This window comes from Marmota monax, unplaced genomic scaffold (genome assembly GCF_021218885.2).
Source record: "Marmota monax isolate L192 unplaced genomic scaffold, Marmota_monax_Labrador192_F-V1.1 WCK01_AAM20220418_F8-fsc00005, whole genome shotgun sequence".
Lineage (NCBI taxonomy): Eukaryota > Metazoa > Chordata > Mammalia > Rodentia > Sciuridae > Marmota > Marmota monax.
This window is the reverse complement of record NW_026692254.1, coordinates 4,042,089-4,297,600: the sequence shown is the minus strand read 5'-3', so window position 1 is coordinate 4,297,600 and position 255,512 is coordinate 4,042,089. Positions and strand designations below refer to the sequence as shown.

Here is a 255,512-nt window from a genome sequence, read left to right as displayed (position 1 = left end):
ATAGAGTTAGCTAGAATTTTTCAGTAATCAGATAAGGAAAAAAAAAAACTCTCAAAAAGCAATCCAAAATGAGAAATTCCAAGGGAAACAAGTCTAGGAAATCATAAACCAAAAGAAAATCAAGCCAGCATGTGGCATGATGAACACACAAGTGCCTATGATTTTATCATTTGGAATGTTTCTTTTAGTGGCATGGGGACTGACTGGGACAACAACCCTCTGGAGAAAAAAATGTATTACCACCCCCTCAATTGGACATGAACAATATTTACATCATCACACTGTGTAAATGTTCTTTATTAGCTTTCACAATCAACTTAGAGACAAAACCAAAATTATGGTTATAGGCCAAAATACAGATTTTATCAATCTTGATAATATAAAAATAAAGGTATAGCTAACCAAAACTGGAGGGTAGAGACAAAGGTCTTAATACTCTCATTCTATGAAAATAGGAAAGATAACCTGCTAAACATAAATATACCAACAAAAAAAATATAAGCAAAGAGAAGGTCTGAAATTGTCAGAAGAGTAGGTTTAGGTTTAGGGAGTGAAGGAAATTGTTACTTGTTATAAGTTCTTTAGGATAAAGTGTTTTGACCATACATATGTATTACTTTGATTAAAAAAACAGTACCTGTTCAAGTTATTTTACTTGATACCTAAGATTGTGTATTCACTGTTATAGCCACTTATGCTTTCTTTTTTCCCCCCTCATTACTGGGAACTAAACCCAGGACCTTGTGCATGCTTGGCAAGCACTCTGCCACTGAGCTACATTTAAAAAAAAAATTTATTTTGATATGGGGTCACCTAAATTATCCAGGCTGGCCTGGAACTTGTGATTTTCCTGTCTTAGTCTCCTACATCACTGAGCTTATAGATGTTCACCATCATACTCTGCTTCCCATTAGTCATTCCTGATGTCTACCTGGGCTGGACTCCTGACATGGAAGTTACTTGTGAATCAGGGTAGCACCCCTCCACACTGCCTCAACAGAATTCACACATTTCATACTTTCCATAGATCTCAACATCTGGGCAGTAAGTAAGAATTAAGTTCAGAAAACACGTCTTAAGGGAGTTAACACACACACACACACACACACACACAGAGACCTCAGGAAATCAAATTTGTTAAAATTAGCATTATTTTAGCTAATGGCTCCAGATTTATTTCTTCTATGATCATTTAAGATTTCATTTGAACAAGCTGCCAAAATACATCACCTCTGATTTTATACAGACCCCCCAAAATTTAGGATACAAAAAGCACAGAAACATCTTCAAGTACCAAAACATTTATGACTTCACAATTTCATGGTACAGGAAGAGGGACACAAATAAAGAATACAAATAAATTATTATCTGAAGACTTACATACAAAACTTCCTTTGATTATTTGTTAAAATCTGCTAGAAAAGTGAAAGGAATGTTATTAAGCATTTATAAACAATTGTGACCATGATTTGACAGTGTTTTCTTCAATTTTCTGGTCACATCTTTAGCTTAACAGGCACTGGAGACAGCCAATTTCTTCAAATGATCCATGAACACCTGCAGGCTGACATCATCAGTGAGGATGGGTGCTCCAGTCTCCTGAAATTTAATGATAAAGGCTTACTGACAGATACCTGAAAAGCCGGTGAGAATTCACAAGTTTTAAAATACCTTTTCACAGGTCTTCCCTTTGTTCTACATCACTCCTATTCTCTGCCTTGCTAACTACTTTCAACTGAAGCATAATTTCATCACAAAAGCCTTCCCTGGTTCACTGAGACTAGGCCACAACCTCTGCGCATTGAAGACACAGTTTTGAGCATAAGCCTTTCTATTTTACCCTCTCTCACCATTCTGAGAGCTCGAGTTCCCACCAGATATGAGCTCCCTGAGGCCCACATACTCTTCTCCTTTGTGCCCCACTACTCTGCCAGCATAGCTAGAGCCCTGCTCTTAAGTGCTCTGCTTACAACAGGAGCTTGAGAATGGTGTGCTCATCACAGATGAGTAAGTCAGCATCTCCACTGACAGATAGATATTTGTAATATCGGAAAAAACTTATGATTTAATTAACACTGTGAAAAGAACTGGATAGAAAACTTGATTTGTAAAGACAGATAATATACATATATTTTATATATAAGTATAATTGTATTAATCAAATACAAATACAATATATAATATACATAGTAGATACAATATATAATTATAAATTATATTTATATATATGAATATATATACACAAACAAAATTATATTACCTAGAAAGAAGCTAGAAATACTAACTATAGGTAATTTTATTTTACTTGTTTTTTCTAAATATTCAAATTTTCTAAAATGAAACTGTACTATTACAATTAGAAAAATGTAAACATGATCAAAATGTTATAAGAGAACTTCCAGTTCTGGGAAATAGGAGTTGATAATGTAATTTTTTTCTATTCCTCCCACTAAATACAACTTAAAACCTTGGACATTTTCTTTCTTTTTTTTTTTTTTTAAAGAGAGAGAGAGATATGTTTATTTATTTATTTATTTTTTAGTTCTCGGCGGACACAACATCTTTGTATGTGGTGCTGAGGATCGAACCCGGGCCGCATGCATGCCAGGAGAGTGCGCTACCGCTTGAGCCACATCCCCAGCTGCAAACCTTGGACATTTTCTATAGAAAACATCAGAAGATTTGGATGTAGCTCTGTTGTAGAGCACTTGCCCAGCATATACAGGGTCCTGGGTTCAATTCCCAATACTGGGGGAATTGTGGAGGAGGGGAGAAAAAAAGCAAATAGTCCAACGTGGCTATGGGAAAAAAATACAAGAGATTTCTTTGAAGAAGATACATAGATAGTAAAGAACCTACCTTTGTTGAATGAACATGAAAAGATGTTCAATATCATTAGTCATTAGGAAAATGTAAATTAAAATCACAATAATATGTCATTGGACACCCATGAGAATAGCCAAAATAAAAATAATGATAACACTAAATACTGGCAAGAATGCAGAGAGACTGGATCACTAATATATTGCTAGTAGGGATATAAAATAATATAGGTACTCTGGAAAAAATTGGCAGTTTCTTTAAAAACTAAATCTGTAACCACCATATGACCTAATATATGTACTCCTGAGCATTACTCTCAAATAAATAAAGATTTATGTTAAAAAAAAAAAAATCTGGGCCAGGCATGGTGGCACACACTTGTAACTGCAGCTCAGGAGGTTGAGGCAGAAGGATCATAATTTCAAGGCCAGCCTGGGCTACTTTACTTAGCAAGACCCTCAAAATAAAAAAGGACTGGGGATGCAGCTTCATGGTAGAGTTTATTAGGCCTTAGGTTCAACCCCCAGCACTACAAAAAACAAAACAAAACAAAACAAAAAAAACCTGTGTTAGCAGCTGCCCTTCATGAATGAAGACTAAATAAACTGGGACACATTCATACTTACTGTGAATTAAAATTTGGCAGGTAAAAAGGAACAAACTGTTACATGTAACAACTTGGATGAACCTCTAGATAATTATGCTAGGGAAAAAAGCCAATTCAAAAGGTTACATGCTGCGTGACTTCATATTTTTAACATTGTTGGTGACAAAATTATAGAAATGGTGAACAGGTTAGCAGTTGCCAGGTGTTAAAGAAGAGACGGAAGCAGGAGGGAAATGAGTGTGACTATAAAAAGGCAGTTATGACAGATCCTGTGGTGATGGAAATTTACATCTTGACTGTATTGATATCCTACTCTGACACTGAATTACTGGTTTGCAGGATTTTACCATCAGAGAAAAAATGAGTAAAGGTATATGGAAGCTCTCTGTATTTTTTTTTTACAACTGCATATAAATTTACAGTTATATCAAAAATAAGTTTTAAAAAGGTTATAAGAAAATAGAATTTTAGAAGTCATATGTGAGAGACAAATGCTGGGAAAACTAGACAAAGGAGGAAGAGGGATGAAAAGTGAAGAGAAGGCAGAACCAACCAATGGTGAGCAGGAGTTGCCCTGTGGTTTTGGGAGAGGACTGCCATGTGTATGGGGAAAGCCAGCTGGAGCCACAGTGCTGTGTTCTGGCCCTGGATGACCCTGACACATGGACACTGTGGACTATGGAAGGAGACCCACATAGGCAGCTCCCCACTCCCATCACAACTATATCAATTGAGGGTTTCTTTGTTTTTTCCCTTAGCAAAATACCCAAGTTATTCTGTCTCTGAAATAAAAGGATGCGAATTTTTCTGACTTTAAAACATGGTTTTTAAGAAGGAGCATGGTCTATTCCACAAACACCTGACAATTTCTTACCTGTCCCCAAGCATATAGGTTATTGTGTGTCTGAGAAGGGTTCACTTTGGACAGAAGAAATCGAGCCTATGAAAACAAACAAAAAATACCATTTAAAGATTTTTTTAAAAGTAACATTAATATTAGTGTAATAGAAAAAAGTAAGATAAATTTTTTTCAATATTTTTTTGGTTAAATTAGACATTTTTTATTGTATGAGAACCTATTTGTTTAGCTTAAGCCCAATGGTTCCCCACTCATGAAGGATCCTAAAAACACTGGTAATCCTATGCTTTTGATATCAGCACATACCTTTAAAAAGTAGTCATAGTTGGAAGATTACCTGTATGTCAATTTATGTCACCACATAAAATAGTATTACTATTTTGTTGTTGTTATTGTTTTTGTTTTTGAGGAAAAAGAAAGTTTTATTGCTTTTCTAGCAAAGAGAAACACTGGGGACTGCTGCCCAAAGGCTGTGATTCTGCCCACCAGCAGGAACAGGGGGCTTTTAAAGAGGTGATTCAAAGGCTACATCCCACATGTTCTCTGTTGGAGTTGTAACTCACTTGTTAATTTGGGAGATAGTCATTTCTGAGATCTTCTGGTACTAGCCCCAAAGTCTGGATTACTTAATTCCTATGGCAGGTGTGTACTCAAGGACAGCTAAATCTGCCTAAAATGGGGAAGAATTGTAATCCTATTTCCCCTGAGACTAGGGAAAGGGAGAGCCGTGTCTGGTTTTATAGCCATAAAAACAGATCATAAAACTGACAGATCGTTAGAGCTAAAACTCGGTTCACTCACTTGACTACCACCATGCTCCGTGTTGATGTAACGTGGCATTGGGAAGCGGGCTTGCAGAATTTCTTGAGCATCATCCAATGGTGCCTGCAAAAGGTGCTTGAAATTTTCGTACTCAGGCATGTCTTGGTAGCCAGCTTTCTGCCACTGGGCTATGGTCTATGTTAAAAAACAAAAAAGCAAACAAACAACAAAAACTGTATGAAAACATTATAATGTCAGCCCTGATCAATGTTCAGACATGCTACCACTCCCACCATCCAGAACATGTTCCCAGTGAAGTCTTGAGTTAAAAATGAGAAGTTTCTGAGGGAAGTAAAGCAGAGCTGGCTAGGAGGAGGAGAAATAGGAGCTGGTAAACAGGGTGCATACAAGGCACCACCTATGTAGTTCTCCCAGTCACCAGTTACACCTCGTCTTTCCTTTCTAACTAACTAGTTAACAAAGCCCAGTCTAAACAGTAATTTCTTCATTCTTCATAGGCTGGCTGCCTACAAAGAATCTGTGTCCCCATCTCTTTTCCTAACAGCATACACACATTATACCCTTCCTCTGTCATATAGATTGGGTGGGTCTCACCCATCCCCATCCCTTGCTCCTCCTGGGCCCTGAGTTGGGAGACTCTTGGCAGGGGGATAAAAGCTGTAAGAAAGTATCAGTGTTAATTAGGCAATGAAGAGAAGGCAATATAATAAACTATGGAAAATATAGGTTATTTGTCTCCCTATGGAGCTAAATACTTTGTACTTTATTCCCTTTTCTGTAGTCCTCAGAAATATCTTATATATACAGGAAATCAAGAAATACTTATTATTATTTTTATTTAAACTTTTTTGTAGTTACACATGTACCGCATGCCTTTATTTCATTTTATTTTTAAGTGATGCCAAGAATCAAACCCAGTGCTTTACACATGCTAGGTAAGCGCTCTGCCACTGAGCTACAGCCAACCCAAGAAATACTTAACTAATCTGTGTATCTTATAGGTAAATTGGAGTTCTTTCTCCTGTTATTTTAGGGATACAAAGAAAGAAAAAAATGGAGAGGAAAAGAGAAAAGATATAGCAAGTGTTCAATGAGTTTTAGCAACAGAACTATAAATATGACACCAGAGGACCCTCTTTAGATGGCTCCTTTCACAGCCTGCTCTCCTGGTCTTCTCAAAATTGTCAATTACCATTCCCCAAGTCTTAATTTTTTTTACTGACTGGTGACCTGGAAGAAATGCCTACAAGCTCACTTGGGTCCAAGAGTTCATAAGAACCCCCAAAACCAGTAGACTTAGGGATTTGGGAGAACAAAAACAATATTATTGATTTTGTCTTTAGAAGCCCTAACTTGAACACAGAAGGTGCTTAACAAATATATGAATAAATAAGACTGGGGACTGCATTAAATATCTATAAGGGGTGAGCTGAAGCCAAATGAGGTTATACTGTTAGTAACAGCAGTTAGCTGATCAAGTGGCAGGCAGAGTGGGTGTTAACATGCTGAAAAAAATTTCAAGATAAAAAATATTGACTAGTATTAGAAAACTAATATTTCCTAGGTTAATTCTAAAACATTATCTTCTCAAGACATTCAAAATCACTTCTAATATTGAGACTCTAGGAAGTCAAATCAAGTGCCTAAGCAATTTACTGAATGTAAATAATGAACAAGAGAAAATTCATCATTACTGAATATGATACTCAATAAAAGGATTTTTCTCCCATAAAGATATAAATAATTCAGAAGAACCATTCCCCTTGGGAATCCACTTCTTTCTCTTGAAGCTTTAAGAAATGGATACTGCCCTGGAAGCCATACACAGCCAATTAAAGGATCCATAGATCCAGAGTAATGTTTTTTTATGTTATTTCATCCAAGAAAAAGTATAGCCCCAAACATAACTCTAATATAACACTGAAAGGACAGTAGTTTGCATAAAAAGTTTACTAAAGAATAAACTGGTCTTGCCTAAAATTTACTTCACAAAGTAATCAATTACAGTGATTTAAAAGATACCTGAGATTTACTAACAAATATATTAAACACACAAAATGTACAAGTATCCCACATACCTGAAAAAAGATTTTGTCTCATTTAGAATAAAGTCATGATATTCATTATATTAAATTGTGTGTTTTCTAAGACCAATTTTGTGTGGTGAGGGGAGGTGGCAGTGGAAGGGGTGCCACTTTCTAGAGATTAAACACAAGAGTGCTTTACCAATGAGCTACATCCCCAAACCTTTTTATTTTGAGACAGGTCCTCCCCAAGTTGCTGAAGCTGACCTCAAACTTGCAATCCTCCTGCTTTAGCTTCCCAAGTCACTGATATTACAGGCATGTGCCACTACACTAGGCTCTAAGCTCAAATTCTTGTTTCAAATGCCATTAAAAAAAAAAAAAAAACCCCAAATAAATAGCAAGAAAACGAAAATAAGTCAGGAAAGAAACTAATAATACCATCTTACCTCACCAAGATAAATGACAATTTGGAAGAAAGTATCCATCAGCAAAATTCTGTCCGCCAGAATGCTGCTGCTATCCAAGAGAACTGGCTAAGGAAAAAAGGAGATATGTTATTGGTCTTCCTTCTTCCCTACATGGCAACCACTCTAATCCCACACCCAGAGCTTTGCTGAACAGTGAAGAAAGCTGTTTACAAATGTTTTCCACCACTTTCTGGTTTCTAACTCGGTGGTTGTAAGTCTCAACTTCACAGAGAGAGAGGATCCAAACAATCCTTTATCAATTGGGAAGAGAATTTAGTGATATCTTGAGATCTAGAAACCAGAAATCATTTTAAACTTTCTCAGTTTTGTGCTAGAAATCTATTTAATGAATCCAATGTTTCTCTCAAATCTATTTGAGCTGTAGTTGAGATGGAAATGGAGTTGCCTACATGAAAAACAGCATTTTATACAGTCTTACAAAGTTTACTACAAAATATTTTTATTATGATTTTTATTTTAATTTAAAAATACTTTCGTTACACTAAAAATAAAGAAGAGCTTGCACATCCAGCCTTACCTCTGGTGGCCCGTGGAATGAGTAGGAGTAGAGAATGGGCTGGATCATGATGAGGGACTGGGTCAGATCCTGCCTGGCAAAGTGGTGTCTATAGTAGGATGACTCATCAGGACTGTTGTTAAACACTTGAAGAAATGGAGATCTTCTAAGATGGAACATGAACTGCATTTACCAAGGAAAAAAAAAGTCGAATGTACATAGTTATAACCTTGGATACACAAAGTGGATCCACCTAAGGTTTGTGAAACAGGAGAACCCAGATTCAAATAGAAGGCCTCTGGGTTCACAAAGAAAGAAGCAGGTGACACCAGGGGATAAGGGAAAGGGAAAGGAGGAGTTGTTTAACAGGTGTAGAGTTTTAGTTTTTCAAGATGAGAAATTCTAGAGATCTGCTGCACAACAATGTTAAGGTACTTAATATTACACATTGTACTCTTAAAACATAAGAGGGTACATTCTGTTATGTGTTTTTTACCATGATTAAAAATTTTTAAGAAAGGTTTTTTGTTGTTGTTGTTTGTTTTGTTTTGGTACTAGGTATTAAACCCTTTGGGCACTTAATCATAGAGCCATATCCCCAGCCCTTTTTATTTTTTATCTCCAGATGATCTCACTAAGTTGCTGAGGCTGGCTTTGAACGTGTGATCCTCCTGCCTCAGCCTCCTGAGCCACTTGGGATTATAGGTGTGCACCACTGCCCCCAGTTAGAAAATTTCATTTATTTGTTTATTTATGTTTGGTACCAGAGATTAAACTCAGGGCCTTTTAACCACTGAGCCATATTTCCAGCCCTTTTTATTTTGAGACAGGGTCTCACTAAATTGCTGAGGGCCTTGATAAATTGCTGAGGCTGGCTTCAAATTTGTGATCCTCCTGCCTCAACCTCCCACACCACTGGGACTACGGATGTGTACCATCAGGCCCGGCAAGGAAGTTTATTGTCTTGTTCTTCCCCACCCCTTTTTTTTAAGCATTTCTGGATATTTCAAAGCTTCCATATAAAATGGGAGAGCAAAGCATCGTTTTTTTCCCAGAGTTCCTGGGTTGTGATGTAATTTTCTCTCAAAGAAATTAAATCCAGTGAGGAAGACACAAATGGAGCTTTTGAATTATGAGCCAGGGTACAAGAAAATGGGCTTGGGGAAGGGAGTCCAGCAAGAGACTTCCCAAAGCTATAAGGCCTGAGGATATACCTTGCAAGACACGCATGAGGAGACCAGAGTCGGGTATGAGGAGGGATGGAGAAGGGGAGTCCATGTACAGGAATGGTAGATGAGAGCTCAGGATAGACTGGTTAGTTGGAGTGAGGTTAAGTACAGGGGAGAAGGGCACAAGAGATGACATTGGAAATGTATGTTCTTTATCCTAAGAATTAGAGAGAGCACAGCAGATGGTTAGCTCACTCTGAAGAGTTGCTAGAACATGAAAAGGAGCTGCCTTTAGAAGTATTAAGTTTCTAACTCACCATATGCTAAGCCATAGGTTCCTAAATAATGTTGGCTGACATTTAAGGCATCTTATGTACCAGGCACAAAGGACTTGAAAAGAATTATTTTTTTTTAAAGAAATGGTTTAAAAAAAAAATTTTTTTTTAGTTGTTGATGGACCTTTATTTTATTTGCTTACTTATATGTGGTGTTGGGAATTAAACCTGGTACCTCACACATACGAGGCAAGCACTCTACTGTTGAGCTACAACTCCAGCCCCAAGAATGACTTAGTCCTTCCAATAAGCCCATGTGGGTTCTCTTGCCATCCTTAGTTTATAGGTAAGGAAACTGAGGTACAGAGGGGTAAGCAAGTTGCCCAATGTCACCTCACATCTGAGTGGCAGAGCTGGACTATAACCCAGGTCACTTGGCTCCAGAGACTAGACTCTCAACCAACCCCTATCCTAGAATGCCTTGACATAAGGAATCTTAGAAACCATCTGAACTGCTGGTTTCTAAACTGTGCTCTTCAGATTTTTAGTGAATCTTTGGGGCTTTGGGGTCAGAGGCTCTGATGTGACTCAGCCGGTGGGTGGTACATGAGGACAGAGCAGCACCAGTCTGTCTGCTTTACACACTGGCCTTTGAGGGAAAGTCCTCGGGCTTTAAAGAGATTGCAAACCAGTTCTCCAGATTACCTCCTCCCTTCTAAAGATGAGGAAACAAAAACCCACAGTGGTTTCTGATTTCAACGAAGATCAGCAGCAGCAGGGCCAGTGTTAGAGTTCCACCCTGACTGGCCTGTCCAGGACTCTTCCCACAATACCTCAAGGCCTCAGCCATTCCAGACATAGGCTCCTGAAAGTCCCAAGCTCCCCACTGCCAGCAGGCTCACATTTATAAAGTGCTGTAGGTGCCTGACACCATGCTAGATATTTAATACCTGACTGGCCTCAGTTCATGTCACCCCTACCCCATAGTCACCCACTGCACAAGTTCTATTTCCTCATTTATAGATAGGAAAAGGGTTCATAAAAGTAGAATAACCTTTATTACTACAGTTGAGTCTCAAAACATAAAAAGTCTTCACTTTACCCCAATGACAGATTTATTTCAATCATAACTTTTTGTTCTAGAATTATTTTTTATTTATTTTTTCTTTTTCTTTTGCAATGCTGGGGATGGAATCTAGGGCCCTGTGCATGCCAGAAAAGTGCTCTATCGTTGTGCTCCATCCCCATCCCCTAAAAATATATATTTCTTACCTGAGGATATAGAGAAAAGGAATCTGATAACCTAAAAGAAGTGGGGTCTTCTTTGTTATACTGTCCAAACTTCTGACACTAGAGAAAGAAAATTTAAAAAGAAAAAAAGAAAAGAGAAAAATCTTAGTGTCACCTGAAAAAAAATTTCAATACTATAAGCTATGTTACAACCTTACGTCTGCCATTTTCTTGTGTTCTAGACCAGCACTTCTCAGAGTAAGAGCAGAGAAATCACCAGAGCTCTTGTTAAAATGCTCTTTTCAGGAGGAGCTAGAGATTCTGTAATGCCTAGCCAGCTCTCAAGTAATGCTGGCCCAAGGTGCATCTGACCACCAAGGGGCTAGAAGAGCTCTCTCAGGTGCCTGTTCCATGTGAAAACCCTGAAGACTATAAACCAGCAATTACAGACACACCCTGGCATTCTCTCATACTACAATTCAGTTTTCCCTTCTTTCAATGACAGGTTTCAAAACCACATTGTTTACTCTTCCTGGCTTAATTTCTGATCACATACTTCCTCAGCCACTAGAGAACTAGGCTGTCCACCAGCCTAGGAGAACTAGGTGGAACTCAGCCACTAGAGAACTAGGCTGTCCCCTTCTCTAACAATTACCTTCTTTCTAATAAGTTTCATGTCTTCTCATAATTCTGATCTTCTTGAGCTGATATAAGTCAGTTTCCCAAACTTCTTGAAATATTCTTTCAGTTGCTAAAATACCACTTTCCTATGTTTCTCCAACAAGTCTTCCCTGTCTTCTTTATAGGCTCCTTGTTTCTTTCTCCTCCTAACAATGGACTGCTCAGAGGTTAGTTCTTGGTTTTCTGCAGTCACGGTGTACCTTCACCCTCCTTTGACGGTGGTTTCTCCAATGTCTCCAGCATAAGCTGAAAGGTACAGCTACCTCCCACAGACTGGATCCACCTGCCATGTCTTGCCTTCTCTCCTATTATCCTACTCTTTATAAAAAGATTTGATTCAAGGCTCAATTCCCACATGTAGCCTTTGCCAACCCCTTGGGCTGTCTGATCATCTATCCTCCCTTTGAAATCTAGAGGAACAATTTTCAAGTTTTGTTTGAAGTATTAATACTCCCTGATAAATGATTCCATGAGATGGCAAGGGCGAATAGAGGACTAAACAAAATTAAATAGGTTTCTTCCCTAAGCTTTAAATCACAAATATATGCTGTGAATCTCTGAGAAAGTAAGAATATGTAGTAGGCCAATTATCAATTAACTGCCTTGTGGCTCCAAATTTACTCCTTCTGCCTGCTGTGAAATGAATATGGGCCCTTTAACTACTTTGCCAGTTGGCATGATGTTCATCAGCTTTGCCAGAAGAGGATGAGGAGTCAAAGTGTTACTTGCTGAGTACCAGTGTGGTCATGTGGCAGCTGCCTTAGCACCAGATCCCTATATCTCTGTGGCCTTTCCAGTGCTGAGATCCTAGAGTACACATAGCCAGTAGATACTCCAGCATCCCATGTACCTCTGCTGAGATACTTCTCTGTGAATAGCCTTCTCTAGTACCCGGATGATAAATTTTGTCAAATTCTAGACTGTTTCTAGCAAGTCCCTCTGACACAGCACCATGGCAAGTTCTCTGCTATAAAAGAGTCATTGAACCACAGCCACAATCTGGACCAGCCTTGGCGGGGGAGAGGGTGCTCTACCTCAGCACTAGAAGTCATGTCTGTGCCTTATATTTGCCAGTTCTCTTTGCTTCTTAGTAGCTAACCTCTCCTTAACATACTCCCCTGTTTTAATAATTCTTCATATAAAACCTTCCCTTTATTATTGTGTGATCTCCCTCCTCTTAGACCCAGACTAACAACATGAGGCATTTCCCTAAACCCAGTGTGCTTAGGTCCCTGTTTCCAAAAACCGCCTTCCAGATCTGGAAAATACAGGACCATAACATTCACAAAATGACTTATCTAATTCAACTCTTAACATGCACAGATTTGCATCACTCTCCAAATGTTCTGTGCATGTTGTTTCGTCCCACTACAGTGTCAGTCTTGAGGGAGAAATGTGCAGTGAATACTTCTTTCATATCAATCTCAAAATAATCAAGTGTTTGGCATAAAGTAAGTAACTGATAAATTCTTGCTGATTAATTATATAAAATAATAGGGTTAAAAGACAATTTTCTCAAAAGTGGAGCAGAGAAAAAGACTGAATCTAATGCCATTATTCCCACTTTACCAGTCGGATGAGTTGTCGGTCCAACCATCGGAGCACATCGGGCCCCTCCTCTGATTCTGCCCGGAACACTCCAAGCCGTGCCATCAAAACTGCTGCAGCCTCCTGGTCAAATGCAGCTTCTATGTGCCTGAGCTGACTCTGTGCATCTGCCCAACTGACAATTTCAGAGTTAGTGCCACACATACATTCAGGAATGATCAGAAGGTCAGATCTCCATTTGGATAAACACGATCCTGTATCTTCATCTAAGACAACAGAGATTTGAACTGCACTTTCACTAAGATATCACTGGAGTTTAACATATTCTCAATAACCTTCATGTGACCTCTGAAGGCTATAAATCAAAAGAAAAATTATAGAAAAAAGAAGCATTTAACTCATTGATAATGGGGTGGGGGAAGAAAGTAGGTTATTGCTTTATATTTGCATGTTAAAAATTGGTAATATCAGGCTGGGGTTGTAGCTCAGTGGTAGAGTGCTTGTCTTTCATGCATGAGACCCTGGATTCAATCCTTAGCACTACATTAGATAAATAAATAAATAAAAATAAAGATATTGTGTCCAACAACTGAAAAATATTTTTAAAAATAGTAATATCGGGGCTGGGGTTGTGGCTCAGTGGTAGAGCACCTGCCTAGTACACATGAGGCACTGGGTTCGATCCGCAGCACCACATAAAAAAATAAAAAAATAAAATAAACTGTTTCTATCTACAACTAAAATTACATATTTTTTAAAATTGATAATATCCATTATAAATGAGGCAACAGGGCATTCTTCTTAGACTACTGGGGAGAACACAAATTGGCCACTTAAGAGAATAGTTCTGAAATATCCAAAATTTTATTGTCTGAAGGGCTGGAAAGAAATACCTGTGTGTGCAAAGACCTAAAAATATAAATGCATCACTGTGAGAAGGCAGGACTTGAAATGTCTTTTTAATAGAGGAATGATGAGCACCCAACTCATGGTGGCGTACACTAATAATCCCAGCAGCTCAGGGTGCTAAGGCAGAAGGATCACGAGTTCAAAGCCAGCCTCAGCAAAAGTAAGGCGCTAAAGCAACTCAGTGAGACCCTATCTCTAAATAAAATATAACATAGGATTGGGGATGTGGCTCAGTGGTCGAGTGCCCCTGAGTTCAATCCCTGGTACCCACTCCTGAAAAAAAAAATTGAGGAGTGATGTATCCTATCCAAACCATGTAACCATTAAAATAAGTCAGAGATAGGCCTGCAAATACATACAAACATATATGATATATAATTTCACAGAAATGGGATTGTGAAGTTAAACCAGTAACAGCACCTCTGGGGAAAATAAGTGGAAAGACCCACAAACATATAGTCATCTCTTGGATCCATTGGAGAATGGTACTAAGCTCCCCCTCATTTATCAAAATTCATGGATGCTCAAGTTTCTTATATAAAATTGCAATAATTTATGTACATTCTTCCATTTATTATTAGTATTATTACTACTACTATTATTACTACTACTATTACTACCAGGGATTGAACCCAGAGGTGCTTAACCACTGAGCCACATCTCCAGCCCTTTTATTTTTTATTTTGAGATAGGTTTGCAACTTGCTTAGGGTCTTGCTAAGTTGCTGAGGCTGGCCTTTGAACTTGTGGTCCTCCTGCCTCAGCCTCTCAAGACACTGGGATTATAAGCATGTGCCACCGTGCCTGGCATACTTTAAATCATTTTTAGATTACTTATAATATGTAACACAATAAAAATGGTATGTAAATAGTTGTTGATACTGCATTGTTTAGGGAATGATAAGAAAAAAGTCTGTACATGTTCAGTACAGATTTTTTAAAAATATTTCCCATTGAGGTTGGCTGAATCTATGGATATGGAACCACATAAATACACTTATATTCTGCTTAAATCTTTAATAAGAAGTATGTATTTATGACTTAGCTAATAAACAAAATCATATTAGATAATTTCCAATGAACTACATTCTTACTGAAAACTGATTACCCTAGGCAAGTGCTCAAAGACCCAAAAGGGCTAGCCAAGAATGAATCCTCTTCTTCTGAACCATTCAATGGAATCAGAAAGAAAAACTCATAAATGCTAAACTATCTATTCACAGAAAAACCATTAACCAGTGATTCAACAGAAAAAAAACAGGGTGGCTCACTTTCGGGCAATGGTGGTCACACGGATGCGCTTCTGGGTACTGGAGTGCTGATACTGCGTGACAAACTGGATGGCACCTCTGCCTCCTTGGGGGATCGGGGCATTGTGCTGCAAGTTGAGAGGCCACACACTTGGTTACTGTCATAGGCATGACTCAGTCAGGGTCCACTGTGCTCCTCTACAATTGACAGCTAACATGGTGAGGATCTTGATGCATTCTAAATAGTACATTTTGGACCTGCACATTCATTTCACTGTACATAACTTTTACCTCAAAAAAAAAAAGAAGAAGAACCACATTCATTACTCCTTGGTCTGGGGCTATAGCTTAGGGGTAGAGCACATGTTTAGCATGCATGCAAGGCCTTGGGTTCAATTCCCAGCACTGGGGGAAAAAACAAAACAAAATTGAATCCCAGTTATCAATATATATGCTGAAATGTTTAGGAAGAGATACAACTATGATTGTAAGTTGCTCTGAAATGCATAAAAAATAAGATAGATATACATACAACAAAGCAACTATAGTAAAATCTTAATTACAGATCTACCTGGTAGATATGTGGGTATTCACTATAAATTTTTTTTCAATTTCTCCATGTTTGCAATTTTTCTTAATAAAATATTGGAGAAATTCTCTAACATTACAATGAAGAGTAATGGCTGGTAAAATGACCTATCAGTTCAACAATAGAGTGATAAAATTAACTTGCTGTCTGAATCTGACTAAGCCCTGGATAGAAAATTAAAAGATTATACCATACTAGCATCAGGCCTAAAACAATATAAAGGCAGTACTTGTTTATGGAGAAAGTAATCAAGGAATAGTGGCTTGTATCCAACCCACCTGATTGACAACTTCAAAGTAGATGCCAAGCGTAGATGTAGGATCCAGACCACAGATTTTCCACTGACTCGTGCCACCAACACCAAGCTCCTACAGATGAGAAGAATTTAAAACACAAAAACCCAACTCTATGGTTAACTGTTAAAGAAAAATGCTGATGAACAGATCAGGACACTTAGAACATGAACTCTGAGGTAAAAATTTATATTATAGACCAGAAAAATCCTTAACATTTATTTTCAAAGCACTTTAAAATTTTTAAAGCTTTTAAGATTTTTAGATTGGCACTCTAAACAATTTCATTACATCACATATATTAGAATTATCTACTTATTTTTGAAAAAAAAAAACAATTTTTTTTTTTTTTTTTTTTTTTTGGTACCAGGGATTGAACTCAGGGGCACTTGACCACTCTACCACATCCCCAGCCTTATTTTGCATTTTTTTAGAGACAGGGTCTCACTGAGTTGCTTAGCACCTCACTTTAGTAAACTCATGATCCTTCCACCTTAGTCTTCCAAGCAGCTGAAATTACAGGATTGCACCACTGCACCTGGCTTTTTTTGACAGTTCTATATACTTCTGACAACCATCAATATTAGTGGCAGAACTTTAGCTGTAAAATACTTTTTTTTTTTTTGGCAAAAGCTATATATAAATTGTCAGTGAGGAAACAAAGGAAATCATAATGGTGTGAAGGCTGCTTTTTACTGATTCGTTGAATGGCTGCCGGTGATAAATATGAGGTTCACTTAAACATGAATTTGACATTGTTTTAATAAAAATATCTACAAGAAAACAACACAAATATAAAAAAACACCTAGAAACATCAAATGAAATTACCAGACCCTGAAATATACATTCTATCATCATAGAGGAGCTGGCACCACACCTTATCTGGATGCAGAATGCTGTGCTTAGAAAGTACCATGCTTAGACATTAATAGAGTCATCTATGTTACTCGACTCCACCCACACTGCACACTGTCAGCTGAGTGTACAACTGACATCTGTCTGGTGTGGAGCCATGCCAGGGCCCTCCATACCTGGCCACAGAACCAGCGATTTCAGGGAGGTGACAGTTTGAGTGGAGAGGAAAGATTCTTAAGTGAAATTGCACAGCAGTTCTAAGATAGAGAGCAGGGAGGGCACTCTGTTTTGTCAGCACCTCTTATGCAAGACTGTGAGATGGACAGATTTTGGGTGTTCAGCTTCCACTTTAAAGGTATTCTCTAAAAGAAGCAGGGATTTCACATCCACTGGAAGGTGAAGGGCAAAACCCAGCAAAAATGGCCAAGAAGGAGCTTATGGGTCTTCCCTTCTTTCTTCACTAGCTCCTTCTCTAGGCACAGGACTCAGCAATGGTACAACTCTCCAGTGCCCCAGAATAACAATTTCTCTCTAAAATACAAATGCCTTACTTAAGCATTTAAATGACTTTATTGGAAAAAGTACAAAAATAGAATTAGAAAACCATCATTTTATAATTTCTAGTGAAATAATTTGATTCAAGTGAAGATAATCAACAGCTAAAACCATTAAGCTGTTTGCAAACTGAATTTAATCACACCTTTAAAAACTTTTGCTTCTCAAGAAATACAGAGAAAAGAAACAACACAGATACTTACTCCTTCAAGGAAACCATCAGACATATCAAGAATGTGAGACATCCTATTAGAGAAGACCCCGGCACTATCACTTCAATAAATCAATCTCATGTTTTAAAAAAAAAAAAAAGGCAAAGAATATACACAAATGAACAAAAAGATGAAGACTATTCTAGATTTTTTTAAACACTAAGTATAGCTGGGCACAGTGGTGCATGCCTGTAATCCCACAATTGAGGAGGCTCAGAAAAAAACAATCCCAAATTTGAGGCCAGCCTCAGAAACTTAGCAAAACTCTGCCTCAAAATAAAAACTTTTTAAAAGGGGTAGATGTGTAGCACAAGGATAGAGTGTCCCTAGGTTTAATCCCCAATGTTATTTAAAAAAAAAAAAAAAAAAAAAAAAGGTTGGTGAAGCTACTATGTCAAGGAAACGCTAATCAAAAAGATAAGGCAAATGTGGCAAGAAAAGAGGACACAGCAAAATTATGGCAAACTGTTAACAACTGACAATGCTGAACAGAAATTCTTCCTTAAAACTTCTCTGTATGCTTGAAAATTAGATCTTTTTCTTTGTATCTGCACCGCCAATCAAAACTTTCAGGGCTGAACTCTATTGGAACAGCTAATTGTACTACTTCATAAAAATGTCTTCTTAACCTACTTCTCAAAGACTTCGCCAGTCATATTTTAAGTCTATGGAAAATACTCTGGTATAGGCAGCCTTTCCAAAGCCCTGCCAGAAAATAGGAATACAAGTCCTTTGGCACTCGGGGTTAATGAGTAACTCTTCAGATGGGCTTTTGGGCAGCAATCTGCCCCACCCAGGGAACTACAGGAATGTTCACTCAAACTGTCTTTCCTCTGCCAAGCTTGACAAAAGTTTAATCTGTGTAGTAACTTGTGAATGTTTGTTCTGATGAAGACAAAGATGATACTGTGAAACAGAACATCTCAAGTAGGCCTCCAGTATGTCAGGCTCTGTCCCAACTGCTTTACCTGATCTACCTTATTTATTCCTCCTAACAAGGCTGTGAGGTAGGCATTGTTATTGTCCCATTTGCCAGATAAAGATATTGAATTACAGAGCAACTGAGTATTTTGCCAGGGCTACACAATTACTGAGAGGTAGTGATGCCCTGAACTCAACTGGCTCTACAGTCCACCCTCCCATTAAAGATGACCATGAGGGAAGGACATGACTATGTCATCCTCACCTGGGACCATGCTGCATCAGACCAAAAGCTTTGCTTTTTGGTAGCTGAAGTATATATAATAAGAGGATGTGGGTCATCAGCAAAGCCACTCTCTCAAGTGATGACTGAATTGGTTTACATACACTCACAAATTATTACTAGACAAAATAATGTCTGTATATGTAACAGTATCATCTGCTGCCTAACCAATTCATGGCAGTCTCTGTTGTAGGAAGGCCCATTATTAGCTGAGAGTGAAGCAAAGATATCAACTCTAAGGACAGCAAGCATATAGAATCCCTGAAGGATTCTGCTGAATGGTTGCCTTGTACTGTAGGGGAAGCCTGTGGCTCCTCAACAGTCACTCATGCATGGGTTATGGAGTCAGGGGGACCTGGGATCTAGCTTCTACATGTCAGCTCTAATTCTGAGCAAGACTCTAACCTCTGTGACCTGTCAGTTTCTTTCTCTCTAACACCATCTCTCAGAGTTGCCATCAATGAGGGTTAGCCCTTTTCCCCCCACCATAGGTGACAATACAAGACCATTGTGCTCAGACTCATCTAATGAGTTATCTCCAGGGCAGATGAGGGTGATGGAGGAGTTTCCTTACATTTTCTGACACACACGGTCCTTTCACATTCAGAGATACACATGGACCAATGGCACCAGCAATCTTCAGTTCCCGAGATGTCTAAAATAAATTCACAACAGAATAAATGTTAAAATCACTAAGATCCATCCTGCTCTCACAACAGGCAAATATAGCAATGTCATTCCACCAAAAGAAAATCCCACATGGATTAAAGTATCCAACTGCTCCCCTACTAACTTTTCCAGGGCCACTTGAATTAATTAAAATTAAAAAAAAATCTGCCTGTAGGTGCTGCATGAAGATGATACAGCATTTTCAACTCTCTCAGTTCACTTTTCAAACTTTAAAATTATATACCTAGAAGATAACAATTCTACCAACAAACTACATTCTTTTCCAATCCCATATATGGTCACAATTATTTACATATTTTTTGGTGTGTGCATGTTTTATTTTTATTTTCTAACTTTTAAAATTTGTTCTTTTTAGATATATATGACAGTAGAGTATATTTTGACATATATATACATGGAGTATAACATTCTAATTAGGATACCATTCTTGTGGTTTTATATGATATGATATGAGTGGTTTTATAAGAGTTTCACTGGTCATGTATTCATATATGAACATAGGAAAGCTATGTCTGATATTTATGTATTTCTAACCAGTGAACATACTGTTTTGTGTTGCTTTAAAAATACTTAATTCATGAAGCCCACACAAGGCCAACTTGCTTAGATTTTTTTAGCTGAACTCATTTCAAAAACATCCATTTCTGCTGGGTGTGGTGGCTCATATCAGTAATCCTAGCAACTCAGGAGGCTGGTATAGGAGGATCACAAATTCCAGGCCAGCCTCCACAACTTAGTAAAATTTGTCTCAAAATAAAATATAAAAAGGGCTGGGATATGGCTCAATGGTAAAGTGCCTTTGGGTTCAATCCCTGATACCAAAAAAACAAACAAAACAAAAAAATCACCCATTTCTCTTTAACAACAAAAAATCTCAAACACATGAGAATGTTGTTTAAAGGCTAACCTAGATGATTTAATGATCACCTCCAACTCTCCATAGTTTCTAATGGACCTTTTTATTGTTTCCTCAATGACTCAGAGTCAACTGTCTCTGGCGATGAGTCCCTATGTGGGAAAACAAACCAAAACTCACAGTGCTGGCTGTTTCAGAGCACTCTGATAATTCTTCAGGCAAGTACTAATATAAACTGCTTATGGAATGCAGTAACCCATACTGATGGATGGGTGGACAGTGACTACTGTGTGGCTGCTATGCTGAGGTCACAATGCTGCTTAAAACACTCACCCCATTATCCACCTCCCAATTTCAACTGTCCTAAAGCAAGGTGAAGGAGGGCCTACAGAGGAACCAAAAACTCATTGTTTAGAATGCTAACCAATACATAGGTCCTCCTCCAGGAGAAAAGAGATAGGTGAATGATATATGTTATGATAGCAAATTTTTTTTAATATTTATTCTTTAGTTGTAGTTGACAAATACCTTTATTTTATTTATTTATTTTTATGTGGTGCTGAGCATGGAACCCAGGGCCTCGCTTGCACTAGGCAAACGCTCTATCGCTGAGCCACAACCCCAGCCTGATGACAGCAAATTTTGTAGAGATTATTTTAATTGGCCTGTATATGCCTGTGTCCAGTTGAAATTGCCAGAAGTCTGACTACTAAACAAGTAGCAACATTCTAGCTGGGTGCAGTGACATGTGCCTATATTCCCAACTACTTGGGAAGTTGAGGCAGTAGGATTGCAAGTTCAAGGCCAGTCTGGACAACTTAGTGAGATCCTATCTCAAAATAAAAAATAAGAAGGGCTAGGAGGCTGGGGTTGTGGTTCAGTATAGAGTGTTTGTCAAGCATGTGTGAGGCACTGGGTTTAATCCTCAGAATCGCATAAAAATAAATAAATAAATAAATAAATAAAATCTATTTTTTTTAATTCTTAAAAAATAAATAAATAGGGGCTGGGGTTGTGGCTCAACAGTAGAGCACTCGCCTAGCATGTGTGAGGCCCTGGGTTCGATCCTTAGCACCACAGAAAAAAAATTAAAAAAAATAAAGGTATTGGGGCTGGGGTTGTGGCTCAGCGGTAGAGCACTCATCTTGCATGCACGAGACCCTGGGTTCAATCGTCAGCACCACATAAAAAAATAAATAAATGAGTGAAATAAAGATATTGTGTCTAACTACAACTAAAAAATAAATATTAAAAAATAATAATAAAAAATAAAGGTATTGTGTTCAACAACAACTAAAAAATAAATATTTTAAAAACAAATAAAATAGGGCTAGGGATGTAGCTCAGGGGTAGAGCACACCTGAGTTCAATCCCTAGTACCAAAAAAAAAAAAAAAGTAACACTCTAATTCCATTAACATTTTAAAAGGCTATCATACATACCTTTACTTCTAAACTAGCACCAAATGCCATTCTGAAATCTCCATTAAAATCTTTACTAAAGATTCTTTGGAATGTCTGCTTGAAGAGAGAAGTGTTGAAAGAATCTCCCATCACCATGTGGCCTCTAGGAAAAAAGAAAAAAGTGAACATTAGTAAGACTGAAAGCCATCCAGATGCTCCCTGGATGTTTACAAAGGAGAAAAAAATACCCACGTCTGTAAAGGTACTAACTCACTTAAATAAAGAACAGCAAGTTTAATTTGTATTTAGGGGGGAAAAAAGTTTCTAAAATATTAAACTAAGAATCCTTAAGAATACTAATATATCTTGATTACTATAGCAATTACACAAACCTATAGAGATGAAAAATCTCTTAGAATTATACCTATTCACATACAAAAGAAAAAAAAAAGTACAGGTAAATAAGGTCTACACTACAGTTAACTGTACTGTGCCAAAGTCCATTTCCTGGTACTGACATTGTACTATGTTTATGTAAGATGCTGCCCCGGGGAAGAGCTAGATGAAGAGTATGGAGAGACCTCTCTGTACTCCCAGCACATTTATAATTTCTGTAAATCCATAATTATTTCAAACAAAAAGTTTTTTTTTAAAGAGAGTATCCTTTATTCAACAATCCTAGCAGTTTAAACAGATTATTATGATATTATGATAAATATATACATAAGTATATTTATCTACTACAGACATATAGAGATATCTATGTATATATACCGACATAGATACCTTGGGTTTTTGTCCATGATTCCCAGCCTAACTTCCTCCTCAATGCAAGTTATATAAATAGAATTTCTCTTCCCCAAGGCAAATCCCAGAAACTCTAACCACCAACTTTTCTGTCTTAGAACTGGCCATAAACAAATTCTATGACCTATCTTGTCTGATAAATCAAAAGGCCTACCTCTTACCCAGGAGAATGGAATGTGCACAGAAAGGCCAAGAAAAATACGAACAAGCTATCCTAGGTTTCCCCAGACAACTAGTATTAAATTATATTCTTTTTGCCCAATTACATTTCTACATGGTTAGCCATACTTCAATCATACTTATGTAACAGTTGTCATAACCACCTAAAAGGACAGGGTTCAGATAGTTTCCAGATAGCCAAACACATGCAGGTTCCTAGAAAGTGTGTACCAGAGAGGATGGAAGCTTCATGTCCCTTCCCTCACACCTCTCCTTATGCACCCCTTCACCTGTATCCTTTATAATACCCTTCACAAGAAACTGGTAAATGTGTTTCCTTGAGTTCTATGTGAGCTGATTGAACAAATTAATAGAACCCAAGGAGGAGTTTGTGGGAAGCCAAATTTACAGCCAGTCACTCATGTGCCTGGATAAAACAACTTGGGGCTTGTGTCTTCTAAAGTGGGTAGGGGCCAGTCTTGTGTGATATGACATTGTGTCCAAATAGGAAGAGTCAGGACTGAATTGAACTAGAGATCCCCAGCTGGTGTCCACTGCAGAACTCATTGCTTGCTTGTTGACGGGGACAAACCCACACACACTGTAGGTTCATTGCAATGCTCCGTGTTATGTGCATATAGTAGGTGAGACTTGAGTTTGACTTGGGTTTTCTCTATAACAAGAAAACATGTCCAACTTTTCTCATACTTTTTCAGTATAGGAGAATAACCAGGCCTGGGGAAAAACCTTTTCAGATTAACTCTGCTGCAACACACTGAATCCTTGACTTCACAGGAACATTTTTTTCTAATTGATGAATACTGATTTTTATCCCTTACTGAAGTTAGAGAAAATATTGTTCAAATTTTCAGCAAGAAGCACAGCCTGTGGTACAGAATAGAGGACACAGAAACCAATCCACAAAACTACAACTTTCTTATATTTGATAAAGGGGCTAAAAACATGCAATGGAGGAAGGATAGCATCTTCAACAAATGGTGCTGGGAAAACTGGAAATCCATATGCAACAAAATGAAACTGAATCCCTTTCTCTCGCCATGCACAAAAGTGAATTCAAAATGGATCAAGGAGCTTGATATCAAATCAGAGACGCGCCGTCTGATAGAAAAAAAAGTTGGCTACGATCTACAGTCGGTGGGGTCGGGCTCCAAATTCCTCAATAGGACACCCATAGCACAAAAGTTAATAACTAGAATCAACAAATGGGACTTACTCAAACTAAAAAGTTTTTTCTCAGCAAAAGAAACAATAAGAGAGGTAAACAGGGAGCCTACACCCTGGGAACAAATCTTTACTCCTCACACTTCAGATAGAGCCCTAATATCCAGAGTATACAAAGAACTCAAAAAATTAGACAATAAGAGAACAAACAACCCAATCAACAAATGGGCCAAGGACCTGAACAGACACTTCTCAGAGGAGGACATACAGTCAATCAACAAGTACATGAAAAAATGCTCAACATCTCTAGCTGTCAGAGAAATGCAAATCAAAACCACCCTAAGATACCATCTCACTCCAGTAAGATTGGCAGCCATTAAGAAGTCAAACAACAACAAGTGCTGGCGAGGATGTGGGGAAAAGGGTACACTTGTACATTGCTGGTGGGACTGCAGATTGGTGCAGCCAATTTGGAAAGCAGTATGGAGATTTCTTGGAAAGCTGGGAATGGAGCCACCATTTGACCCAGCTATTCCCCTTCTTGGTCTATTCCCTAAAGACCTAAAAAGAGCATGCTACAGGGACACTGCTACATCGATGTTCATAGCAGCACAATTCACAATAGCAAGACTGTGGAACCAACCTAGATGCCCTTCAATAGACAACTGGATAAAAAAAATGTGGCATCTATACACAATGGAGTATTACTCTGCATTAAAAAATGACAAAATCATAGAATTTACAGGGAAATGGATGGCATTAGAGCAGATTATGCTAAGTGAAGCTAGCCAATCCCTAAAAAATAAATGCCAAATGTCTTCTTTGATATAAGGAGAGTAACTAAGAACAGAGTAGGGATGAAGAGCAGGAGAAGAAGATTAACATTTAACAGGGATGAGAGGTGGGAGGGAAAGGGAGAGTGAAGGGAAATTGCATGGTAATGGAAGGAGACCCTCAGGGTTATACAGTGGAGGAGGTAGAGAGAGAGGAGGGGAGGGGAGGGGAGAGATGGGGAGGGGGGAGAGTGGAGGATGGGAAAGGCAGCGGAGCACAACAGACACTAGTATGGCAATTTGTAAATCAATGGATGTGTAACCGATGTGATTCTGCAAGCTGTGTATGGGGTGAAGGTGGGAGTTCATAACCCACTTGAATCAAAGTGTGGAATATGATATGTCAAGAAATTTGTAATGTTTTGAACAACCCACAATAAAAAATTAAAAATTAAAAAAAAAAAAAAAAAAAAGAAGCACAGCCTGCTTCAGCTACACAACAAGTTGTCATTTATAAAACAGGATCCCAGAATTGGAAAGAAAACAAGAAAGGTTACCTGGTCCAGCTCTCTCAATGTCTGAGCTCTTTAGTGAGGGATCAACAATTTGGCCCCAAATATCCACCCTCCCTTCTTCCTTAATCATGTATTCCACAGTTGCTTGGAATAAAGATGACATTCCCAGGGCTGGGGTTGTGGCTCAGCGGTAGATGCTTGCCTCGCATGTGTGAGGCTCTGGGTTCGATTCTCAGCACCACATAAAAATAAATAAATAAAATAAAGGTATTGTGTCCAACTACAACTAAAAAATAAACATTAAAAAAAAATAAATAAAGATGACATTCCCTAGTGTACCTTGCATGTAGTCACATGACTCACTTTAACTTGATGGAGAATCCTTTAGTTCGAGTGGGGCATGTTCTTGCCAGAAGGGCATATCCTTCTTTGGCCTTTCCACCCTGCTATTGTAATGTAGTAGAACTCCAGCAAATACCCCAAGCCACGCACTGCACACTGAGGCAGATAGCTTGATGGGAGCCTCAGCCTTGATGATGATGAAACCAGTATACCAGACAGAAATGAACTTTTTTTGGGGTCTTCTGTCATAATCACACAATCTAATCTAACTCACACCCACTTGCCCCTTGACAACATCCCTGCCAAGTTACGACTGAACATCTCTTACTCCCTCCAGAAGCTGTCCACTCCATGTCTGGACAGTTCTCACTCTTTTTACTTTTTATTTTGAGATTGGGTCTTGCTAACTTGCCCAGGTTGACCTCAAACTTGCGATCTTCCTGCCGCAGCCTCCCAAGTAGCTAGGATTACACAGCAGGAACCACCATACCTAGGAAGACCTTTTTTTAAAAAAATATTTATTTTTTAGTTGTAGTTGGACAGAATACATTTATTTTTTTTTTTTTTTTTTTTATGTGGTGCTGAGGATCAAACCCAGGGTCTCACATGTGCTAGGCAAGCACTCTACCACTGAGCCACAACCCCAGCCCCAAGACCTTTCTTTATACTGGGTGAAATTCTATATCCCGGCAGCTTCACCCATTGTTCCTAATTCTTCTGATCTCTTCTCCACAGAACAACTCTTCAACACTGAATACAGTTCTCATACCCATCTCTTCTTTTTTTTTTTTTCTTTAGGTACTGGGGATTGAACTCAGGGGCACTTGACCACTGAGCCACATCCTCAGCCCTAGTTTGTATTTTATTTAGAGACAGGGTCTTACTGAGTTGCTTAGCACCTCACTTTTGCTGAGGTTGGCTTTCAACTCGCAATCCTCCTTCCTCAGCCTCCCAAGCCACTGCAGTGACATATGCCTCTGCACGCAACTAGATCCCATCTGTCTTCAGCTTAGTCTTTTCTAGTTCCTTCAACCATTCTCCACATGGGAATGGGAGTGTAGCTCAATTTCAAGCATTCTCCAGCACTATATAAGCTTGTTTAAAAGGAAAAGCTCACAAAAGTTAAAGCTTGCAACTTAGCAAGCTCCTAAGCAAGACCATGTCTCAAAATAAATAAATAGATAGATAGATAGATAGATAGGGCTGGGGACATGGCTCAGTGGTTATGCACCCTGGGCTCAATCCCCAGTATAAATAAATAAATAAATGCTCAGAATGAAAAATGACATAATCTGTATAAGGTGTCACCATCACCAAAGAAACCAAGATTTTGATTTTCTTCAAAGATAATCTACTCCTATAACCTAGCCTATGATAACCCATCTTTGCAGGAAGTCATCCCAAGCTGTTGGCTCACCTTGAGCACTCAACAAAAACCCTACATCTTTTTATGTCACCATTAAAACATTTATCCAACATGGAATTTGACCTAAATGTTGAATCTTGTGGGAATCAAATACCTCAATGAGACACTGATGGAAATAATGATACCTCTCCACAAAAACTATACACACACACCCTAGCATACAAACCACAGGATGTTCACAAATACATTACAGCATCTCTGAGTGCTCCAAGTCAAGGACTCCTGAAGGGCACCATTCTATCATAAAATGGGAGTGTAGCTCAGTGGTAGAGTACTTCCCTAGATATGCAAGGCCCAGGGTCCAATCCCCAGCACTGAAGGGAAAAAAAAAAGACATTCTCTTTTTTCCAGGTGTTCACTATGAACATACCCAGTAAGATTTGTACAACACTTCATCTCCAATAGTCCAGTTTGGTCAAGGGCACAAGCATAAATATCAATGCAGTGACCATTTGCAGCGGTTCGATTAGCAAGCATCTCATAGTGCTGTAAAGAGAGGAGAAAACTGTCTTTAGGAAACATTAACATTAATCCCAAGGTATGCCTTAACATACCAAATGATGTAATCAAATATAGGACTATGAAGATCATTATCTTCAAAACACAAAATAAAAAATAGTTTCCAATCTCAACAACCTTCACAAACTTACAGCTATCCACTTGAAGCTCAGAGGCTGGGGACAATAATTTAACAGCAGCCAAGATCTGGAAGATCATCTCAGCAAATAAATCTTTTTGACTGTGACAAGAAGGCCTCAATAAAGCAGCTGTCACTCTAGAGCAGTCTAAACCTGACACCAGGTTAACACAATTAACCCATACCCAAGAGAACCTACCTTGGTTGCCTTTTTCATGAACCGTGCATTATCCTTCTCAATATCATGCCAGGAACGAATAGGAATCTTTAATTCATCTCCAACCACCATGCCAGGCCCTTGTGTGGGGGGACCTCCAGTAAATAGCATGATACGGGCTCCTGTGTTTGGGAAAGTACCCTGAAACAGTAAATAACAGCATATTAGAAGGATGTAGCCCATCTCCAAGTGTGTTTTCAATTTCCCTATAGAAATATTCCAAAAGATTCTCCTGAGCTTTTTTTTTTTTTTTTTTTTGCATTGGGGATTGAACTTAGGGTCTCATGCATGCTAAGCAGTTCTCAGCTCCTCATCAGCTGTTAATACTGATGATACAGCAGAATGATATAAATGACAATGCAGAAAAACAGCACTTACTTTCTCTCACCCTAATGGCTTTATATACTTTTACTACTTTATTCTGAGCAGTTCCTATTGCTCTAATTCCCTTATTTTTTCTTGAAAACCTTTAGGAGCTCCTTCAATGTAGATAATAACAATGACTTTAGGTCACAGTGAATTTTCAAAAAAAGCCAACAAATATGATTTTTTAAAAATACTTATTTTATAGTTGGACACAACACCTTTATTTCACTTAATTATTTTTTACGTGGTGCTGAGGATTGAACCCAGGGTCCTGCACGTGCAAGACGAGTACTCTACTGCTGAGCCACAACCCCAGCCCCAAATATGATTTTTAAGAGCAAGTTTGTATGATGTGAGAGAGCCCCATAAATTCTCAATTACCTCCAATAAACCAACAGCAATGGACAAAGCAACACCAGTGGATCTCAAAGGTCTCTTCCCCTGAGTTACTGGCCATGGGTCTCTCTGCAGCTCCCCAAGAAGATCAGTGAGGTTCATATCAATCTTTTGAATGGGCTGCAGAAATCTGTAAGATTTTGAATGGACATATCAATTATAGTTTAATAAGGTAGCCTGGTCTTCCAACCTTGGTGACATGTAATTATTTAAAATAATTATTCAGAGTAGGAAAAATTTGCCATTTTTTTCTTTAAAATTGTCTCTACAAACACAAAACAATTCAAGGCAATTTTACTAAGGAATATAATTTAAAACCTAACATTCAGTGATATATATATTATATATATTACATATATACATATATATACATATACATACATATACATATAGAGAGAGCATGCGCTAGCGAGAGCATGCGCTAGCGAGACCATGTGCTAGCACGGGGGAATAAAATCAACTTAAAAGGGAACAAATCAGTTTAATTAAATTTTAAGCAGCAAAGAAATCCTAAGGGGTCTGGGGTTGTGGCTCAATGGTAGAGCGCTTGCCTAGCACATGAGAGGCCCTGAATTGGATCTTGAGCACCACATAAAAATAAATAAATAAAATAAAGATATTGTGTCCAAATACAACTAAAAAAAATAAATATTTTTTTAAATATTTATTTTTTGGTTAGACACAATACCTTTATTTTTGTTTATTTAGTTTTATGTGGTGTTGAGGATCGAACCCAGGGCCTCGCGCATGCTAGGCGAGCACTCTACCACTGAGCCACAACCCCAGCCCTAAAAAATTAATATTAAAAAAAAAAAAGAAATTCTAAGGACATGTCTAATGGAAATTTTATCTGTATGTGGTCCACTTATGTGGACAATGTGCACAATTCTAAAGGTTCAGTTTGTGTGTCCCTTGAGCTTTAGAGTAACACAAAGAACAATCTTGTTTCTTAAGAGAAGGAAGCTGTCCCCAGCCTGGAAGACAATGCATTTTATCAAGTTTACTAGCAGTTAACACAACCTGGGTCAGCACTGGACACTCAATTTAACTGAATAAAGTATCTGTTCATAAGCTTTTTTGAGAGCACTCAAAAGAGGTCTTTTCCATTTTTCCAGTTTTATTTAAGAATCAAAAAGAATAATAGCCATATGTCCAAAAAAGAGGGGAATGAATGAATACAGTGGTCTCAAAACCTTTTTGATAAAACATTAAATATGGATTAAGCTTATTCATTGACTTTTTTATCTAATCATAAGAAAACCGACATACTTGCATTGCTTTTCTTTTATTTTCACGTCAACGTGCATGCTCACTACAGCACATAATACTGAATGTCAGCATCTCACCTGCTTGAAACAAAAGGGTGCTCCTGAGGTTGAGCAGGTCTTGCTTGCTGCATGGGCATGGCTGGCTTAGACAAACCCAGCATATCCTAAAAAAAACAAAAGACTCATTTCCCATCACATTATGAGTAAATAACTGATTAATTTTTTAAAAATGTCCTTGCTACCATTTCTATACAAACCCAGCACAGACCTGTATTTGCTTTGCAGTTAAATCCTTGGTCCCTCGGAAGACATAACTTTTGGAGATTCCTTCACAGCTCAGTTCATGAACCTGCACCATCCTTCCGAAAGTGATCAGACCCACCAGAGCATCTGGAGGAAGGAGACTCAGGGACATCTGCAGGGATTCTTTGAGAGCTTGAAGGTCATCTTCCTCCAGGCATGTGTCAACCACATAGAGAAAGATCAGAGGAGACTGTGCGCCTCGCTTTAGGGAAAGGAAAAAGCATGATGATCAGTATACAAATACAAACAAATCAGGCATGTAAATGTCAAGTCTTCAACTACATTTATTCTCAGGAGGACACCTACACAAACCTCTACTTACCCTGATGCAGATTCTATTAAAACAAACTAAATATAAAAAATATTTGTGGCTAGGCATAGTGGCACATTCTATAGTCCCAGCAACTCAGGAGGCTAAGGCAGGAGTATCTCAAGTTTGAGGCTAGTCTCAGCAATTTAATGAAGACCTAAGTAATTTAACAAGATCCTGTCTCAAAAAAAGTAATAATAAAAAGGACTAGATGTGTAGCTCAGTGGTAAAACACCTCTGAGTTCAATTCCCAGTACCAAACAAACAAACAAACAAAAAAACCGTGTTTGTATCTAACAAAATTATTCTACATTTCTGAATACCTACTATGTGTCAGACATTGGTCTAGGTCCTGGGATATATCAGTACATACATAGAAAAAACAAAGATCCTTGCCTATCTCAAGGAGCAAACTTTCTGGCAAGGGGATTAGGGGAACAGCAAACGCCAGGAGTAGAAACAGAGGTCAAGTTCAAGGTCAGAGCAGCCTCAGTAAGAAAGTAACATTTGAGCAAAAGCCTGAAGAAGGGAGCAAGACAGTCACATATATACTGTCTTTCTCTTTTCTCTATCTGTATCTGTATGGCACAGCAGCCATACAGATACAGATAGAGAAAAGAGCCAGAGCAGTGGAAAAAGCCAGAGCAAAGGCCCATGGGCAGGCATGTTCCTGCATGCTTCAGGAGTCTAGAAGGCCCACGGAGCTAAACAATGACACTAGCAGAAATTAAGCTCAGAGTGGTATATCTCAGGGCTTTGAAACTATCTTTTACTCTGGGTAAAAAGGGGAGCCATTTTTACCACTGGAGGTTTCTGAACAGAGAAGTAATGTGAAACGTATTTTTAAAGTTACTCTGAGGGCTGGGGTTGTGGCTCAGCAGTAGAGCGCTTGTCTAGCTCACGTGAGGTGCTGGGTTCAATCCTCACCACCATGTAAAAAATAAAAAATAAAATGAAGGTTTTGTGTCCAACTACAACTAAAATATATATATTTTTTAAAAATTTAAAAAAATAAAGTTACTCTGACTTCTGGGTTTAGAATACAACACAACACTAGAGAAGAATAGTGTTACCTCAGATTAGGTAGAGGGAAGTGAAGGGAGGGGAAGGGAGGGGATGTGGTGATAAGAAAGATAGTACAATGAAACACACATTATTATTGTATGTATATATGTGACTGCATGACCAATATGATTCTACAACATGTATACACAGAAAAATGAGAAATTATATCCCATCTATGTATGATATATCAAAGTGCATAAATACATTCTACTGTCATGTATAACTAATTAAAACAAATTTAAAAAGAATACAGTACAAATAGGCAATAATAAAATCAAGGAGAATAGTTAGGAGACTGATCTAACAATTTGAATGGGGTGGGGGCTGTGGCTCAGTGTTAAGAGTGTTTATCTAGCATGTGTAAGGCTCTGGGTTCAATCCTCAGCATCACATAAAAATAAATAAATTAAATAAAGGCATTGTGTCCATCCACAACTAAAAAAAAATTTAAAAAATAATTCAAATGAGAAATTGTGGCTAGATTAGGATAATTAGGAGTAAGAGAGAAAAATGGGTAAATTCTAGATAAATTTTGAATATTGAGCCAATAACATGTTATAACAGATTAGATGTGGGATGTGAAAAAGAGAGGTCAAGGACAAGTCTAAGACTTTTAAACTGAACAACTACATGATGGAGCACCCTCAACAAAGACTGAGAAGGTTTTGAAGGTCGGCTTTCTAATTCAATCAGTTCCACCGTTTTTGCAGCCTTCTACCAAGACCTGAAAACAACACCAGTGTAAGTGCTTACACACTGTAACCTCATGTTTAGGATCCTTCTGCCCCAACAATTTCAGGTCCTCTGGACTGGCAAGAGACACAGAAAACAAAGGATTTCAAGAGATACTCAGTGTTCATCACATTTCATTAAATACACAACAAGGAATTTACCTGTATCACGTACTCAATTGTAGAAAACTGGGGCATCAATTCAGCAGGTTGATTCACCTCAGATATGCCTGCATAAGCTGGAGGAAACTGAAAAGAAAGCAAAGCACTGTTTTGTGAGGGCTGAAAGATATTTATGTTACACCTTTTATTTTCCATTTATAAAGATGATTAATGATTATATGTTAATTCTGAGAGCACAAAATGTAAAACATTATTAAAACACAAAAAAATCAGTAATTAAATTCTGCTTTACATTCATATCATTTCATAAGTTTAAAAAAAACTATTTTATTCTTTAGAGTAGGTTTAAGTTATTTTAAAACATTTAATGGTTTAAAGTCACTCTATTAGAAGAAGCTAAAAGCCCTAGTGCCATGCCAGTAATCCTATCTACTTAGGAGGCTAAGGCAAAAGGATCAAAGTTCAAGGTCAGCTGGCACAATTTAGACTCAGTCTCAAACTAAAAAAGATTTTTTTAAAGGGTTAAGGATGTAGCTCAGTAGCAGAGCACCAATGGTTTAATCTAAAAACAAACAAACAAAACCACATGCTATCACAACCGTTTCTTAAGCTTTGCCTTGCAAACTAAAGGCAAAACATTTACCTGTTTCATCTATAAAGAAGACTAACACCTTTGTTTATCATTTTGACTATTATCTCTGGAGTAGCTGTGATTTTAGGCATGTACCACTGTGCCTGTCCCCTCTAGACCTTTCCACTTGAGCACACCATATATAACAATCACTTCATATAAACAATTTTGGGACCTGCTTTTGCATATAAAATAATAACACAGGCATTTCCTTTTGTTTTTAAAACTCTCTGCAAACATTTTAAATTCATAATTTGGGCACTGATTTTTCAGTCTTCAGCTTAATATTTAAAAGTTTAGGTATATCTCCCCAAATTTAGCAGGTGGATCTCTCCAGGCCAGTGACTTTAGAGTGACCAAATGCAAATCCTGCTGAGGAGATGACAGCAGCCTTAAAGAGTCACTGGCCAGGAGGGAAGGAATATTGGGCACCAGAACTCCAGCAGAAATCTCAGTATATGCCATCAAAAGATCTCCTGTCCCCTTTCTGGCCATGACTACCCAATGGCTGCAGCTTGCAGAAAAGGGTAGAGCTTTATCTATGTCTGCAAAATTCGGGGAGTAAACCCAGACATACTGGCTACCTTCTAGCAATCTGGAGATGTCCTATTTACCTAACAGGCAGTCAACTGCACAGAAAAAGAGGACAAGATAACCCAGTTCCTCCAGGGGGCCATCTCTATCTACTACCCCAGACTCATTGAGGGGTTCATTTCCTCATGGTTGAGCTGGGAGAATAACAAAAGATTATTTAAGCGTATGACAGTCTTCCACATCACACTTCCACACCAAACTGGCAGGTGGAGATCTCAGATAAATATACTAATACCAAATACTTATATGGCACTTAGTGTGTCAAGCACTATTTAAAGTCATTTACATTCATTAATTCTGTTTAATTCTCACAAGAATTTCATAAAGTACCATAGTATTATTATGTTAATTTTATTTTATTTATTTTTTCCTTTATTTTGTTTATTTATTTTTGTGTGGTGCTGAGGATCGAATCCAGGGCCTTGCACGTGCTAGACGAGCACTCTACCGCTGAGCCACAACCCCAACCCCTATGTTAATTTTAAAGACAAGAAAATTGAGGCATAAAAGGTCAAATGTGACCCTGCCTTAGATTTTTTATGATAAATTAAACATGCATTAATTCTGAATGTTAAGATTTGTATAAACTTCTGAATTTCTCATGGAGATTTTTTTTTTAATTGCTAAGAATCAAATTCTACCATTGAGCTACATCCCCAGCCTTTCATGGAAATAAATCTCAAATATAATCAGCTTATAATTTCTGAATCTACTGTCAGTCGTCAACTGTACTTGTTTTTCCATCACTGGATTTACTATGCACTGTATCTAGGATTAATCATAATAAATTCATGTTATTACCAGCTTAAGAGCTATGAGCACAATGTATGCTCAATTGTGTACAATTAATTTTCCTCAACACTTTATTTAAATATAGTTTCCATGCCATAAAATTCACCAATTTTATGTGTAAAATTCAATGATTTTTAGCAAATGTATTGAATAATAATCAGCACAGCCCAGGTTTAGAACATTTTTATCATAGACAATTATTATTATTATTTTATTTTTTTTAATTTTCTTAGTACAGGTATTGAATCCAGAGGCACTTAACCACTGAGCCATGTCCCCCTCTTATTTTTTATTTTCAGACCATCTTGCTAAGTTTCTTAGGGACCCACTAAGTTGCTGAGGCTGGCTTTGAACTTGCAATCTCGTGCCTCTGCCTCCCAATCTCCGGGATTACAGGCATGAGCCACTAAGGCCAGCAGACACAGTTGATTTTAAAGAGAAGTCTTGACTGGGGGTATCACTCAGTGATAAAGCATGTGCTTATTATGAACAAGGCCCTAGGTTTGATCCCTATCACCTACACCCCATAAAAGGTCTCTCTTCTCATTTATGAGCTTCTTTTAGTTTGCTAGTTTTAAATTTTTTAAATCAAAACTTCAATACTCATACTTGAATTCCAAGGTTAATAAAGATCAGAAAACAAAAATTCAGTAATATTCACTACCCAATTAGAATATACTGAAGTCAAGTGAAATATGAACAGCTGGGCATAGTGGTGCATGCCTGTAATTCCAGCTACTCAGAAAAAGGCCGAGCAGGAGGATCAGAAGTGTGATGTTAGCATGGGCAACTTTGTGAAACTATGCCTCAAAATAAAAAAAGGGTTGGGGGTGTAGCTCAGTGGTAGAGTACTTTGCCAGCCAGCAAGAGGCCCTGAGTTCAATCCTCAGTACCACACACACATACAAAAAGAACAACAGATCTATGTTCTTAGGGTAACAGATTCATGTCCTACAGAAAACCTACAAGGAAAGAGAATGTTATGTACTCTCCACAGCAAATGACAAGAATCCAAATGTGGAAAAATTATAAATGTTCAACATTCAATATTGTGCTTAACAAAAGCTATCACCTTCAGTTCAGCAGAAACTGCTGACTGCTAGCATAGATATTCAATTTCACATAACTTTTTCAGAGTAACATACAAGAAATGAAACTTATAAAATATTTTTTAAAATAATTCATACCTGATTTCTCTGGAAACAGAAATTACAAGCCCAAAGTTTTGCTCGATAATCAACCTGACTGTGAGAAAGATAAATATCACAACCAGGTACCATTTTTATTTTTAAGGTAAAAAATATTCAAATGTAAACTTCAAATTCAATAAATCACAGACTGGTATTTCTATGTTTGTGTATAATAAATGACATTTTACAAAATTTCAATGCAGTTAGATTTCTGGCTATTAAGTACATAAAAAGTTTCCCTCAAACAACTTCAATGAAGAATTAGCAAATCCCTTTTTCTCTTTTCCAATATCCTAGATAAATTTTTAAAATTTCTTGACTTGTATAAATTATGAGTTAATTCCTTTTGCCTATTACCTTAACCCAATCTTCAGGATTTTTTCTAATATCTTTATTGTTCAGCCAAGTGAAACTACCAAATTTTGATAATAAAGGCACATTTCACACACAGGAAAAATTTCTTAGACTTTAACCTCACTTGAGTTAATATACTTCCTATCCCCTTTTATAGGTTTAAAAAATTAATAAACAGTGGCTATAATTTTGAAAGCAGAGCAGCAGCATTCTTAATATGCACATTCTAAATAAAAGCAAGGAAAATAAAGTAAAAAATGCTCCCTCATATAAAAAATTTTATGACCACTTGCCACGTATTTCAAAATTCCAATCTTGCAGTCCCATCTACTTGGAAGACAGGAGGATCCCTTGGGTTCAAGATCAGGCTGAGCAACACTATAAGACTCCACTTTCAAAAAATAATAAATAAATACAATAAGAATTCTTTCAAATTGTATCCACATGTGTTAAAAATAATATAGGTCAAGATATTATAGGTCATTATCTTAGAACAAAAAAAATTACACTTAACAATAAAATCATTAAGAGTTCAAATTTCTTCTGATTATTACTTCTTCTAGTCCTACAACATCAACACACTAGGCAAGTATAAAAAAAAAATAACCTGAAGCTTTTAGATTTTATTTTTGTGAAAAATACTTTAAAAGGTATCTCATAAAGTATACAGATAAGCCAAAAGCAAACTGATAAAAAGCAAAAAATTAAAAAAAAGTTAATTAGTGAATTCCAGATCCTCCCCTTTCATCCCCCTCCTCTTCCTATAAGATTCTAATTTTATCTGGAGATTAGGCCAAGGAGATTTCTATGCACACTCATCACTAAGAATCTCATCATCTACTACTCATCTCAAATTTGACAACTTGCCCAAATCAAATTTATTGTATTCACCATTTTTAGCAGTTTTTAAAGAAATTCATACCAAAGTGGATTGAGAACAGCTTTGCAAGTTGGCCTGCTGCAAAGCACAGGTTCATACTGTACAGGAGGCAGGTCTGGTCGTTCTTTCAAAGGAGTAAGGAGACAAGCCAGTGGAACAACCATTCTCGTGGCCTCAAGACGGCTGGAAGGCCACACATTCCAACTGAAACGTACACCATCTCGTTCTTCATTTTGCTGAATGAACTCCAGATATGTTGCCATAGTCTAAAAGGGAACTAAAGATAAAGCTTTAGCTATATATTTGAGATTCTCAGCTAAACCTCAAAAAAGAAGACAGTCATCTAACATAGCATTTCTTAAATACTTAGCTGGATACTCCTGGATAAAGATATCTATCTTCCCAAAGTTGATTAATTCAGTTATCTTTAACTATTGCTCTTTTCTTAATCCTCCTCTCTAGCACTTAAAACAAAACAAAGTAGTGGGGAGTTTTAATCATCATCTCTAAATTAAGTGTAGCTGAATATTCCACTTTTACATTTATTTATTCATTTTTGAGGTGCTGGGGATTGAACCCAGGGCTTCACACATAATATGCAAGTACTCTTCTACTAAGCCACACCCTCCCACCCTTGCCAGCAATATTACTTTAAACTTCCTTACAGATCACACATCATCTCAGACAAGCCAATTCTGCACTTGACCAAGGGTAAGCCTTGAATCCTGTTTCAGCATCAATACTGTATTAAATTTTACATTCCTAGTAATCTTGGTTGTGTGTCTTTTCCCATCCATCTTTTGTTAACTGTACAGTAAAGAAACATATACTGATCTGGAGTTGAGCTTATAAGGGGGACAAGTTCTGAGATAAAATATTTCTATTTGGTATTATCTAATTGCAAAGGAAAGCTTACTATTATGCTGGCTCTCATCAGGACCTTCTCCCTTACCAAGGTTGCTTTTACTCATGCCTTTTCTTTTTTTTAATGTTTTTTTTTTGGGGGGGGGGGTATGCTCATGTCTAAAGACTGGTCAATAAAATAGTACTTCAGACTAATCTTTTAAACCCAGACAATCCCAATTTCACTGAACTGAGTGTTTTATACATCCTGTTCATGTCCTGGAATCTAGGGTGACACACACCTAAGTTATTGTGGTTCAAGGAAACTAGCCCCTCAAGAAAAAACAAAACAAAAGAAAAAGAGATCAAAGAATCTGTGATATTAAAGTGATCACTAAGGAGGACCTCATCTAGTGCTGGATAACAACCAACCCCATACTATTTTGAGAAGTGCCATACTACAAATAATTTGGATTAAGGCTCTTATATTACATGGCCAGAAAAGCAAATGAAATATTACACAGACAACCAAAATTCAAAATGTGAATTTCACTGAAACATTAAGCCAGCTACTTGTTATTTGAGCAAAAGGGAGAAACTGAAGCATTGTTTACACAGAAGGCACTTCTGCAGCTTCCTGAAGGGGAGGGAGCAGGAAGAGCTAAATCAGGTAGTCGGGGGAGCCAGTTCTAATATCATAATTCTCACAAGTACCTCAGCAAGATTCATTAAATGACCATTCTCCTCTCAAAATTGTTATTAAAAGGTATTAATCCCCAAGTATGCACATAATAAAACTTTCTCCATCTGTTTATCACTGCCCCTCCCCCTCACTCTTCTAGATCACTGATTCTTAACCTCGGGCAAATAGTTCACAGAGGATTTTAGAGAATCCACAGACTTTCTTAAGTCATATGCAAGACTGTGTGAACGAGAGAATGCATCCTTCCAAGGAAATTAGATTCACGTTCTATACCAAATTCTCAAAGAATAAGGGTATGAAGAGGTCAAATAGCTGAATGAATGAATGAATGAATACTGAACGAACGGATGAAAAGCCTAGGAAGATACTCTAGAAGCATCCACCCCCAAATCTGAACGACCCTCATCTCGCCCAGGCGTAACTTTTCAGGGCATTGTGGCCATCTGCAGACAAGATAAAGTTTAAGTCTTGACAGGTGTCTGAAGACCTAAGTTCCAGTTTTACCTCTCTCACAAACCAAAACGTTCGAATTGCTAAGTTATAAAATGGGAGCAGGATCCTTCCGGCTGTGCGCAGCCAGCAATTCTAAAGACTTAAGAATCAGAAGCCGGTGATCTGCCAGCCCGGCATGGCGGGGGACCCGTCACTTTCAGTAGACTCTTGGGTCATCCATTCGCTCCGTTTCCCCTGCCTACCAGAAAAGGCTTCATCCCAGAAACAGCCCACCTCGCCCTGGCATGTGTGCCTCTGTCCGCGGCTCTCTACCACTTCTGCATCCCACTCACCTGGCCGGAGCCGAACGCTTGGCGAGTGCTGTCGGCGCCCACAGCTGGAAAAGCTAGGCTCCGGCTCTCACCGCCAAGTCCAGCTCAGCTCTCAACCGATTGGTCAACACTCTGACACGTCATACCACAGCGACGTGCGATAGCCAATCGCAGAGCGCTTATCCAGCCGACTAGAGGAAGCGATGTTGTCAGAAAAATTTCTCCGCCATCCAGCGATATGGCAAAACAGCGCTGACTCGCACTTCAAACCATAGATGCCACTTCCCTAAGATTGCCACTAAAGGTTTCTGCTTCAGAAACCCCAGGCATTGCCGGAACATTCCCTAGACACAGCCAGCCTTCCCAGGGGGGCCGCCCTGACGCAATATGACGTTTGCTTGCCTCACTGGAAAATCCGCCTCATTGCCTTAGTTACCGGAATGCGAAAACCGTGACGTGGGGCTCCGGAAGTAGGAGACCGGCAACTGGAGGAACCTGGAACTGTCGGGAAGAAGGCGTCAACATACGGGAGAGACGGGGCTGGAGAGAACTTGGAGCGGCCAGCTGGAGGACGCTTGCGTACCTGTTTGTCCAGGGAGCTAGTCTTTAGTTAAGATTCATTTTAAATACAACAGGTGTAGTAGTGCTTTTTCATCTTTCACGATTTCCTCTTTTCCCTTGGAATGGCTTCACTCTCTTAGTGGAGACCAGCTCTAGCGCACAGTCCCTCTTTGCACCTCCATTCCTATGCCGAATTGAGAACTGTCATATTCAAGTACTTTAGGAGACTGACAAAGTTCATGTTTACATGGGACACAGCTTTCTTTTTTTAATTTATTTATTTATTAGTTGTAGTTAGACACAATATCTCTATTTTATTTATTTATTTATATGTGGTGCTGAGGATTGAACACAGGGCCTCACACGTGCTAGGCGAGCGCTCTACCACTGAGCCACAACCCCAGCCCTGGACACAGCTTTCTATAGCCACAACCATTTTTTCACTTTCTTACAAGGTGGCTCGTTGATTAACTTACTAAGACAAAATCTTCCTGTAGCATATTTTAAAACCCTAAAAAATAAAAGTATATATCTAGGCATTCAAGAAGTATGCATTAATTAGCTCAATATTAGAGCAATATTTTAAATTACCTACAGATCAGAAAAATTAGTTTAAGTCAATGTACTATGAAATATAATGTCCATAATATAAACCGTTTGTCAGAATAATAATTCATTTTGTTGACCAAACTTTCATTTATCATGATCTTAAACATTATGCAATGTTAATGTTAGCTTATCTGATTAGTAAACTTATATCCGTTTAGGAAATTGAAAATAGTTATTCTCTTTGTAAGGAAACAAGCCCAAGTAAGAACATGTGCACATGTATTATACTTAACACTTAGAAAGAATATAACTGGTTTGGTTTGGTTTTGAGGTCCTGAAGATTGAACCCAGGGCTTCACACATGCTAGACAGCCAATGTACTACATCCCCAGGCCTTTTTGAATTTTTCTTTCTTTTTTTTTTTTTTGGTGCTGGGAATTGAACCCAGAGGTACTCAACCATTGAGCCACATCCCCAGCCCTTATTTGTATTTTATTTAGGGACAGGGTCTCACTGAGTTGCTTAGGGCCTGCTAACTGCAGAGGCTGGATTTGAACTCACCATCCTCCTGCCTCAGGCTTCCCGGAAGCTGGGATTACAGACCTGTGCTGCCACACTGTTCTTATAGCTTATTTTTAAAAAACCAAAAATTAAAATACTATTATTTGTCAAAGATTTCCCTTAATTATTTGAACCTGGATTCTTTCTGTACTAGCAATTTCTTTTCTTTGTTTTCTTTTTTTGTACAGGAGATTGATTGAATCCAGGGATGTTTTATCACTTAGCTACATCCCCAGCCCTAAATTGCTGAGGCTGGCAATCCTCGTGCCTCAGCCTCCAAAATCACTAGGATTACATGTGTACACTACCACATCAGGCTTGTACTAGCAATTTCACAAGAAGGGGTTTTTGTTTTTTGGTTTTTTTGTTTTTGTTTTTGTTTTTTTTTTTTTTGTAATAGACATACAAAGCATTAGAAGTTTTATTTCTTTGCTGGAAGTGTTAGGAATATTTGATTTATATATATATGTATTTATTTCCATAAACTAATCCTAACAGAGGTCCCTTAATTGGAGAGATCTAACAGTCTAACTTATTAAGACTCTACAACACAAAATTTGAACTCTCTAACAAAAGGTGAAGGCTTTTATTGATCATAGCCATGAAAACACATAAACATAGAGAACATAAAACTTTGGTTCTACAACTTTGGCCACAAGTGAAAAATATACAGAAACATAAAAATTTAGTGGACCAGATAACGAAGAGCTGTTCTTCCCACTTGGCAAGGAAATCTCACAAACTGATAAAAAGACAAAAAAAAAAAAAAAAGCCACTAACAATCCAATTCTCTGTCATCTCTTATCCAAGAGAGAGATGATCAATATAAACTGTCAATTCACTTAAAGAGATTAGCAACTGGACAGAATATAAAAACCAAATTCCTAATCATTATTGCTAACAACAGGGGAAAACTTACCATTCATGCATGAATCAAAAAGAAAAACAGAAAACCAGTAGAGAGGAGACAAGAAAGCTATAGAAACAGATCAGCAACATAGTGTTGTACTATTGTAGTATTATTGCCACTGGGTATTCACTCTAGGAGGCAAGAAAAATGCCTGCCTGGGCCTAAGCATCCTAGGAGGTGTTTTCAGTAATATAATTGCCTGGTTCAGACTGGTGAATCATATTGGTGAAACTTCCAAATTGTTAAAGAAACTGTTTCAAGCCAAGTGAGGTGGTGCACACGTGTAATCCTATTGGCCCTGGAGACTGAGGCAGAAGAATTACAAGTTCAAGTCCTGCATCCAAAACTTAGATCCTGTCTCAAAGTTTAAATAAATAAAAAGAACTGGGGATATATCTCAGTGGGAAAATATCCTGGGTTCAATTCCCAAGACTGCCAAAAAAAATCATAAAAATGTTGACTTTTAGTTTTAAAACCAAAGTTATTTCTCCTGCATTAATAAGAAACTCAAGAAAACACTTGTACAAGAGATAAAAGTAGAAAAGAAAACAAAGTGAATTATATGTAATTACATAATCCCTTCAATCATTATTGGCATAAACAATCTGAGAAAGGTGAGAGTTAATACCATTGCTTTTTTTCTCTCCTAAAAGGAAAAGCTAACTGAATCTTAAGGAAGACCTTTTTACAGCCTATAGTTCCTGTGCCATTGTTTACTGAACAACAACAACAACAACAAAAAAAAAAACACTAAGCAAACACTTGGGCATAGGAATGCCACTGCTTATTTTGTTTTTTAAAACTTTAAACACCTATATTGACGCATAATTGATATACAATAAGCTACTGTGGGGAGGGGTGTGGGGGGAGTACTGATATTGAACCCAAGGACACTTATCACTGAACTACATCCCCAGCCCTTCCTATTTTCTGTTTTGAGACAGTGACTATGTTGCTGGCCTTGCACATGAAATCCTCTTGCCCTAGCCTCCCAAGTCACTGAGATTACTGGTGTTCGCCACCCTGCCCAGCCTGGGACGTTACATATTTAAAATGTGTAGTTTGGGGGCTGGGGCTGTGGCTCAGCGGTAATGCATTTGCCGGGCATGTGTGAGGCACTAGGTTTGATTCTTAGCACCGCATATAAATAAATAAAAATAAAGATCTATCAACAACTAAAAAAATATTTTTAAAAATGTGCAGTTGGGTAAGTTTGACACCTATCTACACAATTGAGATAATGAATATAGATATCATCCCCCAAAGTTCACTCATGTCAATTATTTTCACAATTTTAATTAAAGGACTTAAATGATACGTGCTTTTTTTTGGGGGGGGGCGGGTCTGGCATTTCACTCAGCGTGATTATTTTGAGATTCATCTGTGGTATTGTGTGTAGCAGTATAAGTTTACAGTTAGTTCAATAACATTGATCTGTGATGTTATGATATGTATTTTTATCCATTTTTCCTGGATAAGTTTCACAGCCCTTGTTATTTCTTAAATGACTAGAACAATAAGATTAAAGTGTTTGGCCATTTGTTATTGGTTCACGCACCTGCTTCAGAACAAGCTTTAGAGCCAATAAAGTGAAAGATAATCTTTTATTATCATATTGGGGAAATTTAGGCCTCAGAAATCCCCACACATTTTGGTATCACAGAAATGATCTGTGCTGTTGAGTGTGAAGGAGAAACTGGGTTTGCTTTTACTCTATTCTCTTCTGAGACTTTTAGAAGAAAAATTCAGTGTTGAAGTTCAAGAGGAAAGGATATGTTTTGCTCTTACTGAAGAACTTGGTGGTAAAGCAGTGTTACCATTTGTCTTCCACTGTACCTATTCAAAATACATGAACAGAGTTTTTCTTAACAATAGGTGCAAAAACATGCCTGACATTCACATTGAGTAAGTCCATAAAGGGACAAAGAAAAAGAGTCAATTTCCTATTCATTCTCATTAATAATAGCACAGGCAAACTTCTGTTGACCTCTATGCAATAAGGTTTGGATATGCCTATAAGTTACAACCACTTCCTAAGATTTCAGGATTCTATTATAACAGGCAGGATGTTTCATTAGTACCTGTTTCTCCAAAATCACAATTGGTTTACATATATTATCCATATACCCTATGAAAATAATAACTTTTTTCTTTTTTGGAACTAGGAATTGAGCCCAGGGGTTTTATATCATTGAGCTACATCCCCAACCCTTTTTATTTTATTTTGAGACAAGGTCTCACTAAATTTTCCATATTGGCCATGAACTTAACGATCCTTCTTCCTCAGCCTTCCCAGTAACTGAGATTACAGGTGAGTCCTACCATGCCCAATTGATGACACCTTTTAAAAGGCCAGCGTTTACAACAATGAAAATCACAAATAGGGCTAATATTGACATTCTACTAAGTACTTATTTGAAACCGAAAGAAAATATAATGTAGATTTCAGGAGTTCCCAAGTTATAGATAGTTTGCATTCTCCATGTTTGAAACTAAAAACACCCTTTCTTATAGATATATCTATCATAAGTCTAATAGCAAAGTAACAAATTCTAGGCATGTCACAGCCTGTTCTAAATAAGGGAGGGGTGGACAAGAGCACTAGTAAAAGGCAAGTAGAAAATTATTTGCATTTGATGGAAACTGGCAAGGTTTTGCAAATAAAAGAAAATTTGATGGGAATTGGCACAGGCTGCCAGCCAGGAAAGCCAGAGTTAAAGAGTTGCCCCATTGGCTCTTGGGAACTACAATTCCCAGAATGCCTTAGTGCAGGGTCCTGGCCGGATGCAGTCTTGGCTCTGAGGACAGCACAACCAGCTTGCTACTGGTAGTCTCTGGCCTCTCTGCACTCATGGCTTCTCCTAACAAGGCAGTGATTGTTCCTGGGAATGGAGATGGGGATGTGGCCACCCACGGCTGGTATGGCTGGGTGAAAAGGGGGCTGGAGCAGGTAAGATACATATATATGCCTCTCTGCTCTGGAAAGTCAGCCTGGAGCAGAGAGGAGGGAGTGAGGAGACACAGGACTGAAGTTTAAATATATATCCACCCCACCTCCAGGAAAGCCCTGAGTGTTTTATTCCTCCCCTTTGCTGCCCTCTGTCAAACTCTAGAACTAGTGGTCAAGATTTTGGTTGGCAAAGACTTCTTAGAGCTCAGTTTTTAGAGTAAAAGGAAGCATTTAAAATTAAAGAAACCAAACCCCCATCCCTCCCCATCTGTTGATAGTTCAAATTTGAGACTTCCCAAGTAATTTTACATCTCTTTATTGCGTCCTGCTTCCAGTTAAAAAAAATCAATATATAATAAGGACATATGTGTGTAAATTATGAAGCTTAATATAATGTATCACCAAACTATCTTCTAAATGATTTATATGCCTGTCGTTCCATCCCTCTGCCATCCTGAAATTCATTTTTCTTAAAAAAATATTTTATTTAATATTTTAATATTTATTTAATATTTAATATTCATTTTATATTTTAATATTTATTTTTTAGTTGGACGGAGTATCTTTATTTATCCATTTTTATGTGGTGCTGAGGATCGAACCTGGGGCCCCGCACGTGCTAGGCGAGCGCTCGACCACTGAGCCACAACCCCAGCCCTCATTTGCTTTTCTTTTTGAAAATTATTATTATTTTTTTTAAATAGACTTTTCAATTTTTTTTAAGAGAGAGTGAGAGAGAGAACTTTTTAGTATTTATTTTTTAGGTTTCAGCGGACACAGCATCTTAGTTTGTATGTGGTGTGAGCGCGCTACCGCTTGAGCCACATCCCCAACCCTTGAAAATTATTTTTAAAACTCATGTATTCTTTAAAAACCATATTGTTTGGCTTCTTTGTGAAAACGGTATTCTACTGTGCAAAATGTCTTGCACATTTTGACTGTTTTTAAATCCTCTTCCATAATCCAGCAGTAAGATTGTTTCCTGAGTTGACCTCTAGAATAGAATTTCAGAGAAATTCAATAGAGTAAATAAATTCAGAAGAATAGAAGGTCTCTGGAATAGAATTTCTGGGTTGTGGCAGAAAGCCACAGGCAGAGCTACAAACCAGGGCTGGAGGGTCAGGGCTGGAGCTGTTCAAGAGGATGTGATATCCAACTTTCTGTATCATATTTCCGTACCATGTTTTACCTTCAACCTGGGGCACAATTTGTTTGGCTCCAGCTCAATCTGTGTAGAACACATTCATTTAAGCCTTCTCTATAGATATAGACCTTAGAGATAAATACAGATGTGCAAATGCAGATATAGGTCTATTTCTGTAGAGATCTACAGAGCTGGTTAGATGGAGTTTATGAAGAAGGATGTGTATTCATATGTAATTCTGTAGCATTATTTAACCACTTTATTCCATAATATAAGCAAACACTTATTGAATTGATGAAGATCATATCACGTGTCTTTTTTTTGTTATTTGAAAATATTAGTTGCAATTAAGATTTTAATTATAGCTTTTTTTTTTACCCCCCTCATATCATAGATACCTGGTTTCCAGTGTCTGGCTAAAAACATGCCTGACCCAAGTAAGTTTTAAACTTCTTTTTAAATAGCATTATCTTGTTGGTTTTAGATCTTACCATTTTGTGGGGAAGAGAACAGGTATATCATAGTAGAGAAACCAAAGGGGTGTGTTTGTGTGTGTGTGTGTGTGTGTGTTTTGAATAAAGCAAGTAGCTTGGGGAGAAGGGTGTAAACCAAAAACCATGGAAATTTCTAGTAAGGATCTAGAAAATAACCTGGGCATGGTAAAATTTTAATTTTGAATTTTGTAACTTAATTTTCTCTTCTATAAGTCTACATTCAGGCAAAATTTGTGGGTATTCCATATGAGACAGAAACATGATAAAATTTTACAGCCTCTATTTGAGACCCTAATATTAAAAAATAAGTAATATTGTCCCTTTTGTTCTGAGTATATCTATGACTTGTTTCAGGAAAAAAAGAATATGTATGTATGTGAATCTTTAAGAATATTTTTATTAAGCTTGAAAGTTTAAAGTTTCAGTTATATTTTATTATTTCTTCAGTGTTCTTTAAACATAACATGGTAAAAACAAAAGCAAAACTATTTAACAAAACAATGGATTTGAGCATTTTAGTTCACATCACACACATCATGGGCTCAGTTAAAATAGCCCATTTTCTATTGAGATCATGTAGTTTAAAAGCTGTGAACTGCTAAATGGTTGTATGTTAGAAAGATGGGGTGACATTAGATTGAGACTGTCCCTATCCAATCACAGACTCTTTCTTTACCTTGAATCTTAGTTACAGCTCGAGAGAGTATCTGGCTGCCTTTCATGGAGACAGAGCTACACTGTGATGAGAGGACCATCATCATAGGCCACAGTTCTGGGGCCATTGCAGCCATGAGGTGAGATCTTTGTTGAACTGCCAGCCCCGTCATGAGTTCCAGCCATACTTCCTTGGGAAATACCTGTATATACCTTAGGTTTCCATTACAGAGGAAATAGTGCTGACCTCAAAAGTAGTAACATAACCTATCTTTATTCCTTCTTAGTTTTGTTAATGGCTTGAAAAAAAATACTTATGGGGATGCAGTGAGACTTAAAATCTGAGTGGCTCCAAACCCCAGCAGCTTCCTGTCACTTACCTCTGATGTCTTTGCCACCCTTTCTCCTCTCAACCAGGTATACTGACCTCATTGCAGCTCCTGGAACATGCCAAGTACATACCTTCTTTATCTTGCTCTTGGTTTTCTTTTGCTTTTTTTTTTCAATTAGAGATTTATGGTTATACATAAGCAGTTGGTTTCATCCAAATTCATACATGCACAGAAATTTATTAGTTCATGATCTCCCCTTTTCCCTCCTGCCCTTCCCCTCCCCTTCTTCTTCCTCTACTAGACTTCCTTTTCCTCCTCTATTATTTTGTATTGGATTGGTTCTTTATATAAATCTTATCCTTCCCTCCCCTTTCCTTTATTTTACTCTAGCTTCTGAATATAAGAGAAAACATTCAACCATTGAGTTTCTGAATATGACTAATTTCACTTTGCATGATATTCTCTATTTCTATCCATTTACTGGCAAATGCCATAATTTCATTCTTTTTATGGCTAAGTAGAACTCCATTGTGTAGAAATACCACAATTTCTTGATCCATTCATCTATTGATGGGCATCTGGGTTGCTTCCATAATTTAGCTATTGTAAATTCTGCTGCTATAAACACTGATGTGGCTATGTTTCTGAAGTATGCTGATTTTACATCTGGAAAATACCCAGGAGTCAGATAGTGAGGTCATATGGTGATTCCATCCCTAGTTTTTTGATGAATCTCCAAACTGCTTTCCAGAGTGGTTGTACTAGTCTGCAGTCCCACCCATGATGTATAAGTATCCTTTCTCCCCACAATTACACCAGCATTTATTGTTCTTTGTTTTTTTTTTTGTTGTTGTTTGTTTTTTGCTTTTTGTTTTTGGTACCAGGGTTTAACTCAGGGGCACTTGACCACTGAGCCACATCCCCAGCCCTATTTTGTATTTTTATTTTGAGACATGGTCTCACTGAGTTGCTTAGGGCCTTGCTAAGTTGAGGCTGGCTATGAATATGAGATCCTCCTGTCTCAGCCTCCTGAGCTGCTGTGATTATAGGTGTGTGCCATTGTGCCGGGCTTGTTGTTCGTATTCTTTATCATTGCTATTCTGACTGGAGTAAGATGAAATCTTAGCGTAGTTTTGATTGGCATTTCCCTGATTGCTAGAGATGTTGAACAGTTTTTCATGTATTTATTGGCCTATTGTGTTTCTTCTATTGAGAAGTTCCTGTTTAATTCTTTTGCCCATTTATTGATTGGGTATATATGTATGTATGTATGTATGTATGTATTTTGGGTATTAAGTTTTTTGAATTCTTTGTATATTCTGGATATTAATCCCCTATTGGAGGAGTCGCTGGCCAAGATTTTCTCCCATTCTGTTGGCTCTCTCTTCGAGCTCTTGTTTCCTTAGCTGTGTAGAAGCTTTTTAGTTTGATGGCATCTCACTTACTGATTGTCAGTTTTCTTTCTTATGCTTTGGGGGTCTTGTTAAGGAAGTCTGTGCCAGCACCTATATAATGGAGTGCTGACCCTATGTTTTCTTCTAGAAGTTATAAGGTTTCTGGTCTAATTCTTAAGTCTTTGATCCATTTTGATTAGAGTTTTGTGCAGGGTAAAAGATAGGGATCTAATTTCATTTTTCTACATACACCTATCCAGTTTTTGCAGCACCATTTGTTAAAAAGGCTGTCTTTTCTCCAAGATATATTTTTGGCATCCTTGTCAAATATCAGACAACTATAGGTTTATGGGCTTTTCTCTATGTCTTCTATTCTATTCCATTGGTCTTTATGTCTATTTTGGTGCTAATACCTCACTGTTTTTGTTACTACAGCTCTGTCGTATAATTTCAGATCCGGTATTGAGGTGCCTGCCTCTTGCTTCACTTTTCTTGCTTAGTATTGCTTTGGATATTTTGGCTCTCTTATTCTTCCAAATGAATTTTAGAATTGTTTTTTCTAATTCTGTGAAGAATATTATTGGTATTTTGATTGGGATTGCTTTGAATCTATATTTTGCTTTTGGTGGTATGGCCATTTTGACAATATTAATTCTGCCTATCCAAGAACATGGGTTGTCTTTTCATCTTCTAAGGTTTTCTACAGTTCCTTTCTTCAGTGTTCTATAATTTTCATTGTAGAGCTTTTTTACCTCCTTCATAATATTAATGCCAAGGTTTTTTTTGTTTGTTTGTTTTTTAGATTATGGTTTTCCTGATTGATTTCTTCCTCAATCAAATCACTTTTGGAGTATAGGAAAGCTATTGATTTATGGGTGTTGATCTTGTGTCCTGCTACTTTGCTAAATTCATTTATAAGCTCTAGAAGTCTTCTGGTGGAGTTTTGTTGTTGTTTTTCTATTTTTTAATCTTTTATGTCATCAGCAAACACTTGCTCTTGTTTTTCTTCTTGGGACACTGCTCCTAGTTATCTGTATGGCTTTCTCTTCCTCTTTCAGTCTGCTTGAACGTCTGCTTATGGTAATGTCTTTTCAATCACTGTGTATGAAACAGCATCCTCACCTTCTGGCTCCTGTCCTCCTATAGCCTATTATCTGTAGCCTTTTCATCATCTGACATCTGTTTATTTCTTGCCAACAGAATGTAAGCCCTTGTAACTCTGACATTGATACCTCACTGCTTAGAGGAGAACCTTGTATATGGTAGATGCTTAATAAGTATTTCTTAGAGGGTTGGGGCTGTTACCCCCTACCTACCTGCAACCTCCCAGTCCTTAGAATTTGTGGGTATATCCCTGGTGCTGTCCACTAGGACATCACATTTCTCCCTTCACCTTAGGGGCAGAGACTTAGCTGACTGAGTAGCCTATCAGGCAGTTTCTTAAACTGGATGACAGAGGACAATAGTTTTTATTTGTACAGCCACTTGCCCCAAGCAATCACTCAGGATATCACATGAACCACATTAGGAAATCTTGCCAAATTTCATAACCGATTAGCCATAATGATCAAAACTGCAGGAATAATAATGCTTTTTAGTGAAATGAAATAGTGGTACAAATATAGTATAAGATGTTAACAAGCTGCCAGGGGTGCCTAGAAAGTGAAGAGATTCCTTTGTTGCTGAAATCTGTCCAAATTCAAGGTCAACTGAATTTTTCTTAAGCCACAGGCTATAAAGATGTGCCTTCTTCTAATGACCTCTGAATTTATTGCAGGATTGTCAACAACCTCATAAGAATTATATTCTGAAATTAAGGGAGGCAAGGGGAAAAATGGATGCCCAAACTGTCAGCATAAGGTTATAGGAGAAAGGAAACTGACACAATTTATAGAGAACCACCCTATATTACTTATTCATCACAAAGGGGAAATTGTGCTTTTATAATAATGGAGACGGCTGGTGGATGTCACCTTAAACAAGTGATTAGACTTAACCTCACCAATAATGAGACAGACTGACATCATGTGTCCCTGGAAGGATGAAGTTGGAAGGACACATGACCAAGAATATTGAATCTCAGTCTAGTTATGGGAAAACAAAATCAGATTAGGGAATAGTGTACAGCTGGTCTAAAATCTTACTGAACAATGTCATTTAAAACGAAAGATTTAAAAGTGACTTAGGAGTCATGAAAATAAAATGCAATGCAAGATCCTTGATTATCTAGGAATGTAAAATAGTTTTAAAGGATATTTTTGGTACAGTTAGGAGAAAATGAATATAGATAATTACTTTATCAATGTTAATTGGGTATAATAGTGGTACTGCAGCTATATAAGATCTTGTTCTTGAGAAATACATTGTAAAGTAAGGGTGAAATGTAAAAAATGCAATGAATTTAGCTTTTTCTTGTTCTTTCAGCTTTTCTATGGGTTTTATATTTTTAAAAATAAACAGTTGGGAGGAAAAGTTTATACCAAGGAACAAAATACCAACCTTAAAAGTTTTGTGCCACAGAAACATCTTCAAACAATTCCTATTCCACCTCTTTCCTTAGCCAAGTCTTTGCTGAGTAATGGTACTATCTAAAGATAGTTAACTGGGTATCTACTTGCTGGGCACTATACTAGGTACCAGAGACAGATCAACAATGTTCAAGCTTCCTTTTAAGGAGCTGGCAGTTTAATGGGGAACAAAGATGTAATACATAACAAATGAATAATATAATGCAATGTGGAAAGTGTGATAATAGAGGTACATTTCTCATATAGGCTGTGTTTCTTAAGATATGGTTCATATATCACTTGCATTAGAGTCATCTGGGTTGGGGGAGATATCATCCCTTAAAGTACAGATTCCTGGGCATTTATCCCCAACTCCCTGAATCAGATCCTCTGGGGATTAGCGGGGAATATGCAGATCTGGGGAAAAAAAACAATACCAATGCATATTAAAGGTGAATGAACGCACACATCAGAGCTTTGAATTTTCTTGAGAAATGAGGAGGAGTTCATCAAGCAGCCAGGGTTGGGCTTGTCCTACAATTTCCTTGCTATTTTTCAAACAACTGCAATAGCATGCTTCCTGTAATCAAATGAGTTAGGTGGCTTGTTGACTTTGGTTGTTGTTGTTGTTCTAAAATTAATTAATTGTGCATGATAGCAGAATGCATTTCAATTCATAATACACAAATGGAGTGCAACATTTCAATTCTCTGGTTGTACATGGTGTAGAGACATACTATTTGTGCAATCATACATGTATGGCTTATTGATTTTTTGTTAATCAGATTTTATATATTAGCTGACATAATTTTTCTCTTTCCAGATATGCAGAAACACATCGAGTATATGCTATTATATTAGTGTCAGCATACACATCAGATTTGGGGGATGAAAATGAGCGTGCAAGTGGTAAGTCTGAAGGCAGAAATCCCAAAAGTCCTTCTAGACAGGGTTACTTGTTCAGACTATAAAATAGTACTCTTTCAGATAGGCTAAATTGAAAAAACATTTAAATTGAGTAAATGAAACAGAGGGATGGAGGAAGGAAATCTAATAGCATATGAGAAAGATTTATCACCTATCTTTTGATGTAAGGCAGTTTGAAAGGTAATAGACCTCTTTACAACCAAAACTCTGAGAGGGCTGGTTTTATTTGAGTCATTTACTCCCTCTATGATCTGAAAGCCTTGCAGGTCTAGGAAAAAAAAGAAAAAGTGCTTCTCATTCATCCATGGTTCCTGATCCTTTGTGTCTCTGTAAGGGTCTCCACTGGATATTCCAGAATGTCTGAAATGGAGATTATTCATGGGCATTGACAGGTTATTTTTCCCCCCATAGGATACTTCAACCGTCCCTGGCAGTGGGAGAAGATCAAGGCCAACTGCCCTCACATTGTGCAGTTTGGCTCCACTGATGATCCTTTCCTTCCCTGGAAGGAACAACAAGAAGTGGCAGATAAGTTGGAAGCCAAATTGTACAAATTCACTGATCGCGGCCACTTTCAGAACACAGAGTTTCATGAACTGATCAATGTGGTAAAGTCTGTGCTGAAAGTACCAGCATAATCTGGTGCTTGCTGTTTTGTATTCCCATATAGGAGCAGAGTAATAACTTCCATTATCAGACAATAACTAGATATAAAACATCCAGTTTAGTTCCAAAAGTGCCTGAAAAACAAATACAAGTTTCAACATCACACTGAGTTACAGACAACATTTCCATTTTCTGTAGTATCTAAATCTTCCCAAATTGCTATGAACTGCAGGGTTTTTTTTTTTCTTTTTCCCCCCTATTTGGTTGGGGACCTACAGGTAGTTCCATCCTTATTGATCCAAAGACCCAAAGTCAGAAATGGAAACCAGGTGTCCTGATTCTCAGTCCAGATTAAAACTAAATAGATTTTCGTATATGTTATAAAATAGTATTCTTTTCCTCTTTGAAAATAAAACTTTTCTGTTTTATTGGAGAGAGAAAATATGACTAAAGGTCCAGAGTGTTGGCTTAGAGCTCAACACACTAACTTGTATTTCAGTCAGCTCTGAATATTGTAAAGAGGGAGTAAATGACTCAAATAAAACTTGGGCCTTTACCACTGCCATTACCCACTGCCCCTTGGTCCTTCAGACAGGTTGAGAGACCAACACATAAGGATGCCGGGTCAAAGATCTCCCTGAGTCTTGCTGGGAGCAGGAGCACAGGCTATCTGTATATCAGCAAAGGTGACGAATTTTTGTAAGACAAGACTGGTAAGATCAGGGTCATGTGGAGAGCTCATGTCCTTTCTGAATTGTTGCCTTGAGGAAATTGACAAGGTGTTGCCAATTTTAATTTTTTGTTGTTGTTGTTGTTACTGGGAATTGAACCCAGGGGTGCTTTGCCACTGAGCAACACCCTTCCTTTTTTATTTTTTGAGATAGGGTTTGCCAAGTTGCCCAGGCTAGCCTCAAACTTGTGATCCTCCTGCCTCAGCTCCTGAATTGCTGGGATTACTGGCATGTACCACTGTGCTCAGCCGACTGACATTTTGAGGAAAAAAAATCTTAGTTTTTTAAAATTTAGGGAATGTAATATATATGTAATATATATGCATCATTTTCCATATGGATTATGTTAGTTGGCAACAACACTGTAAACCAAAAAATTTTAAAATATTACAAGATAGAATCCAAGTCATCCATTAGCCAAGTGACACAGATGATTCTCTACAAAGCACAAGAAAAACATAAGTAAAAAACACAACAACAAACATAATCTTAAAGGATGAAGAACATGGGAACAATATGGATTTTGTTACAAAGTCTTATTCCAAGTATGGTTATGTAGAGTTCAACCTTTTGACTTCCTAAAGATCTCTTTCAAGCATCATTCCAAGATTTTTCTTCTGATCCTACTCCCTCAGAACAAACGGGCTGGATTGTAGCTTAGTGGTAGAGTGCTTGCCTAGCTCGTGGAAGGCACTGGGTTCTATCCTCAGCATCACATAAAAATAAATGAAACAAAGGTATTGTGTACATCTTCAACTTAAAAAAAAATAAAAAATGAAAAACAAACAACAAAAACCCACAACCACAAAGAAACCCTTTTTTCATTTCTCAACATTTTCTGGCTATTATAATGCCTAAGTATTGCCTAACACAATTTCTGTGAATTTACACTCTATGTTAGAGAGCTTGAATTTGATGCAGAAATATGATTTCCCACATTGTTTATTCCTGAAGGGATTCAAGAACCATTATTTTAACCTGAAAAGGTTTTAGTTTCTACATGTACTTAGACATAGAAAAAAGTCAGAGAAGACATTCTAAACTTTTGACAACAATTATCTTTGGGAGAAGGGAATTTGGTAGGTAGTGTAGTAGATGTCCTCATTTTCCTTTATTCACCAGGTGGCTATTTGAATTTGTAACACTTTATATGTATTACTTTAATCATTAAAATAAATAAGATTTAAAATAACTTATTTGTCAAGCTAGTAAAAAGATGATTAGATTCAGCAGTTGAATAGATCAAACCTATAATCAAAGATTGATTCTATTTGAATTATTTGGAAATAGTATTTTATTACTGTCTTGTTTTCTAAAGTCCTTTCTTTCTTTAAACACTTATTTTTATAACATCAGTTTACAATGTTTTCCTCTTCCTCCATGGGGGAAAACCCCCAAATGTATACAGTTGGGGAATATTCTTTATTCCTATAAGAGCAATTAAGTTAGACATATGACTATTGAGCTCTGCTGCCCAGTATGAGCAGTAACAACAGTAGTTGAAATATGAAAAATTCAGTTCTTCAGTCACACAAGCCAAATTTCAAGTGTTCACCAGCCATAAGTGGCTAGTGATTGTTATGGGATAGCAACTATAGAATATTTCCATCATAGAAAACTAATGGTCAGCACTAGTCTAGGGCTTTCTTCACCCACCTCTAATAGTTCAAAGTAAAAGTGACTTCATTGAAATTATTTTTGTGTGATGTGGTGCTAGGAATCAAACTTGGGGCCTCAAACATGCTAGGGAAGTGCTTTCCCACTGAGCTACATTCTAAGTCCCAAAATTACTTGTTTTGATTACTTTCCTTAGTTGATTACCATCAAGTAGTAACTTTAAATTTTGTTCATTGCCAAACTGAATCCAAGTTTCATATGAGAATCTATATTTAATTCATTAAAAACCATAAAATCATGGAATCTCAGAATCTGATAATCCATAAATCATTATTAAACAGAGACTTCCTTGGAAGTCTGAGGAGTCATCTATCCCCAGGTGAGCAAATATCTAAAACCTAGTAGTAAGGAACTTAATTGTTCTTACAGGAAATCAACTAAGTATTAGAGGACTTTATTTACAAATTTAATTTTTTGATATTGTCATGAGTTTATCATGTTTTGGTCCCAGGTTATCTCTGTAGAATAATTAATCCATTGAATATATATCTGAGGTGCTGTATTTTAAAATTATTGTCTGTTTTTCCTTCAGTTAATATTCAGAATAAAATACAAACTATAGCAAAATAAGTTTAAAGGGTCTCTTTATTTTGACAAGGCAGGAAATACTTTTTTAGACACTAGTTGTAAATTTTAAAAATCAATCACTGGCTATTAAGACACATTGTGAAATCTACATTTAAAACACAAATTGGTTCCATCTCCCCATTTTTACTCTCATCCAAATTCAGTTTTCTTATTAAATAAGACTAGTGTCTCTTTGATAGGTAAGTTCCAAGGAGGACAGACATTATTCTTACCATTCCAACTCTCACTAGAAGAAAAATCCTCTGTAGTTTCAGGCTTCCAGATCTTTTTATAGCTTATATTCATCCAATACATGAATGGTTTTTATTATAAGGAATTCCTGTCATTAAATGTGAATTTTATGGAGCTGGCCACAGAATTTATATGATAAAAACTGAATACTGAAATGAATTTTACTATTTATTTTAAAATAACTAGTCTAATCTTGTCCCCTTAGAACATCTCCAAACTTGTGTTAGAATTAGGCCTGCAAGAGGAGCTGTGTGTGAATTCCCTTAGGTTGTTGGTTCTGTGGGTCTGGCCTGTGTTTCACAAAGTGAAACACAACCGCTGAGATCCTAAAAAGCTGTATATCTACCTTCCTTGCAACAACACATCAAATAACCTAGAGTTTTCTACATTGGACGACTATACTTTTCTATACTGATGAATAGAACCAGGAGTGCTAATAGATCTCAAGACAGTTACACAGTAGTGGCTTTTTGATTATGTGACACTATGAGTTTTAGAACAGTAAGGAAAAGAAACAAATCTAAAACAGGGTAAGAACTGTCCCCATCACCCTCAAAATAAAGTATGAATGGAAGGCAATGGTTTTTTTTGTTTGTTTGTTTCAGTTCTAGTTAAATGGATACACACTGTCTTAATCCCTTCTGTGTGCTATATAGAATACTACAGACTTTTGTTTTATCAACAACAAATTTATTTCTCACAATTCTGTAGCCCGAGATGTCCAAGATCAAGGCACTGGCAAATTTGGTGTCTGGTGAGGACCACTTCCTGGTTCACCAATGATTGTCTTCTCCCTGTGTACTCACAGGGCAGAAGGTACAATAAGAGCTCTCTAGGTTCTTTTAAAAGGGCACACATTCCCTTCTTGAGTACTCCATCCTCAAACTATTATTTTCCAAAGGCCTCAAATACCATCACATTGTGCATTAGATTTTAACATCTGAATCTGCAGGGATGGGAGAGTTCAGGCACATAAACACTGTAGACATCATATAAGAATCCAGGGAAATTCTGGTGAAGAATACACTTGAGCCACATAATGAAGCCTGTAAGACAAAGGAAAAGTGAAAATATTCCCTTTATGATGAAAATGATAATATTTACACACTGAAACATCCTTGACAATATTCATCCTTTGGGTTTGAGGTATGGTAGCATAATCCTTCAAAAGAATATTACTGATATAGGAAGGAATCAATAGTGTGTAGAAAAGGAATGTCCTACTCTCCCTCACTTAATGCTTCTTCAAGATTTCATATACTCTTGTGCTGTTCCTGTCTTCACCATTTTTAATTTCTTCTCAATGAAACTACTGAGAAAACAGGAAACAAAAATGGTGGTAATGAGCCAGACATAAAAAATTTTTAACGAAGACCTTAATAAACAACTTTAAAATGAATATATTTGTGCTCTAGCTATTTCCATAGTACTTGGCAAATAAGGGTTTGTTGTTTCTTTTTCCTTGATCCATCAAAAGTCTTGAAAACTTCAAAAGATGTTGTTCTCCAGGGCTTCAATTTTTTAATTTACAGAAGAACAGATTTCACTACTAACCTCATCTGTTTCATATTCTAATGGCCTTTCTACCAATATAAATTTAGTCTTTATAAATAAAAAAACAGGTTTTCATAGCAGCAAGTCTGTATCCATTTACTGTGAATCTGCTTTCAAGGAAATTTGATGTTCCATCATGAATTAAATTATTTGGTCTCCAAGCAACTTCATTTGTATAATGTCAGTAGAGTTTATCATTCTCCATCAAAATTCGAGCCATTCTGTCATGTAAATACAGTTAGATGGTGAAATCTCACCACCTTCATGGCAGTCATCAAAAACCTTAAAAAAAAAAGAAAAAGTTTATATTCAAACTGAATTTTTAAAAATATCTATGACCCAACCACTATTTAAAACAATATTTTTCTCAACTTTTAAAATTGAACAGGATTAGGGGTATATTTAACACCGTATTATAATAGAACTGCTTTCTGAACATAGTTTAAAGGGAGGCCTTTTACTGATGCATTAAAATGATTATGTTTACCTGCCCACTGAGTAAAAGGCTACCAGGAGGAAACAGAAATGCAAGAAGAGAGTCCTATACTATGAATGACTTAGTTTAGTCTAACTGAATGCTTCATGTTTAGCTATCTTCCTTCTTGTGAAGGGTGCTAAACAGAATTCCCAATGTTAGTCTTTTATCTATGAGTTAAAATCAGGACAGAGTAAGCTTGGGCATATAGACAAGGGCCAGTAAAATGAAATATAGCACAGACTAGCAATCTGAGAATATAAATCTATGAGGACTTGGGAGTGTCTCTTGCTCTGTTGTAGCCTCAGTACCTGTAGCATACAGTTAGTGCTCAAAACCCACCTGGGAATGAATAAACCAAAGTGCTAGGACATATGGGGAAAAATACATCATTTTGGGGTTTGAATTCTGACAGTTGCTTCTAAATTGTTGCTTTTAGGTCTTCTGAAGCCTAAATTCCCTTGCTCTTAAGGGGGAAATAACACTATTTGCTCTCAGGACATAAGGAGGATTAAATGAGACCACAAAATGAAAATCATTAAGAACATGCTGGGCCAGTGGTAGATTCTCAACAAATTTCATTTCCCTCCCTAGATGAAATGATTAGCCCTCATCAAAAAAAAAAAAAAAAAGTGTCTATTTCAGGGCCAAGAGAAGAAATGCAAATGTCCTTAACCTGGTTATTCCAAGAAAGAATGTAAGGCAAAGTTTGTTCATTAAAGGTCTGTTCATCAAGGTTGCATGAAGGTTTGAACAGCTCTTGGTCAACTCTAAATAGTATGGGAAAACTGGAGTGCTTGCTCTGTGACATTTACACCCGGCAGTAAAGTGAAGTCACTTTAACTTACTGGGCAGAGCCCGCAGGGTGCTCGGACTAAACCTGTGGGTGGGATGATTGGATTGACTGCCCTGTACAGTTTCATATGTCCGTCTACACTGCCAACTGTGCCTTCTTTTGCAGCAATGATAGTCATCTCCACTTTCCCATCATAAATAAGAGTATTCAAGATGGTTTCAATGTCCTCCATGGACAACTCTACCTGGAAAAAAAAAAGAGATAAATTAGAAGGGATGCATAAAGGATAAGAAGACATCTTTTTGGAGGGGTTATAAACAGTAAAGAGTCACAATTCCTTGGTGAAATGGCGAAGCACTGTGCTGGAGGGGAGTAATGGAAAGCACAAGGAGGGTGAACGATGCTCCAAGTTAGCACAAACCCCTGAAATGCTAGGGACAAAAGTCTAACCTCAGACTGAGTCTGACACTTCTGAAGTCTTCACCACCCTAAAGAAACATTTCTTTGGCAAGAATTTTATGAAGATTCTTAATATGCTTGCAAAGTTTCTAGTTCTTTATAAATTAGAAATCTGTTGTCCAGAAAATGAAAATGACTTGTCCAAGTGCTACTTCAGGGGCTGGGCTGTAGCTCAGTGGTAGGGTGCTTGCCTAGCACGCACAAGGCCCTGGGTTTAATTCCCAGTACCCTCCCAACCCAACCCCCCCAAAAAAACAAGTGCCACGTAAGCAGCAAAGAATACCAATAAATGATAACTGATGTCATGATTGAGGTTTTGCACATATGCTAAACTGTTTCTGCAAAGGTGAAGAACTTGTTAGAATAAATTTATGACTCTGGATGGTGAAATGCACCACTAGACCTGTACTTGGATACTCTATGTCCCAAACTCAAGAATGGTTTAAGCAATGTCCAATGGGAATGACTGCCTTTACCTAAAGCTTAGGACAATGTTTTCTCAATGTAGATTCAGCAGAATGTTCACAGCTATTACCTGAAAAAGGGACCTGGTCAAATAATGCTTGGTATACACTGTACATTATATCTTTGTGATGAAGAATAAATTTTATATAAAAAGATAAGAAAGTTCTGACCTTGCTTATTCCCAGTTCACAGATATATTTCCATACTTCATGTGAAGAAGCAAATGAACTATTTCTTTGTATCATTGGATTCTGTTTGCTTTCTCGTGCTGTTTCTGCCTATAGGGATTGGAATATAAGAGATCTAAGCAAGAATGTAGTAAGCACTTTCTGAATGCAATTTATACTGAGTCAAACCAACAGTAGAACACATTTGTTTACTAAAAATAACCAACTTCAGTTCTTTTCAATCTTATAAAATGTAGTATATAAGATTAAACATCCTTTATGAAGAAACTTTTTTAAAACATAACTTGTGGTGATGTTTCCTCAATTATGCCTCACCTTGGTTTGTAGGAATTTAAAACACTGTTGGTTAAGTACTTCTACAAATTCAGATTCAAAATCCTGGTCACTGTACCAGGCTCCACCAGTCACAGACCGGTCCGGCTGCAGGTTATAGAGCATATATACTTTCTTTTTGGAGGCCTAGGAAAGAATATGCACAGTTCATGTATGATAACAGTTTCTAAAAATTAAATTTTAAAAAAGTAAACTTTATATTTTAGCAAACTTTTAGATATGCAGAATTATTACAAAGATAGTAGAGTTGCTGTATAATTCATACTATTTTCCCTATTATTAACATCCCTATTATTAACATGTATTAGTATGATGCACTTTTCACAATTAATGAACCAATATTGATATAAATTTTTTTTTGAAGACAGGGTCCCACTTTGTTGCCCATGATGGTCTATTACTCTTGGGCTCAAGAGATCTTCCCACTTCAGCTTCCCAGGTAGCTGGGAAGTGCAAGGAACACTCGCACTTGTAGCTGAGGTTATAGGAACATGCCACCATACCCAGGTTGATATATCATTAACTAAAGTCCATTTTTTATTCATATTTCATTGGTTTTTCCCTAATGTCCATTTTCTGCTCCCAATTCAGGACACCATATCACAAGCAGTTGCCATCTCTCCTTAGGCTTCTTTTGATTGTGACAATTTCTTTCTTTCTTTTTTTTTGGGGGGGGGGGTGGTAAAGGGGATTGAACTCAGAGGCACTCAACCACTGAGCCCCATCACTAGCCTTATTTTGTAATTTATTTAGAGACAGAGTCTCACTGAGTTGCTTAGCACCTTGCCATTGCTGAAGCTGGCTTTGAACTCAAACTCTTGCCTCAGCCTCCTGAGCCACTGGGATTACAAGTATGTGCCACCATGCCCGGCAATTGTGACAATTTCTTAAACACTTACATTAGTTTGGACTCATGAATATTTATTTTGTAATTTGAATTACAATCCAATACTACTGTTATTCCAATTTTTCTAGCTTTGAGCATTGGAAACTTTTCAGTTGGTTTCTGAATCCCTTTGACATACCCCAATCATTGTATAAGTGTTTTACACTTCTTACTTTCTGGTGCTATAAGATGTCAGGATCATCTTGTATATTTCCTGTCTTCATCCTAGAATCAACCACTACTCCAGGAAGTCTTGGGTCACTTTATTGGAAAATGCTATCAGAAACCATTAATTTGCTACTGAGGTGCCATTACTTCCAAACCCTCTTAGCTGACAGAGCAAGATTTGTAACCCCTGTATGTATACATACCTATAATGAGTATTTCTGTATGTAACCATTTACATTAAACATGAGTTCATAATGATGTCTCCAACACTAAACCACTACCACATGGACTGCCTTGCACTTAGCTCTAACTTTCCAACTTTCCATTTCCACTCCAACACTAAGAAATCTGAATCTCACTGTTATTTAATAAAGAATTTGGTTAGCCTTTGTCTCTCACTTTTTTTTTTTTTTTTTGGTTCTTTTTAGTTATACCTGGCAGTAGAATATTTTTGTCTCTTGATTCCTGGGAAGTAACCACTACATTTTTAAATTTCCCAATAAGATATTTCCTTGTTATTTACTGGTCCCTTGGACCATACCTGGTTTTATGCTAACAAGGTGACTTTTGATGAACCCCTGAATGGGAGCTTTCCACGCTGGAAAGCCCAACTACATGATTTAGAAGGTTGGAACTTTGAGCCATGTGACATCAATCTAATCTTTTAGAAGGGGAGCAGGGCTAAAGCTTGAATTCAGTCACATCAAGCATTCAATTCATCAGACCAATATAACAAAACTCCAGTGAAAATTCTGAATATCAATGCTTGGATGAATTTCCTTGGTAACCATACATCAATGTGCTTGGAGGGTGATATTCCCGGAAAATATGGAAATTTTTTCATTTTGGAATCCTCCCAGTCCTTGCCCTATGTTTATCTTCAATTGGCTGGTTCTTTGTAGCCTACATAACTGTAATGGTAAGTACAGCACTTTCTTGAATTCCATGAGTATTCTAGCAAATTACTGAATCTGAGGGAGTCTTTGGAGCCCCTAAATTTGTAGCCAGTCGGTCAGAGTGTGGGTGGCCTGCGGAGACCTGAACTTACAACTGGTGTCTCAAATGAAGATACTCTTGGAGGGCTGACGGGGACTGTGTCTTTAACCTGTGTCAGAATTGCATCGCAGCCAACACCCCCCATCATTTATATACATATTCAATTCTAATACACTATGTATGGTAGTATCAGAATGATTAGCCAGAATCCTCATGGGAAAAAATTGCATCAACTCAAGTACAGTTCTCATGTACACTTTCTTCGCTTTTAGTTTTACAGATATCCCTGTCCTCCCTCCTCCCCCTTCCTTTTTTTTTTTTTTTTTTGTTCTTTTGGTACTGGGGATTGAACTCAGGGGTACTCAACCACTGAGCCACATCCCCATCCCCAGCTCCAGTTTGTATTTTTATTAAGACAGGAGGGTCTCACTGAGTTACTTAGTGCCTCGCCGTTGCTAAAGCTGGCTTTCAACTCACAATCCTCCTGCCTCAGTCTCCTGAGTTGTTTTAAATCACAATATAGCTTAAAGAATAAAAACTTGAAACATACTTGGAACAACATATTTAAATGAATATTTAGGGAAAGAAAAAACTACTTACTGCTACAGACTTAACAGCTTTGATAAGCTTTTTACTTTCCAAATTCTTTAGAATTTTGTTGATTTCTGTTAATGGTAAGTTACTTTTATATCGAATATCTCTGCTCCATATTCCTATAAGAAAGTAAAATAAAATAAGTTGCACTATGGTGTTTATGGCTTTTTGTTTCTACTCCTATCATATATATCTCATTCCAAAACTACCAAAATAAAGTTATAGTACATCCTTTAACAAAATGTTTTACGTAACTGTTTTAAGATAAAAATGAACAAAAACACAACCCTGGATTTAAAAAAAAATACAAAATTATGCAAAACAATAAATAAGTAATATTCTTTTCTTTTTTCTTTCTTTTGATACTAGGGATATTGAACCCAGAGGTGCTTAACCACTGAGTCACATACCCAGCCCTTTTTATCTTTTTATTTTTTGAGAAAAGGTATGCTAAATTGCTTAGGGTTTTGCCAATTGCTGAGGCTGGCTTTGAACTTGGGATCCTCCTGCCTCAGCCTCCCAAATTGCTGGGATTACAGGCATGCTCCACTATGCCCAGCAATAAGTCCTATTCTTTATAGTATAACTGGAAACTTCTTAGACTCCCATGCAGGTACCTTCTTAAAGGCATATGAAAAGGACATTTTTGTAATGAAAGACCAAAAACATAAATGTTATTAAATTAACTTATGTCATCTCTTTCATCCCTTCCTGCACCCCAATCTCTGTCTCCTGATATTTTCATTCTAGACTATAAATGTGAATAACAAACTTATACTTGGGTCAGAGGGTCAACTGCCATCCTCAATTGGGAGGAAAAAAAAAAAAAAACTTTTAGCTGAGCACCTCCATGCATATACATCCATTATTTATGCAATACTGTATTTATAAAGTAGAAACATAAAGTCTATGGTTCTCAAAAACACTAAAAGCCTATTGTGTAAAGTCATAATTAAAAGAAGGAAATAAATATTATATGTGGAAAGGAAATCTGCAAGCTACTATCAAAGACTCAATGGGACTGGGGATGTGGCTCAAGTGGTAATGCGCCCGCTTGACATGTGCATGGCACTGGGTTCGATCCTCAGCACCACATAAAATAAAATAAAGATGTTGTGTCCACCGAAAACTGAAAAATAAATATTAAAAAATTCTCTCTCTCTCAATTTACAGATAAGATGAAGAAACTCAGGCTCACATGTGTCCTGCCCCAAATTTCATGGGTTGGAAATTTAATCCCCCAAGTCATGCGTTAATAATATTTGAGAGGTGGGACCTCTGGGAGGTAATTGGGTCATTTTTCATGGATCAATGGGCTACTGAGTGAGGGACTATTATAAATGTAGCTCTCTCTGGGTAACTTCCTGTCCAATCATGTGATCCCCTGTGTTACCTTGGGATTCTATGAAGAATTTCCATCAGCAAAAAGGCTCTAACTAAATGTAGCCCTTGGACTTGGAACTTCTCAGCCTCCTGAATTATAAGAAATAAATTTCTTTAAAAAATTTCCCAGTCTGTAACAACATAAAACAGATTAAGAACCATCATATAGCTAAAAATGTAAAAGACAAGTTTTGCATAGATAATTCATTCATGTGGCTCAGAATTCAGAGGGTGTCCTTCAAGCATATATGTGTCATAAGTGCATATTCTATTCATTTCCTCTACTTTTTACACACATGGCATTATACTCTATAGACTAAGCTCTACCCAGAAGCCAGAATCTCAATCCTACATGTAACCCAAAAGACAAATGTTTTTTCTGTTTCATCCTTCACATGCTTACCTTTATTTCCTGCATCCTCTATAATTTGATATACTAGTTTTTCTTGGTTGTCTGATCCCTTCATTTTACTGTAGGGGAATAAAGCAGAATTTAAAAAGCAAAGGGGTATAAGACATCTAATAATCTATATGACTACTTAAATGAATTAGCAGACAAAGTCATCACATTGACTTATTTACCAAAAAGAAGGGCTTACCTTAAAAAGAATGAGACAGAGCTGTATGTATCAACATGAAAAGATGTCCAAGATATGGTAAGTGAAAAAAACAAGTTACAAAACAGTATGGATAGTGAGATCCCAATTTTATTAAAAAAAAAAAAAAGGAAAAAAGAAAAAGAAAAAGATTATATATAAATATATAATCACTATGAGTACTTATATACAGTTAGAAGGAAAGATATATACCAAGTTATTAGGAGTGGTTATTCTGGGAAATGGAAAATATGATAGGAAATAGGGATGATATGCAGGACAGGATTACATTATACAATTTTGTATTAGCTTTTTTTTTTTTTCTGACACACACAGTATTTTTGCAATATTTACTTTCTTAAAATTAAAAAAAAAAAAAAGTTGCTTACCCAGCATTCTGAGAGTCCTTTATTCTGTATAAAAGGCCTGTATTGCTCCTTAAGAGATCCAACTGACCCTAATGATAGTTTTTTAATAGAAAGTAGGAGTCAATTATTTTACAGACATACACATATATTTATACATAAAATACAGTGACAGATGTTAATGCAGTCTTTTTTTAATGAATTCCAAATTTTATTTATTTTTTATTTTATTGGTTCTTTTTAGATATATATAACAGTAGAGTGTTTGTATTTTGACATATTATACATACATGGAGTATAACTTAGTAGGATCCCATTCGTATTTTAATGCATTCTTTAATGTTTTTGTTTATTATAGAGTAAAATACTCTATCTTCCCCATTTAATTTTTAGTTTCTCATTTGAGACTTAAGGTTTGTTTGTTTGTTTTTGGTACTGGGGATTGAACCCAGGGTGCTTTACCACTGGGCAACACTCCCAGCCCTTTTTATTGTTTGGGACAGGGTTTTGCTAGGTTGCTGAGGCTGGCCTCAAACCTGCAATCCTTCTGCCTTATCCTCTCCAGTTGCTATGATTAAAGGTGTGTACCACCACACCAAGTGAGACTTAGGTTTTGACAAAAGGCCACGTATAAGTATGCTAGGCAATCTCTCTACCACTAAGCTACATTGCTAACCCCAATGTATTTTTCAAATAGATTCATCTCAAAATATTTCAAAATATCAACACTATTTTCTGTGTGAAGAATATTTTAAAAACAGCTTTAGAACAATAAATTAAATTCCATATTCAAATCCAAATAAATCCAAATTATAGCATACATAAAAATGAAATATAATTTGTATAAAAAGTTCTGATAAGGTTAAACATGCATCAATAGCCTACAGTACAATGACAAAATAAATTATAAAGTTAACAGTGACATTTACTGCTATGCATGATTTTTATTGTGTTATATGAAAGCTGGGTAGGAAGGTCAACCAATGAATGAAAGATCCGTAGTTGTATTATTTCTATATAATGAAGCAAAAATAAAGCATGCTGTCATTCTTCTGAATTTCCATGGGTTTAACTTTAGGAGAACCCAGATGATTACACTATTGAGTTTCTGGCAGTTCTGGGAAACCATGGCTGTGGGGGTCCCATTTCTGAGTTGTTAAGACTGGAAAGATTAACTTGAACTTGAAAACTGACTTACATACTGGATGAACTTCACACACCTTCCCTCCCTCCCCCAATCCCAATAAGTGGCAAAGCAGGACCACAAAGTTATTTGGAGGCTCCATTCAGTTGTCTACTCAACCTATAAACATTTACTGAACATCCATACTGTGCTAGATGTTATGATAACTATTTGGGGGGATAAATTCTTTGTGTGTGAGTATGTTTTTCTGGGGACTAAACCTAGGGCCCTTAGGCATACTAGACAAGGCCTCTACCATTGAGACACACACCCTATGCAACAAACAGAAATTCAAAAAGGGAAACACAACTAACATCAAAACTATCTAGCTGGCATGAAGAAAGAAGTAAGAAGTCTCAGGAGGCTGAGGCAGAAGGTTTACAAGTTCAAGGCCAGTATAGGTACTTGATGAGACCCTGTCTCAAAATAAAAAATAAAAAGGGCTGAGGATATATAGCTCAGTGGTAAAATGTTTGCCTAGCATGTATAAGAAAGTGCTTCCCAGCACTGCAAAAGAAAGACAGTGAAGGGAAAGGAGGAAGAAAAGAAGGAAGAGTTAAAAGTGGACAGTCTCTCAGAGAAAAGGCTATGGCCTAATGTAGAGATGTGGGTGACTTCCTAGACAATGGCAGATCTCAGTCCTAAAGGGTAACAGAAGATAGTGTGTGAAGAAAGCAAGGAGGACAGCATGAGTCAAGGTTGTGAGGCATGAAACAGCTTGATGTGGCAGCAAATCAAAAACAATCTGTTTCCTCTGACAACTAACTTTGAGGCAATGTGGTAGAGGAGATAAGCCTGATGAAGAAGACAGGAGTTCAGTGTTGTCAAGCTCAGGAATTTGGACTTGAATCTCTAGTGTTGACAGATTTGAGGCAGGAGAGTAAATGGGTCAGACTTACATTTAAGGCAGATCAGACTGGCTGCTCTCAGGCAGGTGAAGTCAGAGAAGCCAGTTAAGATGCTACTGCAAAAGCCCAGGTAAAATCCAAGAGCCTGAACACAGGTAGGAGTAATAGGAATGAAGATGGGGTTCAAGTTTGAGCACTGATTAAGAGCTAAGATCAACAGTGATTATTAATAATCATGTGTTTGCTCAAAATACTTCAATAGCTCTACCACTGCCTACAGCCTATAACCAACAGGACTGGCAGTAGGCAGCAGATGCAGAGGTGGTAAGAGAGGGAGGTACTTCGAAAGATCTTCAGAAAGAAAGAATGCAGAGGGAGGTCAGATGATAAAAAGGAATATAATCTACTGCCATAAATTACCAGAATCCCTTTCACAATTCTCCCTGGAACTGTAAATTTTTACTATAGTAAAATGATGAGAGATTACAATACCCCTTTTATCTTTGGGCTAAAACAGATCAGCAATCTGGTCCATTGCTTGTTTGTTTGTTTGTTTGTTTTTTTAATAAATAAATTTTTATTGCAACATGGTCACAGTTGTTTATGTTATTGTCCATCGGCTGCTTCTTGTTAAAATGACAGAGATGAGTAATTGTAACAAAAACCATTTGGTTTACAAATCCTTAAAGATACACTATTTAGCACTTTTTAGAAAAAGCTTGCCAATCTCTGAGCTGGAAGGCTGAATGAAATGGTTTAACAAAACCTGATCTCAAATCTCCATATCCAGAGCCCTTACAAATCTCACAAAGCTGGAAGATTTAAAAAAGCATATCAATCATGAGGCCTAGTGCAGAACTTTTAATTAGCTGCTAGTAAAATCAAACTGAAACTCTTCTTAGGAAATGGGAGTTTTGATGACAGAAATTTGGACCATGCAGTACCACAAACTGGGTATTTTTGTAAAGTTGGAGAAGAATGGTATCACTGCCTTCCATTCTTAAGGAGAACAATAGGTAAGAGCAGGCCTAACGGGTTCATGGAAAAATCCCACTGCAATGACTCTGGGGGCAGAGGATGCCCTTAATTGGACTGCTGGCACTTAGCTGGTCTTACTTCTGCCTCCTGAAAACTTCAGAGTGATACTGTGGAGAGTGAAACTCTAAATGAATAGACTCTGGGATGATTCACAGGAAAATCAAAGGGGAGATATTTCATAGGAAATGGTCCAAAACTGGCAGCAGGAAGTAAACAGGCATTGAGAACAGACTATGCCTATGTGCCCTTAACATACCAACTAAGTTAATAAACACAACAGTTTGAAAAAATACATGTAGGGGCTGGGGTCATGGCTCAGAGGTAGAGTGCTTGCCTAGCATGTGTGAGGCACTAGGTTAGAATCTCAGCACTACATATAAATAAATGAATAAAATAAAGATCCATCAACATCTAAACAAATATTTTAAAGAATACATTTATTTTGTTCATCTTGTAAAATGGTACGTAATTATTTCTTCTCTCAATTCAGCCAGCCTGAGCTGTTTCCTGGCTTGGAGTCTTATTAGTTATAAATCCTAGCACACTTTCTGTTTTTTTTTTTTTTTGAGAGAGAGAGAGAGAATTTTTTTAACTTTTTTTTTTTTTTTTTTTTTTTTTTTTTTTTAGTTTTTGGTGGACACAACATCTTTATTTTATTTTTATCTGGTGCTAAGGATCGAACCCAGCGCCCCACGCATGCCAGGCAAGCGCGCTACCACTTGAGCCACATCCCCAGCCCCACACTAGAAAGAAATTTATTATAAGGTATCCGTTTGTGTGATTATAGAGACTGAGAAGTCCTATGCTCTGCCTTCTGTAAGCTGAACACCCAACAAAGTCAGTGGTATAGATCAATGTCTAAGAACCAGAGAGACAATGGTATAGATCCCCATCCAAATCTGAAGGCCTAAGTACCAAAAGTGCTGAGGGAAGGAGAAAACTGATGTCCCAGTTCAAATAGTCAGGCAAGTAAATTCAACCTTCTTCTACTTTTTTTCTTCTATTCAGGCCCTCAAAGACTGGATGCTGCCCATCCACATTGGGGAGGACCATGTGCTTTCCTCAGTTAACCAATTCAAATGCTAATCTCTTCTAGAACACCCCCAGAAATAATGTATAGCTAAGATAGCCAGGAATTCCATCTCCCAGTCAAGTGTAAACATAAAATTAACCATCAAGACTAATAGAAGGTAATAACAATCATAATATATAAATAATTATGTTAGCTAGTTGGATTCTCCTTACCATGGACAACAGTCTATTGATGGCCACTGCCCGTTGTTGGGCTTCTATATGAGGCATTTCATTCTGAATTACTTGGTCTGTGATTCCATGAGGAAATTGATGGCACAGTTCTATAATCCTAGAAACAAAGGTATTAATGATATCATTTATATTTACCTGCTTCAAGAGGCAGTGGTAGAGAAGTACAAGCACAATAGTTTGAAATTGTGCCTTTTCTTTATTCACATTTGGCTGATACTCTGAGTTTGTATGACGATTTTGAACCAAAGCATATTAAAAATTGAGGAAGTTGGGCTGGGCCTGGGGCTGGGGCTCAGCAGTAGCACATTTGCCTGGCATGTGTGAGGCACTAGGTTTGATTTTCAGTATCATGAAGAATCAAATTTAGTTGTCAATAGACCTTTATTGACAACTAAAAATATATTTTAAAAATGATGAGGTTGCTTTTTAAATACACATTTACATTATTAGTGTTATTTAAGGGGAACACTTCTTTTCATCAGATATAAATTTTAAATTAGCACAAAAGTCTAACAAAAACAGAAACAATATTAAAGCTGAGATTTCAATGTTCTCAGCTGAAATAAGTATAACAAAATTAAGTAGTAAATCTGAAAGCAAGAAACAAATGCAGACTTTTTGCAACTTCAGGAAAAGTTCCTGCTATATTATTCCAAATAATTTTTCCCATGTAAAATAAATGTCCAATAGTTTCTGGCATGTGGGAAGATAATGTTTGTTAAAGTCACAATGAAGCCTCATGGAGAGAAGCTTGGCTATATAAATAGCACAAGTTGAGAAAAGGTTTACTCTCCAAACCTATTAAACTGGATGAAACAAGATCAGTAACAGCCATCTAGTGACATTACAGGAGGTCTCATTCCCACTGGAGGTCGAGGAGGCCCACCTTGGTAAGAGGATACCACTGGCAGGCAGTTCCTGCCCATACAGAAGCTTAGCACCAGGAAAGTAAATTGGCATGGCTTGATTCTGACCACCATACTGACCATGAAGTGGCATTGGGTGTGGGGGTCTCATTCCTTGCTGCTGTGGGATGCCTGGCTGTGGTGGCATCATACTTTCAATTGGTCCAACTGGTGGATTACCAATAAATGTGGGCACTTCTTTTGGGAAGTGATAAGGAAGTGTTAAGATAATTCATCATAACCGGTGCCTGTTTTTATAATTAGCCCTTACAAATAAGTTCAGATCTTGTTTTTGGATTAATAAATGCGTTGTTTATAACAATTTAAAAAAGTCAGGGTCTCTTAAAACTATGCGATAATGTAGAATTCACTGTTATCGAGTATATAACATTGGAAAAAGCTTTAGATGCCCTAAAATCCTGAGTTCAATACTTCTTCTAAACCTTTCGGGTTAATGTTGCTTTGTAATCGCAAACTGAACCCTAACTTGGCCCAAACGTTCTATTGTAGAAGTTCCCTTAAGTGATGGAGCAATTCTGAATTAGAATATGTATCCACAAGTACTGCGGGGGGGGGGGGGGGAAAGGCAGGTCTATTTTCAGAGCACTGATTTCCTTAACATAGGTAGTGCACCAAACAGCATCCGGGCAAAGTCAGTTATACCCATCATTGCAAGCTGTCAATCCCGTCTGGAACTTCTGAAGTCCTGTTCTCCTGGGGAAGGGTATTCAGAATCCAGCACTTTACTTCCCCGCGTGCTCACTCAACCTGCTCCGTCCACTCCCAAGGAGTCCTGGAGAATGGATCCGGTTGCCTAAATGACCGCCCCTCTGCGGGAGGAAAGGGGGGTCTGGAACCGGGAACCAAGCCTCTCTGGCTTACCTGTTTTCTATTTCGACCGGATCCGCGTCGGGCGGCTGCACCTTCACCTTCACCTCCGCCATTAGGGCTCAGTTCCTGAACCCTGGAGAAAGAGACACACGGAGTCACTGGATTACTAACCACAGAACACCGGTAACCGCGGAAGACAGCATAGGCCCGGGCGCGAGGGGCCTTCTTCCTCGTGTCGCAGCCGGTCCTTGCTAGTCTGTCGGCTTGAGGCGGCCAAGCCGCGCCTGCTCCGCACCACTCGCCGGCGCCTACATAGCGTCTTAGTCTTGTGCACAATTTCAATACCTGTCGAACAAAAGAACCTGGTTCTCTTATTCCGAGTAGCAACGTCACCTCTTAGCACTTTTCAATTTCTCGGAAGGCATATTCTTGGATATCTACGGTAAAGCCTTCGGACTAGAGATCCAGGCTCCTACCAGTCTCTCCGCCCAGTGACAGGGGCGGGGCTGGTTGCTAGGAGGCCGATTTTTCCGCCAATCATTTGCCCAGTTCCCAGTGGGCGGAGCGCGCTCACCGCGTCTGTGGTAACCCGGGCTGCGGCAAAGGAGCCTGCAAGAGGCGGTGAGAGACAGGCAACCGGGTTGGGGGAGGCTGAAGTGCCTTGGGGGTCCTGATCTCTGTCCTCGTGACTGCTGGAGGAGGAGGAGGAGGGCCTCCTTTACTCCAACTAAAGGACGCAGGCGTTCCTGACTGCCCCTGATGGACCAGGGCGAGGACCCTATAGGGTCCTATAAGCAAGAAGATGGTGCAGGTGGAGGTAGTTGGGAGGTGGTGGTGGGGTGCTGTTGACCGCCCTCTGCGGTTTGAATCTAGTGATCAGACATTTTTCTCGGTCTCCTTCGCTTGAGGCCCACTGGCCTCCCAAGGGCAGCTACTAGTTCCATGCGCGAATTATTCTATCCATCAACTATTTATTTATGTCTTTTCAAGTATTTTTATTTTAAATGCTTCTCACTTGAATGGAAATGTGCGTAAGGGCACGTTCTCCCGCACTCCCGTGTTCCCGTGTTCAGTCACACTTTTGTCAGGCCCAGTGCTGCGCTAGTATCCGCAGTTTAGATTTTTTTTTTTTTTTTTTTTTTTTTTGGTACTGGGGATTGAACTCAAGGGCATATAACCACTGAGACACATCCCCAGCCCTTTTTTGTATTTTATTTAGAGACAGGGTCTCACTAAGATGCCTAATGCCTCCGTAGGTTGCTGAGGCTGGCTTTGAACTTGTGGTCCTCCTGCTCCCACAGTTTATATTCTTGGCTCTCAATCTGGAACTATCCAACAAGGGAGGTTTTAAGTTCACTCCTTAAGTTTAGTTATCCCACTAATACAATCTGACGAGACTGAAAATGCAAAGATGTTCAGAGCAACTGTGTGTAAGAGTTGCCACAACCAAAACTAAAGACACTAGATATAGTCTAATGCCCAAACACAAATTGATGCATAAGTGTACATAAGTGTATGGAAAATTGTAAATTTAAAAATGAGGATGCAAAAATTAGACTTTAAAAGTTGAGTGAATATGGAAGTTATAATTAGCACTTTCCAACTTCTTGGAAGGCATATTCTTGGAAGGCCTCTGTACTGGTAATTAATAATTTATAAGTACAACAGATTAAAGTGGGAGACTTGTGTTTGTTGATCACTGTTTATATCTGTACTAACTTCCTTTCTCTTCAGAAGTGATGCTTTGCAGTCCTTCTAAAGTGTCTATGTAGCTATCAAATTTAAGAACCACTGTGGTGGTTCCTGGACCATGGACCTGAAGCTTTCCCAGAAGAGTTGGCTCTAAATGAACACTTTGTGCTGCCTACACAGTTCCTTCTGGTCACCCTCTGTGATGACTTGCTTGAGGTCAAGGGTGATGGCCCAATAATTGAAGGAAAGAAAGGGTTATAATAATCCAGACGGAATTGAGTTCAGAGCATTAGTGATGGTCTCTGTTCTGTTTTAGCCATTTAATTTGTCCATTTAAAATGACTCCATTATCCCATCTCATTCATTCATGCTCTTTCTCAACAGCAAAAATAAAGCTGAAATGTAAATTATTTCAATTAAAATGGGATGATATTTGTAAGTGGCATACTCATAATATTCTTTTTAGGTTACACTAATTTTGCCATATTTAAGTAAGTTGCTGCTCTTCGGTTCTTGTATTCAGATATAGGTGCTTAATAGAATTTATTTTTATCCTTTTTTTTTTTTTATAAGGAGAGAATATGACTGCTGGTTCGGTGTGTGTCCCTCAGATCATACCACTTCGGGTGCCTCAACCTGGAAAAGCAAATCATGAAATTGATAACAATACTTTTTTGGAAATGAAATCAGGTAGGAATCATATGTGTTGGAAATTGTTTAAAATAACATTGTCATACTCTTTGTGTTCATGTGGTTGCTGATTCATCTCTTTATATGCTTTCTATACTCAGGATGTTGGGAAGTTTGTAAAACTTCCACAATTCCAAACAATGTTGTACTTTGGTTGTTTAAAACATGGTATATATTTAGATTAAATGGTTAGCTTTGACTAAGCTCTCATTTATATAGGTACACAGTTCCAATTGATTCACCTTAGTTGAATTTAATTTTAATTAAATTTAAAAATTAAAAAAAATTAAAATTTAATTTTAATTTTCCCAGGAAGCTTGTTATTTTGCTTGGATAATAAATTTAACTTACTATGGGCTGGGGTTGTGGCTCAATGGTAGAGTGCTCGCCTAGCAAGCATGAGTTCGAACCTCAGCACCACATAAAAACAAAATAATGTGTCCACCCACCTATAACTAAAGATACATAAATAAATGAATATTAAATAAATAAATAAATAAATTTAACTTACTAATACAGACTTTCAAATGTCTCAGTTTAGAAATGGAATCCTATCTTTGACAACATCTGATGACGTACGGCACTTTACATAGCCTTTCTGAGTCTCAATTTCCTTATAGTAAGATAAAGTTAGTCATATCTGCCACTTGGAGCCATTGTAAGGACTGAGTGACTTGGTATATATGTGAGGTGGACAGGATCCAGCATGTAATAAAATATATTTTAACTATTATAAAAATAAAAGAGAGACTATATCTCCTGGTAATATTTATTCTTCAAACTCTTAAATGTATCTATATACATACACACACATGTACATTTAATGAACATGAGAAATGAAAGCTTTATAGATCCAAAATTTGAAGAAATATTTGTCTAAAAAAGATTTTGAAACTCCAATTATATATTTTAATAAATGTATACAAACTATCTACATTTCTAGTATGTCTCCTATGCTTCCTAGACTAAGAATTCCAACTAAGAATATGGTTACATTATACTATGTCCTCCTTTATCTTAAAAGCTAATTTGATTTTTAAAAATAAGGAACCAAAATTAAAATGTAAATATGTGTGCTCATAGTTCTTATTTTGATACAAGTTTTTGTTTTGATACAAGGTCTCACAAAGTTGCTGAGCTGTCCTCAAACTTGTGATCCTATTGCTTCAGCCTCCCAAATACCTGGGATTACAGGTATATGGCACTATGCCTGGAAAGATACTATTTTTTCAATCTCAGAAATTAGCAAAATTAAAAGAAAAATAGGTAACATACTTTATTGGGGAGATTGTGGTTAAATAGGCATTTTCATGCATGGCGGGTGGCAGTGTACGTTGCTTAATCACCCAGGGAATGCAGTTTGAATATATTAATCAAAAGTACAAATGCAAAGTCAGGCTCAGAGGTATGTCCTAGAGTCCCAGCTACTCAGGGAACTGTAGCATGAGACTTTCGAGTTCAAGGACAGCCTGGGCAACATAGCTAGACACTATCCTAAAAATGTTTACAAATGTACATACCTTTTGATCTGTTAGTACTATTTCTACATATTTGTTTTATAGATGTACTTACAAAAAGAATTCTTTATAGGATTGTTCATTACAGTGCTTATGTTTGCAAAAGAAAAAAGAAAAAAAAAAGCAAACAACCTAAGTGTCCCTCTTTAGAGAATTAAATTGTTGTTCACCTGAATGAGGAGATTGAATGCAGTCATAACAAAAAAAAAGAGAATGTTCTTTATGTGCCAAAATAGAACAATTTCCAAGACATGTTAATAATTGAAAAAAGAAAAGAAATGTATGGAACAGGATATAGTATGCCACCATGAGTGTTAAAAGGGAGGGGAAAATAAGACTATATACCTACATGTACCAATAAAGTTTTTTGGGGGGGGTACGAGGGATTGAACTCAAAGGCGCTCAAACCCTAAGCAACATCCCCAGGACTATTTTATATTTTATTTAGAGACAGGGTCTCACTGAGTTGTTTAGCACCTTGCTGTTGCTGAGGCTGGCTTTGAACTGATGATCCTCCTGTCTCAGCCTCCTGAGATGTTGGGATTACAGGTGTGTATCACCACACCCAGCCCAATAAAATGTTTTTTGAAGGACACTCAGTATACCATTGGTTGTCTTTGGACAGCCAATGTGAGCTCTAATGGGGAGAATTTTCATTGTATAGCATTTTTAAACTTTTGAATTTTTAATCGTGAATTTATTGCATTTATTTTTTTAAATATTTATTTTTTAGTTTTTTAGGTGGACACAATATCTTTATTTTATTTTTATGTGGTGTTGAGGATCAAACCCAGTGTGCTGCACATGCCAGGCGAGCGCGCTACTGCTTGAGCCATATCCCCAGCCTGCATTTAATTTTTTTCAGGAATTACAAGAATCATTTACCAAGTCCAAAAAATATATAATAAGTCATTTCTTAAGAAATGCTAAAGGCTCTGCCAGGCCAGGTGGCAGACACTTGTAATCCCAGCAGCTTGGGAGGCTGACAGAGGAGGATCACAAGTTCAAAGCCAGCCTCAGCAGTGGCAAGGCACTAAGCAACTCAGTAAGACCCTGTCTCTAAATAAAATACAAAATAGTGCTGGGGATGTGACTCAGTGGTCAAGTGCCCCTGAGTTCAATCCCAGGTATTGTACCCACCACCACCAAAAAAAAAAAAAGAAAAGAAAGAAAGAAAAGAAATGCTCAAGGCTGGGGGTATACGTTAGTAGTAGTACACTTACCTAGCATGTGCAAGGCCCTGGGTTGAATCCCCAACACCACAAAACAAAATGAATGAAGAAATGCTCAAAAAAATTAAAAATTAATTTCTGTTTTCTATGTGGATGGTGTTGTCTTAAAAACTGACCTCTATTCTATTTGTATCAATGCCCTGTTAGAGACACAAAAGAGCATAATGGTTCGGGGCTGGGGTTGTGGTTCAGTGGTAAAGCACTTGCCTAGCACAAGTGAGGCCCTGGGTTTGATTCTCAGCACCACATATAAATAAATAAAAAATAAAGGTACTGTGTCCAAGAGCATAATGGTTCAAGAACATAAGCTATGGTTTCAACTGACCAGAAGTCATACCATAATGCATCTATTATTTAGGAAGTTTGTTAATCTCTTAGCGACTCAGTTATCTTATCTAGAAAATGGGCATAAAATAGGGACTCAGATTTATACAGATGAAGTCAGAAGTGAGCTCATTTGGGCTGGGATTGTGGCTCAGCAAGAGCCCTCGCCTAGCACATGCAAGGCCCTGGGTTCCATCCTCAGCACCACATAAAAATAAATAAATAAAATAAAGATATTGTGTCTAACTACAACTAAAAAATAAATATTTTTTTAAAAAGAAGTGAGCTCATTCATGTAAAGCACTGTGCTAACACAGAGAAAGAATTATTGTTAGTTATTTTTAGTTATTTTCATATATATTCAAATTCATATGTGTGAATTTGTATGTGTAGAAACTCCTCAAATAACTGACCTTTAGGCATTATTCAGGGGCTAGCCTCTTTAGTGTTAATTTATAGTTATCCTGTTTTGAATTTTTCAGATACCCCAGATGTCAACATATATTATACCCTGGATGGTAGCAAACCTGAATTTCTGAAGAGAATTGGTTATGGAGAAAATAATACGTTTAAGTATACAAAACCTATTACTCTGCCTGATGGAAAAATACAAGTTAAAGCTATTGCAGTCTCTAAGTAAGTTAAGAAAGTGGTGATCAGACTGATTTATAATATAATGACATTATGTTCTGATTTTACTTATTTATTCCTTTGAGAATTAGTGTTGCATTAGAAAGACACAAAAAACTTAATTGTAGCATATGCAAGTAACTCATTGTTTTATTTGCATTTTACTGAGGTATGCTGTAAAGTGCACAAATCATAAGTGCATTCAATGAAGTGAAATCAATAAGCTCAATGAGTATCAATGTGTATTAACATTGCTTTTATTTCAAATTCCACTTTGGGTCTTCAGGAAGAAAGAGCCTGCCTAGGGCTGGGAACCTCCTCTAAAGAGCTTCTCCTGGCTCTGAGGAAAGCATTGCATTTACTGGATGGTTCTTATTCCTCAGGATGCAGCCTACAACAGCACCATGATTCACTCTTTCGTTTTGTATTAATTTAATTGATCTTTGAAGCTGTTGTCTTTTCACAAAAGTGGAGGGCATTAGACACTTTATTCTTCCTTTCCCACTTGGTGCTTTTTAACCATTTTGAAACCTTTTTGAAAACACTATTAATTTGGAAACCTTCACCATATGTTGTAGGGGAAAAGCCTCAATTGCTTAGCAAGTCTGTGTGATTGTGATGGAAGAATCATTTTGTTCAGCAAGACCGGTTTGGCCACATTTCAGGAATCTATTTAAGCGCCAAATCAAATACCTGTTGGCCCCAGAGTCCCCCTGCTGGCTGAACTACTGCATGATCCTTTTTTTAAAAAAAATATTTTTAGCTGTAGATGGAATATCTTTTTTTTTTTTTAATGTGGTGCTGAGAATTGAACCTAATGCCTCACACATGCTAGGCAAGCGCTATACCACTGAGCCACAACCCCAGCCCACTGCATGACTTTTTGAAAAGAGGGGCAACTTTACCAAAGATGACTGTTTTGGCATCTGAAAATTTAAAACAATTAAAGATAAAATGTATCTGGGCGCAGTGGTGTATGCCTGTTAGTCCCAGCGGCTCAGGAGGCTGAGGCCTGAAGAATGTGAGTTCAAAGCTAGCCTCAGCAAAAGCGAGGTACTAAGCAACTCAGTGAAATCTGTCTCTAAATAAAATACAAAATAGGGCTGGGGATGTGGCTCAGTGGTTGAGTGCCCCTGAGTTCAATCCCCAGTACCCCCTCAAAAAAAAAAAAAAAAAAAGAGTGAGACAAAATAACCCCTTAAATGCATCATGGTTATTTACTAAATACTGGAATCTTGTTTTTTTCCACTTACCAAGGCACTTCTTTTTAAAACATTTTTTAAAATTTGTTTTAATTGGTTATTTATGGCAGTAGATGCATTTATGCACTTTGATATATCATACATAAATGGGATATAATTTCTCATTTTTCTGAGTGTACATGTTGCAGAATCATATTGGTCATATAGTTACATATATACATACAGTAATAATGTATGTTTCATTCTACTATCTTTCCTATCCTGCATCCCCTCCGCTGTCCTCTAAGCCACTTCTATCAAAACAAATCATCTCAATTATCATTAAAAATTAGAAACCTAAGTACTGATTTACAATATAATGACATTATGTTCTGATTTTACTTATTTATTTCTTTGAGAATTAGTGTTGCCTAATATTGGAAGGCAGGGCCCCTTTAGGAGCTGCAAGTAGAATTCAGATAAAGAAGTAGTTTGAAGGAGGTAGTAAAGCTTTCACAAGAGTTTAAAAATAAGATCTTTATGCCTCTCACCAACTTTTTAAAAGTTTTTATTTTTTGTTTCTTTTAGTTATACATGAGAGTAGAAAGTATTTTGACATTCTCATCCAACTTTCTCTGTGCCCACTGAGTGCTTTAGTAACACTGAAGTATTTCAGATGTGCTCAGTTTCCAGGCTGGCCTCATGCTTGTGGTCCTCCTGTCTTAGCCTCCCAAGTCTCTGGGATTACAGGTGTGCAACATTGTTCCTAGATAAAATAGTTTTTTATGGAAATTATGCTGCTTTATTTAAGTCAGTTTCTAGGTACTTAAGGTAATTTCTTAGTAAGGAGTCAAAGGACTTTAAATGAGAGTGCTAACACTTGAAGGTCATTAACATATTAAGAGGAAAAATTGTCATGAAATTTCAAATGACAGAGGAAAATGTTTATTATATAAAGAGTGAAAAAAAATAAGGCACAAGTTTACACTTATGACTTTAACTGCACTTTAAAATGCATAGAGAAAAGACTGGAACAGTCACTGCCTTTGATGACAAAATTATGTATGTTTGCTTTTTATTCTTGATAACTTTAACAGCTTCCAAAACTTAACTTTTGTGATAATAAATAAAGGGATAAATAATAAATAAAGGATATCGGAAATTACATAACTAGTTCTCAACTTTGTCTGCTGAATCAGCTAGTCATTATTGCATAACAAACCATTCTAAAATTTAGTGTCTCAAAAAAACAATTGCATTTGTTAATTATTCTGTGGGTCAGTATTTTGGATTTTTTTCAGTTTGTTTGTTTTGTTTTGCTACTGGCAATTTAACCCAGGGGCACCTTACCACTGAGCCCCATCCCCAACCCTTTTGCTTTTTATTTTGAGACAGTCTCACTAAGTTGCTCAGGGTCTCGCTAAATTGCTGAAGCTAGCCTTGAACTTGTGATCCCCCTGTCTTAGCCTCTCAAGCTGCCAGGATTATAAGCATGTGCCACTGCACAGTATTTTGATGTGTATTCAGGAGGTGGTTCTTCTAATTATCTTGCCTGAGATCAGTTACATAGCTGTCTTTTTTTTTTTTTTTGCTCATCTTGAATTGGATGGTCTCATGACTTACATGTCATGTTTGGTGCTGGCTATAGGCTGGAGCCATGTCTCCTGCAGGGTATCTTTATGTTTTCACAAGGTTCCCCAGTTCTAAAATGCAGTAAGAGAAAGGACAAGTCCTGCAGATGTTTTTCTAGATTCTGCTTGTGTCATATTTACTTGGCCAAAGTAAATCACATGGCCACACCCAAAGTCAATGTGGTAGGAGATTTTACAAGGGTACGGATGCAGAGAGGTATGGTGGTGCCTCAGAACGCATTATTTTTTTCCACTTTTTTTATTGGTGCATGATAGTTGTACATAATGATGGGATTTGTTGATACATATTCATACATACATATATATAACAATATAATTTGACCAGTATCATGCCCCAGCACTTCCCTCTTCCTTCCCACCTCCCATCTTCTGATCCCTTTCCTCTACTAATGTCCCTTTGATTTTCATGAGTCCTCCACACTTTTTTTTTCCCTTTTCCCTCTCTAGCTTCCACATAGGAAAGAAAACATGTGACCCTTGATCTTCTGAGTTTGATTTATTTTGCTTAAAATAATGATCTCTATTTCCATCCATTTCCTGCAAATAACATAATTTTGTTTTCCTTTATGTGAATAAAACTCCATTGTGTGTATATACCTCATTTTCTTTATTCATTCATCTGTTGATGGACGGACACCTAGGCTGGTTCCATAGTTTGGCTATTGTGAATTGTGCTGCTGTAAACATGAGCATGTAGTTTGATGACTTTAATTTTTTAGGGTAAATACCAAGGAGAGGTATGGCTGGGTCATATGATGGTTTCATGCCTAATCTTTTGAGGAATATCCACACTGATTTCCATAGTGGTTGTACTAATTTACAGTCTTACCAACAATGTAAAAGTGTTCTTTTTCCTCTACATCCTCTCCAGCATTTATTATTATTTGTATTCTGATGACTGCCATTCTGACTTGTGTGAGATGAAATGTCAGTGTTATTTTGATTTGCGTTTTCCTAATTGCTAATGATGTTGAACATTTTAAATATATTTTTGCCATTTGTATTTCTTGTTTTGAGATGTGTCTGTTTAATTCATTTGCCCATTTATTAACTGGGTTACTTGATGTTTGGATGTAAAGTTTTTTGAGTTATTTATGTATTCTAGATATTAATCTTCTGTCAGAAAAGTAGCTAGCAAAGATTTTCTTCCATTCTGTAGTTTCTCTCTTCCATTCTGTTTTATAATTATATAATTGTTTGCTGTGCAGAAAGCTTTTTAATTTGGTGCCATTCTATTTGTTAACTCTTGGCATAATTTCCTAAGCTTTAGGAGGACCCATTATTTTACCAGTCTACCACAGGTGCAAATTAGAATTACCCAAGGAGCTTTGCAGAATCCTGATGCCCAGGTCACACCCAGACCAGTTAAATAACAGTCTCTTGGGGGTAGGACCCAGGCATCAATATTTTAAAATACTGATTATTCAAATATACAGGTGATTCCAATATGCAGCCAATATTGACCACAATGGACATAAATCAATGGAAAATATGTTTTTGTTTATAGATATTTGATCAACACAATGTTTTGTAAATATATTTTTATTGAAGTATGAAATTCTAGGATGAAAAGAAAGGAATAGGGCATCATTGCAGGTGGATATGTGTGTGTGTGTGTGTGAATTTTGCATCCAAGAATGGTTAGAGAAAAGAACATTTGGACAGGAGGGACCCGGAACTTGGGAACATCTCAGGAAGGGGAAGTGTGTTGCCAGATGTTGATGACCTATATTGATGATCCAGTCCAGAGTCTGTATACTCTCTGACATTTGTCTTGCTTCTTTAAAAGTCTCCTTTGTGGTTAGCAATGTCCCATCTTGGTATGATATCATTTAGTAGTGTGTTGGCAATGAACTTGCAGGGTTCTGCCTTCTCCCTCACTGACCTCATATAGGGGTCACAATCGATTAAGCCCAGTAGAGATTAAAAACTACCTTGAACTGAAGATACGGAATTGGACTCAGGTCCTCTGAGGATAATTGTTTTCTTCAGTAGAACTATGAGGGACTCCCCAGTTTTGCAACAATGGTTGAGAAAATAGATTTTCAGTGTATTGCAGCTCATCTCGTAGACCCCCATTTGTAGCCCCTTGGCACACATAATATGCCCTAAAATGTTACTTCTCTACCTGGAGGTCATAATTCAAGCTCATTGTGTAGAGGCACATTCCAAGAGATAATACAGTGTGTTCTGCTTATGTGAAGGAGTAGATCCAGATGTTATCTACATAGGCAGCCACAAAGGCAAGAAGAAAACTACTTTGAGAGATGTTGTTTAACGATGTGTAAAGAGGACAAAGCTTAGAGACCCTCAGATTTGGATTTTAATCCTAGTTCTATCACTTACTCTGTGTGCCCTTGATTAAATTATGTGGACTTCTGACTCATTTTTCTCATTTGTTAAATGAAGTTGTGAGGATTAGAATTAACACATTTAATACAACACTTGGGTTCACACTTGCAGTAGCAGTTGCTGTTGTTTGTTACTTTGATTCTTAGCAAAGAGCTAAAAGATTGCTATTTGCTATTGTGTGAACCAACTCAAAAGACATACCTCGTATTTGAAATGTTTATGCCTGGGTAAACAAATGGTTTTTACTCAACCCTTTTAAGTTCCTACATGAGAGGTTTTCAATTGGGCATAATTTTCCCCCCACAGGACATTTGATAATGTCTGGAAACATTTTGGTTATCATATATAGGGTGATAATGTGTTTATAGTGGCAGAGGCCAGGGATGCTGCTAATCATTGTACAAGGCACAGGACAAAACCCTTGAAGAAGAATTATCTAACCCCAAATTTCAGTAGTTTTCAGTGGGTTGAGAAAATATGACCTAGATCAAGTTGTGGAATATCCATAGATGCAGCTTCATAACTCCCTTGCAGCCATTCAAGTAACTTGGTATTTTATTGTGAGACTAGAGCTACACAAAAATAATTTTCTGTTTGGATGTACTTCATGTTAATACTTCCAAAGATACATAGTTAAGGTCTCCAGAATCTAGCCCTTAACAAAACTTTATATATTTTTCAAATGGGATTTGGGCTCTGAGTAGGATTTACAATTCCAACCCCAGACCTAGGCCTTTTTCAGGATCATAATCAGGATGAAGTCCTTCTACTTAGCAGGCAAGTTAAGCTGGACTTTGGACCGTTTTTAGCTGGGATAGAGTCCATGGGTGAATGCATTATCTGGGTCCCCAAGGAAAGGGCCAGCTGTGGTAGGGGAGACAACCTGGGCCTTACACCAGTAGAATAAGTGCAAGATATCAGGCTTCCACTCTACGGGGTTGGAAGTGCCCATTAAGGGAGCTCTGTGATTGTTCAGAATCTGAATGATCCCTGATTGAAGATGTTTGTGATATCAGGGAAGTGTGCTAATAAGGAGGACAATTAGATTTTAAATGCCATACCTAGAGCCATGCATATGACTTGGATCCTGAGGTGAATGAGTTAAGCATGTAGTTAATATAAATGATCATTTATATGTGCATTCACACATTTATGCATCTATAAATTTGGTTTTGATATTTTTAAGTGCTTTCCCAGTGTTTAGCTACCTGTGATTCACTCTAGCCAGTGAACTTGCAAGTATCCTTTGATTATAGAAAGCCAGGCATATTATTTCTTTACTATAGCCTCTCAGGTAGATAGTGGTTGTTTAGATGAATTATATATATATTTTAAAAATATTTATTCTTTAGCTGCAGTTGGACACAATACCTTTATATTTTATGTGGTGCTGAGGATCAAACCCAGGGCCCCATATGTGCTAGGCAAACGTTCCACTGCTGAGCCACAACCCCAGCCCTGAATTGTATATTTTTGAGAATTTTTTCTCCATCTTCCAAAATGTAGCTTATAACTTCTGTATTATTTAATGTTAAGCACTTCTCAATATCAAGCCTTTGGGGATGCTTATTTACTTAAAGGTTAAATTTTTTTACGAAATAGAAAAAATGTATGTGTAAGGAGTCTGAGAAATTGTAGAAGAAATGCTAGTGAAACTGACATAAAATATGTCACAGACCAATATGAAAATCAACAGAAGTGAAGCAGACAAAGGACAGACACTGAAGGAAGAAGATAGTTGAAATGTGAAAGTATTAAATGTCTGGGCAGATCAAACAAAATGACAGGCTGTGAGTCACCAGGGAGACATAGTTATATAGAGAGAGTAACATAGGAAACTGCTCCTGTTATAAGTTTTCAGTACACATCACATAAATACACCAAGAACTGGTTTCTGGAAATATAAACAAGAAGGGAAGCCAGGCACAATGAAGGCAGTCTGACCAACTGAGACTCCCATACTGTGAGGAAGTTCAAGCTATCCATATGGAGGAAGAACAGGGATAGAAGAGAGAGGGAGAGGGAGAAGGGGAAAAGAGAAAGAAGTTATTTGAGGGAAGAACACATTTTGGAAATGCAGCCCAAATGAGCCTTCAGTTGACTCTACTTCTCCTGACACCTGATGTCAATCACATGAAAGAGAGCAAATGAGATCTGCCCAGCAGAGACCAGTTAATCCACAGATTTGTGTTTTAAGGCACTACATTTGTGGGGTACTGTGTTAGCTTTCCATCATTATGACAAAAATTTGAGAAAAATCAGCTTAAAGAAAGATTTATTTTGACTTATAGTTTTAAGGTTTCAGGCCATGGTCACTTGGCCCCACTGCTTTGGGCCTGTGGGAGGCAGAACATCCCAGCAGGAAGTGAGAGATGAAACAAAACCTCTTACCTCCCTGTGGCCAGGAAACAGAGAGGAGGGGCCAGGGTCCCATATCACCTTCAAGAGCATGCCTCAAATGACCTAATTTCCTTCCAGTAGTCCCCAACACCTGAAGGTACTACTGTCCTCCACAAGTACCATCAACTGGGACCAAGCCTTCAACATGTGAGCTTTTTGGGGATATTGAAGATTCTGACCACAGCAGGTGATTTGTTACACAGTTAAAGACTCCCAAACAGAATGAGATAAGGAAAGACTTGAAAATTAAGTTTTGATTTCTTCAATTTAAAATGAAATACATTTCATACAGAGACTAAGGAACTTTAAATGGAGTCATTTTAATTGCTAGCTACCTTTTCTTTGAATCTTTGCATAACACACTCTTTTTTTATTTTCAGAGACTGCAGACAGAGTGGAATTGTAACTAAGGTATTTCAGGTAGATTATGAACCACCAAATACAGTTTCTTCTGAAGACAATGTTGAAAATATTCTCAAAGTTTCTTCAAAGGCAAGTAATGATATTATACATTCAGATTATTACTATATTCTTCGTCTGTCCTTCTCGGTGGGCACACCTTCCCTTTCATTATATCACCTCTGCTTATAGTCAGGTCCTAATTTAAGTAAAGTCAGTATCAGCCATTGCGAAGTGTCTTCACTGATTCCTCAATCTTTGGTCAATTTCTCCTCCACTTTAGAGATTAGAATTCCTACCCAGCAACACTGCCCATGCTCCACTGTCTTCAGTGGCTCTTCCTTACCTACTGAAGAAAGCAGAAAATTTTAGCCTGCCATGCAAGTAATCAGTGTTCATTCTTGGCCTGGCTTTCTTGCCTTGACTGTAATTTTCCCCCTGTGTAAACTCCAGTTAAATTAAACTTATACATGGTGTTTTATCACTGCACCAAGTTTTCTCCTTTTAAAAACATTTTGATCATGTGATTATTTGGTTCTTTGTCAGTCTTTGCCATGTGCTGTAAGCTCCAAGGTGGCATAGAGTGTGGCTGCCATACTCAAAGCCTTGCTCAACAGAAGGCAGGAGAGGGTGATGAGTATATATGTGGTAAATAGGTTCATCAGGCCAGGAGAAGCTCCCAGTGGGCATAGACTTCTGTTCTGTTGAAATTTTCATTCCCAAAGACTCATCTCTTTGGAGAAAATTCAAGCTATGTGAAGACATTTGAAATTTCAGTCCCTGCATTGTTGGCATAGATAATAATAGATCCAAGTAACAGGGCCAGAGGACAGACTAGTTCATGGTAAGGCAACTAATCAAGAAGTCTCAGTCGGAGTTAACACAGAAAGTTTTTGGTGGTATCCCTTAAGTGAACCTGAAGCCAACGAAGAGGCTGTAGCACCAAAGGGTGGGTGCAGGCATGGGGTGGGGCTCTTAGTGTGCTCAGGGCAAAGGCAGCCACAGCAGAGACTAAGCTCACATGTATCAGCAGCTGCTCAGTTTGTATCGGGTATAAAGAAAAAAAAAATCTATGGAGAGAAAGTCAGAAATAAGTATTTAAGGCCCTGTGGACAGGCTGTGCACATAAGTCCTATCTTGGTCTGATCCCACCCTAGCTCTGCCCCGCGGATCTGCTGGTCCTCTTGTTATTACTCTCCCATGAATGTAACATCCTATCTTGATGTGCTGCTCCCTGCTTCCTGGTTTGGCCACTTGACTTGAGACCTAGACATGCTACTAGCCAAAAGCCTAGATTCAAAGCTCTGTGTTTCCCCACAGTAAAGTGAAACAGAGATCACTTTGTAAAAACTACTGTAAACCATTTCAAGGAAGAAATGTATGCCATGACACTGTCTCTATCATGTAGCTTTTAATTTTCACATTCTCAATGGGTATCAAGTGATATGTAATCTCTTCATTCCTAGGAATTAAAAAATGGATTTGTTGGACCAAAATTAAAGAAGAAATATAAGAACACTGAAAATAAACCTAGTTGGAATGTTAACCTTAGAAAGTTTCCAGGTATGATGTGATAGCATGAAGATAAGGTTCACTATTTATTCTAAACCCACCAAACTGGTTCACTGCATGTTCACTGCATATTCTCTTGCAGAAGTGTTGGAATAAGAAACACTAGAATAGGAAAGTAGGCTGTAATTTGAATTCTAGTGCTGTCCTAGCTAACTAGCCTAAAGCCATGAAGGATAACCAAGCAGTCCAACAGTGTTATATTTATTGATTCATTGCATTGAGGGGACCACACACCATGGAATCATGGTGTGTCTCATCAAGCAAGGGAAAAGATAAAAGTTGAAGGGTTTGGGGAAAGAGAGAAGTTTGGTTGAAATTGAAATGAAAGAAGAGGTCTGGGGATATGGCTCAGAGGTAGAGCACTTGCCTAGCATATTCAAGGCCCTAGATTGTATTGCCAGTGCCTCAAAAATTAATATATAAATAGTTTTACAAAATAATTGAAAGCAGAGTTTTAATAGGCTCAAAGCAGAGCTAACTATGTGGGAACTGAAGCATCACGTGTGCACTGAAGTTCTGTCACTTTGTAAACTATAGATACACATGGAACATTATGTTCAGAGACCCTACTATGCAGCTCAGCACAAGGATTAGAAACTGAGACTTCTTCTCTCAGTGACTTAAATTCTCCTGGCAAGAGTCGATATTTTGATATTTGTTCTTACTGATACAATTTGAAAAAGAAGAATTTCTGATAATCTATGATTTTTGAGGAAAATTTTTCCTCAACAAGTGAGCAGTAGATTACTTCAAGAGGAAGCTGTTATGACATTTCTCAGCTGCAATATATGTCCTTGGGAGAACTAATGTAACCACCTAGCCTTGCAATTGGATTGATCTGTCTGTTTTCCTAAGATGATGTGGGATGTTATAGAATATAACAAGGAAGATAATTTTCTCAGTCTGGGCTTATTTTTCCTTTCTCAGTTCTTATTTACTGAGTTGGGGAGGGTGTCTCTTTATATTATTGTTACTTCTAGGGAGAGAATGTGATGACAGTGGTCCCTTATTTAAAAGCTTTCTAACTACACAGACATTTGCATGATTTAACAAAATTACAGATGCTCACGGAACAATGTTTTTAATATAATTGCAGACCTTGAGTTAGATGAAAGAACTGACCCTAAAACTCTGAAAGATCTTCGCTTCTCAGAAAGCCCATTAGAAATCCCAGCTTACCATGAAGGATCAAGTTCTAGACCACCCACTCAACAGTCCCAGGTAACTTTTAAGGAAAATCCATAGGGTGTGAAGATACTTCCCATATTTTTAATGCTTCCCATGAACTATTTTAAGGCAGTGTTGGCATACTGTGTTGCACAAGAAAAGTCTCTATATATTCATTCATAGGGCTGTCATTGTATTGGGGTTGTGAGCAAACAGATAATAATCAAGTAATTAATCACACAAAAAAAATGTTAAACATTTTTTAATAATGTAAGAGTAAGAGTCACAAACAAGACAAGCAGGATAATGAGGTAAATCAATGGTTCTCAACTTAAGTGTGGTCACCAGACCAGCAGCATCAATATCACATGAGAGCTTATTTGAAATGCTTATTCTCAGGCCCTGCTGAATCAGAGACTCTGGGTCTGACCACAGTGATCTGCATTTTATTTAACCCTCAAGTTAGAGAGGCCTTGAGATTGAGAATGTCTGTGAAGGAAGAACAAGTGTTGTTTAAGTTGGGAGAGGGGCTTCCTTGAAGAGGTGACATTTGAATTGGACTTTGGAGATGAACTTTCAGAAGCCGGCAACGTAAAGATCTTGGGGGAAAGCATTCAACAACAGTCAAAATGGGGACAGCAAAGTGAGGGATCTCAAGGAAGCTGGTGTGGATGAAGCTTGATGAGCAAGGTAGGAGATGACAGGGGAGGTGAGCTGGGAACAGAGTGCCTAGACCTGTGTTTCTCAGATATGGCTGCACATCAGATTCACTTAAGGTGTTTCAGACCAATCCTGGGACCTAATCTTGAAAATTTGGGTTGGTTTGTTGTTTGGCATGGTTTGTTTTTAAAAATGCATTGTCAAGTGATTCTATGTGCAAACATGGTTGAAAATCACAAATGCTAGTCCCATTGTGAAGAATTGGGATTTTATTCTAATTGTAAGGGGAATATATATGGAGCATAAGACATAATTCCATTTATATTTTAAAGTTCCTCTTGTGCCAGAGATTAGACTATAGAAGACAATGAGGGGAACATCATTTCCAAGGTGTTTGCTCCAGGCAAGAGATGATGGTATCTTGGACAAAGGTTGTAGACATAATGAGGACAGGAGTTCATAGGCATCTAAACAGGTTTGACTGAGGGATTAGATAAATGGGATGAGAGAAAGGGAGGAACCAAGAATGACTTACAAGATTTTGGCCTGAGCATCTAGAGATGATGGTAGCATTAACTGAGATGGGCAAGATGAAAGAAGAGCAAGTGTTCAAGGGCTCATTGGATATTCAAGTGAGAGTGTTGAACAGATTATTGTATATGTAAGTTCAACCTCAGCCAAGAGGTCAGGAATGAAGATATACATTTGGAAATTTCATATATAGATGGTATTTAGAGCTAAATCTGAATGAGATCTCTTGCTAAGGGTGTATAGAAGATGAAGAGAAGGTAGCACAAGACAAAATCCTCAACTTAGATGCTATGCAGGGAAGGAGGAGTTTGAGAAGTTGAAAGAAAGCCAGAAGAATGTGGTGCCATGGAAGCCAAGTGAAGGAAGAGTTTCAAGGAGAAAGCAGGGGTCATCTATGTCATACGTTGCTGAGACTTCAGCCTACCCAAGCACAGAGAATTGCTCATTGAACTTGGCAAGATGGAAGTAGTTTAAGATCCTAATAAAAGCCATATTAATACATTGTCACTACTATAACACAAGAAAGAATCACGTATACTAATTGCCTACTATTATTATAGTGCTTTGATTTTTCAGTGTTTATAAAATCTATTTTAGACTTTTTTGGCATCTAAGGTCAAGCCAGAAACTCTTATTGTCTTTCTCCTATTTGAGCCCCAAGTAGAATATACCAGGAGTTACATTTCTATCTAAACACAACTGTTTCTGGTATACCTATGATTCCAATGCTGCTCATATTTACCATTAAATACAAAAGAGGCAAAAAAAAAAACTAGTTCCCAAATCTGATTGCACATCAGATTTACCTGGAGGAAATGTAACTATATGTGTAAATTCCCCCCTACACTTCCTGAAAACCTCCTGAAGAGTTTTAGTCCATAAACCTGGGATGAAGACCACGTTTGACTTTGATGATTAGTCCAGTCAGAATCCCTAGCCAAGAAAGCCAATTATCTTAGTCCTGAGGTCAAGTAGTTACCTTCATTTCCAGTCTCCAATGCTGAGGTGTAACACCACCTGATCTCCTGGGTTCTTCCAGATGCCCAATCACCGTATTTTTTTGGTGAACCCTAAAGTCCAGGTTAGGGACCACAGATCTGGTAGTCTGCTTGCAATCTCCACTAAATAAAAAGGCAACCACCTCTACAATGGAAAATTGCCCTTTTCAATCTTCTGGAAAGAATGATTACCTGGACCCGTGAGCATACTCAACTCCACTGCACAGCAGTGTGGCACAAATAATAATGCTTTTGAGATTAAAAAGTATCATTTTGAAGAATGAATGGTATAAGTCAAGCACAATAACTATTTTTAACAAAACAGTCTCACATGGGCCATAATTATTTGAATGTGTCTGGAAATAGTTATTTTCTCTGTGCATGAATAATTGGATTACCTTGCCCACTTAGTTGTTTTAAGAGTTGTTTTCAAGGGAAAGATAGAGTGAGATGATACATAAAGATTCCAAGATCCAGAATCTTTTTTTAAATATTTATTTTTTAGTTATAGGTGGACACAATATTTTTATTTTATTTTTTATATGGTGCTGAGGATTGAACCCAGTGCCTCACGCATGCAAGGCAAGCGCTTTTCCTCTGAGCCACAATCCTAGCCCTAAGATCCAGAATCTTAAAGAACTAGGAATATAGAGACAAAGTTTGGGGAATTTGACTAACATTCAGAAAGCCAGGGAGGCCCGAAAAGAACCACGACAAATTTTTCTTCTACTATTGTTCTTCATATTGTTAAGAGAGACTTCTCATTTGGTTCAGTGGCACATGTCTATAATCCCAGTAGCTAGGGAGGCCGAGGCAGGAGGATTGCAAGTTCAAAGTCAGCCTCAGCAACTAAGTGAGGCCCTAAACAACTTAATGAGACTCTGTCTTTAAATAAAATACAAAATTGGGCTGGGCATGTGAATCAGTGGTTAAGCACCCCTGGGTTTAATCCCCAGTACCAAATATATATGGAGAGAGAGAAAGATATTCTTCTAAACATTTCAGCTGAATCCCATTTGCAGCTGCTTCATCAAATATTGGAATTAATGATACTGTTGAGTGTTAAAATGTGTCAGCAACCTTTAAGGAGGCAATGCTTGACCTCTGAGTTTAGTATCTTGCCTAGGGGTGCTTTCAGAGTCAGGCAGCAGGGTAGAAGGTAAATGGCAGCTGATACTGGCTTTAATGTGAAGGCACAAGGGATGTGAGTTCTGTGATGATGTGTAATGCCCCAGTGAGCTAAAGGGGTCACTCTACTCAATGCCATACAACTACTGACAAGAGAGACTATAGATTTAGTGTTGCCATGTCTAATGTATTTGCACAAGAAGCCAGAAACTTACATCATTATGTTTAATAACCTTATTTAGAATTTTGACAATTATTAAATTTTGAAACACTATGGGAGCCAATATAAATGGTCCACGGGCCAAAGGAAACTCAGTAGCACACCATATTTGGCCAATTGAATCACCACTTTGTGGCTTCTGGTATAGGCCTGTTAGATGTAACTTGAAAGCAATAAAAAGAAAAAAAAAATCCTGTGGCTGTCATCTCTCCCCACTATCCCTGTGGCCAGCAGAATGAAATCTGAAATCCTAAGCCTGGCATTGTGGTGGACCAAAAATTTACAGGGGACAGGTAGGCCTAGAGTTCACTACATATATTGTCAACATGAACTCAAGCAAGTGACCCAATCTTTCTTGCCTCATCCTCATCTCATAAATGGAAATTATATATTTCTCTTGGTATGATATACTCAGATGCGCACAGTATCCTTTCTCTGAAACTCGTGTCAAAATGCATGACTGAATCCAATCATAAAGAAACATGATAAAACCAATTCAAAGGATATCCTTTGAATTAACTGGTCTGTTACTCTTTTAAAATGTCAAGATCATGAAAAATAAAGAGAGAACTACTCTAGGTCAGAGGAGACAATAGGGACATGATGCCCAAATGTGGTACTAGGAAAAAATAAAAAACTGTAAAAGACATCATCGGCACGACCGATGAAGTCTAAATCAAGATCTGTGGATAAGATAGTAGTAGTGTACCATCTAATGATAACTTTCTGACTTCGATACCCTGTTGTGTAAGAGGACAGCCTTGTACTTAAAGAACTAGGAATATAGAGACAAAGTGCTCACTCAGTTATTTATGGGCAAAGGAACATCACAACTGCAGCTTATTCTCACATAATTCAGAGGTAGAGAAAGAAGGAAAATGGAGAAAAATACTAATGTAAACAATTGGTCAGGCTGGCTGGACTGGAGTACTATCCATGTGACTTTTTTGTAAGTTTGAAATGATCCCAAAATAAGATGTTAAAATAAAATGGGGGTAATGTAACCTCCCTCAGAGGGTATTGTGAATGTCAAGGAGATAAGGGCTGTAACATGGTAGCCACATTTTACTATTGTCAAACCCTCACTGTGGGTTAGCTTTTTCCTTTTGTGTGCCTTCTCCAGCCACAGATAAGGGCATGCCCTGCCCTGCCATGGTGCCTTTGCCAGTGTGTTTCCTCTCCTGGGAATTCCCTTTGTCTTTGTGTTCACTTGACAAACTTTTCTTTACTCTCTCAGGCCCATTTGGTTGTTACCATCTCTGAGAAGCCCTTCCGGCCTGGAGCAAGTGAATGTGATTATTCCCTCATCTAAGTTCCTGGGGTTCAACCCAAATGTTTCTGTGGTGACCCTATTTTGTATATGTACACATTTGGCTCCTTGAGGGCAGGGACCATGTATCTGTGTTAGATACTGGAGTGCCTGGCACAAAGTGGATGCTCAAAATAAAAACTTAATCAAATGAGTTAAATATTTCTGGATATTGCTGCACCTATTCTATATAGATGAGTCCTTCTGAGTTTCCTAGAAATACAATCCTTGAGAAAAATGAATACAAGACCCAGCTATACCACACCTTGGTATTTGTCCTAAAGGATTAAGGTCATCATACTACAGCAATATATGCAGCATATCCATGTTTATAGCAGCACAAGCCACAGTAGCTAAACTATGGGACCAGGTAGGTATCCATCAACGAAAGAATGGATAAAGAAAATGTGGTATATATACACAATGGAGTTTTATTCAGCCATAAAGAAAAATGAAATTATGTCATTTGCAGGAAAATGGATGGAAATAAAGACCATATGTTCAACAAAATAAGTCAAACTCAGAAGGTCAAGGGACATATGTTTTCTTTCATATGCAGAAGTTAGGAAAAATGAAAAGAAAGGGGAGGCAGATTTAATGAAAACCAAAGGGAGATCAGTAGAGGACAGGGACCAGGAGGTGGAAGGTGAGAAGGGAGGGGGGGAGTGCTGGGGAGTGATATTGGCCTAATTATATTGTTATATCCTGTGCATGTACTAATAAATAATAACAAATCCCATCATTATATACAACTATTATGCACCAATAAAAAATGCAGGAAAAAATGAATACAGTTTTTCAGTTCTAAAATCAGGTCTGTTTATAGTAAGTTCAGGTATCTTTTATTGTAAACTTTCATTTTTAATGAAATATATATCTAATTATGAATAGCATTTTGAATAATTTTTAAATGTTAGATACTGGAATGATAATTACTTAGGACCTTTCACATCATGGTTTAAAAAGATGAAAGCTTCAGCATTCATTATGCAACAAATGTTAAAATAAAATTTTCCATTAATTTTTCTATTCCATAGCCTTTACCAGGTTATATTGACTATATACCTCTATGTATCTATATTCTTAATTTTAGTCTCCTGGTTTTGCACACATAACTGGCCAGAAAAGTTTGACAAGAACAGAGATCATGAGGATTCAAAGAGAGACAGACTTCCTCAAGTATGTATCGCATTCTCTACTGTCTTTAAGCCCACCATAATACATTGTGTCAATGTGTTTTCCTACCCATCTCTTTCTTCTTTCCTTCCTTCCTTCCTTTCTTTCTTATAGTACTGGGGGATTGAACCCAGGGGCGCTTTCCCCTAAGCTACATCTATACCTAGCCCTTTTTAAAATTTTTAAATTTTGATAAAGAGTTTCACTAAGCTGCAGAGGCTGGCCTTGAACTTTTAATACTCCTGCCTTAGCCTCCCAAGTCATTGGAATTACAGGTGTATGCCTCCACACCTGGCTTGGCCATAGCTTTTTAAATGAATTTGAATAGCTTTTAAAAGGTTTGATTGGCATAAGACAAACTGCATATATTTAAAGAGTTCAATTGATATGTATATGCATATATATATGCATATATATATGTATATGTAAATGTATCCTGTATATATACAATATATATCTTCCTATATACAGGATATATGAACATTTTATATAGGATATATGAAATCATATGTGTGTGTGTATATGTGTGTGTGTATGTGTATATATATATATATATATATATATATATATATATATATTCTGTATATATGAAACTATCACAGTAATCAAGAAAATGAGCAAATTCATCACCTCCAAAAGTTTCTGACATTGTACCTTTTCATCCTTCCTCATTCCCAGGTAAGTATTGATCTGCTTCTTGTCACCATATCTTAGTTTGCATTTGATTCCATATACATGTGGAGTAATTTAGTATGTACTCTTTTTTTCTTTTTCTTTTTTTTTTGGGTGGGGGGCGGTGTTCAGGCTTCTTTGACCAGCATAACTATTTTGAGATTCATTTATGTTTTTTCTTGTGTCAAACATCTGTGCTTTTCATTGCTGAGTTGTTATGTTTATCATTGAGTTTCCATGCTATGAATAAGCCAGTTTGTTTATCCATTTACTTATTGAGAGTATGTGTATAATTTCTAGATTGATATGAACATTTTACACATAAAGTTGATATGAACATTTTATACAAATCATTGCATACATATATATTTTCATTTCCCTTCAGGTAAATATCTTGAAGGGGAATGACTGGGTTACATGATAGGTATATATTTTACTTTTTAAGAAACTATTCAATTGTTCTGTGAACTAGTTGTATATTTTTATATTCTCACCAGCAGTGTTTGAGAATTCCAATTTCACCACATTCTTCCCCCACCCCGCTTTTGGTACTGGGGATTGAACCCAGGTGCGCTTAACCACTGAGCCACATCTCTAGCCCTTTTTATTTTTTATTTTGAGACAGGGCTTCACTAAATTGCTCAAGACCTCACTAAGCTGCTAAGGCTGACTTTACATTTATGTTCCTCCTGCCTCAGCCTCCTAAATTGCTGGGATTACAGGCATGTGCCACCGCAACCAGCCAGTTTCACCACATTCTTTCCAACACTTTTATTTCTATTTTGATCATTCTATTGAGATTGTAATAGTATCTCATTGTGATTTTAATTTTTATTTTGCTGGTTACTATTGGTATTGTGTTTATTTGCCATCCATAAATCTTCTTTGGTAAATTGTCTGATCCAACTTTTGTAAAAAAAATGGGTTATATATCTTTTTATTGTAGAATTGTACATGTTTCCCTTTTTCAGATATATAGTTTGCAAATATTTTCTCCCAGTCTTTGGCTTTTCATTTCAATGAAGTTCACATTATCTGTTTTTGTTTTATACTTCATTCTTAGTTTATTATATTTAAGAGATCTTTTCTAAACCACGCACTAAGATTTTCTCCTAATTCTTTTCTAGAAGTTTATAGTGTTAGATCTTATACTTAGTACTTTAATGTATTTTAATTAATTTGCGTATGATTGAGGTTCATAGTTTTGTATATGGATATTTAATTATTGCAGCTTATTTTCTTGAAAAAAATTATCTTTCTTCAGTGATTAGTTTTGGAATATTTGAAAATCAATTTTTGATAATTGTGTGAATCCAGTTTTGAACTCTGTTCTGTTCCATTGATGTTTCTCTCTTTATATTTTGGTCTGAGGATTGAACCCAGGGTCGCTCTACCGCTGGACTACATCCCCCACTCTTTTTAAGTTTTGTTAAGACAGCGTCTTGCTAAGTTGCCCAGGCTGGCCTTAAACTACAGGTTTCCACTCTGTGGCCACTTTTTTTAATAAAATGACCTGGAGGAGAATTTTCTTCCTAGGACTTGTCCCATAGTTGCTAAGAGTGGTCTGCTTGTGTTTTGTTTAATTTTTAAAACTGTTTGAATACATTTAGATTTTCACCAATCTTCCTAAAGTGGACCAATCTTCACATGGCCAGTCAGGAACCTGTTTTGTTACAGGTGTGCCCACTGTCTGGCTCCCCGCCCATCTGATCCCTTTGCTCGCTTCTGTCAAGAGTGTGGTGCTCCTGTCCCTCCCATATTTGGCTATCGTCTTCCACCCCCAGAAGGAGCGCAGGTGAGCAGCAAAATTCTTAAAAACATCTTTTATTGGTTTATGTGATCTTTATTTGCAGCAGTAAGACCATGCCTGTATACATGAATCACAAATATTAAAACTTTTTGAAAGAATGTCTGGCAGATTAATCTATCTAGATTCCAACTTAAGAATGGAAAAACTATTCATTTGCAGTGATATTTCTTTTCAATGCCTTGCAAAAGTACAGGCACAGAGGAGATTGAAATCTTATTGTTTTAATGAGGCATACATGGATAAATAAATGTTTCCTATCTATTTGCTATTTCTGCTTATAACCTGGGTACAACAAGGGAATATATTCTTTAAACAAATGGAAAAAAAGTACTAATTACTTTATAGCTCTCTATCTATAGATCCATAAGATGCATTGTTCTGTCCAAAGATTGACTTAGATTGATCAGTATATTTGAATTTTAAGACTTTGGCTGATTAAGTGTAGGTAATAATTACTATTATCCTACGACTAGTTTTGTAGTTAGAAGAGATGCTTCACCTGCTAACAATCAAAACCTTCACCTCTTAATATTGTTTTCTTTAAACTGGGGCTTAGAAAATGATTAGAAAGATTTGTGATGTTGAGTGAGAAATGACTATGTTTAGAAAATATATAAAATGACTTTAAAGATAGTCATTTAAAAGGTACTGATTTCAATGAACTCAGAATCCAGAGTTTTATAATTGAGTTATGACCTCAAGTAAGGAGTCAGGTACTAAATGGATATCATTTTGGGGGGAGGTGGGGGTACAAGGGATTGAACTCAGGGGCACTTGACCAGCCCTGTTTTGTATTTTATTTAGAATGAGAGTCTCACTGAGTTGTTTAGTCCCTCACTTTTGCTGAGGCTGGCTTTGAACTTGTGATCCTCCTGCCTCAGCCTCCCAAGTGGCTGGGATTACAGGTGTGCACCACCATGCCCAGCTACTAAATGGGTATCTTTTTAAAACCTTCCTCCAATTTATTGTTCAAGATTGTTGTAAAAGTTAATTTAATATATTTTGAACTCCTTGAGAATTCCTTGAATAAGATAATACAGAAAATAAAACATGAACAGATCCCATTAGTTTGAATTATCTGTTTTTATCAGTTAGTACAATGTCAAGGTTATTTCCTTTTGCCAAGAGAAAGATTTTCAGAACGTTCTTTGTCTTTGCAGGGAGAAAATGTTATTAGATGTTAAAAATATTTTTAATGAATCATAAAACATCCATGTTGCTCCCCAAATTATATTTATATTGGAGCAATAACAGTCTATCTTATATAAATAGCTTTGTAATTTAAACTAACAATAATTTATTGAGTACTTACTGTGTCCTGCTCTCCACTGGTCTTCTTGGACTCAAAGGTGTAGGCCTGTACAGCCCTCTGTTAGGCATTTCTCCTTTGCCAGCTGGCTGGATGTTAGTTTTTGTCAAAAAAGGAATTCTGCAAGAGAATGGGCTTCTCTTCCTGCTTCTGGTATGCTTTCCTTTCTCTTTGCTTCTGTGGTGCTCAACTAAGTGGCAGGACACCCAGCTGTGCTGAATTCTATGAATTTTTTTTTTTTTAATTTTTAGTTGTAGTTGGATACAATACCTTTATTTTATTTGTTTATTTTTATATGGTGCTGAGAATCAAACCCAGCACCTTGCACATGCTAGGTGAGCGCTCTACTGCTGAGCCACAACCTAGTCCCAAATTCTGTGAATTTTGATGGTATCACATGGATAACTTCTCAGTGAGTTCCACCAGTACCCCAACCAGCTTCCCAAATAGTCTCTCAGGCACCCCAGTGGACAGCTCCCCAGTAAGTTTGAGCAGCATCCCAGTATGTTTTCTTTCATTAGAAAGAACCCAGTGGGTAGCTTTTTCTTGCCCACCCTGATTAGTATCACTTCAGCAAACTGATCAGACATCTGCTGGAACAGACATACCCCATTCAGTGAAATCCAATTTCACCCTTAAAGGTGGGGTGAAGTGAGTGCCTCTTCTTTGTTTGATCCTCCTCAGATTCTCTGCCTTAGCCATACAGGTAGTGGCTCCTCCCTATGTTTGGTATTCCTATATCACATGGAGTCTGCTCTGCCCATTAATAGTTAATCCCCTGTTGCTGGTTAATAAATTATTTATATTAATTTTCCCCTGTACAAATAACTGGGTAGATTCTGTCTTCTGACTGTATTATGATTGTTACAGAATTGGTGATGGGTCCCAGGAAATAAACCTGTGAAGAAGGAATATTGAAAATGGTTTGTTCTTGTCCTTTGCTTGAGAGCAGGGCTGAGCTCTTTGTCAATGAAAAATAGGATTCTGGTAATCTCTTGCATGAATTGGCATCAAAGTTAATCAGGCTATCACCAGTGGCTGATTATAATGAAGTTCCAATTGAAGCAAGTATTCTGAGTGGCCAAGTAGCTGCAGTACTTTGTTTTGGAGGGGGAGGTTACTGGGGATTGAACCCAGAGGCTCTTTACCACTGAGCTACATCCCCAGTCCATTTATATTTTATTTGAGACAGGATCTCACTAAGTTGCTTAGGGACACACCAAGTTGCTGAAGCTGGCCTCAAACTTGAAATCCTCTTGCATTAGCCTCCTAAGTAGCTGAGATTACAGGCATACACCATTGTGCCTGCCAGTAGCTATTGTACTTGACTGCCTTGGCAGTAACAATGGCTACAAGGATTGTGGCACAGGATGTGTTCTCCTGAGTCCAGGAACATTCACAGAAAGAAAATGACAAACTCAGGACCTTTAATTCAGAGTCTGAGAAATAGAGAGCTCCCATAACACCCTATTCTTTTCTCCATGAAAAAAAAATCTATTTCTTGTAGCCCAAAGCTTATATTTAAACAATCAAACATTTAACTGTGTATTTTGGCTTCACCTTATCACTAATTTCCTGTGTGAAAGTTAGGGCATTAATTAGAAAAAAATGGAATCCTGAAATGTGGCTATTAGGTTAGACCCAGAAGAAACTGCCAAACTTAAACTCTTGTAACATTGGATCTGCTTGTCTGTAGCTGGAACCTGCCCACTGGTCTGAGGGTACTAGCCTTCCTTTTCATGAAATTTTTGTGACAACCATACTTGGGGTAGATGCTTTGATGGGGGATGTCCATTCTCTCTAAGACTCACTACAACGACCTGCAGCATTACTAAGGTCCTACTCCAGCAGTATGATCCAGGAGAAAATAGCTTACACACAAAAAGAGAAGTAAGATTTTGCTAATATATATTTGCAGAATCTTATAGAACAGGTGGGAGTAGATTTTAAGTGAAGATAGAATATAATACTAAAATGGGCCGAATTCTTTGATATCTGCACACCTTCAGTTTAAATGGGCTAGCTAACACAGCTGGAGTGACTAACAGGCTGCTCGGTTGACTAAAACCTAGACTTAATAATAACCTATGTTTAACAGCATAGAGGTACCAGAAGTTAATTTTCTCATACCAGAGTTAATTTCTCTATAGGCTGGAAATCCAAGATCAAGATTTCAGCATGGTTAGTTTCTCTTGAGGCCTCTCTCCTTGACTTGCACATGGGCACTTTGCCACTATGTCCTCACATGGCCTTTCCTTTGTGCACACATCCCTGTTGTCTCTTCTTTAATTATGAATTTTAGAGGAGCACAGTTCAGTCTATGATACCCAACAACATGTGCAGGAGGGTATCCAAAGACTTAGGAAAATAAAATAAAATTTTATTATGTGGGCCTGTACCCCACAACTCTTAATTGTATTTTAAAAGGAGGTACAGTAGATACTTCTATCAGTATGATCTTGAGAGGTACATTAGTGAGAGGAGCACCTGTATTTCTTTTTTTTTCCCTATGTTTTTTATTATGCATTATAGTTGTGTATAATGATGGGATTTGTTGTGACGTATTTGTACATGCACACAATATAACAATATAATTTTGTCCCATATCACTCCCCAGCACTTTTCCCTTCCTCAGCCCCTGCTTTTTTTTTTTTTGTACCAGTGATTGAACCCAAGGGTGCTTAACACTGAGCCATATCCCCAGCCCTTTTTATTTTTCATTTTGAGACAGGGTCTCACTAAGTTCCAAAGTCCTCACTAAGTTGCTGAGGCTGGCTTTGAACTCTTGATCTTCCTGCCTCAGCCTCTGGAGTTGCTGGGATTATAGGCATGTGCCAATATACCCAGGAGCACCTGCATTCTTTTTTTTTTTTTTTTTTTTTTGTGTGTGTGTGTGTGTGTGGTGCTGGGGATTGAACCAAAGCATGCTAGGCAAACACTCTACCAACTGAGCTATACCCCCAGCCCCAGCACCTACATTCCTAAAAAGTTCTGTGGCTTCTTTCTTTTGTATGCTAGATATGATCATGGAGGATACTGCCATTTTGATGGGCTCCCTGATCATAGTGGGGCTACTTGGATTCCAGAGCAGCATGAGGTCAAATGCCAGCAGCTAATTGCCAAATACAAGGACAGTAGTGCTGCTTCAGTAATCAGAATCTCACTGATCCTGGTCTTCCTAGGAATGAAATAGCTGAGTAGCCTACTGATGTATTCCTTGGCCCATATAATTGAACAACCAGCAGATCTTGTAACCCCAAATTAACATGAGTCACTACATTGGACCACCCAAGTTTCTCACCTAGTTTACAAACATAAGTCAGGTTTACCAATCCAGAGTCTGTTGACTGAAGAGGAGACCAGCTCTCCTTAGAAAAAGACTGCAGCTTGGCATGTACATATTATAAATCTTCCTTGAAGTCTTTCCCAAAAGGACTGGTGGCTTTCAATAGAGTCACTATACTTTGGGGGAAAAGTAATGCCAAAACCACTGAGGGATTGCTAGCTACTGACTATGATTTCAAGCTGATTCTTGGAGATCTAAAGCATCGCTAAGATCTGCCAGTAAAAGTTGAGATGTCAGGTGCTTAAGTGATTGATGGAGCTTTACCTTGAGTCTGACTCATAGTTTTTGCTTCATGTATTTGGGGGGCTTGTTATGTTTGTGCTATAATCTGAAAGTTTGTGTTCCTCCAAATTCATATGTTGAAATCCTTAACCCCCTAGGTAATAGTGTTATGAGGTAGGGCATTTTGGAGTTAAGTTAGATCATGATGGTGGACTCCTTATGAATGGTATTAGTGCCCTTTAAAAGAGACCCCAGGAAGACTGTTTGCCCTTCCATCATGTGAGGATATAGCTAGAAAGTACCTCTAAGGCAGAGAGTAGCACCTAGATCTTGGATTTCTCAGTCTCTAAACCTGTGAGAAATTTCTGTTGTTTTTAAGTCACTTAATTTATTATTATAGCAACTTGAATGAACTAAAACAGTTCATAAACACTTTAAAGAGTTATATATTCCTGATTTGTTGACCTTTTCATTCGCAAAATATTTCTCCTTGACTTTAGAAGTATTCCTTGTCTTAAGTCCTTTATTCTCTGATACTTATGCAACCCCTCCAGCTTTCTTATGCTTACTGTTGGTATTGAATATCTATCTATATACATACATATGTGTGTAATTATATATATATACATATATAATGATAAGATGTCTATGTCACCTGTACATATTGAATGTATACAATTGTGGTTAAGCCACGTCCTCAGCCCTTTTTTATATTTCATTTAGAGAAAGGGTTTCACTGAGTTGCTAAGTGCCTCGCTAATCTGCTGAGGCTGGTTTGAATCTCATGATCCTCCTGCCTCAGCCTCTCAAGTTGCTAGAATTACAGGCATGCGCTATCGTGCCTGGCCCCAGTACTTTTTGTTTTTTTGTTTTGAGACAGGGTCTTGCTAAGTTGCTTAGGGACTCACTATGTTGCTGAGGCTGGCTTTGAACTTGTGATCCTCCTGCTTTAGTCTCTGGAGCCGCTGGGATTACAGGCGTGTGCCTCCATGCCCAGTCAGATCTTACTTTTTTATCCATTCTGATAACCTTTGCCATTTGGATGTGGTTTAGTCTGGTCCCATTTAAGTACACTTTGATGTGGCAGAATTTACATATGTTGTTTGTTTTCTTTTTTAAATGTCAGTGGACCTTTCTTTTATTCATTTATTTATTTGCAGCATGACAACATGCTAGGCAAGTGCTCTTTTGATTTAATTATTTTTTTTAATTTATATCTATTGAGATTCAATATTCATCAGATCTTATTATCACCCTTTCTTTAATTTTATAAACATGATTTCCTTTAGTTCTTTGAACAATTTTTTAATAAAAACTACTTTGAAATTTTTGTCTGTGGGGGCTGGGGATGTGGCTCAAGTGGTAGCGCGCTCGCCTGGCATGCGTGCGGCCCGGGTTGGATCCTCAGCACCACATACATACAAACCACAAAAAGTGCTCTACCACTGAGCCATGACTCCAGCCCATGTTGTTTATTTTCTGTTTATATTTTTCATTCCTTTGCTCTCCCTTTATTGCTTTATTTTGTGGTAAATGTTTTTAATGTGCCACTTTAATTCCTCTGTTTATTTTTTAAAACTATTTTTAAAGTTATCTGGTGCTTTAGGGATTATAATATTGACCTTAATTTATCACAGTCTATTTTAGAATATCTTAATTTCAATAAAATATAGAAATTTCCTTTCAATATATCTACTCTTCTTCTCCCTCTCTTTATCTCTTTTTACATGTTTTAACTTAAAAATACAGTATTATAGAATCTTATATCATTTAAAGGAGATAAGAAAAATTATCTTTGGAGTTATTGGTATTTACCCCTATGTTTATTATATCTTGTTCTTTCATTTCTTTCTGTGAACTCAGGCTATCATTTATTTCTTCATCTCTTATTTCTCATAAGATATTTCTGCTAGCAATTTCTCTCTGTTTTTTGTCTGAGAAACCTTATTTTTCCTTAATTTTTGAAGGATAGTTTTTCTGGGTATGGAATTCTTATTTGGCAGTCATTTTACCTTCTAGCTCTTCGAGTATGTCATTATACTACTTTCTGGCCTCTACTGTTTTTGATTTACATGATAGTCTTTCTCTTGTTGCTTTCAAATTTTTATCTTTGTCTTTAATACTCAACAATTTGATTATAATTATATCTAAGTGTGGATCTTTTGTGTTTATCTTTCTTGAGTTTATTTGATCTGTAGATTACTGTTTTTCTTCCAGTGTGGAAACTTTTAGCCATTAGTTTTTCAAATTCTCCTTCTGTGTGTTTCTTTCCTTTCCATTACATGCATGTTGTTATACTTGATGTTGTTTCATGGATTTTTTGTGATCTACTGATTTTTTTCATTGTTTTTTCTCCTTGATTGAATAATTGAACTATATGCAAAATTACTGGTTGTTTCCTCTGTTATCTCTGGTCTTCTAAATCCCTCTAGAGATGTTTTTATTCTAGACATTTTACTTTTCAACTTAAGGTTTTGATTTAATTATTTTTTTTTAATTTATATCTATTGAGATTCAATATTCATCAGATCTTATTATCACCCTTTCTTTAATTTTATAAACATGATTTCCTTTAGTTCTTTGAACAATTTTTTAATAAAAACTGCTTTGAAATTTTTGTCTGTGGGGGCTGGGGATGTGGCTCAAGTGGTAGCGCGCTCGCCTGGCATGCGTGCGGTCCGGGTTCGATCCTCAGCACCACATACAAACAAAGATGTTCTGTCTGCCGAAAACTAAAAAATAAAAATATTTAAAAAAAAACAGCAGAACACTCTGAGGAAGGCAGAAGCCTGTCTGCTTTTCCCACCTCAGAGATTCCAAAATGCTGTATAATTCCAGGATGCTGTATGATCAGGGGAGGCTGGGGCAGATGCAGACAGGCTCTGCAGGCCACACAGAGAACACACCCAGATTTGAGCTTGGAAACAGGAGGGACCTGAAAATTTTTATAAATGGAGCCTCAGCCTGTTCAAAGGGTATGACCTAAGGAGAGCATTACCTATACAGTTATTTATATAATACTAATTCTCATTGGTACTATATCAAGGAAGATACTCAGGCCACTTCATTCAATATGTAAAGGTGACATAGGCATTCTTGTCATTAACTTTACTGAGAGGTGAGATGATCATAATTGAAAATAAAAAGGCAAACCAGGCTTGATGACACACACCTATGTGCCAGGAGGCTGAGGCAGGAAGACTGCAAGTTCAAGGTCAACCTCAGTGGGGACCTAAGCAACTAGTGAGACCCTATCTCAAAATTAAAAAAAAATAAAAAAAGAGCTAGAGGTGTGGCTCAGTGGTAGAGGGCCTCTGGATTCAAACCCCAGTACCACAGGGCAGGGAGGGGGTGGTTTAAGGAGGTCGTTCACTGGTAGAGCACTAGAGCACTTGCCTTGAGTGAACAAGTCCCTGGGTTCAGTCCCCAGAACACCCCCCACACACACACACAAAGCAGGGAAAAAACTGACAATTATTAAGCCTAAAATTCTGCTTTTTAGACTAGTATTTGGGAAAAAAAATCTTTGTCTGATAAATCTAGCATCTGAGGACCCACAGATATAATTTCTCTTAACTCTTTTTACCCTTAGTATGGGGCACACATTCTTGTTTTTTCTTGAGTAGTGAACATTTTAGATAATATACTATAACAATTCTGAATTCTTACTTTTTTCCCTGCAGGGAGTTGTTTTTTGTTTATTTCTATTAAATCTTTAATGTCTCTCTTTTTTTTTTTTTTTTAAATATTTATTTCTTTTAGTTATTGGCGGACACAACATCTTTGTTTGTATGTGGTGCTGAGGATCGAACCCGGGCCGCACGCATGCCAGGCGAGCGCGCTACCACTTGAGCAACATCCCCAGCCCCTTTAATGTCTCTCTTCTTCAAAGTTTAGTCACTGATATCAGGATTTCTTTTCTTTCTTTTTTTTTTTCTCTTTTGTTTAGATATTTAAACCTGGAGTTATCTTGGGTATCTTAATGTTCAGCTGAAGATTGACCAGAAATTTTGCTCAAGCACTTCAAGGCAATAAGGCTTCCACTCTAAGCTGATAGATCTGTGTGGGGGCTGGGTAGACTGTTAAACATCAGACTGTTTTCAAGTTTGCCTAAGCTTTGACTTTATACTGAGCTCTCTTGCCTCTCCATATGCAGTTTCCATTGGCTAGGGATACGTGGGTGGCTAGGGCCCACTTTGGCTTATGCAGAACAAGTGCATAGGCATGAGTCATGGAAAGATACATGGAGAATTTATCATGAATGACATCCTGGAACTCCCTGTTAAACCCTTGGCCAATTCCCAGTCTATCAATCACCACAAACAGGACCATGATCTCACACCAGGTCCTCCCTGTTTGCTTGCCACTGAGATTTTCATCTTCAGGATGCTCCAAATCAAGTGATCCCTGTCCATCAGTAGCCACAAAACTGTTGGATTTCACAACCTGCCTTGTGGTGAAGCTATCACCAGATAGAGCTGGGAAGAAGGGACAAGCCCCACTCCGCCCCGCCAGAACGTCACAGACTAGTATATTGTTAGCTGAATTTCAGTCATTTCCAGGAACTTTTCAGTTTTTGCCCACCTTTGGTTGACTGGCAGAGTGCTGACATGGCTGGGTTTTTACAGCTTTATTTGATTTTGTGGGAGAGGATTTATCGACCTCCCCCCCCCCATCATGCTGTAAGTTAGCGTTCTAGCATATTTGAATGTATTTCTCTTTTCTACAACAAACATGTTTTTATTCTTAATAGGAATAAAATAATATAAAGGTAGTTATTTTAAATACCTTTAAAAAGGCAAATTAAACCTTACATTCTGAGATCTATTCATACCTTAAGTTGTTGTATCCCAAGCAAACCTGATTTTTCCTTTGTGCAGATGGGCTTGTGTGCAGAATGTGGAAGCCTGGTCCCCATGAACACGCCCATCTGTGTGGTGTGTGAGGCCCCTCTTGCTCCACAGCTGTGGCCACAGGCAAGCCTCCACTTGAAGGTAATGAAATATGATTTTGAAAAAACCCGAATGAAATACATAGAAAGTGACCTTTGAACAATTAGGGTTTTCTTTACCTGGTGGAGTGGGCTAACAAATAAAAGCTAACATTTGTTGAAAAAAATCCATTCAAATTTTGGGTAAATATGCTGCCCAAAAGATAACTTGTAATAGGATCTATAACATTAAAAAAAAATAACTTAGACTGCACATTTTTCAAATATCCTAGACTTTGAGTACAATACTCAAAGTGAGTGTAAGGGACATAAAGGTTACTTCCCTTGAGACAGAAAAGTATATTGAATGCATGATAATAAGTACATATTTAAGAGAAATAAAATGAGGATTATAGCAGAGCCTCCAAGGTGTTTCTAATATCTATTCTCTTTCTTCCATATTAATAGAATCTTTAGTTTATCACAAGGATCAGAAATGTAGGAATGCATTCCCTGAACATAGATTTGAAGGCCAAATTTCAGCATAACTAACAGTTTTTCCCCTGAGATATTTAAACTTTAACATTGCACATTATTTGGCTTATAATCTTGCCCTTAAGTGGCTTCATGCTTTTCTTTGCTCTATTTAATTTGCTTTATTATATATAAACAAAGAATACTTATAACTAGTCACATGGGAAAAAAAGTTACATATCATCACATAAAATTAAAAAAAACTTGACAAATGATGAAAACTTTTTGGTGGGATGGTTGAACATACAACTGTATCTTTTTCTTAATTTACAATTCCATTTACCTCCTCTGTAATCCCAAAGAAACATCAATAGAGGATGAAATATATTTAACTAAGGGATAAAAAAAACAGGAATTTTTAGAAATAAAGAAAATACATGGACTTAATTGTACAATAAGAAATATAATATTTCTAAAATGGGCTTATAGATTCTAGGTGTGCAAAATGTATTAAAAGAAAAGCTATGTCCACTTCTTGTTCTGCCTCCAAGGTTCCTTCACTGTGAAAATTTCAGTAGTATCCCAGGATGTGTAAACCTTCAGAAATTAGATTTTGAGGAACTGGTTGGGCCAAAGTCAGATAGATGAAAATTTACTAAGTGCTTTGGGAGGTAATTATTTTCACCCTTAAACTTTAGAAGCTACCATGGGGAGCTACCAAACGCTTCTCGAAACCCATCTTTAGGCTTCATATACATGAGAGAAAGAAATAAGCTCTCTCTTGTTTAAGCCACTGTTATTTTTGGATGTTTTGTGAATCAAAGCAGAGCCTACTCTTGTTAATATGTTTTCTCAGGATGTTTGGAAATGTCTTTCCAAACTCCTTGGAATATTCAAAACAGGAGGAATAGGTGTCACCTACAGCCTGCATGGGGAGGAAATAAGCAACCCTCAGAGTTGTGGGCTGGCTGGAAATAAAAGTCTGAAAAAGTAATATTAAGAAATAAACACAGGGCTGGGGTTGTGGCTCAGCCGTAGAGTGCTCACCTAACACAGGTGGGATGCTGGGTTTGATCCTCAGCACCACATAAAAATAAAATAAAGGTATTGTGCCAACTACAACTAAAACAAAATATTAAAAAAAAAAAAGAAACACAAAAGATGAAAAATATATTTTTTTCAAAGTGAGGGCTTGACGGGTAGAATAGACCTGTTTCAACAGATGGGTCTGATCCTAAAAAAAGAGAAAAGCCCATGAATGCCTTATTTATAGTGAAACACACCAAAGAAATTTATCGTGAGGAGGGCTTCTTCAAGGTAAATAAGAAGCTGGGGAAATTGGCCCAGGTGGAGACTTATCACTTGCGTAGTTATTCTTCCTCTTCCAAGCAGCTGGACCCTCAAGGCTGTTTAAGTACACTGGTATCTCTTTTACCCAAGGCAAGCAGTCATTTAAATTCAAAGCTATTGAACTCATAAATTCTTTGCCAGGCATGGATTGGGCCCCATTAACAGTGAGCACCTGCAAATGGGCGTGTCTTTCTACACCTTTACATGGAAAGATTCCAGATGGGGCAATCAAGCTGTCCAAGGCTATGGAGTTCAAAGCAATAATTTATTTGCCACTCCTGACAAATAGGAATATTTGTTATCAACTAAATTAAATATGTATCACATTTCTTCCACCTTTAAAATCTATAGTTCTAAGGAGAGAAATAGTAGAAATAGATTGGACTGGACAGTGGATAAGGGGGGTGGATAGAAAGGACAATAGAATTAATTGGTTATAACCATATATTAATTGGTCATAACCTTGTATTTGTATACATGACCAGGGTAACTCCACACTACGTATGACCACAAGAGTGGAAACCTAATAGAACAAGTTATACTTTATGTATATATATCCTGCCAAAATACATTCTACTGTCATATGTAACTAAAAATAAAAATAATAAGTAAATAAATAAAACCTGTAGTTTTTCATTCTAGGAAGGAAAAGAGATGTAAAGGTATAAGTAATTTTTCCTTCAATTTGTTTGTAAGTCCTTTATTGAGAGTAAACATAGAACTGCTATATTGATTAGTAGCATTAAATCCAGGGGTGGTCCCTTTATTAAAGGGCAATTTCTGAAAGGGATGGCCACTTGCATGTTATTTCTATTCCATTGGTGGTCCAAAGTTGGCATATATCTTATAATAAAGAATGTAAGATATAAGAATTCAAAGGAGAACTTAGAAAATCAAGCCTGCTTGACTTCAATGTCACTTTTTCTAAGGGAATTATTGACTTTGAAATTATTGAGTAAACTAGCTTCACATTAACTAAATATTCCTAGAATTTGGTACAGCTTCCATAAAGAGATGTTTCAAACATTAATTTTCAAAAATCATGGGAAATAATGATTGAGGGTATCATTATTTACTACTGACTCTAGAAGTGAGACTCTTGTGATCATTTCTATTGGTATTTGTTTTCCCCTAGAGTTTAGTTTATTTTAGCACTAGGATTCGTGTGTGTGTGTGTGTGTGTGTGTGTGTGTGTCTGAGGTTTGAACCTAAGGGCAGTCTACCAGTAAGCTTTTTGTTTTTTATTTTGAGGCAGGATCTCACTGTGTTGTTGAGGCTAACCTCAAACTTTCAATCCTCCAGCCTTAGCCTCCTGAATAGCTGGGATTGTAGGTGTGTACCATCATGCCTGGCTTATTTTAGCATTACATTTTTATGATCATAATATATATTCAAAAGTGTATATATTGCTTAATTTTGTTTCTTTCAATGAACATTTGAATACTTCTTGGCATCCCCCCTTCTACTTTTTTATTTGGAAACTTGACTACATAAACAGTATACTTCATTTCATAAGAATTCATAGAGTTGTATGAGCCTAAGGAAGTCTCTGGAAACCTGTATTTGGGTCCTTGAATAGGTTGTATTGGGGGAATGGTTCTGAAGACAGAGTGAGGTCTCTAGACCAGTCCTCCATTGATCATATGGCATTTTGGCCTTGTGCCAAACAGCTGGTATCCTTCACCATCATGTGGCCATGAACCTTCCCTTAGCTTCATCTGGTTTCTCTTTGTTCTACCATGTACTTCTACCATGATCTCTCAGGTGCTGAGCAGCTTTTGAAGACTTTTTTGATTTGTCTTTTTCTTAGACCATTGTGTTGGTTTCTGCATACTGTAGTCCCCAGGCTTTCACCCTGAGACTCACTGCCTCCTGCCTAGATGCAGTGACCTGGGCCCCTGTGTGCCATGGTGGTCATGGTGGCTATAGGACAGAGAAGAAAAATTCATTAATTCTATCAGGGTCAGGGCCAGGGGTGGTTTCAAAAAGAAGATGTCATCTGACTGGATATTGTGGGGAGCATAAGAATTTGCCAGATTAAAAAGTGGTGAGACAAGTGGTGGCTCATGTGTAAGCATTGTGGAAGACTGGTAGGGGACAAGGGCTGTTCCAGGCATGTAAAGTCTGCCATGCCCTACTAGTTCATTTCCAACATTCTGCCCCATTTTATTGTGTCAATTAAAGCTTATCATTTGGGTATTTGAAAATTGTTCTCAACTTCCAACTCTTTTATAAAAAGTTTTATCCCATTGACTAAGCTGGGTCTATTAAATTGGGTAAAACCATCCAACTAGATGATATGTTGCAACTGCTGTGGAGGAAATGGAAAATGCAGGTATTGACTTTTTTTTAAGTCATCAATCATAGCTATTTAGCATCCTTGTTAAGGCCATGATGGTGGCCTTTGATGGTGGCCTCAATTCCAAATCATTCCTATGAACATCTATGATTCTATGGATACAGTGGTTGTGATATAAAATGATTTTTATGTGATTGTGGATCATAGTCACTGCTCTGAATGGAAGTGAGCTATGGCATAGTGTCAAACGCCATCACAAAAACCAAGATACCATTTAGTAGATCCAGTGCAGTAAGGTAGACCACCACCTTGAGAGATTCTTTGTAGTATCTCAGAATGGAGAAGATGGAGAGCAGTATAGGCATTTATTACTGGGAATTGATGACTTTGTTTTCCATATTTTTAATTGGTGCATTATAACTGTACATAATGGTTGGACTTGTTACATATTCATACATGCACACAATGTAACAGTAAAAGGAATGGGTGAACTTAAAGAAGGTTTGCAAGAGTGAGCCCAAGTGTGAATTGTGGACTATGAGCAATAATGATGTGTCAGTGTAGGTTCATGGGTTGTAACAAATGTACCACTGTGATGCCTATGTCGACAGAGAGGCTGAGTGTGTGCGGGGACAAATGTATATAAGAACTGTAATGTCTGCTAAGTTTTACTGTAACCTAAAACTTCTCTTAAAAATAAGGTTTATTAATGAAAATTTTACAATAGAGGTTTTGCAAGGCAGGACTAAGATTGGGCAGAGTGTAGACTGGGCAAAGCTGTGATATACAAGTTTTGGTTTGTGGACCCTCCAAGATGGTATCTTGAAGTAAGATTCTGGACTTGATAAGTAAATAACTTTAGTTGGATTACAGTCTTCTCTTCTTAGAGGAAGTATCTCCTGCAGCAAACAATAAAATCATTTTTGTTCTATTTCAGTACTTTTAAACACCAGAACAAAAAAATTGTCTCACTTCTTAATGAGTTTCACTAGATCATGTCTGAGTTGACACCTTCAGGCATTTTGTAGCCTAAATCTTACAGAAAAACTCTTGACAATTGCAGATTATTCTGTGGCAACTTTAAGAGACGTTAGAATCCTGGACCCAATGAATATCAGGAATTAGGCACAAGACGGTGATTCTCTGCCACTCATTTAACAGTTAACCTCTGTCTGCCCTTTAGGAGTCGCTTACATTGGGAATGTGGTTTCCTGAATAGGTACAGATTCCTAAGAAAACGTTAGGAATCTTCTACTGAAATGGAGTTAAACAGACTTTGAAATGCTGGGATTTTATAGAGCTATGTAGTGATATTATAAATCAAATCTCAGATGTTGGGATTTATTTTCTTCATGATCCTTTACCTGTACCAGTTTCTAAACATTCTGTATTAGTTTGGGGATGCCTAGACCCCACAGTCCCAGAGTGCAAAGGAATATTCAAGCATCATGGTCATTGAAAATTGAAAAGATAGTATCTTGAGAGTACTGGATGACCCAATGTCAGTAGGTATTAGCAAACTCCCAATAGCTGAACCCTAGTTAGACTGTTTTGACCACCTTTTTCCCTTCTCCACCTCCTGTGTTGTACCTTAACCCCAGGGTCCTGACTCAGAAAGTCGTACTTACAATTTCTTTTCTAAGATAATCTTTCCTCTTTCTTTCTTTCTTTCTTTCTTTTTTTTTTTTTTTTTTTTTTTTTTGGCACTGGGGTTTGAACCCAGGGATGCTTTATCACTAAACTACATTCCTACCTCTTTTTATTTTTAATTTTGAGACAGGGTCTCACTAAGTTGGTTAGGGCCTCACTAAATTGCTGAGGCTGACCTGGAACTTGTGATCCTCCTGCCTTGGCCTCCCAGTTGCTGGGACTGCAGGCATGTGTCACTATACACAGCTACTTCTTTCATTTCTAAGTGAGAAACTTCAGAAAGAACCTAGAGCCCCATGGGTAAAACCTAGTCCCCAAACAAGATTATTGGAAACACAAAGAAGCTGGTCTCGAGTCTTTCTGTTTACTATTTATGCTATGAAACGGAGAGCCTACTGACCATCGGACTTCTCCCATTGGGTGATGGGGATGGGAAACCTTACATACAATCAGTGCATAATTTTTGAATGTCCTTCAAAGACCAAATGAATACTATTTTAAGTTTGGGATTTTGTTTCTTTTAAAACTATGTTAATTTATCTGATGCTATTTATTGTTGTAATAATTCCTAAACCAATCTAATCTTGAGGACCTTAGTGTTATAATAGGGTCTAGAGCTGGATGACTAACTACAAAGATTGCTTGATGATTTCTCTGCAATGTTATTTGCTCAGTTGTTCTTCTTCTCTGTTGATAAGGAGAAAGTAGTCTGCCGCACCTGTGGCACAGGGAATCCTGCTCACCTGAGATACTGTGTCACCTGTGAGGGGACTCTGCCTTCAGCACAAGAGGTAGGTTGACTGTATGTGCCAATCCTATATCTGGGGGGGGGGGCTACTAAATGTTTGATATTGATGTTAATAGAGAGTTTAATCTGCAGTGGGGTAAGAAGGCTCCTTCACCCAAAAAACCTTCTCATGGTAAACTAAAAGCAACCTTGCTATTTGTGCAGAGGACTTTATTATTTATCAATACATACTTGTTCTCAAAGTCTCAAAGAGAATTCAGCAATATCTACAGTTTCCTAAGAACTTTGCAAGGTCAGCTGGCCGTAGCATGTGGGGGAAATGGACCCATCCACATTTTAAGTACAGACAAGTATGTCTCTGTTGACTATCTAGATGCAAATGCTGTTTTTAGAAATTAGGAACATTATAGCCCCACTTCTTAGGTTTCCTGCCAGCCTATTTTGGGTGTTGAAATGAAAGAATAAGAGAATACGCAACTTAAATACCATTAATGGTTTCAGTTTAGATGATTTATTTTACGTTCATAAAAGGTTTTTGATGAGATTCCAGGTGACTCTTGCTCTGGCCTACCAAGAAGAAATTGGCATTTAATAGCCAACCTAGAGGAAAAAAACTTGCTTCATTTGGGCTACTATATGTATTTTCAACTGTGGGGTTTGTTCTCATCTTAAAGAGATTCCCTGGGAAACTAAACAACATGTGATGATTAGTGTGATTAACATGATTAGCATCAAAGAGAAGTATGTTAGTTCCCTAGAGATGCCAGATCAGACCACAAACCATTTCACAGTTCTGGAGGCCAGAAGTCTGAAACTGAGGAGCAAGTCCTGGAGAAAGAACTGTTTCAGCCCTCTATCGTAGCTTCTTGTAACCTCAAGCTTCCCGACTCCTAGATACATCCCTCCAGCTCCTGCCTTTGCTGTCACATGATGTTCTCCCTGTATCCCTCCACATTGCTTCCTCTGTGTGTCTGCCTCTATGTCATGATTTCCCCTTTTTATAAGGACACTAGTCATACTGGAATAGGGCCCACATTAATGACCACATTTTAACTTGTTGACCTCTGTAAAGACACTTTCCAAATAAGGTTACATTCTGAGGTATTTAATATAAGGACCTCAACATACATTTTTCTCAAGAGGCAATGGAAGCAGTGGACAAGATACCTGTGGGGTGTGTGTGTGTGTGTGTGTGTGTGAGTGTGTGTGTGTTGCTGGGGATTGAATACTGGGCATCACAAATGCTAGACAAGTGCTCTACCACTGAGCTACATCCCCCACCCTGGTCAAGATAGCTCATGAGGTTGTAACTAATCACTTGACAGCCTTAAGACCTTGATTTGAAGGAACTTTGTTTTTAGATTTATTGAGCTAGGATTAATGTGCAATAAAATTCACCTATTTAATTGTAGAGTTTGATGGATGTTGGTAATTATATATAGTCACTTCAACTACCACCATGAGGAAGACATTGAACAGTTCATTTACCATAAAAAGTTTTATCATGCCTCTTTGGAGTTGAGGCCCACCCCCTAGTCACTAATCCCAGAAACCGCCCATTTCTTTTGACACTATACTTTTGCCTTTTATAAAAATTTGTAGTTTTTTTGTATTTAATTTCTTTCACTTAGACTGCTTTTGAGATTTGTTCATGGTGTTGCATATATTAGTATTTTAAAAAATATTTTTTTAAAATTTTGATCATTGAATAGTATTCCTCAGTATGGTTATACACTATTAATTGATTCACTCATAGGTGCTTGTGCTGTTTTCAGTTTCAGAATATTATGAATAATGCTACATTCACATAAAAGTCTTCGTGTGGACCTAGTTTTTTTTTCTTTTGGATAAATACCTATGAAGTATTTCATAATTTTATTAAATAATGCTTCATACTGTTGTCCAAGATGACTACACCACTTTACATTCCTCCCAGCAATATACAAAAGTTCCTTCCAGTTTCTCTCCATAAATACCAACACTTGATATTAATTGGGCATTTATTCATGATAGTCTCTTTTTAAAAAAAATTTTTTTTTAGTTGTAAATGAACACACAGTATCTTTATTTATTTTTATGTGGTGCTAAGGATCAAACCCAGTGCCTCACAGATGCTAGGCAAACACTCTGCCATTGAGCCACAACCCCAGCCCATGATAGTCCCTTTTTATCATTTTAATGTCTGTAGGCTCTATAGTGATCTTCTTTCTCTCATGCCTGATATTTGTAATTTATATATGTGTGTTCTCTCTCCTTTATTCTTTTTTTTTAAGAGAGAGAGAGAGAGAGAATTTTTTTTTAATATTTATTTTTTAGTTTTTGGCAGACACGACATCTTTGTTTGTATGTGGTGCTGAGGATCAAACCTGGGCTGCACGCATGCCCGGCGAGCGCGCTACCACTTGAACCACATCCCCAGCCCCCTTTATTCTTTTTCTGTCTGTTTGGCTACAGATTTGTAAATTTTGTTGATTTTTTTTCCTAAGAACCAGGTTCTGGTTCATTGATTTTTCTCTGTTGTTTTGCATTCTGTTTTTCATTTTGTTTTTCTATTATTTCTTTTTCTTGGGATTAATTTGTTCTTTTCTCATTTCTGAAAGTGAGAACTCAGGGCTGGGGATGTGGCTCAAGCGGTAGCGCGCTCGCCTGGCATGCGTGCTGCCCGGGTTCAATCCTCAGCACCACATACAAACAAAGATGTTGTGTCTGCCGAGAACTAAAAAATAAATATTTAAAAAAAAAAAAAAAGAAAGTGAGAACTCAGATGATTAATTCCATATTTTTTCTCTTTTAAAACACAAGCTACAGATTTCTAAGAACTTCTCCAGCAGCATTCACAAATGTACTTATGTTGTGCTTTCACAATAATTTAGTTCAAAATTTTCTAATTTTTGTATGATTTCTTCTTTGACCTATGACTCATTTATAAGGTGATTGTTTAATTCTCAAATTAACTTTTCCTAATTATCGTACTTTATTGATGTAAAATTTAATTAAATTGTGGTCAGAGAAGACATTCTATATGATTTCATTTTTTTAAATTAACGAGATTCATTTTATGGCCAGCATATGATTTAACTTGGAAAACATACAAGGTGCGCTTAAAAATAATGTGTGTCCTATCATTGTTGGGATAGTATTCTCTAATATCAATTAATTATAAGTGGATTGTTGTATAGATCTTATGTTATTTTTATACTATTGTCTAGTTCTTCTAGCAAATATTGAAAAAGGGGTATTAAAACCTTCAACTACAGGAAGCAAAAGACCTTTACACTGAAAACTGTAGAACATTGATTAAACAATTTGAAGATGACACAAATAAATGGAGAAACATCCTGTGATTGTGATTGGAAAATTTAATATTGTTAAAATGTTCATACTAAAGATTCGAGATGGCATTCAGGCATGGTGGCACATGCATATAATCCTACTGAGGCAGGAGGCTCACAAGTTTGAGCCCAACTTCAGCAACTTAGTGAGATCCTGTCTCAAAGTTAAAAATAAAATGGGTTAGGAATGTGGCTCAGTGGTTAAGGGTACCTAGGTTCAATCCCCAGTACAAAAAAAAAAAAAAAAAAGATTCAAGATGGCAAATAGGGGAAAGGCTGCATTTCCATTTGCTCTGTGACTTTGGATTCAAGCAGCTGGAGTACTTCTTACTGAGCTGCTAGGAATCTACAAGGATGCTATAAGTTCATCAGGTAGAGACTAAACCCAGCCAAGAGATAGTGCATCTTGTTCCACACACAAATTAATCATACTCAAACTTCAGCAATGCTTTAATACAAAAAACAGAAGAGACAAACTAAAAACCAGGCTCCAGCTAGGAACAACTGGGCGGGGGGTACTCAGGTCCCACTCATGGACACCTACTCAAATAGAAAAATCAGAATTAACACCAAAATTATTGATATCACACCTAAAAATTGTCTCAATCTAGATCAATCTAGGGCACTTTGGCAAAAGAAGTCTGTGCCCTAAAAAGGCTCACACATAAGAGTGGAAGAGAAATCCATCCCAACAGATGCATAAAAATCCAACACAGGAATAAGGAGATAAAGATATTGAAAAAGAACAAAACAGAAATCTTGGAAATGAGAGATGCAATAAATCAAATAAAATGTTCAGCTCAACATCTTAATAGAGTAGACCGTACTGAAGACAGAATCTTAAAACTGTAAGACCAAGTGGCTGACCTTGAAGATGCAGACAGTATGAAAGAAGATAAAATAAGTAACCATGATTGGCATACAAAAGAACTCTAGGACAACAATAATAAATAAAATTTAAGAATCATTGGAATTGAAGAAGGTTGTGAGATGCAGGCTTGTAGCATGGATAACCTCTTCAGGGAAATAATAACAAAAATTTCCAAACCTTGAAAATGAGATGAACATCCAGATACAGAACTGCAAATAGACAAGATCAAAAAAGAACTTTTCCATGACATATTACAATTAAAATATCGAACACATAGAACAAATATAGAATTTTTTAATATTTATTTTTTAGTTGTAGGTCACAATACCTTTATTTATTTATCTTTTTTTAAAAAAATTTTTTAGATGAGTAGATCTTTATTTTATTCATTTACTTATACATGGTGCTGAGAATCAAACCCAGTGCCTCACACATGCTAGGCAAGCGCACTATCACTGAGCCCCAGCCCCAGGCCCTATTTATTTATCTTTATGTGGTGCTGAGGATCGAACCCAGGGCCTCACACGTGCTAAGCGAGCACTCTACCACTGAGCCACAACCCTAGCACAAATATAGAATTTTTAAGGTCACAATAGAAAAAAATGTCAGGCCATATTTAGTGCAAGCCAATCAGATTACTTCTGATTACTTCTCAGACAAACTAAAAAATCCGGGAGAGTTTGGAATGATGTGTTCCATGCTCTGAAAGAAATAACTGTCAACTAAGGTTGCTGTATCCATAAATTATCCTTCAGAATTGGAAAACCTTTCAAGATAAGCAGAAACTAAAGAATTTATGACCACTAAGCTGGCACTACAGACAGTACTTCATATAGAAGATATAAAAAACACCCAAGAGCTCACAAATAGACCAATATCATTTGAAGAGCAGCTAAGCAAACAAAAGGACCAAATTAAACATTAGAAATAAAGTAAAAGGAATTAAACATCTCTCTATAATAATTTTGAATGTAAATAGACTCAACTCCTAGTTAAAAGAAATAGGCTGGCAGAATTGATTTAAAAACCAGACCCAACTATATGTTGTTTGTAAGAGATTCACCTTATAGCAAAGTAATCTACAGGCTGAAAGTGAAAGGATGGAAATTGATATACCCAGGCCAACAGAGTCTAAAAACTATTCTTATATTCAACAAAGCAGACCTCAAACCAAAATTAATCTGAAGAGAGAAAAAAGATCACTTTATAACAGTAAAGAGAATTATCCAACAAGAAGATATAACAATAGTAAATATTTATGCTCCAAAACATTGGTGTACCTACGTACATAAAAGAGACATTACTTGAATTAAAGATTCATACTAAAAATGTGGATGTGTAACCGATGTGATTCTGCAATCTGTATTTGGGGTAAAAATGGGAGTTCATAACCCACTTGAATCTAATGTATGAAATATGATATGTCAAGAGCTTTGTAATGTTTTGAACAACCAATAAAAAAAAAAAAAAAGATTCATACTGACCCCAGTACAATGATACCAGGTGCTTTCAACACACCTTTCTCACCAATAGATAGGTCATCCAGATATTGAACTGAGTAAAGACTCTTGAGACCTAAAAAATATTATAAACCAAAAGAACATAACAGATTCTATAGAATATTTGATGAGAGGATAGCTGAATACACTTTCTTCTCAGCTGCTAGTGGAACCTTCTCCAAAATAGACCACATTTTAGGCCACAAAGCAACTCTTAGAAAATACCAAAAATTATATAATTTCTTGCACCTTAGTAGAATGAAAATTAGAAATCAATACAAAAAAAAATCTATAGAAACTACATAAATGATACAGTATAGAGTGATAAATGCAGAGAAATGTTAAAATTTTAAAATTCTCATGAAAATAATGATACAATATACCAGAACCTCAGGGACACTCTGAAGGCAGTTTTAAGAAGAAAGTGTATAGGTATGATTGGGTACCTAAGAAAATAAAAAAGATTCCCAATAATCTAATGAGGCAACTCAAGGCCCTTGAAAAACAAGAACCAATTCCAACTCCAAAGCCAGTAAAAGGAAGGAAGTAATTAAGATTAGAGCCAAAATCAATGAAATAAGAGAATTTTTAAAGAATTACAAAGGATCAATGAAATGAAGAGTTGATTCTTCAAAAAGATAAACAAGATCAATAAGCCCTTTGTCAAACTAACAAAAAGAAAAAGACCAAAACTAATAAAATCAGAATGAAAAAGGAGATATCACCACAGGTGCCTCAGAAGTCCAGAGTGTCATGAAGGACTATTTTGAAGTATCATTAAGGACTAAAACTCCAGTAAACTGGAAAACCTAGAAGCAATGGATACATTTCTAGACATATACCGCCTGCCAAAATTGAATCCAGAGGACACAGAAAACCTAAACAGAGAAATAATTAGCAATGAGATAGAAGCAGTAATAAAATGCCATCCAATAAAGAAAAACAAAGAACAAGATGGAGTCTAAGCTGATTCTACCAAGCCTTTAAAGAAAAACTAATGCCAGTGCTCCTCAAATTATTGCCAAGAGTTAATAAATAAATGGGAGGGATAGCATCAAATTTAAAAGGTTCTACACAGAAAAGGAAACAAGAATGTGAAGAGAGAAGCTACAGAATTGCTAGCTACTCTTCTGACAGAAGATTAATATACAGACTATATAAAGAACTCAAAAAACTTAACACCAAAAACCAAATAACCCAGTTGATAAATGGACAAAGAACTAAGCAGACACTTCTTAAATAAAGAAATACAAATGGCCAACAAATATTATGAAAAAAATGTTTAACATCATCAGCAATTAGGAAAATGCAAATCAGAACTACACTGATAATAGTAGCCATCGAGAATACAAACAATAATATGCTGGAGAGGATATGGAGAAAAAGGAACACTTTTACACTATTAGTTGGATTGTAAATTAGTACAGCTACTATAGAAATCTGTAAGGATGTTCCTCAAAACACTAGGAATGGAACCACCATATGGCCAGTTATACCACTCCTCAGTATTTATCCTAAGGAATTAAAAGTCAGCATACTATAATGATATATACCCATGTTTACAACAGCACAACCCACAGTAGCCCAACTATGGAACCAGCTTAGGTAGTGTCAATGAATGAATGAATAAAGAAAAATAGTATATGATGAAGTTTTATTAAGCTATAAAGAAGAATGAAATTATGTCATTTACAGGAAAATGGATGGAACTTGAAAACATTATGTTAAGCAAAATAAGCCAAATTCAGAAAGTCAAGGACCATATGTTTTCTTTCATATGTGGAATTTAGGAACAAGGAAAAGAAAGTTTGGGGGGAATATCTTATGAGAATCAATGGGAAATCAGTAAAGGAAATGGACCAGGGAGGGAGGAAGGAAGAGGAAGGGGAAATACTAGGGGCTGTTATTGTCCAAATATGTTATAATATTGTGTGCATGTGCAAATATGTAACAAAGAATCCCACCATTATGTACAACTATAATGCATCAATAAAAAAATGTGGAAAAAATGTTCATACTACCCAGAGCAATCTACAGATTCAGTACAATTCCTATCAAAATCCCAATGACATTTTTCACAGGATTAGGCAAAACAATATTAAAATTCATGTGGAACTACAAAAGACCCAGAATAGCCAAAGCAATCTTGAGCAAAAAGATAAAAGCCTGATTTATTGCAAACCTATAGTGAATCAAAACATCATGTTATTGCCATAAAAACAGACACATTCATCAATGGAACAGAATATAAAACTCAGAAAAATAAATCATGCATTTGATTAAGTTGCTAAGAATACACATTGAGGAATGAGCAGTCTCTTCAATAAGTGGATAGCCACATGCAGAAGAATGAAGCTAGACCCTTATATATGTATAACAAATCAACTCAAAGTAGGTTAAAGACTTAAGCATAAAATTTGAAACTGAAAAACTTTTTAGGAGAAAACTTCAAGACATTGGTCTGGGCAATGATTTTTTTTTTTTTTTTTATATGACCCCAAAGTACAGGCAAAAAAAAAAAAAAAAGACCAATGGGATTATATCGAACTAAGAAGCTTCTGCACTGCAAGGGAGTCAATAAGCAGAATGAAGAGACAGTCTACCAGATGGGAGAAAATATTTGCAAATCACATATCCAATAAGAAAGAGGATGATATTCAAAATATGTAAGGAACTCAAATCAATGGTAAGAAAACAAACAACCTGATTAAAAAATTGGAAAAGGACCTGGGCAGATGCTTCTCAGGAGACATACAAATGACCAACAGGCATACAAAAAAGAAATGTTCAACATCATTAATCATCAGAGAAATGTAAATTAAAACTACCACGAGATACTACCTCATGCCTGTTAGAACAGAGATTATTAAAAAAAAAAAAAAAGACAAAAATTAGCAAGTATTGGCAAGGATAGGAGAAAAGGGAATCCTTGCACATTGTTGATGGAAATGTAAGTTAGTACAACTGTTATGGAAAACAGTATGGGTGGTCCTCAGAAAATTAATAAAGCTATCACATGATCCAGTAAGCCCACTGCTGGCTATTTCTCCAAAGGAAGTTAAGCCATTATGTCAAAAAGATAAATGTCTGTACTCCTGTGTTCATTCAGCCTTAGTCATAATTGCCAAGACATGGACTCAACCTCAATCTATCAGCAGATAATGAAAATGTGATATATATAAACAATGAGGTACTGTTCAGTCTTAGAACAAGAAAGAAATTCTGTCATCTACAAAAAATAGATGAACTTGAAGGGCATTGTGTTAGGTGATAGAATCCAGGCACAAAAAGACACATACTGAATGATCTCAGATGTGAAGTGTAAAAACATCAAACTTGTAAGAACCAAGAATAAAATGGTTACCAGGGACTGGAAGATGTGGGTTTGGGGAGATGTTAGTCAAAGGACACAATGTTTTAGTTAGGAGGAATAAATTCAAGAGATCTATTATAGTTGTTGTAATTATGGTTAGTAACAATATATTATATATTTGGAACTTGCTAAAAGACCAAATTTTAAGTGGTCTCACCTCAAAAAAAAAGGTATGTGAGGTAATACATTTTAAGTGGCTTGATTTAACCCTTCCACAATTGATATATCAAGGTATCATGTCATATACCATATATATATAATTTTAACATTTCAATTAAAAAATTTAAAAAGAGGGCTGGGGACATAGCTCAGTTGGTAGAATGCTTGCCTTGCATGCAAGGCCCTGGGTTCAGTTCCCAGCACCAGAAAAAAGAATTAAATTTAAAAATGCTCCCATGGAAGAAAGACCTCCTCCAACTATGCTCCTGACCCAATTTTTCCCTCATATACTTTGTTAGGCTGTAAGATTGGTTACAAGATTTCAATATCATATAGGTTCATTTCCCTCTCCTTTCTTCCTTTGTGATTGAGATATATATGTTATGTTTTATATATAGCATATATGTTATGTGTAACATATATGCACATATCATATATGTGTATGCATGTGTAATACCTATATACATTATAAATCCTATGAAAATGTTATGATTTCCCACCCGTACCTGTGTGTATTTGGTATGAATCTACCTGCTTCTGTTCATTCTTCAGTACCTTCATGTATTATGAGCAGATTTTATAGTTATGTGTTCTTACTCCATTATCAGAATCTATGTACTTAAAAAATATTATTTCTATTACATGTTTTGTTTTGTTTTTACAAAACTGAGGATGGTATGAGCTGGTGAGTTTTATTAGAAAACACATGTTCCCCAATCAAATATCATGTAGTTTTAGCATAACCTTTTGTTGATAGTTGTCTGGTAATGTGGTTTCAAACAAACTTTATATCATTCTTCTATCATGAAATTATACCATATAATTTTCTAAAACACCAGATAATAATAGTGAGGTTGGGAAATTATAAAAATGGAATATACTCATGGAATCGCCCTAGGAATGATCTTGCTGATAGATTTAAATAAATTTCCAATCAAAAGATTTATTTTCTAAGACATTCTTTCCTCAGGTCTTCTGGACTTCTTATGTAAATGGAAAAATAATTTAATTTGATTTTGTTAACTATCCATGATATAATTGTTTCTGGGTCTCTTCTATCAGCAAAATTGTTTTAGAAACAAACCCAAAATTGACTTTGTTTTAAAAATTGTATTTCTACCTTAGTGGTTTATTGGAATTTAGATGTCAGAAAAAGAATATTTATTGCAGTGCCATAGAAGCAACAATGCATATTCAATCTGATAGCTTTATGTTTTTTCTTTGTTCAGCAGCATTAATACGATGTGGTAAGATAACTTTTCTTTTTTTATAGCAATGTTCTATAAAAATCCACTCAAACGTAGATGCATTTCAATGAAAGGTCTGAAGCCTTTGTGTTTTGAAGCCCTGGTTGATAAGATTTACATCAAAACTTTAGCTGGGTGTGTAGTGGCACAGGCCTGTAATCCCAGTGACTCAGGAGGCTGAAACAAGAAGATCCAAAGCTTGAGGCATTTTAACATTTTAACAAGGCCCTAAGCAACTTAGGGAGAACCTATCTCAAAATTAAAAGGGCTGAGGATTTGGCTCAGTGGTTAAATGCTCCTGGATTAATTCAATCTATAGTACAACAAAACAAACAAACTAAAAAACAACCTCAACACCACAAAGATGATTGAAATGTAAGGTCTGAAGTGAAAGTTTGCAAGGCATTTCTCCTTTGATTTACATGAAGGAGTCTCTCTAAATGCATAGAAATGAGGATAAACATACATAAAAGGGTTTCTTTTCTCAGATCTCTGAGTGTTAGGGGCTGGTGTGATCTTTCTCTGGAAAAGTTTCTGTTTTAGGATAAGAGTGCCCTGAAGCGACTCAGGATCCATCTGGGCAAATAAAGTTAACTGAAATTTCTGTCTTTGAGGGAAAACTATCTTTAGAAAATATTTTCCCTGGTATGCACATTCCTAGTATTATATATGGAATATGAGGCAGCACATCTGTTTAGTTACCAATTGAATCAATTATTCATTGAGTCAATAACTATTTGAATAACTTTCATGTACCAAGGTATCAGGTATCGTGCTAGTGGGAAAAAATTGTGAAATTATTGTCCCTTCTCTTAAAAAAAAAAAAAAATCAGAGTCTAATGAAAGCAAGATGGGATGGCAGGAAGATAACACAGAGAATTTGACCCTATGCTAAGCATTCTTACATATATTTATTTGCCATTAATCATCTGAAACCCCCTATAGACCTGGGAGGAAGCTGTGGTATTGATGGGGCTGGGTGAAGTCCTGGGTAAAAGTCAGATTTCAGAATCAGGTGGCCTGGTTCAAATCATGGATCTTACCTCTTTGTGCCCTAGTTTCCCATCTCTGTAAAATTGGGACGGTGATAACACCTCACAGATCACTGTGGGTTAACGGGAGAGTACAGGAGCAGTACAATGTCCACACATAGTAGGTGATCAGGTAGCTGTTCCTGTTACTATTATCCCAATTTGGGAAGTGAGAAAATGTACATGGCACAGTGAATAAGAAACAGGAGCACAAATTCCAATCTAGATCTACCTAAAAGACTCTTAGAAATTCTCATGAAATCATTCTGTCTCCTTCTCCAAAATAAAGCAATTCTTTTCAGGTGTCACATGTGGAAAATAAATCCACATCTCTCTATGGAAACCAGAAGGCCAAAGAATAGAAGATAAACCTCAGTCATGGCACCTTTGGTAGCTTAGTTCTCTGTATACACTCTCTTGGTTAATGTGACTCTGTTAAGTCAATGATGGGCTTGCTGCCTTTGATATTATAGATACTGAGGGGTATCAAGATGTGGGAGGCACCAGTTTCATCAACTTTCTGTGATCCCCAGGAAGGAATGTGTGCTTTTTGAGCTAATTTATTAGTTGGTAAAGTGCATCATAATTTTACCCTTTGGGGTAAAAAATACTCTATTTGGAGGATTTGCATTATTTGGGGGATTTATTCTTTTTGGATTGGGAGGAGGAACTGAAGAATATAGTACTGATCCTGCCTGTAAATGCTGTTTTTTTCACCAGTCGATATGCAATGGAGATAAAACTCCTCCTCCGCCCACCCAGAAAGGAGACACCATTTCCTGCTTCTGTGGTCGCCAGAATGTCTGCGAGGCGTCCTTCTGTGACTGGTGTGGAGCCACAGTGGGTATTTTTAAAACTGACCTTCTTCAGGCTGAGCATCCCTCCACCAACCTAGAGAGAGCCTCTTCTCTCACAGCTTCACTTCTTTTTTTAAAATATTTTTTTAGTTACTGATGGACCTTTATTGTATTCATTTATTTTTATGTGGTGCTGAGAATTGAACCCAGTACCTCACACATGTGAGGCAAGCGTTCTACCACTGAGCCACAACCCCAGCCCAATCACTTCTTCTTTATAGCAAACTTTATATCATTCTCCCATCATGAAATTATACCATATAAATTATACATAAAAATTTTAAAGATAGAAATCAGAGATTCTCTTGTACTGAGAGAGATTTTTAAAAAATTGGAGATACAAATAAGAGATTTTCTTATATTGAGAATTCTGTCTAATTGCCGTTTTGATTTACATTCCTTTGAGGTTAAACCTTTTGCACTCATTTACTGACCATTGACTGCTCTTTGATGAATTGTTTGTCTACCTCTTAAACAAGACATTCAAAATTATTTATGTATTTATTTAATTAAATATTGCATGTAAATAATAAAAAAGGTTGGAGTGAAGAGTTAGCTCCCTTCATATCTCAGTCTGCAGTTTCTCTCCCTACAGAATTGCTGTTATCCAGTTTCTGAGGAGTTCTTTTAGCTAGTCAGTGCACATATAACTGGTGCTTACTAAGAACACTGATCTATTCCTTTCACTTAGCAATGTATCTTGTTGGCACCTCATCATTCTTTCCAATAGCTTCATAATATTCCATTGTCTGTACATACTGTCATATATTTAGGCCATCCCCTATTGCTGGACATTTAGGTCGTTTCCAGTTATATCTTCTAAAATCATAGTGATGCAGGAGATGGCCTGGAATAGATTTCCTTGAGTACTTGTTCATCTATAGGATAAACTCTAAAAGGTAGATTTGCTAAGTCAGAGGGTATGGGCACATGCTATACTGGTGGCTAGAGGTTGTATGGTATGAGAATAAATTGTAAGTCTAATGTTGTAAAATGTTTTCTATCCCTAGCTTAGAATTCCTGCTACCCACTCTGTTTGCCCTAAATGTGGAGCCAGCAATCACCTGTCTGCCCGATTCTGTGGCTCCTGTGGAATTTATGTGAAGTCCATGGCAAGATTCAGCTGGGACAGCAGCCTAGCAACAGTTGCTGGAGAACTTCACCCTTTTTCTGAGGTAAGGCCTCTGTAGTAAGAACTGGTGAACTTCATCCTGTGAATTAACCCAGGAAAAGAGCCAGTATTAGACCTTTTACATGAACTTGTAAAGAAATGCAATCAACTAGGATTTAAGCACTCAGATGATTTGTTTAAAAATCAAAGATCAAAATATGCATTTGTTCAATGTAGATAAAGGTCTAATAGCATTTGAAAGGCAGTAGGCATAATGCCACAAGGGAGAAATGGATTTCATATACATTGGATAGAATGTACTTCTCTTGAATTTTTGTGGTAGTATTCTGAGAACCTTTCTCTCTACTTTTGTATTATATTTCAGAAAACTTACATCAAGCTTGTAAGATTGTTTTTGCCATTTATAACATCTGGGCTTTTTTGTGTGTGTGTGTGTGTGTGGTGCTAGGGATTGAACCCAGGGCCTTGTGCATGCAGGGCAAGCACTCTGTCAACTGAGCTGTATCTCCAGCCCCGCTGGGCATGTTTTGACAAAAATCTCATATGGTTATTTCCAGAAGCAATTAAGGTCTAATAACTGGTTCTTGTTAGCCTTTATGAATTTCTCTAAGCTAGGTGAATACTTTCCAGGTTTCTTCTCATCTCTTTATTTTAAAAAAAACTGATAATTTTTAGAGAAAATGCACATGCACTCAGCACTTTGAATATAGTTTTAGGGAGTTCATCACCTTTGTAAGCCAGATTGAAAGATGAAAAGATCCTGGGACATCCCCCAGCCCATTTGACACCTTTGTGTAAATGAAACAAAGATGTTCTTTTCTAAAGGCTCTTGACTACCATTAGGCATTTTCTACTTGCCCTCTACCAGAAAAATTATTGTAATAAATATACAAATGTATGTCATCCACCAGTGAATGGTAACCTTTCTGATGCAATGACATTGTGCAGTGTACAACCTGTACAACACTGTCAGGTTCCTAAATAGGAGAGTGCATCAGAGAAAGTGTTTGTGCCCGGTAGTTGAGTGTGTCGAGATGAGTATTGAAGTCTATGTTCCATTGATTTGTAGAGCTAAGAGTATAGATATTTTTCATGCCCTTAGCAAGACAGGAAACATTCTTTAATTTCCTGAATCTGAGACAATAAATGGTCAAGGAGATTGAGTGGTTTCATGGACCAGGCTAGGAACTTCTAGAAAGACAGAAACAAGTACAATATGACAAGGGCTAGTAAAAACCCCTTAGTTCAAAAAAAGAGATACTTTTCATTTGGATGAGAATATTTTCTATAAGTAAAATGGAGATATGGATTTGATTAAATTATATTCTAATTTATATATATATATATATATATATATATATATTTTTTTTTTTTTTTTTTTTGCCTTGCTCATAGCACCGATCTGCCTGGCAGCCCCTAAATGTTCCTTTGCCCAGATCTGACACTGGGGCAAAGAAGGAGATGGGCACACAGACGGTTGGCCTGTTCTACCCTTCTGGCAGGCTGCTAGCAAAGAAGGAGCTGGAAATGGTTTCTCAACAGCAGAGACAAGAGAAGAGGAGCGACCACAAGCCTCCCCTCACAGCCATCAGCCCAGGAAGGGGTGAGGGGAAGCATGCTTTCTTCTGGTCAGCAGGAAACGCATTCTTTCTCTGAAAGAGTGTTTCCTCTTTTTTTTCCCCCTCCCTTTTAGTTTATTTTCATGTATAAAAAGTAAGTTTCTTCATTCTTCTTTTTTCAAGTAATTTTTTTTGTATGAATAATATCTCTTTCTTAAACTTTGAGTACTCTTCTATTTGTAACTCATAGCCCTGTCACCCAGTTCATCACTCACATGGTACATGTAGATTCCTTCTATTGTGTTCTGTTTGTCTGCATTGTTATTATTATCTGCCATTATCTCTTTATTTATTATGGTAAAATTTACATAATATAAAATTCACCATTTAACCATTTTAAAGTGTATGATTCAATACACAGAAGCTTATAACCAATATCATTATCTATTTCCAGAAAATTTTTATCACTCCAAAAGTAAACCCTATATTCTTTAAGTAGACACTCCCCTCATCCACTCTCCCAAGTGCCCACCAGCCATTAATCTTCTCTTTATGGATTTGTCTATTCTGGACATTTCATATAAATAGAAGCATAAATATATGGTCTCTTGTGTCTGGATTTTTTACTTACTGTAATATTTTCACAGTTCTTTTGTGTTTTGTAGCATGTTTCAGTACTCTATTTATTGTTATGACTGAATAATACTTTATCATATGGATATGACATTTTGTTTATCCATTCATTGGTTGATGGATATTTGAGTTGTTTTCACCTTTGGGCTCTTAGGACTAATGCTGCTGTGAACATTTGTTTTTCTGTGGATACAATTGTTGGGTCACATGGTAACATTATGTTGAACTTATATAGGAACTTTATAGGACAATTTTCCATCATGGCTACATGATTTTATATTCTGACCAACAGTGTGTTAAGGTTCTGTTTTTCTTTACATCTTTGTCAACACTTGTTATTATCTAACTTTTTCATTATAACCATTCTAGTGGGTAGAAAGTGATACATCATTATAATTTTTTAAAAATGGACAGCATGCCTTTATTTGTTTATTTATTTTTTAATGTGGTGCTAAGAATCGAACCCAGTGCCTCACAATGCTAGGCAATCATTCTGCCACTGAGCCCCAGCCCCATCATTATAGTTTTAATTAACATTTCCTTGAACTCAGTCTTTATTTTCCTTTCCTTTCCTTCCTTCCTTCCTTTCCATGTGTTTGTATGTGTGTGTACTGGGGATTTAACCTAGGGACACTCTTTCACTCCATTATACCCCCAACTCCTTTTTATTTTTTATTTTGAGACAAAGTCTCACTAAATTGCCAGAACTCCCATTGAACCTGTGATCATTCTGCCTCAGTCTCCTAAGACCCTGGGAATTACAGCATGTGCCCCCATACCCTACTCTGGATTTTGTTTTTATTGCACTGGTCTACATGTCTATCCTTATGCCAGAACCACATTATTGATTACTGTTTCTCTGTAATTACTTTTTTTTTCCCTTTTTTCTTCTTTCTGCACTGTGGATTGAACCCGGGGCCTTGAATCTGCTAGGCAAGCGTTCTATCTCTGAGCTACATCTCCAGCCCTTTGTTTTAAGTTTTGACATGAGGAAGTATGAGTCCTCTGACTTTGTTCTTCTTTTCAAGATTGTTTTGGCTAATCTGAGTCTTTGAGTCTTTGAGGAATAAACTTGCCATTTCTACAAAGAACCCAGCTGGAGTCCTGATAGGAATTGGTATCTTATATTGGTATCTTTTTAATTTTGTCTTCATCTCTCTCTCTTTTTTTTTTTTTTTTTTGTAATGGAGTTGGAACTCAGGAGCGCTTAACCACTAAGTCACATCCCCAGCCCTTTTCATATTTTATTTTGAGACAGGGTCTCACTAAGTTACTTGGGCCTTTCTAAGTTGCTGAGGCTGGCCTTGAACTTGAGATCCTCCTGCCTTAGCCTCCCAAGCAACTGGGATTTCAGGTGAACACAACCACATACAGTTAATATTAAGTCTTTTGATTCATGAACATGGGAGGTCTTTCCACTATTTAGATCTTCTTTAATTTCCTTCAGTTTTGTTTTGTAAGTTTCAGGGTATAACTATCATACCTCATTCGTTAACTCTTTATTCTTAAGTATTTGTTGTTTTTGATGCTATTGTAAATGGAATTGTTTTCCTAATTTCATTTTTGGATTGTTTATTGCATATGTAGAAATATAATTGATTTTTAAATTTTAATTTTATTTATATCTTCTAACCTTGCTAAACTTTTTCTTATTATTTATAATAGTTTTCAGTGAGCTCCCTAGGATTTTCTATGTCCAACATCATAGCATCTGCAGGTTGAGAGAGTTTTACTTCTTACTCTCCTAACTGGATGTTTTTTATCTAATTTTCTTACCTAATTGCCCTAGTTAAAACCTCCAGTACACTATTGGATAGAAGTGGTGAGAACATAAATCCTTGTCTTATTCTTGATTTTAGGAGAAAGTGCACAGTTTTTAACTATTAAGCATGATGTTCACTATGAATTTTTCAGAGATGCCTTTTATCAGATTGAGAATTTCCCTTCCCATATCTAGATTTTTGTGTATGTGTATTTATCTGGAAAGAGTATTAGGGTTTGTCAAATGCTTTCTCTCCATCTACTTAGATTATCATAACGTTGTTTTTTATTCCATTGATACAGTGTTTTACACTGATTTAATTTCAGGTTTTACACCAAATCTTTTGTTTCTGGGATAAATCTCACTCGGTTATGATATAATTCTTTTTATATGTTTTTACATTCAGTTTGTGCTGTGTTTTTTTTAAGAGAGAAGAGAGAGAGAGAGAGAATTTTTTAATATTTATTTTTCAGTTTTCGGTGGATATAACATCTTTATTTTATTTTTATGTGGTGCTGAGGTGCCGCAGTCTGGCTGGGCACAATCAGGAGCCACTTGTCAAAAGAAACTAACTTTATTTTTAGAACCACACACGCCAAACAAAACAGCCTCTCAGGAAAAACCCTCAGAGCCTCAACTGCCACCACCGGCTTTCCACAAGCCTCTCTCTCACCCACAAGCTTCTCTCCACCTCCCACAATCCTCCTGCTCTTGAGGCCGATTGGCTGGGTCATGTGGGCGGAGCCAAAAAAGTCCCCCAATGAGCAGCTCCGTGGTCTGAAAGGGCAGGGAAACAGCCCAATGAGCATCACCGCAGAGGAGCCAATCAGCTAGATGTTGCTGGGGCCGCTGTGAGCCAATCATCAGCCGGCAGCTGGAAGTTTGCTGGCAGCTGGAAGTTTGCTGGGGCCCCTTCGGCTGTGGCTCTCAACACTGAGGATCGAACCCAGCGCCTCGCGCATGTCAGGCGGGCGCATTACCGCTTGAGCCACATCCCCAGCCCTGTGCTGTGGTTTTAATGTGTCCTCTCCAAAATTCCCATTGTGGTAGTATTAAAAAGTATGGCCTTTTGGATTAAGTCATGAGGGTTCCACCCCAGGGATGCCTCCTAAAAGGGCTGGCAGGCACTACCCCAGGCCCTTTTTGCCCCTCCATCCTTTGCCATGTGAGAACTCAGCATTTCTCCCCTCTGAAGGATACAGGGCAACGAGTCACCTATGTAGGAAATACAGACCAACATCATCAAATACCAGACCTGCTGATTCCTTGATAATGGACTTCCAGCCTCCAAAACTATGAGAAGTCCTTTCTATAGTTTGTTGATCACCCAGTCTTAGGTATTTTATTATAGCAGCACAAATGGCCTAAGATAGTTTTGCTGAATACGTTGTTGAAGACATTTGTGTCTATATTTATAGGAGATATTAAACTGTGATTTTCTTTCCTTATGATGTCTTCATCTGATTTTGGCATAAGACTAATATTGACCTTATGGAATGAGTTAGAAAGTTTCTCCTCTTTTTTGTTTTTGGTAGTGTTTATGAAGAATGGATATTAACTATTCTTTATTTTTTATAGGTCTATTCAGATTTCTGTTTCTTACTGAGTCAATGTTGGCAGTTTGTGTGTATTTCTAATATTTATCTATTTCATCTGATTTATCTTATTTAGTGGCATATAGATTCCTTCAGAATCATTTTTTTCCAGTTCTGGGGATTGAACCCAGGGCCTCCCACAAGCTTGGCAAGTACTGTACCATTGTACTATATCTTTATCCGCATAATATTTTTCATTTCAGTACAGTTGGTTGTAATGTCCCCTATTTCATTTCTGATTTTAGCAATTTGAGACATCTCTATTTTTCTTGGTCAGTCTAATAAAATTTTTTGGTCTTTTCAAGAATAAATTTTTGAAACTTCGCTGATTGTCTGTTTTTCTATTATGTATTTCACTAAATGACACTCATACATGTTAGGTAAGTGCTCTATCACAGATCCACTTTTCCAGCCCTTTTTAAAAATTTTATTTTGATACAGGGTCTCAGTAAGTTGCCCAGTCTGGCCTCAAACTTATGATCCTTCTGCCTCAGTCTCCCAAGTAGCTAGGATTACAGGTGTGTGTCACCATGCCCAGCTTCTAATTTCGTCTTGTAGTATAAGAAGATGTTTTGGATGATGTCTATCTTTTAAATCAGTTGAGACTCCATATGGTCTAATATAGGGTCTATCCCAAACAATGTTTTATATGTACTTTTTTCTTTGAGTAGTTTGAATATGTAATCCCATTATCTTCTGGCCTTCATGATTTATGTTTAAAAATCTTCTGTTATTCTACTAAGGGCCCTTGTGTATGATAAGTCTCTTCCTTTTCTGTTTTCAAGATCCTCTTTGACTTTGTTTTTCAACAGTTTGATAATGTTTCTTTCTGTGAATCTTTCTGGGTTTATCTCACTTGGAGTTTTTGAGTATCTCAAATGTCTGAGTTCTTGTCCATCAAATTTGGGAAGTGTTTGGCCATCATATCCTCAAATTTTTTTTTCTGCCTCTTACTCTGCCTCCACTCTTGGGATTCTCATGGTGCATATGTTGGTGTGCTTGATAGTTTTTCATAGGTCTCAGGTTCTGTTCATTTTTCTTAATGCTTTTTTTTCTGTGTACTTTCTATTGTTTAATATCAATTGATCTATTTTTTTCCATTTGTTAATTATTACTTATGCCAGTTCAAAGCTATTGTTGAACCTCATTGGTAAATTTTTTAATTTCAGTTATTGTACTTTTCTGCTACCCAATTTCCATTAGGTTCTTTTATATAATTTCTATCTGCTTATTTATATTCTTGATTTCATGAAGCATTACTATCACACTGTAACTAATTTTACCCCAAACCAGTTCTTTTTTCCATCTGAGAATTGTGGAACCAGTAACAATAAGTCCAAGTGCTGACTAAAAGGGAAGGAAGGTTTACTCTTGTCCAAATATAGGAGAAGCAGGGAGAAAGCCTCACAGATCAGCTTCTCCACTCATTGGGAGTAAGAAGCTATAGACACAGGGTAAAAGAAATGAGGGGGAGGGATAGCCTAATCAAAGGGAGGATATCCATGTCTTTTCTGGGAATAGGTAGAAAATTTCCAGGAATTCAGGCATCATGTCTTTTTTACTCCTTTTGTGGTTCTTTATGGTAGTTATCATGACAATTATCAAGAATTATGGTGCTGGGGAGTGTCAGTTAGCATGAAGATGATATTATAATTTAGATGGAGGGTGTCTGGTGGTCACTCTGGCAGCCATCTTAGATTCAACCAGTTTTAGCCAGCTCACCTGAAGAACTGATGTCCTCAGAGATAAACTAGATTAGCATTGGGTGGAACTTCAGCTAGGTCACCTAGGCAGTACAGGAATTAGGACAGAATAACAGTACCTTCTCTTTCTTCTTTAAGCATGGTTTCTTTTTGTTCTTTGAACACATTTGTATTAGCTACTCTGAAGTTTTTGTAAAATCTCCAACATCTGGATGCTATCACAGGTAGTTTCTGTTGCCTGCTTTTTTCCTTGTGTTTGGTTTGGATTTTCCTTTTTCTTTTCATGTCTTGTAATTTTTTATTGGAACTGGACATTTTAGATAACATACGATATCAACTCACTCAATTAACCTCCCTTCCAGCCTTGTTTGTTTAATGACTAACTAGATCATTTTAGTGAACTTTATTTCACACCTATTGTATGAAGCCTCTGATGTTGGTCTTTGGAGAGGGTAAGCCCTGGCATGTACCCTTTCATTCTAGGATCATGGTGGTTTTGGCAAGGCCCTCCCTGACTATCTTTTTTCCCTGACCACACCCAGCCCATTAAGCTTCACTTACTGCTGTCTTGTTGCTGTATTGTTTATAGCTATGCTCTAGGGCATAAATTGCTCCATAGACTGATCTAATCCAATTTGGGATCCTTTTCAGGGAGTTTCCTTGGTCAGTATTTAAATATTTTTGTGTGGCCTTAGAAGATTCTTCTTAGCTGTTTATATCCCTGGTTCTAATGAATCTACCAGTCTTCTCGTAATTGCTTTTTTGCCATCCTCTCTCTGCCTTTTTTCTTTCTTTCTTTCTTTTTTTTTTTTTTTTTTTTTTGAGATGGGTCTTGTGAAGTTGGCCTTGAACTTATGACCCTCATTTTTTTGAGAGCAGCCTTAGGATTGAAGTTTCCTACACTTTGTTGCAAATGAAGTTATTTCCTTGCTTTAGAGGCTAAGCACTCAGCAGAGAGAGTGTACCAATGTAGCTTTTGGTCAGGGGACTTACCTCTACCAAAATAGGACCTGTGATGAATGGGCCAGGAATAGGTTATCTGGACCTGTGTTCTCAGTGTTTTAGATTCAAGGCAGAGCTCCCAGCCCGTGGGAGGTGAGTGGGCAGAAAGAGGGAGCCCCCATCTCTTGACTAGACTTGCCCAGAACTTAGCCTATGCAATAGGCTGTTGGGGCAGGATGAGAAATACTGAAATCCTGTCCTTCCTGAGAAGATACTGCAGGTTTGACTTGAAGCTCAGAGGGTAGGGAGCCCTGTATTCCTGGATATACGTATCTGAAGTGGAATTTCCATCAATCTCATTTAAGAGGAGGTGAAAGGATATGGATCATGGTTCCAACACCACAAAAGTAGTGTTCTGAGTTTTAGTACATTTTCTTTGTTAACTGCTACTTCATTTGCTGTCTGCCGTTAGAACTATTTCCAGAGAATTTAAGTTATGATTGTTCTTTTGTTTTGTTTAATAGTTTGGGAAGTGAGAGCACTGAACTCAGTGAAGCTGCCATGCCAGAAACTGATCATGCCCAGCTCTCCTCTTGCTCTCTGAATCTTCCTGATTCAGTCTGATTAAGCTCTCATGGACTTGAACTTGGTATCAGTCCTGTGGGAGAGTGTCAGTGGAGATAGCCAGAATGATCACTTACATCCTCTTATCCTCCAGAGGAAGAAGCTATCTCCCTCCCTCTAGAATCTGGATTGGCTTATGACTTCCCCTGGCCAATAGGAAGTGATAGAAGAGAAACCATGACAGTTCTGGGCCTTAAGTATAAAACTTTCTACTTGTTCTCCAGGAAGCCAGCACCAAATGAGGCAAGATGATGCCACATGGAGAACAGAGGCATCCCAGTTGTGTTAATCAGCCCTGTGACCAAAATACCCACCTAGAAAAAATTAGAGGATGAAAAGTTTATTTTGGGTTAATGGTTTTCAGAGATTCATTCTATGATTGACTAACTCTATTGCTCTGGGCCTGAGGTGAGGCAGAATATCATGGCAGAAGGGCACGGCAGAGAAAATCTCAGCTCATGGCAGCTAAGAAGCAGGGGGAGTGGAGAGTGAGAGAGAGGAGTCACAGACAAGATACAGTGCCCAAGGGCACACCCCAGTGACCTGCTCCCTTCAGCCACCCCTCCCTGCATAATTTACCACTGAGTAGTCCATTCAAATTATTAATGCATCAAATGGATTAATTCACTCATAGGTTAAAGCTCTCATAATCCAATCTTTTCACCTCTGAATGTTGCTACATTGCCTAATGTAAGAGCTCTTTGAGGATATTTTTAGATCTAAACTGTAACACCCACCAACAACCCAGAACAAAGATGCAGACATTTGAGTAAGCATAGACAGCAAACATGAGGCAAGACCCAGCCATCCCAGATGCCCCCTAGTCATTCTGCCATCTTAGCTGAGGTCTCATCCCAAACACCTGCTCCTTGCCCTGGGAAATAGGCCTGTAGAGAAAGTGCCACTGCATCCTCACCTGAACATGAGAAACCAGACAGCCTGGCTTATGTGAAATCTCCCAAATTTGAAGTGGTGACACCTAATTCGAATTTGTTTTAACCCTATGCCAACTAGAAAGGAACACAGGAAACTTTTAGGAATGATGCAAATGTTCTATATATGACTGGGTTGTATACATTTGCCAAACCCAAACTATACATTTTAAAAATATTTATGTTATATGTGGGATAGAAAAAAAGAAAAAGAAAAGATGCCTGTGTGACATTCAAGTATGTTCTTTTAAGATTGTATAATATTCAGCTGGGCATGGTAGTTCATGCCTGTAATCCCAGCGATTCAGGAAGCTGAAGCAGGAGGATCACAAGTTTGAAGCTAGCCTCAGCAACTTGGTGAGACCCTAAGCAACTTATAGAATTCCTGTCCCAAAATAAAAAATAAAAGAGCCTTAAGATGTAGTTCAGTTGTAAAGTGCCCCTGGATTCAATCCCTACTATGCACCCCCCTGAAAAAAAGATTCTGTAATATTCAGTGATTAATAATGTATAATAGGAAGCGAGGGAGGGATGGAACTTATTCCAGTGCATAGCTGAGGTTCAGTAAGAACAAACCATCAGGGGCTGGGATGTGGCTCAAACGGTAGCGTGCTTGCCTGGCATGCGTGCGGCCCAGGTTCGATGCTCAGCACCACATACAAAAAAAAAACAAAGATGTTGTGTCCGCCGAAAACTAAAAAATAAATATTAGAAAAAAATTAAAAAAAAAAAAGAACAAACCATCACTAAATTTGGCAAAGGAAAATAACCTCATTGAGAATATACAGTCTATATTATCATATCTCTTTCATAGAAGAAGTATCCATATGGCTGGCTTTCTCTTCTTTTTTAGGATACTGGAGAAGACAATTGGATCACATCTCTGCTCACCTCAGGTCTTATGCTCAGAACAACCCTGAATTCCGGGCCTTGATTGCAGAACCCAGGATGGGAAAGGTGGGTGAGATGAAATTTCCATTCTAGAACATCTATGGGATCAGGCTTCCTTCAGGACTTTGCCTAAAATTGCACCTTGCTTAACTCATTTTCCCTTCCTGCTTTACCTTCCACACCTTCTTACTGTTCTCCCCTATGAGCTCTGCCCTAATAAATCATGTGCACATGAAAATTGTCTCAGGGTTTCTTTCTGGGACACCTGGCTTAAGATAGTAAGACTCTGAATATCTCATGCTTAGATGACACAGGCTGTGGCAGGAATTCTAATGCCTAGAGCTAAAAGACCCAGAAAAGTTAAGTCCAGCCAGATTGTGCATGTAAATTACATACTCTTCACAATTCACAATAGCTAAACTGTTTAGCCAACCTAGATGTCCTTCAGTAGATGAATGGATTAAAAAAATGTGGCATATATACACAATGGAATTTTACTCAGCATTAAAAAAGAACAGAATCATGGCTTTTGCAGGTAAATGGATGGTGTTGGAGAAGATTATGCTAAGTGAAATCAGCCAATCCCAAAAAAACAAATGCCAACTGTTTTCTCTGATATAAGGAGGGTGACTCATAGTGGGGTAGGGAGGGAGAGCATAGGAGGAATAGATGAATTCAAGATAGGGAAGAGGGGTGGGAGAGAAAGGGAGGGGGTAGGGGAGTAACAAGGATGGTGGAATGTGATGGTCATCATTATACAAAGTACATGTATGAAGACTTGAATTGAATGTCAATATACTTTATATACAAACAGAAATACAAAAAGCATAGTATTTATGTGTATTAAGAATTGTAATGCAAAAGAAAAAAAATAATGTCACCTTAGATTAGATAGAGGGAAGTGAAAGGAGGGGAAGGCAGGGAATGTGGGGATAAGAAAAATAGTAGAATGAAACAGACATTATTACTGTATGTATGTATGTGACTGTATGACCAGTATGATTCTATAATATGTATACTCAGAAAAATGAGAAATTATATCCCATCTATGTATGATACACCAAAGTATATAAGTGCATTCTACTGTCATGTATAATTAATTAAAACAAATTTTAAAAAAAGAAAAAGCAAAAAAAAATTACATGCTATTGATATATAACAACAATAGTATCATAAGAGCAAGAGTTAACCATTTAATAGTACACTTCATATCATCATTGTGTTCCTCAGTCCTTGTAACAAACCTGCGAGAGAGGAATCTTACTTTTGAGGTAATTATTTTTAAATGACCACAGATTCTTTGACAGTCTTCCCTTCAAGCACACATCCTTTGAATCTGAGTGAGCTGGTGACTGTTAAACTAATAGACTAGGGTAGAAGTGACTCTAAGGCTTGGTATTGTAAGAGCATGTGGCTTCCTTTTGTTTGTCACATCCACCTCTTAGACTCCTTCAGTGTGAGAAACCCATGCCACATAGAGTAGCCACATGTAAGTGGGCCAATCTACTGCCCCAGAGTCCTCAAGTCATCCCAGGTCAGGAGCCAAGCCAATAAGTGACCAGACTAGATGATCATTTATATCTTCCTAGCTGAGGCCTCAGGTGGAACAGAGAGAAGCTATCTCTGCTATGCCCTGTCTGAATCCATGAATATTATAAAGTGGTGGTTGTTGAATAGCACTAAATTTGGGGTAGCTTATAATACTGTGATGAGTACCCAGGACAAGCCTTATGTGACACCTAGGATAACTAAGGCTCAGAGTGTTTTGATGATTATCCAAGACCGCCCTGCTGGGTCTCAGGGCATTAAGGTTTGAAATAGGTGTGTCAGATCCCATGCCTCATCCCTTTCTTTGGCATTAGATCACTGTTATAGAGAAAATTCAGTGCAAGGACATTTCCTCTATTAATCACAAAATTAGAAAGAGTCTTTTCAAATCAGACTGTCTACTTCTTTGCTAGCAAATATGCCAACATTGAAACTGTCTCACTTTCAAGTGTTGCTCAATTTCCTTTGATAAGCTGTTTTGGTAGTTTATAACTTCTTTAGCCTAACTAATCCAGAGGTCTGCAAACTTGTCCCAGGGAACAGATGTAGCCTGCTATACAATTTTACAAATGAAATTTTATTGGATAAGAGTTATATCCATTCATTTACATATTATCTAGCTACTTTGTACTGAAACAGCAATGTTAAGTATTCATGACAGAGAATGTATGACCCACAAGAAGACCTTGAAATATTTAGTATTTGACCCTTTCTAAAAACTTCTGATGCCCCATTTGAATCTAAATTTGTTCCATTGCTTATAAAGAAAGCTGCTGAATTGTGATACTTGTCCATTACTTGTCAAGGCCTGCTTCCCCTCTGGCCACCTGTTAAACTTTTCCAAGGTGATGATATCCACAGTATGGATATCCAAAATATGTCTCTTGAAGAAAATATAAATTTGGATCTTGCTTTCTTTTTTAAAAATTATTCTACAGTATAATACATTTTTACATATTGTCACAAATTTAGCACAAATTCTCATTCCTCTAGCTGTACGTGGTGCAGAGTCACTCCAGTAGGGTAATTATACATGTATATAAGGTAATAATGTCTGTCTTACTCTACCGTGCTTCCCATCCCCACAGCCCCACTCCTCCCCTGACTCCCCTCTACACAAACCAAAGTTCCTTTATTCTTCCATATTCCCCTACCCCACTGTGGATCAGCATCCACTTATCAGAGAAAACATTTGGCTTTTGGTTTTGGGGGGATTGGTTTATTTCACTTAGCATAATATTCTCTAGCTCCATCCATTGTGTATAAGTACCATGTTTTCTTTTGGATCTTGCTTTCTTATGCATTCTAAAAGTCTCTGCCCTTTGATTGAAGTATTTAGTTTATTTATTATTAATGGAGCTATATATGTGGCTGCATTGCAAGTTTGAGGTCAAACCAGGCAACATAGTAAAATCCTGCCTCAAAATAAAATAAAAAGGGCAGGAGATTGGGGCTGGGGTTATGGCTCAGCGGTTGAGCACTCACCTAGCATGTGTGAGGTCCTGGGATCAATCCTCAGCACCATATAAAGATTAGCAAATCAATAAAATAAAGGTATTGTGTCTAACTACAACTGAAAAATATTTTTAAAAAAAGGGCTGGAGATATTGCTCACTGGTAAAATGCCCCTGCATTCAATATCCACGCTACCACAAATAAATAATCAATTAAAATAAAATTCCTTTAAAAGCTTATCTCTGCTACTGTCCATGAAGATGGCTGTGAAGTTAGCATCAGACTGAATTATATTCAAGTCTCAAACAAGGTAAGTAAACCCTCAGAAGTTATTCATTTGAGAATTGACCAATTCTCAACTTAAATTTATGGAAACACTTTTGTGTAATCCATAAAAAGGGAACTTGACTACAGTCAAGCAATTCTGTAGAATTAGTTAAAGAATTGAGTTAAATCTCAGCCAAATTCAGCTGTTAGGTACACAAAGATATATAGTAGTGGGAATTATCACCCACCCATGGTCCTGTAGTTCTCTGACTTATTCTTACTGAATTCTAAAGAAATGTCTGTGATACAACTGATTTAGGGAAAGACTGACACAAATGTTTGCTGATGTGCACTTTGTCCTATTTGCTTTATATAAAACAAACGAACCATTGTAGTCACATCTCCCTTTATCTTGCCTCTTATATAGTGACTGGAGCATTGCCACAGAGCCTGTAAGTATATAACAAGCATTGATTGATATTAGCTGCTTTAGCTTCATTGGACAAGTCAAAATTTTCAAAAGAATGATAAATGGATTGAGAAGATATGTAAAGAAGGCAAGGAATAAAGAGGGGAACTAATATTTATCAGGCCCTGGCTATGTGCCCAATAAGGTGCTAATGATATTAAAATTAGGATAAGATGCTGGTCACAGTGGCACATGCATGTAATGCTGGCAACTTGGGATGCTGAGGTAGAAGGATAACAAGTTCAAGGCCAGTCTCAGCAACTTAGTACAACCCTGACTAAAATTTAAGAAGTAAAAAAAAAAAAAAAAAATTGCTGGGGATGTAGCTCAGTGGTAAAGCACACCTGAGTTCAATCTCCAGTGCTCAAGGGTAAAAATAATAATACAAAACATGGGCCCTGCCTAGATCAGGAGACTGGGTGTATCAAATGGGCTAATGCACATACAAGTGCTTTGAAACCAGGTTAGACACTAAGTGCTTTGTTCTTGGTTGTGCAGTTGTGTGCTAGTCCCCAGAATCAGTCCAGGTGGATACAGTCTGTGTTTATATATATCTCATTTTATAGAAACTGGTTTTACCTAATTTTACTTTCACAATACTCCTTTGAAATAGGTCATAATATTTCCACTTTGTAGGTAAGGAAACTAAGGGCTCAGAGAAGTTAAACAACTTTTTTCTTACAAGGTCGTTAATGCTAACAGAACCAGGAATCAAACAGCAGCCTCCCCATCAGACCACCCTAATTCCATGTCATGAAGGGACTTCAGTTGGGGAAGGACACAATTACTTTTAAATGATATCATGGTGATTGGCAGAAGCCTGTTGGCAGGCTGTTGTAATGGTCCCTGTGTGAGAAAAGGGTCATGGGGTAGTGACAGAGAAGAAGAGGGCCAACTGAGGTAAAATGGACTGCAACTTAGGGAGGTGAGGGAAGAGTCAGGAAGGATGTCCAGGCCTGTAGGCTCAATTGTCTGGACACACAGAGCCATCCATTCCTCATGAGAAGTAGGTTGGTCAGGAAGGTCATTCCTTCTGTTGAGGCCCAGCAGACCTGTCATTCATGGTGCTTAAATTTTTTCATCGCCAGAACCTATACTTCAGCAAGGCAGTGAATTTCAGTGACCAGTTTCTGAACAGTGTCACCGAGGGTGGTAATGGGCTATACAGCAGCAGGACCAGCTTGGGTGAGTATTACTGTTCTGGTACTTTACAACTGACCAGAAATACACTGATTTGACAAGGATGGTAAAGACTTGCATAAAATTTGCCAGCCCGATCACAAATCTTAGTATTATGTTTCAGCCTTTTTTATTTCTCTGGCTCCTTTAAAGTCAAGGCTGAGATTTATGAAATCCTTCGTGGGGCTTGGAGAGGGATTCATTAGTAGGGGTGGGAAGGTAGGTCTTTTTTCAGCTTAAAAACTGAGATCGAATTTCCCTTCTCCCCACCTATCCTCTGGCTCCTGGACTGGGGAGTGACTCTAGCAGTCAGTCCTTCCTGTCAGGTTTAATCAAATGAAAATGTCTACAAAAGCCATATTATGCCTCTGACTTTTAATGGGCATAACTGTAAAACTAGCATACATTACATATATGGAGTGGAGGAGGATCACTTTGTCCTTTGTCATTGTAGTGAGCGATTACAGCCAGAGTATCTTAGATACCAATGAAAAAATCAAGAGGATGAGGAATCTCCAGATCAAAAAATTTCACAAAAAGAAAGAGCACCTTACAGTACGTATACTCCTTGGTCTTTGTGGCTATCTTCTTCAGCCTATCATTCTAATGTTTATTTTGGCATTTTAAAATGGAATACTTTCTCATTTTTTGTTCCTTCTTTTATAACAGCATATTTTTATTTTTCAGAGGGAGAATCCTTTACAAGACTGAATTAGAATTAAAGTTCTCATCAGTTTCCTGAATCATATCTTTTTCCTCTGGAGTCTGTTCTGTTTGCCCATCATTCTCTGTTTTGTATTTGTCTGGACTCAAATATGTGATGCTCCTTGGTTTTCTGGTCATTTGACAAATGAAGAACTAGTTGGATTAGCACTGGTGCCTGGTGTGGGTGCCCAGCATGGGTGTGTGGGTCTGAAGTCCTTGTGTAGATAGGTGGTTATTTTGTGGGATAGGCTTTCCTGCTGGTGTTGTGCAAAGGTCCGGAGAAAGCATGTGGGTCCCAAGCATTGTCAGTGCAGAAGGTCTTTCTTCTGGTGCAAAGGTGTTGGTGGTGTGACATATTCTCCTATGTTTCAGTTCTGCAAGGAGCTGTCTTTCCTCCCTTGTCCTTCCCACCCTCCCCTGAATTTGTCATGGAGGTCTTGGGCTCTGCAATTCTCTCTTCTTGGGCTCTAGTGCTCCCAGGAGATGACTTTGTTGGGCAAATCATGTACTTTCTAGAAAGTGGTTGTCAGGGTTTAACAGAATGCATGAGCTTTCTTTCTCCTTATGTGAGATAGGAGGGAAAGGGCATCTTAGCTACTCATAGTGAGCCCTTTAGTAGTACACTCATGCATTTAACCTGTACAGAATACCTACCCTCCTTTGTGATTAACTTTGAGTTTCTGCAGGATACCCCTGGAGAGAAACACTCAGGCTTCTGGTGTCTTCAGCTGGTTTTTCTTTGCTTTGATTTCTCTGCCAGTCAGATTTCATCTATTTTCAGTCTTAGAGTTCCTCAAAATTACTGGAAAACTAAAATGATAGATTCCCTTTCAGAGTTTCCCACAGCTCATAGTGAGTTTTGCTTTTCAAAAAATATGCATCATTAATAATTCCAAAAGGGTTTTGGAGAAAGGAATGGTGGATGCCCTTGCTCTCTCCCCCACTCTGCCTTTTGGTTGGTCCTCTTTGGCTTCAGCACAGAAAACAGCACTGATTAGCAGCAAGCCCCTGGAGATGGAGATGGACACAATGTGGTGCTTACCCTCCATCTGGTTCCACCAGTTTCTAGAGGCTTCCTCTGTTTTGCACGCCCCCGCCATCCAGCTTGCATCATGATTCCGCCAAAGGCAGGAGCTCTGTTCTTTATCTTTTTTTTCCCCAGCATGTGCTTTGCGTGTAATCAATACCAATAAATTTGGGAAGAAGATGTTAGCATTTTTTTTAATTTTAATTGCTTATGATTCTTTGTGCTCTCCACCTCCTCCAGTTTGAAATATTGTAATGAGTATAAGAGAAGGTATAGAGCCCCATGAACTCAACAATTTGCATCTTTGGAGACTGTACCCTTTCTCTGCATGTGGTCTGAATCTCCCATTGTTATGCTCCTTTACTTTCTCATTTGCATTTATGAGCTAAATGTCAGCAGCACTGATATTTATCCACTAATTCATTCATTACTTTTGAGCCCACCTGTATAAGGCATGGTTCTAGGTGCTGAAAATAAAATGTGAACCCAAGTTATAAAGATCTCAGACCTCATGAAGCAAACATTCTAGAGGATTCTAGTATATTTTTCTAAAAGGAGCCAAATTCATTATAAACAAGAACACCTCCCAGAATCCTCCTGGAGTTTACTGATTAGATTATGGTGGGGCTGGGGATGTGGCTCAAGCGGTAGCGCGCTTGCCTGGCATACCTGCGACCAGGGTTCGATCCTCGGCACCACATACAAACAAAGATGTTGTGTCCACCGAAAACTAAAAAATAAATATTAAAAAAAAATGTTTCAGATTTTATAGCATTTAAAAAAAAAAATAGATTACGGTGCCTTGTTCCAAGATACTAGAGAGATGGGGTGGCCAAGGGACAAGGAAGCGGTAGATACAGCCTGAACCCAACCTCTTCTGAAAAGCTTAGAGGCCCAGGGAACCAGGGAGGAGCAGGTTTTATTTCCATTTCACACACAGGCCAGTTGTGGTTCTGCTTGAAATTTATATATAAATATAAATTTCATAGCACTTTGAAAATAGACAAATTCTTTTTTTAAATATTTTTTTTAGTTGTAGGTAGACTCAATACCTTTATTTACTTATTTATTTTTTAAATGTGGTGCTGAGGACCAGTGCCTCACACGTGCGAGGTAAGCATTCTACCACTGAGCCACAACCCCAGCCCTAAAAAAACAAATTCTTAAAGATTTCTGACAATAAGCCAGATATGGTGATGCACACCTGTAATCCCAGCAGCTTGGGAGGCAGAGGTAGGAGGATCTTGAGTTCAAAGCCAGCCTCAGCAACTTATCGAGGCCCTATGTACCTTGGCCAGTCTCTGTCTTAAAATAAAAAAATAAAAAGGAATAGGTATGTGGCTCAGTGGTTAAGCATCCCTTGAGTTTAATCTCTGGTACCAAAAAAAAAAAAAAAAGCAGATTTCTGACAATAAATGACAGGGATTCGTTTTCTTAACAAGAAGTTGACTATGGATTCACTCATTTCTTAGGCAAGCATGGGTTCTGAACTCTCATATTTAGTCTGACATTGAACACTTTATAAAGCATGCTAAGTAAATTTTAGGTGTTCACCTGGCTGCTTTTTCTAGAAATACACATTAGGGAACTAGCCTGGAATTTCTGGAGTTTTGTGAGGTTTCCCATCACACCCCTACCCTTAAAAATATAAAACAATATTAGTGTAGTGACCTTGCCCAAGACAAGGTTTTGGAGACCAGAAAGATTAACATTAGATGTGTATGTTTGTGCTGTTGGCTTTTGAAGACCATATGTGCACACACACAAACACAGAAATATGCTCACACGTGTACTCTCATGGTCACACACACCCATCCATGTGGCTCAGAATTCAACTGAGAATGAGACACTATGCTTGGTGAGGAAGCATTTGCCTTGAGTGTTAGACCTGGAAATCAACAGTGCAGATATTTTGAGGCAGTGGAAATGACCCATGTTCTATAATCCTGCAGCCTGAAAACAGACTCCTACTGGCGGAAGTTGGCCCGACAGGGGAAGGAAGAATCTCTGTGCTTGAACAGCTGCTGGAGGAAGTGAGTGTGACTAGAACAGGTCTCTCTGTGGATTTCAGCCTGCCCTTCCAACTGCTCCCTTTTAATTAAAAGTTGTTTGAAAATGCAATAATGGCTAGTCAAAATCTTTACATTTATTGTTACCTGTTGCTAATTTTTATAAAACAAACTAACAGATAAGCCCAAGTAACATGCATGAAGCTAGACAGAATCCCTGGTCCATGATGTCATGTAACTTCAGCCTAGGTTTCCTAAAGAAACAAAATGGGGCTGGGGTATAGCTCAGTGATAGAGAGAAGTTACCTAGGACATACAAGGTCCTGGATTCAATCTCCAGACTGCCAAAAAGAAAGAAAAAGAAAAAGAAAGAAGAAACAATGTGGTTAGGGTACCTGCTCCCCTGATGTGAGGGATAGACATTTTAACTCTGGGGGGACTTGGCAGCTGTGTCCATTTATAGGCTGTCTTGATCCTTTCTTTGATCTAAAATTAACATAGTTCCATTATTGCTTTAATAGGACATTTGTTGAACTTGACAGGATGGCAGTTGGACAAGGTGGAGTTCAGGGTTTTGTAATGAGTTTTTTCTTTTCTATGTGCTGCAGGGAGCAGACCCCAACTGCTGTGACAATGATGGTCGACCTGCTATTATCGTAGCTGTTGTGAATAAGCATCATGAAGCCATTCCAGTTCTTGCTCAGAGAGGAGCAGACATTGACCAGCAGTGGGGACCGTAAGTGAAACGTTGAAAGTACAGCTGAGTACTGAGGTGTCAGAGCTCATGGAGCTCTGGTATAGCAGAATTAGTCTACACACATGCTCGTTTCAATTTGAACCACTGAAAGGCCATTTAAATCTCTTTTGGTCTTAATAAAAGGTTTGACAGTTTTCTAAAGATGAGCAAAACAAAATTTTTAAAATGATCTATTGGGTTACCAAATTTAATAACTCTTATTAATGGTAATATATTTTGTTAATTCATGAATTTCTATTTTCGTAGGGCTAGCAAATCTTTAGCTTTTGGGTTAAGCATTATTTTCATTATGATCCACAGTGTTAAGATTAATACTAAGGGAAGAGAGGCCCCCATGTAGTCATGGGGAAACACACCCATGAAGTTAACACAGAAAGGTTGTCCCTGGATGCTAACACCATGGGGGAGGGTCTAGCACTTCTCAACTCACCACATGATCTCCTGGAACCGTGGTTTCCCTACCTGTGAATCTGGATGGGGAGGTCCCAAGTTTCATTAATTCCTCGTCTTGGTGCAGTACAACTTCATGACCTTCTCTCCCAGCCTCAGGATTTTGTTCTCTTGCAACTTGATTTGGAACCAGGGTTGGAAAGTTCCTGTAGTGTGGGTCATTCAGATTAACTCATTTCCTGGACAAGTTGTTAAAATAGAAGTCTTCTAGGGATATCACAGTTCTCTAATACTGCTGACTCCTGATTCCTAAGTCAAGGTTGAGGTCTGGGTTAGTGAAACATCTTGCTGTGTAGGTCAGGCCATCAAAGGGGCCAAAAGTCTCATAGTTTTGCATTTATTACTGTATTTAAAACTTTTTCTGGTATTTTATTCAAAATACATCCCTGTCCATTTTTCTGTGTGCATTTTTATAAGTTTCTTCCAAATAGGACAGCAGTATCAGTAGTTACTACCCCTTTAAAATTTTCATCTCTTAGGAGAATATTGATGTAAAACTTTGATAGCTGGAATTTACTTTCTTGAGTTTCCTTAGGGTTTACATTCATCATACTCTGTCAGCTTCTTCATTCATCCCACATTATTGTATTATCATTGTTGATAATATAATAGTATTATTTTATCATTGATAAAATGAGGCTATCTTGTTTTATGTTAGGGTATACCTTATATGTTTATAAATTAAATGAGCTTTTCTTACAACATTTAAGCATAATGCTTCGTGTATGACACAAAAGTCAGTTCTTGAATTGATGCTTAAGTATTGTGAGTCCCAGCTTTATGAACAATAAGAAGACAAAACTACTCTGAATCTGTAAATGATTACCAATTTTATTTTGGTCTTCCTCAGTTACCACTTCATCACCATTCTGCAAAGTGACACTGACCCACGTCTGATTTCGATGCTGTCTGGTGAATCTGACAATGGTTATGCCTGTCCATCTGAATTATGTGTAGTGTAGCCCTTCGTCACTCTGTGTTCGTTATCAAGGTTACCATGAGCACTGTGAGCTCATGTGGGTAGAAGAGAGTAGAAAAGCGAGGGTGGAGGACGTTCCTCTAAAGAGAACACAGAGATTTTCCTTTTCAATGTATGCCAGTAGAGGAGAGTAGATTCCCCGTCTAAGAGCTAAATTCTGCTAAATATGGTCCATGTCTGTTAGTTTGATGTGTTTATGCCTGCCTCAGCCTGGCCTCTGCGTCACACCTGGACCTCAGTAGCTCCAGGAGCCCCATCCCCAGATTCCATCCATTCCTCTTCTCTTACACATGAGCCATTCAAAGATCTGGCCTTCCTGTCAAAAAGGCTCAGTGAGTTGTTCCTTAACGAACAAGGATTAAAATGTTTTCTCACATCTGAAACATGTTCGGCTAGTGGGACAAGTTGGTCTCTATACAAGATAGCTTCTGTTAAGTAGCTTGGCAGGTGGCACAAAGCCTCCCCATAGTGTTTCTGGGTCCCATGTTTGTATTATTCCTATGAGAACGAACCACAGACAACTGAAAGGGAGTTAAGGAGAAATCCACACCCTCCACCAAGGAGGATGCCTCATATCACCAGACTCAGAAACACAGATTCAAGGTCTCATTGGGAGAGGGGCACAGGGAGGTGCGGCTGCTTTGGACTATAGCTGCCCTACTTTGCCTGTCTAGCAGTTGCAAACATTTAGTCTCCTGGCTCTACTCTAGTTGCCAGATAAGGAAGATGCAATCATCAGTCTACTTCTTCGAGTACAGCTGTGGAGATTTCCACAATATGGAAATCTGAAACCCAAAATGCTCCAAGATCTGAAACGTTTAGAACCAACATGACACCACAGTGGAAAATTCCACACCTGACCTCATATGATCGGTCACTGTCAAAACACAGGTGCACTAAAAATATTGTATGAAATTACCTGCAGGCTATGTGTATGTGTATAAGGAATATATGACACACAAATGAACTTTAGATGTGCTTAGACTTAGATCCTATTCCCATGGTATCTCATTATGTATATGCAAATGTTCCCAAATCCAAAACAAACAAACAGAAAAACCTGAATGTTTCTTGCCTTCATTTCAGATAGGGGATACTTAATTTGTATTCTATCCAGTAATTCAGGATTTACAGGGAGAAACTATACCGTAATACTTAGATAATACTTAATACCATGATACTTAGATTTGAATAAATAATGCATTAGCGGTCAAGTTTCTTTAAAACACAGACCCTTGGAGCACCACAGTGTACCCTCTGTACAAACTACACTCTAGAAGGTCTGTTATATTATAATTCCAAGTTACTCAGAAGAATCAACTCACTGGGTATCAATTCTACTCAGAAGGATGGGGTTCTGTAAGAAGGCATACACTATCTGGTGTCATATTGGAGTTCAGTTGTTTGAGGAACATTGTACAAACTTAGAGTTGTCAGAATCACAATGTAGTATTTCCCCAAACTGAACTATGGTTACACAGGAAATAGCCAGCACAGAAGATCTAGCCATCAGCAAATTCAGTTTGGGGAGAATCAGGAAGAAAGAAGACCATATGTCTACTCCGGAGATAGTGAACACCTTATAAAGACCCAAAAAACTTCAGATGTGAAGGGCTCACTTTATCTTCTTCAGAGAAGAGGCAGCCATACTTTTTTCTCCATTGGGAGAAACTTGTGGCTGCAGGTTTATTTGCAGGTGTGGGGACTGGGTGGTAGTGGCAAGAGAAGCTGGGACTGGTAGAGCACAGACCTTCAATTGCTTACCTCATTTCTATTTCCAGTCATGACTCCCACCTTCCCTCACTTCTGCCACCTCTTGATCAGGAGCCTTTCAGGAGTTTATGTACCACCCCATCCTCCATTTTAGCAATCTACTTCTCCCTCACTAGGTCAAACCTGTCCAGAAAAGGTGGCGAGACAATCTGGCACTGCAGCAGAATATGGTCTGTCTGATGTCTCTGGCTTGCCCATTAAATTCTAAGATTGGTGATTATTTTCATATCATGCAAGCCAAACTCAATGAAACCACAGCCATTTCCCCCACACAAAAATAGGAACTTCCTCCCTGAAAATTCAGTTACCAGGCAGATAGTACCTAAGAGGTTTAAGCCAAAATTGAGGCTATTTCATAAACTCTTAAAGGAAATCTACTAAAATAGTATTTATTCACATTTATTAAATCAGCTACAAACCAGATCCTTGTGGGTTTCTCACATTAAAAATGAATGTGTTTCTAGACTTTTTACTATTTGTCTAGCATCAAAGCTTACTACCCATCACAGTGTTCCTCTAAGGGAAGAGACAAAGAGGGGAGACTCATGGGATTTTCCCAGGTTAGTTAAATGGATTGGTAAGTAAAACCAAGGTCCCTTTAATCACACTGACCTCTCCAATATCCTGATGTTGCTAACTAAGGATTTACCCAGGAATGTTTTTCCCCCACAAATAGGCTCAGAAATACAGCTCTTCATGAAGCAACTCTTCTTGGCCTCACAGGAAGGGAGAGCATCGTGACTTTACTAGGGTATGTTCTCTGACCTTTGGTGAATACTTCTGAGGGCCACAGTGATCTCTCTACTAACCTGTGATGATTTTAGAGGGAACCTAGTTCTTGAACTTCTATTGCTCTAAAGTGGGGAGGGTCACCATCTCACCATGTCCCCCAAGTCACTAAGAGCTTTTCAAAAAATAAAAATGTTTTCAATAAAAATGTTGTTCCCATTAAACATTTTGGTAAGACTTTGCTGCAAGGGGAACCAATGGCTAGACTTGGCAATTAAATATTTTGAAATCATACAGCCCCATAAAATGTTTTAGGGTATAGCCACCCCTAAGAGCTGAAGTCACACAGTGGCCTCTTGGGGACAGGTTTGGGAGGTAGGACCAGGAGGTGCTCAGTCTAAGCTCTGGGACAGGAAGAGTCAGGCCCTCAGGGTCATGAGCCTGAATCCTTCAAGAACCCTCTTTCTCCATATCTTTTGCAGATGCAATGCAAGCATCCAAAAGAAGAATGCAAGAGGCCAGACAGCATATGACCTGGCTCTGGAAATTGGGGATGACCCCATCACCTCACTCTTCAATGCTAAATTTAGCCAAGGGCTGGAGGAACAACTCCCCCAACCCAGGAACCTCAGCCTGGAGGACTGTTAGACATGAGGCCTTGCTGAAAGAAACCATCCAGCTCTGGTTGTTCTTTGTTTCTAATATGTGTATTTGAGCTTGGGGATTAGGGTTGAGAGGATTCGTAAGGTGTGTGTGTCTGTGTGTCTTTATGTGTGTGTTACTGGGGATTGAACCCAGGATCTTGTGCATGCTAATCAAGTATTTTACCACTGAACTACATCCCCACTCCTTTTTTAACATTTTATTTTGATACAGGGTCTTGCTAAGTTGCTGAGGCTGGCCTTGAACTTGCAATCCTTCTGTCCCAGCCTTTCGAGTCACTGGGATTACAGGTGTATGCCACCACACCTGGCTTCTTTTTGTTTTTGTTTTTGTTTTTTAATTGTTGTAAACCACCAATACTATCTGGGTGATTCCCAGTGTACCTTAGATTGTGATGAACTTCATGTATGCTTTTTAATGATTTATTGCTAGGATTTTGGGAATTTGGCTTTTAGTTTTTAATTTATTTTCAATACATAATAATTGTACATGGTTTAAAGCTAAAAAGCATAAAATTCTATGTAGTGAAGTCTCCCTACTGTCCCTGTCCCACAGCCACCACTCCCCTCCTCAGAGGCACCAATGACACCAGTGTTAGCTGTATCTTTCTAGCAGTAGTACAGGATTTAGATAGGCATGTGTGTATGATATACGTACATGTATACATGGAGTATACAAATAAACCGTGTAGCACATATATTCCTTTTCCCCCTTTTTTAACATAAATAGTAACAAACTGCACAGTGTTCTGCACTTTGTCCTTTAAAAAAATATGTCTTGTAGGTGGTTTCAAGTTAGAATGTAAAGTTGAATTTATTGAAATTTTTATGTTGAACTCATGGTTACTCCTATCATCATGGTTTGTTGCTTGTTTGACAGATCAGCTTTAAATAAAATATTGGCAGGAATGTGTAATTGTGACTTGTGGACCCCCTGTTAATGTATGTAAGTAGGATATTTATTAATTTAGAATAATTAATTCTGCATAATAAATAATAGTCATGGTGGTGGACAGTACTATTGTCGTGACCTGTGCTTTTTTTTCCCTAGGTTGGGTGGCTGTATGTTGGAAGGATGGGAGGTTCAGAGTCACTGGGACACAAGCCCCTGTGAGTCTGGGTGGGAGCTGGTACTTGCTTCCTCCCAGGTCAGCCTCTAGGCATTCTGTGTAAGAGAAGCTGCTTGTATGGGTGACCAGTGTCCAGAAGGACCAGGGAGTATGGGGGTGGCAACAGCAATTCTGGTAGCTGGTAAAAGTGTGATAACATCCCTGGAGGTCATTGCATCCCAAGTCCCATCTCACTTGTGTATTAGAAGCACAGATAAGCCCATTGGAAACCTGTCTCTGTGATTGGTGAGTTTTCCTTGTCTAATCCAGAAATAATCCTCCCCCTAACCTTCCTAACCTGTGCAGGGTTTCAGCCCTGGGTGAGCTGGCCAAGATGCCCAGTAGGATAAAGAACATTCATAGGGTCATTTATCTCTATCATCTCCAAGTCACCTTGCCTCAAGAATTCACATCACTTGCTTCCATTCCAACTTCTTTTTCTTTATTTTAAATTGATACATAATAGTTGTACATATTTGTGGAATATAATGTGATGTTTTGATAGAAATATGTTCTATAATGATGAAATCAGGGTAACATATCCATCACCTCAAACATTTATCATTTCTTTGTGGTAAGAAAATTCAAAATCCTCTCTTCCGGCTATTTTGAAATAAGCAATTCATGATTGTTAACTCCAGCCACCAGGCTGAGGTAGAACACCAGACTTATTTCTCCCCAACTTCTATTCTGAATGCTTTAGGACCTGGTTTTTGCTTTTTTTCTTACCAAACAGAAAATTAAGCGGGTTTCTTTGAGTCTTACCCATCTTCCAGTTCCTCAAGTAAATTTGAGCATAGCTTCTTGGTGGTTTTCTTTCCTTCTTTTTAAATTTTTCCTAGTTATATATGGACACAATATCTTTGTTTATTTATTTTTACATGGTGCTGAGGATTGAACCCAGTGCCTCACATATGCAAGGCAAGCGCTCTGCCACTGAGCCACAACCCCATCCCAGCTTGGGTAGTTTTCTAAGTTTAGGCCCTGTAAGACCTACAACAGGTGAGGTGAAGTGACCCTCTTTTTTCATGTAGACCCAAAAAAGAGAACTAAGGCCCACACTGGGGACACTCCAATCCTTCCCTTTTTTGGGGATTGAACCCATGGCCTTGTGCATGCGAGGCAAGTATTCTTCCCCCTGTCCTTAGATCTTGGGTCCTTGCCCATCAACGGGTATCCCCTGTGGTTCCCCTTGAGAAATCCAAATCCCCTTCTCTACTTGGCTTGTGACCCCTTGATCATTCAGGCCCATCCATGACTCCTGGCTCTTCTCTTGCTACTCCCATGTGACTGTACCTGGGTCCAAAAAGCTTACCTGGGGATGTGCTCAGAACTGACCTTATGCTCACATGGTCTCTTCTTTACATTTATAGAAAATCCAACACATAAATACCTCCATTCTCATTTACTCTGTTCCCATTTAAATGGATTTTATCATTGTGTATGATATGCTGCTGCCACACTGCCATCAGCTTAAACTACCTCAGACTTCTCCCCCAGGCTTTGGGCAATGACATGGTGATGCCCCAACTTCTGGAAATAAATATGAATTTTAAGAGTTAAGGAATGACAGCTTTAATTTCTTATAGACCTGCTTTCTTTTCTCCTCACGACCAGGTCTTTTTAATCAGATCTGGGTAAAGTCACATTTTACACAAAAACTCAAGGTTCTGCTGAGGGGGAGCTACTGGTCCTTTGTTTTGCTGAGTGTAAGTCACTACAGATGATGAGTCACACATGTGACTTTTTCATGAAGGCACATCACTGGGAGGTGATAGCATAGAGAGGCTGTAGGTTAAGCACAATTCCTGCTCTGCTGCCTGATTTTCACCCTCTTGGGTCAAAGGCACAAACTGAAGTTGCATCAATTGGTTTGCACTTATTTTTGTAAAAATAAAGCTACATTTGGTGAGTGTTATGATTTTAATATGTCTCCAGAACTTCATGTATTGGAAACTTAATTTCCAAATCCATACATTAATGGTGTTTGGAGGTAGAGCCTTTGGGAGGTAATTGGTATTAGATGAGATCATGAGGGTGGGAGCCACATGATAGTATCTGTGCCTTTATAAGACGAGGAAGAGTGCCCCAAACTAGAATACTTGCTCTGTCTCCCCATGTGATATGTTCCACCATGTTATGGTGTAGCAAGAAGACCCTCTCCAGAGGTTAGCCCCATGCTCTTAGACTTCTCAGCCTCCAGATTCATGAGCTAAATAAACTTCCATTATTTATAATTACCCAGTTTGAAGTACTTTGTTATAGCAACAGAAAATGAATGAAGACAGTGAGTTTAAAACTATCGAGCACCTTTGTTCAATTTTGGAAAGAAGAATCTTCCATGATGAGGCCTACCTGGCTATGCTGTGCCACTGGGTGAGCTCTAATCCTGAGTCACTATAATTTGTTCTCTGTCTCAGCTGGCAACACCAAAATGCCCAGGCCTCCTCCTTGAGACAGGTCTGTTCTCCCTTCTCCCTCCCACATACGTCCAATTGTCAGGCTCCGAGAGTTTTATCTCCTAGATTGTTCCTGGCTGCTTTTCCTACTTTATCCCTGAAACCACCAGCTTGGCCAATGTCTAACAGGTTTGACAAAATCACCACCCTACAATGTCTCCACTCGTGGCCTTATCCTTTTGGAGCTGCCTATACAAAGGGGACCATGACAGTGACCAATTAGAATGTTTCTATGGTTTCCCTCCATTTGTCAGGAAAAACAAGCTTCTCTAAGGGCCTGCACAAGCTTTACTTTCAGGCTCCTCATCTTCCCAATGTTCCAGGATCTATCACCCTCAGTGACTCATACTCAGCAGGTGCTTAAGGGGAGCACCCCCTATACAGAACCTTGAGTAGTGTATGCAAGACATGGCTTTACCCAGATCTTATCACACAGACCTGGTCACAAGCTAGTGAGAGAAGGAAAAGAAAGCCAGGTCTATGAGAAATTAAAGCTGTCATTCATTAACTCTTGACATGTATGTTTATTCCCTAGTTTTCATAAGTGCCCAGGCCTTGGAGGAGTCTGAGGTTGGTTAAGCTGGTGGCAATGTGGCAATAACATATCATGTACAACATGCAAAGAGCCATTTAAATGGGAACGGAGTGACTGGGGATGGAGGTCTTTCTGTGTCAGATTTACTATAAAGGTAAATAAGAAAAACATACATAAAATATTAACTTATTAGATGTCCTCAAAATATTTATGTTAAGCATCAGATTTCTTTTGGAATGACTATGAGAGTTCCCAGTTTTCCTAGTGGTTGGCACAATTTTAAATTCTGGGTAGACAGCTGCTATCCCTGTTCTGCACTTCTGTGCTTGTCTTTATTCTGTACACATTCATTCACATGATTCACTTTTTAAAAAAATACATTTTTATAGAAGGCAACATGTCTTCTATAAAATTTTGAAGGCAGTATGCCATATTAAATTGTTTTTTAAAATAACTTTCTTGGGTGTCCTATAATGCATAATGAATGGAAAAGAGGAATGTTGACATTAGGCTACAGTGATGAAAGAAAGGAAAGGAAGGAAGGAGTTTGGTTATCATCACTCTGATAAGTCTTTTCTTAGAAAACTATTCTAGTGAGATACCAAAGACAGCACTGGATATTGGATAGAAAACAGTGTTTAAGGGGCTGGGGTTGTGGCTCAGTGGTAGAGCTCTTGCCTCTCACATGCAAGGCCCTGGGTTCAATCCTCAGCACCACATAAAAATAAATAAATAAGTAAAATAAAATAAAGTTAAAAGAAAACAGTGTTTAAAGACTGAGACCCTTTATGCCATTTTTAGCTAATACATTTTACTTTACTCCCTGTGGTTGGTTTCCAAAACAGCCACATGTTCCTTCTTAACCCTTAAAGTCACCTGTGCTTGAGTATCGTGGAATCAAACAGCCATCTTATGTGGGAATATTCCTAGCGGTCCCTGCCTTCCAAGTTCCATGTGAGTAGAATACCAGGAGCACAAGCACTCCAGCATGAAATGGATTTCTCTTGGGGAAGTGAGGCATCCTCTGTGATCTAGTAACAGTGGTGTCCCTAACTGGTGACCAGGCCCCAGCATCAGGAGTCCTGGCTCTGGTGCCTTGAAGGTTAGTCTTTTTCTTGCTGGGGTATATTCCACATAATTTTTCACTTGCCAACTACTTTCTTTTACAGGAAGTTCCATCAACTCACCTCAATTGCTTTTTTCCCTTGTCTGTTCTTAAGTGCCTCTGATTCAGGTTTCTGCTTGTCCCTGGCCTACTATAAAGTTGAAAAGTCTCTTGGTTTCTCCTTAACACCCCAATCCCTCCAAAACATAATAATTTCTCAAAGGTTTCTTTCACGTGGAAAACATGGACAAAAATTACCCTTTCTTTGCTCATTCCTCCTGTGTCATTTGATCCAAAGATGATACACAAAAGCATACAGATATGTTCAGGCTTTATGTGTACAAAGAATGAGTGATCTTCTACCTTCCCAGTGAAAAATCCAGCTCCAGAAACTGCAGGTTGTTTGTGTGTATATGTGTGTGTGTATGTGTGTGTGTGTGTATCCTCATTTCTTGGCATAGGTGATTATCCACAGCTTTTATGTCTGTACTCTTTGAGTTATTCTTCCTTTTCCATGCAAGACAGACTATGTTTGCCTATCTCCCTGCCCATAGGAAGGTAGGGGCTTTTCTGTCCTTTTCAGACAAAGCTGGTGTCTCTATTGCAAATGTCTTGGATTCTATGTTTCTTATTGAATTTCATTCCATTAGACAAAACCATATCCACAAAGATCTTCAAGAAAAGCCTCTCTGGTTTGTCAGAGTGCTCTGGGATAGTACCCTTAACATTCACAGAAACCATTTTGTATAGAGTCTCAGAGCCGTTCAGTTAAATCTTCCTGAAATCTTAAAAATACACACAAAAAGATAGTCTTACAGCTTCACCCTTGAGATGATCTTTACTTTAAAGACCATTTTGAGCAAAACCACTTTGGTCTGGAACACAGTTGAGGAGGTGTGGTTAACATTCTTTAAATGTGGTTAAATTTCATTAGCCCAGCAATCGGAGAACTACCAAAGGTGTTATGGACAAGGGGCCTTAGGCCAATTAACTCGATGGTTGGTACAGGCTCTAGGTCCTAGGATAGAATGCTGAGGAATATGATTAAAAGTCCTATACTCTGGTATTACAGGATAATTATCCCTATTATTGGAAGCTGAGAAAGACACATGATTAAAGTACTGGAGTGCCAATGAGGTAGTACAACTGAGGTGCCTGGGCACTATCCATGTTCTTGGTGGTCTGATATAGGTGTATCTAAGACCCAAAGCTCTGAGACTACAGAACTAGCCCTGGGAATGCAGTGCTAAGGACAGTGTATTGGTAGGAAGGTCCCAGATGGGAGGACCAGGGACCAAACATGAGGAAAGCAACAAAGGGACTTAGTAGATGATTCAGCAAAGGCAAAACATAGATCTTCAAGAGATAAGGCAAAAAGCAAGAAAGGGACTGGGAATGGTGACACACACCTGTAATCCCAGCCACTCGGGAGGATGAGGCAGGAGGTCCACAAATTTGAGGCCAGCCTTAGCAACTTAGCAAGACCCTGTCTTAAAAAAAAAAAAAAAAAAAAAAAAAAAGAACTGGGAGGCCAGGTAACTCATGGTGAAGCATCCCTGGGTCCAATCCCTAATATAAATAAAAAATAAAAAGAGCTATAAAAAGCCAAGGGAAGAGGGTAGCTGCAGATAAAACTGGGAGATTCCGCCTTCTCACCTAAATTCCCTACATACACTTCTTTTTATTTATTATTATTATTTTTTTTAGTTATACATGGACACAATATCTTTATTTTTTTAATGTGGTGCTAAAGATCGAACCCAGTGCCTCACATGTGCGAGGCAAGCACTCTGCCACTGAGCCACAACCCCAGCCCCTACATACACTTCTTAAGATTCTCCTCACACAAAGTCACTGAGTGACTCAGTCCTTACGTCTGCTAAGGGGCTGAATTCTTACGTAATTGTATCTGTATCATTCCATATTTCTTTTTTTAATATTTTTTAGTTCTAAAAAAATTGTTTAGTTGTGAATGGATTTTTTGTTTTACTTCTTTATTTATATGTGGTGCTGAGGATCAAACCCAGGGCCTCACATATGCCAGGCAAATGCTCTACCACTGAGCCACAACTCCAGCCCTTCATTCCTTATTTCTTATAAGATGTGAGAATGAGGCACACAGCTAAAGTTCCAGATTTATATAGAAGCAAAGTTTATTAGAACAAAAGGCCACAAAACATGGAGATTTACTGGGGAGAAAATACGCTAAATTAATGTCCTCTGGTCACTTATGGAATGCATTTTCCGACTCCATTACATGGAAGTATAAAGATTTTGACCATTAGTCCTCTCCACTTTCAAAGGGAATACAAGGGATCAGATTGCCCCAAGCAGGGCTCCGAGGTGGGCTGGAGTGTCGGTTTGTGGTGGATGCACTTCCTGTGTCTCTTGAGATGAGATTTCTGCCTGAAGCCTTGCCCGCAGGCCTTGCACATATAAGGTTTCTCCCCCTTGTGTGCCATCTGATGTGAGATGAGGTGTGACTTCAGGATAAAGCCTTGGCCGCACTCTCGGCACACAGAAGCCTTCTCTTCTGAGTGTACCTGCTTATGTGTGATTAAGGCCGACTTATTGCTGAAGCCTAGTCCACACTGCCTGCACATGTAAGGCTTCTCCCTTGAGTGCTTCCTCCTGTGCCTAATAAGCCCTGCCTGGTGACTGAAGCCTCGCCCACACTCCCGGCACACATACGGCCTTTCCCCTGAGTGTGTCCTTTGGTGTGCAACGAGATTTGACTTCTGGCTGAAGCCTCGCCCACACTCCTCACACACCATGGGCTTTTCCCCTGAGTGTGTCCTCTGGTGTCTGATGAGGTTTGATTGCTGGCTGAAACCTCGACCACAATCCTTGCACACGATTGGCTTCTCCCCTGAGTGAATGTTCTGGTGTCTGTTGAGGTGTGACTTCAGACTGAAGCCTCGCCCACACACCCCACACACATACGGCTTCTCCCCCGTGTGTGTCCTCCTGTGAGAGATGAGGGTTGAGTTCTGGCTAAAGCTGTGCCCACATACCCCACACACATAAGGCTTCTCCTTTGAGTGTGTCCTCTGGTGGTTGACAAGGGTGGTCCTCTGCCTGAAGCATCGCCCACACTCCTTACAGGCATAAGGCTTCTCCCCCGAGTGTGTCCGCTGGTGGGAGATGAGGTTTGACCTATCACTGAAGCCAAGGCCACAGTCGCTGCACACAATAGTCTTCTCCTCTAGGTGCGTCCTCTGATGTCTAACGACAGCTGACTTTTGGCTAAAGCCTTTGCCACACTCCCGGCACACATAAGGCTTCTCCCCCGAATGTGTCCTCTGGTGTATGATGAGGTTTGACTTCTGACTAAAGCCTCGCCCACACTCACTGCACATATAAGGCTTCTCACCCGAGTGTGTCCTCTCATGAATGATGAGGGTTGACTTCCGGTTGAAACCGCGACCACACTCCCTGCACACGATGGGTTTCTCTCCAGAGTGTGCCTTCTGGTGTCTGGCAAGGCTTTTCTTTAGACTGAAGCCTTTTTCACACACGCCACACACATAAGGCTTCTCCCCTGAGTGTATCCTCTGGTGACTAAGGAGGTTTGTCATCTTGCTGAAGCCCAGTCCACACTCGCCACAGTTGATGGTTCCAAATCTGAGGACTTCTATCCTCTTCAGCAATTTGTCTGTTTCCTCAGGGTTCCCTGTCTGAGCTGGGCTGGCCTCCATTTCTACCCCTCTGATGCCATTCTGAGAGCTGACTGGCTGCCTTTGGGGTGGCTTGGAAAAAGCTCCCAAAGATCTTTTTTTTATCCTACCAAACAAAGGCTTGGTCCCTTCTCTCTCTTGACCTTCTGCCTGATCACTCCAGGAGCTTCCATCAGAGGCTTGCTGCTGCTTCGTCTGGTCCTCCAGGCATGGATCCCCAGGCTCGACATGACTTTCTGCACACAAGCATGTGAAGATCCAGGGGGGATGATTACACAGCACCTGCTGCACAGGGAATTTCTTACTGGAGAAATCTGGAGGGCACAAAGGACCAGGCTGGAGTTCTGGCTTTGCTTCTGCTGCAGAGAAAAAAACTGAGTCAGAACGGAGTCCTCAGAGGGACAGCCCAAACAATCTGCCTCATCTAATGGTGAGTCTTGATCCCATTCTTCAAAATGCTTAAACTGAAGTGCTACCCAACCAAGACTTCTTAATACGACCTACTTTCCAGACCATACGCCATACATCTTCTACTATAATCCAAAAACCACTACAGAAGTGAGGCTATAAAAGCATCACAGGCAGTTCGGGTATGTAAATAGGGCCACAAGCCACAGCCTCCACATAATTACCTTTGAGCTAATATCACACACTGATAGGAACCCTGTCTGTAAGTTTTTTTGTTTTTTATTGTTTTTGACTGACAGCTATAACTGTAAGGCCCAGGTGAAATGTCTTTCCCCATTTCCCTGGTATGACAAATGGACAAAAAGAGCAGTCATTCAGACTGGCCAGAGGACCCTAGACTAGAAAGTAACATACATGAGTGGTTAAAGAGACAGTGTGTGAAACACTCTGAAGCTCACATCCACTGACAAATATGTAGAGAAGAGTACTTTGTGTCAAAATTTCTACAAGGCAGTAGGCCCTCAGCATTGGTCAACACAAATGTAGTCAGACAACACAAACTAACTTAAAAGATGCTCCCTCCTGGTGTCCCTGACCAATCCCTAAGAACTGTTAATTTCCATAATTAATGTAAATTTCTCCCAGTAACCAGTGTAAAAAAAGATTTTCCAGGCTGGGGACATAGTTCATGGTAGAACACTCATCACCTAGTATGCATGAGGCCTTGGGTTCAACTCCCAGCACAAAGAAAAAAAAGAAAGAAAAAAATTCCTGCATAGTACTTCTTGTGTAGGAAATGTTAACATTAAATATATTGTTTCATTGCTATTGGTCCTAGTCAGCTAAAACAATCAATAACCAAGCAATCTGAGAGGTATAGATCTTAAGTCTACCTAAATATTCTTTTGTGAGCAATAATAAAACTTTTTTTTTTGAATGAGAGAGTGAGGGAGAGAGAATTTTAATATTTATTTTTTTTTAGTTGTCAGTGGACACAACATCTTTGTTTGTATGTGGTGCTGAGGATAGAACCCGGGCCGCAGGCATGCCAGGCGAGCGTGCTACCGCTTGAGCCACATCCCCAGCCCGCAATAATAAAACTTATTAGAAATGTGTACCCATCTAGATTCCAGAATGATTCTCTTATACAGAATGTTATTTTGACTCTGATTATCATAATTAGCATAATAATTAATTAATTAATTATAATTAGTATAATTACCCTTTCCTAACACTTAAAAGTTTTGTCTCTTTCCACTCAGAAAGGCATGAAATGAATACCTTCCTTTTGTGTTTCAGTGCCTGGCAAGTAAATAGCTCACCTTCTTTCCTTTCAGTAGCTCCAATGACCTTTACTTCAGACTTGGATGACAGGATGAGAAACCACTGATCTAGCCTGATGCCTGCCTCTCCCCAGTCCCACTGCTGTCATGCACAGTAACTAGAATTGGTTGTCCAGTGGTCCCTCAAGACTGTTCTCAGCAGTGACTGAACCTGACTGCTTTCATTGAGCTCTCACTGTTTATTTTACTTAATCTAGCTTGTCTGAAATTCCAGAGCTCATAACTGGTTTCATTATTTCTATTTCTGGCCAGTTACTCCATAAGAGTAGGGTAACTCTGGAGTGGGTAGCGTTTTTAGATTTGATTTGTTGGCTCTTTTTCCTCTTGAATATGACAGAAGGAAAGCCTGTTGCTGATATCTCCTTGGTCAATATTCATACACATTAGATCACAGGGACATGGTAAGCAGATCTTTTGGCGTAGAAGGTACTCCTATGTCTATTCTGGATAAGTTGGGTGACTGTGATTTTGATACAGGAAATACCCCTACTCATCCTTATGGGGACCAAAGTCTCTGATATGTATACTAACTTCTGTGGCTATACATAAAATGGCAGGCTTTTTATTATTATTATTTTGGGGGGGGAATTGAACTCAAGGGTACTTGACCATTGAGCCACGTCCCTAGCCCTATTTTGTATTTTATTTACAGACAGGGTCTCACTGAGTTGCTTAGTGCTTCACAATTACTGAGGCTGGCTTTGAACTCGCGATTCTCCTGTCTCAGCCTCCCAAGCCGCTGGGATTATAGGTGTGTGCCATTATGCCCAGAAAATGGCAGGCTTTTATTTGCACAAAACACAATTTGGAATTATAGTGGGCTCTTAAGAAAAATTTTAACTTTTAACATGGCTTTAACATCTATAAGGAATAACAGAAGAAGCAGGAAAAATGAAATTTCAATTCTCCATTGGTCAACCTTTTGAGTTGGTTGTAAAATTGGCCATTATGTGTACACTTTAGGAATATTTAGTCTGAGAAAGATTGAACAGAAATACTATCAAACCAACTAATCCATTTATAAAATATTGTAAATCTAGAGGTGTTCCTGTACTGATAGGTTTATAGAGACTAGTGAGTACTGATACAATTGTAAATTTTTAAAACCCAGGAATATCCATATTAAAATAAAAAAGGAGGGCTGGGAATGTAGCTCAGTGTTAGAGGACATGCTTAGAATGCACAAGGTCCTGGGTTCAATCCACATTGCCAAAATAAATAAATGAACTCCTAATGATTTTGATGGTCTGGTTTCTGAAGGGAATTTTCTTGATGCAGCTGGACAGCTAGATCTAAAGAAAAAAGTTGCTGGGCTCATTGGCACACAGCTGTAATCTCAGCTGAGGCTACAAGTTTGAGGCTGGCCTTGGCAATTTAGTAAGAATGCTGTCTCAAAATAAAAATAAATAAACTGTCTGCACATGTAGCTCAGTGGTAGAATGTCACTGGGTTTAATCCCCAGTACCTCAAAACAAAAAAATGAAAAAGAAAAATGTTTAATTTTAGTTAAGTTAGGAATCATGATTATCAGGTTACACTGAAAGAATAAGAGACACTCACGGCTTAAAAAGAACTTTAATAGCTGGCATATAACTATAAAAGGGGAATTAATAATTCAAAAATTCAGTAAAGTCTTGAAATTAGGTGAAATGTCTCTTTCCTGACTTCATTACAGTGTAAATACAGCATTAATATAACATTTTAGTGATTAAAAAAACTTGCTTCAATTTCTTAAAGTTAGTTTAATTAAATTTCCAAGACTCTACTGATTGGAGAAATCATAAGCTAAAATTACACTCAGAAATGTTTAATGTTAGGAGAATGTAGACATACATGTCCAAACAATGTAATTTGCAAGCAGTGCCAGAATTATTGGAAATTTATGGTTCCTCTACTCAAAGTAAACTTCTGAAATAGAATATTTTCCAGGCAATTTTAACATCAACACTGATCGTGTTCCTTTTCAATTTCTAAGATTTCTTGTTAGATAATGAAAATTAATATTTTTGCTTAAGAACTAATAAAAATGAATATATTTATTAGGGACATGTTTTGAAATGTGAATACATTGTAAAATGGATAATTCAAACTAATTAATACGTATTACCTCCTGTAACTATCATTTTGTGATAAGGACATCTTATATCTACTCTCAGTGATTTTCAAGAATTCAATACATTGTTAATAACTATGGTCACCATGTATACAATATACCCCTTGAATTTATTCCTATCTGAAATATTTTAGCCTTTGACCAACATCTCCCCAACTACTTCTCACTCACCCCCAACCCCTAATAACCACCATTCTACTCTGCTACTGTAAATTTGACATTATTAGATCCACATATAAGTGTGATAGTGTGGCATCTGTCTTTCTGTGTGTGGCCTAGTTACTTAACATAATATCCTCCAGTTCATCCATGTTTTTGCAAATAAACCTGTTATGCTTATTTAACATTCTGATCAATGAAGTAGAGATGACTCTGCTTTTTGTGTACCTACCCACCTTGTTTTAAGAACTCTGATATTACCTTTCCTCAAACCAAGTACTAAATATGTAATAATAAAACTGTTACAATGTATTTTACACCTAAAATAAGACAGTCTTTTCATCTGTACACCTATATTTTGGGTTTCTAAGATAACTTCCTGGGAAATCACAAAGATTTGTTTCACCATGGATTTGTACACCATTCTTATGACTTTAATCTGTTCAACACTATTGCAAGAGCTGCTATTTTTCTTTAAAAGATCTTTTAAAAAGATATCAGAAAGATAAGTTAAACTTTAAGCCAATTATAGGTAAAGTGCTAATTATTAATATAGTTATATGCTTTCAGGTTGAGGAAAAAAAACGTATAAATGTACAAAGGCTAGGGTATATGGCATTCACTTATTCTAGAATGCACACTCAGAACAGATAAAGCCCCTACCTTCTATTGCTTTCTGTCCCACCTTCCTTCCATGTGCTTGGCTAGACCTACTACCTCTTCCCTCAAGCAGACTGACAATTTTTTCAAACATTAGAGTTGAGTCAATGTCCTTGTTTCAATGCGACTTCCACATCATTGCCTACCATGCATCTTTTAGGACCATCCACACGCCTCTTGATTTCAAATCTTTCCCTGCAGACTTGGTAACCTTCTCACATCCTCTCCATCCTCACATTCTAACTCCCAAAGTGACTGTATTTGGAGACTAGGCTTTGAAAGAAGTAATTAATGTTAAATGGGTCATAAAGGTGGATCTTAAACCAAAGGATCGGTGTGCTTATAGAAAAACAAAGAGACAACAAGAGTGTATGAGCATAGAGAAAAGACCACGTGAAGACACAGCAAGAAAATGGCCATCTGTAAGGCCTCAAAGCAACCAAACCAACTGACACCTTGATCTTACACTTCCGGCCTCCCAAACTACGAGAAAATTAATTTCTGGACTGAACTAACACAGATGCCCTGATTTCCTCCTTTCCTACCCATGTAGTAAAACACCTATTCATCTGCCTCACAGCCCCTAAGGGTCATGAAACTTACCAGTTGTTATAATTTATGAAAGGATTAAAGTCCCTATTAAAAGACAACACCACTTGGTTTGACATAAAATGCAATACTAGTGACATGCAGACGCTTACAAGCAAAACACCCAGATCACATTATTGTCATGTAAAAATTAAAAAGGCTGAATAAAAAAATACCATACCAAAAATATACATAAGAAAGTAAGGTGCTAAGACAATAAGAAATAAAAAGGAAGTTATGAAATAAAGAGAACATTAATGTTACATACTTCATTAAAAAATGAGAGAAAATTGTCATGAGCCTTTACACATCTAATAAATACAAAGAAGTGAAATAAAGAGTTGAGTCAAAAACTGAGAAATAAGTGGAGAATTTGATATTAATTGCAATAACCATGATGAGCTTTATGACACCCACAAGCAGTTGAAAATCATAAACAAAACTTGAAAAATAGCAATAGTTTCTATTAAATATGTTATATTTCCTTGATTTTAAGACAGAATTAATTGTAAGGCTCTATATTAAATTTAATAAAACCAAGAGGAAAAATTTCTTGCCCAAAAAAATACACCTTAAAAAAAAAAAATACACCTTTTGTTCCTTCCTCATTTTCTCCCCTTGTTATGTGTACTTATTTTATGAACGGGAAGCACAATATTATCAAAGGAATTTAAAAAAAATTAAAACACTTATACACACAATAAAGTTACCTATACCTTTATAATTTAAAATAATGCAAATAAGAAAAAAATTCTCAGCAACTTCTTGCCGTACCCTCTAGGATTCTATCTCCATACAGGCAACTACTAGTAATGGTAAATAACAATAGATTTCTATGCTCACAAAAACATATACTTTTTCACAAACTTCATTTTTATTAACAAAAGACTGAAATGAATAAAATACCATTATGAAAATTTTTCATTTAATAATATATTCATTCAGTATCAACCATTTTTCAAAACAGGTAAAGAAAAACTTGCTTATAATTAATGAACAGAAAATGAAAAATCTCATCACAAAAATAGAAAATTATAAAACTAAATGAAAATTACAGAACTGAAAAACATCTTAAAAATATTACTGGTGAGAGTCAGTAGAGATGGCAGATGAGACAGTAAACTTGGAGAAGAGCAACAGAAATTATCCAATCTGCAGAAAGAACAAGAATAAACAACTTCTAAAAATTTGTAATTTTTGATCTAAAAGGGAAGAGTAAGAATATGGCAGAGAAAAACATGTGAAGAAATAATATCCTAAAGGTAATCACATCATAGTCAAACTGTTGAATGCCAGAAATATAAGGAGAAATATGAAGAACACATTGGAAGTAGTCAGAGGACACAAAGAAATTATATTCAGGGTAAATAATGATACAACTGACAGCAGACATTTTTACTCATTATAATGGTGGGCAAAATAGTATCTTTTGTACTTTTTTATTTATTTATTTTTTTAGATGTTGGTGGACCTTCATTTTATTCATTTCTTTATATGTAGTGCTGAGAATTGAACCCAGTGCCTCACACATGCTAGGCAAGTGCTCTACCACTAAGCCACAACGCCAGCCCTCAAATAGTATCTTTTAAGTGTTAAAAAATAACTAAATAACTGTTAGGGTTTCGATGTGAGGTGTCTCCTAAAAGCTCATGTGTGAGATAATGCAAGAGAGTTTAGAGGAAAAATGATTGGGTTATGAGAGTCTTAACCCAATCAGTGAATTGATCCCCCAATGGCATTAACTGAGTGGAAACTGAAGGCAGGTACGATGTGGGTGGAGGAGATGGGTCATTGGGGGTGTGCCTTTGGAGGATATGTTTTGTATCTGGTGAATGGAGTCTCTTTCTTTCTCTCTGCTTTCTGAACATTAATATGAGCCACTTTCCTCAGCCACACTTTTCTGCCATGATATTCTGCCTCACCTTGAGCCCCAAGGAATGGAACCAGTCTTCTATACATCAGACCTCTAAAACTGTGAGCCCCTAAATAAACTTTTCCTCTCCTAAAATTGTTGTCAGGTCTTTTAGTCACAGCAGTGAAAAAGCTGACTAAAGCAATAACCAATCTAGAATTCTATATCCAGTAAAAACGTCCTTCAATAGTGAAGATGAAATAAAGACACTTTTGGCAAAATCAAATATGAGAAAATATAATGCCACCTACATCACAAGAAATGCTAATGGACTGTTTAAGGCTGAAGAACAATATTAGGGGAAACTCAAATCTTAAAAAATAAAAATAAAAACAGGAGAAAACAGAAAATGTTAAGTTATACTACATTCTTGAGGTAGCCTGGGTGGAGAAGACAAACTCAGTGAAAGGACAAAAGGGTCCCAGGGGAGGAAGGAGAAAAGAGATGCCAGGAAAGCCCTAATTAGAATGAAAATGGAGGTCTGAAGGGAGGCTGTCTGGCAATCTGAAAGGCAGTCCAAGAAGTCAAGAGAACAAATTCCCTTCCCAACACCTTATCAATGTCTCCTCTCTCCCAACCCTGCCCTCTGACAGTTCTGTGTCCCATTTGCCCAGTGTTCTCCCACTTACCTGGACAGGTAGACAATAGACATTTTCTTTCTTCTCTCCATGTTTCTTTCCCTTGCTCAAGCTGGGTGATGAGTTTTGGTTTAGAAAATGGAATTCCTGCTCTCAGGAAAAGAAAAAACATGGCTGTTGGATGGAGTCAAGGGTCCACTCAAGAACTGAGTCAAATGGTAGTCATCAAGAATACAAACAATAATAAATGCTGGAAAGGATGCAGAGAAAAAGAAACACTTTTACACTATTTGTAGGACTGTAAATTAATACAACCACCATGGAAATTAGTATGAAGGTCCCTCAAAACACGAGGCATGGAATCACCATGACCCAGCTATACCACTCCTCAGTATTTATTCTAAAGAATTAAAGCATACTAAAATGATATATGCATGCTCGTGTTTACAGCAGTACAATTCACAAGAGCCAAACTATGGAACCAGCCTAGGTGTCCACCAATGGATGAATCGGATAAAGAAAATGTGGTATATGTGTGATGGATGACAAAAAGAGGCCTGGATGTAAAATAAATTATAAGAACACTAGCAATGGCTGTGCAGTGCATATCTATAATCCCAGGATCATGAGTTCAAAGCCAGCCTCAGCAACTTAAAGAGGCCCTAAGCAACTCACTCCCTGTCTCTAAATAAAATATTAAAATGGGCTGGGGATTTGGCTCAGTGGTAAATCGACCTTGGGTTCAATCTATGGTACAAAGAACAAAACACACACACACACACACTCTCTCTCTCTTACAATAAACTGTTCCTAGGAAAGGAAGAATTACCCTCCCCTTTTAGTCAGCTCTTCAGGAAACCTGAACCTAATTAACACCGTAGACCCCTATCTTTTAGATTGTAAATAACCACCTCTAGGAATCCAACTGCACCTCAGGAGATGTAAGAAAGGAAGACTCTGCTTCTGTAAACAAGTTCCCCTGCTAGAAATCCAGCCCACTCTGTCTTCTATTGTATAGACTAGAAATTATTTTATGGCAACAGATAACCTATAAATGTTGTGAGAAACTGGAGATGGGGGCTCAGAATTTGGAGTCTGATCTCCTCTGGGCCCACTGGTGTAAAATAAATTTTGAGTTCTCCCACCTTCCAAGTGCCATTGCAGCTTCTTGACTGGTCTGATTCCCACAACATATATACATAATGGAGTTTTATTCAGCCATAAAGAAAAATAAAATTACGTCATTTGCCTGAAAATAGAGACCATTATTTTAATCGAAATAAGTCAAGTTCAGAAGGTCAAGGGTCAAATGTTTTCGCTCATATGTGGAAGCTAGAGAGGAAAAAGGAAAAAAAAAAAAGTGGGGCGGGGTGGGAGGATTTCATGAAAATCAAAGGGAGATCAGTAGAATCAGTAAAAGGGACCAGGGGGTAGGAGAAGAGAAGTTCTGGGGAGTGATATTGGCCAAATTATATTGTTACATTGCTTGTATAACAAAAAATTCTACCATTATATACAACTATGCACCAAATAAAACGTGGGGGCGGGGGGAGAATTCATAGTCAAACTGGGTGAGGACCTTCTATAGTACAAAAACCTGAAAATAATGGGGAAGATTAACTCAGATGAGAGCATACTGATTCTATTGAATGCCAGATGGATAAATGCCTATAAAAAAAATTTAGTTAACTTAAAAAGAGAGCCCAGCCTAGAGGAAAAGGTCTAGAAATGCAGAGTATTACAACACACACCCCCCACACACACACACACACACAAACTATTCATTTCCAATTCTACAAAATGAGACCTTTCCCTAAGGAAACAGGGAACAAAAGGCCTTTGCTTTCTAAGTCCTACCCCAAAGGCCAAGTCAGAAAGCAAGATGGCTACTTCAAGCTTAGCCCAAACTTCCCAGGAATAAGAATGTAAGTTCTAAGAGATACCACACTTACCCAGAGAGACCAAGTTGCTATAGTTCTCCAGCATCACCTCCTTGTACAGAGTCCTCTGAGCAGGGCTCAGCAGGCTCCACTCCTCCTGGGAGAAATCCACAGCCACATCCCTGAATGCCATGTGTGCCTGTAACACAAAATAGAGCCTGCTCTCCTGCTTGCTCATGGCTCTGGGTGAGAGCCATGGAGAAGGCTACTCTGGGGAGGCAATGAAATATACAGATCCTGCTTTTGACTGTTGCCATGTGTTCCAAGACATTTAAATCCCATGTCTATTCAGCCAACAGCATTTGGGAGCCTACATACTCAAGGTCCTCAGTGGACTATCTGGGATATACATGTGAAAATAAGAGTCCCTAAGTTTGCGAAACTGTAGATCTAGTCAAAAGAACAAATGACATTAAATAACAATAAAGCACAACAGACTTTATGAGTTTTAAGAATTTAAAAGAGGGGCTGGGGATGTGGCTCAAGCAGCCTGGCACGTGCGGGGTGCTGGGTTTGATCCTCAGTTCCACATAAAATAAAAATAAAAGATGTTGTGTCCACTGAAAACTGAAAAATAAAATTTAAAAAAAAAGAATTTAAAAGATCAGGGCCTAGCTCGGTGGTAGAGTGCCCACCTAACGTGAGCAAAGCCCTGGGTTTGATCTCCAATACCACAAAAGAAAAGGAAAAAAAAAAAAAAAGAATTTAGAAGATCAAATAGGTATCATATTAGCATTAAAATAGCTGTGTGATTAAAGTTCATACAGTTCCACACTGGCAAAGACTAATCTAAAATTCAGTTTTTCCCCAAATCCCACAGATCTCAGCTTTTCTAGCCTGAAGCACAAGTGGGGAGTGGTGAAGTATTTGAACCGTAGTGTTTGGGTTTGAGGCCCACCTCTGCCACTAATGTCTCAGATTTCTCAACTGGGAAACAAGAATAACAATACATTAAACTTCTCAGGCTGAGGATGTAGCTCAGTGACACAGTACTTACCCAGCATGCGTGAGGTCCTGGATTCAATCCCCCCGTCACCAAAAAAAAAAAAAAAAAAAAGAAAAGAAAAAAAAATTTCCTCCTTACACTAGATACTAACAGTGGAACTTCTTGACCATTCAATTAAAAAACTAATCTCCCCATCCTGTTCTAATCCCCCTGCTTAGTTTTATTCTTTTTATCTCCTTAGCACTATTTCAAAGTGGAAGACACATTGGGATGAAGTTTCCTAATACTGGGCCTGGAACTGGTCTTTAAATGGATTCACAATATTGCACGACCATCATTGCTATCCATCTGGAGAATATTTTCAGCACTTCCATAACTCAAACTCTTTAACCAATGAACAATAACTTCCCATTCTCTCCTTCCCCCAGATCCTGGTAGTGACCATTTTATTTTCTGTCTCTACATATTTGGTTATTCTCTATACCTAAGATAAGGGGATCACACAAAGTTATGTCTTTTGGTGGAAGGCAGCCCAATGCCTTCTGCTTTCTGAGATTTCTAAAAAAATTTCTGATAATCTCATCGAGGATCTCTTGTATGTAAGGCAGCTTTTTTCCCACTGTTTTCAAAATTCTTTTGATGATTTTGGCTTTTGATGTTTTGATTATAACATGTCTTGATGTAGGTCTCTTTGAATCTATCCGGGTACTGGGATTGAACCCTGGGGCATTTTACCATTGAGCCATATCCTCAGCCGTTTTAAATTTTTTATTTTGAGACAGGATCTCACTAAATTGCTTAGGGCCTCACTAAGTTGCTGAGGCTGGTCTCAAACTTGGTCCTCCTGCCTTAGCTTCCCAAGTTGCTGGTACTACAAGCCCGTATCACAGTACCCAACAATGTTATATCTTCTTGTGTTTGGCGTATTTCATGTAGCATTCATCTTCAAGATTCATTTACACAGAAGCATGCACTCAGAATTTCATTCCTTCTTCACTGCATATACATACTATATTCTGTTTATTTTACCAATGGGCATAGTTTCCAGCTACTGTGAATAATTCAGTCATACACACTGGTATATAAATATTTGTTTGAGTTCTTACTCTCAATTCTTTTGTGTATACATCCAGAAGTAGAATTACTGGATCAAATGGTAAGTTTACAGTGAACATCTAAACCATGGCAGCCAGTACACATATGTAAGGATACCATCACTAATCATTACAGAAATGTAAATGAAGACCACAAGGACATACCACTTTACACCTATAATAATGGCTAGAACCAAGAAAATAAAGTACAGAGAAATAAAAATTAGCAGATGTACCATTTTCCACAGCAGGTGCACCATTTTATATTTTCACTAGCAATGTAGCAGGACTGTATTTTATTCCATTGGTCTCTAAATCTATATTTATGCTAGTATCCTCTCTGCATACAGAGGTTTTTAATTCTTTTTTTTTTTAACCTTTATTTTATTTATTTATTTTTATGTGGTGCTGAGAATCGAACCTAGTGCCTCTCACGTGCTAGGCGAGCGCTCTACCACTGAGCCACAACCCCAGCCCAGGTTTTTAATTCTCAAAGAACCAATTTCAAGTGTCATTAATTTTCTCTATTATTTTTCTTTCCTTTTCTTAGATGTTACTTTACAAATTTTTATTTTTTATCTGTTCTAATTAGTTATACATGACAGAATGCATTTTGACACATCATACATAAATGGAGGTCCTTCTCATTGTTCTGATTGTTTTCCTCTATTATTTTTCTATTCTTTATATTAATTGACTCTGTTCCAATATTTATTATTTTTCTTTGTACTAGTTTTAGATTTAATTTGCTCTTCCTTTTCTAGTCCTCTGTTTTAAAAAAGATTGCTGCCTGAAAATTTTACTTTTTAAGGCTAAGCAAAACTTCACTATAATACACACATGTACATATATACATTTTTTCTATTCTTCTTTGAGCACTTTAAAAATATCAGCCCAATGCCTTCTGCTTTTTGAGATTTCTAAAAAATTTTCTGATAATCTAATCAAGGATCTCTTGTATGTAAGGCAGCTTTTTTCCTGCTGTTTTCAAAATTCTCTTGATGTTTTTGGGTTTTGATGTTTTGATTATAACATGTCTTGATGTAGGTCTCTTTGAATTTATCCTACTTATACTTTGTTGAGTTTCTTGAATGTTCATATTCATGTTGTTCATCAAATTTGGAAAGTTTCTTGTCATTATTTCTTCATATAATTTCTCTCCTTTTTTCTTTCTCCTTTCCTTTTGGTAATCTCACAATGTAAATGTCGGTCTACTTCCACTTGATCATTTTCCACTTGCTCCATAGACTTTGTTGACTCTTCTTCTGAGTTCCTGACTTAATTTTTTTTTTTTTTTTTTTTGGTATCAGGAATTGAACCCAGGGGCACTTAACCATTGAGCCATACTCCTCAGCCATTTTTATTTTTTTATTTTGAGTTAGGGTCTGCTAGGTTACTTATAGTCTTGCTAAGTTGCTGAGGCTGGCTTTGAATTCATGATCCTCCTGCCTCAGTCTCCCGAGTTCCTGGGATTACAAGTGGGTGCCACTATGTGGACATGATTTAATTTTAATTGTCCTATCTTCAGGTTTGCTTTATTTTGTCTGCTCAAATCTGCTTCAAAATCCCTCTAATGAATTTTTCATTTCATTTATTACACTTTTCAGCTCCAAAATTTATTTTTGGCTTCAAGTTTTACTTTACATCTCTTTATTTACATTTATATCTTGTTCTTACATTATTTTCTTAACTTTGTCCACATCCTTTAGGTCTTTATGAATCTTTTCAAGTTATTTTAAAGTCATCTTCTGGAAGTCTATATTTCCTATGACCTATTTTTTCCCCTTTGAATGGGCTATATATTTTTTAACATCTTGTGGTTTTTCTTGAAAATGGAACATTTGAATCTTAAAATATGGCAACTATGAAAGACAGATTCTTCCCCTTATTCAAAGTTTGCTAGGTTTTTGTTGTTTTTAAATTGATATAGGGTATCTCCATCCTAGGATTAGAATGAGGTATAATGTTATACCTTCCCATAGGTGTACATAGTGACTTTCTAAATTACCCTATAGATGCAGTTGCTTTTTGTCTTAGTCCCGAAATACCTGACATTTGAAAAAGGAAAAGTAAAGGGAGGGGACAGGTGGTGACTCCTTAAATCTCCAGGAAGTCACTTTAGTTGGTGAGGGTTGGAACAACAGCAGACCATCTCTGTGATCAGGAAAGGCAATCAGAACACAGATCCTTGATACCTGGGATATAAAATCCTTATATTCCACCCTGATGCAAGCTGCTCTGGTTAACATGTGCATGGCTGCTGCCACAGGACCAAGAGGATGGGGACAGACGGTACTACTACACTAAGAGCTGATATTAACTGTGATATACCATTCATGCCTTTCCCTGGAAGCTGAAAATTTCAGCTACACTCTTCCAAAACAGGTACATCTGAAAGATTCCACCAGCACAACTGTGATGTAGGTGGGGAGACAGATTACGAGTTCTTCCTATTCTGTTATTGTGATGTCACTCTAAACCAATAGAAGTTGTGAAGCTGAATAAAGGAATGTATATACTGTACTCTGTCTTATACTACAGATTGTGTGTTGCTCAGTGCTAATACTAGGTTAATCACCACGTCATGGACTGAGCAGAGAGAAATGCTGAATAAGGGTTTCAGTTAAGATGATTCATAGCCTTAAGTGGAGCTGAGTATCAATAAGGCAGTCAGGACAGGAGAAGCGAATGTATCCATCCTTTGATAGCCAGTATGGAGACAGGAAACACTCACCATTCCCCTGGCTCTCCGGGACCCTGTGGCCACTTTTCCTGGACTCCCTAAAGAAGGATGATATTCAGAAGGTAGATCTGGGTAAGGAAAACAGAAATGAGAGGGTGTCAGGTAGAAACACTCTTTCCATGAGTGTGGCAGAGCCTGCTCTTTAACCTTATAAGTGGTAGAGCAGTGGCCAAAGGGAAGTGTGAAAAAGCAAGGAAAAAGTAGTCCTTGGATACAGCAAGTTAAAGGAAAAAACAAGCAAGGACAAAAATGTGAAGTCTTGCAAAACAAAATATTAAAAAAAAAAAAAAAATCAAAGGACACACAAGCTTTCCTTCCCTTGTAACCAAGCAGAAAGTACTACTTTGTTATACTAATAAGAATTTTCCTGAACTAGAAAAATATCTCAAAAATACTAGACTTTCAATCTGTTTACAGAAATGCATACATGAAATCATCATCTATAAAGAGAGAGAAAATGAGAATCCAAACACTTCAGTTAAAGAAAATTTCACACATACAAAAAAATTATACTGACACAGAAAAATCCATAATAAAACCATAACTTCAAGCTGAATAAAATAGTCTCAAACATTTCAGGATATAAAATAGCATTTTGAATCAAAATCCAAAAACCAAGAAACTAAGATGCAGGCAAAAAGTGAAATCAAAATAAGATATGACTGAACTTTAAAATAAACCCTACTTGTAGGATTACTGCATGCAAAATGAAGTCCAAATTACAAGATGTCCAAGGAAGAATAGATTTAAATAAAAACATGATGGGCACTTAAGAATAACCAGAAAAGAAGAATTAAAAAATGAAATAAAGAAGTAAAAAGGATCAGAGAGAAAGAAGGTAGAATGAAAAACAGACAAAGGAATAACAGTGATATATTCCTAAAAACAAAATAAACAAAAAAACAATAGAACAAAACAAGTATTTAAAAGTATAATTAAAGAAACATTTCAAGAATAGATAACCTGATACAATGGAAAAGCTGACTTGTAACTCTAAGACATAGACTAGAAAAACTATCAGATTTTAAACAATAACAACAAAAACCCAAAAAGATTCTAAGCAAAAAATACCAACTACCATCACATTTTTCAAACTCATAATTCAACTATTGTACATTATAGGTGGAAATGTACACCTGCCTACAGGTTACAATGGGTACAGCCACAAAACAGTATGATGGTTCCTCAAAAAATTTAAAATAGAATTATTAAGTAACCTCCATGCCACTTCTAGTTATACACTAGAAATGAAAAGAGTAACTCGAATGAATTATTTGTGTACTCATGTTTATAACAGCATTATTCACACTGCCAAAAGACAGAAACAACCCAAGTAACAGTAAACAGATGAATAAACAAAAAGTGGTATCTGCAGACAATGGAATTCATCATTCAGCCTGAAAAGAAAGGAAATTCTGAAACATGCTACATGGATGAACCATTAAGATATGCTAGGTGAAATAAACCAAAAATGTAAATATTCAAAGTAAGAAATGACAAGGGAAATAAATATTGAGCCACTAAAAAACTTTAGTTTTTAATGGTGCTGGGGATCAAACCAGAGGCTAACACATGCTGAGCAAGTGTTCTACATTGAGGTACCTCCTCAGTCCACAAAAAAAAAAAAAAAAAGAATTTTAAAGTCATATTAGATCATTTTACAGAGCTCTATACAAATAAGTCTGTATACACAGATGTAGTGTACAACTTATCAAAATTGACCCTAGATAGTCAAACTAAACCTTCAAACCAGATGGTCTCTATGCTCTAAAAACTGTCCCAGATAATTGAAAAATAAGAAAAATTTTCTCATTATTTTTATAAAGTAAGGAAAACACTGGGGCTGAAACTTGACAATAGTTCAAAAAAAGAAAATTATGGACTAATTATCACTTACAAATATTGAAAAAAAAAATCTAAGTAAAATATTAGGGCTGGGTGCAGTGGCATACACCTGTAATCCCAGGAGGCTAAGGCAAGAGGATCATGCATTCAAAGCCAGCCTCAGCAAAACATTAAACTTTGCTACTTTTTCCAATAATGTTTACCAACTCAGTGAAACCTCTTCTCTAAATAAAATACAAAATCTGGCTGGGGATGTTGCTCAGTGGTCGAGTGGCTCTGCCTTCAAACCCCAGTACTACCCCCACAAAAAAAATATTAGAAAGGAGACTCCAACATCACAATAAGAAAATATTTCACCATGACAAAGTGAAATTTACTCAGATTGGTTCAATATTAGGAAATTTATTATTATAATTCACCATATTTGCAGACCTATGGAGAAGTCATGATTATCTCCTTCTTGCCCAGATAGTCCAACAAAACTCAATACCCTAGGGAATGGGAAAGGGTAAGAGAAGGGAGTGGACATGATCAAAGCTTGATATAGGTATGTATGGAATGCCACAGTGAAGTCCATTAATTTGTTCAATTAATGTGTTAATAATTATATTAAAAAACTAAATAACTACTAGTCACTTAAAAAAATCCCTCAAGAATATAAGATTGATGAACTTTTAAAACTCTTTATTTAGAACTAATTTTAGACTTACAGAGAAATTGTAAAAATATCAATTTCCATACACTCTTTACCCAGCTTTCTCTAATGTTAACATCTTAGAAAACCATAATACAATGATCAAAATGAGGCATTAACATTGACACAATACTATTGACTTAATTAAACTTTGCCACTTTTTCTAATAATGTTCTTTTTCTGGTCCAGAATCCAACAGAGTTTCTCACATTTCATTTAGTTTCCATGTATTTAATTTCCTTTCATCCGCAACAGATCTGTGATGTTTTTGAAGAATACTCTCCATTTTGGTTTGTCTGATGTTTTTCATGATTAGAATGAGATTATTTCCCTTTAGGTTACAATACCTCAGAGGCTGTGATGCTGTGTCCTTTTCACTGCATCACATCAATGAGTTCATACTGGTATGTTTCACAACTGGTGATGTTGAACTTGATCTTGGCCACTTGGTTAGGGTGGTTTCTACACTCCATTTATAATGAATAAAGATACTTTGAGATTATGCAAATATCCCATTTCTCTTCAAACTTCCACACACTGATTTTGGCATACTTCTATGAAACCTGTCTGTAACAGTTATTACTATATTTACCAAATGACAATGTTTTATTTTCCTCTTTCATTCTAAACTCATTAATTAGAATTCCGTAAGCAAGAATCTCCCCCATTTATTTGTATTCAATTATTTATTTATATCAGTATGGGTTCATATTTTATCCTAGGGTTTACAATATTGTTATTATTTTGCTGTTCAAATTATTCCAGCTTTAAACACTGGGTGGGTCCCTTCAGGTTGGCCTCATATCTGCCCTAGCCAGTAAATGTGACACGGGTGACAGTATGCCACTTGAGGTTTCAGTCCTAGGGATTAAACCCACAAACTCTTTGCCCCTAAGCTATATCCCCAGTCCTTTTTATTTCTTACTTTAAAACAAGGTCCTGCTAAGTTGCTAAGGTTGGCCTCAAACTTATAATCCTCCTTCCTTAGGCTCTATAAGTAGATGGTATTACAGATGTGTGCCACCATGCCTGGCTTTACAGGTTTAAGTCATAAGAATGCTAGAAAGCTTTCACTTATGGGAGCCCTAAGAAGTTCAACTACCCTGCAGAAAAATGCAGAGAGGCAGAGACTCAAGCACTACATGGAGGATAAGGCCCAGTACCCAGCTGTTCCCAGCCTTCCAGCCAACCCACTAAGACACCAAATGTGTGAGGAAATAAATATTGAGTCCCCAAATGACTGCAGTCTAAGTGAGATCTGTAACTCAGAGCACAGGAACCACTTAGCTAATGCAGGTAACACAAAGAATTGGGTGAGATTAACATGGTTGCTCTTCTAAACCACCAGGTTTTAGGTTAGTTGTGCAGTAATCAGTAATCAATAATCAGAACCCTTTCAACATATGGTACCTTCTCTCTTCAGAGTTCTTAATGACAAAAGCACACTCCCCATCATCCATGTGCTTACCTGCCACATCAAACCAGTTACCAAGGTTGACTGATTCCTCCTCTGCCAACTCTCCCCTCACTCTTACCAGCTGAGACACTAGGACAATGGCAAAAGCCTCCTGACACAGTCTATAAAGACCACTGCCCAATGTCCTACTCTGCTTCATCTATTACTCCCAAAATGAGCTCTATATACACAAGGTTGAGTCATTTTTTTGTTCAGTTATTATTTATTGAGCCTCTAAGATGTGATAGGCACTGTTGCAAATACTGAGCATATGGAAGTGAACACAGACAAAAATTCCTTCTTCAATGAAATTAAAATCTAAAGGGGAAAGATGGGCACATGAAATAAATCAATAAAACACAGTTTATCAGTAAGTGATGAGTGACTTGAAGAGAAGTAGAGCATAGAAGAAAAGCAGTAACAGATGTAGGACCAAACGAATTAAAACAAATTAAAAAAAAATTTGTAAAAATGGGGCCACTTTCAAATTTTGGAATTTTAAATAGGGTGATTACGGAAGGAGTTTCTGAAATGATTGAGTAAAATATCTGAAGAATGTAAGGGAGTAAACATATTAGACAAGTGCAAAGACCCTGATGAAAGAGCCAGGCTGGCAAGCGAAGGAACAGATAGATGGTTCACTATATTTGATATGGTATGACTGAGATGGAGTGGTGGAGATGAAGTCCAAAGTCCAAACTTGTAGGATACTTGTTTTTAACCTTGGTTGGAATAAAAAGCTACTGCAGAGTTTTGAGCAAATGCATGTCATGATTTGATTTATATTTGAAAGCTCCTTGTGGCTGCTGTACTAAAATCTTTGGGGGGTTGGTTGGGGGTAGTCAAGAGACCACTTGAAGGCAACGATCCAAGTGCACCCTTACAATGACTATGGTGGAAGCAGCAGGGGCTGGAGATTGTTAGAGCTCAGACTTGCTTATTATAGAGTTTGTAAGAGCAAGAAATACATTGAGGATGACTGCAAGGTTTTGAGCCTGAGCAATCTGCCAGATCTCAGACAATCTGTCAAGTTACCATGCAATCTACAAGGAGTTTCCAGGTCTCTGCTTCCTTTTAAAGAACTATCTGTACCTCACTAGGGTGCAGCATGTTTGGGGTGGTGATTGGAATTTATTATTGGATACATTAAATTTGGGTTGTCCATGAGACATCCAAGTGGAAATGTGAGGTAGACAGTAGAAGACTAAGATGTGGAGTTGAAGGTAGAGATGTAGGCTGAACCTCAGAGAGATGACATCTAAAGCCTTGAGATTTGACAGTACCAGCAATAAGAGAACACACTTAGAGAAGACAAGAACTGAACACAATAGAGGCTTAAAAGTAGAGAAGGAACCAGCAAAAGGGACAGAAGAAGAGTACTCTCTGGAAACCAAGAGCAACTGTGTGAAAGGATATTTTAAAGAGGAAGTAAGGAACTATGTAAAGTGTTGCTCAGAACTGACCATGGTATTTAGTCACAGAGAGAATAATGGAAACATTAACAAGGTTATTTTTGATAAATAGGACCAAAAAAGCTTTATTGTAGTGTGTTTGAGAGATGACAGAAGGATAGAAATGGAGACAGCAAAATAGAGATAATTTTTTTCAAGGAGTTCAACTTTAATGGAAGCAAATGCACAGGGCAAGGAAGTGGAGAATAGACAGAAGGATAAGGTGGTATAGTATGATGACATAGAAAAGGAAAAGGAATCGAGGAGTATGCATGGGTGGAACCAAAGGATGCAATTGCCATCAAATCAAAAGTAAGTTTGGAAAGAACAGGAAAACTGAGAGGCCCAGGTTGTGTCACGAAGTAGAAGTTACTGTAAGAGTAGAGACAGGCAGAGACAGGGTAAACCATCAAGAATTCCAGATACTTCTCTCTCTCCTGCTTCTCACCAGGGCTGTTTTAACTGGGGGAAAATTAAATATGGACTGGGTATTAAATATTAATAATCATTAATTTTATAAGGTGTAACAATGAAATTATACATGTTAAAATTATAAACATCAAAATAAAATTATACATATGTATATACAACCTTATGTGTTAGAGATGTCTTCTCAAGTTATTTGCAGGTGAATTGATAAAACTGGAATTTGCTGTAAACTACTCTAGCATGGAAAAAAATAAATAAGGGCACTGGAAGACACAAGAACTAAACACTGACAATTCCTTTTTTTTTTGGTGGTGGTGCTGAGGATTGAACGAACCCACGGCCTTGTGCATGCAAGGCAAACACTCTACCAACTGAGCTATATCCCCAGCCCCAGAAACGCTGACAATGTCACAGCACCAGAGAACCCATGGAAATGAGAAGCCTGAAAAATGCTGAGAGGAGAAACGTAAGGAGTTATGAATGAGGACACTAGATTGGACTATCTGTGAAAACTGTCTCCCTTACAACAGGCCTGTTTTCCTATAGGAACCAGCTGGGTCTCTGATCGTAGATGGCAAAGTTGAACAAAAGAAACCTACTCACAAACTGAGATGCAAAAGGTTAAGTGGCACTGACCTGAAGCTGACCAGTCAGGAGCCCAGGAGTCCTTCCTTTCCCCACCAGGCAGTCTTCTCTAGGCAGCCAGGGGTCATATGAGGCAGAACAAGAATAAAAAGCATTCAGGAAAGTTGGTGGAAATCCTTAAGCTGCAACAGGGTAGCAGCACCACCTCTTCCTTAAAAGTATCAAGAATGGACCTGCTACAGAAGGAAAGAAGAATTATGAGCAGCTTCCCAAGAACAGAGCTGAGATATTAGTCTAACAACCTGCCCTGACAAAATGTTGACACCAAGCATGAAGTGTTCCTTTCTACTACTATTAATGAAAGGTAAAACTTACAGAGCACTTAGTGTATACCAGAGTCTATTCCAGTTATTATATGAGTTTTATCTCATTCTATCCTCACAACATCCCAATGAAGTAGATGGTATTACCATTTTGCAGATGAAAAAAACTGAAGCCCAGTGAGATCAGTCTCTTGCCCAAGGTGACAAAACTATAAAGTGACAGCCTGTAGAAATCAGACTGCGGAGACCAGGTTGTAAGAACTCTCAGTGTGTTCAACTTTGAGATGAATTACCTTTGGTCATGTAGAAGTTAAGTGCTAAATCTGGATGACAAGTCTGTGGAGTTCTGTTTCTGGCTATTCGAAATTTCTCCATAATAAATCTTTAAAATGTTGTGATTTTTATTGTCAGTGAAAAACTTGCCAAATGGGCCCCAGCTCAACCTCCTCCTCCAAGGCGAATTGGAAGCCTATGATCACGCCACTGTGGCCACTCCACAATCGGTCAAACCTGGACGTGTTTGGCAAAGCCGAGGGGCGATTGGATCCGAAGGCCACCACCAGCCCCCAAACGACCCAAAGCCTGGGAACGCTGGGCCCTAGAGACAATTCCTACCCACCACTTAGGAAGTATCAGACCCTGAAAAGCCTACTTACTCAACCCCACCGAAACGATTATGGCATCAGCAATCTCTTCTTCCAATACCGGGATCCCAACCAAGGCCACCACCCACAAGAACCCCAGGACAGAAGGTCAGAGCCCTGCACCCAGCTACTACCCGGTTCGCGATTGAGGTTCACCTCACTCATTCGGAGATGCGCACCCACACTCCCAAAATAAGACTTCCGGGAGAGGATGGCCTGAGCCACGCCAGGGCGTCCCCTTCTCTCCCCGCTTCCCTGCGCCATCCGCACGGTCCCCAGGCTCATCCCATAGACTAGCCTTTCAGGACCTTCTTTTCCGGGCAGAAAAGAGCACCGCCACTGCAAGAGTCCCTCGGAAATCTCACTCACCAGCGCCACCAAAGAACAAGGGGTCTCTCCAGCCACCGGCTGGGGCTCTTCTTCATCAGGGCGTCGGGACTACACCACCCAGAATCCTCGGCTTGCCGGGGGCGGGGGGGGGGGGAAACCACACCTCCCAGGATGCTCAGCGCAACCAGAAGCGCGCTGACGGCCGGCAACTCTCATCCCAGTGGCCTCCAACTGGTCCGTCTCCAAGCAACGTGCGGCGGTCTTCTGGAGGAAGACCACTGTCGCACCCCACGTTTTTCTTAAAGGCATGATCACAGGTCGTGCAAAAGCTCCTAAACGAGGCTTCTCCCCTTGCCGTAACTCTCCCTGAACGCCTCTGCCTCAAAGACTACACTTCCCACTGACCCTTGCAGTGACTTCCGCGTCCGGCGTCAGCGGCCATGCGACGAGCGGTAGTGACGTATCAGAGGAGCTCGATTTTTGCTTGTGGTCCTGGCTGGCGGTTTCTGTACCAAACTTCTTCTTGGTTTATCCTTGCTGCAGCTGTGGGGTTGGAAACCTGCGCCCGTATTCCGTGAGTGCCAGGCAGGCGTAGTTTTGTCTAGCACATATATCTTTAGACGTCATTTAAGGCCGGGAAGAGGGGGAGCGGTCTCCCCAAGGTCTCAAACCCAGTACGGGATGGATCTGAATTTGGAGCCCAGGCCCTCAAACCAAAAATAGTCTCCGCAGGTGCCCTAATACCTTTTTCATCTTAATGGGGTCTGCGAAATTACAAACTCTTCTGGAGGACAGGAGCCCCACTCTTAGGCCATACCTTAGGGCAGAGCGCGCTGCTGGCCTTATTCTCTGGATCTTTTCAGAATCTTGGTTGAGAACAGGCCTATGCCCCAATTTGGGAGCAAAAGAGGAATCCTCATCATTCATGAGAGGGCTTTAACGTCTGGGCACCCACTCACTTCTTGTCTTCTTAAAATATGCTTTTTGACACTTCGTCCTTCTCTAGGAAATGACCATGTGGTCCTAGAGCCAAGGAAAGGTGAGAATTTCTTCAAATTCCTTCTTACCTCTTGGAGAATGAATCCATTCCCATTTTTTTTTCTGAGGCTGCATTGTTTGTTGTGAATTCCGTTCCATCTTAGCTCACAAGTGCCCGGTCTTACTGGGCCCATTCTTGGACATCCTCTGTCCCACCCATGACTCTTCATTCCCAACAAGTTAGCTGGGGGTTCAAAGTAACATGCAAGAACACACCTTTCTTTAAGTATCTAGTGATGCTTGCTGTACAGGAAAAGTATGAACGACCGAGATCTTATGGGCCTGGAGATGAGAGACTGGGTGAGACTTCCAGATGAGCGACTGTCTGAGCTGCCTGGAAGAAGAGGTAGGCAAGAAGAGTTGGAGCATAACACGTTAGTGAGAAGAGTAGGCTATGATCTAATCTCATGGTCTGAACTACCGACAAGACTGTAACCACAGTGAAAAAGGTTTTCATTTACAAATGATCTTGCATCAGGCTGATTTTCCATGCTTATGGGCAAGGATATTGTCTAGATATCGATTTGTAGCATACAGGTGTTTTGCCATAATAATCAGGGCTTTCCATCCTGAAATCCAGAGTCCCTCCTGTATAAAACACTTCTTTTTCTCATAATACATCCACTCCACCTACCCCCAATCTCATTTACCTTACATGCTTTTTCTCCTCTAAATTCTGTCCATCCTTCAAGATGAAATCCTTTTCTTTTCATGAAGCTTTTCCAGATCACTCTATCTTGAAGGGACTTACTGAGATTATTCTGACCCTGGCTATACCTGGAAGCTTTCATTTATTTATTTTTGCAGTACTGGGGATTGAATCCAGGACCTTATGCATTACGGGCAAGCACTTTACCCCTGGCTGTACCCCCAGCCCTTTTTATTTTTTTAGAGAGAGAGGGAGAGAATTTTTTAATATTTATTTTTTAGTTTTCAGTGGACATAACATTTTTATTTGTATGTGGTGCTGAGGATCGAACCCAGCGCCGCGCGCATGCCAGGCAAGCACGCTACCGCTTGAGCCACATCCCCAGCCCCCTTTTTATTTTATTTTGAGACAGAGTCTTGCTAAATTGCCCAGGGTAGCCTCAAACTTGCGATCCTTCTCCCTCATCCTCCCTAGTAACTGGGATGAGGTGTGTGCTGTTATACCCAGCTATGCTTGGGGCCTTTTATAAAAGCAGTGCCTTGCCAAGTGTGGTAGCACACACCTGTAATCCCAGCGACTTGGGAGGCTGAGATCGGAGGATCACGAGTTCAAACCCAGCCTCAGAAACTTAGTGAGGCCCTAAGCAACTCAGGGAGACTCTGTCTCTAATAAAATACAAAAAAGGGCTGGCGATGTGGCTCAGTGGTTAAGTGCCCCTGGGTTCAATCACTGGAGATATATATATATATATATATATATATATATATATATATATATATATATATTTATTTATTCATTCTCACACAGACACACACACATATATACATGAATATATGAATGCATGCATTGCCTGAACATCACCCTAAGCAATTATGAATTTGGAGCAGAGCCCTGACATCCATTATTCATAACAAATTTGTTTTTATTCTTATGATGCAGTAATGAGGAAAGATCCCGTTTTAGAAATCTGAAGTTTAACTTGGTTAGTTGTTGCTATAGCTGAACAGTTTATCTGAGTAGGTAATTTAATCTGGAGCTTCTCAAACATGCATATATATCAACTGGAATCTTGTAAAACACAAACTTATAAATCAGCATGTCTGGCCAAGCACAGTGGCACATATCTGTAATACCAGCAGCCTCGGAGGCTAAGGCAGGAAGAACTCAAGTTCAAGGCCAGCCTCTTCAATGGAGAGATGCTAAGCAATTCAGTGAAACCCTGTAAATAAAATACAAAATGGGACTGGGAGTGTGACTCAGTGGCCAAGTACTCCTGAGTTCAAACTCCTGTACCCTCCTCTTACAAAAAACAAATCAGCGTGTCTGAGTAGAGCCTAGGCATCATCATTTATGGAATGCTTCCTTGCTTGTCCTCAGACCAAAATAGGTAGCAAAAATTTAATTCAACCAGGGCCTCAGATCCTTTAATATACATAGCTGGATTAATGAATCTTCAAATTCCTAAAATTCAGACTAGGATTTCGTGTGTTTTATATTCATGTGTCTTTTTCTTAAAATGCCTCAAGTTTAAGAATTCTGTATTTACTTGTAATCTAGATACTGGCCAGACTTGGATCTAGATGGTAGAAAAATGACAGGAGTTGGATAGAGACCAGAGCTAACGGTCTTGAAATACAAACACGAGGGTTAGAATCAAAAGAAAGATCCAAACTTTTTACTTAACATTCCCCAAGGCACCACTCTTAAACTGCCTCATTTTGAACCATGGGCGAGAATGCAGCAGAGTGAATAGAGCTGTGTTCAGCATAACAGGTTTTCGTTGTGTTGAGGGATGTGGCTGTGGATCTCATGTGGGAAAAGTGGAGCCTGTAGAATCCTTAAAAGGATCTGAACATGCCAGGCACTGTGGTGTACATCTGTAATCCCAGCAGCTTGGGAAGCTAAGGCAGCAGGATCTCAAGTTCAAAGCCAGCCTCAGTAAAAGCAAGGTTCTAAGCAACTCAGTGAGACCTGTCTATAAATAAAATACAAAATAGGGCTGGGGATGTGGCTCAGTGATCAAGTGCCCCTGAGTTCAATCCCCAGTACCAAAAAAACAAAAACAAAAAAACCAAACCTGTACAGGGAAGTGATGGAGAACCATAGCCACTGATCTTACTGGGTGATGATGATGGCTTCTGTTAAAACTTAAAATCTGATCCACTGAACAACTTAAACCCCTTGTGCTGAAAAGGTAGTGCATAAAGCAGCTGCCAAACATAACTGAATTAGGATTCAACTTGAAAACAAAGACATGCTTTTCCACATTCTCCCAGGGAAGGTCTGGAATTTGTGTGTGTGTGTGTGTGTGTGTGTGTACACTTGACAGTAGGTACATAGATGCGTGTGTGTGCATGCATGCCTGCATATACTATTTTTCAGGCCTTTTCCCCCAGCTGGGTTTTCTTAGGTAATCTTGATTCAAGTGGAAGATTTTTGTTCACCCAGTAAGGAGTAGATTCGGTGTGCTCTCTTGCTAATCTGAGGCTCCCTTCCCTTTCCACTGCTAGAGCTCACCCTTCTGAGGTCTTTCTTGCTGCACTCTGGACACCTCTACCCTGAAATGGTACCATAAGTACATAACCTACAATTGCCTCATTGTATTTCTCTATGAACAGAAATTTCACTTGTCTGAACCCAAACTTCTCACTCAGCTGGAGCTGTCCAGAAGTTACCTTAGGCCCCTATCTAGGTGAAGGGGAGCTCAATCCAGTGACACAGCAGTCAGCAGGTAACACATTGAGGTATGGAGAAGAAAGCTGTTCTCTTGGCATCCTCTTGGCTATTCTCTTGGCTGCTATTTACACTGCTCAGCCCTATAACTTAGTCTGCCATAACAAAATACCATAGGTTGGGTGGCTTAAGTGATAGAAATTTATCTTCTCACAGCTCTGGAGGCTGGAAGTCTGAAATAAGAGTTTAAGTATGGTTGGGTTCTGGTGAGGGCCCTCTTCCTGGCATGCAGTTGGCCATCTTCTTGCTATACCCTCTTATGGTACAGAGAAAGGTTCTTCACTCTCTGGTGTCTTTTATAAGGGCACTAATCCAACCCATCATGAAGGCCCATTCTCATGACCTAATCAAAATCTAATTGTCTTCATAGGCTCCATTTTCAAATTTTGTAGCATAGGAAGTTAAGCTTCTAAGTAGGACTTTTGGGTGATCATAATTCAATCCATAGCATCTTGCTTCCTTTCTAAGCTTTCATCTTTAACCAAGAGAAGATTTTGTGGTCTACTGTGTCCCCTTCCTCCATTGGGAAACTGCCCTTTCTGTTACTACTTGACCTCTCTAGCTTATACTCTATTTATATACTTCAGTCTCCCTGATCTTAAAGGTTCACAAACTTTGGGTGCCAAAGATTGCCCAAGAAATTGTATTGAGTATCTATCCCACCTGTGTTCTGATCCAAAAGTTTGGACTTGGGATATCTGGTCCCAATTATTTGTGATTATAGGTAAGTTACTTGCCTGCTCAAAGTTGGTCAAGATCATGGTTTTCAGTTATAAAAATAAAAGTGAAACTTTACTACTGTGACTTATGAAGAATTAATAATTTCTGGTTTCTTGAAATTCTTGGATCATTAAATAATTTTATATTAAAAAAATTATTTTTTAGTATCAGGAATTGAATCCAGGGCACTTAACCACTGAGCCACATCCCCAGCCCTTTTATTTTTTATTTTGAGGCAGGGTCTCACTAAGTTGCTGAGGCTGGCTTTGAACTTGTGAAACTCTTGCCTATGCTTTCTGAGCAGATGGGATTACAGGGGTGTGCCATCACACCTAGCAACAGCATTAGCTTTTAAGAGTCAGCTATACTACAAGGAAATTAAGAGAAGAAAAATAAATATTTTGCCTTTACCATTTCTAGGGTTTTTTGTTCCTTTCTGTAGATCTGCATTTCCATCTGGCATTAATTTCCTGTTGCTATAAGAACATATTTTTGCCTTTTTTTTTTTTTTTTGGCAGTTTGTAATGTGTGTTTGATGGCAATAAATTCTACATTGATTTGTCTGGGAATCTTTATTTTGCCTTCATTTATGAAGATTATTTTTGTTGGATATTGAGTTTAAATGACAGATGTTCCTTTAGCGCTTTAAAAGATGTGTTCCCTTTTAATTTTAGCCTCCATTTTTTCTCACTGGAAGTTAGCTGTATACTGCTGTTCCCTGTACTTTGTCTCTGGCTGCTCTTCAAGTTTTTCTTTGTCTTCCAGCAATTTGATGTTGATATGTCTAAATTATTTGTTGTTGTTAATATTTATCCAGTTTGAGGTTATTGAAATTCTCCAATCTGTAAACCAACATTTTTCATTATATTTGGGAACTTTGGCTCTCATACCTATAAATAATTTTTCAGTCTCTTTCTCAATTTCTTCTTCTTTTGGATCTCCAATTATTACATATGTTGGACCATCTGGTATTATCCCATAGTTCATGGGTCTCTGTCTAACTGTCTTCAGGTTTGTAAATTTCTTCAGGAAGTTTAATTTCTGGATGATTATTTTGCATTTGTGTAGGCTTTATGTTTATTAGGATAGATTTTGAAAGCTGCAGGTGTTTACCAACTCCTCTACTTTGGCAGGACTCAAACTCCAGTTCTTGGACCCATGCAGATATTTTTGACTCTTTTTATTAGAGTGTATCTACAAGACCTACTATAAGATATAGTCCATATTCCTATGGCCTCTCTGGTTTCTCAGCTGAATGATCAAGGTGTTAATGATGTCTGTGAGTTTGAGGTGAGCTAAAATTTCTACAGTTGCCATCGCTGCCCAACCTCCAGTATTTCCATTCTTCATTTAACTCCATAACAGCTGTTTTCTGATAATCATTGCATAGTACAAGTAAAGCCTCATTAGCCAAGAAGGAGCTCTGGCCCCTCTGTACAATTGCTTCCTTTCTGAGATTTATCTTATAAATTCCATCTGTTTTACTGTTCCCAAAGTTGTCTGTCTCCTCATCAGCAGGACCAATATATTCTGGCCTCACCATTCTATATCATAACCAGTAAATTGTTCCAGTTAGCCAGCGAAAATATAAGACACACCTTGTGAGTTTCCTATCTCCTGAGGATCAGTTTTGTGCCACCTGTGGTCCAAAGTACAAAAATAGTTGCTTTATGGTTTCTCTTGGATTATGGTTATTTACAATGGAAATAATAGTCTGGTACCAGTTACTCTATCTCAGCCAGTAGAACCTATTCATTTCATAACTACTTTAAATCACAAAAATATATTTTTCTGACCATTCTAATTCTAGAGCTAATCCTTATTTAGGTAACTGCCATCATTTGTATTTGAAATGTCCCTCAAAGACTTACGTGTTGAAAGCTTAGTCCTGGATGTAGCAATGTTTAGATTTGGGGCTTTGGGGAGTGATTGGATCATAAGGACTCTTACCTCATCAGTGAACTAATCCACTGATGGGTTTATAATTGAAGGAACTATTGGGAGTTGCTGGAAACTGTAGGAGGCAGGGCCTACTTTAAGGAAATAGGTCCTTGGAGGCATGCCCTGGAAGGGTATATCTTGTTCCTGATCCCTTGCTTTCTCTCCTTGCTTTCTAGCTGTTATGAAGTGAGTAACTCTGCTCCACCATGTGCTCCCCACCATGATGTTCTGCCTCACAAAAGGCCCAAAAAGATGGGGTCAAGTGACCTTGTACTGAAAATTCTGAAACCATGAACCAAATAAATCTTTTCTTCTTTAAATGATTTTCTCAGGTATTTTGTCACAGTGACAAAAATATGATTAACAACTAATTTGTTAGCATCAACAAGGCCCCAGGTGCACAAGTAACTTTGAGTTGTTGAATTTGTATTCTTTGTCTAGAATACCAGCAAGGTACCTTTTATTAAAACATCCTACAAAAAAAAAAAAAAAATTAGGTACCATTATGACAAGGTTCATCCATAAAAAAAGAAGATATATTTCTGTTTGATTTACAAAATATACCTCACTCACAATTGAATAGTCAGTATTCAATTTTGAGGTAAAGTAAAATTAGTTTAATAGGTTTAAAATTTTAAAAGTATATGATTGATATTAATGTTCTTGGAAATTCTGATGCTACAGGGCTTGGCACACATAATTGTGCTGATGTTAATTTGTAGATGTAACTACACACTTTACATTCAACTAGTTATTCAGTGCCCTCATGCTGGTTAAATTAATTACACCTTTACACCACAATTATAGGCATATTTTCTTATTTTTGGCTCCCTGACATCTGTTTGTATCCCTCCCAGCTTAATGATTATTCATGCCAAGATATGAGTACTACACAGAGTCAGTCTTGGAGAAAGGAGGGAATCTGCCCCTGAGGAATGGATTTATGTCATTATTTCGTTTAATATGTGTACGCCATTTAGTGAGTTCGCAGATGACTTAACCCTCTCTCAGCAGTGTGCCTGTTGAAGTGCAGAGTTGGAGACATTGGTTTCCATTGTTTTATGCCCGTAGTTTTGAGTGCAGGAATTGAACGGGATACATTTCTTTTTCTAGTTTGTCTTTTGGTGCTGTAGGGATTGAACTGAGGTCCTTGTGCATGCTAAGCACATATTCTATCAGTGAACTACCCACCATTCCAGGCCCAGTAGGCTGTTTGAAAGCTATCCCCTACCATGTCAAGCATGGCTCATATATTTTGTGTCTACTATACAAACCCAACAAAACTTTAAATCATGTGCTGCAAAAGATGCTAGACAAAAGAATTGTTTTGGAATATTTATTGACCCATCACTTATGTGCTGGCTATCACTTCTGGTTGTATTTGGGTAAATGCTTCCGATTTTCTTTTACATGACTTAGTTCAGCCAAATGAGAAGCTGATCGAAGAATTCTATACAAATATTAGTTATGTTATTTTTGTCCTTGCCCCTAATTGTTACTGCTGACAAATATGTCATTATAACAGGGTATTAATACTTTGGCAAAGATGCCAACCCATTAGTAGAAACCGCAGAGGATTCTGTAGCAAAAGGAAATTGAGGTGACTCTAATAAAATCCAATAAATTCTAGAGACAGATATTGAAAACAGTCTGGTGGTGGAGAACTAAGAACTGAGAATTTGGTTGTTACTTGTAGAAATATTTGCTTTCATTTTAGGAAAAGACCAAAAGAAGAGACAATAAAAGGAAAATACTTCCTCTACAGCATCACTTGCTTAGAGGTTAATAAAACAATGCTATCTCCCTTCATCTGTACCTGTTAAGAACTGTGAGCTTTGGGCTGGGGATGTGGCTCAAGCGGTAGCGTGCTCGCCTGGCATGCGTGTGGCCCGGGTTCGATCCTCAGTACCACATACAAACAAAGATGTTGTGTCCGCCGAAAAAAATAAATATTAAAAAATTCTCTCTCTCTCTCTCTCTCTCTCTCTCTCTCTCTCTCTCTCTCTCTCTCTCTCTCCCCCTCCTTCCCTCCCTCCCTCTCTCTTAAAAAAAAAAAAAAAGAACTGTGAGCTTTGGATGACCCTAATAAGCAAAACTTTGGGGGTTCTAGCTGAAGAATTTTCCTAGCCTCTGATAAATGGAACATCTTACTCTTGTAGAAACAATTCTATGGATTCGTTTGATCTACCCAGTGGGCTAGCTTTCAATCCTTAATGAACACACAGCCATAATGAAATGTTCCACTTCTAGCATTTTAAAATACCCCAATGAACAATTCAAGAAACCTTTTCAGTGATGTGTGTAATAAATTTAACCTATTCTATATAAACTGGAATTTGAATCAACAAATCCATTGTATTAAATGATTTTTATTATTGATAGAAAGAATTTTAAATGTAAAAATATGCAAAGTCATCAACCCAGGTTACAAAAATAAAAAAATACAAAAGCATAAATGAACATACTAGAAAACGGTAAAATTATGATAATACTTGGGAAGCAGTTAGAGTACCTGGCACAAGTGAGAACTCAGTACCTGTTAGGTAGGCTTCATTACTGTCACGTCTACCTTTTCCAACCACATTCCAGTCTCATCTTTCCAGTTAGTTTCTCACAAAGTATTGTACTTTTGTTACTGATAGTATGGTTTACTTCTGCTTAAAGAAACAGGCCATGGAATAGGTTATTTCTACATTGATTTTTTTTTCATTTTTATTTCTATGCATAGTTTTTAAATTTGGAAACAAATATATTTTCATAAACTTTAGGCCTTTTATTTGGAAATAATTTCAAACTCAATGGAAAGTTGCAAAAGTAGAACACAGAACACCAGAACTCACCTTCCTCATTTCACCTGTTAAACTTTTTGCCCCAAGATTTTTTATTTGCCCAAGTGGGGAAACTTTCTCGCTCCTTCACTTTTGCTCTGTTACACACACATATATATATTGTCATTTGAAAGTAAGTTGCGCCAACAATAAAAAATTAAAAAAAAAAAAAAAAGTAAGTTGCATGCATCATGGGCCCTTTTTTATATGCCAAATATGTGTTTCTTCAGAATAAATATACTGGATAGAGTACTTGCTTGGCAAGCATGAAGCCCTGGGTCCAATGCCAGCACCACAAACAAATGAAAAAAAAAAAAAGGACTTTCTCTTACTGAGCACAGTAGGGTAATCAGGTTCAATTAGTTGAACGTTGGTACACTGACATAATATTTTTACATACCTTATCATCCACATTCCAGTTTGACAATTGATCTGATCATGTGTTTTATAACATTTCCTCCTTTCTTACAGGTTCCAGCCTAGGATTAGGTCTGGTTGTCATGTCTCTGGTCTTGTAGAATTTTTCCATTTTGTTTTGATTTTATCTTTTATGTCATGTTTGAGAAAAGGGTCCTTTTTGGTAGTTGAACATTTCTTTTGGGGGATTTATGTAAAGTTTCCACATGATTAGGTTCAGATTTTGCCTTGCTAGTCCTATTTACATAAATGAAGTTTTATTCTTCTTAAGATGTCATATTTGGTGGTGCCCAATTTCTGCCTCATATAGTTACTGGTTTTCCTATGGTACCTTTCTGGAGCGATGCTTTAAGTCATGCCTCAATTAGTGATTCCTGCCTAAACCAGTTTACTCCACCGGTCACAAAGCTGAGTTCCCATATCAGTATTCCCTTCATATTTTCCAGTTGACAATAGGCATTTTTTTTTTAGAATTTTTTAATATTTATTTTTTAGTTTTCGGCAGACACAACATCTTTGTTTATATGTGGTGCTGAGGATCGAACCCGGGCCGCACGCATGCCAGGCGAGCACGCTACCGCTTGAGCCACATCCCCAGCCCCAACAATAGGCATTTAAATAGGATTGTTTTTCTTTTTCTCTTTTTGAAATAGGATCTTGCTATAATGTCCAGACTGGTCTTGAGCTGGTAGGCTCAAGTGATCCTCCTCCCTCATTTTCCTATATAGCTGGGACTACATGCATGTACCACCATGCCCCAGCTCAGGAAGTTTTTTGTTTTTTGTTTTTAGTACCAGGGATTGAACCCAGGGAAGCTTAACCACTGAGCCACATCCCCAGCCCTTTTTACACATCTTAGAGACAGGGTATTGCTAAGTTGTTTAGAGCCTTGCTAAATTGTTGAAGCTGGCTTTGAATTTGTGATCTTCCTGCCTCAGCCTCCTGATCCACTGGGATTACAGGCATGCACTACTGTGCCTGGCTATTATTTAGTGAATCTTGACAAATGTGGACACCCATGAACCCAAACCCTTCTCTAGATATAGAACATCCCTCTAGATGGTTTCCTCATATCCCTTCCCAGTCAGTCCTCATCTTCACTGATTTAAAGGTGGATCATTAGTGATTATTGTTATAGAACGTCACATAAATGGAATTTGATCTTTTTTTTTTTTTTGCGGGAGTGGGTGGGCTATGAATTTAGCAAAGAATTGCACATATTCAGCACATCTTCTAAATACCAGATTTATATCCATGAGCTAGTCAGCTTTTCCTGTGACCAAAGCACCTAACATGAACAATCTAAAGGAAGAAAGATTTATTTGGGCTCACAGTTGGCTAGAAACAGAGCAAGAGGAAGGGACTGGGGAGAACAAACCCTTCCAGGACATGTCCCCAGTGGCCTGCTTCTTCCACTAGACCCCACCTACCAGTAGTCCATTCATCTGTCAATGGATTAATCCCCCAAATGGATTTTTCCACTAATGAAGTCAGACCTCCATTATCCAATCATTGTCTAAAAGCCCCATCTCTGAACCTAGCTGCAACTATATATAGTTGCACAAACAAACTGTAAGAATTATAGCAAATGTTTGTTTTGTTTGAGTAACAAGAAGATTGGAGGGAATGCCCTTCATACCAAGGTCACATTCAGCACACTAGACCCAGGAGCATCTGGACTCCTTGCAAGAGCAGAGTGATCCCTCCCAGCTTGGCAGATTAATTGCTTATTGCCATCAGCCCAGCCTAGGACTCTTATTCCCCCTGGTGTCCCCAGAGTTATCTGGGAAATCTTATTAATTTTAGTTTTTCTCCAATTGGAAAGATATATTCATCTTATACAAGGATGTGCAGACTGACAAAAATACTCCCCCCTACCTAGCCCCAGTTTGGGCTATAATTATATATTTATAATAGCTAACATTTTCAGCATCTTTATAATGTATCAATAAAATGTTTTAGATCCTCCACCCCAGTTCTGGGGATTGAACCCAGGGGCTTTCTATAACTGAGCAACATCCCCAGCCATTTTTAGTGTTTGAGACAGGTTCTCTTTAAGTTGCCCAGGCTGGCCTTAAATTTGAGATCCTCCTTCCTCAGCCTCCCAAATTGCTGGGATTACAGGAGTGCACCACCCTGATCAATTTAAGTGTTTTAGATTTTTAATTTTAATTCAATGATTATCAGTAGCATGACATCTCATAATGGTAGATGTGTCTGTACTTTTAAAATAAGGAGATGCATTTTTTACTCTGAAGTGTGTGAGCTTTGTTTGGTAGGTTCAGAATCTTCAAAGGGCTGGGAGGTGTAGCTTAGTGCATTAGACCCTGGATTTGATTCACAGCATTCAAAACAAAACAAAAAACACTCACACTTAAATATGAGGAAAATAATGAAGGAATGGCTAGGCCAAACAGAAGTAGTGTCTTTAGTTCTTAAGGAAATCCATGCCTGGGAAGACTTTGAGATCCAAAAAAGATTTTAAAAAATATATTGGAGGGGCTGGGGATGTGGCTCAAGCGGTAGCGCGCTCACCTGGCATGCGTGCGGCCCGGGTTCGATCCTCAGCACCACATACAAAGATGTTGTGTCCGCCGAAAACTAAAAAATAAACACTAAAAATTAAAAAAAAAAAATATATATATATATATATATATGTATATATATATTGGATATATGACTGATTCACATTATAAGAAGCTGAAGATATAAATAATAAGAAATGAGCACAATCAATTTATGGTTGATCAATGTTAATTTTCACAAAGGCAGAAGAGACTGGAGCTGTGAATTGCTTCCCCTTGTTAATGGGAGGCACAGGTCAGGCAATCCAGCTTCTTTCAGGATTAAACTGGCTTTGTGACCATGAACAAGGCATTTGACCTGGTTGGGTCTCAGTTTCCCTATAAGTTTGAACTTGTCTTCTCTAGGGTCTTTTCCAGGAACAAAAGTCTGTGATTCTCCAATCTTCCTTTTCAAGGGAAAGCCCTAACTGGGCTCTCCACGCGGCTTTTCTACCCTTTGAACAGAAGGGGGCGCCCTGAACACAGTGATCCCTTCTTTTCCCTGCCTGCCCTTCTGCCATCCAGGTGAAGAACCTCAGGAGGCCAACTGCTGAGCCATAAAGAATCAGCTTTCCAGAGGCCATCCTTTTCCCTGCACAGTATGGGTAGATAAGGACTCAGAGGAATCTGTTGGCTTTGTATTTTTCCAAATATTTGTGAGATTGAAACTTTTAATGTTTTAACTATGGATATCATCGAAGAAGACAAAAGAAAACACAGTTATTCTATCATTTCATTGTAATTCACTGCACTGAGATAAAAAGCAGATATATATATACACACACACATACACACACTTTTTTTTTCTTTTTTCTTTGCAGAAATAAGGTCACAAATTATCCTAGGATTCCCATGATGTGGATTAATTAATTCAGTATTTTTTGAGGGTGCACTGTATGCCAACTACTCTTTGTTTATTGTATTAACAAAATAAAGCCTTTGCCTTCACTGAACCTTATATCATTAGAACACTTTCAGAATGGTGCCCTGAAATAGTCTTAGGCTTTAGAATGCAAAAATAGAACCATATTTAGACTGACCAAGAATGTGGACCTTATAAACACCACATAGTATCGAAAGAAAACTGCTCAGGGGCAGGACATCTGCTTATCTGTCAGGAATTTTTCTGCAAGCAAAATGGAGTAATTTTGAAAATGATTGGTGGATGAGTTATATGTATGGACACATCATTTTTGAAAGAAGAACAAGAAAGCTACCTTAGTCTATCTGTTTCAGGTAGTGTAAGGATAGTAATGATCAACCTAATGATGGCAATTGAAGAGCCTATATGGTGGGGAACAACACAGATTCTACAAATAGGCTCCCCACATTTGAATGAGCTTCATCTGGGGAAATATCTTAACCTATGTGAGGTTCCATGGGTCCATAAGTTTAAACCATCAGAATACCTAATAATCACTCAATAAATAGTACCTAAGCTCATCAAAATATAATAGTCTTCAATTGGCCCCATTCCTTCCTGATTTTTTTTTTTTAAGAGAGAGAGAGAGAATTTTAATATTTATTTTTTGGTTTTCGGCGGACACAACATCTTTGTATGTGGTGCTGAGGATCGAACCCGGGCCGCACGCATGCCAGGCGAGCGCACTACCGCTTGAGCCACATCCCCAGCCCCCCTTCCTGATTTTTTAATTATTTATTTATTATTTTCATTTATTTAGCAGTACTGGGGATTGAAGCCAGGGCACACTATGACTGGGCCAAATGCCAGGTCCTTTTCTTTCTTTTTTTTTTTTTTTAAGATAGGATCTCACAGGCTGGGGTTGTGGATCAGTGGTAGAATGCACGTGGGAGGCACTGGGTTCCATCCTCAGCACCACATAAAAATAAATAAGGTATCCAACTACAGCTAAAAAATAATAATTATTACAAAATTAAAAAAAAAAAAAAGATAGGATCTCACAAAGTTGCCCAAGCTGGTCTTGAATTTGCAATCCTCCTCTTCAGTCTCCCAAGTTGCTGAGATTCCAGGCATATACCTCTACATGGACTTCATTTTCTTTTAAATCTTAGAGTATTTTTTTTTTTTTGGCTTTGGTTTTTTGGTACTGGGGATTGAATCCAGGGGCACTTTACCACTAAGCTACATCTCCAGTCCTTTTGATTTTTTTGTTTTAATACAGGGTCTTGCTAAGTTGTTGAAGGCCTTTCTAAGTAAATCTTAGTTTAAAAGGTTGGGGCTGGGGTTGTGGCTCAGTGGTAGAGCACTCACCTAGCATGCAGAAGGCTTTGGGTTCGATCCTCAGCACCACATAAATGTAAAATGGAGATATTGTGACCACCTAAAACCAAAATATAAATATTAAAAAAAAATAAAAGGTTGAAATTTTTGCTTAGTCAATCAAAAAAGTATTTATTGAGCACCTACTATATGCCTTGCACTGTTCCAGGCAAGAATTTGCCAATAAATAAGACAGAGCTCCTACTTTCTCAGGAGCTTACAATTTCCAAGGAGATGCCAGGTAATAAATACACAAAAAAAGTAAGCAAGTTTAGGTGTGATGAATGTAAGTAGCATTTCTTTCTTTGGAATTAATATTAGCGATGTTATAATATGATTTGTTCATGATGATACACATTCATGTAAGAGAACATCTTCCGCTTAAGGAACTGACATATGAATTCTAGCAAAGAACTGGATAAGTGAAGGTATTGTCTGGCTTCCTTCTGCACTTCCACAAGATATAAGCAGAAACTAACGATGCTACACATTCTCTTTTGGTAAAGGAACACTGCATTTGACTGCAATGAGATTTTTGAGCCTCGTTATTTTTTGCATTGCATTTGTGCTGGCTAAAGACTGAATTCTAGGTTGCTGTTTAGAGTCTGGTTTCAGCAACTGGAGAATGGATTGTGTTTCCTTTCAGCCTTCTAATTTCTGGGTGGGATGAATATATGTTACTGGTCTTAGGTTTCACACCAGCCTACCATCTTTAGCCAGGAGGGAGAGCTTCTAGTAGCCCAGACAGCATCTTGGCCCAAATTAGAAAAAGATGTCCCCTCCTTAAGGCATATTGCTGCTATCTGATAAGGTTTTTTATACTATTCTTTATTTCTATGAGGTCTAAAATGGGAATTGCTGCCCTTAATTTTGTTCAGTGCAGACCCCGCCCAACCATATCACATTGCCCTCCTAATAGGTCTAACCAGGTACTTTGAGGACAGAAGCAGAAGTACAACTTACTGCCCCGCACAGTGGCACACACCTGTGATCCCAGCAACTTGGAAGGCTGAGGCAGGAGGATCACAAGTCTGAGGACAGCCTCAGAACTTAGTGAGAACCTAAGCAACTTAATGAGATCCTGCCTCAAAACAAAAAATTAAAAGGGCTGGGGATGTAGCTCAGTGGTAAAGTGCCTCTGGGTTCAATCCCCCAGAATCAAAAAAAAGTAAAAGAAGAAGTAGTACAACTTATTTCACAACTGCCTTCTTTTTGCTTTCCTCCCTTGTGATCCATGTGACAAAACACATTCTTCTCACCTACTGGCAGACATAAAGATTTATGCCAATGGGGAATAAGTTTATACCAGCTACCAGGGATTAAATACATACTTGGGAGGAGACGGCTAAGATTTAGATGACCTCAACAAATAAAATTTCAACACCCTTCCCCAACACCAAAAAAAAAAAAAAAAAAAAAATCAGAAAACTCCTGGTCTAATCTGGCATCCAAACATTTTTTCAGCTACCACATTAGCTTTCCTGCTGTAATTGCCTCTGTTGAATGAGTATGTCCTCCCAGCGTTGGAATTACCTTGGCTCTGTAATCTCTTGAATGAAACCAAATCTGTGTTTCCGTCTGTGAGTGGGGATGCAAGGTCCATCCTATATCGATTTCCATTCTCCAACACCAGGCAGACATCTGCTTGAATGACTATCACACACCTAAGTGTGTTTCAAATACCCTTTCTGATCCTCTTTCTCTTGTGGTCCCCTGGTCTCCATGGATTCCATGATCCTCAATCAATTAGTTTCACAAATAATTGTCCTTTTTTCCTGCAGCTCTCCATCAGTTCCCAAGCACATATTGCTTGTTCTGCATTCTTAAATATGCTGGGTTCTCTGTACTCATTGCCTCAGCCTTGGATGTGACCAGGCACCCTTGTCCTTCCTCCCTGGGACTACAGCACCAGCGTCTTGGCTAGGGATTTAGACTTTCCTAAGTCTCCCCGCCTCTTGAATTTTCTGCTCTTCTGTTATTTGAAGGAAACTGTGACCAATGAGTGAACTGCTTATAAATCTCTAGCAGTTCCTTACCTGGAGTCTGATCCTATGTACCCCATATTGCCCCTACTCCTAACCACTATTCACTCTTCTCCTCTTTGCTCCCCCTCCCCCGCTCCCCCTCCCTTCCCTAAGGTTTTCCCTGTCTTCAAGCTTCTTGGAATTGTCCCAAAATGCTTTGCTCCCAGCCCCTCCTCTTCCTGCACTCCAGGGATTGAATACCACCAGCTCCTTCTGGTGGACTCATTCATCCTTCAAAGTCTAGCTCAAGTGTTGCCTTTTCTCTGAAGTCTCTCCATCTCCACTCTCCTTCCTTTGACTTTCCCACTACTTTTTATAATTTTCTGCCTTAAAATTTTTTATCATAAGTTGCAATGTGTTTCCCCTTGATTTTCCCTCCAAGGAAGGTGCCAGCTCTCACCTTTTCTCCTAAAACACTCTGCGATGACACTCAGGATGTATTCTGGTTGAACCTTGAAATGGAAAGATAATGACACAGACTTGTGGTGCCATGGTCTGCTGAGCAATCTTGATGAGTTTCAAGGATGGATGGGAAGAGACTGCTGTTGCCCTGAGGGTCCACTCGTGGTTGAGATAGCTGGAAAACTCAGATTGTTAAACATCAGAATTTTTACCAGAATATTCTTCTCTTTTGTACATTTGATGCTCTGGGGTTCCATTGAATTGGGGCTTTATAAAATGAAACAAAAGGACCTATGCTATTAACTATAAGGAAAACATCTTTAAAAAGACAAATGTTAAGGAAAAAAACACCAATTCAATGATTCTATAGTTTGGAACTAGAATGTCCCCTGAATGCCCATGTGTTAAAGGCCTGGTCCTCAGGCTTTTGGGAGGTGGTGGGACCTAGTGAAAGGAAATTAGGTCACTGGAGGCATGCCCTGGAAGTGGGTACTAGGAACTCAGCCCCCTTCTGTCTCTCTTTGCTTCCTGGATGCCATGAGCTGAACAGCTTCCTCCACAGCACACTCCCATATTGATGCTGTACTATAGGTTCAAAGGCAACAGGGCCAAGTAGCCATTGACTGAAAGCTCTGAAGCCATGAGGCAAAATAAACCTCTCTTCTATGTAGCTTGATTTATCTCAGGTGTTTTGTCACAGTGACAGAAAGTTGACTAATACAAGTGAGTTGAAATTTCAGAGTTTTAGAATTGATTTATGGGATTCAGCAAGGAGTCAGATATTAAATCATTATTTTAAAAAACCCTCCAATTTATTACTCAAAATTGTCTAAAAGTGAATTGGATTGCTGAAGTATTTTGAGTTCCTTGGAGTTCACCACTACTGAAAATAAAGATAGAATGGGTCTCATCTTTTTTTTCAAAGAGAGAGTGAGAGAGAGAATTTTTAATATTTATTTTTTTTTTTTTTTTAGTTTTCGGCTGACACAACATCTTTGTTTGTATGTGGTGCTGAGGATCGAACCAGGGCCACACGCATGCCAGGCAAGCGCGCTACCGCTTGAGCCACATCCCCAGCCCACTTATTATCTTTCCTGCTTACATTTACTGATGGAAAAACCTTTTTTTTTTTTTTCTTTTTTGGCTGGGAAACAGATTGTTTTCAGAACTTTTTTTCCCTCATCTTTGATTGTGACTGTGTAAGTAGATTAATTTTAAAAACAAGACAAATTTCTCCCGCAAGTATATTCACTTACAGTGGTTTGAGTACATGCTCTAATGTATCATCAGCTACCAGCCATTTTGGGGTGCTCACTGTATTCTGATCAGCTGGGCCCCTGACATGCAAAGGGAAGGGATCCTGCTTCTGTACCCAGGGTGCTCAGAGTCTCACTGGGGAGATGACAAAGTAAATATTCACAAGGCAACATGGGAAATGTAGAAAAGCCTTCAACACTGTTGGCATGGGAAGCCAGCTGGATAATTTTCTTGATGACGGTGAGATATATATCACAGAGGGAAACAGACTGGGCCAAGGTGTGGCTGAAAAAGGTACACAGTGTCATTAAGCCAACTCAACTATAAGCAGGTGTAAGTTTAGGAAAGGATTCTGGAGTTTTCTGGTTTAGCTTGATCCTTCATGATGAAGGTAGAGGTACTGTAGGGTTTTGTTTTGTTTTTTGGGATCACCTAGGCAGGTACACAGGCTGATTCCACAAAACAAATCTGGTATTCCATATTCCATCTCATTTCACAAGATGCCCCCAAGTCTTGAAGCATGTACTAGGAAGCTTTGCATCAGTTTGATCACATGAAAACCAAACTCTAAGGCATAATTTATTTTAAAAATTATTATAAATGCCAACTAATTTATAATAGTTTCTATTTGGACATCATTTTAGTAATTATATTTATTTGCCATAAATATATTTATTTGCCAATTGACCATCTTTTTTATAATAGTTTCTATTTGGACATCATTTTAGTAATTATATTTATTTGCCATAAATATATTTATTTGCCAATTGACCATGGTTTATGGTTTTAAGATACCAGAGGGAAATAAAAATGAAGATATTTACATAATAGACTACTTTCTTTTAGGTTCCTGATTTTGAAGGCTCCAACTGATTATATGGGATGAATAATGAAAAATTAAAGGAGCAAGTCTGTAATCCCAGCTTTTCGGGAGGCTGAAGCAAGAGGATTGCAAGTTCAAGGCCAGCCTGGGGGCAATTTAGCAAGACCCTGTCTCAAAAATTATGAAGAACTGGGGATGCTGAATGCGGTGACACATTCCTGGAATCCCAGTAACTCTGGAGGCTTAGGCAGAAGGATCTCAAGTTCAAAGCCAGCCTCAGCATTATAGCAAGGCCTTAAGCAACTTAGCGAGATCCTGTCTCAAAATAAAAAAAAAAGGGTTGGGGATGTGGCTTAGTGTGAACACCCCTGGATTCAATCCCCAATACCAAAAGAGGAAAAGGAAAAGAATTGGGGATGTACCTCAGTGGTAAAGTGCTCTTGGGTTCAATTCCCAGTAACAGAAAATAATAACAATAATAAAGTTACTGCCTTAGAAATGCTTTCAGTATTTAATTTAATCTTAGTGTTAAGGATGAACCCAGCATCTCACACATGCTAAGTGAGTACTCTCACCATTCAGCTATACCTCAGATCCCCTCAGTTTTATTTTAAAATTGTGTTTCTGTTATAGTTGTAGTTAATTAACTTTTCTGACTTCAAAAATAAGTTTAGTGTTAACGTCAGACTAAGATGTGCTCAGTTCAAGGCATTTGCAGGTAAATGGATGGAGTTGGAGAATAACATCTTCATCAACATTTATTGTTGTCTGTGTTCTTGGTAGCTGCCATTCTGACTGGGGTGAGGTGAAATCTTAGTTTTTTTTTTAATATTTATATTTTTAGTTGTAGTTGGACATAATACCTTTATACCATTCATTTATTTTTATGTGGTGCTGAGGATCAGACCCAGGGCCCAGCACATGCTAGGCGAGCGCTCTACTGCTGAGCCACAACCCCAGCCCTGAAATCTTAGAGTAGTTTTGATTTGCATTTCTCTAATTACTAGAGATGTTGAATATTTTTCCCTATATTTGTTACTGGAATGTATATCTTCTGAGAAATGTCTGTTCAGCTCCTTAGCCTATTTATTGATTGGGTTGTTTGTTTTTTTGGTGTTAAGTATTTTGAGTTCTTTATATATCCTGGAGATTATTGCTCTATCTGATGTGTGTGTGGCAAAAATTTGCTCCCAAAATGTAGGCTCTCTGTTCACCTCATTGATAGTTTCTTTTGCTGAGAGGAAGCAAAATAAGTTTGAATCCATTGCATTTATTCTTGATTTTATTTCTTGTGTTTTAGGAGTCTTGTTAAGGAAGTCAGGGCCTAATCCGACATGATGAAGATTTTGGCCTACTTTTTCCTCTATTAGGTTCAGGGACTCTGGTCTAATTCCTAGGTCCTTCATCCACTTTGAGTTGAGTTTTGTGCATGGTGAGAGATAAGGGTTTATTTTCATTTTGCTGCATATGGATTTCCAGTTCTCCCAGCACAATTTGTTGAAGAGGCTATCTTTTCTCCAATGTATGTTCTTTGTGCCTTTGTCTAGTATGAGATAACTGTATTTATGTGGTCGGTCTCTGTGTCTTCTATTCTGTACCATTGGTCTACATGTCTATTTTGGTGCATTCATATGCATTTTTCCAAATGTCTCAATAACCTTGCAGTCAGTGATAACAGCTCTAATAGGTCCAGAACAAAAGTGACACTTGCAAGGCTAAGTTCCCTATCTCATCTTTATGATCAGTTGTCCAGGTCCTCTTGAGACAGTCCTAACAGTCCTAATTGCAAGGCCACAATGGGAAGGCTAATACCTCACCTGTGTGTAGGTTCCTTGTATAGATAAATGAGATTATGTCTGCAAGTGGGTCTCAACCTCTTGGAAGAGAATGTTATTATGGAGCCATAACAATTATAGCCATCAGTCTAATTGTTTTTTAGTGACATCTACTCTAGTGCCCTTTGTTTTGTGATAACTGTCAGCTTTCTAAAGGAAATCACTGTGTGGGGTGTTTTATAAGGACAGAGAATGATAATAGAATGAAGAATATCAGACAATAAATAGGATGGTGTGTAATGATGGGACGCTCCTTACAACTATCCTTTAACCCTGTGCTCTCCAGCAGGCACTGGTGTGTTCCAGTATGATCATTCTTTTCCTCCCTCCCAGCTTTTTTTTTTTTTTTTTAGCAGTCCTAAGGATTGAACCTGAGGCCTCGAGCATGCTAGGCAAGCACTCTACTACTGAGCTGCATTCACAGTCCCAGTAAAATCATCCTTGTATTCAGCAATCAAACCCTTACTTTTTTTTTTTTTTTTTTTTTTTTGTACTGGGGATTGAATCCAGGGGTGCTTATTCACTGAGCCCTTTTATTTTTATTAATTAATATATTTATTTAGGTGCCTTTGAGGCCAGCACCCTACCAACTGAGCTATATCCCCAGCCCTACCCTTTTATTTTTTGTTTTGAAATGGACTCACTAAGTTGCTTAAATTGCTGAGGCTGGCCTCAAGTTTTCAGTCCTTCTGTCTCAACCTCCCAGAGTTTCTGGGATTACAAATGTGGGCCAAACCCTCACTTTCTGAGGATACTTCATGACATTGCCCAGCACATGTGCTCTAGGTTGGTAATACATCCATGTCTTAGACATGGAGGATAAGTGAATGTGGGCCAAAGAAGTCATCTATTTGTCCACGTCCACCCTAGGAGACATTGATTTTAACAACATAAACAATCCTGAGGCTCGGAGATGGTTGGGGGTGTGGGGTGGGTGTCAGAATGTCCTCCAGGCACTTACCCCTCTCACTACCTTTGGGGATTTTATGGAAGCTTTGTTATATAGGCACAATTGATTAAATCACTGGTGGTAAACTGGATCATCCTTCTTGGGAGAGTGGTGAGGTTCAAAGTCCCAACCCTCCAATCATGTAGTTGATTCCCCTGCAACCAGCCCCCATCCTGGGGCTATCCAGGAGCCCACCAAGAGCGATCTCACTAGAACAAAAGCTGCTCCTATAACCCAGGAAATTCCAAGGGATTAAGGAGATCTGTGTCAGATGTTATCACTGGATAAATTACAAAGGTGTTAGGAGCTCTGTGATAGGAACCCAGGGGCAAAGACCACATATTAGAACAAAAGATTTTCCTAATTCTCCCGTGTGGGAGAGTAAGGGACTCTGTACCAGGAAGCAGGGGATGGAGAGGGAGGGGTAAGGGAGAGAGGGGGAGAGGACTGGCAGAGATTAATTATATATATTTTTTATATCACAATATCACACTCTTCCTTAACAAAAATTGATACTTTTTCCTGTATTGGTACCCAGGAAGAGCTCTCCTCAGCAGAGCACATGGAGCATCTGCAATGAAGATGCTCATCAGAAAGCCCAGGACATAAGCTTCTTCCACCTGTCCCCAGGAAACAGACCTTCCTGCTCATTAGCTTGGGAAATGTACTCTGGCCGAGGAATTCTTCTCATGAATCTCTTAAGGAATGCACTGGGGCTATAGTGTAAAAGTCACTCTTTAAATTTAATCTTATTTATTGGTACTGGGGATTGAAGCACTGAGCTACATCCCCAGTTCTTTTCATTTTTAATTTTGAGACAGTCACACCCTGAGAAGTGAGTTGCTGAGGCTGGCCTAGAACTTGAAATTCTCCCACCTCAACCTCCAGTGTCACTGGGATTTAAAAGAGTAAATCACTGAGCCCAGTTTAAAAGTTGCTCTTCTAACTGTGTCTTGTTGCTTCCCCAGTAAAATGCTATGAATAGGATGAAATCTTAAATTTGAAGTTTGAAACTTAATAACCTGGTTATTTTATTTTAACCCCCTCCCCCATTTTATCAAGATATAATCAACAAATAATAATTATTATCTGTATAACATATTTTGCTATACATATATACCATGAAATGATTAAATCAAACTACTTATCATATCCACCACCTCACATACTTATTTTGTGTGTATGTGTGGTAGGAACATTTATGATCTCCTCTCTTAGCAATTTTCAAATATAAAATACATTATTGTTAACTATGGCCACCATTCTGTACAATAGGTCCCCAGAACTTATTCATCTTATCTAATTTAAACTGTGTGCCTGATTTCCCCTGGCAACCACCATTCTACTTTTTGCTTCTATAAATTTGACTTTTTAAACATTCCACGTATAAGTGAGATCAGACAGTATTTGTCTTTCTGTGCTGCTTTTTTCTTTTAGCATCATGTGTTTTATTGGGTATTTCATATCTTGCATTGTTATCTATCTTTTATCTTTTAGCATGCCCTTAGGAAGGTGTTCTGCCCTAATAGTCATTATATAGAAAGAGAAACTAAGGGATAAGTAATATAATTACCTTAATGTTTTTAATTAAGCCTTTTTATAGGCATTCAAAAATACTAACATAGCACAATGAGATCACTTAACTCTAATTACACAGCAGGCTAAGGGCCAAACTTACATGGGGATTTAGGCTTTCGGTACCTACATACTAGTCATCTGTTTTGTCTACTTTTACATACTAGAAATAAGAAGTATGTAAATATCTGTGAAAATTAATAAGCATTTTGAAATTGCCTTGTATTTGCAATATGTTAAGTGGAAAAAGTCAATAGGCATATATTTTTATTTAAAAGTATAGTATAGGCAGCCAGGTGCAGTGGTGAACACCTGTAAATCCCAGCAACTTGGGCCGCTGAGTCAGAGCATGGCAAGTTCAAGGCCAGCCTGGGCAGCTTAGCAAGGGTGTCTTAAAATAAAAAAGGACTTGGATGTAGATCAGTGGTAGAGCGCCCCTGGGTCATTCCCTCATACCACCACCACAACAAAGCACAGTATATGAATAAAGAAGAAGTATATATAGAGAAGACACCAGAAAATAACATTGAAGAATAAGGATTAACACATTACAAGAAATGTTACGGAGTACCTATGCTAGAAATAAAGTAGTGTTTTTCTATTAGAAAGTGGGCTTTGATTAGTTTAAATGTAAACTTAAAGGTGGCCACTAAAAAAATTTACAAAGTTAGTATAACTGATATGGCAAGAGAGGAAAACGGAATCCTAAAAAAATGTTAATTAAAACTACAGAAGTCAGAATCTGGGCAAGGTGTTGCATACCTATAATCCCAACTACTGGGGAGGCTGAGACTGGTGGATCTCAAGTTCAAGGCCAGCATGGGCAACTTACACCCTGTCCCAAAAATAAATATTCAAAAAGGGCTGGGGATGGGGCTGGGGTTGCGGCTCTGCACTACAGCACTCACCTAGCACAAATGGGTCACTGGGTTTGATCCACAGCACCACATAAAAGTAAAATAAAGGTATTGTGTCCAACTACAACTAAAAACAAAAAGGGCTGAGGATATAGTCCAGTGATACAGCATCCCTGGACCCAATCTCCAGTAACACACACACACACAAAGAAGATGAAAGAGAAACAAAGAATAAGGGCAATGAATAGAAAACATCTGCAAATAGATAATAATCCAACTATATCAAAAATCATTCTAAGTATGACTGGTCTAAATACAAGAATTAAAGAAGAATGACAGAGTGGATAAAAATAAATGACCCAACTATGCATTGTCTACAAGAAACATACTCAAAAAACAAAGACATAGATTAAAAGTAATACCAATCAAAAGAAAATGAAGCCAGATGTGGTGGTACACACCTGTAATCCCAGCAGCTCGAGAGGCCGAGTCAGGAGGATGGCCAGTTCAAAGCTAGTCTCAGCAAAAGCGAGATGCTAAACAAACTCAGTGAGACGCTGTCTCTAAATAAAATACAAAATAGGGCTGGGGATGTGGCTCAGTGGTCAAGTGTCCCTGAGTTCAGTCCCCGACCAAAAAAAAAAAAAAAAAGAAAGAAAGAAAATGAAGTAGCTATATTAATTTCAGAAAATACAGATTTTAGCCAGACACAATGGTGCACACCTGTAATCTCAGCTGTCAGGAGATTGAAGCAGGAGGATCAAGATTCAAAGCCAGCCTCAGCAATTTAGCAAGGCCCTAAGCAACTCAGCAAGACCCTATCTCTAAATAAATAAAATATAAAAAGGTCTGGGGATGTGCCTCAGTGGTTAAGCCCCCTAGGTTCAATCCCAACCCCTAGTACCAGAAAAATAAAATACAGATTTTAGAGCAGGGAAAGTTATCAAGGCTAAAGAAGGAGGTTAATCCTCCAAGAAGTCCACAACAATCCTAACTGTTGCCTAGCAACAGAGTATTGAAATATATGAGGCAAGAACTGATAGAAAAATAGATCAGTCCACAATTACAGTTGGAGATTTTCATATCTTTCTAAGTAATTTTCAGATTCAGTAGGTAGAAAATCAGTAAAAATAGAGTTGAAGAGAACAGCACCATCAATCAGTTTGATGTAACTGACATTCATAGTCTACTTCATTCAGCAAGAAAAGAACATACATTCTTCTCAAGCTCACATTAACTATGTCAGGTCACATCCTACATCATAAAACACACCTTAACAAACTTAAAAGGATAAAAATCATACTGTGAGGGCTGGGGATGTGGCTCAAGTGGTAGCGCACTCGCCTGGCATGCGTGCGGCCCGGGTTCGATCCTCAGCACCACATATAAACAAAGATGTTGTGTCCGCCGAGAACTAAAAAATAAATATTAATATTCTCTCTCTCTCTCTCTCTCTCTCTCTCTCTCTCTTTAAAAAAAAAAAATCATACTGTGAGCCATAGTAACACAAACATTGGCACCAAAACAGACAAGTAGACAAATGGTACAGAATAGAAGACACAGTGACAAACCCACATAAATACAGTTATCTTATACTAGAGAAAGGCACCAAAAACATACACTGGAGAAAAGATAGCCTCTTCAACAAATGGTACTGGGAAAACTGGAAATCCATTTGTAGCAAAATGAAATTAAACACCTATTTCTCACCTTGCACAAAACTCAGCTCAAAGTGGACCAAGGACTTAGGCACTAGAATAGAGACCCTGCGCCTAGTATAAGAAAAAGTAGGCCCACATCTGCATCATATCAGCTTAGAAACTGACTTCCTAACAAGACCCCTAAAGCACAAGAAGTAAAACCAAGAATCAATAAATGAGATGGAATCAAACTAAAAGCTTCCTCACAGCAAAAGCAGCAATGAATAACATGAAGAGAGAGCCTACATTATGGGAGAAAATCTTTACCATATAACCTCAGAGAGACATTAATCTCCAGGATATATAAAGAACTAAAAAACTTAACACTAAAAAAAAATAAAAAATAATCCAGTCAATAAATGGCATAAGGTTCTGAACAGACACTGCACAGAAGAAGAAATACAATTGATCAACAAATATATGAAAAAATGTTCAACATCTCTAAAAATTAGAGAAATGCAAATCAAAACTACACTGAGATTTCATCTCTCTCTAGTCAGAATGGCAATTATCAAGAATATAGACAACAATAAATGACAGCAAGGATGTGGGGGAAAAAGATACATTCATACATTGCTGGTAGAGCTACAAATTGGAGCAAATACTATAGAAAGCAGTATGGAGATTCCTCAGAAAACCTGGAATGGAACCATCATTTGACCCAGCTATCCCACTCTTCTTCGGTTTATATCCAAAGGACTTAAAATCAGCATACTATAGTGATGCAGCCACATCAATGTTTATAGCAGCTCAATTCACAATAGCTAAACTGTGGAACTAACCTAGATGCCCTTCAACAGATGACTGGATAAAGAAAATGTGGTACATATACACAATGAATATTCCTCAGTTTTAAAGAATAAAATTATGGCTTTTGCAAGTAAATGGATGGAGCTGAAGACTATCGTGCTAAGTGAAATAAGCCAATCCCAAAAAAACAAAGGCTGAATATTTTCTCTGCTATGCAGATGCTCATTCACAATGGGGCGGGTGGCTAGGGAAGAATAGCTGTACTTTGGATTATATAGCAGGAAGGGAAGGGAAGGGAGGGGTATGGGGTGGGAAGGTCAGCGGAATGAATCAGACATTATTATCCTATGTGCATATATGGTTATATGACTGGTTTAATTCTACATTGTGTACAACCAGAAAAATGAGAAATTACACTCCATTTGTGTATGATATATCAAAAAGCATTCTACAGTCATGTGTAACTAACTAGAACAAATTTAAAAAAAAATCATACTGTGTGTACTCTCAGACCATGATGGAGTTAAACTAGGAAACAAGAACAGGAAGAGCTGGGAAATCCAAAATATTTTCGTATTAAAAAACAATTCTGGGCTGGGGATGTGGCTCAAGCGGTAGCGCGCTCGCCTGGCATGCGTGCGGCCCGGGTTCGATCCTCAGCACCACATACAAACAAAGATGTTGTGTCTGCCGAGAACTAAAAAATAAATATTTTAAAAAAAAATTAAAAAAAAAAAACCAATTCTATGGGCTGGGGATGTGGCTCAAGCGGTAGTGTGCTCACCTGGCATGCGTGCAGCCTGGGTTCGATCCTCAGCACCACATGATCCTCAGACACCAGAAGTTGTATCTGCTGAAAACTAAAAAAATAAATAAATATTTTAAAATTCTCTCTCTCTCTCTCTCTCTCTCTCTCTCTCTCTTTCAAAAAAAAAAAAAAATTCTAAACTGGGTGTGGTGGCACATGCCTGTAATCCCAGCAGCTCAGGAGGCTGAGACAGGAGGATTGTGCGGTCAAAGCCAGCCTCAGCAATGGCACGTGCTAAGCAACTCAGTGAGACCCTAACTCTATTAAAATACAAAATTGGGCTGGGGATGTGGCTTAGTGGTTGAGTGCCCCTGAGTTAAATCCCTGGTTCCCCCTCCCCCCAAAAAACACTTCTAGCAGGTACAGTACCACATACTTGTAATGCCAAAGAGACGCCGGTGGCAGCTGAGGCAGGAGGATTGCAAGTTCAAAGCCAGCCTCAAAAATAAAAAATACAAAAGGACTAAGGATGTAGCCCAATGGTTAAGTGGCCCTGGATTCAATTCCCAGTACCAAAAACAAAAAAACATACAACACACTTGTAAAATACACACACACACACATACACACACACACTTCTAAGTATTACATGGGTTAAAAAAAAAACGAGAAATTTTAAAATATTTTTAACCAAGTAGAAATAAAAGTACAACTTTTCAAAATTGATGGAATACAGCAAAACCAGTGTTTGACAAGAAATGTATATCATTGAATGTGTCTATTAGAAAAGAAATTTAAAAATCAACGCAGACCTTAGGGAAAAAGAGGAAAGCAAATTAAATCCAAATTAAACTGAAAAAAAGAACTTGAATAAATTGATACAGAAATCAATGAAATTGAAAATAGGAAACCAACAGAGAAACTAAACAAACCCCAAAACTGATTCTATGAAAAGTCTATAAAATTAATAAAACTGATGAAGAAAAAAAAGAAGAGAGAAGACAAAATTACTAATATTGGGAATGAAAGCGATGCTATCACTACTGATCCCATGAACATTAAAAGGATGAACAGCTCTGTGCCCACAAATCTGACAAATTAGATAAAATGTACCAATTTCATGAAAAAGACAGTCTATCAAAATCCACTCAAGGTGAAGCAATTATTTTAATAGGCCTGGATCTATTAAGGAAACAGAACCAACAATTTGTTAATTTCCAAAACAGCACCAGGCCCAGATGTCTTCATGGTGAATTATAACAAATGTTTAAAGAAAAACTGCACTATTTTTTTTTTTACAATGTCTTCCAGAAGATAGAAGCAGAGGGAAAACTTCCTAACTCATACTTTGAGACCAACATTCCCTTAAAGCCAAAATCAGACAAAAATATTCCAAGAACAGAAAACTGAGGAAAACTATAAATGGAAAATTCCTAACAATTGGATCACCATCCTACTCCCCTGCAAAGGAACAATGCAGCAGCTGGCTTTCCCCAGGCAGAGGGGAAAAAGTTAAAAAAAAAAAAAAAAAAAAAAAAGCAGGAAACTCTTCTCTAACCAAAGTTAGAGCCAAAAAGAGCCAAGCTTTCTCCTGTATTGTGCCCTGAGGCAGAGATCTCTCAGTGGAGCACATGGCTACGCCCTTGAAGGGAAATCTGCTCAACAGGGAGAAACCCTGGATGTCTATTGCAAGCTCCCAGTTCACCTTTCTCCAGGAAACAGACCTTCATGCACTGTAGTGTAGGAAATATACACCCAGGGCCCGGGATGCAGCTTGCTAGTAGAGCCCTTGCCTATTATGTACAAAGCCCTGGGCTCAGTCCCCAGTGCTACACCAAAGGCAAGGGAAGGAAAGACTCCTCAGACATGTGAGGAAACCAGCAACATAAAGGGGTCAAAGAGAACAAACAGGAAAACAGACACTGGAAAAAATAGGAATAATTGAGGAATAAAGAGAATCGATTTTAAAGGAACAATTGGTAAAATGTTATGTGTAGAAAGCAGTATTGAAATGTAACCAAAAAAGGAGTGACCTGAGAATAGGAAAAAGCTCTTGGATGTTGAAAATGCAAATATGGAAATTAAGTCATTCTATAGAAGTACTAGACAACACAGTAAAGGTAAAAACACATAAGAGTTTCCATTTAAGAAGTTCAAATCTGACCAGGAGGAGTTCTCAGAAGGTAGGAATGGAGAAATGACTGAGGCAGGAGAATTGCAAGTTCAAGGCCAGTCTGGGCAAATTATCAAGACCCTATCTCAAAATAAAAAATAAAAAGGGCTGTAGGTGTACCTAGGTAGAGTACCCCTGGGTCAGAGCCCTAATAGAAAAATAGAAAAAATACAGTAGTTGGTTTTTTGGGGGTCTTGCTGATACATCCTCTTCCTTCTTGGTGATGTTTAGCCTGGCACACATGAATATTTGCCCTCAGCATGCCTTGGCAAATTTGCCATCCTCCTCTAAAAATATCAAGAATAGGTTTAAATAGAGTGTGTCACTCTAAAGTACCATTTCCAATCAGTTTGTTGGTAGTTAGTTTTCTGTGGCCAGGAGCTAAACTTACCCTGGGTATCACGCATACTCAAATTGATAGACGATGTTATGTCCAGGTCAGCGAATCTGGGCACCTGGGCTGAGGCTTTTGGGGACAGTACCTCTGTTAGGTGCAGGACAGGCTGAACTATGTTGTCTGCAGGGCAGGCTGAACGAATGTTAGCTGCAGGATAACTCACACACTCAAACCCCCCTCTGTCTGGTCCTTTATCACCTGTTTGCGTCAAGTCTGAATCCTCAACCCCACTCAAGGCTGAACACTCGACCCCCACCCATCTGGTGTAACAGAAACCCATATCTGACCCCTGCCCCATCTGCTTGAAGGCAGAAGATGACACCTTAGCAACTACTGTATGATCCAATCACTGTACACCAACAAGGCAGCTTGCAGACCCAAAGACCCCATTAGATTTGGCTATAAAAACTCCCTCCTGCCGGGCCCCTCTCCCTTGCTCGCTCTCTCTCTCTCTCTCTCTCTCTCTCTCTTTCTCCTCTTTTACACTGCTGCAATAAAGATCTCTTGGTCACTCCAAGTGTTGTGATCACTTTCCTTCAACCTCCAGAAACCTTCAAATAGGAAACAAATAGAGTCAGTGATACAGCTTTTATAATCCCTGAACTATTGCTAGGAAAAGAAGCCATCAGCCCATGACTGTTGAGAAGCAGAGCCAGGATTTAAACTCAGGTGTGCCCGGATCCTGACATCCAGCAGAGCAGGCTGGGCAGGAAAGTGGATGCAGGACAGGGGCCAACATGGAAGATCATGTACAGCAGAGGGGACAGGCTGGCAGCCTGGGGACCCGCTGAGCCCAAAGACAGGACTTGGCTTGCATTGTACTTGCAATGCCTGTTTTTCCTCCTCCTCCTCTTTTTTTTTTTTTTTTTTTTTTTTGTAAAATTCACATTACATAGAATTTACCATCTTCATCATCTTTAAGTGTATAGTGGTATTAAATACATTTATAATTTATATTGTTGTGCCACTACCACCATCTCTCTCCAGAACTTTTTCATTTCTTTCTTTTTTTTGTACCAGGGATTGAACTTAGAGACGCTTAACCACTAAACCACATCTCCAGACCGTTTTTTATATTTTATTATTATTTTTTAAAACTCTTTTTCTAAAACTATTTATTTTTTAGGGGTAGATGGACACAACACAATGCCTTTATTTTTATGTGGTGCTGAGGATCGAACCCAGGTCCTGCCCGTGCTAGGCGAGCACTCTACTGCTGAGCCACAATCCCAGCCCTTATATTTTATTTTGAGACAGGGTCTCGCTGAGTTGCTTAGGGCCTCGCCAAATTACTGAGGCTAGCTTTGAATTCATGATCCTCCTGCCTCAGCCTCCTGAACCACTGGGATTAAAAGCCAGCGTCAACCCACGCAGCACCAGACTGAAACTCCTGACAATAATTTCCTATTCGCCTTGTCCCTGCCAGCTCCCACCAGTGGCCCTGACAACCACATTCTACTTTCCGTCTCTATGAATTTGACTACTCTAGGTAACTCATATAAACAGAATCAGACAGTATTTATCCTCCTGTGACAAGCTTTTTCACTTAGGATAATGTCCTCACATTTCATGTGTCAGAATTTCCTTTCTCTTTCTTCTTCCTCCTCCTCCTCCTCCTCCTTCTTCTTGTGTGTGTGACAGTGGGCTGAACAATATTCCATTGTGAACACACACACACCATATTTTGCTTATCCATTTGTCCCTTGATGGACATTTGGGTTAATTTCACATCTTAGCTATTGTGAATGAATAGTGTTATTATAAACATGGATGAACAAAAATCTCCTCAAGACCCTGCCTTCAGGAGAGCACGGTGGTACACGCCTATAATCCTAGCAGCTTGGGAGGCTGAGGCAAGAGGATCACAAGCTCAAGGCCAGCCTGGACAATTTTGCAAGACCCTCAGCAATTTGGCTAAACCCTGTCTCAAGTTTTGAACAAAAAATACAAAAGACTAGGGATGTAGCTCAGTGGGAAAGTACCCCAGTACTAAAAAACCAAAATACAAAAACACCAACCTCAACTTTTTTTGTGTAACCCAGAAGTGGAATTCCTGGACCATATGGTAATGCTAGTCTCAGTTTTTTTAGGAATTGGGGTACCGTTTTCCATAGCAGCTGTACCATTCTACGTTCCCACCAACAGGGCACAAGGACTCCAATTTCTCTCCATCTTCACCAGCTCTTGTTATTTTCTAGTTTTGTTTTGTGTTGTGTTTGATAGTTGCCGTTCTACTGGGTTTGAGATGGTATCGAATGTGGTTTTGATTTGCATTTCCCCAGTGATTACTGGTGCGGAGCATCTTTTCATGAGCTTATACAATGTTTTGGGTGTTTTTAAATTAACTGCTGTCATTGAAAATCTGAAAATTTTACAACTCCAAATTCCCAGCTTCTCTTGAAAATTAGGCAAAGCTGGGCCCCCAACCCCACCAGGCGGGGACAAGTTCTCTCCAGCTCATCACCAGTCTTCACTGGCCTAGGGGGACCTGGATTTGTGACTCCCTAGGGAGTGTTTAGCATTACCCTCGCTTTGTCTGTGTCCAGATCTTCAGGTCAATGACTCACCCCAGCCCAGCCCTACACACCTCCCGCCCAGGCCCTCGGGCCTTGTGAAATCTGCTTGGCGCAACTCTGGGGACCACATCTGACTTCTCCGCCACATACTTCTAGTAAGCGTCTCTGAACACGGGCCAGAAAGTATTTGCGTAGCAAATAATAAAAAAAAGAAACCTTTCCCTGCAAACCTTAATAAATCAGTCAAGAATCTAGGCGTTACCAGGGAGTGACATCTTGAGCTTAGTTGATTCCAGGACGGGCTGCCAGAGGCCTTTTGGAATCAAGAGCAGCCTGAGCGGGCGGAGCACAAACGCAGCCCTTCTTTCTGGCTCTATGCTTTTACGGGCAACTGTACTTGTGAGTAAGCCGCAGCGTGATTGAGTACATGATGAAGCTTTCTTGAGATGACCAGAGTCAGGATAACGAAGAAGATGCCAGCGTATAACCACTTCATTGCTGCATTATATGAACAAATACACAGAGGACTTTTCTGGTGACTAATGAATGCCCTAGCCATGCCCTTGGGGAAGGAACCAGTGGGTGCTGCACTCTCCCACGGTTTGTAGCCAATACCCAGGAACCAGCACCTCGAGTGCCTGGGAAGATGGGCAGGACCTTCTCTGCCTCCTCCCAGCCTGAACTCAGAGAATCCCCCAGCATATCACTGTGGGGAAGGCAGATGCACAAGTGTCCCAGGCAATCCAGGAAAGGGGAAGAATTCCCCGGGGTCCTGGAATCTCTCAATCTCACCCTAAGCAAGGACTTATCAGTATCAACAAAACAGCAGAAAGCACCTTTCTACCACCTTGAGGGTTTGTATCTATTTCACAGGGCAGGACAATGGAAGTGTCACAGTGCCACATGACCCTGGGCGTGAACTCTAAAAACACTGAACTGTTAAAAGTCTCTTTGGCCATTTTAAAATTTTAAGTTCCCAGCTGAGTGGATTAGGTACTCTTTGAATTGATTATAATTTTAGCAAAGAGGTATTACAGCTCCGGGAGGCAGGAAATCTCTTCATTTTGTAAATGTAGTCCTTGCCCCAGAAATACTTAAAGGGGTCGGGGTAAATTGCCAACTGTGTTATGATTGTCATAACAATAACTAAGTTGATCCAACACCTACAGTAAGCTCTTCTGACAGGTCAAGCGCTCTTCTAAAACTTTCCCACATATTAACATTTTTAGTCATCCTGACAAAGGCTTTGAGGTTGTATTAAATTCAGGGATGAAAAGGCCTCTGAGAAGACAGCTCTCACAGCACAGGTCTCCCTGTTTATATATATATATATATATCCCTGCCCTAGTGTAGATCCCTGATGGTCTCCACACAGTGGATGAATAAGCGCATCCATGACTTCTTCTAGTTTGCCAACCTCAAATTATTGACAACTTTACCTTTTGCCCCATTCAGCAAAATCTTCTTAAATAATATTTTGGGTTTATATTTTTGTAAAACACATTGCTATTTTATAATAGTACTATCTGCACTATTTTTCTGATTTTTTTTCATGTGTGTGTGTGTGTGTGTGTTTGTACTGGGAATTAAACCCAGGGGTGCTCTACCACTAAGCCACATTCCCCAATTCATTTTTTTTTTTTTTTTGAGACATGGTCTCATTAAGTTGCTGAGAGTGGCCTTGAACTTGAGATCCTCCTGTCTCAGCCTCCAGAGCCACTAGGATTATCAGCGTGTGCCATTGTGTCCAGCTCTTTCTTTATTTTTTCTTTTATTTTTTTATACATTTCCTTAAGACACTTTTTAATAGTGGCTTTAAAAATGTTTTTGTAATGATAAAAATATAAAACATGAAAAATGTAATGAATATGAAAGACTGACACATAGTGGGAGAAGAAGCTAAACACAGTAGGAGAATTATCATACAGCCACCTCACCACACACATTGGACTATCAGGGGGAAGAAAGCTTTGGGGCTAAGGAGGTGAGGGCAGGTAGAGACCCCCAAAGCCAGTTTTTACCCAGAGAACTGCGGTACACTTTTGTAATCCCACCAATTTGGAGGATGAGACAGAAGGATCACAAGTTCAAGGCCAGCTTCAGCAACTTAGAGAGACCCTAAGCAACTAAGCAAGATCCTATCTCAAAATAAAAACATAAAAAGGACTAATGATGTGGCTCTGTGGTAAAGCACTCCTGAGTTCAGTCCCCACTACCAAGAAAAAAAAAATCATTTCTTTCTTGGACCGCACCAACCTCTAAATAATTCTTACAACACATAATACAACTCATACAAAAATCTTTAGTTTCATTGGCTGGAGGTGGTGGCTCATTCCAGAAGGATCATAAGTTTGAGGTTAGCCTTAGTAATTTAGCAAGACCCTCAACAACTTAGTGAGACCCTATCTCAAAATAAAAAAAATAATAAAAAGACTGGAGATGTAGCACAGTGGTAAGTCACCCTTGGGTTCAATCCCATACTAGTCACATTCATTTGCTTAACTCCACAAACAGAGCATTTGTGTGCGTATTAATATTAATTCATCGAATCCTAACAACCCTTCAAGGTTGGTACTACCAGCAATTCCAATTTAGCATTAGGTGAGGTGTCTGAAACTCAAACAGTTTAGAGGTCTCCTTGCTGGTAAGTGGCAGAGAAGTCAGGGCAGCAATGAGGGAGGAAGGTGAGTCTGACTGATGGACCAGCGTCAGGGGCTCCTTGAGGGGGAGGATAGTCTGCGGCCGGGCAATGTAGTTCGCACTAGAGAGATGCAAGATGACAGCCATTCCTTGAGTTAGCCATCACTGGGGTTCCACAAGAAACAGGAGTCAGCCTTTAGGATGTCTCATTCCCAGGTGGAGATCCTACTGCAGGGCAAAGACTTGGAGGCAGGTCTTAGATCTCAACTTGCTGGGAATGGAGGAAGCCTTGTCCCACATCTCTGCCTTCAGCCTACTCCTGCCCTTGGGCTGTGGATTCGTCAGACTGTCAAATTTTAGACCCATCATCCTCTTCCCCTGCTCCTGCCAACTGTCCTACTAAATGGCAGTCCCCCAAGGCAGAAGACCGCCAAGACTCCTCCTCTTCCAAGGCAAAATACTGGCTCCACCCCCTGGCAGGTGACTTCCAAACAGTGGAACATCATCTCAGGCTGGCTGGGCTTGAAGTGCTGAATCCCAGACACAGAGATTCATCATGTCTTAGTTGGCTCAACCACCTTATCTCATTCAGATTCAGTTACTGCCCTGTGCCCCACAGCTTGGTGTGTTGGCGTGATGGATGTGCCCATCTGAAAACCAGGTTCCTTCCCCCTACCCTTCTCTTATGTGGCCTGTTCTCCACTCAGCAACCAGGATGATCCCGTGCTCTGCCCCCTGTACCCACCATACCTATACTGGGGATGGGACCAGGGCCTCACACATGCCAGGCAAGCACACTGCCACCGAGCAACATTCTCAGTTATTTTCATTTTTTAAGGCAGGATCTCACTAAGTTGCCGTGGCTGGACTTGAATTTGTGGTCCTCCTGCCTCATCCTCTGAAGTATCTGGGATTGTGGGCATGCACCACCATGCACCTGAATGGGATGGTGTCTTAATTCTACATCCTGTCCCATCCTATAGCTCCATACAGGTACTTTTCTGTTAAGTTTTAAGCTTATGGGAAATAAGCCCTTAGGATCCAAAATGCAGAGATGGCATAACCCAGCTATAGACACAGACTCCTAGAAGAACAAAATGTTTCATGACCCTGCAATGAAATCTTATAGTAAAGAACCATGCAATTAACTTTCAAGACAAAGTAAAATTATCTTCACTTGTGGGAAATGTGAGTGTATATTTAGGAAACTCAGAACAACTAAAAACTAAATGGCAATAGAAAATTCATCAATAAGACCAGTAAAAATTTAATATACAAAAAGCAATTTATTATTATTTTTTTTTTCTGGGGATTGAACCCAGGGGGGCTTAATCACTGAACAACATCCCCATTCGGTTTTTTTTTTTTTTTAGAGAGAGAGAGAATTTTTTGATATTTGTTTTTCAGTGGACACAACATCTTTATTTTATGTGGTGCTGAGGATAGAACCCAGTGCCCCGCCCATGCCAGGTGAGCGTGTTACTGCTTGAGCCACATCCCCAGCACCCCCATTCGTTTTTATTTTTTATTTTGAGACAGGGTCTTGCTAAGTTGCTTAGGGCCTTGCTAAGCTGCTGAGGTTGGCCTTAAACTTGCAATCCTCCTGCCTCAGTCTCCCCAGTCTCCGGGATTATAGGTGTGCATCACCGTGCCTGACATCAATTGATTTTTTTTTTCTTTAAAGCCTTTACTTTGAGACATAATGGAAAGATCTTACAGGTACACATGGAAAAAGACAGACATGATCATGATTGTGTGAAGATAATCTAATCAGTAAATTTCAGTGCCTGTTAGCTACTGCTGAAGCTGGAGTTCTGGGAGTATGACATGCTGCAGGGCTGAAAGGAGCAGCTAATTCGTATTCCTCTCCTTCTTCCTCCCCCTCTCCTTCAACAGAATCCACACCATCCTTCTCATAATCTTTCTCTAGGGCAGCCATGTCCTTATAGGCCTCAGAAAACTCTCCTTCCTCCATCCCCTCACCCATGTACCAGTGAACAAAGCCTCAGCCGTGGCTGTGAGGTTACTCAACATGCACACAGCACAACGTACCTTGGCCAGGTCTCCACCAAGCACCACAGTGGAAAGCTGGTAATTACCGCCAACTTTGAAGCCAGTGGGACACCAATCCACAAATTGGAGGCTGCGTTTGGTCTTCACGGTGGCAATGGCAGCATTGATGTCTTTGGGGACCACGTCACCATGGTACAACAGGCAACAAGCCATGTATTTACCATGGCGGGGGGCACATTTTGCCATCTGATTGTCTGGTGATCTCTGCTGTAGAAAGCTGTTCATGGTAGGCTTTCCCAGCTGAAATGACAGGGGAACATATGGCCAGAGGGAAGTGGATGCATGGATAGGGAACCAGGTTGGTCTGGCATTCTGTCAGGTCAACATTCAGGGTTCCATTGTATCTGAAGGAAGGCAGTTAAGGTTAGTGTAGGTCTGGTGCTCAAGGTTGGGTGCTCAACGTCAAGGTTTCTGAGACAGACGTCATAGATGGCCTCTTTGTCATCATTAAGGCACAATCAGAGTGCTCCAGGGTAGTGTGGGTGATGAGGATGGAGTTGTAGGGCTCAACTTCAGCTGGATAAATGGAGAACTCCAGCTTGGACTTCTTGCTGTAATCAACAGAGAGACGTTCCATCAGCCGGGAGGTGAACCCAGAAGCAGTTTCGCCACCAAAGCTGAGGAAAACCAAGAAGCCCTGAAGACCTGTGCACTGGTTGGCCAGTTTATGAATTCCGCCCAAGACAAGGTCAGTGATCTTCTTGCCAATGGTGTAGTGGCCTCTGATGGTTACTGGCAGCAGCTTCCTTGCCTATGATGAGCTGCTCAGGGTGGAGGAGCTGATGGTAGGTCCCAGTGAGAACTTCACCAATGACTGTGGGTTCTAGGTCTACAAACACTGCCCTGGGCACAGGCTTGCCAGAGCCTGTCTCACTGAAGAAGGTGTAGAAGGAGTCATCTCCTCCCACAGTGGTCTTATCACTTGGCATCTGGTCATCAGGCTGGATGCCATGTTCCAGGCAACAGAGCTCCCAGCAGGTGTTTCCAATCTGAACACCAGCCTGGCCTACGTGTATGGAGATGCACTCCTGCATGGTGGCTATGGGTTAGGAAGCAAAGGCAAAGGAGCAGACCCTGGGTCCTGGTTATTCAGAGTTGATTTTTTGTTGTTGTTGTTCCAATTAGTTACCATGTACATCAGACTGCACTTTGACTCATTGTGCACAAATGGAGCACAACTTTTCATTTCTCTGGTTGTACATGATACAGAGTCACACCATTCTTGCAATCATACATGTACATAGGGTAATAATGTCCATCTCATTCCACCATCTTTCCCACCCCCACCCCCTCACCCCTCTCTTCACTCTCCTCTGCCCAATCCAAAGTTCCTCTATTCTTCCCCTGCCCCCCCCCCCCATTATGGATCAGCATCCACATATCAGAGAAAACATTGGCCTTTGGTTCTTTGGGATTGGCTTATTTCACTTAGCATGATATTCTCCAACTCCTTCCATTTACCTGCAAATGCCATAATTTCATTCTTCTTTAAGGCGGAGTAATATTCCACTTTGTATATATACCACAGTTTCTTTATCTATTCATATGTGGAAGGTATCTAGGTTGGTTCCATAGTTTAGCAATTGTGAATTGAGCTGCTATAAACATTGATGTGGCTGCATCACTGTAGTATGCTGATTTTAAGTCCTTTGGGTATAAACCAAGGAGTAGGATAACTGGGTCAAGTTTTCTAAGGAATCTCCATACTGCTTTCCACAGTGATTGCAGTCCCACCAGCAATGTATGAGCATAGCAATTGATTTTTCATGTGCAAAGAACCTGTTAAAAAATAAAGTAGAAGGAACTTTTCAGTTATAACACCCACAAAATACCTAAGAATAACCTCAATTAAAATTATTTTATATGGACCCAAACTTTAGAGTTAGATAGCAAATAAACCTTTTTTTAAAACATGAATAACAAAATACACCCTGTTTCTGAATAGAAAGAACTAATATATTTTTTCTCTTTGAATTTATCTAAAAATTTAATGTAATCTCAATGAAATTCCAACTTCTTATTAGACAAGCTGATTCTAAAGTTCGTATGAAAAATAAAACATGCAAAAATAGCCAAGATCGCCAAGTATGGTGGCTAACATCTATAATCCCAGCAGCTCAGAAGTCTGAGGCAGGAGGATCACAAGTTCAAAGCTAGCCTCAGCAACTTAGTGAGGCCCTAAGCAACTGAATGAGACCCTGGGGATGTGGCTCAGTAGGTTCAATCCATAGTATAAAAAAAAAAAAAAAATCCAAGAAGCCAAGATAATTCTATAAGAAACCTGTTAAAGTGAGACCATTTCTTCCAAATAATAAAGGCTTTTCAAAACTATATAGAATTAAGAAATCTTGAAATAGCATTTGAATATATAGTTAGATCAATGGAACAAATTATATCCAAATATACATATGGAAAGGTGGCATTTCAGAGTAGTGAAAAAAAAGATGGATTATTCAGAATGTGGCTTTGGGACAGCTGACTACCAGCTGGAACCATCCCTTACTCCTTACACCAAAGTCAATTCCAGATGGTAAAGTACTTTTAAAAACATAAAAGAACCAGAAGAAAACATGAGAGTTTTAAAAAATTGTCTCCAAATAGGGACGATCTTCCTATGTAAGACATAAGATCCAGAAGCCAAAAAAGAAAAGATTGCCATGTTCTAGTACATATATAGTTAATGTGAGAAAAATACTTATTTTAAAAGTTTTTTTTTTTAATGAAAAACTTAGGACATTCACCTATCACATGACAAAGGCCCAATTTGCCTTAATCTATAAAGAATTGTTAATAAAAACAAGAGCTAATAAATAGCAATGATGATCCATCCAAGAGCAAAAGAAAGAAATTTTGTAGATGAAAAGACATTCAATCTAACTTTTAATTAAAGAAATGAAAATTCTAACAATGAGACAATAAAAAATTTAAAAGATCAATAATTCACATTTTAAACATGGAGAGAAAGAAGAACCACTGATTACAGATAAATGACTGTACTTTCTTTCCAGGGCCTTAACTGTCTCAAATAAAAGTGCATCTGCCTCTTACTATTGTAATTCATTCCCTCTTAGGGATTCACCCTACAGATACATCTGAAGCCGAATTCAATGAATGTATATTCATCTATATTGATCGTAAGGAAAAATCTCAATTCATACATTTTAAAAAGCAAGGGATAGGACCGGATACAAAACCAACATGCAAAATTAGTTGTTTCCAAAAGGCCAATAAATATATGAAAAAATGTTCAACATCTCCAGCAATCAGGGAAATGCAAATAAAAACACACTAAGATTCCATCTCACACCAGTCAGAATAGCAATGATCGAGAATACAAATAAATGCTGGTGAGGTTTTGGGGAGAAAGGTACACTTGTGCATTATTGGTGGGACTAGAACAACCACTCTGGAAAGCAGTTTGGAGATTCCTCAAAAACTAGGGATGGAACCACCATATGACCCTGCTATCCCACTCCTGGCTATTTTCCCCGAAGTTCTAAAATCTGCATACTACAGTGAACACAGCCATCTTAGTGTTTATAGCAACACAGTTCACAATAGCTATATTATGGAATCAACATAGATAGCTGTCAATAGATGAATAGATTAAGAAATTGTAAGACACACACACATACACAATGGAATTCTACTCAACCATAAAAAAGAATGAAATTATGGCATTTATGGTAAATGGATGGAAATGGAGAATATCATGCTCAGTGAAATTAGCCAAACTGAAATTTATTTCCATGGATGTCTGAGCTTGTCAGGATGAACCCAACTGCTACGAGTAACCACAAGGCTCTAATAATAATAATAATAATAATAATAATAATAATAATAATAATAAATTAATGGTGTTTCTATACACTAACAATGAATTATCTGGAAAGGAATTTTAGAAAGAAATTCCATTTATAGTAGCATCAAAGAGAATAAATGCTTCAGAATTAACTACAACACATTGCTGAGGAAATTGAAGACGACATAAATAAATGGGAACACAACCTGGGGTCATGGACTGGAAGGCTTAATATTGACAAGGTATCACTATGTCCCCCAAAAGTCCATGTGATAAAGGCTTGGTACCCAGTCCCTGGTGCTACTGGGAAGAGTCTTTTAAGAGGTGGGGTCTGGTGGGAGGCCTTAGGTCACTGGGGAGATGTTCCTAAGGGGATGGTGGGATCCTGGTCTCTACCTCTTGTTGAGAGCCACAGCCGAAGGGGCCCCAGCAAACTTCCAGCTGCCAGCTGATGCTTGGCTCACAGCAGCCCCAGCAAACTTCTAGCTGCCAACTGATTGGCTCCTCTGCGATGATGCTCATTGGGCTGTTTCACCGCCCTTTCAGACCACGGAGCTACTCATTGGGGGACTTTTTTGGCTCCGCCCATGTGACCCAGCCAATCGGCCTCAAGAGCAGGAGGAGTGGGGGAGGTTGAGAGGCTTGTGGGAAGCCTGTGGTGGCAATTGGGCTCTGAGGGTTTTCCTGAAGAGCTGTGTGGTGCCGTGTGTGTGTGTGTGTGTGTGTGTGTGTGTGTGTGTGTGTGTGTGTGTGTGTTTTCTAAAAATAAAGTTTGCTTCTTTTGACAAGTGGGTCCTGAATTATGCCCAGCCAGACTGTGGCAACCTCTCTTTTTTATTCATGTTCTGGCCATGAGATGAATGGTTTGTTCCACTATGTGCTTCCAGTCACAGTGTGCTGCCTCACCACAGGTCCAAGGCAATGGGTCCAATTAATCATGGACCCAAACCTCCCAAAATGTGAGATGCGATGCGCATGCTTGTAATCCCAGCGGCTTGCTCAGGAGGCTGAGACAGGAGAATCGCAAATTCAAAGTCAGCCTGAGAAAGAGTGAGGCGCTGAACAACCCAGTAAGACCCTGTCTCTAAATAAAATACAAAATAGGGCTGGGCATGTGGCTCAGTGGTTGGGTGCCCCTGAGTTTAATCCCCAGTACCAAAAAACACCCCAAACAAACCTTTTCCATTTATAAGGTGATTATCTCAGGTAATTTCTTACAGTAACAAGATGTGGATACTCTCAAAGAGATTTATAGATTTAATACACCTTGTCTCAAAATCCCAATGATTTTTTTTTTTTTTTAGAGATAGAAAAATCCATCCTTACCTTCATATGGAATCCCAAGAGACTTGAAATAGTAAAACAATCTTGAAAAAGACTGAAGGATTCACTAGGCATAGTGGACTATGCCTACAATCCCAGGGACTCAGTAGACCAAGTCAGGAGGATCCCAAGTTCAAAGCCATCCTCAGCAATTAGCAATAGCCTGTCTCAAATTTTTAAAAAGCCAGGCATGGTGGTGCACGTCTGTAATCCCAGCTATTCCAGAGGCTGAGGCAGGAGGATGGTGAGTTCAAAGCCAGTCTCTGCAGATTAGTGAAGCACTTACCAACTCAGTGAGACCCTATCTCTAAAATAAAATATAAAAAAGGGCTGGGGATGTGGCTCAATGGTAACATGCCCCTGGGTTCAATCCCAGTACCAAAAACAAAGCCAGCCCCAGCAATTTAGCAAGGACCTAAGTAACTCAGTGAGACCCTCTCTAAATAAAATACAAAAAAGGTCTGGAGATGTGGTTCAGTGGCTAAGTGCCCTGAGTTCAATCCCCAGGACCAATAAATAAATAAATGGACTGGGGAGGTAGCTCAGTGGTAAAGCACACCTGGGTTCCAATCTCCCACCTCATTTCCCTCAAAAAAAGATCAGAAGAGTTATACTTCACTATTTCAAAACTCACTACAGAGCAACAATAATACAAATTGTATAGTACTGACATAAACACAGGCACAAAGACCAATGGAATGGAGAGACCAGAAATAAACCCTCACACACAAGGTCAAGTGATTTTTGACAAGAGATCCAAGATAATTCAATGGAGAAAATACAATCCTTTCTATAAATGCTAGGGAAAAAAATGGATATCCATATGCATAAGAATCAAGTTGGATCTTTTCATTGAAGATGGAGGACCTGTATGTAAGTGTGAAAACTTAACTCTTAGAAGAAAACACAGGGGGAAAGCTTCTTGATATTGAATTTGTTGAACATTTCTTGGATGTGACATCAGAAGCACAGATGAACAAGAAAAATGGACAAACTGGACTTCACTGAAATTAAAAACATTTGTGCATCCAAGTATGCTATCAACAGAGTTAAAAGGCAACTTACAGAATGATAGAAAATATACCTGTGCAGATATACCTACTCTTGGCTTTATTGTGTTTCAGGGATATTCTGTTTGCAAGTCATATAACTGGTAAAGGATTAAGATCCAGAATATGTAAAGAACCTAAATTTCAAAACCAAAAACTGAACAACCCGATTTAATGGGCAAAAATTGAATAAACCGTACTTCAAGGGAAAAAAAATTACAAATAGCCACAATAAGCACATGAAACAATGCTCAACAGTACTCATCACTAGGGGAATGCAAATCAAAACCACCATGATGGGGTTGGAGTTGTGGCTTAGTGGTAGTGCACTTATCTGGCATGTGTGAGGTACTGGATTCAATCCTCAGCACCACATATAAATAAATTTAAAAAAAGAGAAAAAGATCCATAAAAAAACACTATAAAATATCATTTCACACCCTATGGTGGATATTACAATAAGAAAAAGCTAAAAAGAAACATAGGTGAGGATATGGGGAAATTGGAATCCTTGTGCATTGCTGGTGGGGATATAAAATGAGTTATATGCTGTAGAAAACACAAATATAGCTCATGAATACATTAAAAAGAAAATTAACACAAGCCGGCATGGTGGCACACACCTGTAATCCCAGCAAATTGGGAGACTGAGGCAGGAGGATCACAAGGCCAGCCTCAGCAATTTAGCAAGACTCTGTCTCAAAATGAAAAGGGCTGGGGATGCAGCTCAGTAGCAGAGCGCCCTGGGTTCAATCTCCAGTACCAAACACACAAAAAAATAATTACTACATGATGTTGTGATTCCACTTCTGAATCCAGACTCAAAAGAATTTAAAGTAGTGTGTTAAAGGGCTCTTTAACATCTATATTCAAGGTAGCATTCTTCACAATAGCTAATCTGAAATCAAGGGCTGGGCATGGTGGCACATGCCTGGGCTCCCAGCAACTCAGGAAGCTGAGGCAGGAAGATCACAAGTTGGAGGCCAGCCTCAGCACTTTAGCAAGACCCTAAGCAACTTAGCATGACCCTGTCTCAAATTTTTTAAAAAAATAATAAAAAGGGCTAGGGATGTGGCCAGTGGTAGAGTGCTCCTAAGTTCAATGCCCAGCATCAAAAAAAAAAAAAAAAAAGCAAGTGCCCTCCCCCCAAAGTATTGTAACATGGACAAACCTTGAAGAGATTATGCTATATGAAATAAGACAGACACCAAAGGGCAAATGCTTTGTGATTCCACTTAAATGAGGGACCTGGAGTCTTCGAATTCATACAGACAATAGAATAGTGATGGTGAAGGGATGGGGTGGAGGAGAAGGGAATGGAATGGAGAGCCATTGTTTAATGAATACAGAATTAATTTCAATTTAGGATGATGAAAATGTTCTGGAGATAGGTAGTGGTGATAGTTGTACAATCAATACTGATGAATTGTACACTTAAAAATTGTTAAAATAGGGGGCTGGGAATAAAGCTCAGTATGCACAAGACCCTCCCTGGGTTCAATCCCCAGCACCACACACACACACACACACACAAAAAAAGTTAAGACAGGAAATTTTGTGTACATTTTACCATAATAATAATAAAAAGAATATTATTTAAAGAAATGGGGAATTGAAGAGTAAGATGCCTTTGAATAGATCAATATGTATATATGCATATATGTGCACAAATATATACTGTATATGTACAGGAATTGTGTGTGTGAGAGAGAGGTGCTGGGGATTAACCCAGGGCCTTGTGTATGCAAGGCAAGCACTCTACCAACTGAGCTATGTCCCCAGCCCAGGAAGTTTCTCAATGATGCATGAGTAGCATAATGGGTTTCTGGGACATTAGAGTCTTAATTTTTCTTTTCTTTTCCGTTTATTTATTTATTTATTTTTTAATTGGGGTTGAACCCAGAGATGCTTCACCACGGAGCTACTTCCCCAGTCCTTTTTATTTTTTGTTTTGAGACAGGATCTCACTAAGTTGCTAAGGGTCTTGCTAAATTGCCGAGGGTATTACCAAATTGCTGAGGCTGCCCTCAAACTTTGGATCTTCCTGCTTCAGCCTCCCGGTTGCTGGGATCATAGGTATGTGCCACCATGCCCCCTAAGTCTTAATTTTTCAATAAAACACTAGACTTAGAATGGGATATTTGCTGTAAAATGATAAAAAAAAAACTTTTTAATAGCCATAGACCATCAAAATGCCTTTGACATATCAAACTAAATATCTTTGATCTGCTTCTATCACCCATGTGCTATGCTTACTGGCAGAGCCAACAGTAAGTAGCCCAATCAGCACCTTGTGCAATTAGAAGTATCCATTCCTCTGGTGGATAAACCCCAGAGGCATGCCCCTTGGGGAGCAGGAAGAAGATGGACTTCAACCTCTGCTTGTCCCTCACCTGAGAGCCTTTTGGCAGTAGACAACATGCACAGCTGTTGATGTACCAGTGTTATTATTTCATAGATCAAGAAAGAACATATAGCACATGGCATTGGAAAAGTTTCCTTAGCCAGGAGTGGTGGCCCACGCCTGTAATTCCAGTGGCTCCAGTGACTCACGCAGGAGGATCCCGAGTTCAAAGTCAGCCTCAGCAATTTAGCAAGGCCCTAAGTAACTTAGTGTGACCCTGTCTCAAAATAAAATATAAAAAAGGATGGGAGTGGCTCAGTGGTTAATTGCCCCTGGTTTCAATTCCTGGTACCAAAAAAAAAAAAAAAAAAAGTTTCCTTAGTCGGGTACAGTGATCCACCTATAGTCCCAGCTACTTGGGAAGGAGAATCCCAAGTTCAGGCTTGGCAGTTAGCAAGACCCTTACTCACAATAAAAAATAAGAGCTGAGGATGTAGTTCAGTGACAGAGCACTTGTCTAGCATGTGTGGGGAGCCCTGGGTACAATTCCCAGCACCGAAAAATAAAAATCAGTTTCCTTAAAAATAAAGTTTTCTGGGCTAGGAAGGTAGCTCAGAGGTAGAGTGCTTGCCTACCATCTGTGAGGCTCTGGATTTGATCCCCCACTGCAAAGACAATTAAATAAATAAATGTTTTCTTTGAAAAACACCCAAAAGATAGAAGTAGGGAATCTTCAGCTTCTCTGTTCCCTAGATGCAGTACAAAAGGCAACATACAAATTTCTTCTTAACTGTTGGTTTCTATGATTTGCATAAGCACAGTGATATACAAAACTCCCTTGGTAGCTGAAATTTGACCCTTTGTATCAGAAGGTCCTAAAAGCTTAATTAGTATGGAGAAATGTCTTATCTCAATTTCCTCCCTGTCAGCTGGGTCCCAGTAACAAAAGCCATGGATTAAGAGGTGTGATCTTTCTGGCCCAGGTCTGAGAACATGGATATGCCAATGTCAGTCCAGAAGAAGTTACAAGATCAAGAAGACAGGGAAAGAAAACTCACACCAACTGTTTTTCTTTGTTGTTGTTGTTGCCTTTTTTTTTCTTCTTCTTCTTCTACTGAGAATTTAACTCGGGTGCTAAACCACTGCGCCACATCACCAGCCCTTTTTACTTTTTATTTTTGTTTTTTAATATTTTTTGGTTGTCAATGGACCTTTATTTTATTTATTTATATGTGGTGCTGAGATTTGAACCCAAATGCTTCACACATGCTAGGCAAGCGCTCTACCACTAAGCCACAACCCCAATCCCTTATTTTTTTTACTTTGAGACAAGGTCTTGCTAAGTTGCTGAGGCTGACTTTGAACCTGCCATACTCCTGCCTCAGCCTCCCAAATCACTGGGATTACAGGCGTGCACCACCACACCCAGCACCAGTTGGTTTTTATATTGCTTATAATGGCAAACAAACAACCATACCCCACCCGTATCCTCAGTGCATCATACCGTGGTGTACCTTGCCAATGGGTCTCCCAGTGGGGGATATTATCTCTGAGCACTTTGGTTAAGGTAGTTTCTGCTGGATTTTTTCTATTGTAAAGTTACTGTTTTTCTCTTTGCAATTAATAAACATCTCAAAGGAAATACTTGAGACTGAAAATATATTATTTTGCCTCAAACTTTTGATGACTCCTTTCAACAATCTATCAGTGAACCCAACAATTACTACTTTCCTTTTGCGAGGTGATTTTCTTTTTCCTCATTCTTCCCCTACATGTATTATTTATAATTCTTCCATAAGGAGAAGCTGTCCTTTCCCATTTATTTATTTATTTACTTGCTTATTTATTTACTTATTTTAAAAAGCTTACCATATTAGTATGGACTCATGTTTATTTTATCTTATGAGTTATAACCCAGTATTGCTGTTATTTATTTATTTATTTATGCCTGATTTTTTTTTTCCAGCTTTGGCCGTTAGGAACCCTTTCAGGTTGATTGTGGTAACTTTTGATGTATTTCCATCCTTTTTTCAATATGCTTCAGGCTCATCTTGCGACTTTCCTGCCCCAGCACTGGAATAGATGCATAAGTAATATCACTGCCTAATTAATCATAACAAAATAAAATATGATTATTGATATCTACATGATAGAACTAAAAGAACATCCCAGATCTCTGTATGAACATTTAGAAACTCTGTAATTAGCTTAGATACTAGGGTTTTATTCTATTTTTTCTTTCATTTAATTAACACCTAGAGCAGTGGGTGGCGCATGAAAGCTACCCAATAAATATCTGTGGAATAAATGGCTACTTGTGGCCAACACTGCCTGAGCCCTGCACATAGTAAGGTCCAGCAAGGAAAAACCATCCCAGAGCTTGGCAAAGAAAATAACCCCTCTAAGGATGCATGGACTATGCTAGCATTTTCCTTTCTTAGTCTGAGAAGCATTATCCATATGTAAATTGGGCTCTCCCTTTCCCTCTCCCTCTCCCTCTCCCTCTCCCTCTCCCTTCTTTTGTTAGAGGAAAGAGCTGCAGCCATCTCTTGATCACCTCAGGTCTTATGCCCAGAACAGCTCTCAGTTCTGAACCTTCATTGCAGAACCCAGAATGGGAGAGATGAGGAAAAAGATAGCAGGATGCAGAGAAGATTAGAGCAAGAGTCAAAGTGTCCCCACCTCTAGAGGGCCACCAAGCCTGCTGGCCCAGCCACCCCGCCTGCTGGCCCAGCCACCCCACCTTGCCAGCTCACCTTGATGAGAAAGAACAAGGCAACAGATTACACAAATGTAGGGATTTTTTTTTTCCCTCTGCCAGTGTTTTCCATAGATAGCTTTTACCTGGGCCTCCAGCCAAGAAGCACATACATGATTCAGTTATCATCACACAGCCAGGACCTGTCACCCTTTGACTCAGAGGCTTATTATTTATTTATTTGTTTGTTTTGCAGATGAGGTGAAGAATTTAGAGGTGAGTCTCATCTCTGTCCTCAGGTCCTCAACCCGCTGCTCTGCTCCAGGCACTGCAAGCTCAGTGGAAGCGTGGGACAGGGCTTGGCCAGACATACTCCCTATGGGAGTCACCTGCAAAGCCAGGGAGTGTACAGCATCAGTAAACAAAGCAAAGAAAGAAACATGAAGATCCAAGGTGAGACAACCCTCCCCTAGTCAGCCTAGGGCTCAAAGGGCACAAAGTCAGGCTAATTCAAAGATACCACCTGTGGGCTGGGCACAATGGTACCTGCCTGAAATCACAATTCAGGAGGCTGAGGCTGGAAGATCGCAAGTTCAAAGTCCATGCCAGCAACTTAGCAAGACCACATCTAACAATAAAAACTAAAAAGGGGCTGGGGATGTAGTTCAGTGTGGTAGAGCACTTACCTAGCCTGTGTAAGGCCCTGCGTTGAATCTCCAGCACCACAAGAGAAGAGAGTGAGAGGCAAGGGGGGTGGGGGGCGAGAGAGACAGGGAGGGAGGGAGAGAGAGAAAGAAGGGGCCCAGGTCCTTATGTCCACTTCAAGGGCCATGCCCTCAGTGACCTAATTTCCTTCCTTCCACTAGCCCCCCCCCCTTCTGAATAATGCCATGAACAGGGGACCAAGCCTTCCACACAAGGCCTTTGGAGGTCATCTAGGATCCAAACTATAGCAATTCTTGTGCCTTTTTTTTTTTCCAGACACAAGTTCTTGGACTGTCCTCTCAATTAAGATGCCCCTTTTCTTGAATTCAACTACTTGTAGAGAAACGTGTTCTGATAATTTGTCTTTCTAGTGCTAAGGCCTGACCACCCTAGGATACCCTTTCCCAGGTAAGACTATCAAACCATGGGGTTGGTTAAACTTAAATTACATCTCTAGTAAACAGGATATAGTTGAGTCTTGCTTTTATATTTAGTTTGATGAACTCTTCCATATATATATATATATATATATATATATATATATATATATATATATATATATATATATACACACACACACACACACACACAATTTCTTTATTTTATTTATTTATGTTTACGCGGTGCTGAGGATCAAACCCAGGGCCTCACACATGGGAGGCAAGCACTCTACCACTGCAGCCTCGTGACTTTTTAATTGAGGTATTGAGTGCATTTATATTCAATGTACATAGTATAATTGGATTTGAGTCTACCATTTTGATATTTGTTTTTAATTTGTTTCATCTGGTTTCTCTTTTCTTGCATATATATATATATATATATATATATATATATATATATCGAATTAAAATTTAAACAAAAATTAATGCAATTTGTTGGTTGTGTAAGCATGGAACAGAAGACAAGGGAAAATAGAGGGCAATTAGCATTTTTGGTTCCTGGCTATATTCTCAGCAAGGGTTCGAGTGTTTATGAAAATATGTATGTGACCCTCACAGAGAAGTTGATGATATCAAATGGAAACTGCATAGGAAGGCTCTTGGGAAACTACTAATAGAGCCATTATAGACAAGAGTATAGATACATAATAAAAAGTAAAAATAAATCTAGCAATGACCCAGGTATCCAATTTCTGGGTATATATCCAAAGGATATGAAATCAGCATATCAAAGAGATGTAGGTATTTTCATGTATATTGCAGCAATCCCCACAATAGACAAGATATGGAATCAACTAAAAAGTCCATTGATAGATGAATGGATACAGAAAATATGATACACACACACACACACACACAAACACACACAAAGGAACATTATTCAGCCATAGAAAATTATGATGTTCTGTGATTTGCAGCAAAATGGATGGAATTGAAGGACATTTTGTCAAGTGAAATAAACCACACACAGAAAAAAATATCACATTCTCTCTCGAACATGGAAACTAAAAATGGTTACATGAAACTCAGTCATTATTATGGTCAAACTGATTCCATTTCTGTGTCCTGGTGGCTTGATAACTAAGTTCCTAGACAAATGATCACTTGTCATTTGTGAAAAAGATAATGGTGCTTGGTGTCAGGAGCAGTGGTGAATGCCTGTAATTGAAACAACTCAGGAGGCTGAGACAGGAGGATTGCAACTTGGAGGCCAGCCTCAGCACCTTAGTGAGACCCAGTCTCAAAATAAAAAAATAAAAACGGAAAGCTCCCTTGGGTTCAATCCGGTACAAAAAAAAAAAAAAAAGGTGGTGGTTGCTTCTTCACGTACAGGAAGAACTTGGGTAGACTGTTCTTCCACCCAAAAATAGAAATGGCAGTGGAAATGACCATGTTCTGTAATCCAGCAGTCAGAAAAAACAAACTCCTGCTGGAGGAAGTCAGCCCAACAGGCGACAGAGAGTCTCTGTGCTTGAACAGTTGCTGGAGGAAGTCAGTGTAAGCAGAACAGGTCTCTGTGGAGTTCAGCCTGCCCTTGTGAAAATTCTGCTGCCTGTTAATAATAAACTCTTTGGGCATGGAGTAAAGGGCTAGTCAAAAGCTCTTATTATCTGAGGGGGTCAGGTGGGCTTGGGTAATGACTGTTGACCTATTCATGTCTCAAGATTCCTTTGGGGCATGATGAAACTGTCCTGAAATTGGATGATGGTGGTGGTTGCACAATTCTGGTAAATGTACTTGAAACCATTGAATTGTGCACTTAAAAATGGGTAACCTAATGGCATGTAAGATGTATCTCTGAATGATTGTTGGGGGGGGAGCAAAAAAAAAAAAAAAAGACATACTAATTGCTATAAGTTGTTGGGTTTAATAGCAAAAATAATAGGCAGAGGCATACCATGAGTCAAGTACATGACTTTAGAGTCATTTTGGTCCATTTCAATCTTAGTAAGAGGTTTAATAAAAGGCAGCTAATTTCCAAATCCAAGTAAAATAAAATAACTGTTGCTTTACCTCAGCTTCCAGCTTGTATATAGTATTTTGTTAATTCAGGGATTTACAATGTTGTGGGACTTCCAAATCCACCACTCCTGGGATCTTAAGAGATGTTTTCATTGTGATCTGAACGGTTAAGATGGATACTAAGAGAAGAGAGGCCCCATGGAAATACACCCATGAAGTTAATGCCGAAAGAAAACATACACAGTTGCCCCTGGATGCTAACACTACTGGGCAGGGTCTGGCACATCTGAATTCACCACATGATCTCCTGGTGCCTTGGTTTCCCCACCTGGAAGACAGGGCAGGGAAGTCCCATGTCATGATACTTCCAGTCCCAGTCTTGGTACCATCTTGCCTCGTGATGACCTTCTTTCCCAGCCTTAGAATTTTAATGTTCTCTTCGAAACTTGCTTTTGGAACCGTGGTTGGAAAGTTCCTGGTAACTGATCATCTCCTCCTGGACAAGTTGTCGAAATCAAAGTCTTCCAGGGAGATCACAGGTCATAATGCTACTGTCTCCTGGATTCTTACTAAGACAACACACTTGAGGTTTCCTCTTGAAGTAGGAAACAGAGAAGCATTGTTTGCTTTTGGACAATAGCTGTCCCTTTTTACTTCACTGGCAAGTTTAAACATTAGTCCTAGGGTTCTGCCCCCATAGCCAGGTGAGGAAAATACAAACCTCAAGTTTGCATATCGCCTTAGAGGCTAACTTGTGGAGACGTATTAGGTAATTCCAGGTGTACTGGGGGGGCCATATCTTAGTCTACCATGATATGTAGTTCTATGCAGACAATTCGGGTTCTTTCTTTCTTTCTCTTTCACTTTCTTTCCTTGTTTCTTTTTGTGCACTGAGGATTGAATCCTCAGTACCCTGCGGTACTCTACCACTGAGCTACACCCCAGCACTTTTTACTTTTTATTTTGAGACAGGGTCTCACTATGTTGAAAAGGCTGGACTCAAACTTTTCATCCCCCTGTCTCAGCTTCCTGAGTCACTGGGATTACAGATGTTCACCACCATGCCCAATTCTCTACATTTACTGAAAATCTTTAAAATATGAGAATCACAAACTAAAAACTTCTCAGTAAAAGAAACAATCATTGAGGTGAAGAGAGAGCCTACAGTATGGGAGCAAATTTTTACCATACACATACATCAGATGTGACCACCACACAGGATATATAAAAAACTCAAAAAAACTTAATACCAAAAAAACCCAAACAACCCAATCAATAAATAGGCTAAGGAACTGAATTGACACTTCTCAGAAGAAGATATACAAGCAATCAACAAATATATGAAAAAGTGTTCAACGTTTTTAGTAATTAGAGAAATGCAAATCAAAACTACTCTAAGATTTCATCTCATCCCAGTCAGAATGGCAGTTATCAAGAATACAAGCAATAATAACTGTTAGAGAGAATGTGGGGGAAAAGGCACACTCATACATTGCTGGTGGGACTGCAAATTGGTGCAACCACTTTGGAAAGCAGTGTAGAGATTCTTCAGAAAACTTGGAATGGAACCACCATTTGAACCAGCTATCCCACTCCTCGGTCTACATCCAGCAGATTTAAATCAGAATATTATGATGACATAGCAGCTGAATTCAATAGCTAAAATACAATAAATTACAATAACTAAACTGTGGAACCAACCCAGATGCCCTTCAATAGATGGATGGATAAAGAAACTGTGGTATATATACACAATGGAATATTGCTCAGCATTAAATATTCTGAGTATATAGTATAATAATTATGGCATTTGCAGGTAAATGGATGGAGTTGGAGAATATAATGCTAAGCTAAGTAAGCCAAACCCAAAAACTAAAGGCCAAATGTTTTTTTCTGAATAGTGGATATTGAAACTCCAGATTGGAACTTGAGATCCTCCTACTTTGCCTCCTGAGTAGCTAGGATTGACGTCATGTGCCTCAGCACCAGCTACTATTCTGAATATGGTTCTTTTGACTCATGGGAGGATTGGGCAAAGGGGAGGGTGGGGAGAGGTTATGAGGCTAGAAAAGATGGTGGGACTCGAGATGGACATCATTTCCCTACATGTATGATTGCACAAATGGTGTGTTTCTACTCAGTGTACAACCAGAGAATTGAAATGTTGTGCTCCATTTGTTTACCATGAATTGAAAAGCATTTTGCTGTCATGTACACCTAAGTAGAATAAATAAAAAATAAATTTAAAAAAATGAGAATCAGCTAGGCACATTGGCACACACCTGTAATACCAGCAACTCAGGAGTCTAAGGCAGGAGGATCCTAAGTTCAAGACCATTCTGGACAATTTATTGAGGCCTTAAGCAACTTAGTGAGACCCTGTCTCAAAATAAAAAGTAAATAGAAAGGCCTGAGGATGTGACTCAGTAGTAGAGTGCTCCTGGGTTCAACACCCCAGTACTGAGGTGGGGTAGAGGGAGAGAGAATCATGGAAAACTACACAAAAAATACATGTGACCACTACACAAAGCCTGTTCTGGAAAATTCAATGGCAAAGCCTCTCAGATGCACAACTTCAGAGGCTGCATCTCTAGTTCTGAGGCACAGGAGTTCTGTTGAGAAACTGCGTTCCCAATTCATGCCAGGTCACAGTTGAGTGAAGTCAATTAAGGAGCACAACATACTCTCGGGTGTTCAGGGAGAACTTGAGGTAAAATAGTAATGTGTCCTTACAGAAAAACTGAGTCACTGAGGAAATCAGTTGGGACCATAAAGTGTGAAGAGGCTCTGCTTGAGGGCGGTGGGGAGAAGAGGGAGAAGGGACAGTTTACACTGATGTCATCTACTCAGCAGCCCCCTGGACAAGTGGGGCAGCTATCTTGATTGCAACCAATGACGAATGACAGAAACCCTTTGTTGAAGACCAAGAAGCTCCACTCTGGTGTGGTGGGTAGCCCAGCCCTCATCAGGGAGGAAACACCTATGAAGGATAGAGGGGGAGGAGGTAGTGCAGTCCTGCAGCCCTGCTCTCTTGGAAGGAGAATGGGCACAAGTCACAGGGGACCTGGTGGTAACGGGTGCGTGATGCCAGGCAGGCTCCCAGGGAATATATGCAGAATAGACAATGAGTCCTCAGGGTGGCCAAGTGCCAAACAGAAGTGATCTACAGATCTCATGGGGAAGGCAAGTTATGAAGGTGATCACTTGGGACTTTGTCCAAGCAGAGGGGAAGAGACTCTTCTGTGGGAATGGAGGATAGTTTGGAGGTAGGAAAAGAAAAACATGGGGAAGGGGCTGGGGATGTGGCTCAAGCGGTAGCGCGCTCGCCTGGTGTGCCTGCGGCCCGGGTTCGATCCTCAGCACCACATACAAACAAAGATGTTGTGTCCGCCAAAAACTAAAATAAATAAATAAATATTTAAAAAAAAAAAAAAAAAAAAAAAAAAAAAAAAAAAAAAACATGGGGAAATAAACTTGCCTTACTTCTCATGCTAATTAAAGAGTATGATGTGTTCTTTTAAGGCACCTGGCCCAGGAAAGATGAGCTGGATCAGTGTTTCCTGTGCTTTAATGGGCATATGAGTCACTTGGCATCTTTTAAAATGCAGAGGGAGGCCAACATTCAGCATGTCTAATGTGCTGTCAGGGGACGCCAGTGCTATTGGTCCACGACCACGCTTTGAGTAGTAAGGATTTATAGATATTCTGAATAAATTTTGAGCTTTTAAAAGAAAATCCAGCTGGGCAGGGTGGTGCACACTTGTAATCCCAGCTCATTAGGAAGCCGAGGTAGGAGGATCCCAAGTTCAAGGTCGGTCTGTGAAATTTAGGGAGACCCTGTCTCAAAATAAAATTTAAAAAGGTTGAAGAGGGCTTGGGATGTCACTTATTAGTAGAAGGCCCTGGGTTCAATCACAAGAAAAGAAAGAAAAGGAAAAAGAAAAAAAAAAATGGAAAAAGAAAACCCAATATGGCCCTTGGTGAGGAAGAGCCTCCTAATGCTGTTGGACTAAGAGAATTTTTTCTAGTACTTGACTGGTCAATTATTTTGATCCAATAATAATAGTAATAGTACTACTACTATTACTACTACCACTATGACTAATAATAACAATAGTAATATTAATAATAATAATAAATGCTGATTCCCTAGGGATTGATTAGTTGCTTGAGGAGAAACATTTGTTTCATATTTTTATATAATTTTTAAAATATGTGTATATATTTAGTTTTTGATGGACCTTTATTTTATTTATATGTGCTGCTGGGAATTGAACCCAGTGCTTCACACATGCTAGGCAAACACTCTACCACTGAGCTACAGCCCAGGCACAAATTTCTAATATAATTATACAAGCTTCCTGTTGCTGCTGTGATAAATTACCACAAATTTAATGACCTAACAAGTTCGTTATCCTATGGTTCTGAAGCCCACAAGTCCAGGTGTGACCAGACATGGCTTCCTAGCTTCTAGCGCTGCCTGCATTCCCTGTCAGGTCTCCTGATCTCCATCTTCATAGCCTGGGAAGGTGGGTGGAATCTTTCTCATGCTCTATCATTCAGATCACTGGACTCTGAGGCTCCTTCTGTCATTCATGAGAAGGCCAAAGATTATAATGGGCCTTCTGATGACACATGATAATCCCCCCATCTCAAGGTCAGCTGACTAGAGACCCAAACTACCTCTTGCCATTCATGTACAATGCATATTCACAGGTTCTGGGGATTAGTATGTAAATATCTTGGCGGGAGGCATTATTCTACATATACATAATAATAAATATATATGCAATTTCCCCCCTTTCAACATAAAAAATACTAAACTCATGCACTATTCTGATTTTTTTTCCCCCTGTGGTTCTGGGGTAGAAACCAGGGGCATTCTACCAATGAGCTACATCTCCTTATTTTGAGACAGGGTCTCCCGCTAAGTTGCTGAAGCCAGACTAGAACTTGAGATCCTCCTACATTTACCTCCTGAGAAGCTAGGATTGAAGTCATGTGCCACAGCACCAGCTACTATTATTGTACTTTTGGCTCAATATATCTGGTAGGTGGTTCCAAAGAACTACACTAAGATTGAATTTATTTATTTATTTATTTATTTTCTTAACTTCTATTTCTTATGGTCCATTCTCAATAACAACAGTAAGGCCCTAAGCAATGCCCCAGGAAACCTATGGCCTGCTAAAACCAGCCCTAGATTTACATAATAATTGGATCTCATTATCATGTGTCTGGGGCCCTCCTGAGTAATCTCTCCCATAGCCAGTTTAGTGGAAAGTGCTAGATAGGTGGCAGGCTTGCCAGAGCTAGGCCCCTGAGGCCAACACTTAACAGTGAACTTCAAACAGGGCATTTTATGAGAGTGCCCTGCCTGGTAGCGAGGGAGCAGCCAGCCTCTCTCTGTGTGGCCTTGAATTCCCAGAGGGCCTGTCTGCTCTCTTCTCACCTGTCTCTACTCTTAGAGATTGCAAGTTCAAACCCACCCTGTTTCCCCCAACAAAGAGCCACCAAAGGCTGGGCCCACAGAGCCATGTTGAAGATCAAGGGAAATGTGGGACTCAAGAGGATTTTTCACACAAAAGATAGGCATTTGAACATAAAACTTCCACAGAAGCTATATTTTTACCAGGTCAGAGCAGTTTGTACTAAAGCTATAGGGTAGTTTTTTCTTTTTTTTCTTTTTTTTTTTTTTATGGAGGGTTTGGAGAACTCAGGGCAAGGATTGGCATATTTATTCTAGAAAGGGTCACGCAGCAACTATTTTAGGCTTTATGGGCTATAAATAGCTCCATTGTAACTACTCAACTCTGCCACTGTAGTGTGAGAGGAATCAGACAAAATATATACCAATCAATGTGGTTGTGTTCCAATAAAAACTTCTTGTGAAAATAGATTTGCAGCTGGGCACAGTGGCATATACTTGCAATCCCAGCAGCTCAGAAGACTGAGGCAGAAGGATCATAAGTTCAAAGCCAATAAAATATAAAAAAGGATTGGAGATGTGGCTCAGTGGGTAAGTGCCCCTAGTACCAAAAAAAAAAAAAAAAAAGAAAATAGATTTGCAGGGCTGAGGATGTAGCTCAGTGGTAGAGTGCTTGCCTAGTATGCATGAGGCTCTGGTTTTGATCCCTAGCACTGCAAAAACAAATAAATAAGTAAATAAAAATAATTTGTGGATCCCTGGCTTAGGAGATGAAGGTTAAAAATAGGGCTGCTGAGGTAGAAAAAAATTCATTTTCAGAAATTTCTTCATTTAACAAATATTTATATAGATCTACTATATTCCAGTTTGGAAGAGCTTTAAAATTACCCACATTTATAGCAGTACAATTCACAAAATCCGGGTCATAAAATCAGTCTAGGTATCTGTCACCAGATGAATGGATAAAGAAAATGTGGTTCATGAATACAATGGAATTTTATCTAGCCATAAAGAAGAATGAAATATTATGTGCAGGAAAATGGATTGAAGTGGAGAGCATTGTGTTTGAATAAAATAAGCCAGACTCAGAAAGTCAAGGGTCGAATGTTCTCTCTTATATGTAGAAGATAGAGAAAAATATTTTAAAAGGGACATTATGAAAATAGAAGGGAGAGGACTGGGGATGTAGCTTAATGATAGCTCCCTTGCCTAGCATGCATGAGGCCCTGAGTTCAATCACCAGCACTACAAAAGAAGAAGAAGAAGGAGGAGGAGGAGGAGGAGGAGGAAGGGAAACCAATACAGTCAGTGGGGGAAGGGGAATGAAAGTGATCAAATTATATTTTGTGCATATTCATTTCATGTATGAATATGTCCCAATGAATCTATTATGTATAATCATAATGCACCAATAACTAAATTAATAACAATATTGATGTGTCTTGTCATCACAATGACACTAGAAGTCAAGTAGTATCATTTTCCTTGATCTGAATAAAGAAAAAATAGAGAGGGAGGTTAAGAAACAAACTCAAGTTCACACAGTGCTCTAAGTTAGAGCATCCATATTTGAAAGTGGGTAACTGGGGCTCTTAGCCATGGTGGGTGCTGTGATCGCTGGACTGAACGAATGTCCACTGTTTACCCTGAGGGCTGGTGGAGCTGTAAGTGGGTGGGTGGGTGGGTCTGTGGATTCCCAGAGATGATTAAGACCCAAACCTGCCCTCAGAGCTCTAGCCCCGCAGGGAAAGGCTAGTTCAAATTAACAGTGGGTGTAACCTTCCGAAAACAGGAGATATTTATAAAATGATTCCATTTTTAGGAGGGTCAAGAATTAGCACAAGTGATCTATGGAGATAAAAGTCAGAAAGACAACCTTGGAGAGTACCAATTAGAGAGGCACAGGGAAACTTGTGGGACTGAAAAGGGTTGTTGCCTTTATCTAGATATCTGGTATGTCTAGGTGAAAAGCCACCAAGAAGACTCAAAAGAATTTAGAAGAAAGAGGAGCAAGCATTTGGTACTGGGAGGACACTGGTGGGTGTGGAACCAGTTTGGGAAGCAGCTGCTCATCCTGCAGCACCCTGAGGCCTCATCTGGGAGGTGTTATACCTGCCCCAGGTGGGGCCCCAATCCCTCTCAGAGTTCTATGGGAGGAAATGGAGTCATAGACAACAGCATGCTAGCTATGGACCATGGTACTTGTGCCTCAATGCCCACAAATCTCTTTAGGTTAGGCTGGGGTCCTTGACACAAATGGGTCACAGATATGGGTCCGCAACAATTATCCAGCTGACCCACAAAGAGGGAGAAAGAAGGCCTCTGTGGCCACCAGCCAGGACTTGAGTCTATACAACATTTTCTGTGAGGGGGGGCCCTGTCCAAAACTCCTTCTGTCAGGGTCTTCTTGGAATCCCCACACCCTGCAGCAGACTAGAGATGTGGAAGGTGATCAGCTTGTGCTTAAGGACTAAATTTTAAATGATACCTTTTAAAATGGACCCTGGGCACTCACTCCTCTGGAGGAAGGAAAGCCTTACACTCTCAACTCTCAGTTCAGAGCCCCACACGGCTCACAGCTCCCTGATTGGAAAGGCCATCCTGCTTCATTGTGGCCTTCAGACCTAAAGGCTCCAACATATGCCACCTTAAGGCTCAGATTTCCTTCTTTCTTTCTTTTTCACAACTATTCTTTCTTGCCAGGCACATGCCTATAATCCTAGGGACTTGGGAGCCTGAGGCAAAAGGATCTCAAGTTCAAAGCCAGCCTCAGTAATTTAGCAAGGCCTTAAGCAACTTAGCGAGACCCTGTCTCAAAATAAAAAATAAAAAGGTTCAGGGGTTGAATGCCCGGGGTTCAATCGCTAATACAAAAAAATAAAATAAAATAAAAAACAATTATTTATTTATTTTAAAATTTTAAATCTGTTTTAATTAGTTATACATGACAGTAGAATGCATTTATGCATTCTGATATCATACATAGATGGAATATAATTTATCATTTTTCTGAGTGTACATGTTGTAGAATCATATTGGTCATATTGTAGAGTCACATATGTACATAAAGTAATAATGTCTGTTTCATTCTATCCTTCCTATCCCCACTCCCCTCCCCTCCATTCACTTCCTTCTACCTAATCTAAGGTAATGCTATTCTTCCCTAGTGCCCCACCCCACCCCACCTTATTGTGAATTAGCATCTGCATATTGGAGAAAATATTCAGTCATTGGTTTAGGGAGATTGGTTTATTTCACTTAGCACAATATTCTCCAACTCCTTCCATTTACTGGCAAATGTCATAGTTTCATTTTTCTTTAAAGCTGAGTAATATTCCATTGAATATATATACTACATTTTCCTTATCCATTTATTGAAGGACACCTAGGCTGGTTCCATGTTTAGCTATTGTGAATTGAGCTGCTATAAACATTGATGTGGCTGCATTACTGCAAATGCTGATTTTAAGTCCTTTGGGTATAAACCAAGGAGTGGGATAGCTGGGTCAAATGGTGGTTCCATTCCAAGTTTTCTGAGGAATCTCCATACTGCTTTCCATAATGGTTGTTCCAATTTGCAGTTCCACCGGCAATGTATGAGTATGTCCCCCCCCACACACATCCTTACCATTATTTTTATGTTTTGTTTTTTGCAGTCCTGGGAATTGAACCCGGGGTCTTGCACATGCTAGGCTAGTGTTCTTCTACTGAGCTACATCTCTTGCCTTGGAGGCTCAGATTTTTTTTTTCTTTTCTTTTTCCTTCCTTCCTCCCTCCCTCCCTTCCTCCCTCCCTCCCTCCCTTCCTTCCTTCCTTCCTTCCTTGATACAGGGGTGCTTTACCACTGAGCTACACCCCCAGCCCCTTTTATTTTTATTTTGAGAAAGGATTTCACTAAGTTGCTAAAAATCATATTTAAATTGTTGAGGCTGTCCTTGAACTTTGGATCACCCTGCCTCAGCCTCCCAAGTTGCTGGGATTGCAGGCATGTGCCACTGTACCCACCTCAGATTTCTTTATTCCCTGCCCTCGACTTTGGTAAAACCCGAATAGAGATAAGACAGAAGCTATCCTTAGCCCCTGTACTTGCCAACATCCACCTACCCATGCACCCAACCACCCATTTACTTACCCATAAACCTACCTATGTATCCATCCATCCATCCACTCACCCATTCAAATACCTACTCAGGTACCCATCCATCCACCCTATTACCCACTTGTCTACTCAACCACTCATCAGTCTACCAAAATCTATCCACAAACCCACCAGAACACCAGCTCCAGGTTCTGTTAAAAACCTCTTCTTCAAGGAAGAAGATCTTTGGAAATGATTTTCTTCTGGAGGTCAACTCTATGCTGAGAATTTTTGAAGAAGGTAAGATTGCTGAGGCTTGTAATAGTCAAGAAGATGGGAAAGGGGGCTGAATGCTTAGCACTGGTCTGATCGTCCAGGTTTAAACCTGCCATTTGCTGGCTTTGTGAATTTAGGCAATTTACATAACTTCTCAATTCCTCACTCCTGTGACTTGCAAAAACAGGTGAGAAAAATTACAAACATGGCCACATTTCCTCTTCCTTGTATCCATCCCCTTTGCCATGTGACTTTTCAACTCCCCCACCAAAAAGGTGAGGTCTATTTTCCAATGCAGTGAATCTGGGCTGGCTCTGTGACTTGCTTTGGCCAGGAGAATGTGGTAAAGTGCCAATTTTTGTTTCTTTAAATATGCAACACTTCATGAATTTGCATTTTATCCTCTCACAGGGGCCTGTGCTAATCTCTGTATTGTTCTAATTTTACCATTAGGTGCTGATGAAGTGAGCACGTGATATACCAAATTTGTGGCAGCCTTCCACAATCTTTGTGTTCGTTGTCTTTCTATTCTTCTCCATCTGTCTCCCACTCTCAACCCCTGTGTTATCTCCTTACATATAAATAAGTCCAGGCTAAACTGTTGGAGGATGAAAGACCACAAGGATTAAAACTTCCCATCACTCCAGCCAAATGCAGCAACTCCCAGAAGCTGAGGTGCCCAACTGACCTGTAGCTGACCACAGATGTATGAGGGAAGCCAGTCAAAACTAGACTACCCAGCTGAACGCTGCCTAAATTACTCACAGAAACACAAGCAAATAATAAGTGTTTTTTTAAGCCACTAAGATTTTTGGTGATTTTATGCAGAATTATTGTGGTAATAGATAAATTATGATCTCAGCTAAATTATTTGCGCTAGAAATGGACTCCATCTGAGTTCCAACCAGTTGCTTGTGGACCATATGTGACCTCATCTACAGAAACCTAGGGCCTGCATAACATTTCCAGCAAAACAATTTTAAGGGTACATAATTAGCGGGCACCCATGAACATGCTAAGAAGAGATGTGTGAAGTTTGGTAGACATATGGTAATGTTGGACTCACCTGCCAAATAGGGGGGACCAGCCACAACACCGCGACAGTCTCTTCATATTCAAAAAGAAACCTGGTATGTCCAGCTTTCTTGATGATGTTCTGCCCTTCTCCAGAAAATGATGGGCAACTGAACACGAGGTGTGAGCAGACAACATTTGGAGACCACCCTATACCCACAGCTTGGAGTTTAATGGATCTGGAAGGACTTGTTGGCCTTGATCTCGATAAAATCGTAGTTTCAGAAGAGTCACAGATTTTACACCAACACAATGGTATATGTATGAGAGTATTTTTTTGTTGTCTTGTTTGTGGTGGCAAAAAACAAAGCTGGAAGCTGCCAGAATGTTCACCAATAAGGAGGTGGTTGAAGAAATGTGCTACTTGTACATCTAATTTACTTTCAAAGTAAATTAAAATTATCATTTAAAAATATTTTTAGTTTTATTTATTTATTATTTTTTTTTAAAGATAGAGTGAGGGGGGGGAGAGGGAGAGAGAGAGAGAGAGAGAGAGAGAGAGAGAGAATTTTTAATATTTATTTTTTAGTTTTCGGCGGACACAACATCTTTGTTTTGTATGTGGTGCTGAGGATCGAACCCGGGCCGCACGCATGCCAGGAGAGCGCGCTACCGCTTGAGCCACATCCCCAGCCCCATATTTTTAGTTTTAGATGGACACAATACCTTCATTTTAAAAATTTATTTTTATGTAGTGCTGAGGATCAAACCCAGTGCCTCACATGTGGTAGGCAAGTGTTCTACCACTTGGAGGGTTGGTGCTACAACTCCAGCCCTAAAATTATCTTTTGACCTACAGATGTATTTTTAGGAGAGAAAAATTAGGGCTGGGGATGTGGCTCAAGTGGTAGTGTGCTCGCCTGGCATGCGTGCGCCCCGGTTCGATCCTCAGCACCACATACAAACAAAGATGTTGTGTCTGCCGAAAACTAAAAAATAAATATTAAAATCCTCTCTCTCTAAAAAAAAAAAAATCAAACTGAAGAATAATTATCGCACAGAGAATGATCCTATTTTTATAAACAAAAAAAAATCTCATCGGTTATGGTTTAGGTGTCCCCCAAAAGCTCATGTGTGAGACAATGCAAGAACATTTAGAGGTGAAAAGATTGGGTAATGATTGCCTTAACATAATCAATGCATTAATCCTCTGAGAGCAATCAATTGGGTAGGAACTGTAGACACTGTGGCCGGAGGAGGTGGGTCGCCCAGGGCATGCCTTTGGTTTTATATTTTGTCAGTGGTGAGGGAAGCCTGCTTTCTTTGCTTTCTGGTGGCCACATCCTGAACTGCTTTCTTCCTCACCACACTCTTTCACACCATGATTTACTTCTGCCTCACCTCAGGCCCAGGGCAATGGAGCTGGTCATAAATGGACTGAGACTTCTGAAACCAAGAGCTCCAAATAAACTTTTCCTTCTCTCAAACTGTTCTTGACAGGTCTTTTGTTCACAGCAGTGAAAAAGCTCACTAAAACACCATCTAAGTGTATAAATATTAGTACGAATTTGTATAGGTATGGAGGTTTGGAAGGATACGTACCTATGAGACTGGACAAGGTAGGAGAGATTATTAGCTTTTCCTTTGTGTTTATTTTATTTTTTAATATATGGAAATAATCGCAGCCAGAAGTCTGTAATCCAGTGGCTCAGGAGGCTGAGGCAGGAAGATCAGGAGTTCAAAGGCAGCCTCAGCAATTAAGTGAGACCCTAAGCAACTTAATGAGACCCTGACTCTAAATAAAATATAATAAAAGGCTGGGGATGTGGCTTGATGGTTAAGTGCCCTGAGTTTAATCCCCATACAAAGAAAAAAGCAAACGGACAGAAAGTTGCAAGAATAAAAGTACAAATAACAAATAATACCTGTATACTTTCCACTCAGATTTACTTGCTGTTAAGATTTTACCTCTCTTCCTCTTTCCCTCTCCTTTTTTCTTTCTTCTCTTACTATACACACACCACACACACACACACACAGAGTTTTTTTCTGACCCAAGTGAGAGTAGGTCAGATATACTATGACAATTTACCCCTAAACGATTCAGAGTGTTTCTTTGAAGCACAGAGACATTCTATTACATAATCACAACACAGCCAGCAACTTTAGTAAATTTAATTGACACTAGAACATATTCTCTGATTACAAGAGAATTAAAGTAGAAATCAATAACAGAAAGATATAGGAAATTCCCCAAAGATATAGAAATTAAATAATTCACTTCTAAATAATCCACGGATCAAAGAGGAAGTCACAGAAGGAATTAGAAAATATTTCAAATTTAACAATGTTAAATAAGGAGATTTACTTGCTGTTAAGATTTTACCTACTGATCACTTTCCTCTGTACACCATTTATAATTCTCCATGTCCGTGACCATGTGATTTTACACTGCCACCCACTGGAGTGGGAGGAGGTTATTTTCCCTCCCTGCTGATATTGGGACATGTGAGGCTTTGGCCAAAACAAAGGTGGCAGGATGACGGAATACCAGTTCCTGACCACAGCCTTGTTTTCTACAATCTTGGGATTCCACCCTTCCTCTGGTTCCTGCTGCAGGGCCACTCTGGGTCCCAGAAGGAACACGAAGAGGGAGAACTCAGCTCATCCAACACAGGAACTAAAATCAACTGTGCACACAGAATGAATTAGAATGGCCCAGCCAAGCCCTACCAACCTGCAGACACATCAGAAAGAAATACTTACTGTTGTAAACCACAGAGATTTGTGCATTTGTTATGCAGCAATGACTGACCAATATAGTTGCTTATGAATACTTATAAAGCACTGTATGCTAGTGATTTCTTTAAGATTTTTATTTATATTAATTCATTTAATACCAACAATCCTTTTCCATAAATGAGGAAACTCAGCTTAAGTTACTTACCTAAGGTCACACAGCTAATGAGTTGACAAATTGGGTGACCATGAGATACACTGCCTCTAGACTTATTCTAGCTGAGACAACAATTTATGGTGGTAGTTGCTTATAATAAGTCATTTGATACCAACAATTCTTTTTCATGTAAGAAAACTCAGGTTAAGTTACTTGCCCAAAGCTAAAGGGTTAATAATCTAGTAAACTGTGTAACCATGGTACAAACTGCTAGGCAGACAATAATTGGTGGTGGTACTTGTTTAAACCAGTTTGAGTAGGGGTTTCAGTTGTCAAATTCACCTGCACAGCCTTCTCCCTACTTCAAGCCTCCCCTCCTCATCTTCTCTAGCCCCAGGGAACCTGATTTGCTTTCCCCAAACATTAATTTGCACCTGTGCTCCTCAGAATGCCCCAAGGGTTTAAAGTTTTAGAGCCCTAAAGTTAGTCCTGAGTCTGTTTTTCTATCTACAGAAAATGCAGGAAGGGAGGAAAATCACCAATATGATATATATATATATATATATATATATTTTAAAAAGTCATGAGAACAAAATGGAATTTAACACTCAGTTAACTTCTTCCTAGAAAAGGTAAAGAAGCAGGTCCTTCATTCCAGCAGGTGAGCTACAAAAGCTCAGGCAGACCTTGGAGCTTAGGGGAGGAATACACTTAGAAAGTGAGATGACTAGGTGCAGGATTCAGGCCCAAGAAAACAAAAAAGGCCAGGCTTTTTACAGCCAGCTCACACCCATCTCTGATGCAAATGACCTCAGAATTAAGAGATAAAACTATTTCTGTGGGATTAAAAAAGGGGGTTGGGGCTGGGTGGGAAATAAGAGCAGTCTGCTATTGCAGACAAGAGGAACCCCAGGGAAGGAAGCCAGGCTCCCTTTATGACCCAGGAGAGCAGCTGGAGCAAAGGGCCTCTCCAGAGATCAGGTGACCAGTTTTGCCTCCTCCCAGGGCTCAGAGACTAGTACTGGGGCTGGCGGAGGGCCTAGAAAAGATGCTGCAAGTCCTGCCATTGGGCTGCTTACCCTGGTCTTGGTCCCTCCCTTCTTTTGTCTCCCTCCCTCAACATCCCTGTTCCTTTAATACCTCATGAAGTAAATTCTCCAGATGGAACCATGATGAGGATCAATACCTACGTTGTAGAAAGAACTCATTAACAAATGAGATCACCCTATTCCCTTGAGATCAACAAAGGACAGGATAATGTACAAAAAAAAAAATGCTATTAGGAAACAAACAAACAAAAAAAATGTTCAAGATGCTAATAATTTTTCACAAGGCAAATTATTGCTTATTTAAAAATTAGTCAAAAAACCCAAACTTTAAATAGCAATACCCAATTCTGGCAGTTTTGAAGTGAGATTTGTACCTTAATACTTCAATGGTGAAAGTAACAATGAGAAAGTAACAATGAAAATGATCACATCCTTTGATGTAGGAAATCCACTTCTGGAAATCTATCCAGAAGTAAAAAGAAAAATTCAATTCATGGTGTAAAATATGAAACACACAGACACAAAACAAACAAAAATCCCCCATGCACAAGTGTATTCACTGCAATGTTATTTATAAGTGCATATATCTTAATAAGGAAAAATAAAAGAATAAGAAAATAGAGTCATTAAAAATGGTTATGAATACTATTTAGCAACTTGGAAAATGGTAATGCTATAACAATGATAAAACGCAGGACATGAAAACTTCATGCACCATGATTACACTAGACTTAAAAATAAACTGAAACTTGGGCTGGAGTTTCGGCTCAGTGGTAGAGCACTTGTCTAGCACACGTGAGGCACATTAAAAAAAAAGATTGGGGCTGGGATTGTGGCTCAGCGGTAGAGTGCTCACCTGGCATGCATGAGGCACTGGGTTCGATCCTCAGCACCACATCAATGTAAAATGTAAAAAATAATGTAAAAAACTTAAAAAATAAATATTAAAAAAAGATTAAATAAACAAAATAAAGGTATTGTGTCCATCTACAACTAAAAATATACAAAAAAAAGCTGAAACTAAAAATTAAATAGCAGAAAGGTCAGTAGGATAGAGGGAAGGGAACAAAGGGAGGGAGGAGGTAAAAGAAATACTAGGGACTGAATTAGAACAAATTATATTCCATGTTTTTATAATAATGTAAAAATGAATCTTAACGTTATATATAACTAAAAAAATCAATAATAAAAAATAAGCTGACAGCTCAGCGTATTGGCACATGTCTGTAAATCCTAGTGATCTGAGAGGCTGAGGCAGGAGGATTGCAAGTTGGAGGCCAGCCAGGGCAACTTTGTTGCAGCCTGCAACAAAATATCATGGACTGGATGACTTAGACAATAGATATTTATTGCTCAAAGTTCTTGAGGCTCAAAGTCCAAGATTAAGGCACCTGGTGAGGGTTCACTCTCTTGTTCAGACAGCCATGAACCTCCATGCAGAAAGGCAGATGACCCCTTTGGGCCTCTTTCATAAGAGCACTAATCCTACTCCCCAAGTGCTCTCTTCCCCAAAGCTCTACCTCTTAATATCATTGTTTTAGGGATTAAGTTTCAACATTTGATTTTTGCAGGGGACACAAATATTCAGAACTTGGTCCCAACTGGCCAGGAAGAATATGGACAGGGCAAGCGGTGGCTGAAGTTTTTAGTGTGGATGATGCATTGGTAGTGAGTGGTGCTAAAGGACATGGCTGGGGGAGGAGACTTGGTACCTCTCCATATAGCTGGGGATCAAACCCAAGAACCCAAAGCCTGGTGCATGCAAGTGCTTTACCCCCTGCTTTTAGACTAACAGCTTTATTGTGGTTTTAAGTGATACAGAAGCTCTAAGCTGTAGGAGGGTCTCCTGCAACCGACTTGGAGGTCACTACAGCTACAAATGGATAAATGTGAGGCTGTGACCACCACCTCCCTGGGCTTCAGAAGCCTCCCTCTTCTTTCCTTGCCTACCCCCACCAGCTACTCCTGGCAGCACAGGAACCTTTAGCACATAGCCCTATCCCAGACACTGTGGGCAACACACAGCAAGTGCTAGAAGCTGGTCATATGACCTCTGCCTGTGGGACCACTAGGCCAGCTAGTGGATCCCACTCTGCAAAGGTCCATGATGACTGCACACAGGAGCTGATAGTAAGCAGTTACAGGATTTTTGCAAACTGCCACAGTCTGGCTGGGCACAATTCAGGAGCCACTTGTCAAAAGAAACGAACTTTTAGAGCCACACACGCCAAACAAAACAGCTCCTCAGGAAAAACCCTCAGAGCCCAACTGCCGCCACCGGCTTCCCACAAGCCTCTCCACCTCCCACAATCCTCCTGCTCTTGAGGCCCATTGGCTGGGTCGCGTGGGCGGAGCCAAAAAGTCCCCCAATGAGCAGCTCCGTGGTCTGAAAGGGCAGGGAAACAGCCCAATGAGCATCACCACAGAGGAGCTAATCAGCTAGATGTTGCTGGGGCACTGTGAGCCAATCATCAGCTGGCAGTCTGAAAGTTTGCTGAGGCCCCTTCTGCTGTGGCTCTCAACAACAAACCATTAGTAAAAGCTAAAATTATATACATTTACAATTGAATTAATCATATAAAAAATAAAGATGGAGCTGGGGAAGGTAGCTCAGTGGTAGAATATGTGTGTGTGTGTGTGTGTGTGTGTACCATGTGTGAGGCCCTGGATTTAATCAGGAAGAAAGAAAGAGAGAAAGGGGGGTGGGGTGGGGAAGAAGATGAAAAAGGAAAACAGAAAAAAAAAGATGATATTCAAAATTTACAACACAATAGTTACTTTACTACACATTACTATTATCTGTGTTCTCACGCCCATGTATTGTTTCTACCCATTGTTGTCTGTAGGATGGAAGTGCTACTATGCTTGTCCTACTCTGGTACAGTAATATCACATTGGTGGCTAGGAATCAGCCACAGTGAGAGTATTTATACCCTACAAATCAGAAAACGCTACACATCAGGACTTGATTTGTTGCTCCTCTCCCTCTCCCTTCCTCACCCTGTCAATGGTCAATACCCTCCACATGGGCTTTCCTGAAGCCATTCCATTGACATTAGTCATTTTTCATTACTATAAGGTATCTGAGGCTAGGGAGCTTTACAAAAAAGCAAAGAGGTTATTTAGCTTACAGTTCTGGAGGTTCAAGGGCATATCATATCACTAGCATCAGTTTAGCTCTGGTGAGCACTTGCATGTGTAAGAGCATTTGTGGGAAGAAGAAATCACATCTACAGATAGGAAGCTAGCTTTCCCATCCATACATATGAGAGATGGGTTCCACAGTGCCTTCCAAGGACACACCCTCCACTGGCCTAAGGACCTCCCACTAGGCTCTGCCTCTTAAAGGTTTCACATCACCTCCCACCAATGCACCTGGGTACAAAGTTTCCAATACATAAAACCCTGGGATATACTCAGACCATATTCAAGCTATAGCAGCATCTCTGATGGCACAGCCACAGGCCGATTTCCAGCTTCTTACCTAAGCCACCATCAGTTTTATCCTCAGCTCATACAATCCAAACTTACAGACTTTGGTTACTTTTGTAGGGGTTCCTCAGACATAAGGGAACCTGTACAATGTTGTAAGGTTCTAAGCAGTAAGAGAGAAAGAAGGAGCTAGGTGCAGTGAGAAACACTTAATTTGTGATAAACAAAATACGCATGTCAAATTTGAAGAGTGAAAAAAACCAAGAGGTATCACTGAGGTCTCTCACTCCACTGAACCCCTGATGCACACAGTTTATTTCCTCTATCATTCATTCCACATGTGTGGAGCTGCACCCTGTGCTAGCACTGGAAGTAGATGTGAGTCAAGCACACGCAGGTTTCCCTCCCACCTCCCACTCCTCCTCCTTCAGGGTTTAGTCAGAGCAGGGAAGGCTGTAGCCTCTGCCACACTGCCCAGCTTTGAATTAAGAGTCCTCTATTTGTGATTTTCCCAACCTTGGTGAGCTTGTCACTATAAATCTAAAAGGTAGGTATTATCAACCCATTTTACAGATGAGGCAGCTGAAGTATAATATGCACAGTTAACCTGTTTTTAATAGATGATAGTGATGTTTCTTAGGGTCAAGTATGTACTAATGGACCAAGTCTGTAAGGTGAGTGTGTTCTAATGAAGTATTATGACCCTATGGCCATTCCCAGTATTGAGATACATTATTCTTTATCCCAATTTCCTGCAATTACATGCCTGAAGAATATCCTTAATCACAGTGTGCAATGCAACCTAGGGTTGTGGAGTTGACCTGGGAGCTTCTCCCTAGGGCTGGGGATGGCACAGGAGACAGTTCCAGGAGAGACTCCCAAGGCACAAGGCACTGTGGCTTTTAGATGATGCACACTTTACAGAAAAGTATGTTAACTATATTTAGAAAATTCAAAATTAAGGTTCCAGCTCTCAAATATCCTGCTTATAAACAGGACTCAACCTTCCTAGAAAGTCTGGGGAAATAGGGACATCATTAATTCTGGTCACACTCCTACCCCTACAAGGTACTGAGGGGCCCAGCTGACTATAAAAGTCCACTTCCAGGGGACAATCCAAACTCCTCAGGAATATACAACTCTAGATAGGGTTCCTCAGCTTTTTAAAACTCATGACCATTTTTGTGTCATGAAAAAAAAAACAAAAAAAACCCTTCTCCTTGTTTGAAATTTCAAAGTAAATTAGGACTGCAAATCTATCAAAACATCTTCCATAAGACTAGTTAAGCATTTATTATGGTGCTAGTCCAGGGGAAAGTCTGAAGAAGGTAGATCAAAATCAACAGCAGCCCCATATGCCTACATTAGGAAATGGCCCCACCCCAGTGCCCAAGCAGGGACTGGATTCAGGTAAGGAAATTAGGCTTCCTCCAGGACTCCTGCTGAGAAACAAGGTCAGGTCCACTCCTCACCTTCCCCAGTTAGTCTTGCCCCACAAAGGACACCTCAAGGACAAAAAGTTAAACCACAATGTGGGACATTCCACAGGGTGACTGATCTGGTTTCTGTGACAAATCAGTGACAGGGGGAATAATGAGGCAGGAAACTAACTGGTTATAACATGGATCATGCCTGGCTGCTGCTATAAACCAACCAACTGTGAAACAATCCAGATGGCCTGACTACAGGTTGACAATGAGACAATTCCAAAAATGTGTGTTTGGTTAGAAGAATGATAATAAGCATTGATTTAAGAAAATATCCATAGTTACATAATTCAAATATGATATATGCATGTATGGAAATGTTACAGCAAAATCCATTAATTTTTACAATTAATATGACTAAATAAATATTTTAAAAGGTAATAGAAATGAAAATTTAAAAAGACAATATCCATATTTGTTAAAAATATCTACTTAAATGAGTAGTGATAGAATGTATGATACTTGGGATTTACTTTAAAATATTTTTTCAGCATCAGGGGCTCTTGCTAAGTGTTGAATATGGGTAGCGGTGTTCTGCTGTGTCATTCTCTGACTTTGTGCATGACTAGAAATTTTCATAATTAAAAGATGTAAAACAAAGAGTCAATTAAAGCTGGGCGCTATGGCACATACCTATAATCCCAGTGACCGGGAAGGCTGAGGCAGGAGGACTGCGAGTTCAGTCAGCCTCAGTAATTCAGCAAGGCTCTAAGCAACTTAGCAAGACCATCTCAAAATAAAAAAATTTAAAAAGAGCTAGGGATGTGGCTCAATGATTAAGTGCCCCTGGGTTAAAAAAAAAAAAAAAAGTCAATTAAAGCAACCATGGCCTTCTTCAGCTCCATGAAATTATGGAGACAATCACCTGAGACACTCTCTGCAACAACAAGTCTTATCATTCACACACAACAGTTACAAGTTGGTTTCTATGTTTGGAAAAGGTTGTTTCCTCAATCTTACTTGTGGGGCTTACAATTCATTTTGTCAACAAAAAAATCTTTGAAAGGTAGAAAACTCCTGGAAGTAAGAGAGCAGGAGGAAGAAAAAAGACACGAGGAATGCTGCTAGGAGTTCCCATACAATTGAAATGGAGCCTAAGGGACTTCCTCAGGTACAGAACAACTGGCTGACCATCTGGACACAATATCTTTATTTATTTTTATGTGGTGCTGAGGATCAAACCCAGTGCCTCACACTGGCAAGGCCAACACTCTACCACTGAGTTACAGCCCCAGTCCAAGAACCTCTGCTCTTAAAGAGGGTTAAAAAGCCACCTGCTGGACTGAAGCCCTTCCCATGGGTTGTTAATACAATTTTTATTTCAGAATATCTGATAGTTTTAGAAATGTTCTCACTGGGTCCCAAAACACCAGACTGACAGTCCATCTCCAAAATCCACAAACACACCAAGCAGCCTTGTCCTGTTGATGGGGCAAGTCA

At 38.6% G+C, this 255,512-nt stretch overlaps 5 protein-coding genes, 2 non-coding genes and 1 pseudogene across 23 annotated transcripts; 2 read left to right on the top strand and 6 right to left on the bottom strand.

Annotated features, from left to right (window-relative positions):
- Positions 1 to 279: 279 nt before the first annotated feature.
- Sec23b (SEC23 homolog B, COPII coat complex component) lies at positions 280 to 39,532 on the bottom strand. 2 transcript variants are annotated; one of them, XM_046434833.2, is made up of 20 exons: positions 39,195 to 39,532; positions 36,906 to 37,129; positions 35,627 to 35,684; positions 32,462 to 32,548; positions 30,159 to 30,395; positions 29,969 to 30,054; positions 28,608 to 28,752; positions 27,843 to 28,001; positions 27,377 to 27,492; positions 21,842 to 21,965; positions 19,428 to 19,508; positions 16,012 to 16,101; positions 15,166 to 15,272; positions 13,008 to 13,161; positions 10,800 to 10,877; positions 8,105 to 8,266; positions 7,546 to 7,632; positions 5,091 to 5,246; positions 4,305 to 4,370; positions 280 to 1,599 (listed from the first exon to the last, which is right to left on the bottom strand). In XM_046434833.2, exons 2-20 carry the CDS (start codon positions 37,124 to 37,126, stop codon positions 1,510 to 1,512), a joined length of 2,304 nt encoding a protein of 767 aa, XP_046290789.1. In that variant the 5' UTR covers positions 37,127 to 37,129; positions 39,195 to 39,532; the 3' UTR covers positions 280 to 1,509. The 2 variants fall into 2 exon arrangements, with proteins under 2 accessions (XP_046290789.1, XP_046290777.1); XM_046434821.2 differs by having other exon boundaries at positions 36,906 to 37,140; positions 39,195 to 39,531.
- LOC124089599 (small nucleolar RNA SNORA17) lies at positions 31,032 to 31,118 on the bottom strand. The gene has a single exon (XR_006850806.1). It is a non-coding gene; the product is annotated as a small nucleolar RNA SNORA17 (small nucleolar RNA).
- A 4,996-nt stretch (positions 39,533 to 44,528) lies between the features above and the next one.
- Positions 44,529 to 55,740, top strand: Rbbp9 (RB binding protein 9, serine hydrolase). The gene is made up of 5 exons (XM_046434810.2): positions 44,529 to 44,704; positions 46,243 to 46,285; positions 47,031 to 47,136; positions 52,053 to 52,138; positions 52,568 to 55,740. Exons 1-5 carry the CDS (start codon positions 44,606 to 44,608, stop codon positions 52,792 to 52,794), a joined length of 561 nt encoding a protein of 186 aa, XP_046290766.1. The 5' UTR covers positions 44,529 to 44,605; the 3' UTR covers positions 52,795 to 55,740.
- Positions 55,738 to 71,800, bottom strand: Polr3f (RNA polymerase III subunit F). 5 transcript variants are annotated; one of them, XM_046434770.2, is made up of 11 exons: positions 71,664 to 71,800; positions 71,370 to 71,451; positions 69,562 to 69,679; positions 65,272 to 65,339; positions 64,886 to 64,906; positions 64,690 to 64,757; positions 62,910 to 63,022; positions 60,242 to 60,385; positions 59,909 to 60,016; positions 58,867 to 59,058; positions 55,738 to 57,825 (listed from the first exon to the last, which is right to left on the bottom strand). In XM_046434770.2, exons 2-11 carry the CDS (start codon positions 71,429 to 71,431, stop codon positions 57,748 to 57,750), a joined length of 972 nt encoding a protein of 323 aa, XP_046290726.1. In that variant the 5' UTR covers positions 71,432 to 71,451; positions 71,664 to 71,800; the 3' UTR covers positions 55,738 to 57,747. The 5 variants fall into 5 exon arrangements, with proteins under 5 accessions (XP_046290726.1, XP_046290734.1, XP_046290717.1 ...); XM_046434778.2 differs by having other exon boundaries at positions 71,712 to 71,730; XM_046434761.2 differs by lacking the exon at positions 71,664 to 71,800 and having other exon boundaries at positions 71,370 to 71,646.
- Dzank1 (double zinc ribbon and ankyrin repeat domains 1) lies at positions 71,801 to 152,127 on the top strand. 8 transcript variants are annotated; one of them, XM_046434716.2, is made up of 22 exons: positions 71,801 to 71,939; positions 73,584 to 73,700; positions 74,820 to 74,894; positions 77,256 to 77,409; positions 85,369 to 85,480; positions 86,854 to 86,950; positions 88,056 to 88,180; positions 94,066 to 94,151; positions 96,498 to 96,615; positions 106,388 to 106,501; positions 112,909 to 113,001; positions 125,191 to 125,310; positions 126,338 to 126,502; positions 127,855 to 128,062; positions 137,063 to 137,166; positions 140,339 to 140,413; positions 141,928 to 142,024; positions 142,473 to 142,573; positions 145,703 to 145,783; positions 146,368 to 146,495; positions 150,395 to 150,469; positions 150,930 to 152,127. In XM_046434716.2, the coding sequence occupies exons 2-22, from the start codon at positions 73,592 to 73,594 to the stop codon at positions 151,093 to 151,095; spliced, it is 2,403 nt and encodes an 800-aa protein (XP_046290672.1). In that variant the 5' UTR covers positions 71,801 to 71,939; positions 73,584 to 73,591; the 3' UTR covers positions 151,096 to 152,127. The 8 variants fall into 8 exon arrangements, with proteins under 8 accessions (XP_046290672.1, XP_058432368.1, XP_046290662.1 ...); XM_046434706.2 differs by lacking the exon at positions 71,801 to 71,939 and adding an exon at positions 71,946 to 72,129; XM_046434696.2 differs by lacking the exon at positions 71,801 to 71,939 and adding an exon at positions 71,946 to 72,135.
- A 6,318-nt stretch (positions 152,128 to 158,445) lies between these two features.
- Positions 158,446 to 182,389, bottom strand: Znf133 (zinc finger protein 133). 5 transcript variants are annotated; one of them, XM_046434645.2, is made up of 6 exons: positions 182,275 to 182,389; positions 180,990 to 181,174; positions 174,470 to 174,546; positions 169,708 to 169,834; positions 167,807 to 167,902; positions 158,446 to 160,353 (listed from the first exon to the last, which is right to left on the bottom strand). In XM_046434645.2, the coding sequence occupies exons 3-6, from the start codon at positions 174,470 to 174,472 to the stop codon at positions 158,615 to 158,617; spliced, it is 1,965 nt and encodes a 654-aa protein (XP_046290601.1). In that variant the 5' UTR covers positions 174,473 to 174,546; positions 180,990 to 181,174; positions 182,275 to 182,389; the 3' UTR covers positions 158,446 to 158,614. The 5 variants fall into 5 exon arrangements, with proteins under 5 accessions (XP_046290601.1, XP_046290612.1, XP_046290621.1 ...); XM_046434656.2 differs by having other exon boundaries at positions 180,990 to 181,171; positions 182,275 to 182,380; XM_046434665.2 differs by lacking the exon at positions 182,275 to 182,389 and adding an exon at positions 181,918 to 182,141.
- A 37,135-nt stretch (positions 182,390 to 219,524) lies between these two features.
- On the bottom strand, positions 219,525 to 221,325 carry LOC124089204 (tubulin alpha-1B chain-like; annotated as a pseudogene).
- A 23,235-nt stretch (positions 221,326 to 244,560) lies between these two features.
- On the bottom strand, positions 244,561 to 244,666 carry LOC124089553 (U6 spliceosomal RNA). Its single transcript, XR_006850780.1, has one exon. It is a non-coding gene; the product is annotated as a U6 spliceosomal RNA (small nuclear RNA).
- Positions 244,667 to 255,512: the final 10,846 nt, after the last annotated feature.

Coding starts and splice junctions, on each gene's coding strand:
- Sec23b (XM_046434833.2), bottom strand. CDS start 37,126: ATGGCAACATATCTGGAGTTCATTCAGCAAAATGAAGAACGAGATGGT. Junction 30,055..30,158: donor TAACTGCAAAGCAAATACAG/GTCTGTGCTGGG, acceptor TGTTTTTTTTAG/GATATGCTGGGTTTGTCTAA. Junction 5,247..7,545: donor TTGTCATTTATCTTGGTGAG/GTAAGATGGTAT, acceptor TTTTTAACATAG/ACCATAGCCCAGTGGCAGAA.
- Rbbp9 (XM_046434810.2), top strand. CDS start 44,606: ATGGCTTCTCCTAACAAGGCAGTGATTGTTCCTGGGAATGGAGATGGG. Junction 46,286..47,030: donor TAAAAACATGCCTGACCCAA/GTAAGTTTTAAA, acceptor CTTGAATCTTAG/TTACAGCTCGAGAGAGTATC. Junction 52,139..52,567: donor TGAAAATGAGCGTGCAAGTG/GTAAGTCTGAAG, acceptor TTCCCCCCATAG/GATACTTCAACCGTCCCTGG.
- Polr3f (XM_046434770.2), bottom strand. CDS start 71,431: ATGGCGGAGGTGAAGGTGAAGGTGCAGCCGCCCGACGCGGATCCGGTC. Junction 60,386..62,909: donor AAGCTGTTAAGTCTGTAGCA/GTAAGTAGTTTT, acceptor ATTCTTTCCTAG/GCCTCCAAAAAGAAAGTATA. Junction 60,017..60,241: donor TTAAATTCCTACAAACCAAG/GTGAGGCATAAT, acceptor CAATCCCTATAG/GCAGAAACAGCACGAGAAAG.
- Dzank1 (XM_046434696.2), top strand. CDS start 72,078: ATGGACCAGGGCGAGGACCCTATAGGGTCCTATAAGCAAGAAGATGGT. Junction 88,181..94,065: donor CACCCACTCAACAGTCCCAG/GTAACTTTTAAG, acceptor TCTTAATTTTAG/TCTCCTGGTTTTGCACACAT. Junction 128,063..137,062: donor AGCCATCAGCCCAGGAAGGG/GTGAGGGGAAGC, acceptor CTTCTTTTTTAG/GATACTGGAGAAGACAATTG.
- Znf133 (XM_046434645.2), bottom strand. Junction 167,903..169,707: donor TAGCAACTTGGTCTCTCTGG/GTAAGTGTGGTA, acceptor TCCTGAGAGCAG/GAATTCCATTTTCTAAACCA. Junction 160,354..167,806: donor TCTATTGTCTACCTGTCCAG/GTAAGTGGGAGA, acceptor TTTTCTCTGCAG/CAGAAGCAAAGCCAGAACTC.